At 42.0% G+C, this 255,516-nt stretch overlaps 6 protein-coding genes, 2 long non-coding RNA genes and 1 pseudogene across 17 annotated transcripts; 5 read left to right on the top strand and 4 right to left on the bottom strand.

Annotated features, from left to right (window-relative positions):
• Window positions 1-15,055: 15,055 nt before the first annotated feature.
• Window positions 15,056-50,541, bottom strand: nudt4a (nudix (nucleoside diphosphate linked moiety X)-type motif 4a). 2 transcript variants are annotated; one of them, XM_014148245.2, is made up of 5 exons: window positions 50,120-50,537; window positions 34,526-34,636; window positions 30,105-30,149; window positions 29,479-29,566; window positions 15,056-17,229 (listed from the first exon to the last, which is right to left on the bottom strand). In XM_014148245.2, exons 1-5 carry the CDS (start codon window positions 50,264-50,266, stop codon window positions 16,991-16,993), a joined length of 630 nt encoding a protein of 209 aa, XP_014003720.1. In that variant the 5' UTR covers window positions 50,267-50,537; the 3' UTR covers window positions 15,056-16,990. The 2 variants fall into 2 exon arrangements, with proteins under 2 accessions (XP_014003720.1, XP_045552986.1); XM_045697030.1 differs by lacking the exon at window positions 30,105-30,149 and having other exon boundaries at window positions 50,120-50,541.
• Window positions 50,542-51,283: 742 nt separating this feature from the next.
• Window positions 51,284-68,458, bottom strand: ube2na (ubiquitin-conjugating enzyme E2Na). Its single transcript, XM_014148244.2, has 4 exons — window positions 68,320-68,458; window positions 62,301-62,547; window positions 53,134-53,274; window positions 51,284-52,609 (listed from the first exon to the last, which is right to left on the bottom strand). The coding sequence occupies exons 1-4, from the start codon at window positions 68,347-68,349 to the stop codon at window positions 52,563-52,565; spliced, it is 465 nt and encodes a 154-aa protein (XP_014003719.1). The 5' UTR covers window positions 68,350-68,458; the 3' UTR covers window positions 51,284-52,562.
• Window positions 68,459-69,176: 718 nt separating this feature from the next.
• On the top strand, window positions 69,177-76,900 carry LOC106573304 (complement C1q tumor necrosis factor-related protein 4-like; annotated as a pseudogene).
• Window positions 76,901-79,899: 2,999 nt separating this feature from the next.
• Window positions 79,900-104,575, bottom strand: LOC106573302 (bile acid receptor). 5 transcript variants are annotated; one of them, XM_014148239.2, is made up of 10 exons: window positions 104,379-104,575; window positions 101,082-101,265; window positions 95,812-96,189; window positions 93,267-93,407; window positions 89,877-90,019; window positions 84,567-84,662; window positions 84,153-84,252; window positions 82,524-82,670; window positions 80,967-81,080; window positions 79,900-80,690 (listed from the first exon to the last, which is right to left on the bottom strand). In XM_014148239.2, the coding sequence occupies exons 2-10, from the start codon at window positions 101,176-101,178 to the stop codon at window positions 80,452-80,454; spliced, it is 1,455 nt and encodes a 484-aa protein (XP_014003714.1). In that variant the 5' UTR covers window positions 101,179-101,265; window positions 104,379-104,575; the 3' UTR covers window positions 79,900-80,451. The 5 variants fall into 5 exon arrangements, with proteins under 5 accessions (XP_014003714.1, XP_014003712.1, XP_014003713.1 ...); XM_014148237.2 differs by having other exon boundaries at window positions 84,567-84,665; window positions 104,379-104,574; XM_014148238.2 differs by having other exon boundaries at window positions 84,567-84,665; window positions 101,082-101,244; window positions 104,379-104,540.
• Window positions 96,462-111,784, top strand: LOC123727794 (uncharacterized). Its single transcript, XR_006759685.1, has 2 exons — window positions 96,462-96,561; window positions 111,056-111,784. It is a non-coding gene; the product is annotated as an uncharacterized lncRNA (long non-coding RNA).
• LOC106573301 (vesicular glutamate transporter 3-like) lies at window positions 110,962-136,201 on the bottom strand. The gene is made up of 12 exons (XM_014148236.2): window positions 136,101-136,201; window positions 131,345-131,597; window positions 126,475-126,593; window positions 123,221-123,335; window positions 122,847-122,934; window positions 119,142-119,228; window positions 116,202-116,344; window positions 115,737-115,886; window positions 115,035-115,167; window positions 113,745-113,855; window positions 111,560-111,687; window positions 110,962-111,291 (listed from the first exon to the last, which is right to left on the bottom strand). The coding sequence occupies exons 1-12, from the start codon at window positions 136,199-136,201 to the stop codon at window positions 110,962-110,964; spliced, it is 1,758 nt and encodes a 585-aa protein (XP_014003711.2).
• On the top strand, window positions 115,104-119,257 carry LOC123727795 (uncharacterized). Its single transcript, XR_006759686.1, has 2 exons — window positions 115,104-115,203; window positions 119,147-119,257. It is a non-coding gene; the product is annotated as an uncharacterized lncRNA (long non-coding RNA).
• A 16,981-nt stretch (window positions 136,202-153,182) lies between the features above and the next one.
• On the top strand, window positions 153,183-157,216 carry si:ch211-245j22.3 (guanylyl cyclase inhibitory protein). Its single transcript, XM_014148235.2, has 5 exons — window positions 153,183-153,273; window positions 154,681-154,813; window positions 155,798-155,947; window positions 156,289-156,394; window positions 156,626-157,216. The coding sequence occupies exons 1-5, from the start codon at window positions 153,203-153,205 to the stop codon at window positions 156,751-156,753; spliced, it is 588 nt and encodes a 195-aa protein (XP_014003710.1). The 5' UTR covers window positions 153,183-153,202; the 3' UTR covers window positions 156,754-157,216.
• Window positions 157,217-157,478: 262 nt separating this feature from the next.
• LOC106573299 (liprin-beta-1) lies at window positions 157,479-248,121 on the top strand. 5 transcript variants are annotated; one of them, XM_014148230.2, is made up of 28 exons: window positions 157,479-157,653; window positions 178,655-178,739; window positions 185,565-185,776; window positions 194,013-194,102; window positions 194,644-194,757; window positions 195,022-195,147; window positions 202,297-202,389; window positions 202,634-202,726; window positions 203,752-203,869; window positions 204,583-204,627; window positions 207,350-207,411; window positions 207,602-207,686; window positions 211,848-211,993; window positions 212,410-212,522; window positions 213,410-213,470; window positions 213,607-213,639; window positions 214,178-214,346; window positions 221,475-221,634; window positions 223,641-223,778; window positions 223,959-224,109; window positions 228,804-228,915; window positions 229,185-229,273; window positions 240,337-240,459; window positions 243,007-243,132; window positions 243,352-243,540; window positions 243,752-243,910; window positions 244,257-244,322; window positions 244,747-248,121. In XM_014148230.2, the coding sequence occupies exons 2-28, from the start codon at window positions 178,676-178,678 to the stop codon at window positions 244,828-244,830; spliced, it is 3,021 nt and encodes a 1,006-aa protein (XP_014003705.2). In that variant the 5' UTR covers window positions 157,479-157,653; window positions 178,655-178,675; the 3' UTR covers window positions 244,831-248,121. The 5 variants fall into 5 exon arrangements, with proteins under 5 accessions (XP_014003705.2, XP_014003708.1, XP_014003707.2 ...); XM_014148233.2 differs by lacking the exon at window positions 202,634-202,726; XM_014148232.2 differs by lacking the exon at window positions 204,583-204,627.
• The last annotated feature ends 7,395 nt before the right edge of the window (window positions 248,122-255,516 follow it).

Raw genomic sequence — 255,516 nt, 5'->3', positions numbered from 1 at the left:
CTGGATCGCGTGCTACGGGTGGATGCTGCTATGGTGACCAGTGAGCTGAGATAAGGCGGGGCTTTACCTAGCAAAGACTTGTAGATGACCTGGAGCCAGTGGGTTTGGCGACTAATATGAAGTGAGGGCCAGCCAACGAGAGCATACAGGTTGCAGTGGTGGGTAGTATATGGGGCTTTGATGACAAAACGGATGGCACTGTGATAGACTGCATCCAATTTGCTGAGTAGAGTGTTGGAGGCTATTTTGTAAATGACATCGCCGAAGTCAAGGATTGGCAGGATAGTCAATTTTATGAGGGTATGTTTGGCAGCATGAGTGAAGGATGCTTTGTTGCGATATAGGAAGCCAATTCTAGATTTAATTTTGGATTGGAGATGCTTAATGTGAGTCTGGAAGGAGAGTTTACAGTCTAACCAGACACCTAGGTATTTGTAGTTGTCCACATATTCTAAGTCAGAACCGTCCAGAGTAGTGATGCTAGACAGGCGGGCAGGTGCGGGCAGCGATCGGTTGAAGAGCATGCATTTAGTTTTACTTGCATTTAAGAGCAGTTGGAGGCCACGGAAGGAGTGTTGTATGGTATTGAAGCTCGTCTGGAGGTTCGTTAACACAGTGTCCAAGAAGGGCCAGAAGTATACAGAATTGTGTCGTCTGCGTAGAGGTGGATCAGAGAATCCCCAGCAGCAAGAGCGACATCATTGATGTATACAGAAAAAAGAGTCGGCCTGAGAATTGAACCCTGTGGCACCCCCAGAGACTGCCAGAGGTCCGGACAACAGGCCCTCCGATTTGACACACTGAACTCTATCAGAGAAGTAGTTGGTAAACCAGGCGAGGCAATAATTTGAGAAACCAAGGCTGTCAACTCTGCCAATAAGAATGTGGTGATTGACAGAGTCGAAAGCCTTGGCCAGGTCGATGAATACGACTGCACAGTAATGTCTGTTATCGATGGCAGTTATGATGTCGTTTAGGACCTTGAGCATGGCTGAGGTGCACCCATGACCAGCTCTGAAACCAGATTGCATAGCGGAGAAGGTACGGTGGGATTCGAAATGGTCGGTAATCTGTTTGTTAACTTGGCTTTCGAAGACCTTAGAAAGACAGGGTAGGATAGATATAGGTCTGTAGCAGTTTGGGTCTAGAGTGTCACCCGCTTTGAAGAGGGGGATGACCGCTGCAGCTTTCCAATCTTTGGGGATCTCAGACGATACGAAAGAGAGGTTGAACAGGCTAGTAATAGGGGTTGCAACAGTGGCGGTGGATCATTTTAGAAAGAGAGGGCCCAGATTGTCTAGCCCAGCTGATTTGTAGGGGTCTAGATTTTGCAGCTCTTTCAGAACATCAGCTATCTGGATTTGGGTGAAGGAGAAATGGGGGAGGCTTGGGCAAGTTGCTGTGGGGGGTGCGGAGCTGTTGACCGGGGAAGGGGTAGCCAGGTGGAAAGCATGGCCAGCTGTAGAAATATGCTTATTGAAATTCTCAATTATTGTGGATTTATCGGTGGTGACAGTGTTTCCTAGCCTCAGTGCAGTGGGCAGCTGGGAGGAGGGGCTATTATTCTCCATGGACTTTACAGTGTCCCAGAACTTTTTGGAGTTGGTGCTACAGGATGCAAATTTCTGTTTGAAAAAGCTAGCCTTTGCTTTCCTAACTGCCCATGTATATTGGTTCCTAATTTCCCTGAAAAGTTGCATATCGCGGGGGTTATTTGATGCTAATGCAGAACGCCACAGGATGTTTTTGTGCTGGTCAAGGGCAGTCAGGTCTGGAGTGAACCAAGGGCTATATCTTTTCCTGGTTCCACATTTTATGAATGGGGCATGCTTATTTAAGATGGTGAGGAAAGCACTTTTAAAGAATAACCAGGCATCCTCTACTGACGGAATGAGGTCAATATCCTTCCAGGATACCTGGGCCAGGTTGATTAGAAAGGCCTGCTCGTTGAAGTGGTTTAGGGAGCGTTTGACAGTGATGAGGGGTGGTTGTTTGACCGCGGACCCATTACGGACGCAGGCAATGAGGCAGTGATCGCTGAGATCCTGGTTGAAGACAGCAGAGGTGTATTTAGAGGGCAGGTTGGTCAGGATGATATCTATAAGGGTGCCCGTGTTTATGGATTTGGGGTTGTACCTGGTAGGTTCCATGATAATTTGGGTGAGATTGAGGGCATTTAGCTTAGATTGTAGGACGGTCGGGGTGTTATGCATATCCAGTTTAGGTCACCTAACAGTACAAACTCTGAAGATAAATGGGGGGCAATTAATTCACATATGGTGTCCAGGGCACAGCTGGAGGCTGAGGGGGGTCTGTAACAAGCGGCAACTGTGAGAGACTTATTTCTGGAAAGGTGGATTTTTAAAAGTAGAAGCTCGAACTGTTTGGGCACAGACCTGGATAGCATGACAGAACTCTGCAGGCTGTCTCTGCAGTAGATTGCAACTCCACCCCCTATGGCAGTTCTATCTTGGCAGAAAATGTTGTAGTTGGGGATGGAAATTTCAGAATTTTTGGTGGCCTTCCTAAGCCAGGATTCAGACACGGCTGGGACATCAGGGTTGGTGGAGTGTGCTAAAGCAGTGAAAAAAACAAACTTAGGGAGGAGGCTTCTGATGTTAACATGCATGAAACCTAGGATTTTACTGTTACAGAAGTCAACAAATGATAGCGCCTGGGGAATAGGAGGCGAACTGGGGGCTACAGGGCCTGGGTTAACCTCTACATCACCAGAGGAATAGAGGAGGAGTAGGATAAGGGTACGGCTAAAGGTTATAAGAACTGGTCGTCTAGTGCGTTGGGGACAGAGAATAAAAGGAGCAGATTTCATATCCATAATAATATGGATATGAACTAATATGCTTTTCAACAACAGCCAGTGTTTTTATGTTTACCTGCAGCCTAGTCTGACTGTTACATCAATCGAATGCATTCTAACAACAGTTTATCCGCAATTGTGATAGAGCTGTGAGATCAACATTTATCAGTTCCAATTTAATTAACTCAACCTGGCCATTAATAATTGCACAATAACACAAGTCTACAACAACAAACTGAAGTTATAGGCTATTTATTTAATCCGTTTGCCAGCTCCAGTTATGCTCCACAAGTGGTACAAATTGATTTGCAACGACTCCAGTGATATCAAATTTTATTTGTCACATGCGCCGAACACAACAGGTGTATACCTTACAATGAAATGCTTACTTACAAGTAACAATGCAGTTTTAAGAAAATATCCCCCCCCAAAAAAAAGTAAGAGATAAGAATAACAAATAATTAAAGAGCAGCAGTAAATAACAATAGTGGGGTTATATACAGGGGGTACGAGTACAGAGTCAATGTGCGGGGGCACTGGTGTCAAGGTAATTGAGGTAATATGTACATGTAGGTAGAGTTATTTAAGTGACTATGCATAGATAATAACAGAGATAGCAGCAGCGTTCTGGGGGGGGGCAATGCAAATAGTCTGGGTAGCCATTTGATTAGCTGTTCAGGATTCTGGCTTGGGGGTAGAAGCTATTTAGGAGACTCTTGAACATAGACTTGACGCTCCGGTACCGCTTGCCATGCGGTAGCAGAGAAAACAGTCTATGACTAGGGTGGCTGGAGTCTTTGACCATTTTTAGGGCCTTCCTCTGACACCGCCTGGTATAGAGTTCCTGGATGGCAGGAAGCTTGGCCCCAGTGATGTACTGGACCGTACACACTACCCTCTGTAGTGTCTTGCGGTCGGAGGCCAAGTAGTTGCCATACTAGGCAGTGACGCAACCCGTCAGGATGCTCTCGTTGGTGCAGCTGTAAAACCTTTTGAGGATCTGAGGACCCATGCCAAATATTTTCAGTCTCCTGAGGGGGAATAGGTTTTGTCGTGCCCTCTTGGTGTGCTTGCACTATGTTAGTTTGTTGGTGATGTGGACGCCAAGGATCTTGAAGCTCTCAACCTGCTCCACTACAGCCCCGTCGATGAGAATGGAGGCTTGCTTGGTCCTCCTTTTCCTGTAGTCCACATTCATCTCCTTTGATCACGTTGAGGGAGAGGTTGTTGTCCTTGCACCACACCGTCAGGTCTCTGACCTCCTCCCTATAGGCTGTCTCATCGTTTGTCATCAGAAAACTTAATGATGGTGTTGGAGTCGTGCCTGGCCGTGCAGTCATGAGTGAACAGGGAGTACAGGAGGGGGCTGAGCATGCACCCCTGAGGGGCCCCCGTGTTGAGGATCATCGTGGCAGATGTGTTGTTACCTACCCTTACCACCTGGGGACCGCTCATCAGGAAGTCCAGGATCCAGTTGCAGAGGGAGGTGATTAGTCCCAGGATCCTTAGCTTAGTGACGAGCTTTGAGGGTACTATGGTGTTGAACGCTGAGCTGTAGTCAATGAATAGCATTCTCACATAGGCTTCTGTCCAGGTGTGAAAGGGCAGTTTGGAGTGCAATAGAGATTGCATCATCTGTGGATCTATTGGTGCGGTATGCAAATTGGAGTGGGTCTTGGGTTTCTGGGATAATGGTGTGGATGTGAACCATGACCAGCTTTTCAAAGCATTTCATGGCTACAGACGTGAGTGCTACGGGTCGGTAGTCATTTAGGCAGGTTACCTTAGTGTTCTTGGGCACAGGGACTATGGTGGTCTGCTTGAAACATGTTGGTATTACATACTCAGACAGGGAGAGGTTGACAATGTCAGTGAAGACACTTGCCAGTTGGTCAGTGCATGCTTGGAGTACACGTCCTGGTAATCCATCTGGCCCTGCGGCCTTGTGAATGTTGACCTGTTGGAAAGTCTTACTCACATCGGCTGTGGAGAGCGTGATCACACAGTCGTCCGGAACAGCTGATGCTCTCATGCATGTTTCAGTATTACTTTCCTCGAAGTGAGCATAGAAGTTATTTAGCTCATCTGGTAGGCTCGTGTCACTGGGCAGCTCTCGGCTGTGCTTCCCTTTGTAGTCTGTAATAGTTTGCAAGCCCTGCCACATCTGACGCTCGTCAGACGTGATAGTACGATTCGATCTTTCTCCTGTATTGACGCTTTGCCTGTCTGATGGTTAGTCGGAGAGCATAGCGAGATTTCTTCTAAGCTTCCGGGTTAGAGTCCCGCTCCTTGAAAGCGGCAGCTCTACCCTTTAACTTAGTGCAAATGTTGCCTGTAATCCATGGCTTCTGGTTGGGGTGTGTACGTACAGTCACTGTGGGGATGACGTCCTCGATGCACTTATTGATAAAGCCAGTGACTGATGTGGTGAACTCCTCAATGCCATCGGAAGAATCCCAGAACATAATCCAGTCTGTGCTAGCAAAGCAGTCCTGTAGTTTAGCATCTGCTTCATCTGACCACTTTTTTATAGACCAAGTCACTGGTGCTTCCTGCTTTAATTTTTGCTTGTAAGCAGGAATCAGGAGGACAGAATTATGGTCAGATTTGCCAAATGGATGGCAAGAGAGAGCTTTGTATGTGTTTGTGGTGTAAAGGTGGTCTAGATTTTTTTTCCTCTGGTTGCACATTTAACATGCTGATAGAAATGAGGTAAAACTGATTTAAGTATCCCTGCATTAAAGTCCCCAGCCACTAGGAGTGCCACTTCTGGATCAGCGTTTTCCTGTTTGCTTATTGAGCGCGGTTTTAGTGCCACCATCGGTCTGTGGTGGTATGTAGACAGCTACAAAAAATACAGATGAAAACTCTCAAGGTAGAATAGTGTGGTCTACAACTTATCATGAGATACTCTACCTCAGGTGAGCAAAACCTCGAGGTAGATTTAACATTCACTAGCAGGACGGAAGGCAAGGGCAGATTATCCACTCGTCGCCTGATCCTCACAAGGCACCCAGATATTTTTCCACTAAACTTCCATTTCCTTCTCCAGCGAATCACGGGATCTGAGCCTGGTCGGGTGTCTGTAGTAGTATATCCCTCCCGTCCGAAGAAGAAGAACTCTTCGTCCAGTTTGAGGTGAGCAATCGCAGTTCTGATGTCCAGAAGCTCTTTTCGGTCATAAGAGACGGTAGCAGCAACATTATCATCATTGCAACATATTGTATCGAATGGTAGGAGGCTACAGTAGTCTACAATGCCATAGAATTAATAGGCTACTTGATGGCCAACAGATGCGAATGTATCATTCTCCACATTTAATATCAGTTTCATTGTGGACTTTTCCCAATGATGCCTGTGTACACTTGTACGCGGGAAATGCTGCGTGCCGCTTAGGCCGCCCAGAGTGGCTCGCTTGTAGACGTGCTGGCAGCATGTGGCAGCATATAGCAGCAGTTCTGTTGTGCATCAATAAGGTCTGGTTATTAAATGGGTAAATAGTTCAATCCGTTCTCCATTTCATTCATGGATTCACAGGCAAATAGTCATAATGCTCTAAACTGCTCTGGTGACAAGCAAACTTTGCTGCCCTGTTTTCAAACATCCACATGGCTGGGAGAACCTATTCAAGTACTGTAAGTAAATATATTTTTTAAATATAAAACAAACATTGTACAGTAGTGGCCAAAAGTTTTGAGAATGACACAAATATAGATTTCCACAAAGTTTGCTGCTTCAGTGTCTTTAGATATTTTTGTCAGATGTTACTATGGAATACTGAAGTATAATTACAAGCATTTCATAAGTGTCAAAGGCTTTTATTGACAATTACATGAAGTTGATGCAAAGAGTCAATATTTGCAGTGTTGACCCTTCTTTTCAAGACCTCTGCAATCCGCCCTGGCATGCTGTCAATTAACTTCTGGGCCACATCCTGATTGATGGCAGCCCATTCTTGCATAATCAATGCTTGGAATTTGTCAGAATTTGTGGGGTTTTGTTTGTCCACCCGCCTCTTGAGGATTGACCACAAGTTCTCAATGGGATTAAGGTCTGGGGAGTTTCCTGGCCATGGACCCAAAATATTGATGTTTTGTTCCCCGAGCCAAGTTATCACTTTTGCCTTATGGCAAGGTGCTCCATCATGCTGGAAAAGGCATTGTTCGTCACCAAACTGTTCCTGGATGGTTGGGAGAAGTTGCTCTCGGAGGATGTGTTGGTACCATTCTTTATTCATGGCTGTGTTCTTAGGCAAAATTGTGAGTGAGCCCACTCCCTTGGCTGAGAAGCAACCCCACACATGAATGGTCTCAGGATGCTTTACTGTTGGCATGACACAGGACTGATGGTAGTGCTCACCTTGTCTTCTCCGGGCAAGCTTTTTTTTCGGATGCCCCAAACAATCGGAAAGGGGATTCATCAGAGAAAATGACTTTACCCCAGTCCTCAGCAGTCCAATCCCTGTACCTTTTGCAGAATATCAGTCTGTCCTTGATGTTTTTCCTGGAGAGAAGTGGCTTCTTTGCTGCCCTTCTTGACACCAGGCCATCCTCCAAAAGTCTTCGCCTCACTGTGCGTGCAGATGCACTCACACCTACCTGCTGTCATTCCTGAGCAAGCTCTGTACTGGTGGTGCCCCGATCCCGCAACTTTAGGAGACGGTCCTGGCACTTGCTGGACTTCCTTGGGCACCCTGAAATCTTCTTCACAACAATTGAACCGCTCTCCTTGAAGTTCTTGATGATCTGATAAATGGTTGATTTAGGTGCAATCTTACTGGCAGCAATATCCTTGCCTGTGAAGCCCTTTTTATGCAAAGCAATGATGACGGCATGTGTTTCCTTGCAGGTAACCCTGGTTGACAGAGGAAGAACAATGATTCCAAGCACCACCCTCCTTTTGAAGCTTCCAGTCTGTTATTTGAACTCAATCAGCATGACAGAGTGATCTCCAGCCTTGTCCTCGTCAACACTCGCACCCGTGTTAACGAGAGAATCACTGACATGATGTCAGCTGGTCCTTTTGTGGCAGGGCTGAAATGCAGTGGAAATGCTTTTTTGGGATTCGATTCATTTGCATGGCAAAGAGGGACTTTGCAATTAATTGCAATTCATCTGATCACTCTTCATAACATTCTGGAGTATATGCAAATTGCCATCATACAAACTGAGGCAGCAGACATTGTGAAAATTAATATTTGTGTCATTCTCAAAACTTTTGGCCACGACTGTATTATTAGCTAACTAGCTACAGTAAAGGCTAACTCAAATGAACTGCTAACGTAGCGAGCTAGCTATCTAGACAACTTTATAGCTAGCTAGCTAAGTGAATTAAATGTCACCAGCGACCAAACTTCATATTAGCCAGCTATCTTGATGTATTTATCATTGTAAAAAACAAACTACAAATGCATTTGAAGGTAGCTGGCTAACAGTCATGGAAGAGAGTGAACGGATAGCAGTTCCAACTGTCAAAGAAGGGCGAGAGTAGGCTATTCTGGATAGGGCAGGTACTTTTGTGTAGTTCCACTCCCTAGAAAGAAGTGAGGACAGAGGTAATAGTAGCATAATATTCAGTGACGTCTAATTTGAGTATAATGAATTCTGTTTCTTGTCCTCAGACACAGAAAGCTGTGAAAGCCTGTATGCAGATGAAGAGGTCCCAATGAAGAGCTGTGGTTCTCAGTCCTGGTCCTAGGGACTCAAAGGGGTGTACATTTTTGTTTTTTGCCTTAGCACTACATGGTGGATTCAAATTATCAACTCATCATCAAGCTTCAAGTGGTATTTATGTATTCATTTGTGATGCTATCCTTGACATGATCCTGCTTTTGTCACATGCTATGCATGCACATGTGTGTGCTCATGCATCTATCTATCCAATGTTATCATGATTTTTTATAAGATATATTATAGTGTAGTAATCCACAATGACCTGGTTATGTAAAAGTCTAATAATTACATTATCTTCCATATTCCTACAGATACCTTGCAACTGGAGATTCCATCAAAACGATTGCCTACAGTTACCGTTTAGGGCACTGCACGGTTGGGTGACCAGGACCATCTGAGACTGCCTCGTGGGGGAATTCACATTGGAATAAGAGTATTCTTCCATTTACTTAGTTATGTCAACTGCAGTTATTCAATTCCCATTTTCTTGCCCTTCGACTTCTACTTCTCAGGTGAGGGTGCTGTTCGGGTAGGGGGATGTCTGTACAAAAACAGGCTATTTTAAGAGTCACCCATATTGGAAAATATAGAACAATTAGACACCCTACAACCCACACCTACATTGTATCAATCTGATTGATGTATTGTGTTGTTCAGTAAGCAGGCTTAGGTGTATAACTGTGGCTCCTTCTACTTTCAAAGAATAGGCAAGAGGACCAACCATGGAGAATGGTAAGACACTCGATTGTTTATGTAACTACGCTATATTGTTTGTCCTTGTGTGTCTATGCATGTTTTTCAGTATAAAGTACTCTGCAGCCACTCAGTGTGGACACAAGGTGAGGCCACACACTCAGATTACTGTTGAACACGCTCTTTAACTACATTATTTTCTCAATGAGAGTCTCTCCTTCACTTCATCCCTCTCCCCCTTCTCCCTAAATCTTCTAGGTTATATCAGCTGTATCTGTGACCCTCTCCTGCTTCTGAACTGCCTGACACATAGAGGGCACAGCATGATCAGAGGTGAGAGGTCACTTGGTCGGGTCAACAGGAAGTAATATTAAGGAGATGCTTTACATTGAAATACAGATAGAGATGTAGATGTCCCAGAGTTAATGATCCAAGGTCAGTTTTCTTCCTCTGTTTTTATGAGGCACACCAGGTGTATTGAAGTACAGATTGAACTTGTTTTATAATATTACAATTATAGTTTTCATAATACATGTATTATGTATTTATATCACTTGGATAATGAACTTCTTTCAATAAAGCTTTTCACATTCTCTACTGGAATTGGTTCACATTCTCTAATGGTTGAAATCAAGTCTCTCATTTGATGAAATACTACACCTATCATGTGTCCTCAGATCAGTGCAGATGAATTTAATTAGATATTGAGATTAACCTGTTTTAGAGAATTGACATAGTGCATGGGAAGTGTAGTGTACTGTTTTTTTTAAATTCTGGTTCTGAATATATGAATTACAAATCAGCCTTTAACTAGTTAAATCATGTGTTCTAGTCTATCAAATAAAATACAATTTTATTGGTCACATACACATATTTAGCAGATGTTATTTCGGTTGTAGTGAAATGCTTGTTCCTTGCTCCAACAGTGCAGTAGTATCTAACAATTTACAGCAATACGCACAAATCTAAATGTAAAAGAATGAAATTAAGAAATCTATAAATATTAGAACGAGCAATGTCGGAGTGGCATTGACTAAAATACAGTAGAATAGAATACAGTATATACATATGAAATGAGTAAAGCAGTATGTAAACATTATTAAAGTGATCAGTGATTCTATGTACATAGGGCAGCAGCCTCTAAGGTGCAGGGTTAAGTAACCGGGTGGAAGCTAATTAACAGTCTGATTGCCTTGAGATAGAAGCAGTTTTTCAGTCTCTTGGTCCCAGCTTTGATGCACCTTTACTGACCTTGCCTTCTGGATGATAGCGGGGTAAACAGGCCGTGGCTTGGGTGGTTGATGTCCTTGATTATCTTTTTGGCCTTCCTGTGACATCGAGTGCTATAGGTGTCCTGGAGGGCAGGCAGTGTGGCCCCGGTGATGCGTTGGGCAGACCGCACCACCCTCTGGAGAGCCCTGAGTTTGCGGACGGTGCAGTTGCCGTACCAGGTGGTGATACAGCCCGACAGGATGCTCTCAATTGTGTATCTGTAAAGGTTTGTGAGGGTCTTAGGGGCCAAGCTGAATTTCTTCAGCCTCCTGAGGTTGAAGAGGTGTTGTTGCGCCTTCTTCTCCATACTGTCTGTGTGGGTAGACCATTTAAGATTGTCAGTGATGTGTACGCTGAGGAACTTAAAACTTTCCACCTTCTCCACTCCGGGCCCGTCGATGTGGATAGGCCCATGCTCCCTCTGCTGTTTCCTGAAGTCCACATATAGTAAGACAGAGGTGCAGTGTTTTAGCAGAGAGGAAGTGGCAAAGCGAGAGGGCTCACTCACAAAATCTGTCATGAATAAGCTCAATGCGTTTCAATGGGCATAATATGATTGTCGTCTGTATCCCCGCCTTTGGGACAACTACTCGCATTGCTAGGGCAGAGACATGAGCATCTCGTCATTATATACAGATTTCTGGTTTCAGCAACTTGTGAATTAGAAAGGAAAATTGGCGGGTGCACAGTGTTCGGATGCTGGCTTCCCCTAAAGTAAATGACTGTTTTGCCAAAATTATATTATTACTCCTGTCTAAATAAAGTCATTCAAAATACTTTACCAGAGAGCTTGACTTAGCCACAGAGGATCATTAGTTTATTTAAAAAAAAATAGCTGTGGATTGTTTCAAATCACAAGTGCATAGGCGAATGCCTATTTGGGAAGCCTGCAATTTGGGCAGCGTGGATTGGAAAAAGGCCTAGCTGATTATTGAGTTGCGCTGTCAGTGAAAAGCATCTAAAATGTGTGAAGATAATGTGTCTTGAGTATCATTTAATGTTGAGACAAGAAGAAGGGGAGGGGTGTGTGGTGAATATATGGGGGTCTCACTCAGCTCTCCAGAATGTGCTCAGCTGTCTCCTGCCACTTCTTGCACATTCATTGTTTAATTGTGTGAATTGTTTGCCCTTTGATTCTTTATTTTTATAGGGTCCCCATTACATATGTAACCAGTAAACCTAGTAAATGCACTGTTAATCCCCGTCATTTGGTTCGGTTCCATTAATTTCTGTTAATGCGTGTATTTGTCATTTACTGTTCTCATTCTCTGAGTGGAAACATTGTTTGCAGAGTTTACAACCTGTGAGAAACAAGTTTTGGTTTATTTCATAACCATCATTTAGGAGTTTTGTCAATTGTTTCATTGTCCTTTGTTTGGAGTGCTCTATGTGAGCAATGAGCATGTGTGTGGTTTCTCTTTCCTGATAATGTTGAGGGAGCGCAGGCACCTGAGAACGCCAACCTGCTGAGTTGATACAATGTTCACTAGGGATAGCTCATGCCAAGACAGATAGAAAGGAAGGCAGACAGGCGGAATATAGAGATTAATGCGATTGAAAGAACCTACATTTTCATCAGGATATTTTCTACAGTTTTTATTTGTCAGCTTTAGGCCCATGTATTTTACTTAGTTGATGATGGAAGTTATCGGCCTACTGCTGCATTGGCCTTTCGGCTATCTCTGAGTTCCATGCCCTCATTTCTTAAGCCACCAGTGGATCAAGGTGTATCAATGTGTCCATATGGCAAAGGTCGGTACACTTGCATTAGTTACATTTTAACTTTTAGATTTGTATAATTTTAATTAAGATTTTTTTTATGAAACTGTTCCACGAAAATGCGCATATAAAAATAATCATAACTGGCATGCAGATACAGTGCATTCGGAAAGTATTCAGACCCCTTGACTTTTGCCAAATTTTATTACGTTACAGCCTTATTCTAAAACTGATGAAATCGTTTTTTCCCTCATCAACCTACACACAATACCCTAAAATGACAAAGAAAAAACAGGTTTTTAGGCATTTTTGCAGATGTATTTAAAAAACCTGACATATCACATTTACATGATATTGCAAGCACGCGCACACAGGGGGTCCTGTGAAAAAAAACTGGCCCACCTATAAAAATCAAATGCCCTTCCAACTGATTTGTTCTGGTGCCGGCCCTGGTGGAAGGATACGTGGAAGGCCCTGCAACTAACTTCCTAACTTATTGCATTTCAACACATTTTGTCATGGGGAAGAGAGAAACGTGTAGTTTTATAATTCTATTTTACACATTTTGTTATGAGTCTGAGAGAAAATGTTGCAGTTTTAAAGCTCATTTCCTGCAATTCTTCATATTTTGCCATGGGGCAGAGAGAAAAATGTGCAGTTTTATAGCCCATGCTATTCTTCACATTTTGCCATTAGGATGAGAGAACATTTTGTAGTTTTAAAGTAACAGTCCAGTGAAAATATCACTTTTAAAGTTCATATTCTATTAACTCATACCCAAATAATGTTGTTGACTCATCTATACTCAAAAACCCCACCTCAAACTTATCTCAATCAGACCATTTAAAAATGCTTGCTATTTCCTCATGTCATCCTCCTGAAGAGTCTACTCATATGAATATTTTTAATGATCGGTATACGCCCACACCATTTTTTTTGTTGGGGTTTTCCCACACAATTTCAACACAGAATACCTGCTTTTTAACATACTTAATAAAAAAAAAAGAAGACGAGTAGGAGGCCAGTACGTTGCAATAAACTTTAGTTAACTATTCATAGAATACATTTATGAAAGAATACATATCGGAGCAGTCAGCGTTGCACATCGGGACACACAACTGCAACGTGTTTTGACTTCTAGTCTTCCTTCTTTTGTAAATATGTTATGTTAATAGTTCACTAAAGTTTATTGAAGCATACTGGCCGCCTACTCTTCTTCTTTCTCGGATTACCTGTCATTTAGGGGCTTACCTTCCCACTGCCCTTATCTCACCTAACATACTTAATTGAACATTTTTAGAAGGAAAACTATTTCACTCATATTTCATAGAACTTTGGAAACACTGGACAGTTACTTTAAAGTTTGACTTTGGGCAAAAACACAAATATAACAGCTTTAAACTGTGTAACTGATCAATGCACCATCATACCAGGCCCTTAATGCTTAAATAGAAAATGGAAATGGCTAACAAACTAGATACGTTGGTTGCAGTGCGCACGACCAGAATGACACATCGATGAGTCACCGAAGGCACACCCCATTTATGTTAGAAAATTGAGAAAGAGGAGTTGGATTGTTTTTCGTGTGCAAAGTGGACCGTTAAAGCAAATTTTCTGCAATTCTACACATTTTGCTATTGCTTATGATGTGTTCATATGCTATCTGGGGGGCCCCGGACCGGTTCTAAATATTGGAGGGGGACATGCCCCACCATCCCCCGTGGCAATTGTGCCTATGGTATGCGCACACCTTTAAAGGGAGACTCAGCAAAATGATGTTGCCATAGGCAGCATCGCAGATATGAGATGAGCGAGATGCAAGACTTCGCTCTCACACAGTCTATGCGCAAGCGCACATATTTGATTCATTGCTGTTAAACCAAAACAGTGGAGAAGTTTACCCTCGCGCTTCACCACCCTTAGCCGTTGCGGAAATGTACCCACTATTTTGTTTACTTTGTCCATCTATGTCATATCACTGAGTCTACCTTTAACTCCTTTGGGGAAGTTTGTAATGGACTATGATGGCGAGTGTCAAAGATACTATAAGAAAAGATAAAGTTGGGTTTTTGAGCTAGTGCTCAATTGACTCCGATTCACTCCTTGAAAGAGTGCACTCCTTGACCCAGAATGCACCACGCGGACCATTGACTCCCTGGACACCATCCAACTCTTGACACCAATTTAGCAAATGGTGGGAGTGAGCAAGCATCACAATGTGGTCATCTCTCATTATTACACAACAGCTCCCCTGTTTATTAACCATTTGCTTTCTTGAACGCAACCCTTTCAAGATCCTGCTGAGGTAATAGTTGTGATAGGCTCTAAAATTTGCGGGAGGTGGTACATGAGTTTGATTGACAGCTGGAGGAAAAAGAAAGGGAAATGAGTGGACTTCTTGGGATTTTGGAAAATACCTTGAGAATTAGTCATGTCCAAATGAAGTGCAAAATGAATTAAAAAGCAAGGCTAAAATTAAGTTTTTCCCTACCAGTAATATTAGTACCGCAAAGATCCTTGGAATTTGCTGACTGAAAAGCTCAGACAAAATCAAAAAGTGATCACAAGACACATTATGTGCTAATAAGGAAGGCAAATTCAAGTCAGACCAGCCCCTGCCCAGACAGAAACGATAATGCTTGTAGACATGCCAGACCACTGCATTCCTTGATAGCACTTCGCCTTTCTTCTGCCACCATTCTTATAGTAAACTCTTGGTGGTCTATAGAATGCAGGTCTATAGAATGAGTATCTTGCAATGCCTCTGAAGGGTTGCTGACGTTTGAAAACTTGGGTATGTTACATTTGACTAAAACATTTAATAACACACAAGCTATAATCATCTACTTTGAGAAACTCAATCATCAACAACATAGTCCAGTTTTGATATTTAAATATAGTATCTTTATTTAAGAACGAGAGTGAAGAGCAGAGAACACATTATGGGTACACATCTGTGTATACATGCAGTTGTGTAACCCTCAATCACTTTGATTGGAAAGATAAAATAACTAAGACATGCTATTTTAATGTCTTTACTAGACTTTATGTAATAGCATCAGTTTTTGTTCCTTTCAGTTATATGTCAAAGCCAGAGCTGACTGTGTCCTTCTTTGAATTTGGTGAGTTGATCACTATATGTTCTTGTTTATGCTCTGTCCTGTTTAATTCCTCCAAATTCTAATGATATAGGGGGGGAAGAGTCCCGTTGAAAAACAAATCATATTTCTCAGTAATAATGTACATATAAAAAATGTACCATTTAACAAAATGGAGTCGTTTTGGCAACACTTGCTAAATCCTCACATACATTCTAAATACAATGCAAAAGCATCATAGTCTCCTTGACACAAGCCCTCTCAAACCTTTCTATGACAATCTGTTTCTCCTCCAGCAAAAAAATAGCCGGGTCAAGCAGACTGACCAATGTACTCACATTTTAGTTTTTTTTCAATTGTCAAGTGAAACAAAATGTGAGCTATCACACAATCAGGCTGGTTTCACCAGGCTAGTAAAAGTATCTGTGCTAAAATGATCTGTTTTCACTCCCAGTGACCACATTCAAATCTTATGAATTTGACACACATTACACAGATTACTATGGCTGTTAAGGCAATTGATAGGACTCGATTCTCTCTGTTCTGTGTTCCGTTTGAAAGACACGTCAGTCACAGGCCTTCATGCTTTCACTAGTCAATCATGCAGGCCCACAGAAAAATATCCCTATAAGTTATATTATAGCCCTCCCAGAAAAATATCAATGTAACTTGGAATATGTTCCCACTTAAAACCTATTTGTTAAAACAATTATTGGGCTATATTCCATATATTCTAAAAATAAATATGTACAAATCTTTTGTTCTTGTGCAATACTGTGTGGTTGAAGATAAGCAAACAGTCTTAAATGATCCAGTTTCTAGGCCAAAGCTGCTCTTTCAAACTCACTATGTAAACTAGAAAACAGCTCGTAAGGGCATGGAAATGGTGCTACTTATTACTATACAACAATAAGCAGTAGGACAACAATCAAAATGGGCAAATAAAAATTAGATATCACTTTCTGACTAGTGGTTTAGACATTTTCCCAAATAAGTTATTTACTTGTTCAACAGGAGATATCTCCATTAAATGTACTTTGGCAGTGAAGAGTTAAAGATATGAGACTTAAACTAAGCAGCAATTGGGGTTTTGGCATAAAGGACATGAGCCTTTCTAGAGCGAACACAACCTTCTATTGGCCTACCAGAGCTACTTCCTGCAGAAAGCAGTTTACCAAAGGGCTGCATTGACCAAATAACATAGTAGACTGACTTTATGGAATCAAAATGTAGAATAAGAATAACTTGAAACAAATGACCTCTCACTCTGAGGTTGATGTCATTCTGATGACTAATGGATTCAGTTAAGAGATTAGCTTTAAGGTCCAGTTTTTATTAATAATATATATCTTTATTTGGCTGGTGACAGTTGATAAAAACAATATACTAAGAAAAATACTGAATATCCATTTGATACATTTTCGCACTCTTCAAGCCCCCTAATAAAATAATGAATTCCTTTTAACTTTAGAACTGAACATATTAAGAGTCAACACAGAAACAAATCCATGCAAAAAGTATGTTCTGGGTACGTCCTCTCTAGAGTCCTTTCGGGTCCTACTTAGCTTGGTCCCAGATCAATTTGAGCTCTTGACAACTCCATTACGGTCATTGTCAAGCCAAACATGACCACAAGGAGTTGGCAAGATGGCAGAAACAGACTGGCACCTAGGCTAGGTCCTCTTATGATGCTGGTTCCTTTGATTGCGATGTCTTTCCTATCTGTTGACCAAGGGTGGTCCTCTATCTGTCCCCTGTGTGGAGGTGACGTAGTGAGGGGCTTTGTCGTCCGTCAGGGGGGAGACCCAGGTGTTGCCATTGGTGGGGTCACAACAGGTGGAGCTGCAGGTGGGGTTACAGGTGACTGTGAGGCGGCGCAGGTACTCCGCATGGACAGGCTTGTGGCACTGCAACACTTGGATAGCCTCGTCGATCTTGAACCACTTCCGTTTCCTACCTGAAATAGGTAGCGCAGAAAGAGAGAGAGAGAGAGGTCAGATGAGGGCTGTATTAAAGACCCAATGCAGACATTTTTAATCACGATTTCAAAACATTTCGGGTTAACGATTAAGTACCTTACTGTGATTGAAAACAAACAAAACAGCTTTAATATTGCAGATGTATAACCCGACCACCCCTCCCCTATATGGAGTAAACTAATAGACAACAACACTTAGGCTTCTACAGTCGTGGCCAAAAGTTTTGAGAATGACACAAATATAAATTTTCACATAGTCTACTGCCTCAGTTTGTATGATGGCAATTTGCATATACTCCAGAATGTTATGAAGAGTGATCAGATGAATTGCAATTAATTGCAAAGTCCCTCCTTGCCATGCAAATTAACTGAATCCCCAAAAAACATTTCCACTGCATTTCAGCCCTGCCACAAAAGGACCAGCTGACATCATGTCAGTGATTCTCTCGTTAACACAGGTGTGAGTGTTGACGAGGACAAGGCTGGAGATCACTCTGTCATGCTGATTGAGTTTGAACAACAGACTGGAAGTTTCAAAAGGAAGGTGGTGCTTGGAATCGTTGTTCTTCCTCTGTCAATCAGGGTTAACTGCAAGGAAACATGTGCCGTCATCATTGCTTTGCACAAAAAGGGCTTCACAGGCAAGAATATTGCTGCCAGTAAGATTGCACCTAAATCAACTATTTATCGGATCATCAAGAACTTCAAGGAGAACGGTTCAATTGTTGTGAAGAAGGCTTCAAGGCGCCAAAGAAAGTCCAGCAAGTTGAAGGACCGTCTCCTAAAGTTGATTCAGCTGTGGGATCGGGGCACCACCAGTACAGAGCTTGCTCAGGAATGGCAGCAGGCAGGTGTGAGTGCATCTGCACGCACAGTGAGGCGAAGACTTTTGGAGGATGGCCTGGTGTCAAGGGCTGAAAAGAAGCCACTTCTCTCCAGGAAAAACATCAGGGACAGACTGATATTCTGCAAAAAGGTACAAGGATTGGACTGCTGAGGACTGGGGTAAAGTCATTTTCTCTGATGAATCCCCTTTATGATTGTTTGGGGCATTCGGAAAAAAGCTTGTCCGGAGAAGACAAGGTGAGCGCTACCATCAGTCCTGTGTCATGCCAACAGTAAAGCATCCTGAGACCATTCATGTGTGGGGTTGCTTCTCAGCCAAGGGAGTGGGCTCACTCACAATTTTGCCTAAGAACACAGCCATGAATAAAGAATGGTACCAACACATCCTCCCAGAGCAACTTCTCCCAACCATCCAGGAACAGTTTGGTGACGAACAATGCCTTTTCCAGCATGATGGAGCACCTTGTCAAAAGTGATAACTAAGTGGCTCGGGGAACAAAACATCGATATTTTGGGTCCATGGCCAGGATACTCCCCAGACCTTAATCCCATTGAGAACTTGTGGTCAATCCTCAAGAGGTGGGTGGACAAACAAAAACCCACAAATTCTGACAACCTCCAAGCATTGATTATGCAAGAATGGGCTGGCATCAGTCAGGATGTGGCCCAGAAGTTAAATGACAGCATGCCAGGGCGGATTGCAGAGGTCTTGGAAAGAAGGGTCAACACTTCAAATATTGACTCTTTGCATCAACTTCATGTAATTGTCAATAAAAGCCTTTGACACTTATGAAATGCTTGTAATTATACTTCAGTATTCCATAGTAACATCTGACAAAAACATCTAAAGACACTGAAGCAGCAAACTTTGTGAAAATCTATATTTGTGTCATTCTCAAAACTTTTGGCCACGACTGTACTTCCAGTTTATACATACTATACACATTTTACGGACACAGTATATTTTACAATAGTTACATTTTCCTTGTTTTTAGTCCCATCCTTCAGCTAACCACAACCCATCCCATCTTGATTTCTATTTGCCATATATTTTTCAACTGTGCATTTTCACAAAAGTTCTGAAACTATATACATTTTACAGACACAGTATATTTTACAACAGTTATCTTATTTTTAATCCCAACCTTCAGCTCCACTCAACCCCTCCCATCTATCTCTGAACACCATACAGTTTTGATTTCTATTTGCCATATATTTTTTTAAATGTGCTGAGATGTTTCACAAAAGTTTGGAACCTTTCTATTCTCATAGTTTCTACAGATTGTAAATTAATTAGTTTTTGCTAAGAATATTATTATATTATTGATCGATTGGACTATGACTTTTAAATAACCCAGCAGTGCTATTTGCAGAGTTAGCTTCAGGTAAGATGTTGCAATTCTTCAGCCAATCCTAAACCTGTGACCAAAACAAGCTAGATATGAATAGCACCAAAACAAATTCTCTAATGATTCTGTCTCTTCACAGTAAAATATGCAGAGCTGGGATGGTTGTATCCCCAATATATACAGTGCATTCCAAAAGTAATCAGACCCCTTCAACACATTTTGTTACGTTATAGCCATATTCTAAAATGTATTAAATAATTTTAAAAAATCCTCATCAGCCTACACACACCCCATAATGACAAAGCGAAAACAGGTTTTATAAAATGTTTGCAAATGTATATAAAAAAACAGAAAAACCTTTTTTACATAAATATTCAAACCTTTGCTATGAGACTCGAAATTGAGCTCAGTTACATCCTGTTTCCATTGATCATCCTTGAGATGTTTCTACAACTTGATTGGAGTCCACCTGTGGTAAATTCAATTGATTGGACATGACTTGGAAAGGCACACACCTGTCTATATAAGGTCCCACAGTTGACAGTGCATGTCAGAGCGAAAAACCAAGCCATGAGGTCGAAGGAATTGTCCGTAGAGCTCCGAGACAGGATTGTGTCTGGGCACAGATCTGGGGAAGGGTACCAACATTGTTTTGCAGCATTGAAGGTCCCCAAGAACACAGTGGCCTCCATTATTCTTAAAAGGAAGAAGTTTGGAGTCACCAAGACTCTTCCTAGAGCTGGCCACTCAGCCAAACTGACTAATTGGGTGAGAAGGGCCTTGGTCAGGGAGGTGAACAAGAACCCGATGGTCACTCTGTCATAGCTCCAAAGTTCCTCTGTGGAGATGGGAGAACCTTCCAGAAGTACAACAATCTCTGCACCACTCCGTCAATCAGGCCTTTATGGTAGAGTGGCCAGATGGAAGCCACTCTTCAGTAAAAGGCACATGACAGCCGCTTGGAGTTTGCCAAAAGGCACCTAAAGGACTCCCAGACCATGAGAAATAAGATTCTCTCGTCTGATGAAACCAAGATTGAACTCTTTGGCCTGAATGCCAAGCGCCACATCTGGAGGAAACCTGGCACCACCCCTACGGTGAAGCATGGTGGTGGCAGCATCATGCTGTGGGGATGTTTATTCAGCTCCAGAGTGCTCAGGACCTCAGACTGGGGTGAAGGTTCACCTTCCAACAGTACAATGACCCTAAGCACACAGCCAAGACAATGCTGTAGTGGCTTCGGGACAAGACTCTGAATGTCCTTGAGGGGCCCAGCCAAAGCCCGAACTTGAACCGGATCGAACATCTCTGGAGAGACCTGAAAATAGCTGTGCAGCGACACTCCTCATCCAAACTGACAGAGCTTGAGAGGATCTGCAGAGAATAAGTGGAGAAACTCCCCAAATACAGGTGTGCCAAGCTTGTAGCGTCATACCCAAGAAGACTCATGGCTGTAATCACTGTCAAAGGTGCTTCAACAAAGTACTGAGTAAAGGGTATGAATCATTATGTAAATGTGATAAAATATACATTTGCAAAAATGTCAAAAACTTTTTTTCTTTTACATTTTATGGGGTACTGTGTGTAGATTGATGAGGGGGAAAAAACAATTTAATTAATTTTAGAATAAGGCTGTAATGTAACAAAATGTGGAAAAAGTCAAGGGGTTTGAATATTTTATGAATGCACTGTATATAACCTTTTATTGGTTGCAAGAATTCTGTATAATAACTTAAAATTGAAGAACTAAGTTTTGAATCCAGCGTTGTTTTGTGTATCAGTTCATGAACTATATGTCATGGAATCGGTACATCGAAAATATTTTCCCAACTATTTTGCAATCTATATGGCACAGCTGGCAATTGTTTAGTCCTTAAATGGAACTGGTATACTTTTTTGAATGAATCAGAATTTTCTTCAACCAATTTTGGTCTTTAGTGCAGGGCCGACAGACAAGTTCCTCACTTTCTCCCACTTCCATTTGCCTCTTCCATTTTTGCGCTAATGCCGCAATTAGTTGGTTGTAATTTTGAGTAGAGCAATGCCTGCCATCAAGGCAAAGAGTGGCTACTTTGAAGAATCTCGAATATAAAATATATTTTGATTTGTTTAACACTTTTTTGGTTATTACATGATTCCATATGTGTTATTTCATAGTTTTGATGTCTTCAAGATTATTCTACAATGTAGAACATTTTTTAAATAAAGAAAAACCCTTGAATGAGTAGGTGTGTCCAAACTTTTGACTGGTACTGTACATATACAAACATTTCTAAAAACCTGTTTTTGCTTTTTCATTATGTGGTGTTGTTTGTAGATTCATGTGGGGGAAACAAGTCTCTAACTGTTGCCACTTGCTATAGACCTCCCTCTGCCCTCAATACCATATGTGAATTGATTGCCCCCCATCTATCTTCTGAGCTTGTGCTACTAGGTGACCTAAACTGGGACATGCTTAACACCCCGGCCATCCTACAATCTAAGCTTGATGCCCTCAATCTCACACAAATGATCAATGAACCTACCAGGTACAACCCCAAATCTGTAAACAGTGGCACCCTCATAGATGTCATCCTAACTAACTCGCCCTCCAAATACACCTCTGCTGTTTTCAATCAAGATCTCAGCGATCACTGCCTCATTGCCTGCATCCGTAATGGTTCTGCGACCAAACGACCACCCCTCAGTAGATGATGCCTGGCTATTCTTTAAAAGTGCCTTCCTCACCATCTTAAATAAGCATGCCCCACTCAAAAAAAAGTTGAACTAGGAATAGATATAGCCCTTGGTTCCCTCCAGAGCTCTCTGCCCTTGACCAGCACAAAAACATCCTGTGGCGTTCTGCATTAGCATCGAATAGCCCCTGTGATATGCAACTTTTCAGGGAAGTTAGGAACAAATATACACAGGCAGTTAGAAAAGCTAAGGCTAGCTTTTTCAAACAGAAATTTGCATCCTGAAGTACTAACTCAAAAAAGTTATGGGACACGGTAATGTCCATGGAGAATAAGAGCACCTCCTCCCAGCTGCCCACTGCTCTGAGGCTAGGAAACACTGTTACCGCTGATAAATCCACGATAATTGAGAATTTCAATAAGCATTTCTCTATGGCTGGCCATGCTTTCCACCTGGCTACCCCTACCCCGATCAACTGCCCGGCACCCTCCACAGCAACTTGCCAATGCCCCCACCATTTCTCCTTCACCCAAATCCAGATAGCTGATGTTCTGAAAGAGCTGCAAAATCTGGACCCATACAAATCAGCCGGGCTAGACAACCTGGACCCTCTCTTTCTAAAATTATCTGCCGAAATTGTTGCAACCCCTATTACTAGCCTGTTCAACCTCTTTCATATCGTCTGAGATTCACAAAGATTGGAAAGCTGCCGCGGTCATCCCCCTCTTCAAAGGGGGTGACACTCTAGACCCAAACTGCTACAGACCTATATCTATCCTACCCTGTCTTTCTAAGGTCTTCGAAAGCCAAGTTAACAAACAGATTACCGACCATTTCGAATCCCACCGTACCTTCTCCGCTATTCAATCTGGTTTCAGAGCTGGTCATGGGTGCACCTCAGCCATGCTCAAGGTCCTAAACGATATCATAACCGCCATCAATAAGAGACATTACTGTGCAGCCGTATTCATCAACCTGGCCAAGGCTTTCGACTCTGTCAATCACCACATTCTTTTCGGCAGACTCGACAGCCTTGGTTTCTCAAATGATTGCCTCGCCTGGTTTACCAACTACTTCTCTGATAGAGTTCAGTGTGTCAAATCGGAGGGCCTGTTGTCCGGACCTCTGGCAGTCTCTATGGGTGTGCCACAGGGTTCAATTCTCGGGCCGACTCTCTTCTCTGTATACATCAATGATGTTGCTCTTGCTGCTGGTGATTCTCTGATCCACCTCTACGCAGACGAGACCATTCTGTATACTTCTGGCCCCTCTTTGGACACTGTTAACTAACCTCCAGACGAGCTTCAATGCCATACAACTCTCCTTCCGTGGCCTCCAACTGCTCTTAAACGCAAGTAAAACTAAATGCATGCTATTCAATCGATCACTGCCTGCACCTGCTCGCCCGTTCAGCATCACTACTCTGGACTGCTCTGACTTAGAATACGTGGACAACTACAAATACCTGGGAGTCTGGTTAGACTGTAAACTCTCCTTCCAGACTCACATTAAGCATCTCCAATCCAAAATTACATCTAGAATCGGCTTCCTATATCGCAACAAAGCATCCTTCACTCATGCTGCCAAACATACCCTCGTAAAACTGACCATCCTACCGATCCTTGACTTCGGTGATGTCATCTATAAAATAGCCTCCAACACTCTACTCAACAAACTGGATGCAGTCTATCACAGTGCCATCCGTTTTGTCACCAAAGCCCCATACTCTACCTACCATTGCGACCTGTATGCTCTCGTTGGTTGGCCCTCGCTTCATACTTGTCGCCAAACCCACTGGCTACAGGTTATCTACTAGTCTCTGCTTGGTAAAGCCTCGCCTTATCTTAGCTCACTGGTCACCATAGCAGCACCCACTCGTAGCACGCGCTCCAGCAGGTATATCTCACTGGTCACCCCCAAAGCCAATTCCTCCTTTGGTCATCTTTCCTTCCAGTTCTCTGCTGCCAATGACTGGAGCGAACTGCAAAAATCTCTGAAGCTGGAGACTCATATCTCCCTCACTAGCTTTAAGCACCAGCTGTCAGAGCAGCTCACATATCACTGCACCTGTACATAGCCCATCTGTAAACAGTCCATCTATCTACCTACCTCATCCCCATACTGTACTTATTTATTTATCCTGCTCATTTGCACCCCAGTATCTCTACTTGCACATTCATCTTCTGCACATCTACCATTCCAGTGTTTAATTGCTATATTGTAATTACTTCGCCACCATGGCCTGTTTATTGCCTTAACTTACCTCATTTGCACTCACTGTATATAGACTTTTTTGTTTTCTTTTGTTCTACTATATTATTGACTGTATGTTTTGTTTATTCCATGTGTAACTCTGTGTTGTTGTATGTGTCGAATTGCTATGCTTTATCTTGGCCAGGTCGCAGTTGCAAATGAGAACTTGTTCTCAACTAGCCTACCTGGTTAAATAAAGGTGAAAAAAATAAATAATAAATAAAAACAATTTAATCAATTTTAGAATAAGGCTGTAACATAAGAAAATGTGGAAAAAGGCAAGGGGTCTGAAAATGTTCCGAATGCACTGTATGTGCTTCTTGTTGGACTTCCCCATACAAACATTTATTTGAAAACAGTGGCTAAACCTCTGTAGTCCTTTACACATTATCCCCACCCCTAAACACCAATCAGCTCTGAAAAAAATTACATTAATACTGTTGAATGTTGTGAACTTTAGTAGGATTGGACATTTCTGTCATTCCTCCTGTGGTGTTTATGAAGCTATCACCTCGGCTTCCAACCAAAGCCTCTGTATAATGCGTTCCCATAAAAACAATCTGTCCGGTTAACTATCAGTTTACGTTATTTATACATCTCTTTAAAACCACTTTCTCCTGCCGTCCAATTGCAACACATATATTATCATTCAAGTATTTTGCAAAAGGCCCTCCAAAGTGCCCTCTGACATTAAAATGGGATACTGAGGGCGAGTAGTGTGTGTGTGTGGGGGGGGGGAATACACTGACCCCTGAGGTAGCGCTAGCGCTAGCCCTGGAGGAGAAGATGAGTGTAACTTGTAAGACAAGCCCACAAATGTAAAGCCTGATCGGGCACAGTCACAGGCCTTGTCTAGGGCAAGAGAGGACAGAGGGAGGGGCCACAGTGCAGTGACTGGAAAACAACTGTGCACAGCAAATATGCTGAAAGTGGCAATTTTAGGCCCTTTTTAGACCTACTGTATACATGTCTCCTGTAAGATCTTATGACCCGTGAACCGTACATGACACAGACAACATCTTGGTGTCATTATACTCCTTATAGTGTGCTCTAACTTAAGGAGTATGTCTACATTCTGAAATACAACTTTCACATTCTTTTATTTAACATAGAATATTAATATGTTAAATAAATTAATTGGAAAATGTGTATTTCAGAATGTAGACATACTCCATATGTTAGAGCACACTATAAGGAGTATAATGACACCAAGATGTTCTGTGTCATGTACGGTTCACGGGTCATAAGATCTTACAAAATTGCCACATTCATCACGATTTTCTCTAAAATGTTTGTGATACAAATGTCAAAAGCATGTCAAATGTACCTCCTCTCAATTAAGTATGTGAGAATTGGCAGAACAATCTGACATACCAAAAATATTTCCTGCTCCCGTTGGTGTGGAATCGCTCCACTGGCTACCGCCTCCTAAATAAATGATGGTGATCATATTTTAATTACAGCGCTGTGTAGAATGTGTCTAGTTAGTGTGGTGTTTTCTCCTGTACAATATTTACTTGACAGTCATTTGCACAGATACCACATAGTTACAGAACATGGAAATTGTCTTCATGTAAATATTACACATATACAAGTAACTTATTAAAAAACGCAATTTGGCCAGTTTCATCTCATTATAATTTGATACAATTTTATTTACCTTATATAGATATACAAACTAAGTTTTAAAACATAAGTGAACGTTAACTGTACAGTCATGGCCAAAAGATTTGAGAATGACACAAATATTAATTTTCACAGTCTGCTGCCTCAGTTTGTATGATGGCAATTTGCATATACTCCAGAATGTTATGAAGAGTGATCAGATGAATTGAAATGAATTATTGCAAAGTCCCTCTTTGCCATGCAAATGAACTGAATCCCCAAAAAACATTTCCACTGCATTTCAGCCCTGCCACAAAAGGACCAGCTGACATCATGTCAGTGATTCTCTCGTTAACACAGGTGTGAGTGTTGACGAGGACAAGGCTGGAGATCACACTGTCATGCTGATTGAGTTCAAATAACATTCATCTCTGATGAATCCCCTTTACGATTGTTTGGGGCATTCGGAAAAAAGCTTGTCCGGAGAAGACAAGGTGAGCGCTACCATCAGTCCTGTGTCATGCCAACAGTAAAGCATCCTGAGACCATTCATGTGTGGGGTTGCTTCTCAGCCAAGGGAGTGGGCTCACTCACAATTTTGCCTAAGAACACAGCCATGAATAAAGAATGGTACCAACGCATCCTCCGAGAGCAACTTCTCCCAACCATCCAGGAACAGTTTGGTGACGAACAATGCCTTTTCCAGCATGATGGAGCACCTTGCCATAAGGCAAAAGTGATAACTAAGTGGCTCGGGGAACAAACATCGATATTTTGGGTCCATGGCCAGGAAACTCCCCAGACCTTAAACCTGTTGGGGCTCGGGGGCAGTATTGAGAAATTTAAAAAAAAAATATGTGCCCATTTTTAACTGCCTCCTACACCAACTCAGAAGCTAGGATATGCATATTATTAACACATTCGGATAGAAAACACTCTGAATTTTCTAAAACAGTTTGAATGGTGTCTGTAAGTATAACAAAACTCATATTACAGGCAAAAACCAGTGAAAAATAGATTAAAAAAAATGTGAATTTTGTGACTGTACTATTTAGTGTCATTGTTTTATAGATACCATAGTGAGAAAGGATTCATTTCGCAACACCTACGGCTTCCACTAGATGTCAACGATCTTTATAAAGTTGTTTGAAGCGTCTATGATAAACAGAGAGCAAATTAGAATGCAAGGAAGTTGACATGTCGTCACTTCATTTTTTGCGCCTGCGCATAAATCTGAGAAGCGTGAGTTTGTCATTAATTGTTTATCAAGACATAGGATAGGTTGTGTGAAAATATTACTGATGTTTAACGTTAAAAATGGACCAAAAGATTAATGCTAAACAACGTTTGACATGTTTGAACGAACGTAAATAGATTATTTACTAGGTTTTTTTAGCTTTTCGGCGTGATTTTACAACCCCCCCCCACCACGTTTTGTGGGAGCATAATGAACGCTAACTACTTGGTGTTATTTGGACATAAATTATGAACTTTGTCAAAAGAAACCACATTTGTTCCGGACCTGGGATTCCTGGCAGTGCCTTCTGATGGAGATAATCAAAGGTAAGGGGATATTTACAATGTTATTATCGATATTAGATGATGCTAACTGTATAGCATAGCTTATTGTACTTAGCATAGCACCCCGTTTAATGCAAAATGTGATTTCCCAGTAAAGTTATTTTGAGATCTGGCCATTCGGTAGCAATTACGAGATGATAATATATTATTCTTTGAATGACAATATTATAATTTACCAATGTTTTCGAATAGTAATTTTGTTATGTTCACCGGAAGCATTTCAGAGAAGAAAAAAATCTGAATTTCACGCTACTGTAAAATGCTGTTTTTGGATATAAATATGAACTTGATGGAACAAAAAATGCATGTATTGTATAACATAATGTCCTAGGAGTGTCATCTGATGGAGATTGACAAAGGTTAGTGCATAATTCTAGCTGGTTTCTGCTTTTGGTGACGCCTGACCTTGAATTGAAAATGGATGTTTGTACTTTTGTGGCTATGTACTGTCCTAACATAATCTAACTTTATGCTTTTGCCGTAAAGCCTCTTTGAAAATCGAACAATGTGGTTAGATTAAGGAGATGTTTATCTTTTAAATTGTGTAAAATAGTTGATTGTTTGAGAAATTGAAATTATTAGATTTTTGATGTTTTGAATTTCCAGCCTTGTTAGCAATCCCGACTCGGGGTTCATTGCTAACCTGTAGCCCCAACAGGTTAATCTCATTGAGAACTTGTGGTCAATCCTCAAGAGGCAGGTGGACAAACAAAAACCCACAAATTCTGACAAAGTCCAAGCATTGATTATGCAAGAATGGGCTGCCATCAGTCAGGATGTGGCCCAGAAGTTAATTGACAGCATGCCAGGGCAGATTGCAGAGGTCTTGAAAAAGAAGTGTCAACACTGCAAATATTGACTCTTTGCATCAACTTTATGTAATTGTCAATAAAAGCCTTTGACACTTATGAAATGCTTGTAATTATACTTCAGTATTCCATAGTAACATCTGACAAAAATATCTAAAGACACTGAAGCAGCAAACTTTGTGGAAATTAATATTTGTGTCATTCTCAAAAATGTTGGCTACCACTGTATTTTCAAACCATTCTTCAAATGCTATTTTGAATTCCAGCTAGACGCTGACATTAGTGAAGTTCAACAGGTGTTTGACAACTATTACTGTAGACATGTACGTGTCCCTCTTGGCCAGTATCCTAAGTGACAACAGAGACCCTGTCAGTCTGTCGGTCTTAATTCCCCTCTCAGGGTGTACTAGAGGTCTCCTACTAACTGAACTTAGTTCAGCCTCTATATGAAGCCTTATCGTCATAACATGAAAGTGTTCAATTTCTTTAACCTATTAACCTTGTACCTATTTAATAAATCCATTGTAATTTTACCAATCTAAAGAATTTGTTTTTTGATACAACATGAGTACTACTGTATGCATGAACCCCTCAAAGAGCAACTCCAACTTACACACTCCAAGCAGTATTCGTGCGTTTGTCTTTTCCTGATATAAATGACATACTGGAATTGACTTTTATACACTCTCTATTAATAGAATTATCAAATATTATATATGATGATTTTCATTAAGTACCCTGGAGGTAAGCTAAAAGTCCTCAAACCTAATTTCACAGGCCTGGCTGCTTAGGAGATCAAAACCCTTTTGTTTCGTGAGGCACAAGTGTGTTTGTGTGTTGCAATGTTTTGATGTCCACATCACAGACTGGGAGAGAGAAAGGCCAGGGTCCAGGGTGTGAGAGAAACAGAAGGGGGGGGGGGGGAGAAAGAAAGACGTAGTGTTGTAGGAAGAAAAGATTGTTTGTCTAAATTTCTCAAGAAAAGTTCCCAGTTTCCCACCAATTGTGTCGGAGAGGAAATGCTTAGACGAAAGACATGCATGAAGGTCTAAAGAGATGTGGGAAAATAGTGCTCCCTAACCAGATGTCATCATACAGTAGAAGCCTACCTATGTTGACAGAATCCTCCCAGTCCTCCAAGGTCTCTGTCACAGTCAGGACATAGACGTACGTCCTGTGTTTCCTGTCCTGGTTGTGCTAAAAGACAGACAAACAGACTGCTTCAAATCATAATAATACCCTTTCAGTCTTAGAAGTGTTTCTGTATTACATGCAGGGCTTTTAAGTGTTGTGTTGTATTCAAACTTTTTCACTGGGAACCCCATTGTTTTGCCACCCCAGGCCAAATCTAATGACACAACCTTAAAATCAATGTTAACATCAACAAATAACCTGATTCATTTATTTTTCTCTTCTCTTATTCTTATTTTTCTCTTATTCTTATTTTTCTCTCTCTTATCAAAAATAACCAAAATACATTTACTCAAAAATCTGTACTTCTGTACTATTTTTGTATTTTATTTGTTGCCCCCCCACCCCCCACCCCCCCCCCACCCCCCACAAATCAAAAACAATATTATGTGCCGACCCCACTACAGTTTCCTCACGGATTTGAAAACCACTTATGTAAGGTTTAAGGAATTGGGCATAATAATAATAATGTGAGCAATGTTTTGATATGTGATACATGCATTATGATATACAGTGCTATGACATGATGGTTTGTGAGGCTTACTTCGAAAACCCCCAGTAGCCTGCCAAGCTTTCCCTTTACACCAGCCTGGACAGTGACACAGACATACAGATAACAACAAAGGACAGTCAGCTAGTATATAAACACCAGTATAACACCAATACATTCCCACATCCTACATTATACACTTTTAAAAGTTACGTTACAGGACTAGCATGTAGTGCACAGAAAGCTGTACTATACTGTTAAATTACCTTCAGCAAGACAATTCATTTCAGAAAACCGAATCAAATTCTCCTAAATGTAAGTGTAGCATATGAGGATGTGTGAAACTCCCTCCTCAGCCTGAAGTGTCCCCACTTACGCTGCCGAATAGCTAGTTTTTCGGTGGCACGACTGGGTAAGACCTTTTAGGAGATGGTCACGTGCTTCGAAGGCTGAGGTCCTGAGTTCAAGGCTCGGTATGAGCTGAATCAGGGGGAAGTGGTATTCGCTAAGCAAGCAGTGTAACGTCCTTTAAAATGGGGCCATGACCCATATTTTCAGTTGCGCTCAGCTCAACGCTGGGGTCGCTGTGGAGTGAGTTTCAGGGGTGAATGTAGCAGAGGGGGGGGGATCTGTGAAACTCACTCCACAGCCTGAAGTGTCCCCACTTGCGCTGCAGAATAGCTAGCTTTTCTGTGGAGAGACTGGGTAAGACGCTTCAGGAGGGTGTGTTTGCGAGGCAGATATCCTGGGTTCAAGCCTTGGTAAGAGCTGAATCAGGGGAAAGTGGTACTCACTAAGCAAGCAGTGTGATGTCCTTTACAAAACCAAATACATTTCTTTATGATAGTCATTTATCACAAATTAAAACAACTAAAAAATAATCCATATATCATGATATTCACAAGCAAGAAATGTGCTCGTTTTGGTAAAGCACATATCCCATCTGGACAGGAGGAATACCTATGTAAGGATGCTGTTCATTGACTACAGCTCAGCATTCAACACCATAGTACCCTCCAAGGTCATCATTAAGCTTGAGACCCTGGGTCTCAACCCCGCCCTGTGCGATTGGGTCCTGGAGTTCCTGACGGCCGCCCCCAGGTGGGGAAGGTAGGAAACAACATCTCTCAACACTGGGGCCCCACAAGGGTGCGTGCTCAGACCCCTCCTGTACTCCCTGTTCACCCATGACTGCGTGGCCATGCACGCCTCCAACTCAATCATCAAGTTTGCAGATGACACAACAGTAGTGGGCTTGATTACCAACAACGACGGGACAGTCTACAGGGAGGAGGTGAGGGCACTCGGAGTGTGGTGTCAGGAAAACAACCTCTCACTCAATGTCAACAAAACAAAAGGAGATGATCGTGGACTTCGGGAAACAGCAGAGGGAGCACCCCCCTATCCACGTCGACAGGACAGCAGTAGAGAAGGTGGAATGTTAAGTTCCTCGGCATACACATCATAGACAAACTGAAATGGTCCACCCACACAGACAGTGTGATGAAGAAGGCGCAACAGCGCCTCTTCAACCTCAGGAAGATGAAGAAATTTGTCTTGTCACCTAAAACCCTCAAACTATTATCGATGCACAATTTAGAGTATCCTGTCATGCTGTATCACCGCCTGGTACGGCAACTGCACCGGCCACAACCGCAAGGCTCTCCAGAGGGTGGTGAGGTCTGCACAACGCATCACCAGGGCAAACTAGCCACTGCCTGTTCAGACTTGAAATCATTGGCCACTTTAATAAATGGATAACTAGTCACTTTAATAATGCCACTTTAATAATGTTTACATATCTTGCATTACTCATCACATATGTCAATAATGTATTCTGTACCATCTATTGCATCTTGCCTATGGCGCTCGGTAATTGTTCATCAATATATTTATATGTATACATTCTTTTTCCATCCCTTTACTTGCATTTGTGTGTATTAGGTAGTTGTTGTGGAATTGTTAGATTACTTGTTAGATATTACTGCACTGTCAGAACTAGAAGCACAAACATTTCACCACACTCACAATAACATCTGCTAACCATGTGTATTTGACCAATGAAATTTGATTTGATATTTTCCCCAACCCATGACGACAGGTTTGACAGTACTCTACCCTCACCCCCTGCAAAAGCTGGATGGGAACATCAACTGACTGTGGGATATTTTCATGCCGAGACGGAATTTCAGCAGATCAACGTGACTAGCCAAAGGGAACAGCGTGTCTCTGCTCCCATAGAACTCAGTCTCAGCATCGCCCATGAAGAGGACTGCATGTTAACTCTCTGTTCTGGGTTTGGCCCGTCTCAAGAGAGGATCCCCAGGACTGAAGCGCACAGCAGTTTGGTCCGGAAAATAAAAACACGTCCAAGAACACAGGCTAATGATCATAGCTATAATGTTACCCTGGTTCCAGATCGGTTTGTGCTATCTTGCCAACTCTATTACTGTCATTGTCATTCATCACACCAAACAGAGATGTAGTGGAGAGGGTAGACGCATGTAAACGGCATTTAAGCAATAGTTTTATTTTGCACAAGCATTTACCCACTTCTTGCGGAAAGATTCATTGAAAGTATAGAGAGCTTTACTTTACTCATCGCAAACGGCGATCAGCGTTTACCCACTTTTTTTAACACTACATCACCGATGCCAAACAATGACACGTTAGGGATGGAGTTGGCAAGACAACACAAACAGATTGGTGACCAGGCTAATATATAGGCCTAATGTCAAACAGAATGTTTGTGAAAGAAAGCAGATCAATTAAATGGCGGATAAGAAACATTATGGAGGTGGGTGACATTTGGCCGTGGAGCAAGTTCAAAACTCATCATACCGTTCATGAGAATATCCTACGGTCCACTAAGATATAACGGATTGTGATGTATGCATGAGAAAAAAGATTAAAAGATTCTTGTGACCTGGCCGCTGACTGTTTTGGGAGCCTGACAACAACTGGCAGCATTCCAGGACTGGAGCCCATGGCTCTGGTCACATGATCCTGTGGAAGAGCCATAATTCAGGTTTAGGTCCCTGTACCCCTCCCGGGTCCCACTGGCTGGGGCTAGGTTACCAGGACCACCAGCTCATATAACACAGGCCTCTACCAGCACACTTCAGCTCTATGATTGGATAATTCCAATATGTTTTGGGGGAATTGTAAAATAATTTGTAATGTAATAAAATTAAGTAAACTGCCCATGGTTGAAATACAAAGATAATACTTGAGGGTAAAAAACAAATCCACATTTTTGACAAACATGGGCTCAACAGGGCTCAAATCCAAATCAAATCGAAATGTATTTGTCACATGCGCCGAATACAACAGGTGTAGACCTTACAGTGGAATGCTTACTTACAAGCAAACAATGCAGTTAAGAAAAATAAGTGTTAAGTAAAAAATAGATAAGTAAAAAATACAAATAACAAATAATTAAAAGAGCAGCAGTATAACAGTAGCGAGGCAAAACAGGGGGTACCGGTATAGAGTCAATGTGCGGGGGCACAGGTTAGTCGAGGTAATTGAGGTAATATGTACATGTAGGTAGAGTTAAAGTGACTATGCATAGATAATAACCAGAGCGTAGCAGCAGCGTAAAAGAGGGTGGGAGAGGACAATGCAAATAGTCTGGGTAGCCATTTGATTAGCTGTTCAGGAGTCTTATGGCTTGGGGGTAGAAGATGTTAAGAAGCCTTTTGGACCTAGACTTGGCGCTCCGGTACAGCTTGCCATGCCGTAGCAGAGAGAACAATCTATGACTAGGGTGGCTGGAGTCTTTGACAATTTTTAGGGCCTTCCTCTGACACCGCCTGGTATAGAGGTCCTGGATGGCAGGAAGCTTGGCCCCAGTGATGTACTGGGCCGTACGCACTACCCTCTGAAGTGCCTTGCGGTGTTTAGCCACCAAGAAGGAACACATGACAAAACTGAATTATGTTGCAATAATCACAAGATCGAAAAAAAATCTGACACTCAAGCGCAAATGAAACCTCCATTAAACTTCCATTATGTCTTTCTTTGGAGTGGATGTGTTGAACTTGACAGAAGAGTGGATGGACAATTTGAGTTATTAGCTCCCAACAGCCTGTGTTGGTGTGCAACTCATTTAACTCTATTCAGGGTCATGTCTCTCTCAGGACGAGAAGGACGTGGGTAACTGGACACTGTCTCTAAATGTCACCGCTCCATTCCTCACAGCTGTCAACACGACACCCTGGGGCAGAGCATGGCAGAACACACATGGAGTCCGTGAACAAGTCCTGTCATTCTTTTCACTTAACCACTAAACCATTAGCTCAACTGGCTGTCTGTGCAGTGTATAACATGCTCAATCTAGAACGTTTAGAACCAAGGTCTCCCCTTCAACCTAAGTCTACAAGGGCTATTCATTTAGCTAGGAAACTGTTCCTCTAACTTGGTGCATTACAGATAGATGATTAGGATAATAACATTTCTATGGGTGGGCTCACCTCTTCATACACCTCTCTGACTGCAGCTCCACATGGCTCCTCCTCAGGCTCCATCCCTCCTCCTGGGACAATCCACTGGTCTGGGTGCCGACTGCTGCTCACCAACAACACCTGCAAAGGCCAAAGGGTAAAGTAAGCCAATGATACTCAAATAGTAGGCCACATCTGTCCCACAAGCCTCTAGTTTCTGGCCAGTGGAGTTACCTAACTACACTACCTCACAGTCCAACAAAGGTGCATGAATTGCGGGATAAACTGAATGTGCGGGAGTCTAAACATATTCCCCCTTACTAGCAATGACTTTGCTGATAGCTACTTTGAGAAAACATTTACTTACTATGACTGATGTGTGGTTGTCCCACCTAGCTATCTTAAGATGAATGCACTAACTGTAAATCAAATCAAATGTATCAATCAAACACGTGTTTAGCAGATGTTATTGCGGGTGTAGCGGAATGCTTGTGCTTCTAGCTCTGACAGTGCAGTAATATCTAACAAGTAATATCTAACAATTTCACAACATATACCCAAAATACACATAAATCTAAGGAATGGATTAAGAATATATACACCACCATTCAAAAGTTTGGGGTCACTTAGAAATGTCCTTGTTTTTGAAAGAAACAATTTTTTGACCATTAAAATAAGAAATTCAGTGTAGATATTGTTGATGTTGTAAATGACTATTGTAGCTGGAAAAGGCTGATTTTTAATGGAATATCTACAGTTGAAGTCAGGAGTTAACAAACACCTTAGGAAAATACATTTCAACTCAGTTTTTCACAATTCCTGACATTTGATCCGAGTAAAAATGCCCCATCTTAGGTCAGTTAGGATCACCACTTTATTTTAAGAATGTGAAATGTCGGAATAATAGTTGAGAGAATGATTTATTTCGGATTTTATTTCTTTCATCACATTCCCAGTGGGTCAGAAGTTAACATACACTCAATTAGTATTTGGTAGCGTTGCCTTTAAATTGTTTAACTTGGGTCAAACGTTTTCGAGTAGCCTTCCACAAGCTTCCCACAATATGTTGGGTGAATTTTGGCCCATTCCGCCTGACAGAGCTGGTGTAACTGAGTCAGGTTTGTAGGCCTCCTTGCTCGCACACGCTTTTTCAGTTCTGCCCACAATTTCTCTATGGGATTGAGGTCAGGGCTTTGTGATGGCCATTCCAATATCTTGACTTTGTTGTCCTTAAGTCATTTTGCCACAACTTCGGAAGTATGCTTGGGGTCATTGTCCATTTGGAAGACCCATTTGCAACCAAGCTTTAACTTCCTGACTGATGTTTTGAGATGCTGCTTCAATATATCCACATCATTTTCCTTCCTCATGACGCCATCTACTGTGTGTGCACCAGTCCCTCCTGCAGCAAAGCACCCCCACAACATGATGATTGATTGCACCAGATATTATTTAGGGACTTCATAGCAAAGGGGGTGAATCCATATTCATGCACCGCTTTTCAGTAGTTTTTTTTCTTTTATAATTTTTTTTAACAAGTAATTTTTCCCCATTTCACTTCACCAATTTGGACTATTTTGTATATGTCCATTACATGAAATCTAAATAAAAATCTATTTAAGTTACAGGTTGTAATGCAACAAAATAGGAAAAACGCCAAGGGGGATGAATACTTTTGCAAGGCACTGTATATTAACCCCCCTCACCCCTCACCCTGAAGGCTGTACTACATCTGGGTATCTGACCATTGACATATACAGTATGTCGTATAGTATATCTGACACCAGCAGCAGTACCTTCCAGGGTGAAGGGGGTCCGTGATGGGCAAAGCTGCCAGCAGAAGAACCCCCAGCTCAGCTCTGTGCCAATCACATGCCCACCCATGCCCAGGTCTATAACCATGGCATTTAACAAAAGGTGGCTGAGAGTCAGATGGCAGCAGGGTACAGGTAAGGTGATCTACCCACAGTGTCTGGATCCAACATGAATATATTTCTGGTCAAACAGATTGAAAAGGGTCTTAGAAAACATCTACCAGAAAAAGTCTTAAAAGGAATTAGAAATACACCGACTATACAAAACATTAAGGACATCTGCTCTTTCCATGACAGACTGACCAGGTGAATCCAGGTGAAGCTATGATCCTTTACTGATGTCACTTGTTAAATCCACTTCAATTAGTGTAGATGAAGGGGAGGAGACAGGTTAAATGATTTTTAAGCCTTGAGACAATTCAGACATGGATTGTGTATGTGTGCCATTCAGAGGGTGAATGGACAAGACACAAGATTTAAGTGCCTTCGAACAGGGTAGGTGCCAGGCGCACCAGTTTGTGTCAAGAACTGCAACGCTGATGGGTTTTTCAGGCTCAACAATTTCCCATGTGTATCAAGAATGGTCCACCACCCAAAGGACATCCAGCCAACTTGACACAACTTTGGGAAGCATTGGAGTCAACATGGGCCAGCATCCCTGTGGAACGCTTTCGAGTCCATTCTAAGACGAATTGAGGCTGTCCTGAGGGCAAAAGGCAGTGGTGCAACTCAATATTAGGACGGTGTTCCTAATGCTTGGAAAACTCAGTCTACATCAAAACAGAATAATGTTGAAGACCCCTGCCAACTAACATCAGCCCTTATATTTAGTTCTGGAGAAATTGTTCTGCCTTCTGTAAGTTTAAGAAACATTGCCATGAAATTCCATTCACAAAAAAAAAACATATATTTTTGAATATTTTTGAATCACTCTCCCTCATGAGAAAGGATACTGAAAGTTCACAGAAGTAACAAGTTAAGGTAGGCCTATCAACTAGTTAGTGTCAGTTCAGTAAAGAAAAGTAGAGTATAGTTAAGTACAGTACAATAAAGTTCAGTACACAGTAAAGCCCACTAGAGTTGAGTGCTCTCTGCATTGTACTGTATTGTACTATACTTTACTGTGTTGTACTGTACTCTACTGAGCTCTACTGTGTTGTACTTTGATATCCAAATCTGTGAAACATAGACGTGTATGATTGGTTCAGATTTGGTCCGGTCTGGACAAACCAAATTTGGTCTTGTTTTGGGGGCAGAGTGCATTAAATAAATGAATATGTTTGATTGTCACACACAGGATAGGTGCAGTGAAATGTGGAGATGTACAGGGTCAGCCATAATAGTACAGCGCCCCTGGAGCAGATTAGGTTTAAGTGCCTTGCTCAAAGGCACAAACAATAGCCAGTGTGTAGAATAATACCCAATATGCAAAGGAGGTTATTGCAAATTTATAATTTTGAGTACCTATTTAGGATACATCACCATGAAGATAATGACATTCATATCCATAATTATGCATTTGTGTAGTACAGATCAGGGACCCATGGTGAAATTCCATTACCGGATGTAAATCCACTTCACTTCCTGTAGCTCCATAACCAAAATAGATTTTTTCAACATTTGTGTGTCATGTCATAGCTGACACCCCATTCTTCCTGCAGATCTCGTTTTTGGAAAACGTGGACACAAAAAACCGAAGGAGATTTTAACAAAATTCTGTTCCCGAACTTAGTATCTGCACAGTTCTTCCAGTAAAAGTGTTTTTGTAAAAATGTAAAATTGTTAAAAGTAGGCCTTGTACATAGTTGGATGATTTGCTAAACTTTAAAATCAATGGTTTTTGTCTCAGCGCAATTCCGTTACTGTAGAATTGCCCGCAATCTCAGAATTTCTAGGTGTTATCGGGTGACCAAAATAGCCCTAGTGAACGTTGGAAAGATTAAACTGTGAATTGGCAAACTTTAAGATTACAACCCAAAGGATCACAAGGAGTGACTGTTTATAGGCTGGGATTATTGAAGTAAATACTTATCATGCAACAGGGTGTGTAACACTACCTTTGAGAATTGGCACAGAAAGAGGAGTCTCACCCACAGTAACTATGTTTAAATACACAGCCCAAGATGTTTGGAGAAACATTGGCAGCAGCACTCCTACACACAACTCCAAAGCATACACTCTGTCAAGAATTCACATGAACGCAACACAGAACACACACTCTCTCTCTCTCTGGTGCACACTCACAACCAAACAGGTTTCGCAAAAGCACTGGATCAGCAGTTGCCTTTCTGCATGAAAACCACAACAGTTTAGCAGAGCAGCTGAATAACTCTGACCAGTGACCAGTCCTGATCCAACATACCAGTGTGAAGGCCTTGTCAAGAAGTTTCAGTGGTGAGAAAACCATAAACAAGCTCACATTACTGCATCTACTTATGAGCCTGGCATCCACTGATTTCGCTATGTTTCATGCTATTCCACTTGAACTGAAACAATGGTGAGTGCAGCGTTCAGTCTGGCTTAACCAGGCTACCTTCTAATGGTACACCAGCTCAACTTGGCAGAGTGATTCAATTGAATTCATTGCATAGATTTTCATCATAGCCTTCGTTAATGCAAAAAAATTGTGGCTGGGACTGTTTTTCCTCCTGATAGTCAAATGCTATGCATCGTTATTTAACACCAAACTGTCTCTGTGTCTGTCTTTTAAAGAAGTGAAAAATCCATTCTATGGGGGAAGCTACAAATCTAATGTACCCATCTCTGAATGAAAATGGCTCCTCAGATGCATGTATGACAGATATTTCTTACAGAATGGAGATCTATGCCCTGAGGGGGGATTTCCTGTGTTCACACCTCTTCATTGTATTACTGTGAGTAACTCTGCCAACTTACAAACACGTCTCAGGTAAGGTTAAGTTCAGTTGAGTTCGGGGAAGGAATCTGAGGATCCTGTTGTCTGGAGCCAACAACAACACTAACTTCCTCCTCTTGTCTAGAGCCTGTTCCCAGATCTGTTCCTGTCCACCTGGTCTGCTGGGTTGTATTCATGAGGGCACAACGTAGCAAAACCTTTTGTAGCGAAGACCAAAAATGAGCATTTCTCATTGGACAACTTTAGTCCCTCCCCGTTTCAGTCAGTTTTCTTACATTTGGTGCCTAATGAATATGACCTCTGGCCTCATCTCTGGAGAGTTTACTGACATCTTGAGGAAGGGATTGTAAAGCAGGCATGCAGACTGGCTGGATAGCCTACCACAGAGAGTGTGAAACACCAGACATGAAATCAAAGACAATATAACCTATTAGAGACGAGTACCATAGCTTACTAGAGAAAGAATGGGTGAGAGAGTGAGTCTGTGTGTAACAGAGAGAGCGAGAGAGAGAGAGAAGAGGGGGAGATAGAGAGAACAAATAAAGAGAGCCTAGGTGAGAGAGGGGAGAGGTGGGAAAGTGAATCTGATGGGGGGGAGGGGAGGGGGGGGGGGGTCATTCCATGTCATTTTAGCAAGCCATGAAATCCGTCATCATAGATTGTTCTGAAAGTTAGAAACAGATAAGATAAGCATTCCAGAAACATTATTTTGTTTAAATTTAATCTCTGAGAAATTAAGCTAATTGATTGCACCCAAATTGGCCATTTAATTTATTGGATTCATATAATATTCTTTAATGATAGTACCTAACATCCGATTTGGACAAAAAAACGTTTTTCTAACAATGAGTAAGACATAGGGTGTGGGTGGTAATACATCCTGGTCCTTACCCTGTAAAGAGAAATGTATCATTGAAGTTGTTGGGTTCATGTCCATCCTACATCCTGGTATTACTAGGTCCGGAACACTAGATGGTGCTGTTCTTGCTATTAGGTGATTGTTTTTGAAGAATCATGACAGCAATCCATGCTTTAATTTGCAGGTAAATCCTGTCGTTAAGAGGGCACGGCAACACCTTTTCCCCCTCAGGAGACTGAAAAGATTTGGCATGGGTCCCCAGACCTTCAAAAAGTTCTACAGCTGCACCATCGAGAGCATCCTGAACGGTTGCATCACCGCCTGGTATGGAAACTGATCGACATCTCACAGTATTTTCTTAACTCTTTCTTGAACTGCACTGTTGGTTAAGGGCTTGTAAGTAAGTATTTCACGGTAAGGTCTACATTTGTTGTATTCGGCGCATGTGACAAATAAAGTTCGATTTGATGCACACTTGTTTACACAATACACACATCCTTATAATCACACACACACACACACACACACACACACACACACACACACACACACACACACACACACACACACACACACACACACACACACACACACTAGAGACATTGAACCACTGGACACTTCCCGTTTCACACTGTGCATTTAAATACCGTATTCCCGACATAGCTCATTCTAATATTTCTACTACTCTACATTGTATTTTAGTTACACTGTTTATACACACGGCCTATTTATTGAAATAATGGGTTCTTGATATACAGTGCCTTCAGAAAGTATTTACAACCCTTGACTTTTTCCACATTAGTATCACAATACTACGATAACAGATTTTCAAAATAGAAAACATGACTAAACTTTATGCAAAATTGTGGGTGCTACAGCTTGCAAAATAAACAATTGTGACTCTAGGTGAAAACATAATGCTTTTTGTTTATAGCATTAGGCCTGTTTTCCTCAAGAAATTCAAATCGACTTCCTTGCCACGATACTTCCGAGTGTCGCGATACTCATGACATCCCTACATTAAACAGGATGAAGAAACAATACTCCGAGCCGCAGCGCCATACTACTTGTCAAACATACAGAACTGATACTACAGTGCCTTCGGAACGTATTCAGTCCCCTTGACTTTTTTTCACATTTTGTTACGTTACAGACATTTTAAAGTTGCTTAAATAAAAAATAAAAACTCAGCAATCTACACACAATAACCCATAAGGACAAAATGAAAACAGATTTAGACATTTTTGCAAATGTATATAAAACCCTAAAACAGAAATACCTTATTTACATAAGTATTCGGACTCAAAATTGAACTCAGGTGCATTCTGTTTCCATTGATCATCCTTGAGATGTTTCTACAACTGAATTGGAGTCCACCTGTGGTAAATTCAATTGATTGGACATGATTTGGAAAGACACACACCTGTCTATATAAGGTCCCACAGTTGACAGTACATGTCAGATCAAAAACCAAGCCATGAGGTCGAAGGAATTGTCCGTAGAGCTCTGAGACAGGATTGTGTCGAGGCACAGATCTGGGGAAGGGTACCAAAACATTCTGCAGCATTGAAGGTCCCCAAGAACACAGTGGCCTCCATCATTCTTAAATGGAAGAGTTTGGAACCACCAAGACTCTTCCTAGAGCTGGCCGCCCGGCCAAACGGAGCAATCGGGGGAGAAGGACCTTGGTCAGGGAGGTAACCAAGAACCCGATGGTCATTCTGAAACAGCTCTAGAGTTCCTCTGTGGAGATGGGAGAATCTTCCAGAAGGACAACCATCTCTGCAGCACTGCACCAATCATGCCTTTATGGTAGAGTGGCCATATGGGAGCCACTCCTCAGTAAAAGGCACATGACAGCCCGCTTGTAGATTGCCAAAAGGCACCTAAAGGACTCTGACCATGAACAACAAGATTCTTTGGTCTGATGAAACCAACATTGAACTCTTTGAACTCTCGCCTGAATGCCAAGTGTCACGTCTGGAGGAAACCTGGCACCATTCCTACAGTGAAGCATGGTGGTGGCAGCATCATGCTGCTGGGATGTTTTTCAGCAGCAGGGACTGGGAGACTAGTCAGGATCGAGGCAAAGATGAACGGAGCAAAGTACAGAGAGATCCTTGATAAAAACCTGCTCCAGAGCACTCAGGACCTCTGACTGGAGTGAAGGTTCAACCTTCCAAAAGGACAACGACCCTAAGCACACAGCCAAGACAAGGCAGGGATGGCTTCGGGACAATTCTCTGAATGTCCTTGAGTTGCCCAGCCAGAGCACGGACTTGAACCCGATCGAACATCTCTGGAGAGACCTGAAAATAGCTGTGCAGCGTCGCTCCACATCCAACCTAACAGAGCTTGAGAGGATCTGCAGAGAAGAATGGGAGAAACTCCCCAAATACAGGTGTGCCAAGCTTGTAGCGTCATACCCAAGAAGACTCGAGGCAGTAATCGCTGCCAAAGGTGCTTCAACAAAGTACAGAGTAAATGGTCTGAATACTTACGTAAATGTGATATTTCCGTTTTTTTATATAAATTACCAAAATATTATAACCTGTTTCTCCTTTGTCATTATGGTGTATTGTGTGAAGATGGATGAGGGGGAAAAAACTATTTAAGCAATTATAGAAGGCTGTAACGTAACACAATGTTGAAAAGGTCAAGGGGTCTGAATACTTTCCGAATGCACTTGTTGTTGGGGGTGGGATTGGCGTGGGGTGTGTGTGTGTGTGTGTGTGTGTGTGTGTGTGTGTGTGTGTGTGTGTGTGTGTGTGTGTGTGTGTGTGTGTGTGTGTGGGGGTGTCCGTGTTTGACCATTTCTTTGGATTCTTGGTGTATAACTCATTGTTAGGCAAAGGTTGGGTCCAAATCGGCTGTTAGATACAATATTTATTCAATATTATATGAATCCTCTAAATAGAAAATGGGCAATTTGGGTGATCAATTAGCTTAATTTCTCAGATATCAAATTCTATTTCAACAAACTTTTGCAGGAATGCTAATCTTATCTGTTTTAACAACAGAAACGACTTCAGAACAATCTGAGATGGTGGGTGTCAATCCTCATTCTTGTGATTTTTGAGATAGAATGACCCAGGGGACAGCTATTGCCCCTGCCCAGCATTTCTATAAATTGCACCTGATAGGGCGTTTAGCACATAGTGTAACACTCATCCCTCGCCCCCTGGCTCTCCCAATCACATGCAGGCCTGAGAGATGGAGTCTTGTCACCAGGCAGAGCAGTCATTATCCAAGATGCCCCCTCTCTTACCACTTCAGTCCCATGTTAAGTCCTAAACAGTGTGTGTGTGTATACTGCATACAGGAGACCTTTGACTTTGTGGTGCCTCAGCATAGAGTTAGTAATCACATTAATACATGTGGTGACCAGTAGCGTTGCGTGGGCAAAATCACTGAGGAAGCTAAGCCAAGCCAGTAAAATAGCCATATTACAACCTGTTGCGTCGTTTGCTCTGTAACCCATTCGTTCATAAACCACCGGGATATACAATAAGGCAGTGACAACAAAAAGACAACAGTCACACAGTGGCTGAATAAATTCAACTACACATATGTTCGTTTCATCACAAAGTCGGAGAGCAACATCTGTCCGGTGAAGTCCACAAAGCAAATATTGCATGTAACAAACAGTTATATCACCTGCAGCATGGTGAAGCAAGTTCATGTTTTTGACAGTTTAAACAACTAGTGATTTAGAACCACGGCATTACCAAGTCAGCACAAAGACAACAGGAGCACTGCCGCTGCTATTCCAGCAACATTTACACTTAAACATTTAAACATCATCAAATCAACAAGGCTATAAATGCTTAGTTTAATATACTGAAAACCAACTTAAAGATACCAAAAACTATTTAGTCCAATCAATGTTGCTAAATATCATGTGGCTGTCCATGGTACTGATTTCTGTGTGTGTGTGTGCGCGAGTAAAACCAAACATTTTGAAGCACCCTACTTGTAGACTGGTTGAATGCCAATGCCATCCTCCTGTCATTCATGTTGGCAAAACGGTCTATGGCTCTGTCATGCAGTACACTTTTAGTTTTTGTTGTCATAGGCTACCTAGCTAAAATACTTGCTAGCCTAACTTCATCGCATGGACAAAAATGAACCAGCTAAGTTAGCTACATATTGAATTTCAATCGTTTCAGGCCAGTGGCACAAAATATTAATTTATGGTTAGATCAGAATCGTCGTCATAATCATTGGCCTGACAATTAGGTCCAAATCCCCATCTCCATCCATAGCTTAGGAAAGGGACGATTTATCAAGCTAGCTACTGCAGGACATCAACACAAGCAGATCACAAACTAAAATGACATTATGCTTAGGAAGTGATTTGATTGGTATGAAGCCAAATCTAAACTGGACTCCCTTGGGGGGCATTTTGCTGCACCAGGACATCCCACAGTTGAGCTCAGCTCAACGCTGATTGGCTAATTCTTTCATAATTCTTTAATCAAGGGAGGCCAAATGCTTGCTGGCATCAATCAATCAAATGCTATGGCGGCAACATGTTATACTATTTTGGTCCAGACAGCATCAGATACATGGGCTAGACATACTGAGACAGAGGGGTGCCGTTTCCCTCGCTCCGATGATTTATCCGGTGAGATTCAGACACTTGCAAATTGACCAAAATGTTTTTTAATGTTTTATTGGTGAAATATTTTGAGAAGCCTGGGGTCCCAAGGCATCCACGAATACACGCCACTGGTGGTGACTGTTGTGTATTGGGGTTGTGCCGCATAGCATCATGGGTGTTGTATATTGTAGACCGAGCACGTTCTAGATCAGTGGTCACCAACCTTTTCTGAGTCAAGATCCCTTTCTGAGTCAAAATGCAAGAAATGCCGAGATCTACCGCTCGGATTTTTTTTTTTAACATGACTTAAAAAACATAAGCCTATTCAACATTAACTTATTAAAAACAGTACTGTAGCAATGGTTTGTGCAATAGGCCCAATACATTAACACCGCATATTGGATTTGCTTGAATTGCCCTGCCAATGCATTGTTGTTCGAACCATTTTTTTAAACGTATTCAGCTGCATTGCTGGTTGTAGCGCGAGTGGGAGTGGTAGGAAGAATGAGCATTTTATGGCTTATAAAAGTGTTGACAGTGCCGAGTAAAAACATGAACTCACTCATGAAAACAGCAGCTCTTTGCTGTATTTGTTGACAGTCTCTCTAGTTCTGCTTTTAAATGTTTTGAAATCTCAACTTTGCTTTAGCTTTATTTCACGCCTGCTATGTTACTGCAGATACGGTATTCTGAGCCATCCGATTGGCCAGCGCTGGGCCTATAGTGCACTTTACTTTCTCTCCAGGCCCCCGGAAAGGAAGAGTTTGTACCTTCAGACACATGAAATGGTTCAAAATGGGAACACTTCGCCTACCTGGCACGCAGGGCAGCTGAAATCAGGGCACCTACCTCCAACAGCGCGAGACTAATAAATAAAAATAGGAACGCAAGGCTTTATCGTTGGGTTTTTACAGAAATGTTTGGCTATCAGAATGCGATCGACCGGTGGGTGACTACTGTTCTAGATAAATGGTTGGACTAATTCCCGTCCGCCGTATGTATCATCATTAGTGAATTGTTATATAGACGTGGTCCTGAAGCCCACGAGACCTAACAAAAGATGGGCAACGAATAAGTCTGAATCTGCAGTGACTATTTTGTTTTTAAAAATGTGTTGTTACGAAATGGTCACCTAAAGTCGTCTGATTCGTGAACCCCTGATCCAGTCTCAGCCCTTTGTCTTTTGGCAATGCTAGGGACACACACAAAAACAGCGCTTTTAGACACACTTTTACATACATGACTACATTGTGTATGTTTACTCATACAGTAGTTGTTATTTACCATGTCCTCACCTGGGATTTCAACTCACAACTTCTTGGTTCACGGCATTACGATCTGCCTGCTACGCCACCATGTCTATATCAATGGCCTATTCCTACACTTTGCACTTCAAAGTAAATTTCAGCTCTGTTAAAAATGAATTATATCAGTGATTCAGGAGTAACATTAACACAGAAAATGCCCCAACAACATTAGACAACTATACTGAAAACAAACTCAAATTGCTGAAATAAGTAAATTAAATCAGTGAGAGAATAGTCATATTAACTGATAGCTAAAATAGCAGTGCAGATGGCACTCTTTTGCTAAGAGCAGAGGTGTATTGTAGGTTATGAATGTGTAGGTGAGTTCTGAAGTTCTACAGACTTAGTGGCATAGCAGAAAGATTAGAATACCAAGTCCAGAGGTTGTGAGTTCAAATCCCAGGTGGGAACATATTGAAAAGTCAGTACTAAGTGATCATGTTAAATGTAATCATATTGTCACTGATTAAAGACTGTTACACTAATTTAGTTGAACAGCAAACCGCTTACCTTACAACCACCATACCATTTCATTACTTTACTTATAATGGTTTGGGACACATGGGACCATCACGTCACAAAAACCTCCAGGGGACCATGACATAATGTCCGAAGAACATTCAGGGGACTTTCAGGGGACCATAAACAACGTCTCAAGAATGTTATAAACAGAACTGTTATAAACAGTTTGGTGAAAGTATTGAGCAGTGAAGATCATATACAGAATGGTTTGAATATTTAGTTCTTGCAAATGACATTGATGAGGATAAAATTGTGCTTAAATTTTTTTGTGTTATGGACCAAAGTAGGCTTGGGCGAAATACCATTTATACCGGGGTATTTCAAAATTCTTACGGTATGATTTTCAATACCCAGCTGGGGCTGCAGGGTTGTGTGCTACGCCACTGCGTATAACTGTAAGCTAAGTATAACTAGTAATGCGGTAAAGAGGTCTTCGAACTCGACCAAAACAATGGAATTGCCTTGGAAATGGGTGGGGGGAAAGATCTCGGGTCTCCTCATGGCCCACCAGCAAAATTAGTCTACATTCAGGCTATTGTTTGTATGTGTATTTCATACTATGTTGAGGTAAGAATCAGAGTATAACGATTGTATGGATGTCAACCCCAACACACGTTCATGTCATCGTTAACAATCAACTGCATTACAGTTAAAAATGACTGACTACCATCATCGACTTCTGTATGCTCGCTATGTTAACCAACTTATACGAACTTGAGTTAGCATTTAGCAGTCACTTCTTATAAACTTGAAAAGGGACAACTTCCACATGTTATGCAGCGAAAACAGCCAACTATATCAAAATGGGACTTAAGTATTGTGGGCCTGTTACAATACATAAATCATGACTGATTTGACAAATGTCGCCTTTGTTAGACCAGATTTGTTGAATGTGCGCCAATCTAGACAATGGAATGTCTGCGCTTCATTGACTCCTTTACTGCATAGACCCAGTCGGTATTAGATAGAATGTCGCAGCCCCACCCGCTTGTGGGGAAAACAACATGTGGTTACAATGGCCCGCTCTCAAAGGACTGTGGTCTCTCGTTCTCTGTTGCCGACGTTAGTAAGACATTTAAGCGTGTTAACCCTTGCAAGGCTGCCGGCCCAGACAGCAGCCCCAGCCGCGTCCTCAGAGCATGTGCAGACCAACTGGCTGGAATGTTTACGGACACTCCAGCCCTGTCTGCTGACCCCAATTGCTTCAAGATGTTCACCATTGTTCCTGTACCCAAGAAAGCAAACGTAACTGACCTAAATGACTATCGCCCGGTAGCACTCACTTCTGTTGTCATGAAGTGTTTTGAGAGGCTAGTTAAGGATCATATCACCTCCAACTTACCTGACACCCTGGACCCAATTCAATTTGCATACCGCCCCAATAGATCCACAGATGATGCAATCGCCATCGCACTGCACACTGCCCTATCCCATCTGGACAAGAGGAATACCTATGTAAGAATGCTGTTCATTGACTATAGCTCAGCCTTCAATACCATACTACCCTCCAAGCTCATCATTAAGCTCGGGGCCCTGGGTCTGAACCCCGCCCTGTGTAACTGGGTCCTGGACTTCCTGAATGGCTGCAGCCAGGTGGTGAAGGTAGGAAACAACACCTCCACTACGCTGATCCTCAACACATGTGTAACAGTGTAGGTTCCGTCCCTCTCTTCGCCTCAACCCGGGCTCGAACCAGGGACCCTTGCACACATCAACAACTGACACCCCACGAAGCATCGTTACCCATCGCGCCACAAAAGCCGCGGCCCTTGCAACGCAAGGGGCAACCCTACTTCAAGTCTCAGAGCGAGTGACGTCACCGATTGAAACGCTATTAGCGCGCACCACCGCTAACTAACTAGCCATTTCACATCGGTTACACATGGACCCCACAAGGGTGCCTGCTCAGCCCCCACATGTACTCCCTGTTCACCCATGACTGCGTGGCCATGCACGCCTCCAACTCAATCATCAAGTTTGCAGACGACACAACAGTAGTAGGCCTGATTACCAACAATGACAAGACAGCCTACAGGAAGGAGGTGAGGGCCCTGGCGGAGTGGTGCCAGGATAATAAACTCTCCCTCAATGTCAACAAAACAAAAGGAGCAGATTGTGGATTTCAGGAGACAGCAGAGGGATCTCGCCACTATCCACATCGATGGGAGAGCAGTGGAGAAGGTGAAAAACGTCAAGTTCCTCGGCGTACACATCACTGACAATCTGAAATTGTCCACCCACCCAGACAGTGTGGTGAAGGCGGCGCAACAGCGCCTCTTCAACCTCAGGAGGCTGAAGAAATTTGGCTTGGCATCTAAGACCTTCAAACTTTTACAGATGCACAATTGAGAGCATCTGTCGGGCTGGATCACCACCTGGTACGGCTACTCCATTGTCCGCAACCACAGGGCTTTAGAAAGTGTGGTGCTGTCTGCCCAGGACAGCACCCAATGTCACAGGCCAAAAAGATAATCAAGGACAGCCAGGGCCTGTTCACTCCACTATCATCCAGAAGGCGAAGTCAGTACAGGAGCATCAAAGCTGGGACCAAGAGACTGAACAACAGCTTCTATCTCAAGGCCATCAGACTGTTAAATAGCCATCACTAGCCAGCTACCACCCGGTTACTCAACCCTTAGAGGCTGCTGCCATATGTACATAGACATGGAACACTAGTCACTTTGATAATGTTTACATACTGTTTTACTCATTTCATATTTATATACTGTATTCTACTGTCTTTCAGTCAATGCCACTCCGACATTGCTCGTACTAATATTTATATATTTCTTAATTCCTTTATTTTACTTTTCGATGTGTGCATTGTTGTGAAGGTAAATACTACTGCACTGTTGGAGCTAGGAACACAAGAATTTCGCTACACATGAAATAACAAAGGCTAAATATGTGTATGTGACGTATAACATTTGATTTGATTTTGATAGCTAGGTTTCCATCCAATTTGTGACAGATTTTCATGCGAATATTCTAAAATCTGCATAAAGCAATATACACATTTTCCCACCAGAGATGTTTCCATCAAACTGACTTTTTGCTGATAAAAGGCTGTGCATGACGACATAGGGAAAACGTAGCTTATCCATGTCAATGAAACTTTGATGTTGAAAAAAAACTATAAAAGCGTAAGCGGCATCAAGACATGCATTAATCCTCTCTCTGTATCACTGGAAGTACATGACTGCGATGACACGGACCAGTGTTGTAATGGCACTTTCTGGCTGAGTCAGAGAGTGACTGCCAGGATGTACATGAGCTCTCATAAGCATATCCTTTCATAGGTCAGATGTTTGTGCATTTATAGCTGGACTTCCATGAAACTATAACTGCCTTTCTTTCTCCCTGTATTTCTTACTTTCTCTCTCTTGCGCACACACACACTGTTTATCAACAGACCTAACCCACCCACCCTGTAAAGTTCCCTCCCATGACATCCCTTGATTAATGCCACGTACGAATTTGTCAGAGGTAAACAAAATATATTTATATGGAAAGTTTACTGAAGGTTTCGATATCTGAAAGATAAAGAACGCGGTAAAATAGGCCAATATGTTGTGATGCCTCAGTCATGTGAATATCTATACAATGTTTATGGTCGGAAAACGAAACATCTCGACCACCCATACCTCGTCCTCTTTTTCATTCTTGAAACATAAACATGCCGCTCTTCTCTTGAAACCTTCGCCATCATAAATCCTCGTCTGGTTGGGTTTAAACTTCATCATATATTCACAACCTTCGTGCTCCAAGGATATCCGAAAGGTGGAGTGCATAAGGATCCAACCAGATCAAGTCAAGTGCCTACTTGGTCAAGAGAGCAGCAAGAAACTACGCACAGAATCTCAAAAATAAACCTTCGGGCAATCAAACTTTAACGTTGTTCATCTATTCATTCACAACAATTAAGCATCGCATTTCCCGGGTGTGTTGATGATTCTGCATAACATCCTGTCTAGTTGCCGCTGTCAAACTGCTTTTCCCTACGCCAACTAGCACCATCTGTGGTCCGTGATCACCGCATCTTGCTGACCTCACTACAACGCAGTGACCACATATCAGCGCCAGCCCCTGCGACGTTACATGCCACGGTTAGACGTTCAATAACTTGGTGTTTCCCACACTGAAACATACATGAAACGCCCTCGATTGTCATAATCCTAGCCTACTCAGTCTAATTTCAAGTTGTTTACGGTGCTACTGTTAACTGCAAGTATACCATTTAAAACTTTACATTTTGGCATAAGTGATTCTTCTTGGGGAAAGTCAAGTCCCCATTTCGAGGTCCATAAGAAAACATCACCGTTTATTTGAGCTAAAGATGCAAGCAAGTAGGCTACTGCACTCAATACAGTGTTCACCAACAATACATTTACCTTGTAGCCAGCTCAGTCAAACCTGCACCATTGCACCTAAGATTGTATCGATCTTCACCTTACTATACTGTCCTATAATGGTGAATCGAGAAACTGAAGCACCTGGCCATCATACGTGTTTTGCTGTTTTGGATATTAGAATATGTGAGCAAATTCATCTCTTTGTATCACCAGGTGGTGCCTGACTTTCCCACCATCAATTGAAGGATAGACTAACTAAAAATCTAGGATCAGAGTGAAGATTAAGTCTGGAAATAAGCAAGTGTTACTATTTTTTCTCAACTCATCTGAGGGCAGTCATTGTTCACTGTTCAATCTGACCTGTTGAGTTTAATGTATGCAATTCAATGACAGAATTGAGGACGTGCCAAAAGTCCAAACCTACTGTCCTTACTTCAAAAACAAAGGCTTACAATATTTTCTTATTAATCAACAGATTTTATTTACAGAAAAAAAGAATACCAGTGGACTGTTTTCATACCATTCAGAGAGCAGGTAAACATTTTTCCCCTCAATAGAAATAATGACTATACAGAGAACTGAATAAAGACTTTTCAAACCAAAAACAAATATTGACAAATATTGTTCAGTTATCTCCCCCATCTCCCCTCACCCTCTCCACAACCCCTTCGAACACAATTCCCCTCAGCACACACTGCCGAACTGACAACTCCAATGCACCCCCCCCTTATTATTTTCTGAAATAAATGCCATGGGGAGGAAGTCAACCGTTGTGTCTTGTAACATTAGATTGTGACAAACAGGAAGAACAAGAAGCTAAAAGGGCCATGTAGCCAGAGAGTCAGTAGTAGTAGTAGAGACATGGTTTACATATGTTTGATACGTTCCATTGATTCCATTCCAATGATACCGTCCTCCTATAGCTCCTCCCACCAGCCTCCACTGTAGTAGGCTGATGTCAGGAAAACATTCAAATAAAATAAGACATGAGAATAAAATATATTCCTAAAACTATAGAAAATTATGGAATTCCTGTCCCCGCTCTCCCACACAAAGGTTGCAACAGTTAAACGTGATGATGGCAGGCTCAGATTAATTGTTTAGTCATTATATTGTTACTTGTATTTAATGTTCAAGTCAGAGATGTGGTTTAGCAGGAGCTAGGTTGTTGTTTTGCTAGTAGGCCTTCTACAGAGGAATGAGTCCATCCATAGTCTGTCTCAAAGGGTGTGTCTACCTGGGGCTAATCAGCTGCTTTCAATACACAAACCAGCATCACGAGCGACAACAAAGTTAAAAGAAAAGTAAAAAGTTAGGCAATCTTGGACAATAAATCTTACCCTCCCCCATGAAACAAACATGGGATCCACACTTATTTTGTAATATTTTTTTTGTACGAAGCTCATTAAAGCGGATGTTGCTGGTTTCCTCCAAAATGAATGGAAAAAGAACCAGGTGGTGAGTCAGATCTGCCAATGCATCTGAACAGTAGTGAATTATGACAAAGACGACAAGTCAGGCTTCTCAATATCTCTTATGAGCATTTATATCAAATTCACTGGTCTTTTTTCGCAATATTCCTTAAATGTGTTTTTTTTTATGATATTTTTTTCCCCCTCCAATATGGTGTCCTTTAAATGCACATGAATTACAAAGAAGAAGAAGTCTTGGCAGAAGATGAGGAATGTGTGTTCACACTGACTTCCCGCTTGGTTTCTCTCCGCTGTTTTCCCTTTTACACTTCTATGTTGTTCTGAGCGTAAAGCCTGGTCCATGTCCGGGCTGCAACACAAAATAAGGGAGAGAGATGAGCTCAGAAAGCAAGTGTAGTGAGTCAGTTATTTATTAGTCTTTTGGTAGAATCCTTGAGGCTTCAAGTTGTAACTTCATCACATTTGTACTTGCTTTGCAGGATAGGCCACAGGGTAAAAAAAGCCACTATATACAAATTAAATGTTTATATCAAAAGAAGTCGAGTTCATAAGGTGTAGAATCTAAAGTTACCAGTAACATAAAGCATCAGCACCAATATTAATCAGTGTTGGATTGGCTGAACAGTAGGCTGCATTGAGAAACTGAGTTACTGTGTAAAATTTTAACAAGGTTTTGTTAACCGGGCACCAAACACACAAGAACATGGACTGAAACAGGGAGAAACGACCTGGACGTGTCTAAAAATAAAAGTAAATTTTCCCTTTCTGTTGTGTGGCATAACGAACATGACCCAGACAAGTGGGTGTGGTGAGTGAGTAGGAGTGCACTTTAGAGGAGTTCACCGCTCAGAGCCGGGATTCATCAAGACTCACCTGTCTCTATGGCTTGAGCTTCATTGGATTTCCACTGCTCCGCAACGTCATTCGCTAGAGGATCATCAGGGTTAGGAGCGCTTAGTAATGCCTGGATTGATAGCAGGACTGTGCGGATCTGTAAGGCTGGAGACCATTTATCTGTGAAAGGAGATTTTATAAGAAAACAAAAAAGTACAAATGAGGAGGGGGAGAAAGTGAGGGATGAAGGGAGGAGAAAAAGGGGATAGAGAGAGGGAGAGACATTTGAGGCATGTATCCATTTTGAGCAATGGGGGCATGTCGCAGCAATGGGGATATGCGGCTTGAGTGGGAGGTCAAAAGTTGAATCTGAGAGGCCCTTGATCTTTTGGGCGAGATTAAAAAAGAAAATCCCTCATAGCGCTCGCAGGCCAAACATGATTCTAATGCAGTGGGTATATGGCAGGAAACAATTCCCAGGCCTGTCCCACTAACGAGCCTGAACTCACTGATGTGTATGACATACATACAGAGAAGCTGCAGCGGTGTGACAGACAGTTAAAGACGTCTCATCTCCCCTGTATCTGTTAGGGCTGAGCGATAAGGCCAAAATATCATATCACAATATTTTTCTAAATGTTGATGCTATTTCATGTTTTTGAATAATACAAGTTCAAAATTTGCTTTGTGAGTAGTGCATGACCCTAGAGTGGTAACACATACATTCTAAGCAATTTCGAATGGGTCTTTCTCCATTCTGCACTCATTTGAGATCCTTTCCACAATGCCACGTAGGGCTGCACGATTTGGGCATTTTTTTTATTTTTATCTAGGTGTTATTTTTAACCAACTACAGCAATTGTAATTTAACTTTGATCAAAACACTTGGGTGAACTGTTGAAATGATGGAAATAGAATAGTTATAATTTTATCCAACTCATTTTAACACAAAACTTCCTCAGTGCTCCCGCATTATCATAATTCATATGCACTCCACAAGAAATTTGCTCATACATCATGACAAAATACACCATATTACTGTCCTGCTAATGTGCCTGGACTTTTAGGCTGAAATGCAGAGAGAAAATTTTAAAAAAAATAAAAACATAATAGGCTACCTATGACTTTGTTGTCTGACCAACTTTTTTATTTTGCTGTGTAAATTGACTGGAAATATTCACTGCAGTATTAAGCCTAAGATTGAGTTTATGAATTATAGGCTAATATGCATACGCTTCTAAATTAAAGGTGCTGCATGGTCAATCCGACGTCTGCATTGGCCGTACAGCATTTATGGTGATACGGCCTCTGCAAAATTCAGGGCATTCATACTTCTTGCGCTTCTCCGAGCAGCGCAGTGCTATTGTGAAGGAAGTTGTCAAGGAAGTCAGTTTGTGTTAATACAGGACCTCCCGCCCTCACCTAGCATCAACCAATCAATCATGTCAATGCAGAGCTATACGGAGCCCTCTGCATTGTTACAAAATTCGAAAGGCGCACGGCAATACGGTACAGACCTCAATTTGGCCTCTGACTGCCTCCGCGATTGAGTCACAACCTCCATACAGCACCTCTGACCACATTTTCGGATCAAGCATAAATTGGCTCTTACATGCTGACTAGACCGGGCGCGTGCATGCGTCTGCCATCGTGTGCATGTTGATTTTGTCCATCCACACCAGACACAAATCAGGACACACAGGTTGAAATATCAAAACAAACTCTGAACCAACTATATTAATTTGGGGACAGGTCGAAAAGCATTAAACATTCATGGCAATTTAGCTCGCTAGGTTGCTGTTGCTAGCTAATTTGTCCTGGGATATAAACATTGGGTTGTTATTTTAAATGAAATGGGTAAAAAAAAAGGGTAAACAGAGTTTGTTTCTAGTAATCTCTCCTCCTTCAGTCTTCTTTGGATGTTATATTCTGGTTGGCAACCAACTTTAAGGTGCATTACCACCACCAACTGGTCTGGAGTGTGGATCTCAGTTCATCTTTCAATCACCCACGTGGGTATATGCTCCTAAAAACCAAATGGGGAGATGGGAGAGGCGGGACTTGCAGCGCGTCACAAATTGGAACCAAGTTTTTAGCGCCTGGCTAGGGAGACGCTCATTGACCCGCGCAAGCAGTTTGGATGCAATGATTGAATAACATGTATGTGTACATTTATTTCCCAACGCTCGTGCACGTAATGCGAGCGGTGTGGTCAGCATTTTAGGCTATCGACTTAATCTTGAGCCAGTCTGTCTTCATTGTTCTGTTACGCAATTACACACCTGGCCTCTCCGATGCCACAGCTATTCCTTTGAAATCTTGTGGAGTCCCAGGAAAATACTACAAAAGCTTGTTGGACACTTGTTTAGACTTATTTTCTTTAGCCTATTAATAGCCTATTGGAGGACAGATGCACGCTTGCTCTTGCTTGCTGAATGTAACATAAGCTATAGAATTAATGGGCGGGCAGTTGGAAGGAGAAGCCCATATTTTCCTATAGTAGGTCTATCTTAATAGACTACATCCTGACAAAATAGGTCTATACAATATGAGTGGTCTGTCAATGTACCTCTCTGGTTCTTCCAAACTGTTGAGAATAGACCCAAACTGATCCAAATGCTTGCATAACCAGGCCTAGGCTGTTGGCCAATGTACAGTGGCTTGCGAAAGTATTGACCCACCTTGGCATTTTTCCTATTATGTTGCCTTACAACCTGGAATTAAAATAGATTTTTTTTGGGGGGGGGTTGTATCATTTGATTTACACAACATGCCTACCACTTTGAAGATGCAATTTTATTTTTTCTAAATGTGAAGCAAACAAGAAATAAGACAAAAAAACGGAATATTTGAGCATGCATAACTATTCACCCCCTGCCCAAAGTCAATACTTTGCAGAGCCACCTATTGCAGCAATTACAGCTGCAAGTCTCTTGGGGGATGTCTCTGTAAGCTTGGCACATCTAGCCACTGGGAATTTTGCCCATTCTTCAAGGCAAAACTGCTCCAGCTCCTTCAAGTTGGATGGGTTCTGTTGGTGTACAGCAATCTTTAAGTCATACCACAGATTCTCAATTGGATTGAGGTCTGGGCTTTGACTAGGCCATTCCAAGACATTTAAATGTTTCCCCTTAAACCACTCAAGTGTTGCTTTAGCAGTATGCTTAGGGTCATTGCCCTGCTGGAAGGTGAACCTCCATCACAGTCTCAAATCTCCAGAAGACCGAAACAGTTTTCCCTCAAGAATTTCCCTGTATTTAGCACCATCCATCATTCCTTCAATTCTGATCAGTTTCAAAGCCCTGCCGATGAAAAACATCCCCACAGCATGATGCAGCCACCACCATGCTTCACTGGATGGTGTTCTCGGAGTGATGAGAGGTGTTGGGTTTGCGCCAGACATAGCGTTTTCCTTGATGGCCAAAAAGCTACATTTTAGTCTCATCTGACCAGAGTACCTTTTTCCATATGTTTGGGGAGTCTCCCACATGCCTTTTGGCGAACACCAAACGTGTTTGCTTTTCTTTTAAAGCAATAGCTTTTTTCTGGCCACTCTGCCGTAAAGCCCAGCCCTATGGAGTGTACGGCTTAAACTGGTCCTATGGACAGATACGCCAATCTCCGCTGTGGAGCTTTGCAGCTCCTTCAGGGTTATCTTTGGTCTCTTTATTGCCTCTCTAATTAATGCCCTCCTTGCCTGGTGCATGAGTTTTGGTGGGTGGCCCTCTCTTGGTAGGTTTGTTGTGGTGCCATATTATTTCCATTTTTTAATAATGGTTTTAAATGGTGCTCCGTGGGATGTTCAAAGTTTCTGATATTTTTTTTATAACCCAACCCCGAGCTGTACTTCTCCACAACTTTGTCCCTGATCTGTTTGGAGAGCTCCTTGGTCTTCATGGTGCCGCTTGCTTGGTGGTGTTGCAGACTCTGGGGCCTTTCAGAACAGGTGTATATATACACACACTGAGATCATGTGACACTTAGATTGCACACAGGTGGACTTTAACTAATTATGTGACTTCTGAAGGTAACTGGTTGCACCAGATCTTATTTAGGGGCTTCATAGCAAAGGGGGTGAATACATATGCACCCACCACTTTTCAGTTTACATTTTTTATTTTAAAACAAAAAAAACACTCATTTGGATTATTTTGTGTATGTTTATTACATTAAATCAAAATAAATTTTAACTACAGGTTGTAATGCAACAAAATAGGAAAAAGGCCAAGGGGGTGAATACTTTGCAAGGCACTGTAGTTATTTTGTCATGAAACAAAACAGGATGTGTGAGCAGTTATTCAAATTTGCCAACATCACCGCAATTTAAAATAATTGTATACTCACTTGATAACAATAATAATTTCCTCATTGCACTGTGTTGTTGTAGCCCAGGTATAATTATTTTCTTGTCTAAAAACATAGGCCTAGTCAATAGTGGAGATTTGCGTGCCCCGGTGATCACAGAGCGCAGCCTGGAGGAACGCACTACAGATCTGCCATTTCTTGGACTTTGACAGGTAAATATTAGGCCTATAGCCCTAATATTTAGCTAATGAATGGTCTAATGTCTAGCAAATATTTAGCTTCTTACTTCGGCTACACATCACTAGGCTCGCTCTTCCAGCTGCTCCCAAGCGCAACAGGCTACAGGCTACGCAAGCCTCTCCACAATAGGCATTCCTCTTCTCGTGATATCTCAGGAAAAGCTATAGGCTACAAAACCTATAGGACATTTAGATTTTTTTTATACTAGGCCTAATTGCCTATTCGGGGAATGAAGCAGGCTTGCTAATTGCTGAATGTATAACAGGCCTACAGCATAGAAAATGCTTGTCGAGGAGAAAAAGTGCATTGGTGTGATCACTTTTGGCCAGTTATGATGAAATTATTGCACTGATGCATTACAAATAGTTGCACAGGACATACAGAGATGAGCACAGTGAAAACGAAGACCCAAAGGAACTGACAACCATTAGAAAAATGTAAATCACTTGCAACGAGGTAATGACATGCCATTTAGCCTGCACATCTTTTACAGCGTTTGTTGTTGAATTGCTACATTTAAATACAAGTTACTAGATTATTTTTCATTAGGCCTACACGTACATTGAAGTATTATTTGCAGTTGTCACTATGAAAAATGAACACACCCTCAAAGCACTGAATGGTCTGAACCAGTTAGAGACCTCATGAATGGTCTTGTGTTAACACTTGATTAATAGGCAGCGTGCAGTAGGATGCGTTGATCAGTGGATTTTATTTCTTTATTTTATTTTACCTTTATTTAACCAGGTAGGCAAGTTGAGAACAAGTTCTCATTTACAATTGTGACCTGGCCAAGATAAAGCAAAGCAGTTCGACAACATACAACAACACAGAGTTACACATGGAGTAAAACAAATATACAGTCAATAATACAGTAGAAAAATAAGTCTGTGTACAATGTGAGCAAATGAGGTGAGATAAGGGAGGTAAAGGCAAAAAAAAGTCCATGGTGGCAAAGTAAATACAATATAGCAAGTAAAACACTGGAATGGTAGATTTGTAGTAGAAGAAAGTGCAAAGTAGAAATAGAGATAATGGGGTGCAAAGGAGCAAAATAAAATAAATAAATACAGTAGGGGAAGAGGTAGTTGTTTGGGCTAAATTATAGATGGGCTATGTACAGGTGCAGTGATCTGCTCTGACAGCTGGTGCTTAAAGCTAGTGAGGGAGATAAGTGTTTCCAGTTTCAGAGATTTTTGTAGTTCGTTCCAGTCATTGGCAGCAGAGAACTGGAAAGAGTGACGGCCAAAGGAGGAATTGGCTTTGGGGGTGACCAGAGAGATATACCTGCTGGAGCGCGTGCTACAGGTGGGTGCTGCTATGGTGACCAGTGAGCGGAGATAAGGGGGGACTTTACCTAGCAGGGTCTTGTAGATGACCTGGAGCCAGTGGGTTTGGCGACGATTATGAAGCGAAGGCCAGCCAACGAGAGCATACAGGTGTAGGACTGTAGAACAATAAACAAACTTTCCTCTAGTGTGGATGCTTTTATAGTTATGTAGCATATAGTATTTCATTATAGTTACCTTTATAGTTATTGGCTTGGTGGATGGCCCAGGCCTTAACTCTTGGCACAACACAACTAACGTTATCATCACAACAGAAATAGCCTACTAGTAAGTCTAGCTAACGTTAGCGGACTTGAATGAGATAAATATAAAAACAACACTTATTTACTTGACTTTAATAGTCTATAAAATTGACTCAAATAATTTACTCTGGCAAGTTTTCCACCGGCAGGCTTCAGTAGGGAAGTGGAAGTCGAATCCCTCACTTCCTGTTGTTTGACTGTGCCAATAGCAACGTTTGAAAATGAGGTAGATAGTATATAATAGTGGGCACTTTGAATACAGTGCTGTTTGACATGATAAAGAACGAAAAACCCAGGGAGGCGTTATTGTGATAGGAACTTCATTGATAAGTGTTTCCTAGGGGACCCTATAATCTTCTGCTACATTAAATGTTTTTTATTAGCTACTTCATGTAGCTAACATATTCATGCTTCGTCTATTCCTCTTTTATTTAGAAGATACTTTTGCACCCCCCCCAAAAAAATGCTGATTTAGTTATCAGGCTGTATTAGCTAGCTACGTTGGCTCTGACTCAGTACATTTATTAGTTAGCTAGCCAGCTAACTAGCTATAAACATTAGTGGCTAAAACGATTGTTAGCCACAACTTGCTAAGAAAAGACAAACTAGCTGTTTGCAGACAGTAAGATACACAAACTAAGTGTAATTATAGAACCCTGTAGATTTATACTAAGAAGCAAAGCAGAAAATCTGCATCGTTGTCATCAACATGTTGCATGGTCTGCATTGACCATGCAGACTCAATACAAGTGGGTGAGCAACAACTGCCGCCCTTCTGCGCTGCTCGAGTGGCAGGGGGCGGGGCTTGGTCTGTGTGGAAAGCGGTATGGAGAGAGAGAGTGACAATGTGCAACTGCAGCCCGGGTCATTCCTGCATGCGTGCATTCCTGAGATTTTTCGCCCCCGCCTCCCAGAGTCCTCTTTACTAGCTAGCATGGTTGACAACGGTAGACAGAGTCCTTTGCTTCCGCCTGCCGAACACCTGCCCTCACCGTCATTAACAGAACTGCGGGAAAACAGTGTCCGACAGGCAGCGGACACTATAAACAGTTCGCCACCACCTACCGCCAGTACAGCAGGCGCGATGCCGTATGCTAGCTAACTAGCGACACCGTGTGCTAGCTAGTTAGCACACGGTGTAGCCCCCACCTGCTATGCTGGCGGTAGGTCTGTTGTGTACCGGACTAGCTTGCTAAGCTAGCACAGTTTCCTTTGCTCCCGTCTGCCGAACACCTGCCCTCGCCGTTGTTAACAGAACTACGGAAAAACACTGCCCGACAGGCGGGTACGAAGGACACCGTCTACCAGTGTACAGCTAGCTAGATATCGTTGTCGACCCCCACACTTCTTCTGTGGGGTTTATCGGCTGCTGGCACCAACGTTTTTGTGCATTAACGCCACATACTGAACTGGGGCACCCGTACCTCCTGCCTGTCCTAGCTTAAAAATATAACAATAAAGATGGTTCCAGCATGCAGGAATGCCCCGAATTGCAGGCTGCAATTGCACCCTTTGGGAAAGCGTAGAGAGACGATCTAAGTAGCGAGAAAACTATAAAAACAGACGTGGCAGAGTAGCATATCACATTCAACAAACCAAACATTGAAATACCGTTATAGAAGGTAAAGTAAAAACCAAAACGTGCATCAATACCGGTATTTAGTCAAATACAGTATACCGCCCAGCCCTAGCTATCTGTTATTAGTCAGATGATGATATGATTAACTGGATTGTACATAGATACTTTGATGATAAAACAGGTCAAATATATTTTTGATATTTTCAGAAAAGGTAGATGTCCTTAAATGTCAGACCTAGAATCAGATAATCCCTTCCTAACCATAACCTATTACATGCTGACCACACCGCTCGCGTCGCATAAATAAAATGTAAACATACATGCTATTCAATTATTGCGCCAACGAGCGTCTGCATTGCCAAGCGCTAAAATAGAAGTCAGTTCTATTTGTGACGCTGAATGCGGTGCAAGTCCTGCCTCCCATCTCCTCATTGGTTATTCCCACGTGGGTGATTGAAAGATGAACTGAGTTCGGTCGGTTGTCGTGGTAACTATGAAAGTTAGATGTCAAACGCCATATAAAGTCCAAAGAAGAAAAAGCCTGGTAGGAGGAGAGATGACAAGAAACTATTTGGATGACCGCTTTGTGTGTGAATTAATTGTCAGAGTAGAGGACCTTGTGCATTTCAGGTAACATAACAGCTCAACGTTTATATCCCAGGACAAAATAGCTAGCAACAGCAAGCCAGCTAAATAGGTCAAACTGCAAGCTTGCTAGCTAAATTACCATAAATGTTTAATGCTTTCGACCTGTCCCCAAATTAATATAATTGGTTCAGAGTTTGTTTTGATATTTCAACCTGTGTGTCGTGATCGCGTTTGGCGTGGGGGGACAAAATCAATTTGCGCGCGGCCGGTTTGGGTACAGATTTCAGGGGATGAAAGGAATCTCTGTCCCTGTATCAGCTGCACCTGCTACCACATTTAAAAAAATTCTTTCAGGACATCATTTTTCATGTTTTTGCTAACAACCTCAGTCTAAATGTGTTCAAGGAGCCATGTTGCATTGAAAAATTGTGTTTTTTCAAAACCTGCCCTGTTGGTATCCTGATTAAACCTGACTGAACATTGCGCTCCATGTTGAACTTTAAAAAAATAAATAAAATTACAAGGAGCATGTGTGCGCCTACGTTGAACAATGTAGGAGCGCACAAAGAAATTTAGGAGCACAATGAAAAACATTTTATTTGTAGAAACGGTGCAAGCATGACTGTCATAAATCTGTGCTCAGTGTATTCTCAGTGGCACTAAGGGGCTGCGGTACAGTGAACTAATCATTGGAACAACTATATGGGCGATTTTTTTTCTAGGTGCACAGGCGCTCCTAAATAAAAATTCCAAGTTGCACAGCAAAATATTTAGGTGCATATGCAAGTAAAATGGTCCACTGTTGATTAACTTAACCTGAACTGAAACAGCGAAACAGCAAAATCAGTTTGGATGTCAGGCTACTGTGTCGGTGCAAAATGACGCAAGTCAAGCACCCCTTACCTTTCAATATGTCTAGACATATTCTTCCCAGCTTGTCTACGTTGGGGTGGTATATTTTGGTCATAAAGCGTACTTTTGGAGCTGCCATGGGGTATTCCTCGGGAAGAAAGAGTTCAAGTTTAAACGTGCCACCTTCAAAGGGAGAGTCCTGGGGCCCGGCGATGACCACATGGAAGTAGCGGGCGTTACCTTCGTCAGGCTCCGCCTTGATGCCTGGGACAGGCTCCGCCATCAAGCGCTGAGTCTCCTGACAAACGACAGACATACAGAGTTAGGCCTAGATGCAAATCTTGTGGTGGTAACCATTGTTCAGCAGGCACATTTGTATGTTTGTTCCACTGCTTACTCATCACTTACAATACTAAGAAAATCCACCACAAAATTATAATTTCAGTGTTAGGACTGATCAATCTTTCAAAGACAATGCCTACAGCCCAAAACATCTAGCCTAACCTATCCTGGCCCATGCCTCCTACTAGGCAGCTAGCAGTGTGTCACTACGCTTAGTGGCTCTATAGTTGGCTGCAATACAGTCTAAAGCAGAATATCAGGCAGCTAAATCTACAAATTTGTGTTTTCCGTTGCAAAACTTTCCAAAATGTTTTCCTAATTAATACAGGTGACAACTAGGGCTGACTTTCCCCATCAATGTGGAGGCGTTACCGGCTGGAGCACCCTTATGTATAAAAAATTTAAAAGTATAATAAATTCAATCTTCAGTGGTTGATTAAAGAGTACATCTTGTAGGCTGACTAGCTCATCATGGAAGGCAACTGCCCCCAGGCTCAGGGCTGTGACCAGGGCATAAAATGTACCTTTTGGTCCACCTGCCACTGTGGCAGGTAGATTTAAAATCAACCAGCCACTCAGATTTTTTAAGAGCCAAAATATTTTGGGGCGCAAAGATTACACCAACAAAACATAAAAAAACAGATGTGCATGCTTTATAATGTTTTGAAAACAATATATATGTATTACTAGTAAGAAGTAACTAACGTGGTATATTGAATAATACATTTTTTTGTGACCTGAGTCTTAACCAAAATGTCACAGATGAGACAAATTTTCACCTGCCCCTTTAAGGCCGGGAGGTTACCGTGGTAGCGCGACTGGAGTCATGTTTCTACCTGTGAGATTGAGTCTTACCAGTAGAAGCGTTGTCTTCTCTTCCCTAGCATTTGAAACTCAAAAACAACCTAGTTTATGAACAAAATGTAAATAGCCAAAAAAACAAAGTCTCACTTCAGTAGACTTTCGTTTCAAGTAAATAAGACCAACTTTTATACCAGTGCACAGCTCTTTACGTGCGCACAACCACCAGCCAGGCAGTGTTGCAGCGCGAGGTGGGATAGGCTATATAGGATTCGTAGTTTGACTTTGTGCGATTAATTTACCAGCTATGAAACAAAAACGGCAGAACTACTTTTTTTACTGTAAATGTGATCATACTTGATTATTTTTATAAAAGAATGCGAGTGAAATGCTAACACTGTGGAGCCCTGACCCCCGCCAACGTGGCTGGTGAAGTAAACATTTTACACGCCAATGACAAAATCGACAGGTGGTGTTAATTTTAGGCCCTTGCTGTGACCTGGAGAAAAACACACCCTTCTCAACGTGACTGAGCGTAAGCAATCTGATACGGCCTTATGGTAATGCAAGAGGCAGGGTGACACCTGTGACAGGTGCAGCAACAAAGATGAACTTTTACAGGCCTAGGCATATTCCTCCTCACCAGCCTACTAATTTCCCAAAGTAGCCTAAAATACCAATACAGTGCAGTCGGGAAATATTCAGACCCTTGACATTTTCCACTTTGTCACTTTACAGCCTTATTAAAAAATGCACCAAATATTTTTTTCCTCATCCGTCATCAAACAATACCCCAAAATGACAAAGCAAAAACCGTTTACAAATTCTTGCAAATGTATAAAAATAAAACACCTTGTTTACATAAGTATTCAGACCATTTGCTATGAGACTCGAAATTGAGCTCAGGTGCATCCTGTTTCCATTGATCATCCTTGAGATGTTTCTACAACTTCATTTGAGTCCACCTGTGCAAAATTCTATTGATTGGACATGATTTGGAAAGGCACACCTGTCTATATAAAGGTCCCACAGTTGACAGTGCATGTCAAAGCAAAAACCTGGGGAAGGGAACCAAAAAAATGTCTGCAGCATTGAAGGTCCCCAAGAACACAGTGGCCTCCATCATTCTTAAAAATGATGGAAAGTAAAAGGCACATGACAGCCCACTTGTAGATTGCCAAAAGGCACCTAAAAGGACTCTGACCATGAACAACAAGAGTCTTTGGTCTGATGAAACCAAGATTGAACTCTTTGGCCTGAACATGAAGTGTCATGTCTGGAGGAAACCTGACACCATCCCTACGGTGGAGCATGGTGGTGGCAGCATCATGCTGTGGGGATGTTTTTCAGCGGCAGGGACCGGGAGACTAGTCAAGATCAAGGGAAAGATGAACGGAGCAAAGTACAGAAAGATCCTTGAGCGCTCTGGAGCAGGTTCCAAGGACTGGTGCGAAGGTTCACCTTCCAACAGGACAACGACCCTAAGCACACAGCCAAGACAACATAGGAGTGGCTTCGGGACAAGTCTCTGAACGTCCTTGAGTGGCCCAGCCAGAGCCTGGACTTGAACCCGATCAAACATCTCCGGAGAGACGTCAAAATAGCTGTGCAGCGACACTCCCCATCCAACCTGAGTAAAGGGTCTGAATACTTATGTAAAAATGATATTTCCTTTTGCAGAAATGTCTACAAAACTGTTTTTGCTTTGTCATTATGGGGTATTGTGTGTAGATTGAGGCCACTGTGTTCTTGGGGACCTTCAATGCTGCAGACATTTTTTTGTACCCTTTCCCAGATCTGTGCCTCGACACAATCCTGTCTCAGAGCTCTACGGACAATTCCTTCAACCTATTATTAGCTAACTAGCCTGCTACAGTAGGCCACTTTGTAGGGTCTAATGAGTTGATAATCAAGTGTGCTATTGCTGGGCTGGAATAGAAGTCTGCTCACCCAGTAGATAGGGATCAGTGGAGCAAGGTTGGCCACCACTGGTATGGAGTTTTTCTGTTCACCTGAAATGATGCTTCAGTAATAAGTGTGCTTGTAACTACTCAATTTTCTATTGTTGTTTAGACCACATACGAGTTAACTTATGTGTACATTTTGAAGTGATGATTCTTTGATGTGCTTAAACTGTTTTAATTGTTATACTACTCAAATTGAACTAGTGTCAATGATGATCACAATCCTGCAATAAAGATGGTAAGGGGTTCTGTCTCCAATGTGCATGTGTTGTATTCACAAAAATGAAAATTTCCTTGATGTCTAGTTGTAAGATCTCCAATCTGTTTTATTTAATTTTCACGCTCATTATATCAGCTACTGTACCAGTCAAAAGTTTGGACACACCTACTCATTCAAGGGTTTTTCTTTATTTTTACTATTTTCTACATCGTAGAATAATAGAAGACATCAAAACTATGAAACACATATGGAATCATGTAGCAACCAAAAGTGTTAAATAAAAATATATTTTATATTTCAGATTCTTTAGCAGCCACCCTTTGGCTTGATGACAGCTTTGCACACCCTTGGTATTCTCTCAACCAGCTTCATGAGGTAGTCACCTGGAATGCATTTCAATTAACAGGTGTACCTTGTTAAAAGTTTATTTGTAGAATTTCTTTCCTTCTTAATACGTTTGAGCAAATCAGTTGTGCTGTGACAAGGTAGGGGTGGTATACAGAAGATAGCCCTATTTGGTAAAAGACCAAGTCCATATTATGGCAAGAACAGCTTAAATAAGCAAAAAGAAACAACAGTCCATTACTTTGAGACATGGTCAGTCAATCTGGAAAATTTCAAAAACTTTGAAAGTTTCTTCAAGTACAGTTGCAAAAACCATCAAGCGCTATGATGAAACTGGCTCTCATGAGGACCGCCACAGGAAAGGAAGACCCAGAGTTACCACTGCTGCAGAGGACAAATTAATTAGAATAACTGCACCTCAGATTGCAGCCCAAATAAAAGTAACAGATGCATCTCAACATCAACTGTTCAGAAGAGACTGCAATTGTTTTTTTTTTAAGTACTAAAAGGACACCAATAAGAAGAGACTTTCTTGAGGCCAAGAAACACGAGCAATGGACAAATAGACCGATGGAAATATGTCTGATGAGTCCAAATTTGAGATTTTTGGTTCAAACCATCAGGTCTTTGTGAGACGCAGAGTAGGTGAACGAATGATCTCTGTATGTGTGGTTCCTACCATGAAGCATGGAGGAGGTCAGTGATTTATTTAGAATTCAAGGCACACTTAACCAGCATGGCTACCACAGCATTCACCATCCCATCTGGTTTGCGCTTAGTGGGACTATCATTTGTTTTCAACAGGACAATAATCCAAAACACACCTCCAGGCTGTGTAAGAGCTATTTGACTTAGAAGGAGAATGATGGAGTGCTGCATCAGATGACCTGGCCGCCACAATCACCCGACCTCAAACCAACTGAGATGGTTTGGGATGAGTTGGACCGCAGAGTGAAGGAAAAGCAGCCAACAAGTGCTCAGCATATGTGGGAACTCCTTCAAGCTGGTTGAGATAATCAAGGCAAAGGGTGGCTACTTTGAAGAATCTCAAATATAAAATATATTTTGATTTGTTTAACACTTTTTTGGTTACTACATGATTCCATGTGTTATTTCATAGTTTTGATGTCTTCACTATTGTACAATGTAGAAAATACAATACCCTCAACTTCTCCATTTCTGATGCCCATCCAGTTTGATTTTTATTTGCCATATATTTTTAACTGTGCTGTTTCACAAAAGTTCTTTACTTACATACATTTTACAGACACAGTATATTTTACATTTGTTATTTTGTTGTTATTAGTCCCACCCTTCAGTTTCATTCAACCCCTCCCATCCATCTGTTAACACCATCCATATTGGATTTGTATCTGCCATATATTTTTCAACTGTGCTGTGATGCCTCACAAAAGTTCTGAACCTTTCTATTCTCCGTTTCTACAGATTGTAGAAAAATAAACATTTTTGCTAAAAGTATTATATTATTGATCGATTGAGAGATACTCTCAATGATTGGCAGTGAAAAGCCAACTGACATTTACTCCTGAGGTGCTGACCTGTTGCACCCTCGATAACTACTGTGATTATTATTATTTGACCATGCTGGTCATTTATGAACATTTGAACATCTTGGCCATGTTCTGTTATAATCTCCATAATCTAATGTTCCTGGCCTATAACGGGTGGGACATTAACTTACGGTAGCTAACTAGCAACAGAGGCCTAACGGGAAATAGCTATCACACAATGGTAACGTTCTAAATGCTAACTTAATAGCCTGCTAAATTGACCCTTTAATAGTTAAGGACTAAGTATCTTTATACTCATGAGCAATTTAGCCCAAAATAAAGATTGCAGCCGTTTATATTGTGGCACAGTCACGGGAGTAGGCTGTCTGTGTATTCATTGCAACACACATGTACGGCTAGCTATAGTGTTTGCTAGCTATAGTGTTTGCTAGCTATAGTGTTTGCTAGCTATAGTGTTTGCTAGCTATAGTGTTTGCTAGCTATTTGGAGAGGGCGGGATGGGTGACTGGCTGGCTAACGTTTAAGATAGCTAGCTAGCAAGCTAACGTTATATTGATTGCTAACTCTCTGACTCTGGTCAGTATGTTACATTCACTGTATAGAGTGTATTAACGAATAAACAACCACACAAAAGCCACATTTCTTTGCCATCTTTTACAGGCGTGGGTGTATTTTTAACCCACCTTTATTCCGTTTATTAGGAACAGGGTCGAAACGGAAGTAACTTCGCAGCTGCGGCAAATGCAAGCTAAGTAAATTACGAACAGTGCGGAGCATTTTAGGATTAGCTAGCTAGGACATCATGAATCTGTCATAGACAACAACAATAGTCTGTGTAATTCATAAAGCACTGAATAGTTAGTTACCTTAATGATCCTACGGGGCAGTCCTGCCATCTTGTCTTTAATGAGGGGTTTGGCTGTGACTCTTCTCTTTCGTTTGCGTTGACAGCGAAAGGCACGCACACACCTCTTCCGGTGTTCTGCTCATTTTGCGTCATGAGACCATCCTGAAAGTGTAACGTAAATAAATGTAGCTAGTTTGGGAAATGTCCTTTTATTATGGTTAATGGGTATGATAAGTGACAGTGATTGGACATATCCCCATCTTAAAGTCAGTGATGTTTGTGTAAACATCTGTGATTAATTTTGTTTCATGTTAGTCTTACTGTTGCTGTGAAATAGACATAGGTAGGCTTTGGACCCATCACACAGGCACACTGTCCCTTGATCAATTTCGAAATGTTAATAATTTCTTGGTAAGGGGGCAATCGAAAGGGCTATATGATTTTATTTTAATTTTCTAAATGTCTGGCCTACATGGGTTTCACAATTATTTTGTACATCTATTTCTGAGAGGCCTATGATATGAGCAATGCATTGTGCATGTGGTGCTCTATAATTTACAACCAACCAATCAATCAATCAAATATATTTATAAAGCCCTTTTTACATCAGCCCATGTCACAAAGTGCTTTACAGAAACCCAGCCTAAAACCCCAAACAGCAAGCAATGCAGATGTAGAAGGACTTGCTTTTGTTGCTTTTAAGGATTATAAACAGAACACAGTGAACTAGCTGTTCTGTTCCCTCATGAGACTAAACAAACCTGTGTATTTCCTCCCCTCAATGGTAAACTACCGGACCAGATCAGGATGCAGGGATCAGCATTGTACAATGGGACCCGTGGAGCTCCACCTCTTGGAGCTCCACGGGTCCCATTGAAAAGGCTGACTAGAGAGAAGGCTGACTAGAGAGAAGGTGACCAGCTGACTACAGGCATGCACACTCTGTACCAGCACATGAGAACAGGTAGGACCCACACTCTATAGAGATGTATTTCTCTGCCATAAGCTATCAGGTCAATTACAGACTGAAGATGTAGAGCTGAGAATTACATGTGTTCCAGTACAGAAATTATAAGATTTTGTGAGATGGCTTGTGAGAGGTAAGAGCTATGGGATTGTTGCTGTTGAAATCTGTAAGAATCCTAACTAAATCTGACCTCATTCAAATAATTTGAATTGTTATGATATTATTTTGATTGCCATATTTTAAAATGAGTGATTCCTCACGAAACCAGGACAAAAAAAAGACCATTATTTTGGGGATTGTTATGAAAATGAAACTATAGAATAGTCCTTTGGATGAAGGATTGTTGACATATATTTAACATTTGTATCTAAAAGCATAATTGAGAAAATATTTATCAAAGTTGCCATATTTATGACATTTTGGCCTTACCCAGGCCTCCTGTAAGACTCAATAATGTTTAATCTGTAGGTGCTACAAAGCAAAAATATGTGTGTCATATGAAGCTTTACCGCTTGCTTTGTAATATGACCTGTTTTTTGATTTCAATAATTGTACCTTTAGAAAGAAATGTCAAATATTTGTCAACAATCTTCCAAAGGACCATTTTATGGATTACATTTAGTGAGAATTGGTATTGGTATTTTTCTGTCCTGGTTTTGTGAGCTAAATGTTTCCATATCGTTAAATAGAAGAACAAAGTTTGACTTCTGGATTTTGAGTTTTACATTATGGCAGTTGATAAAAATTGCCTCTTTTGCCAACTCACTGTTTTGTTCTCTCAGCAGAGCTTTCAAATAGTTTAACACATTGAAACTCACATCTTTTATAACAGTGTTTAGGAATTAACATTACAAGCAACAGTGGTAGACATATGAAAATAACAATGTTAAAAATCTCTGGTTATAAGCCTGTAATTACTGATGTTAATGTACAGTATATTTTATTTACTAGGTGCCGGTTTTCTGCTCATTTAGTGCAAGAGCATCTGTACAGCATATGATTGGGATCTCTGGTATTTTGGGAGATTTTGTCATTTAAAGTAAAACATTTGATAAAAATGTTTTAGAAAAAAATTAAGGAAACTCATTTAAAAATATATTTATTCTGTGTTCATATCTTGAGTGAGATAGGTCTACTGTTTATATTCTTATACTCAGTTCCAACACATTTGATGAATGCTAATGGAATGTTTTAGAGCAGGTATTCCTGGGGCGGCAGGTAGCCTAGTGGTTAGAGCATTGGGCCAGTAACCAAAAGGTTGCTGGATTGAATCCCTGAGCTGATAAGGTACAAATTTGTTGTTCTGCCCTTGAACAAGCAGAACAAGTTGTTCTGCCCTGTTCCCCGGTAGGTCGTCATTGTAAATAACAATTTATTCTTAACTGACTTGCCTAGTTAAATAAATGTAAAAAATATATATAAATAAGTAATAAAACTTCCCAAACTCGAGTACGTGTACCCCCAGGGTTATGCACAATTCCATTGTGTATGCCAAATTAAAAAGTACAAAAATTATTCACATTTTCAAACAATCCATTTATATTCGGGTGAGGTTTTTTTCTCGCCTGAGTAGCCTCATTTCACTGCCAAAAATAAAATTAAACCATCTAGTGTTCAGCGAAATAACAACACAATGTCAAATACAGGTAGCCTAGTCAAGTAGTTAACATTCAATCACATTAACCGTTATTCTCTCGCGGGAATTCCACTAACGGTCCGTATGTAGCCAAACGTAGCTGCTGCTCATGTTGGTATCTGTACTGATGGCACAAAAGCCATGACAGGGAGACATAGTGGAGTGGTAACGCGTGTGCAATAAGTTGCTCCCGACACCACTTGGGTACACTGCAGCATCCACTCTTTTTTTAAATTGAGAGACGAGCTTAAAGTTTTCTTTACTGACCATAATTTTCACTTGGCTGACCGCTTGCATGATGATTTCTCACACGACTGGCCTATCTGGGTGATGTTTTTTCTCGCCTGAATTATCTGAATCTAGGATTACATGGACTATATTCAATGTGCAGGGCAAAATTGAGGCTATGATTAAGAAGTTGGAGCTCTTCTCTGTCTGCATTAACAAGGACAGCACACAGGACATTCCATCATTGTATGATTTTTTGTGTGTTAATGAACTCAAGCTTACCGACAATGTCAAATGTGATATAGCGAAGCACCTGAGTGAGTTGGGTGTGCAATTACGCAGGTACTTTCCCCGAAACGGATGACACAAACAACTGGATTCGTTATCCCTTTCATGCCCTGCCTCCAGTCCACTTACCGATATCTGAACAAGAGAGCTTCATCGAAATTGCAAGAAGCAGCTCTGTGAAAATTGAATTTAATCAGAAGCCACTGCCAGATTTCTGGATTGGGGTGCGCTCAGAGTATCCTGCCTTGGCAAATCACGCTGTTAAGACACTGATGCCCTTTGCAACCACGTACCTATGTGAGAGTGGATTCTCGGCCCTCACTAGCATGAAAACTAAATACAGGCACAGACTGTGTGTGGAAAATAATTTAAGACTGAGACTCTCTCCAATGCAACCCAACATTGCAGAGTTACGTGCATCCTTTCAAGCACACCCTTCTCATTAACCTGTGGTGAGCTATTCACAATTCTCGATGAACAAATAAGGTTTTATATGTAAGATGGTTAAATAAAGAGCAAAAGGATTGATTATTATTATATTATTATTTGTGCCCTGGTCCTATAAGAGCTCTTTGTCACTTCCCACGAGCCGGGTTGTGACAAAAACTCACACTCATTCTTATGTTTAATAAATGTATCGTATAGTGCGTGTGTGGCAGGCTTATAATGATGGCAAAAAAACAACATTTGAGAGTGCGCTGACCTTGGCGCTAGAGGGGGTACGCAGCTGGAGGTTGAATGTTTGTAGGGGTACGGGACTATAAAAAGTTTTGGAACCACTGTTTTAGAGGATGTCAAATGATCCATTAAACAGGCTTAATTCATGAGTGAAGCCATAACTTATTCAAGCTGGGATGGGAACTCCCCACACTTTCAACCTTGCACTATGAATTTACCAGAGCTCTATCCACAGGTTAGAAAGAACACAAAGAGAGAACATCAATTCATTATAGCAAGCTGGTGAAATACCTGCTTAGGACCTGAAATGACAACTCACTTCAAGATTTCAACAGTGCCTTTTATAACAGTCTAATCAGGATAAAAAAAAGATATACATGATATATCATATATAAATTATGTTTAACATAATGATAAAGTATTGATGCTTGTTCCCCAAATTGACCCCCAACCTATCCCTCCCATGGTCACACTGTGATCTTTCGTCGACCAATTGTCCACCGTGTCGAAGGGCTTCATAGAAGAAAATTAAAAAAATCCCTTCCCTGCTCCACCTTGCCCCCCTTCCAAATGTTCCATTGTCCGGGCACACAGGAACAGATGAACCAGGGTCTAATCTAGTACTTTTTCTCAGTGCACAGAGAGAACAGACAATACCAGCTGAATTAGAGGGGCTGTTGCTTCCACAGGGCATCTGATTTGAGGAGCGGGATTTGTCCTGACAGGGCTCAACCAGACTTCCTAACCCACTCATATAGTATTTCAACCAGCCCATCACACAATGACACATTGCACAATCTTAGCCCATAACACACATGTTGCTTGCATTGGCCCATATTCGATTCGGCCTGGTAACCTTTACTTTTTTAACATTGAAAAAATGAAACGAAAAATGTTTACATTGTACAGGTGTGAAATGCTGTGCAGTAAGGAAACTTTTTTGCCCAAAATCCTACAACCCTTAGAAAATCTATCTTTTCAAATGAGCAAAACTTTCTTCAAAAACAACCTACACAGTTCTATTTATACCCTGGCTGTTCTATTCTGTGTTTGCTTCAGACATCTTTTGTCATTGTAACAATGTAGCTTTGTTTATTTATTTTATTTACATAAAAACACAAATAAACAAAACTACATTGTTACATTGACAAAAGTTGTCTGAAGCAAACACAGAATAGAACAGCCAGGGTATAAATAGAACTGTGTAGGTTGTTTTTGAAGAAAGTGAGATATTTTTACTCTGTTGTTTATCTCTCCTAGTTGAGGTGGCACCATGTAGCAATCCCTGGCGCATGGCCTGTCTACTGGGCATTTTCAACTTCCTGGGGTCGGTCACACCCCTCCATGTGGCTCCCGTGATGACTGGCCTCCGCTCCGCCTTTTCAGCCACGCGGACCAATAGCATCCTGGGAGGCACTCAGAAGGCTGTGACCTTCAACAAGCTCCTTGTCAACACAGGGAGTGATTTCAACCCAGACACGGGCCACTTCCGCTGCAGAATCCCTGGGGCCTATTACTTGTCCTTCACGTTGGGGAAATATCCCAAGAAGATGTTGTCTGTCATACTGGTGAAGAATGGGCAGGAGGTGCAGGCTATAGCCTATGACGATTACAAAAAGAAAGGGAGGAAGGTCCAGAGTCAAAGTGTCATGATCAGCCTGAGGGCCATGGACACAGTGTGGCTGATGCTGCAGGACAGTCCTCAGTATGCTCTATACAGCAATGCTGGACCTTACATCACCTTCACCGGTTACCTGGTGTACCCCGACATCTCCGCCACTGGCTATCTCAATAACCACCTATCCCTGTCAGGGCAGCCCGACGCCAACTCCAACTGTCCCCCTCCTGGAGACCATAGGTACGGCTGGAGTGGTAGTGCTGAGGCCCCTGTGGAGCCTCGCTCTGCGTTCTCCGTGGCCAGGACATCCCCGGTCCTGGGGGAGAATGGTGGCGGGCACCAGGAGAAGGAGCCTCTGACCTTTGATGTGGAATACGTCAACATTGGAGGGCACTTTAACAAGACGTCGGGCCGCTTCACCTGCCGCTACCCTGGTGCCTACTACTTTGCCTTCACTGTGGGGAAGCACCCGCGCAGGGCAGTGTCAGTCAAGCTGATGACAGGCCACGGCGAGGTGCAGGCCATGGTGTTTGACGAGGATACGTCCAGGAGGAGGGAGATGCAGAGCCAGAGTTTGCTGCTGTCGCTGCATAGGGGGGACAACGTGTGGCTCTACAGCCAGCAGGACGAGCGCTACGCCGTCTACAGCAACCAGGGACGCTACACCACCTTCTCAGGCTTCCTGGTCTACCCAGACGCTTAGCCCACCACCACCACCAGCCAGGACCTGGACAGAACTCACTTCTGAGGGCTCGGAGTTCTTCAAAACACACTGGATCCTCCTTGAAATGTACATGGTGCTATGGTTACAAAATCTAATTTGTGAAAGTGTGAATGTCAGTGCTAAGTTACACTATGCTTCATAGGCTTTGTTTAGAACCGCTGTAGTCAGTTTCTGGGTGTGGATGGAACAACAACAGTAGCAACCACTTAACAACGGGGCAGAGATGTACATATATTATACACATCTTATACACAGATACACATTTGTTTGCCATTTATTGATTTCATAGTATTATATCATTCCACAAGATGGGGCTGGGAGTTCATTTTTTGGATACATCGACAAGCTTATGACATTATTACACATAATCATGTAATGTTTCTCTTTATTACCAAATTTTCGGTGGATAAGTGGGTAATTTTATGTTTTATTTTTGGCTGCGTTTAAACCAAAGTTATAGGTTATATGTTAGTATATGATGCTGGATCATTAGGATTCTTTGGATACCTCATGTTTTTTTTTCTCTCATTCACCAAAAACTATGGGTTACAATAAGTAGAGCTTTCCTATGTAATCTTTATATATACCGATTTGCTTAGGGACATAATTATTTATCCTTACTGAGCAGATGTTTTTGCAAAGACTCAGCAAAACAAACTCAGAAAACCATTTAATCATTTAACTTGTGTAGTGATTGCATTGAGTAGACTACTATGTAAATACTGCATAGTTTGCCTGAATGACTGTATGGAGTTAGATAACCTGAATGTGATGTAGTTATGAATGTTTGATCTATTCTGAATGCATAGTGAAAGAATATTCATTAAAGGAGAAGTTTGCCCAAAATCCAGAAACTCCCAAGTGTATTCCATACATTGACACTAGTTCAGTGGAGTTTGCCCTCTCCCCCTCTCTCTCCCTGTAGGTCACGTGACTCGTGGTTTTGATGGATGCAGGCCTCGCTCTGCTCTGTTGCCAGTGAATTCATGATTCACAAATCTGCGAAGTGTGGACAAATTCGTTGTTTTATTGAAGGCGTACGGCCGAATGAGCTATTTGTTTTGAGTCAGGAAATGTGTACTTCTCCACCTAAAACATTTGCAATTATTTTACATAATTATTTTATGTAGCCAACTGCCACATGTGCGCTCTCGGGGGGAATCCCTACTAAGTAGAAATTGCACTGTATGCCCTTATTGACAGATGCACTTTTTTGGCGCAGAAATGAAGACAACGTTACACATTAGTTATACAAAGTAAACAACAACCTACAAATATGTCTGACAACAAAAACTTGTGAGTGATGAAGAAAACTACTGGAGAGGTGCCCATGGTGTTGTCGAACCGAGTATTCGGCCGAAGAATTGAGGCAAATTGAGCTTCAGATGGCCGCTGCTGCTTTAGCCATCGAAGCCGCAGCAGTAGCTGGACCACAGCCCCAACCATCCTCAGGATCATCACGGACTGACTGGTGGTGTAATTGTGGCAATTGCGCTCCAATGCTGCGAATGAGGAATGTTTGTGCTGCAGATCATTTGAATATGTAACTACAATTCTTATAGAAATGGAGGAACATAATTATGATAAAAAGCAGTTAGTTTGCTTTTGAGACCACAGGGATATTGCTGCCCAGATTAACTCTGGTGTCCTGGAAACATTTATCCATATTCCAAAAACGAATTGGAGACGCACCACTGTTCCAGATGGGACAAATGGACAGTTACCTAATGAGTAAGAAGCCAAACTTTACTTTACTGAATGATCGCTTCTCTTAAACCTTTATGAATGGGGATATTAGTGGGTTTTATGTTTTGACATTAGCTCAAAACACCATATAGCCTATGTTTATATATCACAGTGTTTTTTTGGATATTCTGTTCTGCAATATAAGGTGACACAATGTCTATTGTCCACCCCCGTCATAAATACATAAGGCACATATGCTATCCTGTGGAGCACCTAGGCCTATACTGTATGTCTACATTATATGGTACAATGCTAATAACACAATAAGAACACCTTGAACTTCAAGAATCAGGCTGGCAAAGGAGCAGAGCAGGCCTGCATCCAGCAATGCCACGTGACCATTTTTTTCAGTACAGCACTACATTTGTTTATCCCATGTGTAACTCTGTTGTCGTTTTTGTCCCACTGCTTTGCTTTATCTTGGCCAGGTCGCAGCTTTAAATGAGAACTTCTCAACTGGCCTACCTGGTTAAATAAAGGTGAAATAAAATAAAAAATAAAAAGGGAGAGAGAGGAGGGAGAGGGCAAACCCCACTGATCTATTTTCAATGTATGGAATCACTTGGGAGATTCTGGATTTGGGTAAACTTATCCTTTAAGGAGCAGTTCCATGATTCAAAACTCATCCATGGGATCCAAAAAGTCATGGCTGAAACCGATCAATGTATGATTGAAACTTCTCTTGTATAAGAAATAAAACATGTACAGTCATGTTATTCAATATTTGTATTGTTCTACCTCCCACACAGTACATTGAGCAGAAAACACCCTATTAAAGGCCAACTTGCGAGATTCTCAGAAACGTGACATTTTAACCCAGTGTCAGTGAGTCACAAACATATGTTCTATAAGAGCGTATCATTGTTGATCCTATCGATCCTAAGTAGTTGACTTCATATACAGTTTGTTCAATTTGAGCAGGCACTCCTTGAAGGCTCATAGACTTTAGCAAAGCACTTTCTAACTTTGCTTGACATACAGCTAATGCTTGTTCTGAATTCAGCTAGCAGTACTTACTTTGTCCTCTTCATCCCAGGTGTGGTCATAAGGCTGCAACAAGAAGGCTCAGGAAAATAAATTATAACAAATACTATATATTTGGAGTAGAGGTCTTATTGGATCCCAAAATTGAGATCCGAACAGAATTGGATCCGTTAAATTCCTGAACATTTCTGGTCGTTTTAAAAATATATATACAGTACCAGTCAAAGGTTTGGACACACCTACTCATTCCAGTATTTTTCTTTTTAAAATATTTTCTACATTGTAGAATAATAGTGAAGACATCAAAACTATAAAATAACACATATGGAATCATGTAGTAACCAAAAAAGGGTTAAATAAATCAAAATAAATTTGAGATTTGAGATTCTTCAAAGTACCCACTCTTTGCCTTGATGACAGCTTTGCACACTCTTGGCATTTTCTCAACCAGCTTCATGAGGTAGTCACCTGGAATGCATTTCAATTAACAGGTGTGCCTTGTGAAAAGTTGATTTGTGGAATTTCTTTCCTTCTTAATGCGTTTGAGCCGATCATTTGTGACCCGTTTCAGGCGTATGTCGCGGGTCACTACTTCACAGGAGAGCCGTTTGAACGTAATCCATTTTGTGGTTCCCACCATGAAGCATGGAGGAGGAGGTGTGATGGTGTATGGGTACATTGCTGGTGACACTGTCTGTGATTTATTTAGAATTCAAGGCACACTTAACCAGCATGGCTACCACAGCATTCTGCAGCAATACGGCATCCTATCTGGTTTGCGCTTAGTGGGATAATAACCCAAAACACACCTCCAGGCTGCGTAAAGGCTATTTGACCAAGAAGGAGAGTGATGGAGTGCTGCATCAGATGACCTGGCCTCCACAATCACCCGACCTCAAACCAATTGAGATGGTTTGGGATGAGTTGGACAGCAGAGTGAATGAAAAGCAGCCAACAAGTGCTCAGCATATGTGGGAACTCCTTCAAGCTGGTTGAGAGAATCAAGGCAAAGGGTGGCTACTTTGAAGAATCTCAAATATAAAATATATTTTGATTTGTTTAACACTTTTTTGGTCACTACATTTGTCCATTTGTTCATAGTTTTGTGTCTTCACTATTATTCTACAATGTAGAAAATAGTAAAAAACCCTTGAATGAGTAGATGTGTCTACATTTTTGACTAGTACTGTGATAATTACGTTGTTTGCTCTATTATTGCAAGAATGGGGATGGCTGCCGTTTTACGGGCTCCTAACCAATTTTGTGTGTTTTTATGCATTGTTTATAACTTATTTTCTGCATAATGTTGATGCTACCGTCTCTTATGACCGAAAAGAGCTTCTAGATATCAGAACAGCGATTACTCACCTCGAACTGGATGAAAATATTTTTTCTTTAATGAGTCTGACGCAAAGGATATAATGTTGCTCCCAGACAAGGCCCAAATCCTATCCGCATGAAGAAAAGAGCGAGTCGAGAGTTTCAAGTTCCTTGGTGTCTACATCACCAACAAACTTTCATGTTTGATGTTGAACTGTTTTATATACACTGAACAAAAATATAAATGCAACATTCAACAATTTCAAAGTTTACTGAGTTACAGTTCAAATAAGGAAATCAGTCAATTGAAATACATTCACCCTAATCTATGGATTTCACATGACTGGGAATACAGATATGCATCTGTTGGTCACAGATACCTTTTTAAAAAAGGTAGGAGCGTGGATCAGAAAACCAGTCAGTATCGGGTGTGACCACCATTTGTCTCATGCTGCTTGACTTGTAGAGTTGATCAGGCTGCTGATTGTGGCCTGTGGAATGTTGTTCCACTCTTCTTCAATGGCTGTGCGAAGTTTGGATATTGGCGGGAACTGGAACGTGCTGTCGCCCAAAGCATCCCAAACGGGCTGAATGGGTGACATTGTCTGGTGAGTATGCAGGCCAAGGAAGAACTTGGACATTTTCAGCTTCCAGGAATTTTGTACACATCCTTGCGACATGGGGCTGTGCATTATGATGCTGAAACATGAGGCGATGGCATGACAATGGGCCTCAGGATCTCGCCACAGTATATCTGTGCATTCAAATGGAAATCGATAAAATGCAATTGTATTCGTTGTCTGTAGCTTATACCTGTCCATACCATAACCCCACCACCACGGAGCACTCTGTTTACAACGTTGATATCAGCAAACCGCTCGCCCACACGAAGCCATACATGCTTTCTGCCATCTGGTGAGGACGACGAGCACGCAGATGAGCTTCCCTGAGACGGTTTCTGACCATTTGTGTAGAAATTCTTCAGTTGTGCAAACCCACAGTTTCATCATATGTCCGGGTGACTGCTCTCAGATGATCCCACAGCTGAAGCAGCCAGATGTGGAGGCCCTGGGTTGGCGTGGTTACACGTGGCCTGTGGTTGTAAGGCTGGTTGGACGTACTGCCAAATTCCCTAAAATGACATTGGAGGCGGCTTATTGTAAAGAAATTAACATTCAACTATCTGGCAACAGCTCTGGTGGACATTACTGCAGTCAGCATGCCAATTGCACGCTCCCTCAAATCTTGAGACATCCGTGGCATTGTGTTTTATGACAAAACTGCACATTTTACTGTGGCCTTTTATTGTCCAAGCACAGGGTTCTTGGCACAGGAGAAATACTCAATAACAAGGATGTAAGCAAATTTGTTCACAAAGTTTGAAAGAAATACGTTTTTTTTGTGCGTATGGAACATTTCTGGGATCTTTTATTTCAGTTTATGAAACATGGGACCAACACTTTGCATGTTGCATTTATATTTTTATTCAGTATATTTATAAACCACGAGAGATATGTCAAACTGATCCAGTCCAAACTCCTGTGCCCGAACAATATCATGGCTACAAGTATATTAGTCAAAAGATGATTTGCCAATACTAGGGATGTTATCAGATTACTTTCTCCAAAATCTGGCATACTTGACAATGTAAGTCCATTATCCCGTTGGGAGATCTTTTCTTTAAATAATGTCTCCAAGTTTCTTTGGTCTGCAACGGGGGACACCTGAGCAAAGCTTACACAATATCAATTTCCAACATCTGAAAGCGGTGTCATGTCTTATTGCATCGTAGTCAGAACTTCTGAAATGGTCCGATGTTCAGCTTTCGAAATGGTTGCAGCTTCTGAAATGGTCATAAGGTCAGTTTCTGAAATGGTTGCCATTTCTGAAGTGGTCTGAGGAGTCAGGTTGTAATGTTTGTTGTCCTCTCCTCTATTCATCCATCCAGCCTCTATGTATCATTCACTGTACGTCCCAGATCTCACAGAGGAGGGGGGTGAACTTGTGGTCGCTCATGCGCCAAGAGGTAAGCATCTCGGCGTGGTGGTGATTGAGGGTTCGCAGTTCGGTCAGCCGTCCCAGGAGACGGGCAAAGTGCTGGGGCTCCAGCGGGTGCTGCATTGCACAGAACCTCCTGAGCACCTCCAGCATAGGCTCCTGCAGCCTCTCCACTGCCTGCTGGTCTTTCAGGTATGGCCGGTCTGTAGAGGATAATAAATTAAAGGGGAAGTTCCGTATTTTACAACCTAATGACAGATGGTTTTTCACCCTGAAGGTAGTCTATAGGCGAGGAGAAACTGTATTCCATGGTTCAGTTTACAAACTTCAGATAACTTTAGCCACCACTAGCTAAAAATGATTAATATGGGCATGCGGCACCTCAACTTTAAGTAACATCAAACCAAAGAATTGAGTTTATTTTAGTTGATTTGACCATTACATTTTAACTTGTGACACATGCCCAGCGGGCAGCTCACCTGGTGACAGGATGGTAATGGCGGTGAGAAGGGCATGTTCTTCCTGCATCATCTGGAGTTCCCCGATGCTTTTGTAGAAGTTGAACATGGGTGTAATAAACGCCTCTGATATTCCTGGAAAAGATGTGGAGATGCGTGTTCAATGCACAACCATTGGATGGCAGTATTTTCCATAGATGGCAGTATAGTCCATATATCACTGAGGGGAATGGGTTAAAACAGGTACAAAGGTGTAAGCATAGATGATATACTGATACTTAGTATAATTCCCATACAGTCCCACTATAATGAGCTAAAAGATGTGATATAAGATTTGAGGTAACATACTATTGGCGGATACCTTTTACAGATTTCAATTTTAAAAATCCGGAGAGCAGAACTACCCCCACCTCCACTACCACCAAAACAATTCACCCCCTCCAGTCAGCTACACCACAGAGCCATAAGCTTTCAGAAATGCCAGGAGCGCACAAAGAGGGAGAGAGGGGGACAGTAGGGCTCTCGATGTTTAGATAAAGAACAATAGCCTCTTTAGACACCATATCTCTCTTTTCCCCTCAGACTGGCCTTTCGCTTGAATATCTCTCCACCAATCCATTCACTCTGGAGAGGTGCCAAGAGACGGCGTGACGCACTTATAGCGGCCATCTATACCACTCTGCAATCAACTGTCCAACCAGGGATGTCAAAATGACAGCTACATGTTGGCCTACTGTGTAAAACACATTTTGGTTATCACTATAGCAACAGCCTCCAGGAACAGTAAAAACACAATGTTTACATCTTACAGTTAAATGTCAAAATGAGGAAAAGGAATGAAACAATATGCATATGACAGAAATATGCTAGACTTTGGAAATCAAGATAGCCAGACTGCTGCACTCTTTAAAAAATTATATGAAAGTAAGTTTCATGAATAAAGATCAGTTTAGTCAGGGAGGAGTAGGAAGATGCTAATTTCCCAGAGAAAAAGATGGGCTTCTCTACACTCTTAGAAAAAGGGTTCCAAAAGGGTTCTTCAGCTGTCCCCATAGGAGAACCCCATTTGGCTCCAGATAGAACCCTTTCGGGTTCCTTGTAGAACCCTCTGTGGAAAGGATTCTACATGAAACCCAAAAGGGTTCTACTTGGAACCTAAAAGGGTTCTTCAAAGGGTTTATCTATGGGGACAGCCGAAGAACCCCTTTAGGTTCTAGATAGCACCTTTTGGTACACTGCTAGTCTGCCAGCATCCTCGTCAGATAGATCATCAGATAGAGCAGGACCCATCCATTATTCATACCAGACCTGCATGGCTGCCTGCAGACAGATCTAATCTACAGTACAGTATGGCCATGGGAGTGGTGTGTGGTGAATGAGAGGGCCGGAGGCCCTCACAAGGTGATGAATCAGAGAGGAACTGTACATGTTCATACAACCACGGATTGTGGTTAAAAAAAACTACTTCATGATAATAGTGATGATAACCACCATTTAGTTCTAGTAACAGTATGTGTGTATTGGAATATGATCATAGTATTTTCCCTTTAATGCTCCAGATTCCCAGTATGAACGTACCACTCTTGCGTATCCTGTCCTCCAGCACCTCTGTGTGTCCATGGGGTAGCTTCCTGGTAAACACCTGTGCTGAGCGCAAGAACATGGCCTCCACTGCCGAGCCCTTTAACAGAGCTATCTGATCCTCATGGTCCAGGGCCGAGAAACCTGTCAGGGCCGTACCCACGCACACACACAAGCATGCAAACATAGTCAGGAGAGGCTATTGCAGGGAGGAAGGGAAGGATGGGTGGTTTGTGAGAAATAAAAAATTATGAAACAGAAAACATCCTGCTAGTAAATTAGCTAGGCTAAATAAAGTCACTCAGTAGACGCCTCAATAGAAAGAGATTTAGTTAAGGAAGACTTATCTTTCCATTTCAATGCAGTGTAACAGAGGTGGTTTGGTGAACTATGTTTCTGTGATGAGTAACCTTGCCTGAGACCTGAAGACTTGTGTTAGCTTAATGAGTTAATGCCTAGACCTTTGTTCAGTGGACGAACACAGTCTTGTGTCACTGTAATGACCCGGGTCAATACCCGCTCTGACTTATGATATTAAGTCAAACAAGTTAATTGTTGTTATCATGTTGCTATTGTGCTGGAAATGTTTTATGTTTAATAATAATAACTAATAATAACTAATTTCTGTGTTCAATTCACGTGCTTTTCCAATAACTGTTTTCTGTGTTCATGCAAGTGACTGACTGAACGAATCCTCACTATCAGTAGCTGCAGTTTGGCAGAACGCCCAGACAGTTCACCCTTTGTTTTGAGAACGAAATATCTCAGTTTCAAGGTCTCAGCTTAGAGAGAAGAAGCCTCGTGATGTATTGGTCTGTTACATGTTATGAACCAGTATTAGTCAGTCACATGAATTAATAAACCAATTAGGCACATTTGGGCAGTCTTGATACAACATTTTGAACAGAAATGCAATGGTTCATTGGATCAGTCTAAATCTTTGCACATACACTGCTACCATCTAGTGGCCAAAATCTAAATTGTGCCTGGGCTGGCATAATACATTATGACCTTTCTCTTGCATTTCAAAGATGATGGTACAAAAAAAAAAAAAAAACATGTTTTTTTTCTTTGTATTATCTTTTACCAGATCTGATGTGTTATAGTCGCTTACATCAATTTAACATTTCCATAAACTTGAAAGTGTTTCCTTTCAAATGGTATCAAGAATGCGTATCCTTGCTTCGGGTCCTGAGCTACAGGCAGTTAGATTTGGGTATGTCATTTTAGGGGAAGAGGTTTACAAAACTGTAATGATTAATTAATTATACTAAATCATGAAAATATAACTTGTCTGCGTATCGCCGTATATAAGACAACTGCTGGGACTTCCCCAGCAGAGCTCCTGATTGACATGTGTACTATGGTGCTTTGAGTTGGTTGGAACCTCTCCAATGCGCTGATAATAAAGGATGATTAATTTAAGATTGACTGAGTGTCCCTGGTGGTAATTTCCACGACATGGTGGTGAATTAACACGACACTATGATGGTGCCAAGGAACTGATTAGACTATTAGTATGGAGTACAAAAGGCCAATGGTTGACTGATAATTAATAGGAGTATCCTATATTGTACTTCTTTCAAGAGAAAAGGTTGGAATGACCATTGTCATAGAAGTCCAGACCTGGAATGTTTTTGGTAAACTCCACCAGCACTTGAACATGACTGGTGGCCATCTCTGTCAAAAGGAGGAAGTTCTCGTCTGCATTGAAATGCTCCTGTAGCTGGAGAAACAACAAGGGGACACAAAAGAGAATTACAGAATGTGTGTGAAGTTTTATGACACTGCTGGCTGATAAGGAGAGTTATGCAACTGCATCTAAGTTATGAGGGAGAGAACAGTCTGACTTCTACTGGGATAGAGAGCATGTGGTATAAGTCATTGCTGGAGTCTTACTTGGAAATCATCTACTCTGGGATATGTTACAAGGGTCTCTTATGGTGTCTTCCATGATCTACGAATAAGTCTGAGTTGTAAAGCATACACGATGGCTTGCTGAAAGACACATTTGCTAGAATTGTAGGAGATATCAAATACCAGTTTTTTGGCCATGTCTTGAGGGATTCGATGTTTCTGGTAAGCTTCTACGATGAAGCTCAAAATAGCCTGCTGCTCTTGACTGAGCTCAATCTTCTCCTGAAAGAAAACCATTAGCAATCAGTTTTAAATTATATTCTGTATGACACTAAGGCTATTTATGAGTCATACTTTTAAAGTGTCAGTCTTAGCTGTGAGTGATACAATCTGTTGGTGGCAACAGGGCTTTAGAAATGTAGAAATATTCATAGTTAATTTTAACACTGGGCTGTCATTATCATGCAATTCCCATATCCAGTAATCAGTATAGGGCATTTAAAATCAAGTTGTATTTGTCACCCGTTGTATTCGGCGCATGTGTAGACTTTACCATTAAATGCTTGCTTACGAGCCCATCCCAATTATGCAGTTACATTTTTTTTTTTATAGTAACACAAGAGGAATAAAATACACAATAATTAAGCTACAGTATATACAGAGAGTACCAGATCAATGTGCAGGGGTAAGAGGTATTTGAGGTAGATACAGAGTAGCAGCAGCATATGATGAGTGTGAAATTGTGTGTGAATGTGTGTGCATGTGTCGGTATGTGTCACATCCTGACCAGTAAAGGGGTTATTTGTTCTTTGGTCAGGACGTGGCAGGGGGTATTTGTTTTATGTGGTTTAGGGTGTGTTTGTGTATGTGTTCATGTAGAGGGGGTATTTGGTTTATATGGTTCGGGGTGGTTGTGTATGTAGAGGGGTATTTGATTTATTAGTCCAGGGTTTTGGTTATTGTTCTATGTTAGTTTATTTCTATGCTCAGTCTAGTCGTTTGTATTCTATGTTTAGCTAATTGGTGTTGGGGCCTTCAGTTGGAGGCAGCTGTCTATCATTGCCTCTGATTGAAGGTCCTATAAATAGGAATGTGTTTGTTTTGGGAATTGTGGGAGATTGTTTCTGTGCATAGCTTCATGCCTTACAGGACTGTTAATCGTTGTTGTGTTTTTGTATATGTTTTGGTTTTCCTTCTTTGTCCTAAATAAAAGATGATGAGTGTACATAGTCCCGCTGCGTTTTGGTCTACACCCTACGACACCCGTGACAGTATGTGTGTGCGTTATGTGCATGTGAATGTGTGTGGGTTTTGTGTGAGTGTGTCAGTGTAGTGTGTGAGTGTGTATATAGTGTGTTTATATAGTCTTGTGAGTGTGCAAGATAGTGTCAAATCCAATCAAATGTTATTGGTCACATACACATATTTAGCAGATGTTATGGCAGGTGTAGCAAAATGCTTGTGTTCCAAGCTCCAAATCTAAAAGTAAAAGAATGGAATTAAGAAATCTATAAATATTAGGACGAGCAATGTCGGAGTGGCATTGACTAAAGTACAGTAGAATACAGTATATACATATTAAATGAGTAAAACAGTATGTAAACATTATTAAAGTGACAAGTGTTCCATTATTAAAGTGACCAGTGATTCTTTGTCTATGTACATAAGGCAGCAGTCTCTAATTTGCAAGGTTGAGTAACTGGGTGGTAGTCAGCTAGTGATGGCTATTTAACAGTCGGATGGCCTTGAGATAGAAGCTGTTTTTCAGCCTCTCGGTCCCAGCATTGATGCACCTGTACTGACCTCGCCCTCTGGATGATAGCGGGTTAAACAGGCCATGGCTTGGGTGATCGATGTCCTTGATGATCTTTTAGGCCTTTCTGTGACATCGGGTGCTGTAGGTGTCCTGGAGTGCAGGCAGTGTGCCCCCGGTGATGCGTTGGGCAGACAGCACCATCCTCTGGAGAACCCGGTGGTTGCGGGTGGTGCAGTTGCCTTACCAGGCGGTGATACAGCCCGACAGGATGCTCTCAATTGTGCATCTGTAAAGGTTTGGGGGTTTTAGGAGCCGAATTTATTCAGCCTTCTGATTGAAGAGGCGCTGTTGCGCCTTCTTCACCACATTGTCTGTGGGTGGACCATTTCTGATTGTCAGTGATGTGTACGCCAAACAACTTGAAGATTTTCACCTTCTCAACTGTGGTCCTGTCGATGTGGATAGGGGCATGCTCCCTCTACTGTCTCCTGAAGTTCATTATCAGCTCCTTCGTTTTGTTGACGTTGAGGGAGAGATTATTTTCCTTGCACCACTCACTCCACCTCCTCCCTGTAGGCTGTCGCGTCATTGTTGGTAATCAGGCCGACCACCGTCGTTTCGTCCGAAAACTTGATTGAGTTCGAGGCGTGCGTGGCCGCGCAGTCGTGGGAGTACAGGAGGGGACTAAGCAAGTTACCTTTGCTTTCTTGGGTACAGGAACAATGGTGGACATCTTGAAGCAAGTGGGGACAACAGACTGTGTCCGTGACGTGGCTGACATTGGTGTCCACGACATGGCAGATTTTCCCTTTATTATCCGTGATTGTCTGTAGATCCTGCCACATACGTCTTGACTGAGCCGTTGAATTGCGACTCCAATTTGTCTCTGTACTGATATTTTGCCTGTTTGATTGCCTTACGGAGGGAATAACTACACTGTTTGTATTCAACCATATTCCCAGTCACCTTGCCGTGGTTAAATGCGATGGTTCGCGCTTTCAGTTTTGCGCGGATGCTGCCATCTATCTACGGTTTTTGGTTTGGATAGGTTTTAATAGTCACAGTGGGAACAACATCCTCTATACACTTCCTGATGAACTCAGTCGCCGTGTCAGTGTAGATAGTCTAACAATTAATTAACTATTTAGCTGTCTTAAGTAGTCTTATGGCTTGGGGGTAGAAACTGTCTCAAAGCCTGTTGGTCGGAGATCCGATGCTCCGGTACCATTTGCCGGACGGTAGCAGAGTGAACAGTCTATGGCTGGGGTGGCTGAAGTCTTGCAATTTTGGGGCATTCCTCTGACACCTCCTGATGTAGAGGTCCTGGACGGCAGGGAGCTTGGCCCCAGTGATGTACTGGGCCGTCCGCAACACCCTCTGTAGCGAATTGAGGGAGAACATTTTGAGGATCAGAAAGCCCATGCCAAATATTTTCAGCCCCCTGATGGGGAAGAGGTGCTGTCATGCCCTCTTCAAGAGGACAATGTGGACAATGTTAAGTCCTTAGTGATGTGGATGGCAAGGAACTTGAAGCTCTCAACCCGCTCCACTAAAACCCTGTCAATGTGGATGGGGGCGTGCTCTCCCCTCTTTTTCCTGTAGTCCACGATCAGCTCATTGGTCTTACTGACATTGAGGGAGAGGGTGTTGTCCAGGCACCACACTGCCAAGTCTTTGACCTTCTCCCTGTAGGTTTTCTAATCGATGACGGTGATCAGGCCTACCACCGAGTCGTGCGTGGCCACGCAGTCATGGGTGAACAAGGAGTACAGGAGGGGACTAAGCACGCACCCTGAGGGGCCCCCGTGTTGAAGGTCAGCGTGGCAGAGGTATTGTTGCCTACCCTTACCACCTGGGGCAGACCGGTCATGAAGTCCAGGATCCAGTTACAGAGGGATGTGTTCAGTCCCAGGGTCACAAGCTTGGCGATGAGGTTGGAGGGGACTATGATTTTGAACGCTCAGCTGTAGTCTATGAACAGCATTCTCACATAGTTATTTCCCCTCTTGTCCAGGTGTGAGAGGGCAGTGTGAAGTGCAATTGAGATTGCGTCATCTGTGAATCTATTGGGGTGGTTCGCGAATTGGAGTGGGTCCAGGGTGTCTGGGATGATGGTGTTGATTTGTCTCATGACCAGTCTTTCAAAGCACTTACAATTGACAGATGTGAGTGCTACAGGGTGATAGTTATTTAGGCAGGTGTCATGACTGTCCTGTGAGGATCCGAATACTATAAAAATATTCCTAACAGAGAACGTGGGGAATGGTCAGGGGTGATCTAAATAATAATGTCATATGGGTTGTTATTTTGTGATGTCATAATTGTTGTTATAAAGGATATACACTATCCAACCTTAACATTGTATATTAAAAATGATGAACGTATTGTTGTTAAGTTAGGAATGTGCTTTTAAGAGAATTTGTCTCTTATTAAACTTTGCACAGTAAGTAGTCACGCCCCGAGTGAGGTAAGAGAGTGTCAGCCTGACGGAACCATCCCTTTCGACTAGAGTGCATAAAAGGATTGGTAAAGAAATTAACATTTAGACCAGAACATCACCAGGCTGCAGCTGTGTGTGTAAAGTGGTTTGAACCCTGAATACCAACACGAGATGGAGAAGAAAACTCCCCTCTCAGACAATCACTGGTACAGCTGTTTAGCTGTCCTATGAATGTATCTAGAAAATCAAATTTAAGTTGGACTATTCTACTAGTCATCAAACCAACGTATTCTGCTACTCTCATCACCCCACTGGTACCATCGACACGGCTGGCTAGCCTATCTTCCAAGGAGCATCTTCCAGAGTGAACAATAGTAGAAGCCGATGGGGAGGACCCCTTTTGGATAATCAGAGCCTTACAAGCGTGCCACTGAAAGGCACAACACCCTTCCTAAGGAGGGCTGGTTCCGACAGAGATCCACTGCGAACAAAGGGCCTTTAAACGTAAATACATTAATGATTTCTTACTCCAAACGGGCAGCCGTTGGTGTGCAAAGAATATGATTACTGTGAGAGTAGTTTCCTAAAGTGTATCAACGATAAGTGTCTCTTTCTCCCTCTCAATCTCTCTCCATCTCATTGTGTAAGAAGCAGCCATATGTTGTGTCAGTCTGCTATGCACCTTTCCTAATGTATTAAGTGTGTATGTTTATCCTGTGTTATCATTTAGTTAGCTAGTAAATAAATAATTAAACCAATTTGTGTTGTACTGAATCATAAGTAAGGCTGTTTTTGTTTTCAGATGCAAGAGGTTATGACTGTTCAGAATGATGATATGATAAGAGGTTGTGATTAATGTGTTGACTGTTTTATGGATGTAATAGGTAATTCTTTAAACAGCTGCTCTCGTGGTGCCCCAAATTCCTAATGAGTTAATTGTTACATGATTCATTTAATCGGGTAACAATTAAACATAGTTAGTTGATAAGATAAATAACAGTCATCAGATTAATGAAAGTAAAGTCACAACACAGGTTACCTTGGAGTTCTCGGGAATATAGACCATCAAACAAAAGCTACTTTTCTAATAACCTTTTTTTTCCCCCCTTAGGAAGGTCATTCAGGAACTGGTTTGTTTGTCTTAGTCTATAAACATCTAACACCATTTTCTAGTAAATCATTTTCTAATAAATCTAGTAAATCATTTTCTGTATTTAGATTCCTTCATTAGGAATCACTGACACTCAAATTTTGAAGCACAAAAAACATTCTAAAGAGCAAAAAGTGGAGCTTTTACCTTTGACAGTTTGGTGGTGGAGGTGACCTGTTTGCTGTCTCCGTTGTCTCCCCCCTCTGTCTCGTCCCAAGTGGACTCTCCTGGTGAGGCCTTCGTGTTTTTCCTCAGCCTTTTAGACTTACACTGGATCTCTGTCAGCAGACCTGTGGACAGTGATGATGGGTTCAAAAAATGTGTTGAAGGAGGATTTCCCCCCTACTTGTTCAATAGTGATTCTCTTTGTGAATGCACCGTAGCCAGCCAGAAAAGGCCTGATGCCCAATGATACAGCAGGGCATTTGATATTTTATTAAATTGGCTTTATAGTCTAACTATGGGTTTCAGAAAGTTTTTGAGCAAGTTTTCAACATTAATTCTCACCTAAGGTAAGAGGTTAGCTCAGATGTAAAGTTCAGATAATTAGGGAACTCTTTTAGACATTATTACAAATTGAGAAATCCCCAATGATATTCTAAATTATAAACCGGGTGGTTTGAGTCCTGAATGCTGATTGGCTGAAAGCCATGGTAGTGACGCGCGGGTTCACTCCTAACCCGCAGTCCCTGCGGATATGGGTTTAAGGTCATTAAATATTGTGTGGATGAAGGACGGGTGGGGGGCGTACGGTTTGAATAAAGAGAAAGCAAAACCTTTAAAAATAGATAAATGTATAATTATTGTGTTATTTATATCTATAGGCTACATTGAGGTTTTCTTTCATTATTTGAGGCTATTTGGCATTAGTGCATAAGCCTAAGCTTTAGGGCCTAACTGTACACATGCCAAATAAACCTACCCACCAATCGCCAAATTCTTTTGGGAACAGGCAGAAAAAGTTAACATCAATCCACAGAGGCAAAAAGGACAATGTCGGAGTTTAATTCAATAAGAGATTGGCTGCGAAAGGAGAGTTTAAAATAAAGAGAAGGGAGGACCAGAAAAGTAATGGTTTGGTGAAGTGGTAAAAGAGGATGATAGCAGTGCTGCTATATTATGTGTGATGATTGTGAGGCGCTATACAAATTTAACAGTCACAAGACGGGGACTTCCAATCGGCCTATGCCACGTCAAGGGAACTGTAGCCTACTGTTCAGATGGGTTAAATGGAAACTGAAATTTGGACACTGACTGTAGGTCTATAACCCCTCACATAGCCTTAATATGAACTCCTGCAGAAATAAGCATTTCTTGCTGTAAAATGATACACCAAATGTATGCCAAATTTTGACACGAGAACAGGAGTGGAGAAATAGGATTTATTTCTTTCAGCATCTTGAGAGAATGTGAATGCTCAGTTAGATACCGTCTGTAGAGGTGCCATCTTTATCAGCATCATAAAAGCTGGTAGTATTTCAACCACATAAAATACGCATCCAAGCTGAACTGAAATCTTATCAGAAACATGTTGGGTCATTTTCACAGCTTTCTATTTCCTTACAACTGGTCAAACTGATGTAATCTGCAAATTTTGCACAGAAAATCTTTCCAGTATTTTCTCAGTTATTGCATTTTCTCCCATCCCCTTCTATTTCTTACTGTTCTGAGTCCTTACATTGCAAATCATTCACTAAGGCAGGGTTTCCCCAAACTGGTCCTGGGTCCCCACTCTGAGTATTGCTAGACTTAAACTTGACTGTTCAAATGCTGCCTTCTCAGTACACTGACACCCTTCCCAAATAATGACACACTGTCATATTATTTTCTCAGCGAAAGATGATGAGAGAACTTTACCGATGTCAAATAAATTGAAGCATTCATTCTATCGATTTTACATTATTCTGGTGAACAAAGGTTTATTTAGTCTTCTAGGGCAACATATAATGACAGAAGAGAAGCTGCACATATCTAATTATAGACAAGTTGCCTACCAAAGCAGAAATATATCCAAATCAGGCTCAAAAATAGTGCACACCCTGTCAAAAAAATATTCTGACGTCTTTGACTAGCCCATAGCGCATTTTCTATATTTGCGGTTTAGGGTCAGGTGCAAGCCTCAGATGTTCAGATGTATAGTCGGGCCGTTGTGGATGGCTTATTAGCAATTGTGCACAGGTGTGGGTGAACAAAAAGCTGACTCCCTGCACCACAAACAAACCAAAAAAAATTACGTTGGTAAAGAGTTTGTGGTACTGTATACAGTATGTCCAATATACCATGGCTAAGACTGTATCCAGGCACTCTGCATTGTACGGTACATAAGAACAGCCCTTAGCCATGGTATATTGGCCATATACCACACCCCCTCATGCCTTATTCCTTAATTATACAACTCCTGTATTTTATGCAGCGAGTATGTTAATGCAGCGAGTATGTTAATGGTGAACTCCGTCCTCCTGCTCTCCTTGCCTGATTCTCCAAATACACCCACTAATTGGGTCTTCTTAGTGGTAGGATTAGGCTAGAGGGAAGGACAAAGATTACATCATGACCATGTCTTTTTGATCAAGATTTACACCTTAATTTCCCCATTCTTCTTTTGTTTCTGCAAAAATACCTTATCTTCAAGTTGACTCTCTCTCTGCGTCTCCTTCCCTTGAATAGCAACAATGGTGAGACCTTTCTGTTGTGAGCGGTATGACACACTGTCCCTCAGTGAAATTCAAAAAAGTTGTCAGAATCCAAAATGAAAGTTCTCTGCTATTGTCTTAGAATGTCCCCAGTGCATTGAAAGAAAAAGATTATGATATCATACAGTCTGAATAGATAGTCAGGGGGTCAGACTCACAGCTAGACATATGTCAATCTGAATCAAATACTGAGAGTGAGTGACTGTTTAACCATGTAATTTATATGAATACATGAATGGTAAATGTATACATGAATGGTAAAATGCAATACTATTGAAGATATGCCCTGCAATTTGTTCTATTGGGAAATAGTAGGTGCACTTCTTCTTAAAGGTCCTCTGAGATGTGCCAGTGCTTCAGTTGAATTAAAAGAAAGGGGTTGAATATACATTTTTGTGCGGGCAGGTACCATGTACCATGAGTTATTAAAACCTGCAGTGCAGTCTCTCAAGTAATAAATGCACATAGTAGTATATCAAAGAGCTGGTGTTATCACCAAATTCATTTCCTGTCATTGGCAAGATAATCTTTTGCACATAAGAAATAGCAATATGCTTAGCGATGCAGTAGGAGATCTATGCATCTGCAACTACATGGATTCTGAAGTAAAGGCCATCAAGTGGGAAGAAACATGGGTGTTCCTTCAAATGTCATGACCACCTTTCTTGTTGAATCTTTCAGTAATGATGGTTTATGGTTTCCCTTTACTCTTGGTCCCTTACCTTATCAATAATACCAGTACCTCACAGACTGTACCATCAAGTGTGACATAATAGGTAGAGTATCCAATGATAATAAATGGAGAGATGCCAACAGCTGTTGGTGTGAGTGCTGATATACTCACATTCTGCCAGCATGCCCATCTCCTTGCACTTCCGGAGACGACACTCCTGGCACTTCCTGCGCATGTACATGTCCATCTCACAGGTCCCTTTACTCTTGCACTTGTACACGGCGTTCTTTGTGATGCTCCGTCTGAAGAAGCCTAAAGGCAATGATCAGAACAATTACCCAGTGACCTCAGTCTTTGGTCATATGATGAAATACTAGTGGTATTATGTACTGTAAAGCAAATAACACCACTACAGATGCAGGATCTTAATTTGATCACTATTTTGTTGCCGAGAATTTGGAGATGAGCTTTGTGATTTAAATAAATTCACTGAAAACCCACACTAACACAGTCATGTTTACAGGATTGCACTTTTCATGTAGCCTACTTTTGCCCAACTATCATAGCCTAACAATCGATCAAGCAACATTATGGATTAATGTTCAAATCCTGTTGCTGGATTATTTTCCTGTAACAATATAGGTCGAATTAGGATCTGTATGTGGTAGAGGTGGACCGTGCCTTGGATCTGATAAGCTGACAAGCCTGATAGCCTTACCCTACAAACCCTATGACACGATACAGGTACACGGTCTCCCATAAATAAAACCTCTAATGGACTGATGGCATTGGTTTGTGGCTGATCTATGCCCTTGGTCTTGACCTATTCCCAAGGGGTGCTTCAAACCATTAACATTAACCCCTTTCAAAAGTGCCACAGTGTACAGTCCAGCTATGCCCTCCGTAAGGCAATCAAACAGGCAAAACGTCAGTACAGAAACAAAGTGGAGTCGCAATTCAACTGATCAGACACGAGACATATGTGGCAGGGACTCCAGACAATCATGGATTATAAAGGGAAAACCAGCCACGTCATGGACACCGATGCATTCGCCCGCTCCAAGGAAAACACAGTGCTCCAGGCCATCAGACTGTTAAATAGTCACCACTAGCCAGACTCCGCCCAGTATCCTGCCCTGACCTTCAGAGTCTTGGTGGTTCCAAACTTCTTCCATTTAAGAATCATGGAGGCCACTGTGTTCTTGGGGACCTTCAATGCTGCAGAAAGGTTTTGGTACCCTTCCCCAGATATGTGCCTCGACACAATCCTGTCTCGGAGCTCTACGGACAATTCCTTTGACCTCATGCTTGGTTTTTGGTCTGACATGCACTGTCAATTGTGGGACCTTATATAGACAGGTTTGTGCTTTTCCAAATCATGTCCAATCAATTGAATTTACCACAGGTGGACTCCAATCAAGTTGTAGAAACATCTCAAGGATGATCAATGGAAACAGGATGCACCTGAGTTCAATTTCGAGTCTCATAGCAAAGGGTCTGAATAGTTATGTAAAAAAAGTATTTCTGTTATTTATTTTTAATACATTTGCAAAAAAATCTAAAAAACTGTTTTCGCTTCGTCTTTATGGGTTATTTTGTGTAGATTGATGAGAAAAATGTATAATTGTATCCATTTTAGCATAAGGCTATAACGTAACAAAATGTGCAAAAAGTGAAGGGGTCTGAATACTTTCCGAATGCACTGTATATATTTATATTGCGCAGTCTGACATTGCTCATTCTAATATTTCTATATTTCTTAATCATTTTATACATTTTTGGGATTTGCGTGTATTGTTTTGTATTGTTAGGAATTACTGCACTGTTGTAGCTAGAAACATCAGCATTTTGCTACACCCGCAATAACATCTGCAACATATGTATACAGCACCAATAACATTTTATTTTATTTTTACACTAACTACCAGTGCGAGAAAGATGCCCCCTAAGAGCCTTATTGGACTAGTTCCATACTGTGGGCACACACTCGATAGCTTGGAACAGGTAATTAGACATTCAAGTGCAAGGAGATGAGTACAACGACACACATTAACATTGCTTAGCTCCGGGTTCCCTACGCCATTATAGAGTGGAACGCTATAGAGGGAGCTATATCCGGAGGGTGAACCGACGAGAGACAACCGATCCTCAAATCTACACTCGGATACGAGGCAGGAGAGCCCAGTGACCGCAACCATGACACCCATTGACCTGAGGATTTACAAGAAATAGAGTAGAAATGCTGTCATTAGGAAAGTTAGGGAGGTGTTGTTGTGATTCTTCATGTTGGGTGTCACTGAGCTCGTCATTTTTACATGAAGACGTTCAGTAAAGTCATGCTGCTTACTCTTGACACTGAGTCCACAGACAATTCATTCATTCATCCTCGTCATGACGAAATATCATACTGATCACCTTCTGGATGTTTGTCATACCAGTGGGCTACTCTGTAGACATCATATTACATTATAGAATCTCCCAACTATATTCAGATTACGATACTGTTCTAGCAATAGCTACGGAGCAAAACCAGAAGTGATCAACACAGGCTTTTAGAAGAAGTGAGCCCATCCATAGAGCGGTTTCTCAAGTGTTGAATGTAGAAGATGCAATTATTTGGATCTATGTTGTAGAAGACGGTGAAGATCTGTAGTCCGTAACACTTCAATGTCTACAGCTATGATAAAGATGTAGCACACTTAACCACTGCAATTACCTTTACACCCCTCACAGGTGAGAGCGTTATAGTGGTACCCAGATGCCTTGTCCCCACACACCACACACAGCTCCTCCCCTTTGACCCTGCCTGCGTGGGAAGTGTGCCTGGTCCTCTTGCACACCGCAGGCGCTATGGCGGATGCCTCTTCCATTTCAACATCATAGCTACCCTCCAGGGGTTCTTTCCTCAGTTCATACATCTCTGTGGGTGAGTACCACTCTTCAACGCTGTATTGGGGGTAGTAATTCTGATTGGAGTAGTATGGAGGGGAGGACATGGTGGGCTCCACCGAGGGGTATTGCATGTTGGGATAGTTGGTGAAGGATAAGACCTCTTGGTCCTGGAGCAGAGGGCTACCTTGCTCTGCCAGAATATCTGAGAGGAGAAAAGAAAGACACATAGATTAATTTATCGTATCACTGGTTAGAAGTGTTGGCTAAAGTTTCTTTAGCCAACTAAAAAGTCAGCTTGGTTTCAGCATGGTTCAGAAAATCCACAATAGCTACACATTTCACAAGCCAATAACTCCTATACTTTCCCAAGGATAGTGTAGTACGACTGTCAAAATCACTTTCCAGCTGTTACAGTAGTATTAGATGGTGACTTAATCTGAGTATTTAAACATTGACATAACAGGGGATAGTAACCTACATAAACCCAGTCATAAATAACCTCACACTCTTACAGAACACACCGTCACAGCAGATTGACGGGACGGCTTGAGCTTTCCAACTATTCTCCAAAGAGGTAATAGTACTTATCTTATTTATATTTGACATATAATTATATATCACAATGCTTTATCATTAGTGTCATAAACTATAATAATTATATTTCTATTATGTGGGCATGAACCCTTGAAGGTTAGACGTCAGCTAGCATTGGAACCATTTCATATCACTTTTATTCATTCAAATACGTTATTAAGGTAAAAGGAAATACTGGAACACAAAAAAGCTGCTGGAATGTAGCCGTACAGTTCTATAGGGTTGAGTTAATCCAAACTAATTTTATAATACACGTAATCCAAGCTGACACAATAAGATCGACAAGCATGAGATACTGACCTGAAGATCTGTTCTAATCTAGACCATGGCCATCTCAGGGTGACCCAGCAGACCCAGCACACCCAGGTCTCTCTCTCTTTCTCTGACCACCTGAAAAGTAATCCCCTCTACGGCTCTACTCTTACCTTTACTTCTTCTACTTCAGCATACCTCCCTCTATTATCTTTGGCAATGGAACTTCTCCAGAAGAATTCGGTACAGTAGTCTTAGAACAGAACACCTTGGTGCTTGTTTGAGGTCTGATTTAGGAGTGCCAAATGGGAGCAAAGGTTGCCATTGCTACTTATTAACCTGACAGACATTTCTGCCCATCATTACAGGTAGTTGGTTCGGTAATGTGCAAAGTCACTTTGACATCTGGCTTGTGTGACTGGCTGCTACTGCCTGAGGTGTAATGTGTGTCAGAGCTGGCCACTGGACCGCCTGATCCCAGATCTGCATGTGCCAACTCTCCTAACAATCATTGTCATGCCATATGTACAGTGGTGACCCGTCATTCACGGCAGATTATGCAAATCTTTGAGTTAATAAAGTTGCATACAAATATGGCCTCTTTTTTGCATTCTTGAGAAAGGTAGCTCCAAAATGCAGGTGTTTTAGCCTAGCTTAGTGCTTTCTGTGGTGGTGGTGATGGGGCAGCCAGTGGAAAATACAGAGCGTAGGGGTTAGTAATGTACTCTAGTTGCACCGTGATTGGCTCAGAGTTCTAACACTCATGGAACACTGCGTCACCTCAAAATCTACAGGGAGAGCTCGACAATTAAAGCCTCTTGGTTGCTGACATAGATATACATTAGAAGTGCCCATCGAAGAAAGCTCAAGTTCATTGGCCACAGATAAAATTACATTAAAACACGTTATATCTACCGTAGCTTTGATTGGACTGATCATGTCAACATCATAATTTCAAAAGCTTAGCTAGCAAGATAGACAAGCAGTCATCATCATGAATGAAGTTGACAATCGACTGGCAAATCCTTTTAAATCCTTGTCATATGAAGAGAAATTATAGATAAAACATATCGGTGCTCATCGGCCATTGGACATAAACATTACACAACAAGTTGGAAACCACAAATTCAACAATGAGTGGTTTGGAAGGAATCAGTGGCTAACTGCAAGCATTGCAAAGCAATCACTAGCCTGCTATTCAGTGGAGTGGCTGTATGGTCCCAAGTCTAAGATTAAGGGTCTCTTTTCCAAGCTTAAAAGGATAAACATTCACATGCAACACCATCGGCCATAAAAGGTTGAATACATTGTCCATGCTGTCAATCCAGCATGACTTCTGCCACGTTTAAAACAACTGGAAACTCGGAACTGGGAAATATCAGACGTCAGTGTGTTCAAGACAACTCCTACTGGGAAAATATGTTTTGAACGGTCATCCAACTCAGAATTCCAAGTCGGGAACTCTGGCCTCTTTCTAGAGCTCCGACCTGAAGATCACTGACGTCATGATTCGACCTTGTTTCTTTCTGAGTTCCCAGATGTCTAGAAAACACCAAAAATCCAGAGAAAGACAGACTTTGATGACAAAGTTTGATGACTAAATTTGCCCACGAAGGACCTCCGCGTCACCTTCCTGTTCAAGTAAGCATAGCACAACAAGGTGAGCCCAAAAATGTATTGTATGCTGCTGCATAAATGATGTTATACGCCAGGGAGATATGTATACTGTAGCTAACAAAGTAATACTAAGTGTATGTCGTGTAGTAATCTGTTGGTAGCACATGTGTCTCACCCTAATAATTTGGTCCCTTTCCTCCTCATAATTTAGCCTACTGTTCTGAATTGGTGGTGCACATGTAGCCTATAGCCTGTTTTAGAGAAATGTCATCATCGAATATTGTATGAGGTTTCATTGTCTGCTTATAGGCCCCCTTTATTTATCCTATGGTTCTGACTTGGTGTACAGGGAGAATACTGTATGAATGACCCATGTTCTGAATTCTGTCGCTGTACATTTCAAAAGTGCTTAACAAAACGTTATATTGAGTACGTCCATCTTAGCTCGCTCATTAATGTCTTATTACGAATTGCCTCTTATCTGCTCATCGTTCCCTTATGCCATAGTTTGTACATCTCAATTGTCAGTAGAAACTACATTTGTTTAAGCAAGTCAGCCATATCAGCTATGTTTTTTAAAAAGGCAGTAAACGAGGCTGAATTAACTGTTTCGCTGCCAGACAAGGCTCCGTTGATAACCAGGTGTAGCGGTGTTAAGGAATCACTCCATGTTGCTGAAAAGAAAGCTCTGCTGCTGGGACAGCTTTATGTAGGCCCTAACAGTTTGTTGGCACCGTTTGTCACCGTTATAGTGCAATTAATGTATTGGTTAGTGTTGTGTTGTGTAGTGGCTTTGCTGGCATGCATAAAAAAAGAAGCGTTTGCCCCACCAAGATTTACATGTAAAATTCGCCATTGCATATGCATATACTGTTACAGTTAAAGTCAGAAGTTTACATACACTTAGGTTATAGTCATTAAAACTCGTTTTTCAACCACAACACAAATTTCTTGCTAACAAATTATAGTTTTGGCAAGTCGGTTAGGACATCTACTTCATGCATGGCACAAGTAATTTTTCCAACAATTGTTTACAGACAGATTATTTCACTTATAATTCACTGTATCACAATTCCAGTCAGTCAGAAGTTAACATACACTAAGTTGACTGTGCCTTTGAAGAGCTTTGAAAATTCCAGAAAATTATGTAATGGCTTTAGAAGCTTCTGATAGGCTAATTGACATAATTTGAGTCAATTGGAGGTGTACCTGTGGATGTATTTCAAGACCTACCTTCAAACTCAGTGCCTCTTTGCTTGACATCATGGGAAAATCAAATGAAATCAGCCAAGACCTCAGAACAAAAAATTGTAGACCTCCACAAGTCTGGTTCATCCTTGGGATCAATTTCCAAATGCCTGAAGGTACCACGTTCATCTGTACAAACAATAGTATGCAAGTACAAACTCAATGGGACCACGCAGCCGTCATACCGCTCAGGAATGAGACACGTTCTGTCTCCTAGAGATGAATGTACTTTGGTGCGAAAAGTGCAAATCAGTCCCAGAACAACAGCAAAGGACCTTGTGAAGATGCTGGAGGAAACGGGTACAAAAGTATCTATATCCACAGTAAAACGAGTCCTATATTGACATAACCTGAAAGGCCGCTCAGCAAGGAAGAAGCCACTGCTCCAAAACCGCCATAAAAAAGCCAGACTGCGGTTTGCAACTGCACATGGGGACAAAGATGGTACTTTTTGGAGAAATGTCCCCTGGTCTGATGAAACAAGAATAGAACTGTTCAGCCATAATGACCATCGTTATGTTTGGAGAAAAAAGGGGGAGGCTTGCAAGCCAAAGAACACAATCCCAACCGTGAAGCACTGGGTGGGTGGGCAGCATCATGTTGTGGGGGTGCTTTGCTGCAGGAGGGACTGGTGCACTTCACAAAATAGATGGCATCATAAGGTAGGAAAATGATGTGGATATATTGAAGCAACATCTCAAGACATCAGTCAGGAAGTTAAAGCTTGGTTGCAAATGGGTCTTCCAAATGAACAATGACTCCAAGCATACTTCCAAGGTTGTAGCAAAATGGCTTAAGGACAACAAAGTCAAGGTATTGGAGTAGCCATCACAAAGCCCTGACCTCAACCCTATAGAAAATTTGTGGGAAGAACTGAAAAAGCATGTGCGAGCAAGGAGGCCTACAAACCTGACTCAGTTACACCAGCTCTGTCAGGAGGAATGGGCCAAAATTCACCCAACTTATTGTGGGAAGCCTGTGGAAGGCTACCCGAAACATTTGACCCAAGTTAAACAATTTAAAGGCAATGCTACCAAATACTAATTGAGTGTATGTAAACTTCTGACCCACTGGGAATGTGATGAAAGAAATAAAAGCTGAAATAATTAATTTATTCTACAATTATTCTGACATTTCACATTCTTAAAATAAATTGGTGATCCTAACTGACCTAAAATAGGTAATTTTTACTAGGATTAAATGTCAGGAATTGTGAAAAACTGAGTTTAAATGTATTTGGCTAAGGTGTATGTAAACTTCCGACTTCAACTGTATATAGTACACTGCATATTATGTTTATGCTTGAGAAAAATAGTAGGAGGAGTTAGATGAAGCACATACAGTACTGATCTGTGTCCAGGCTAGTCACTGGAGGTTGCTTACCAAAGAAGTGTGAGTTCTCGGACAATGGGAATCCATCGTTGTGTGGGATCTGTAGTGGTCCCACCACATTGACTTCGGGGCCCACCCACTCATTCATTCACAAATCTGGATGGACCTCAGCTCAGAATAAAGATGATGGAAGTAAATTATTTCCAGTCCAATCCTGTAGGAAACGAAGATACACCTAGACATAATGTTAGTGTGAGTTTTACATTTTGTTAAGCAGCTTTGTGATAAAGTAGCTTACCTGTTAAATACCTCACAGACAACTCGTTAGCCCTTACAAAAGTTTTCAGACCCCTTGGATTTCTTCATATTTTATTGTGTTACAAAGTGGGATTAACCAATTACAGTCCAAGCCCTGTCTAGGCCGGATATGTACAGAATAAAAATATTCCAAAACATGCATCTTGTATGCAACAAGGCACTAAAGTAATACTGCAAAAAAACACAAAGGAATACACTTTTTGGCTTAAATGCAAAGCCTTGTGTTTGGGACAAATCTAACACAACACTTCACTGAGTTACTGCCTCCTTATTTTCAAGCATGGTGGTGACTGCATCCTGGTATGTGTATGCTTGACATCAGCAAATGTTATTTTGATAAAAATAAATGGATGGAGCTAAACACAGACAAAATCCTAGAGGAAAATCTGGTTCAGTTTGCTTTACATGAGAGACTGGGAGAGGAATTCACCTTTCAGCAGGACAATAATCTACAACACAAATCTACACTGGAGTTGCTTATCAAGAAGACAGTGAATGTTCCTGAGTGGCTGAGTTACAGATTAAATCTGTTTAAATCTGCCAAGTTACAGATTAAATACATTTTATGCAACGGGTGGGTCTAATCCTGAATTCTGATTGGTTAAAACCGCATTCCATCCAATGTCTATTGCACAAGTTTCCACCGGCTAAATCTATGACGCTAAAATGCCTATTTACTCTGTTCCATCTGACTGTGCAATCCACTGTCTCATCAGCCCAGCCAGGCAATTTATAAACTTGATCTCCACTGTCCCCTTTAGGTTTTCCACATTTTGTTGTGTTACTGCCTGAATTTAATTTGGATGAAATTTAGATTTTATGTCACTCGCCTACACAAAATACAGAATGTCAAACAGGAATTATATTTTTAGAGAATTTTTACAAATTAATAAATAATGTAAGTATTCAAACCCCTTTGTTATGGCAAGCCTAAATAAGTTAAGGAGTAAACATTTGCTTAACAAGTCATATAGTGAGTTGAATTGACTCACTCTATGTGCAACAATAGTGTTTAACCTGATTTTTTAATGACTACCTCATCTATGTACCCCACACATACAATTATCTCAAAGGTCCCACAGTTGAGCAGCGAATTTCCACCTGTTACAGTATTTATACCCCTTGACTAATTCAACAATTTGCTGTGTTGCAGCCTGAATTCAAAATTGATTACATAAATGTTTTTCTCACCCAGCCATTTTCAAGTCTTGTCATATATTTTTAAGCTGCAACTACTGTAGGCCTCTCAGGAACATTCAACTCTCGTCTTGGTAAGCAACTCCAGTGTATATATTGCCTTGTATTTTAGGTTATTGTCCTGCTGAAAGGTGAATTTGTCTCCCAGTATCTGTTGGAAAGCAGACTGAACCAGGATTTTGCCTGTGCTTAGCTCTATTCCATTTATTTTTATCCTAAAAAAACTCCCTAGTCCTTGCCGATGGCAAGCATTCCCATAATATGATACAGCCACCACCATGCTTGAAAATATGAAGAGTGGTACTCAGTGATATGTTGTGTTGGATTTGCTCGAAACATCACGGTTTGTGGGCTCCCGAGTGGTGAAATCCCTGAGCGTTTTCCTTCTACTCCGGCAACTGAGTTAGGAAGGACGCCTGTATCTTTGTAGTGACTGGGTGTATTGATGCACCATCCAAAGTGTAATTAATAACTTCACCATGCTCAAAGGGATATTCAATGTCTGCCTTTTTTTAATTATTAACCATGTACCAATTAGGTGCCCTTCTTTGCAAGGCATTTGAAAACGTCCCTGGTCTTTGTGGTTGAATCTGTGTTCGAAATTCACTGCTCGACTGAGGGACCTTACAGATAATTGTGTGTGTGCAAAATCATGTTAAACCAGGGTCTCCAACAGGTCGATCGCAAGCTACCAGTAGCTCACAGCCCACCTATGACTAGCTCCCCAAACAATTCTGAAAGTACATGCAATTTTCACATGTTCCACTGCAAATTGTCATTAACAAATCTCACAAGTATTAGACACTGCAAGCTCCCAGCTACTATCTAATCAATGCAACGCTAACATTATCCCGCCCCCGGTTAGCCACTATTGGCTTAAAAAGCCAAACCTAACACAATAGCTGCCAATTAATTTCCAGCAATATTGCCCCTGTATGTCTGTGTGGTGAGAATGTATTTCTTTCACTTATTTCTGTGTGTAGCCAGCTGATGTGATAACCATCTTGTGGGTTGACAGACAGTAATTTCCCCAAAACCTTCTCAATTTAATGTTAACTGTAAAGTAGGCTTACCTGGCAGAAGTATATCATCAGGAAGTATATCATTTTTATCTATTACTTGGTATTTGCTAACTTTAAATGAGCAACAGCATTACAGAACCATCACTAGGCTAGCACATTAGACAGCACATTTCTCACTTGCTAGATTCACAATTAAAGGCCATATGCAGAATTAAAGGGGAATTACACAAAAAATCATAATTTGTTATTTATCTTCCAGACCTAAAAAAAAATATTCAGATGTGATTTAAGCATTGACATGGACTCAGACTTCTTGTCTTGTGTTATGTGATGTTTCCCTTATTGCTGTAACCATAACCACAATGTACCCAACACAACAATTCCAAAACAATTATTCTGACGAGTATTCCCTTTAGGTTATATTCTCTATTAAATGAGGTCTGTTCCTGTGCAGTACATTCATAATTAAAGAGATCCTTGAGAGTTGCTAGTCTATTCCTCTGTTATCACAGTAAAATGAACACAGTCATTTCCCAAAACTTTTCCATGGACTCCCTGAATCTGTTACTGACTAACACCACCCATGGCGACGTTAACTGACACCATCATGCAGTGAGCAGAGAGGAGGTAAATCACCATGTGAACCACTGGTTTTATAAATCGCACCTGACATAGCTTTAATTAATTAGCCAGGGCTAATTTCCCCAGAGATTATACAACAGCCCACATGAAGACTCCAACAAGGGCCTTCAGGCCAGTTTGTCAACCCACACAAAGAATCAACCTGTCCCTCTCTATCATTCGTTCTTACCGTATTCTTTCCTGTTGATTTCCCCAGTGTAACAGTCCAGTCTAGTCCCAGCCTTCACCCGCTCTCTCTGATCTCCACATTGTAAAGTACAGCACCATCAATATTTGCTCATGAGCATCTAGCTGCTCCTGGCTGTCTGGGGTTGCAGGGAGAGTATGTGTGACTGGCTGGGGTCATGGAGAAAGGGGACAGTGGTTATTAATTAAGCTGTCCATTCCTCTCCATGAACGCACTACCCCTCTTCCCCCTCCTCCCACCTCCTCCCATCCCCCCAAAATCCTCCTCGTTCAGCAAAGCAATCTGGCAGCCATGTGTAGTCCCTAACACAGAGACAAGCAGACCAGCACCCCCCCCCCCAACAAGCCACACACAAAAACACAAAACACACACTAACACACAATTAGGCACAGGCAACTTGGTCTTGGATAAGGCACAAGTGATCAAGCAGAGAGCCAACCCATTGGGCAAAAACTGGTCAAATCATTTCAACCAAAGACATCTATGAGATGACCTTGAATCAACATGGAAAACTGATTGGATTTGCAAAAATGAATCAATTTAAGGACTTTTTTTTTTCACCCAACTTTTAACCTAAATCCAATGACATGGTGATATTTTCTGTTGATTTCATGTTAAATCCACATTAGTCGAAAACTTAACCAAATATGAATCAAAACTAGATGTTGAACTGAAGTCTGTCCCCATTCGGGAAGGCATTCGTTAGATAGATCATGTTTTTCATAAATCATATCTAACACAAATATTATATGATGCTGTGTTTGTAAGTGAAAGTTTAATCTACACCTCAGCACAATGTCTATAGGCAGCCATAGTGGAATTGCTCTCCTGGCTAGGCCACCTAATTGTCAGGTGTTGTAATATATTGTACATGTAGTATGGCAGCTAGAGCACTCAAAATTTTGATGGATTGCAGAGAGAACAGCTAAAGTAGGAAAATATAACAGTATCGGGAAATAACTATTGTAGTGCTGAAGAAAACTAAGATTTCCTTTTCAGGTAGACAGGTTGGCAGTCTCTATTCTGATAATGGATCCTCTTCATAAGACATTGTTCTCAGAAGGGTGTCTTGATTTGTGGCCTGGTTTTAGTTTGTTTAGCCAATGTGTTACAGTAAGAAGCCATTCACCTCATTGCTTGACCATTCACAACTAGATGTAGTAGGAGGAAAGCTTTGACGAGAATAAAGCTGGAAATAGGCCCCAGTGTTTCTATAAGCTTCTATATATCCAAAAACAAGTGTTTAATCATTGATGGGTCTGTTGCTCCATCCAAAGAGGCCCTTCTGAGTCAATAGAACAGACAGTCAATCTGAAATAAACAGGACCTTTGCCATTGGCTGCTGTCTGCTTGTGGACTAAGTAGCTGCTGTGTGTCCGAGGGCTTTGGGGTGGACTGGGTTGGGGTGGACTGGGTTGTGGTGGCCTCATGAGAAGGACACGTAGTAGGACTGAGAACCTTGTAACATGTACAGTAGGCGACTATATTTTCTTCACTATTAAACAGATTGTATTGCTTTCTAGTGGTATTTTTGGTATGGTTACCACTTACTGGTAAGGGTACAATTGCAGTTGATTTATTGTGGTGGACATGTTGTAGCGTGGTCACAATCAATAAACACTAACAGAATAAATGGTGCTACATTTTTTTACGTGGGTCACAGCACAGCACAGCACAGCACAGCTCAAAAAACGCAAATTACATTGATTTTTAGCTGTGTATGATAGGCTTTCCCCTCTTACTCAGTGATCACTATTGTCTTTTCACCTTTTAGCTCACATTTGGTTATTGATTGTGAATAGAAAAGCTGACTGTTTACAGTTTTGAACCACCTTCAACTTGTAAATGGAGAGGAGGAGATAAGTTGATCAAACACTGGGCTTCAAACAGGCAGCAAAGAGCTGCTCGTCTTCTCAAACAAGCTCTCAAAGACTGTCACATAAATTCCAATGAATATAAACCAATAACAAGGTCCATAACCTTGAACCCTTCCCAGGCCTATCTGTGAGAACAACTCATTAACATACAATGGCAGATAAAAAGAATATAGCAAGCTGGTCTTTAAGGACCAAATTGTAATTACACAGCATTTACCTCCTCTGGAAATCACTGCAACTGGCCTTACAATAAACATATAAAGAAAAGGTAATAGGCCCTCTTAAAAAGTACAGTGGGGGAAAAAAGTATTTGATCCCCTGCTGATTTTGTATGTTTGCCCACTGACAAAGAAAGGATCAGTCTATAATTTTAATGGTAGGTTTATTTGAACAGTGAGAGACCGAATAACAACAAAAATATCCAGAAAAACGCATGTCAGAAATGTTATCAATTGATTTGCATTTTAATGAGGGAAATAAGTATTTGAAGGGTGTGCTCCTAACCACAGCTTGTTACCTGTAAAAAAGACACCTGTCCACAGAAGCAATCAATCAATCAGATTCCAAACTCCCCACCATGGCCAAGACCAAAGAGCTCTCCAAGGATGTCAGGGACAAGATTGTAGACCTACACAAGGCTGGAATGGGCTACAAGACCATCGCCAAGCAGCTTGGTGAGAAGGTGACAACATTTGGTGCGATTATTCGCAAATGGAAGAAACACAAAAGAACTGTCAATCTCCCTCGGCCTGGGGCTCCATGCAAGATCTCACCTCGTGGAGTTGAAATGATCATGAAAACGGTGAGGAATCAGCCCAGAACTACACGGGAGGATCTTGTCAATGATCTCAAGGCAGCTGGCACCATAGTCACCACGAAAACAATTGGTAACACACTACGCCGGGAAGGACTGAAATCCTGCAGCGCCCGCAAGGTCCCCTGCTCAAGAATGCATATACATGCCCGTTTGAAGTTTGCCAATGAACATCTGAATGACTCAGAGGACAACTGGTGAAAGTGTTGTGGTCAGATGAGACCAAAATGGAGCTCTTGGACATCAACTCAACTCACTGTGTTTGGAGGAGGAGGAATGCTGCCTATGACCCCAAGAACACCATCTCCACCGTCAAACATGGAGGTGCGAACATTATGCCTTGTGGGGGGGGGTTCTGCTAAGGGGACAGGACAACTTCACCGCATCAAAGGGACGATGGATGGGCCATGTACCGTCAAATCTTGGGTGAGAACCTCCTTCCCTCAGCCAGGGCATTGAAAATGGGTCGTGGATGGGTATTCCAGCATGACAATGACCCAAAACACACGGCCAAGGCAACAAAGGAGTGGCTCAAGAAGAAGCACATTATTAAGGTCCTGGAGTGGCCTAGCCAGTCTCCAGACCTTAATCCCATAGAAAATCTGTGGAGGGAGCTGAAGGTTCGAGTTGCCAAACGTCAGCCTCAAAACCTTAATGACTTGGAGAAGATCTGCAAAGAGGAGTGGGATAAAATCCCTCCTGAGATGTGTGCAAACCTGGTGGCCAACTACAAGAAACGTCTGACCTCTGTGATTGCCAACAAGGGTTTTTCCACCAGGTACTAAGTCATGTTTTGCAGAGGGGTCAAATACTTATTTCCCTCATTAAAATGCAAATCATTTCAGAACATTTTTGACATGCGTTTTTCTGGATTTTTTTGTTGTTATTCTGTCTCTCACTGTTCAAATAAACCTACTATTAAAATTATAGACTGATCATTTCTTTGTAAGTCGGCAAACGTACAAAATCAGCAGGGGATCAAATACTTTTTTCCCCCACTGTACATGCTTTCATTCATTATTTTCTATTGATTATATTCATCCTGAGTTACCTCTCGAGCATGATGGTTCCACTATTAGTAGCCAATTTTAAATCAGGAAATACGATAAACACAGTATTTGCCTGCACAAATGACTGTAAACTAGTGTCCCATGAATTTGCTAGCTAACTGGTGGATCTAAGTGTTTAGGAACAGAACAGATAAGGTGAAGGATGTTTACTGAGAGATGATGGGAAGCAGAGCGGTCTGTGTAGTTGTTACAATGATTCAGAAAGCTAATTTGAGTAAACACACAGCTTAGTGTTGATTGTAGAACAGACATTTTGTCTCAAAGTAGTGGCAGATAAAGACAGTCAAACGGTATGAATATTGTTTTTATTCATGTGTTCACTTACTCATGGCTAATGATGTTTACCTTCAATCTATACATGGAATTTACTGTAAGGCCATGTGGTTTTGTGGGCAGTTTGAGGTCTACAAAAAGTTGGAGTGTATATAATCAGTCCACACAAGCCTGCCTGCAGCCCCCCTCCCCCGGTTTACAATAGGACAAATTGGGGGTTTCAAACTGTAAGATTTATTTTGAGTTAAAGCAATTGACAAATTGCACTTGATGGTGGATTTACCACAAATAACTTAGAAATGAACAATTAGTGGTGGATTAAAGAACAACTAAGTTCACATTACTCAGTGATCCATAGTTTAGACTTGTTCAGGGTGTTTCTTTTTTTAAACAAACCTCTCAATACAGAATAGACAATGTTCAAGTTAAAAGCTGGACAATCTGAAAATAGTAAAGTGCATTTATCAAACAATAGAATGACAAATAATTATATACTATACAAAAAAACTGAAAAATCACTGTCCCGTAAATCCTATAAATAGCATTAATAATTTGATCCCATACACTATATACATAATTTTTTTCAGATTTTGTTTTATGTTTGAGGAGTAGTCAATCAACCTGTTATTCAGACAATTAAAAAATGAGTAAATAAACATGAATATCAAATAGATCAATAGTAGATGATTGCATGATGATATGTGACTTCAACCCACATGGAGAATATGTGCACAGTTTTACCTTCCACAGTATATTTGTCCTACTGAGAGCTTACAGCTCCATAAATACACATAGCAATGCTGAAACTAGTGCATTACAGGGAAACAGTGGGACCAGGGCCTGGTAAGGCATGGACAGCAGGCTGAGAGCTGTGGTAGAGTATTGTCACTAAACAGTAGCAAATTGTTACAAGCAACAACAAAAAAGGCCTATAATTTTAACACTGTGGTCTACTTCAATAATGCTGAAAGCAAACCAGTCACATTCATGATATGCACGTCCCCTTAGTTGCATAGCTGACACAAAACAAAACAATTCACATTCAATTAAAGGTAAGCCATACTCCAGTATGTTTCATCTGCCCATACTGTGCAAAGAACGTTGGTCAGCAGCTGTGGATAATAGCTAGCAAAGCACCCACCCCACCATCACACCCACCCCACCATCACAGCTCCTCCTCCATGCTTCATGGTGGGAACCACACATGGGGAGATTATCCGTTCACCGACTCTGCGTCTCACAAAGCATTTATTTGGGCTGCAATCTGAGGTGCAGTTAACTCTAATGAACTTATCCTCTGCAGCAGAGGTAACTCTGGGTCTTCCTTTCCTGTGGCGATCCTCATGAGAGCCAGTTTCATCATAGCGCTTGATGGTTTTTGCGACTGCACTTGAAGAAGGGCCATCTTCTGTATATCACCCCGACCTTGTCACAACACAACTGATTGGCTCAAACGCATTAAGAAGGTTAGAAATTAACTTTTAACAAGGCACACCTGGTAATTTAAATGCATTCCAGGTGACTACCTCATGAAGCTGGTTGAGAGAATGCCAAGAGTGTGGAAAGCTGTCTTCAAGGCAAAGGGTGGCTACTTTGAAGAATCTCAAATATACAATATATTTAGATTTGTTTAACACTTTTTTGGTTACTACATGATTCCATATGTGTTATTTCATAGTTTTGATGTCTTCACTATTATTCTACAATATAGAAAATAGTAAAAATAAAGAAAAACCCTGGAATGAGTAGGTGTGTCCAAACTTTTGACTGGTACTGTATATATTTTTCTTTTTCTATTACACAAATTGTAATGTCCCTTCATCTGTGAGTTCCTACCAGACAAATGTGTCTAATTTCTCTCTCATTTGACACCATTTACTCAGCCTCAGATGCAACACCTGGTTAGTGAAATGTGACCTCATCATCAGGGACCACACAATAATGTAAAGATGTCTCAGTACGAGGTAAAACCGTCAAATGGATAAAATGACCAAACAACAACACAAAGCAAGTTTGTGGTAATTGACCGATGGCTGCTGAAACTTCTTTTGTAACTTCTCAGAAGAATGACCACTGATAGTTCTGCCGGTCTGTGTGAATTTGACCCTTCTTCCTTTACTGGATGTTGACGTGAAGGCAAAGTCCTCTCAAATGACCCCCCTTTCCAAGTGTCAATTATTTTTGAACAGCGCCTTAAGTATGTCACTATACCCTTCGTTCACTTGATGTTGACGTGAAGGGGAAGTCCTGCAGTGCTTCTCAAGTGACACCCTATTCCCTGAAGTTGTAGTGCACAATATATCGAATAGGGAGGGGGTCATTAGAGATAATTTTGTGTCTCGGTTCTCTACCCTTTTCCAGAAGTGGGCATTTGCACACGCCACGTGGATATTAAAGCATAGGATTGGTGAAAGGATTGGCTGGAGGGAGTTTCCACCATTGTTGAAGCCATGTGAAAAATTGTGCAAGTGCACGGTTCAGGAAAAAGGTGAAGAGCAAGGACAGCCAATGACCCTGATTCTTAGGGCACATCACTGATACTGCTCCTGGTAGTTCCCATTACCATGGTGGGAGTTCCCATCATCCTCATCCTGCTGCATGGTGACTCCTTTCTTCTTCTTCCAGCCCGACAGGTTCTCTGTGGTTCCATAGCTCTTCTTGGGTGCCATGGCAATCTCGCTGTTGAGCTCCGTCTCTTCGGCCAGCTCGTCTTTGTCGATGATGCCGATCTTATCGTCGCTGGTGCTCTCCGGGTCGGCCCAGTCCTGCTTGTCGCCCGAGGCAAAGATAGCATAGAAGATGACCCCCGTGTAGTGCACCATGGCGGCAATCACAAACACGTTTTGCCACTCCAGACGGGTCTACAGAGGGGGAAAGACTTGAGTCAGTGACCAAACTGTCACACTTGTCTGATATAACGTTTGATTTGATTGACAATGTTATAAAATCAGTATCTCATTGTGTCATTCACCAGTCGTGTTACTCGTGTCCTATACGGTATACATATTAGGAAGTCCCTCAGGGGGAGTTTCGTCTGACATCTAAGGGACTTCCTAATATTGATGCCGTAGTCTTATCCTGGCTCATTTTTCTGTTAGAATTTGTCTGTAATGTTGAATGTTACAATACCTTGTGTTTAGTCAGTGCTCCAACGATAAGGGGGCACACCATTCCAGACAGTGTGCCAACGCCATTGGAGATGCCCATTAGGATACTGGCATAGCGAGGGGCAATGTCCAAGTGGTTTACGTTGAACCCTGGGGATACAGTAACAAGTACAGTCCATCAGAGTAAATTGGTTATGCCACTGTCAAATTATCTTTGGGTAATTAAAAAGGACTACATGAAATCCCATCATGTATTATTTATTATTAGATATTGAATACCACACACTCTTCACGCTGTCTCTTAGAAATGTTTTTGGGATCATCCATTTGGATTAATAAATAACCATTTAGCCAAACAGTAATGTATATGAATACATTTTATTAATGTATTATTATATACACTACCGTGCAAAAGTTTGGGGTCACTTACAAATGTCCTTGTTTTTGAAAGAAAAGCTAAAAATGTTGTCCTTTAAAATAACATCAAATTGATCAGAAATACAGTGTAGACATTGTTAATGTTGTAAATGACTATTGTAGCAGGAAAAAAATGACTTTTTATGGAATATCTACATAGGTGTACAGAGGCCCATTATCAGCAACTATCACTCGTGTTCCAATGGCACGTTGTGTTAGCTAATCCAGGTTTATCATTTTAAAAGGCTAATTGATCATTAGAAAACCCTTTTGCAATTATGTTAGCACAGCTAAAGCAATAAAACTGGCCTTCTTTAGACTAGTTGAGTATCTGGAGCATCAGCATTTGTGGGTTCGATTACAGGATCAAAATGGCCAGAAACAAATACCTTTCTTCTGAAAATCGTCAGTCTATTCTTGTTCTGAGAAATGAAGGCTATTCCATGGGAGAAATTGCCAAGAAACTGAAGATCTCATACAACGCTGTGTACTACTCCCTTCACAGAACAGCCCAAACTGGCTCTAACCAGAATAGAAAGAGGAGTGGGACAAGTACATTAGAGTGTCTAGTTTGAGAAACAGACGCCTCACAAGTCCTCAACTGGCAGCTTCATTAAATAGTACCCGCAAAACACCAGTCTCAACGTCACCAGTGAAGAGGCGACTCCGGGATGCTGGCCTTCTAGGCAGAGTTGCAAAGAAAAGCCATATCTCAGACTGGCCAATAAAAATAAAAGATTAAGATGGTCAAAAGAACACAGACAATCGACAGAGGAAGATTGGAAAAAAGTGTAATGGACAGAAAAATCTAAGTTTGAGGTGTTCAGATCACAAAGAAGAACATTCGTGAGATGCAGAAAGAATGAAAAGATGCTGGAGGAGTGCTTGACGCCATCTGTCAAGCATGGTGGAGGCAATGTGAAGGTCTGGGGGTGCTTTGGTGGTGGTAAAGTGGGAGATTTATACAGGGTAAAAGGGATATTGAAGAAGGAAGCCTATCACTCCATTTTGCAACGCCATGCCATACCCTGTGGACGCTGCTTAATTGGAGCCAATTTCCTCCTACAACAGGACAATGACCCAAAGGACAGCTCCTAACTATGCAAGAACTATTTAGGGAAGAAGCAGTCAGCTGGTATTCTGTCTATAATGGAGTGGCCAGCACAGTCACCAGATCTCAACCCTATTGAGCTGTTGTGGGAGCAGCTTGACCGTATGGTACGTAAGAAGTGCTTCAGGAAGCATGGGGTGAAATATTTTCAGATTACCTCAACAAATTGACAACTAGAATGCCAAAGGTCTGCAAGGCTGTAATTGCTGCAAATGGAGGATTCTTTGACGGAAGCCAAGTTTGAAAGACACAATTATTATTTATAACCTTGTCAACGTCTTGACTATATTTCCTATTCATTTTGCAACTAATTTCATGTATGTTTCCATGGAAAACAAGGACATTTATAAGTGATCCCAAACTTTTGAACGGTAGTGTATATTATTATTACTATCACTGCATTGTTCAGAAAGAGCTCTCAAGGTAATAATTTCACTGTACTGTTTTACACCTGTTGTGTTCTGTGCACGTGGGGAAACTTTGAAACTTGAACTGAGGCTTATCAAACATAGTTCAGCAGCAGTAAGAGGATACATCTCCAGACTCAACATTTATTCTTGGATTCACAACTTTACAACAGAAACACACAAATAATTATGTCTGTAACCTCATTTGACTGAATAAGGTTATTAAACATGATAAATACATCTAAAATGATGCTGAGCTGAAGCTATTATACCTGAGATGGCAAAGCCACTGAAGCCCACAGCCAACACCAGGAAGGAGATGGCAACACCACGTGTGTGACTGAACCCCACCACCAGCAGCAGAGTGGCTTCCATACCAAAACCTGCAGGGGTCACAGGGCACACAAAGATCAAAGGCTACCTTACCAAATCCTGATTGGTATGCAATGCTTTTCTAGCTTCATCAGCCCTGATACAGTATAATACCCAGAAAACAGTGAACATTCCTACAACGTTAGGTAACGTTCCAAGGGAGTCTCAATTTGTTTTCAGTTAACGTGACATTAGCATGACAATATCCTACAAATGTTTTCAAAATGTCCTGGAATTGAATATTAGTAGAAGGACATGAACATTAGTAGAAGGACATGCCATAATGGTTATAAGAAAGTATAGAGTCAAATATACAAATATACATGTGTGTCCTGTCAGTTGCCAGAGAGGAAGGGATTTCACCATGAGGCCAATAGTGACTTTGAGTTTAATGGCTGTGATAGGAGAAAACTGAGGATGGATCAACATTGTAGTTACTCCACAAAACTAACCTAATTGACAGAGTGAAAAGAAGGAAACCTGTACAGAATAAAAATATAAAAAACATGCATTTTGTTTGCAACAAGGCACTAAAGTAATACTGAAAAACAAATTGGAGTTAAGTGCAGGCAAAATCCTAGAGGACAACCTGGTTCAGTCAGCTTTCCACCAGACACTGGGAGATGAATGTACCTTTCAGCAGGACAATAACCTAAAACCCAAGCCCAAATCAACGCTGGAGTTGCTTACCAAGAAGACAGTGAATGTTCCTGAGTGGCCGAGTTACAGTTTTGACTTAAATCTACTTGAAAATCTATGGCAAGTCCTGAAAATGTTGTCTAGCAATGATAGACGACCAATTTGACAGAGCTTGAAGAATTTTGAAAATAATAATGGACAAATTATTATGCACAGTCCAGGTGTGTATAGCTCTTAAAAGACTTATCCAGAAAAACTCACAGCTGTAATCGCTGCCAAAGGTGCTTCAACAAAGTATTGACTCAGTGGTGTGAATACTAATGTAAATTAGATATTTCTGTATTTCCTCTTCAATAAATTTGAAACAATTTCTAAAAACCAGTTTTTACTTTGTTATTATGGGGTATTGTGCGTAGATGTAATTTAATCAATTCTGAATTCAGGCTGTAACACAACAAAATGTGGAATAAGTCAAGGGGTATGAACACTTTCTGAAGGCACTGAAGGTACAATGTAAGGGAAATTAATTCCTTCTGTCCTGGGTACAATACCTCCGCAGTTCATGATTTTCCGGACGTTTGTAGTTGACATGATTTTACGACTGCGTAGGAAGTCGGCCAGCTGGCCACCGATTGGCACTACGATGGTCATCACCATGTGAGGAACAGCAGACAGGAGCCCCACCTTTGAGGAGGAACAAGACAACACCCAGAAATGATGGTAAGAGCATGATGCTAGATGATGAGTCGATTATTTGAATCTGCTAGGGGGAAGAAAAAAAAAGTGAACCCCTTGGGGTCCACGGGACCGAGTTTGGGAAACGTTGCTCTAAACCAGTGTTTCCCAAACCTGTCCTCAAGTACCCCCAGCCAGTCCTCCTATTTCATGTATTCCAGAACTAGCACAGCTGATTTAACTAATGAGGAGCTTGATGATTAGGTGACCTTTTGAATCAGCTGTGCTAGTTCTGGAACATATCAAATACGTGGACAGGCTAGAGGTTTGGGAAGAAGTGCTCTAGATTGTATTGTAGATACATGTGTCATGCAGTTCATTTTGACATTTTCTTTTCAGTATTATGTTAAACATTTCTCTAACATACTGTACTTTCTCTGATGAAAGACATAATCTCGAAGTTGAAAATAAATGATGATCCACTTGAGTCTTATGATAATAAGAGTGTTGTTCCATTTACTATGGATAACAAATTGCAAAGAGATGTGTTAGATCTACACCACACAGAGAAGACCCACCTTGCCGATAGAGAAGCCGAACACCTCCTCGAAATAGGCCGGCTGGCTGATCAGGAGCAGATAGAAGGTCCAGCTACGGCAGAAGTTAGCCACGATGATGGCATAGACAGGCATGGAGGTGAAGAAACGGCGCCATGGAGTCTTGAATTTCTGTGGTGGGCCAGAAATAGGGGATCTGATCTCACTGACAATCTCAGGGCTCAATTTCAGGGGTCAACCTGGGTTATGTATTGCGTTATGTTTTCATTTTCAAGAGTGTCATCGATTTCAGGGGTCAACAGCACTCAAATAGGAAGCCTACTGTTGTTAACTTGGCTTAAGTCTCTTCTCAATCTTGATTAAATCTTATATGTGTGTCACAAAACTTCTATAAGTACTTACAAGAGCGGGATATTTGAAATAACATAAATCTTTATTATACTAAGCTAATGTATCTGACAGCAGCCAGAGTGAGTAATAGCATACCTCAGTGGCGCTCAATATTTTGACCCCCTCGCCAATGGTGGTCTCTATGTAGATCCTCTCCTCATTGCTTATAGTGGGGTGGGCAGCTGGTCTCCCATAGGCAAGCAGGAGCCAGAAGATGTACCATATGATCCCAAATACACCTGAATGTACAGAAATAAACAACACAGGTCATCACTAATGCTCTTATTGTTATATGGGTATAACAAAAGAGTCTGTTTTTACTAGACTTCCATATTACGGTTCATATTGTAACTATGAAGCACTTAGGGACAGATTCCTGGTCACAGATTAAGTATAGTCCTGCACTAAAAACAAGCTCCATTGGGAATCTGCATTGAAAAGGTTTTTTAGTCAAGGACTAGGCTTAATCCGAGAAACCGCCCCTAAGGGCTTTGTTATAGATCATAGAGATGGAAAGACGGCACACCTCATTCATTGGATCATCTCTCCCGCTGACTAGGAAGGAATTCCATGATCCCTCCTGAACCCATAGGAAGTCTCCCCCAGTTGTCTACCTTAAAATTATGAAAGCCTTCAATGGTGCTGCCCATGCTAAACAGGCTTTGTGACAAGTGCACCCTCTATCCATCTCAATGTACATGTAAGTGATATGGCAGCCTAATTATAACTGGGCATTGACCAATTCTAGACCAAAAACAAAAAAAGATGCTTCATTAGTCAAACAATATGAAAGATTACAGAGCCTTTGGAAAGTATTCAGAACCCTTGACTTTTTCCATATTTTGTTACATTACAGCCTTATTCTAAAATGGATTAAATATGTTTTTTAAATCTCAGCAATCTACACACAATACCACATAATGAGAAAACAAAAACAGGTTTAGACATTTTTGCAAATGTATAAAAAATAAAAACAGAAATATTTTATTTACATAAGTATTATGACCCTTTGCTATGAGACTCGAAATTGAGGTCAGGTGCATCCTGTTTCCATTGATCATCCTTGAGATGTTTCTACAACTGAATTGGAGTCCACCTGTGGTAAATTCAATTGATTGGGAATGATTTGTAAAGGCACACACCTGTCTATATAAGGTCCCACAGTTGACCGTGAATGTCAGAGCAAAAACCAAGCCATGAGGTCGAAGGAATTGTCCGTAGAGCTTTGAGACAGAATTGTATCGAGGCACAGATCTGGGGAAGTGTACCAAAACATTTCTGCAGCATTGAAGGTCCCCAAGAACACAGTGACCTCCATCATTCTTAAATGGAAGAAATTTGGAACCACCAAGACTCTTCCTAGAGTCCCCGGCCAAACTGAGCAATTGGGGGAGAAAGGCCTTGGTCAGGGAGGTGACCAAGAACCCGACGGTCACTCTTACACAGCTCTAGAGTTCCTCTGTGGAGATGGGAGAAACCTTCCAGAAGGCCAACCATCTCTGCTGCACTCCACCAATCAGGCCTTTATGGTTGAGTGGCCAGACGGAAGCAACTCCTCTGTAAAAGGCGCATGACAGCCCGCTGGAGTTTGCCAAAAGACACCTAAAGACTCTCGGACCATGAGAAACAAGATTCTCTGGTTTGATGAAACCAAGAATGAACTCTGGCCTGAATGCCAAGCGTCACGTCTGGACGAAACCTGGCACCATCCCTACGGTGAAGTATTGTGGTGGCAGCATTATGCTGTGGATATGTTTTTCAGCGGCAGGGACTGGGAGACTAGTCAGGATCGAAGCAAAGATGAATGGAGCAAAGTACAGAGATCCTTGATGAAAACCTACTCTAGAGAGCTCAGGACCTTAGACTGGGGCGAAGGTTCACCTTCCAACAGGACAACGACCTTAAACACAGAGCCAAGACAACGCAGGAGAGGCTTTGGGACAAGTCTCTGAATGTCCTTGAGTGGCCCAGCCAGAGCCCGAACTTAAACCCAATCGAACATCTCTGGAGAGACCTGAAAATAGCTGTGCAGCAACACTCCCCATCCAACCTGACAGAGCTTGGAGGATCTGCAGAGAAAAATGGGATAAACTCCCCAAGTACAGATGTGCCAAATTTGTAGCGTCATACCCAAGAAGACTCGATGCTGTAATCGCTGCAAGTTGCATCAACAAAGTGCTGAGTAAAGGATCTGAATACTTATGGAAATGTGATATTTAAGTTTTTTGGGGGGGAATAAATTACCAAAAATGTCTAAACCTGTTTTTGCTTTGTCATTATGGTGTGTTGTGTGTAGATAAGGATTTTTTTAAGTCAATTTTAGAATAAGTCTGTAACGTAACAAAATGTGGAAAAGTCAAGGGGTCTGAATACTTTCCGAAGGCACTGTAATTAGGTAGGAATCCCAGACAGGAAAACGTTAATTTCAGTCAAGTAATCATGTGACTAGATCACGAGAGCTATAGAAATGATACTGAAACGCAGCAGGCACAAAGTATCTTATGAGATTGTGTGAATATCTTAATCAAACAACAATTAAGATAAAATTGACAAAACAGACGAAGCAAAGAAATTCGAGAACAATCTAAGACCAGTGTAATACTAATGACATAATGACCGTGGTGCTTTGCATGTCACACTAGTGACAACTAGTGTAATGCATGGAATGTTGCTCAAATGGGAATCACCCACCTACTGTACTTTATCATAGTTGGGCCAGGTCTTGTGAAAGCTGTTCTGAAGTCATATAAGTAATTAAGTTGAGAATTAATATACATTTAGAAACTCAAGACACTTTTCCCCCCTATCGCTAGTTAGATCATAGACATCTCCCTGTTTTACAAAGATCACTATCTTTGATCATCTCCGCCATCTAGAGTATCTGAACATCAGTGCATGCATTTCAATGATTTCCCCAACCAAAACTCAATATGCAAACCTTAGTATGCATTCCTGTATGAAAGAATTGTAAATCACACCTATACAATCCACATGGGTTCAATTTAGCAATTTAATATTGATTTTTTAAAATCTTACCATAGATATAGAAGACTGAGGGCCATCCAACGAACTGAACCAGTACTCCTGCTAAAGGCATGGCAATCACAGCACCTGCATATGAACCTGGAAATAAAGAAAATGGAAAACATCAACATGCCACTGTCGTAGTTCTCTTTGGTCAGCATCTAAATGAAACCCCAATAAAATGACTAAGTAGTGATGCCCAGGTACCAAAACTAGCTTTGACTGAAAAAAAGCTTTGACTATGACATGATCATTACTCCGCAGCCCCTCAGCAACTCTTCTTCATCACTAGAAAAGTACTACTAGAAAAAAGTATGAGCCATGAATCAGCCATGAATAATCTCAGTAAGTGTAAATGTCATGCAACAGCAACCCTATTGGATTCATCAAATTAGGACTCATTGGTACCATCCTTGGGAGAGGATGTTTTAATGTATATTTTATTATCTGATGGCCTTATAAACACTCTCCATTTGAATAGGCCGGGAGCAAGCTCCTTCAGAGTGAGCAGGTGAAGTGTATGAGGGCAATCTTTCATTCAGAAGCGATGTCAAAAGGGTTTGGAAGCACTGGTTGTCATGGCACCAGTTTATTATGAAAGATGGCTGTTTTAATGCATTTTCGGGGGAGAACAACAGCCGACTTCTGCAAAACAAAACCACCTCGGTAACACATCCTTTTAAGGGGTCCTTATTACAGTGTAATTACATGTGTAAGTATTGTAATTCATTGTAATAATTCGAAGTTACACTGTACTAACAACATGTAACTGGTGGTGCCTGCAGTCTGTAATTACAGAGATGTAAACTAAGGCTTGTTACCATGCTTGTTACAAATGTTCAAGTTTCTGATAACATCTGAACACACCCTTTTTCATCCTGAACAAACCACATTATAAATATTAGCCAATTTAAAACCAACCACCTCATTGACACAACATAAGCTATAAAGGGCTCTGGAGTATGATGCCCAGGCCTGGTCCTGCTTTCGTTTGAAATGCATGGAAGCTTATGAGCGCTATGGCAAAAACAGGGTTTTACATAAATAAATAGTTTAAATTGTTTAACAGTGAATTTGACATGTAAAGCAATGGTAGCTAAGGAGGGCGGGGCTTGACAAAGGGTGAATTACTTTATTAAGCATCAATCAAACATTTTTAACACATTAATAAACAGTTATGGCCAAAATTTTGGGATAGTCATTCAGTGCTTGCCAAATCGTGAGCCTATTAAGCTTGGTTAAATAATGGTTTATAAATGCACTTAAAATGGACATAAGACAGCCCCTTATTTCATCATGTAACCTGGCAAGGGTTTCACAGTTGAAGAACATTCTCACTTCGGATGCATTGGTGCACTTATTTATTTATCCCAGGAATTAAGGAATCTTAATTAAGGCACTATAGAGGGTAGTGCGTACGGCCCAGTACATCACTAGGGCCAAGCTTCCTATCTTTCAGGACCTATATACTAGGCGGTTTCAGAGGAAAGCCCCAAAAATTGTCAGACTCCAGACACCCAAGTCATAGACTGTTCGCTCTGCTTCCGCACGGCAAACGGTACCGGAGTGCCAAGTCTAGGACCAAAAGGCTCCTTAAAAGCTTCTACAAATCATTTTATAACATTTTTGACATGCGTTTTTCTGGATTTTTTGTTGTTGTTATTCTGTCTCTCACTGTTCAAATAAACCTACCATTAAAATTATAGACTGATCATTTCTTTGTCAGTGGGCAAACGTACAAAATCAGCAGGGGATCAAATACTTTTTTCCTTCACTGTATAGGAGACAAACACGTCCACATAGGAGAGAGAAGGTCGGTTTTCCATGCAATTTGTTTTGCTTTTTGGATACAGAAATTGCGCTGGACGATTTAGCATAGGTAGTTAGCTAGCTAGCTAGCTAGCATTCTACCTATGCTAAATCATCCTGCACAATACCAAAAACTAGCTAGCTAATGTTAGCTTGCTAACTTAATTAACATCCACAGACTTTCCATGCCTTGATAGCTAACTTTAGCTAGCTAGCTACCTACAGCTGGCAAATAGCTAGCTAGCTGGGCTCGATCATGGTCTTATCTTCCCTGAACCTTGTTCTCAAGGTATCCATTCCTAGGGGTATTAAATGAGACACACCAGCATGCTAACGTTAGCTTGTGTCAACACACCTGTGAATAGTTCCTTTTCAAAGTAAACACTAGCTATCTTATTAGTTTTAGCAAACACCATAAGTATTATGCTAGCTGGATAACACAACAACTTGCTAGGTAGCTAGCCCTAGCTATAGGCTTCAACCCTAAAACAACATATAATAATGTTAGCAGAGATATTGGAGGAAGTTTTCTGTACTGTCTGATGATAGTTAGCTAGTAGGCTAATTGTCTTTGCTATATTGTCATATACATTAGCTACATTCTGTTTCTCTAGGACACCTTTCCCATTGGGTCTCAGACTCCAGGATTGGAAAACACAGAAACAGATTAAAAAACAGACGGCGATTTCCATTGTTACTTGTAATGTTAAAAAGGGGAGAAAAAGACAATCCCATTTTCTCTGAATTAGCTAGCTAGCTAGGTTGCTCAACATACTATACTGTGCAGATTTCAGTCACCACAATTTTTTTATTTTATGTTATTGAGTAGGCCTATATCTTTGTTTATTCTAATTAATCAAATTGTGAATCCAACAATAAAAAGCTGTACTATTTTGTAGTCTTTTTACATGTTACAATAAAGTTGACTAAATTAGAAGCTCATCTTTTGGTTGTTTTCACTTGGTAATGAGTAGTAAGTACATATATGGTATATGGTTGACCTATATCTGATCTGTTTGAGTTGACAGGTAAGTTATTCGAGCCTATTGAGCCTCCAACCTTTCTAACCTTGGACACCATGAGAGATTACCACCTTGTGACAGTTGTTACTGAATCGGATGCAGCTGAGAAGAAATGAAACACAATATTTGTGAATTTAGTGGAAACTTGCCCATTTGTAACAAGCAAGGCAACAATCATTTGTTGTTACAGATCTATAATTACTGACTGCAAATGCCACCAGTTACATGTTGTTATTACAGTGTAACTATGAGTTATCACAATTAACTACAATACTTGTTACAGTGTAATTACACATGTAATTACATTGTAACAAGGACCCCATAAAATGAAGCGTTACTACAACTTATCCCATCCCCATTTTCAGCCATTTTACCACAATGCTAAACATCTCTGGACAGAGAACAATGAGATATATATTCAATGGCTCGATTAGGGTTGATTGTGGTTATGGGTATAACAGAAAGGCAGGCAGGGTATTTTTGAATATCCATTCGATTTACTAAATTAATTAGATTTTTGGACTTTCACCTGTGAAGTTCATCATAATTTATTTAATCTGTAGCCTAACAAACTGCATGGTTACCCGAGTCGTAGTGGGGGGACCACACACCATATAGCATATTGTTGATATCTTTGCAAGGGGGAAGATGGTGGAGGCCCATATTATCATTATTTGCGCACCACCATTTCACACATAATTAATTTTACAGAACAAAAAGATCCCACCATGTCAAACAAACAAATGATCTGTCGGTGTTTAAAATTGTGCCTTAAAATCTTGTTTCCATTACAGCTCACGTGTTTGTTTTTTTATATGGTATGACTATACGGTATGACCTCACATAAAAACTGGATGGAAACGTGGTTAGTGTTAATTTCACTTACCACAGAATGAGGTGGTGGCCAGACGACTTCTCTCTAGGGGAGGAGCCCATTTGGCCCACATCCCATGGCATGCTGGGTAGGTAACACCCTGTATAGCAAACATTACAGGGCATCTTTATTCTGAAGGGTCAAATAATCAACCTGAGTAAAGAGATAAAGATATATACAGTACCAGTCAAAAGTTCTGAATGATGTGTCCAAACTTTTGACTGGTACTGTATACGTGTTCCTGTACTGCATATGAGCTTTGTCAAATGTATCAGTCATTATGATGACTAATGTTGCCACCTTCAATTGGGCTACATTTAGTAGATTTGGTTTAAATTTGGCAATGAAAGTGTCAATAAAATCCAGCAACACTGAAGATGACGCACCTCCACCAAGCCTTGTAGGATGCGGACTAACATGACACAGCCGTAGTGCCTCTTGGCTGCTGACGGGATGAACATATTGAGTATGGACGTGAGGAAAATGGCCGCCCCAAACACTCTGGGGAAACATTACATTATAGTGTGACTAGGTTATAGACAACAATGGTGAGCAAAAATTACTACAAAGGGTAGCATTTTCCAATATTTGCATACAGGATCTTGTAGGATCTTAATTTGAGCCAGCTTGCTACAGCAGGAAAATAATCCTTCAGCAACAGGAAATGTGAAGTTTTGTAGGGGTTGATAACTTTTTCAAAAAGGAAAATCAAGTCTGACAAAGTGGAAACTTCAGAAACCAAAGTACAAACTACAAGTTTTAGATTTCCTGCATTGCAGAAAAGTTATCCTGCATCAGGGTGATAAAATTAAGATCCTACATCTGTACCCTCCCCTACGCATTTATTTGGACAGTGAAGCTAAAACTTTGAATTTGACTCTATACTCCAGCATTTTGGATTTGAGATCAATTGTTTTATAGGAGGCGAGAGTTACAAAGGCAAAAAGCAGTAACTTCGCCAACAGTCAACACCAGCCATATGCAGGACCTGCAGATGGAGCTACATGAGCTAAGGCAGACATTTCTCAGCCACCACCATCCACTCTACAGAGTCCCACAAAAACCCAGGACCAAGCCAACAGCTGAATCAGAACGCACACACCAACCAACCAATGCACCAACCCAGCTGAGCCCCTCCATCTCACAACCTGTAATTACTCCCATCATTCCTGCCATCCTCCACAGACCTGACGAGAAACCAGACAATATATTAATGATGGAAAGTTTATACTAGAATAAACTTTTCCCAAATAAAAAGGTTGTCACGTTTGTCGTAAGGAGAAGCGGACCAAAGTGCAGCGTGTGTGTCGTTCCACATTTTTATTTTCACTGTGAAACTATGCAATACATATAAATAAACTGAATAACAAAACAACAAACCGTGACGCAGAGGTGAAACATACGCTAACTCAAAGACAATCTCCCACAAACCCAGGTGGGAAAAACACCTACTTAAGTATGATCTCCAATTAGAGACAACAATGACCAGCTGCCTCTAATTGGAGATCATCCCAAACAAAACCCAACATAGAAATACAAAACTAGAACATGACAACATAGAAAAACTAAACTAGAAAACCCCCCTGTCACGCCCTGACCTACTCTACCATAGAAAATAACAGCTTTCTAAGGTCAGGATGTGAAAAAGGTGGCAAAGTTATTGCGCCCCCAACAGATAGAGCTATGAGGCTCTTGACTGTGGCCCAGCTTGGCTCCCCCAGCCCTATCATCATTAACACAAGGACTAATGACCTGCCTGCCCAACAGGAGAGGGTGGCCACATCACTAAGGGGAGTGATAGAGAGGGCCTCCACCATCTTCCCCCTTGCGAAGATTGTAATATCTACAGTACACTGCTCTAGAGAGATTTCCACCCTGCCACCATCCAGAGGGTAATTGCCAGGATCTCTCGGGACTGTATGCTATGGCCCAACGTACACCTGGCCCAACATCCCACCCTCAGCCTGGACTGTCTTTACGACAATGTACACATGTACAAAGAGACAGTCCCCACCTTCGCCAGGATGTTAAAGGATGTTGCTTTGGGTGGCCAGTTCACCTCACCCCACAGGAGCAGCAGACCAGCCACCAACTCCCTGAGACAAATCAGTTGCTCCTTTAGATCTGCATCCGTTGGCGCCTCACAGAGGCTGGAGAACAACCAGCAACACTGCCCCCCACACCACCCTCCATCGCTTTTCTGCTCAGGAACTGCATGCAGATACACTGAGCTATGCACAAGCTGTATGCAGTGAAAGAGGCCCCACGCAGAGTTTAGAGGATCACAGGCCACACTGCCCTCCACACACCCCTCTTTAATTCCCCCTACAACCTCCCTCCCATGCTACCAGACCAGGCCCGCCTCAGCACAGCTCAACCAGACCCGGCCCATCACAACACAGCTCAATCAGACCCAATCCATCACAGCACCTCTCTACCAAACCTGGCTCATCATAGCACAGCTCAACCAGACCCGGCCTGCCTCAGCACAGCTGTACCAGACCTGGCCCATTACAGTACAGCTCTACCAGATCTGGCCCATCACAGCACAGCTCTACTAGACCCGGCCCATTACAGCACAGCACAGCTCTACCAGACCAGGATCACCTCAACTCAGCCCAGCTCTACACAGCACAGACCACTACCCTAGTGTCTGGCAAAACACTGTTGAGGGTAGTGCACCACATGATGCAGTCCACACCATGTATCATTCACATCATCAGCCATCATATGCTGAGAGTTTGGAGCTGTGCACACGCAGAATGGATCACTGGCAGCCACTCCGGTCCCTGCAGCAGTTCCACTCCTTGAGCGGGAGCTTCATCCGGATGGACTGCTCTCCCAGTTTCAGCCCCTGCATCCAGCAACTTGAGGGAGTCTGTCAAATACTCAGTCTGCTGTGCTCTTACCTGGATGGCCAGGGACCTGGGCAAAGTCTCTGCTAACTCAACAAATAGCTGCAGATGACCCTATGCTTGTTAACTCTTATGGGAATGAGCTGAATACCCCCTCGGAATTTAAATATTGTAAGGGGCTTGGGCTAATGTACTGTACCTTAGTGTGTGATGTATGATAAAACAAATGTTTACACAATGGCACACACACACACACACACACACACACACACACACACACACACACACACACACACACACACACACACACACACACACACACACACACACACACACACACACACACACACACACACACACACACACACACGGCGTTAACCCTTACCTAACACACACACAAACACTGCATGCCTTTTCCACTTAGGTACCTGAAACCTTTCAGTTATAGCTCTAACACCACACACTGACTACCAATGCCAAATATCCCGTCTTTCAGTTCTAAACCTCACCACACACATTGACTGACTGATTATCTCAGACACCCAATGTGTATGTTCCTGCACTTAACAGAGGTATGCATTCCAAACCTCCGTTATCAATAGTCAATGATCTTGAGCCACCCCAGTCACCTATTTAACACTCTCTAGTCCACCCACAAACCAGTTCTATTAAAATACCTTATATTTCTTGAATTTCCTGAGTTTTTTAGTATAGTAAACAGTGCCCATATTAGGACAGCCCCAGGGTCACAAGGAGTGAGAGCATTAGTAGTGGGAAGGTCTCACCTGTTGGCGGCCAGCTTGTTGGAGATGAAGCCTCCAGGGATCTGTGTGACGATGTAACCCCAGAAGAAGGAGCCATGGATCAGTCCCACGGTCTCTGGGTCCCAGTTGAATTGAGCTGGCTGGTGAAGAGGGATAATATAGGGTATTTAACTGGTTATGAGTTATTTCACATAAGAAGTGTTTGTGTATGTGTCCGGGGCTATTATGTTGTTAGAGTTTGAAAATAGAACCAGAGGACTGTTTGGGGGATGCTACTGTCCTTCAGAACAACACTTTAACTTTTCCATCCAAATATCATCTGTTGAATAGCAATGGCACTATAATACAACATAATACAACATTCAAGGGTGTGTTCATCTGATCCCGTGTATCAGGGATGGATGATTAATGTAGTTAAGATGATTCATCTCAAGATTTAGATATGCAATCTTTTTTGTATTTTGACTGAAGCCTATAGGCCTACATTGATGACTGCTGGCAAACAGGTGATGATAGATGAATCATTGATGATTCAAGTGTTAGCCTATGCATGGCCATTTACTAGGAATTATATTATATTTTAAAACTTTTTCAAAATTAAATCACTGCGGGCATTGATAAACTCATCTTTCCACAATAGTGCCCTATCAGTACTGTTTTCATGTTGAAAATGTTTGATGTTGTTTTCTCAAGTTAAACTATATATTTGTTCAATCTATATTCCATATAATTTGACAACAATTGCTGTCATTACATCATTTCATTCCCTTGCTGTTATTGCAACATTGTAGACAATTCTGTTTCATTTTCATACCATAGGCCCATTTATTTAGGTTTGATATGGATGCAGAGTTTGGGACTCACGAACAACGCTACACTCATGAGGAAACAGTTACTTTATTTCGCTCAATAAATGTTTCCTTCGTTTAGAATCTGTGTTTCCCCCGAAATGTGTGATGCACCCATATCATTCTGTTTTGTGTCCGGACTTTTCGGTGACAATGATATCAGTGCGCACCTGAGCGTTCACAAGTTTATTTCTGGCCTTCCCGCATTTGGTCAAGCCACTAAGGGCGCATGCGCATTATTCTCAAATCAGGTTGTATTGTTCACATACACATATTTAACAGATGTTATTGTGGGTGTAGTGAAATGCTTGTGTTCCTAGCTCCAACAGTGCAGTAATATCTAACAATTCACAACAATACACACAAATCTAAAAGTAAAATATTGGAGTTAAGAAATATATAAATATTAGTGGCATTGACTAGAATCTAGTAGATTATGGTATATACATATGAAATAAATAAAACAGTATGTAAACATTAAAGTGACCAGTGCTCCATTATTAAAGTGATCAGTGATTCCATGTCTATGTACATAGGGGAGCAGCCTCTCAGGTGCAGGGTTGTCACGTTCATCATAACAATGATCGGACCAAGGCACAGCGTGAGTAGCGTTCCACATAATTTATTACAAAGTGAAACTTTAGAAAAATACAAAACAAATAAAGAATACGCTCCAGATCACAATGGTAAATAGCATCCAGTGGTTTTAATGTGTTTGCCGATGTATGCATATAGATAATATCACCATAATCTAAAACGGACATAAAAGTAGCCTGCACAATTTGTTTTCTATTTACGGAGGACAGACAAGCCCTGTTTGTTGTTGTGTAGAGACGACCAAGGCGCAGCGGTTGCGTGCTCATCATTATAATTTATTAAGTAAATGTGAACGCGGAAAAACAATAAACGACAGTTTAACAGGCTATACTTACAACAGCAGTGCTAAAGACAACTACCCACAAAATACAAACAAAACCCATACCTATATATAGGACGCTCAATCAAAGGCAACTACAAACACCTGCCTCCAATTGAGAGTCCAACACCCAATTACCTAACATAGAAATACTAAACTAGAGATAACATAGAAATACAGAAAAACATAGAACATAACCTAAAACCCGGAAATAATAAAACAAACACCCTTCTAATCAAACCACCACCCCGAACCAACCAAAACAAATACCCTCTGCCACATCCTGACCAAACTACAATACAAATAATACCTAAATACTGATCAGGACGTGACACTATTTCTGTAAAGGAACCCTATCTTGAATTTGAGCTTTTTTCCCAATTCAGTAACATCTTTTTTAAAAGAAAACCTATCATCTAACCATACCCCTAAGTATTTATATGCAGAGACCTGTTTGATTTGAGTACCATCCAAGCTAGTGATTACAAAAGTGTTTCTAACTGAGAGTTTAGACCTAGAGAAAAACATGACATTTGTTTTCTTAGCGTTTAAAACAAGTTTAAGCTGTAAAAGAGACCCCTATAGTATCCTAAAATCAGACTCCAACTGCATTAAAGCTTGGTCTGCAGTTGGAGCAATAGAGTACATCACTGTGTCATCTGCATATAAATGGAATTTACAATATCTGACATAATCACCAATGTTGTTTATATAAAGTGAGAACAATAGTGGGCCAATTATTGAACCCTGAGGGACCCCTTTAAGTAACTGTAAGGGGTCAGACTTGACCCCGTCGACCATGACGGCCTGAGTTCTATCTTTAAGATAGTCATAAAACCATCGGCAGGCATCAGTGCCCAGTCCTATAGATGACAGCTTACTCAAAAGGATAGCATGGTCTACACTGTCAAAAGCTTTTGACCAATCTACAAACAACGCAGCACAGTGCTTTCTATCATCTAAGGCATTTGCAATATCATTTACAACAAGCAGTGGCCGATGTGGTACTGTGTTTAGATCTAAAACCAGATTGACACACAGAGTGTAATTAATAACTTCACCATACTCAAAGGAATATTCCATTTTTATTTTTACCTATCTACCCTTAGGTGCCCTTCTTTGCTAAACATTGGAAAACCTCCCTGGTCTTTGTGGTGGAATCTGTGTTTGGAAAAAAACAACCGACATGAGCAAAACATCTGACATGTACATGTTTGTGAGAATCTCACCTTTGCACATAGGGGTCATTAATGTGTAGCACAAACAGTTCAGAAGCTATAGACCAGTGGAGGCTCCTCAGAGGAGGAAGGAGCTCCTCAGAGGAGGAAGGAGAGGACCATCCTCCTCAGTGAATTTCATAAAAATAAAAATGTTCAAACATTTAAAACGTGTCACGTCACCAAATAATTTATTAAAACGCACTGTTTTACAATGAAGGTCAACAGTAGCCTCAACAGCACTCTGTAGGGTAGCACCATGGTGTAGTCGGAGTACAGATAGCTTAGTCCTTCTCTGGGTACATTGACTTCCATACAAAACCTAGGAGGCTCATAGTTCTCACCCCTTTTCATAGACTTACACATGAATTATGACAACTTCCGGAGGATGTCCTCCAACCTATCAGAGCTCTCGCAGCATGAACTGACATGTTGTCCAACAAATCAAAGGATCAGAGAATGAATTTTGTACTGAAAGCATAAGCTACAGCTAGCTAGAACTGCAGTACATAAAATGTGGTGAGTAGTTGACTCAAAGAGAGAGAAAGACAATAGTTGAACAGTTTTTCACTTTCACTTACTTTGCTAGCGAATGCAGCCAGCTAGTTTAGCCTACTCAAACACCCAGCTCAAACAGAAAAGGATGCTATGTTAGCTAGCTGGCTGTGGCTATCCAACACTGGAACTCTTCCAAGTCAAGGTAAGCTTTTGGTTTGATTAATTTATTGTCACGAAGGCCCGCTAGTGTAACTGCTTAACTGCTTGCTGATTGTACACTGTACTGCATGATTGTAGTGGGTTTACTAATGCGTTAGTTCTGGTAGCTATGCTAATTATAACATTAGCTAATATGGTGACGATGATGTAGGCCGTGTGTAGGGGTTAGTGGTTAAAATATGAAGGTTTGGCTTGGAAAGTTTTTTTTTCGCCTGTTCACAGACAGCTGATGTATTATGTACTGTATGTCCACAAGCAAAGGGAAAAAGTGAGAGGAGGAGAGTGCGTAGATGCGATAAGGAATTATACAACGCTCAAAGGGATCATACTGTTTGTATGTGGTTGCTATGAAAGTGAACTGTGTTTACGTGTGATCAGGGGTGTATTCATTCTGCCGATTCTGTTGAAAAACATTTCTTAAACGGAAGCAAACAGAACGAAACAGGGATAAACACATGCATTTTTTCGAATAGAAACGCTCGTAAAAAAATACACCCTTGATCATCTAGATGCAGGCAAGAGTGTACAAAGGCGGTATTGAATGTGTCGATGTCTGTCACCTTGATTACTCAAATTTCTCTCAACCTGTGCACCTCCGTTGTAAACTTTCATTCATAGGCAAGGTCATGATGGGTATAGGGAAATCATGTAGTAGCCGAAACTTTTCGATGTTACACTGAGCTGGGTGAATGGAATATGAATGACAGTCATCCAATATGCTGTAATAGAATAAGGCCATGCTCCCTCATCTTAGACAGCACCGACCGCCACTGCTGGGCATGCATATTTCTCTCCCTGTACGACACGTGCAATTTGAACACACCTCGAGATAAATATTGTTTTCTTGCATTGTTGCGACAGGCTGAACAATTGAATAGTTAAACTATTCTACTATGGGGATGTCTGATTTGGCCGAAGCTTACTCGTGTTTTTGTCTGTGGAAAATGAAATGTGGACAACAATTTTTCATAATTCAAATAACCAAAGCAGGTACCAGGTCTAAGCTCCGCCTGGCTCTCATTTGGATCATAGGTGCCGTCCGACTCAATTTGACCCCTGCCTCTACCTGTCTACCTCCTGCTGCTTCATTGCCCTAACGACTGCTACAAAGTTTCTATTTTACACACTACATAATGCACACCTCAATCTATGGAGTCTTGTTAATGTCAGTGAGATATTTCTGTCTCTCTCACCTGGAGTACAGGTGTCCCATTGATGTAGACCGTGTTGTTGTTGACCATCTCCACGATGGCCACCCCCAGGTTGCAGCGGATGCCAAAGGAGATGCAGAAACCCAGTCCACTGAGGATGGCGATGATGTAGCGCTTGGGCAGGCCGCAGCACCCGCAATCAAACAGAGGGGCACTGTGGCGAGGGGTCACCTGTTCCGCGTCCTCTGTCAGCTCCATCTGGTCCTCCTCGTCCGCATTGGTGCCATCGATTTTCCTGTAACACAAAACATGCAAGTCGAGACAGATACCCAGCAAACAGGCAATCTTCCTACAATGTTCAACAGGAGGACATTGGTAAGTGTTTAATTGGTGACGATGTCATACTGCACTACATAGTCCTACACTCTTACAAAAAAAGGTTCCAAAAGGGTTCTTTGGCTGTCCCCATAGGAGAACCCTTTTGGTTCCAGGTAGAACCCTTTTTGTTTTCAGAACCCTTTTGGGTTCCATGTAGATCCTTCTGTGGATAAAGTTCTACATGGAATCCAAAAAGCTTCTACCTTGAACCAAAAATAGTTATTCAAAGGGTTCTCCTATGGGGACAACTGAGGAAAACTTTTCTGTTCTAGATAGCACCTTTTTTTCAAAGAGTGTACTACAAATAAGTACGGTGTATACAAAAAGTATTTGTATACCTAATTCCCTTGAATGACACTTCATGTTAAATCTACTATGATATTTAAAACAGTCTTTAAAAGACAAAGACCATTCCTGATCTTACCCTTTCTGTTTGCAATACTATTATTATTTTTTTTAAACTGAGGAAGGAGAGGAGACTCCCAACAGCCTACTCCCCATGGGAGGTCACAAGGTGAAACCAGGATGCAGTTCTGAAAAGGTCACTGTGCATCTGATATTTGGCTCCCCCTCCCCCCACGACTATACACCTCTCTCTGGGCAGATTTGATGATGGTGTTCAAGGCGTCTATATTTTAGCATGCATTTGGTCTCCCTTGCACATACTGTACATCCATTGTTAGTGAATGGCATGTCCTAACTATATATACTGTATGTTTTCAATCCATCGAATAGGGACTGCTGTAGTGATTCACAGGGGAACAAGGTCAGTATTTGAAGTGTCATCCCATTCATCACAAACAGACTGAATGTAAACAATATAAGTATTTTTGTGTTACATTGGTGTGTGGAGTTTGTAGAGCACCACCCTCAGTGGGGTTGGAAAACAGCCTCATGCATCTCATTTTCAGGGGAAATGAAAAGAGAGCGTGTGACACGACTTCTACTTTTGGACGTTAACAAGGCAACACTCCACCTTAACTCCTCCTCCACATTTACTTGATTGGTTGAACAGTTTTTTTTCTTGCCAGGACCAGAAAGAAAGAAACAGGGCTCAGTTGTCTGCTGCATAAGGTTAGTACAGCACAAATTCAATGGTTGACAGTGTAATAGATATCCTCAGCACTCCTCCAGGCAGCTAACAGACAGAGTGTTTGATAGACAGGTGGGCAAACAGTAGAGATTCTTGCAAACTCCTATCCAATCTCATAAAACAACCTGAAAAAATCTTTTTGGGTGTAATTATATTTAAAATAATGGTTCTTTGCGGAACCTTAGGAAAGGCTTATAGCAGCATGTGTTCCATTTAGACATTGTCAAAAATGGTTCTGCATAGCACCAAAAGGGGATCCGCTACTGTTACAAGCCAAAGAACCCTAATTTGGCACTATTGTAGACTGAGTCAGCCATTTTTGAATTTGCACCATACTCAGGTTCCTTAACTAATACACATGTTATTTGCTGCAGAACAGGTAAAGTGCACCTAAAGAGAACTGAAGTGTCAAAGCATTAGCTGAAGCAAAACAAAACAGCCACACATACAAAAATATCCCTTTATTAGTCCCTTGATGTCAAGGATGCTGGGCTCCATTCCTTTTTCCTCGCACTCTTCAGAGGTCTATAGTATGTACACTTCATTCACTCCTTCATTCATTCACAAGTCTTTCATGTGCAAGAAAACCTTTCCCACCTGGACTAAAGGAACACCTATGTGAGAATGCTGTTCATTGACTACAGCTCAGCGTTCAACACCATAGAGCCCACAAAGTTCATCACTAAGCAAAGGACACTGGGACTAAACATCTCCCTCTGCAACTGGATCCTGGACTTCCTGATGGGCCGCCCCCAGGTGGTAAGGGTAGGCGAAAACACATCTGCCACACTGATCCTTAACACTGGGGTCCCTCAGGGTGCATGCTTAGTCCCCTCCTGTAGTCCCTGTTTACCCACGACTGCATGGCCAAGCATGACTCCAACACCAACAGTGGTAGTGTCACGTTGGAATAATCAGATCAATGCGCAGCGTGAGTAGCGTTCCACATCTTTAATATTAAGTGAAACTAAGCAACATACAAAAACAATAAAGAATAAATGAACCGTGACGACAAAGAAACTACACATAAACACTATATCCCATAACCCACAGGTGGAAAACATGCTACTTAAGTATGATCCCCAATTAGAGACAATGATTACCAGCTGCCTCTAATTGGGAATCATACAAATCACCCAAACATAGAAAAACTAAACTAGAACCCCACATAGAAAATATAAACTAGATTAACCCCCCAGTCACGCCCTGACCTACTCTACCAAAGAAAAGAAAATCTTTCTATGTTCAGGACCGGAAACTGTCGCCGGAAGCTCTGGACAGGGAACTGTCGCCGGAAGCTCTGGACCGGGAACTGTCGCCGGAAGCTCTGGACCGGGAACTGAAGCTCTGGTGGTCAGTGGTGGTTCTAGACCCTTTCAACTGGGGGGGCAAAGCTGGGGCCAGTTGTACTGTTAGAGGGGCCAGTTACATTAGACGTTATTGTTGTCATATCGTTTTCTTCACTGCATTGCAGGCATTAGCAGGCAAAAGACCATGTTCATAATCATCGTCATTGCCACTGTCTAATAATGGATGTAAAAAAAGAATGATAGCTAAAATTAGTTATTTAAATATTATTCCATACTCCACATTTAGGGGGGCCACAAGGGGGACCTAAATTGTTGTCACAGGGGCACTGCCCCCCCCCCCAGAAACGCTAGTGATTTTTATCCAACCTTTTTTGTACCAACGCTAGCTTACATTTCAAGAAGCAATTCAGAACGGACTAAAATAGTGTTTGTTTACTGACAGACTGGTCAGCAACATCCTAGAGAGACCCTATTAAGAGAACATGTCATTCCCATAGATGTTGTATTTCGGCCAATAAATTTAGTCTCAGTGAAGTATGGCCTCATAGGAAATAAGATAGATAGATAGATAGATAGATAGATAGATAGATAGATAGATAGATAGATAGATAGATAGATAGATAGATAGATAGATAGATAGATAGATAGATAGATAGATAGATAGATAGATAGATAGATAGATAGATAGATAGATAGATGATAAGATAAAGAAGAAGGAAGATAGAAGAAGAAGAAATGATAGAGGAAGAGAGAGAAGAAGAAAGAAAGATAGATAGATAGATAGATAGATAGATAGATAGATAGATAGATAGATAGATAGATAGATAGATAGATAGATAGATAGATAGATAGATAGATAGATAGATAGATAGATAGATAGAACTCAATGAATGATGTAGTTTGTCCCAGAGCAATCTGGATTACCTTCTTTTGGAAACAAATCTGGTTACATCCAAAAATTAGATTGCACCTAATGATTCATTCTGCTCAGATTTAATTTCTCTTTTCCTCTCTTGGTCTCTCTGGATTCACATTTCTTAGTTTCACCTGCTAGTAATGATTTGACCAGTTTGGTGGGATTGCATTTTCCCACAACATGGATCCTTGTGGGCTTTGATGAAAGATTTCACTTTGCCTTTTCCCTGTGTTTGTATAGTGTTTAAAATAAAACTGATAAAATAGAAAGTAACCTGACATCATTCATTTTACACACATTTAATGATGACACATTTTCATTGTACTGATATTACGACCCTAATATAAATGATAATCGCCGGTTGGATAAATTTGTCCAGTTCACTTTTTTAAATATAATTTCAAATGTATCTATTTCAGACTGCGCAGTGAACACTGGTTCTTAACATGCAATAATTCCCTTTCACAGGAAATTGCCCACTTACTTGGTTTATCTCTTTTCAGACAACAATCCACCTCACATGTGGAAGTTCCATATTCATCATCCTCCCCTTGTGAAATATATATCAGATATGAAATATGCATCATAACGTCTTAAGATAAAACCTGTGATTACATCACTGGCATTGCCTGGCAAGCAAAACAATTAAATATTTAGTTATCTCTAAGATCTCTGGGTACAGTACATGGTGAGCTTAATGTTGTTCAAACCTCCTGTTTTCCTCCACTGGCTTTGTTCATAGTTCTTAGAATTTTGACCAAATGATCTGAGTTTGGGATTTTAACACTGCAATCATTTTACCAGTGGATATAGAGATTTTTTATGCTAGCCTATAGAACTATACTTTGGATTAGAATCTTGACCAAGCTATATAAAGATCCTAAAATACAATAAGATAACTAAGATAAAATACCTAACAGTACTCAGAAATAAATAATATATACTTATGAAATGATCTGATCTGTTGCTTCAAGTAGATATCAAACCTGCACTGTGCTGTTTTTACCCCATTGAGTCACACACATATCTCAGTCAGAGAGCAGAGATTCACACTCATTCAATCCCAGTTCCCCCAACACTTCCAGACAGTCTCAGACTCACCTCTGCAGGTTCCCCAGGCCGTCTCCTACTATATTCTTCACCTCCTCCTTCCCTGGTTTCAGAATCTGCTCCTTCAGCCCTGCTAACCCCCCGAAAGGCATCTTCCTCTGCTTCTCCCTGTCCTTCTCCCTCTCTTTATTTCACTGGAGTATGTATCTCCCTCTCTCTTGCGCGCTTTTCTCTGGGAAAGACAAGCAAATATCTGCTAGATGTGGTTGCTCATTCTTCGCCTTTGCTCCGCCTTTGTTTGGTGCCACGGATCCCACAGACGTTCCTCAGATGTGAGATGGGCTTCTGCTGTCTGCTCCTCTCTGGCATGACCAGGGGATCAGACTGGGAGGCAAGGGGATGATGGGCAAAGTCAGGAGGGGCTAGGTGGAGGTGAAAGGTGATCGTGTTGAGGCTAAGGGTGTGTCAGATGAACTCCTCAAGGTCCAAGGCACCAGATAGAGCTCCTAGCATGGCATAGTTCAGCTCACCTTCAGAAGGTTTGGTGGGAAGAGAGACACAGGGAAAGAGGGAGGGAGAGAGAGAGGGAAAGAGTACAATCCCCCACCTCAGTATCTTGGCATGGTGAGCTATGTGTGGATGGGTGCAGCAGGACTGAACAGCCCCCTTTGCTTTCCTCTCCATCTGATAGCTCCAACACTAATTGCGAAGAGGGTCTGGGGTACCTGTCTGCTTCCTAAAGCCTACCCACCCCCCGTTCCCTCATTAGCTCCCCAGCCCTTTAGCCCTACCTCTTTAGCCAAGAATGTTCATCTGATACCAACCCAGTGGATGAATGATTTAATATTGACAAGCTGCATTCAGAGAGACAAGAGCAGCATGGCTGCTGTGGTGTAATATGTGCGCAGGTGAAACGTAAGACGCAACTATCATCAGGTTCGCTGGTACACCACTCCCACTCTTTGCCAGCGTTTCCATAGCACTATCATTTGGATTAGCTGTCAGCAGCAACAGAGTTAGCTACCTATGAGCTATTCAGACAGATGTACATTTACCTGATTGTGCATCTATTCACAGTCACACCAAATTACACCTTTATGTGAGTTTCCCATAACTAAATGCTTATTTAACTGGTACAGGCAAGCCCCAGAACCCAATCTTTGTCCAGTGTGAATCTCTTTATTTGCCGGGTCATTAAATATGCATGGGATAAAAAAAAATCCAATATAGACATTTTAAAAATGAATCAGTAGACTGTTGGTTGGTGCGACGAGCTCTCGGGCTCTGTTTTACTGATGGGTTGCTCCAGAGTGACGGCTTGGGGCAGTGCTGCTACTTCACTAGTCTGTGAGCGCCATCAATAAACTGTGGATCTGGCTCCCGAGTGGGCTCTCTCTCAATAAATATGGCCCTTCATGACAGAAATATAACAGGCCAGTTGTCAGTGTAACATTCAGGGATGGGATAAAGCCAGTTTCCTTTCTCTGTAGGCATGTACAGTAAATGCATGTATTGTACTATGTATGTATATGTTGATACTCACACGCTGTGTGCGTGCGTGCGTGCGTGTGTGCGTGTGTGTGTGTTGTAAAAAATCCCTGCTAACACTCTTTCTGCAAGGACCCAATTTCCAGACCCTCCAGGGGATGAGAAAATTAGGGAATTCTGGATTTAGTTTTCATTGAGGGGGAGATGATGCTCTAGTAGTGTAGCTCAGTATGTCCATGGAGATGCTATCTGGGATGACATGATAAGTTGGTTGTGCTTTCATGTGACGGGTCATGGATAGGGCCCGGAGCATTGTCTCACGTTGGATAAAGTAACGACTCTTAATGTCTGCATTGTGAACTGTCAGAGACAATGGGGCCCAGAGTGTACATTCAAATCCATGGGGGTTCTTCTCAATACAATTTCAGGAAAAGTCTTGCCTACCATCTAGTGGCTAGAAGGGGGTACAGGCCCCGACCAAGTTGTGGTACATACTGTACTTCACACTAACCATATCTATAAACATATTGCCAAAAGTCTATAAGAGGCTTTATAAACTTTCTTGAAGGGTGCTTTAACGTAAAGTGGTACTCCATTTTCTGAAAGCAATAGTTCGCCCCACCTCTTATTTGTCAATAATTCCAGAATGAACAGAGAAGATGAAAGAAGAAGGAAATCAGATATCATGTTGTACACTACGTGTGTTTGTGTGTGAATATGTTGAATTTGATAGTAGCCTACGTCTGTCTATTTCCATGTTATAGCCTCAGCTATTCAAGATTACTAAAATGTAAATCCATCAGAACATATGCTGGATGAATGTAGAGGGCCTTAAAGCTGTTGTCAGTGAGTCATGCACAGTCATGGATTTGCACTGCCATTATAGCTACTGTAGACCAATGCCTCGCTGTTAAATATACTCATATGGAAAACTAAGCTAATATAATATATGAACACAAAGTACCAGTCAAAAGTTTGGACATACCTCAAAAGTTTGGACACACCTACTCATTGCATGGTTTTTCTTTATTTGACTATTTTCTACATTGTAGAATAATAGTGAAGACTACAACACTATGAAGTAACACATATGGAATCATGTAGTTACCAAAAAAGTGCTAAACAAATCAAAATATATTTTATATTTGAGATTCTTCAAAGTAGCCACCCATTGCCTTGACAACAGCTTTGCACACTCTTGGCATTCTCTCAACCAGCTTCACCTGGAATGGTTTTCCAACAGTCTTGAAGGAGTTCCCACATATGCTATGCCAAACTGTCAAAAGAATGACCACACTAATTCCGCTGAATTCAAATTAAATGAAAACCACAGCTTTCTCAGATGCCTTTGTTCTGCTGTTTTTGAGATAGTACAGTCAGTACCAATTTTGTAATTCATGTTTCAATTGGTTTTCCTTTAATGACACTAAAGTAGTACATCAGGTTCATTTTCGTTAGGATACACATTTTACAACAGAAAACAAAAATGTGCCTTTCTTATTGGAGAAGTACAGGTAGTCATGCCCTGTTTTCGTCCATTTGATAGGTTTCCTAATGAATACGACCCAGCCCTCTTTCCTTGATGAGTTGTTTCCAATGTGAACAGAGGTCAAATAATGTCTTCACACTGCTCATGTGCTCCTGACCTCTCCCAATGATTATCTTTTAAGGAGTCTTGATTGAATTAATCAAATTGTAAGAGGCACCCTTATTTGCCTAAGATCTTTGAATGCTGTCTAGGGGTTGTAACCGTTTGTGCACTGTCCTACTTCTCTTGGACCTTTTGCCTCCACTTCCTATTCCCTGTCCTTTCTTGTTATGACGGCATCATCCCTTGGCCGGTTTTGAAAATCCCATTTGACTCTGTTTGTGCAGCCTAGTTGCCTTGTTTTGCTGTTACATATTACACAGCTTCGATCACTGCAGTGGTAGCTGAAGTAGGCTATAATATGAACTTCAGTATCAATCAGCCTTTTTTTCTTGTTGTAAATGAATAGGATGTTACATCTATTCTATTGGCCTACAATGTAACAGTTCATCCAGTTTGGAGGCTTGATAACATTCATTCCCTTAAAGATGGAAGCCTTAATAGTAAAACAGCCGCGTCCGTTTGCGATATTGCAACAACAAAGAACTTACTGCAAACAACAAACACAGATTTTCCCCCCTCGGACATCATTAAACGCGCGATAGAAGAGCACAATATGTACTGCAATTGTTTTTACCATGCTGCTCCTCAGCTCAGCAATAAAAACAATAACAATGTGGTGCGGCGGCCAGAGGTGCCATTTCCCCTTACTGAGGATTCCACCTCTAAACATACCTTCAAATACATATATATGCACTTAATTATAATATAAAATAACTGCAAAATAACTATAACAAAAGCAGGTTTTAAATTAATGTAAGCCGTCATTGAATCCCTCTCCCTGTTACCATTGAATGGCCTGACGTCAGCACCTAGTTCTCATGTGAGTGAGCAATGGACAGGAGGTTATGTGAATGCAGGAAACTGATTCAGAACGAGAGTGAGTTAGTGAATGAATGTGAATGAGATGGAAGGGTGCGTGGGGACTGAACATTGTCCCCTCTCCAAAGTCTGGTAATCCCACTGCAGATCTTCAGTGGAGAGAGCAGGATTAAACATCTGATCTGGTAATGGGGCTATTTGGGTCACTGGGTCGTTGGGTCTGTGGAACAGGCACTGGGTAATACATAGGTGACAGGGACAGGGGCTACGCTTGGCCTATCCTGTGTTCTTGTCCCATTGCCTGGACCTATCATGAGTCCTGACTGGACACGCACACACACGCACACATACAGCCCAGTGAGCAGCTCATGGTCAGGTCATTTTCATTGAAATAGTTCTGTCTGTGTTTGGATGTGTGTGCTGGTGGAGAAAAAACAAAGCCATTCGGTCTCTGCCCAGCTTGATATCCCCCACCTCAGCCATGGGCATGACCTCAGGCATGGAGCTGCCCCGGGAAAGGCAAGGGAAGCATGGATATGTAAGTGTGTGTGTGTGCACTCTACGCGCCCGCTTGCGTCTGTGGGTCTTTTCCTGGGGGTTGAGACCTCTTGCTGTTTGGATGTGAAAATCCACCAGTTGTAATGGAAGAAGGCTGTGCTTGGGGGATGTGTGTGGCTGTCCCACCATGCTAAGGATGGCTGTGTAGCACCTCAAATCCCTCAAAGGTCGCCTACAAAACAGTTGCTTGACCTGCTCACCCACTTGTGATGAGTTAATGAGATGGGCTAGTTAATTAATTAATTGAGTTAATCCTTTACCATTTAAAAAATACATATGTTTTCTTTATTTAACCTTTATTTTGACAGGGAGTCAATGCTGAGCCCAAGGTCTCTTTTCCAGATGAGCCCGGTTTCGAACAACAATATATACATTAAACTATACATGTTATTATAGACAACAATTAATGAAAAGCAAAGAACAATCACAAACTGACACCCTAACATCTGTCTGAAATGCCCTAGAGGCACCAATTCCTCATATTTTAAAGTGCTTTGGTGATCAGTGGAGATCGAAGGGATCTCCATAGTTTTGCTTTTGGATTATGTGCTCGCCAGGCATCAAGGAGGTTGTAATCAGAGACAATAATGTATGTTAGCGAACCTTGGACACATGAAAAGTAGGGTGAACACGGAAGGTATGGGGCAACAGCAGGCGGACAGCAGTGGGACTAAGGACTCTAGAAATGGAGAAAGGACCAATGAAACGGGGAGAAGGTTTGTGGGATTCCACCCAGAGGGGCAGGTCCTGAGTGGACAACCATACCCTCTGCCCGATACGATAGCGGGGAGCCGGAGTCCGGTGGTAATCCGCTTGTCGACGATACCTGGAGGTGGTCTTGAGAAGAGCTGTCCGAGCACTTTTCCAGGTATGCCGACAGCGGTGGACAAACATCTGGGCTGAAGGTATGTTGACCTCAACTTCTTGCTCTGGGAAGAGCTGAGGCTGATAACCCATGGAGCATTCGAAGGTGGAGAGTTCAGTGGCCGAGCAGGGGAGAGTGTTCCTGGCATATTCCACCCAGACCAGATGCTGACTCCAGGTGGTGGGGTTACTGGCAACAAGACGGAGTGCCGTCTCCGTGTCTTGATTGGCTCGCCCGGACTGGCCGTTGGATTGGGGATGAAACCCGGAGGACAGGCTGGCCGATGACCCGATAAGGGTGCAGAATGCCTTCCACAATCGGGAGTAAAACTCAGGACCCCGATCCAAGACAATTTCCACCAAGAGTCCGTGGATTCAGAAGGCGAGCTCCACCATGAGCTGTGCCGTCTCCTTGGCTGAAGGTAACTTAGGAAGAGGGATGAAATGGGTGGCCTGGTGAACCGATCGACCACCGTCAGGATGGTGATGTTGCCATCTGACGGAGGAAGCCCAGTGACAAAATCCAGGGAAATATGGGACCAGGGGAGATGAGGAACAGGGAGTGGCTGAAGGAGACCAGATGGAGCTTGCCACGGAGTCTTGCTTTGAGCACACACCATGCATGCGGCGATGAAGGCCAAGACAACAGGTGCCATGGTGGGCCACCAGAAGCGTTGTTGGAGGAAAGCCAGGGTACGATGAGCACCAGGATGACAGGTAAGTCTTGTGCCTTGCGGACCATAGCCTCAATACCCCAGACAACCGAAGCCGCCAAACATGAAGCAGGGAGGATGGTCTCTGATTCAGAAGGTGTGGCAGCGGAACTGTACAGGTAGGAAAGGGCATCCAGCTTCACATTTTTGGACCCTGGGCGGTAGGAGATTGTGAAATTGAACCTGAGATTAAGACAATGGGACATGAAGGCATAGGGATGAAGCTTTTGGTCCTGGACGGATTTCTGGGAAAGGACGGCCCCTACAGCAACCTGGCGGCTCTCCTTTCTGCACTCACCTCTCCCAAGGTACCGTTCACATGGTCCCCAGCAGTGGACAAGGTTTTTGTGGATCTGAAGCAACGATTCACCACTGCCCCCATCCTTATCCATCCGGATCCGACCACTCAGTTCGTGATGAAGGTTGATGTATGAACATAATATTTGTATGAACATAAGATTCAACAACAGAGACGTAAACTGAACAAGTTCCACAGACATGTGACTAACAGAAATTGAATAATGTGTCCCTGAACAAAGGGGGGGGGGGGGGGGGGTGTCAAAATCAAAAGTAACAGTCAGTATCTGGTGTGGCCACCAGATGCATTAAGTACAGCACTGCAACTCCTCCTCATGGACTGCACCAGATTTGCCAGTTCTTGCTGTGAGATGTTATCCCACTCTTCCACCAAGGCACCTGCAAGTTCCCGGACATTTCTGGGGGGGAATGGCCCTAGCCCTCACCCTCCGATCCAACAGGTCCCAGACGTGCTCAATGGGATTGAGATCCGGGCTCTTCGCTGGCCATGGCAGAACATTGACATTCCTGTCTTGCAGGAAATAACGCACAGAACGAGTAGTATGGCTGGTGGCATTGTCATGCTGGAGGGTCATGTCAGGATGAGCCTGCAGGAAGGGTACCACATGAGGGAGGAGGATGTCTTCCCTGTAACGTACAGCGTTGAGATTGTCTGCAATGACAACAAGCTCAGTCCAACGATGTTGTGACACACCGCCCCAGACTATGACGGACCCTCCACCTCCAAATCGATCCCGCTCCAGAGTACAAGCCTCGGTGTAACGCTCATTCCTTCGACGATAAATGCAAATCCGACCATCACCCCTGGTGAGACAAAACCGTGACTTATCAGTGAAGAGCACTGTTTGCCAGTCCTGTCTTGTCCAGCGACGGTGGGTTTGTGCCGTCTCACAGTATGGACATTAGGCGTCAATAACCTAAAACACAAGGCCAAATCTACAGTTGAGTTGCTTACCAATAGGACAGTGAATGTTCCTGAGTGGCCTAGTTAGCGTTTTGACTTAAATCTACTTGAAAATCTATGGCAAGTCCTTAAAATGGTTTGTTTATTAATGATCACCAGCCAATTTGACAGAGCTTGAAGAATTTTGAAAATAATAATTGGCAAGTGTTGCACAATCTAGGTGTGGAAAGCTCTTAGAGACTTACCCAGAAAGACTCACAGCTGTAATCCCTGCCAAACGTGCTTCTACAATGTATTGAGTCAGAGGTGTGAATACGTATGTAAACGTTGTCAATTGTTTTAGTAGTGACCATTTTCGGTTAGTTAAAAAAACGTATTTTGGATTTAGCTAGCATGGCTGGCTATCTTTCATTCTGACAGATGTACATCCCAGTAAACCTATACGTTAGTCCCAAAACCATACTTGACATATTTCTTTATATTAGATGTTTTATAGGGACACTTCTTCAAAATAAATGATTTAGATTTACCAATTTAATCACTCATTTAAAAAAAATACAGCTAGATTACTCACCATGTGGCCGTAAGGTAGAGGGCTGCAATCCCATCACCTGGTGATATTTGTAGGGTTGTGGCATAGCCCTTTCCTCTCACAGCCGCTGTCATCCCGTACACGGGTTGAAAATGGCAGATTTGTTTTATTGATAAGCACCAAAATTGAAACAGGCTGTACAGTATAGCCTGCTCGCCTCCCTACCTCTGCGGAAGCACAGTTCCCGCTCAGCCCAGTCAAAACTGTTCGCTGCTCTGGCACCCCAATGGTGGAACAAGCTCCCTCACGATGCCAGGACAGCGGAGTCAATCACCACCTTCCGGAGACACCTGAAACCCCACCTCTTTAAGGAATACCTGGGATAGGATTAAGTAATCCTTCTAACCCTCCCCCCCAAAAAATATATAGATGTACTATTGTAAAGTGGTTGTTCCACTGGATATCATATGGTGAATGCACCAATTTGTAAGTCGCTCTGGATAAGTCCGTCTGCTAAATGACGTAAATGTAAATGTACAGTGACATGATATACAACACATCAGAGTTCAGGTTCTCCGATTCACAGCACTGTATGGGTTTTGACTGAGAGCCGATATAAACTTGAGCACAGCGCACGACGAGAAGATGCCCCCATCCCTCCTGCTAATTGGGCTACTATTGCACCTTTCTTGTCTGAGTGAGGGAAATGCTGTAAATCGAGAGGAGGCGTTGAGGTTACCAATAAATACCACTGTCATACAAGCAAACCACACACCCATGAGTCCAAATGTGCACTTCACATTTCAATATCTATTCTACAGTCTTTTAAATTGTGTGCTTCAGGAGTGACATGAAAAGTGGGGACAGCATTTTTCAGAGAAAGATGTTTGAAAATAAGCAGAACTATATATATTATATAAATTGCTTTATTTTCAAACAAGTTTAGGAGTCAGGGTTCTCAATAGAAATAAGCATAAAAACAATGACTGTACTATATTAATGTAACAATATGTTTGTTATTGCCTTGGATTGAATTAGAACATATTATGGTGTAAATAAATGTCCTAACTTTGGAGACATAACTCTTTTTTTTTGGGGGGGGGGGGGGAAACAGCAATTTATACCACTTCTTCAGAATCTCCCATATAAGGCAGAAGTGCACAACATTTAGCGCACATGCCAAATGCCAGAGTGTCTCTCCAAGACCCATGGCAGTGGGTGTCTCCTGAGAGTCTGGGTCACTTTGACTCATAACACACATCACTCAGACTCGAGTTGCCTATAATTGTAGAATAGCAGGACTTTGTGCCTTCCATCAGGAACAGAGGCTAGACTGACCTCTTCATAACCACCTTAGCTCCACTGAATAAGTTTTGAATTCACAATGTGAATACTAACGATACGTTCTCCATCTCAACTCCTTGTATGTGGAGGTGTCACTGGCTGGAGCACCCTTATGTAATGTATGTATTTTTAATAAAATGGTCTAATAAATTCAAGCCTTCAAGAGCCACCACTGTCCAAGGATACTTACCGTAGCAGGGGCTCGGGACATCGTGCTACGAATACTTCCATCAAGACGACTTGCCACGTTTATCAGAACGACGTAAAAGGTAGGATCTCGTTAGTTCAGTCAGTGGTTGGTTCCCACTCTGGCTCATTGTTCCCACAACAATGAGCCAGAGGCTAGCCACAACCCACTAGTAGGCCCCAAACCACTACATGGGAGAAACAGTCCTAGTTGGATTGAGACATGTTTTCTGTCTGCATGGTGCCTGTCTGCATTACCCATCTTCACTGTTCAATGTTTTTTCCTAGTTTCCCCCTAGTATTTTCCCATGGTTTTCCTCATTCCTTAAATGACCATCATTTATTTTAAAGAAAAACATTCCTATTTGAACACCACAAGCAGCTTTTATGATATTATTACCTTTGTTCTAACCCTTAACTTTTTTAATGTACTATTGTGGATTATGAAATATATTTTCTTTGTTCTCTCTCCGTTTCCCATCTTTCCTTGCAGTGTTGTGCAGTAAAGAGAAAATAGAGACAAACTGCTACAAATTCAAAACAAAACCTGTCTCTTTTGTCACTCTTCAAAGTAATCCCTTCTTTCCTTTCTCTCCAAAACTCTTGAACGTGCCGTCCTTGGCCAGCTCTCTTGCTATCTCTCTCAGAATGACCTTCTTGATCCTAATCAGTCAGGTTTCAAGACTGGGCATTCAACTGAGACTGCTCTTCTCTGTGTCACGGAGGCTCTCCGCACTGCTAAAGCTAACTCTCTCTCCTCTGCTCTCATCCTTCTAGCCCTATCTGCCTCCTTTGATACCGTGAACCATCAGATCCTCCTCTCCACCCTCTCCGAGCTGGGCATCTCCGGCGCGGCCCATGCTTGGATTGCGTCCTACCTGACAGGTCGCTCCTACCAGGTGGCGTGACGAGAATCTGTCTCCGCACCACGTGCTCTCACCACTGGTGTCCCCCAGGGCTCTGTTCTAGGCCCACTCCTATTCTCGCTATACACCAAGTCACTTGGCTCTGTCATATCCTCACATGGTCTCTCATATCATTGCTATGCAGATGACACACAATTAATCTTCTCCTTTCCCCCTTCTGACAACCAGGTGGCGAATCGCATCTCTGCATGTCTGGCAGACATATCAGTGTGGATGACGGATCACCACCTCAAGCTGAACCTCGGCAAGACGGAGCTGCTCTTCCTCCCGGGGAAGGACTGCCCGTTCCATGATCTCACCATCACGGTTGACAACTCCCTTGTGTCCTCCTCCCAGAGTGCTAAGAGCCTTGGCGTGACCCTGGACAACACCCTGTCGTTCTCCACTAACATCAAGGCGGTGACCCGATCCTGTAGGTTCATGCTCTACAACATTCGCAGAGTACGACCCTGCCTCACACAGGAAGCGGCGCAGGTCCTAATCCAGGCACTTGTCATCTCCCGTCTGGATTACTGCAACTCGTTGTTGGCTGGGCTCCCTGCCTGTGCCATTAAACCCCTACAACTCATCCAGAACGCCGCAGCCCGTCTGGTGTTCAACCTTCCCAAGTTCTCTCACGTCACCCCGCTCCTCCGCTCTCTCCACTGGCTTCCAGTCGAAGCTCGCATCCGCTACAAGACCATGGTGCTTGCCTACGGAGCTGTGAGGGGAACGGCACCTCCGTACCTTCAGGCTCTGATCAGGCCCTACACCCAAACAAGGGCACTGCGTTCATCCACCTCTGGCCTGCTCGCCTCCCTACCTCTGAGGAAGCACAGTTCCCGCTCAGCCCAGTCAAAACTGTTCGCTGCTCTGGCACCCCAATGGTGGAACAAGCTCCCTCACAACGCCAGGACAGCGGAGTCAATCACCACCTTCCGGAGACACCTGAAACCCCACCTCTTTAAGGAATACCTGGGATAGGATAAAGTAATCCTTCTAACCCCCCCTTAAAAGATTTAGATGCACTATTGTAAAGTGGTTGTTCCACTGGATATTATAAGGTGAATGCACCAATTTGTAAGTCGCTCTGGATAAGAGCGTCTGCTAAATGACTTAAATGTATGTAAATGTAATTGCTTTAGTTTTATAAATCCCTGGACCAAAGAAGTAGAATACATAGTGTCGACCTATACAGTCATATTTTAAGTACAAGTCTCCATCTTTTGCTCCTCTTAAGGAACGTCACTGATCGTACTGTACCAGAATCTGACTGTCGCTGTAGTTTTCGTGACAGTATGTGTGTAATTCAACCTTTTCTCCAAACTTTACCCCCAAACTCTTTTCTCGTGTGTCCAGATTCTCTCACATCTCTTGCAGTGACCACAGTCGAACAGGCAGATCTGTTGACAAATCAGACCAGCCAAGTCATTCTAGCCAAATAGACCTTACCTGTTGCTCATGAATGTTTCTCCTTCTTGATGGCGTCAAGAAGTCTCTTTTCATCATCCCTGGGACAATGATTTTTAGTACCATGATCTACTCTGGAAGCATTGGGACCCAGATCCCTAATGAGCTGCTGGACTACAACTGGTGGGGCGACGGCTTGGTTTAGCCTATCAGTGTTGACAGACGTGGCTGATTAACAAGGGGGAGGTAGAGAGACGAATATAGCCTGTATGGATATTGATGCCATTGGATGCCCATCAACTTGTGGAGTGGATGTGTATAAGGAATAGCAGCCTGTGAAGGAATAGCCATAGAACTGGGTCAGAGTTCATTGGGGTGCATTGTTACATAACGTTCCGATTTAAATATTTTATTTAGAACCGGCATGCTTCTCTGCAATGTAGGTAATCGTTTCAACTCATGTCAGTGCATGGTACCCTAGTGACAAGATCCTGGTGTCAATCCTGGTGAAGCTTTTCACTCACTGCAATAAGCTGTCAAAAGCCCCCTCAAAAACACTCATGAGAAGTTGCAGGTGTGAATTTTGATCAAATCAAATCAATTTGTATTTGTCACATGCGCCGAATATAACAGGTGTACACCTTACAGTGAAATGCTTACTTACAAGCCCTTAACCAACAATACTTTAAGAAGTTAAGAAAAAAAAAGTGTTAAGTAAAAAATAATTAAAACAGCAGCAGATAACAAGCGAGGCTTGTACAGGCAGGATGCTCTCGATGGTGCAGCTGTAGAACCTTTCGAGGATCTGAGGACCCATGCCAAATCTTTTCAGTCTCCTGAGGGGGAATAAGCTTTGTGGTGCCCTCTTCACGACTGATGAGGGTGGGGCCCACAAAAAAATCTGAACTCATCATGAGGGGCCGCAGTGACTCGCGGGTCCCCACATCCTTACCCACACACACAGATGCAGCCACTGAACATTTGTTGGGGGGCCCCACCACCCTGGGAGCAAAACATTTTAGCTTGACAGTTGAGAGAAAAATGTCAGTTTTATAGATAATTTCCCGCAATTCTACACAAGCCATGGAGTGTAGAGAAAATGTTGCAGTTTTAAAGCAAGTTTGCTGCAATTTTACATATTTTGCCATGGGCCAGACAGAGTAGTTGGCAATTGTATAACTAATTTCATGTAATTCTACTCATTTTGTCATAGGGTGGAGAGAAATATTGGCACTTTTGCTTGAATACTGAGGGGCTTATACTAGAGGGAGGAACCGATCCCACAAGGACCCCCACTGCCTGTGTGTGTCTGAAGTACCTTGTGACATTGTTGCACGGACAAAAAAAACTGCCTCTGTTTATTTGATACCTTAATCAATCAATCAAATGTATTTATAAAGCCCTTTTTACATCAGCAGATGTCAAAAAGTGCTTATACGGAAATCCAGCCTAAAACCCCAAATTGCAAGCAATGCAGATGTAGAAGCACAGTGGCTAGGAAACACTCCCTAGAAAGGCAGGAACCTATGAAGAAACCTAGAGAGGAACCAGGCTCTGAGGGGTGGAGATTATAAGAGAACATGGCCGTTAAGGCCAGATTGTTCTTCAAGATGTTCAAATGTTCATAGATGACCAGCAGGGTCAAATAATAATCACAGTGGTTGTAGAAGGTGCAACAGGCCAGTACCTCAGGAGTAAATGTCAGTTGGCTTTTCATAGCCGAGCATTTAGAGGTCAAGACAGCAGGTGCAGTGGAGAGCGAGAGAGCGAGAGCGAGAGCGAGAGCGAGAGAGAGAGAGCGAGAGCGAGAGAGTCAAAAACAGCAGGTCCGGGACAAGGTAGCATGTCCGGTGAAAAAGTCATGGTTCCATAGCCGTAGGCAGAACAGCTGAAACTGGAGCAGCAGCACGACCGGGTGGACTGGGGACAGCCAGAAGTCATCAGGCCAGGTAGTGCTGAGGCATGGGGGCTCAGGTCCTCCAGGAGGGGAGGGAGAGAGTGTGAGAGAGAGAATTAGAGGGACTATACTTAAATTCACACAGGACACCAGATAAGACAGAAGAATTACACCAGATATAACAGACTAACCCTAGCCCCCTGGCACATATTGCAGCATAGATACTGGAGGCTGAGACAGGGAGTGTCGGGGGACACTGTAGCCCCATCCGACGATACCCCCAGACAGGGCAAACCAGGCAGGATATAACGACACCCATTTTTCCAAAGCACAGCCCCCACACCACTCGAGGGATATTAACAGACCAACAACTTACTACCCTGAGACAAGGCTGAGTATAACCCACGAAGATCTCCTCCACCGCACAAGCCCGAGGGGGCGCAAACCCGGACAGGAAGATTGATCAATCAATCAAATATATTTATAAAGCCCTTTTTACATCAGCCAATGTCACAAAGTACTATACAGAAACCCAACCTAAAACCCCAAACAGCAAGCAATGCAGGTGTAGATCACGTCAGTGACTCAATCCACTCAATCCACCAGTGACGCACCCCCCCTAGGGATGACATGGAAGAGCACTAGTAAGCCAGTGACTCAGCCCCCGTAATACGGTAAGAGGCTGGGCTGGGTCGTCGCTCCAGTGCCTTGCCATTCACTTTCGCACCCCTGGGCCAGACTACACTCAATCATAGGACCTACTGAAGAGATGAGTCTTCAGTAAAGACTGAAAGGTCAAGACCGAGTCTGCATCTCTCACACAGATAGGCAAAGCCCTGCCCATATACGTATGTTTGCTTAGAAATTCTAGGGACAATAAGGAGGCTTGCGTCTTGAGACTGTAGTGTACGTGTAGGTATGTATGGCAGGACCAAATCGTAGAGATAGGTAGGAGCAAGTCCATGTAGTGCTTTGAAAGTTAGCAGTAAAACATTGAAATCAGTCCTAGCCTTAACAGGAAGCCATTGTATAGAGGCTAGCACTGGAGTAATATGATCACATTTTTTGGTTCTAGTCAGAATTCCAGCAGACATGTTTAGCACTAACTTATGTTTATTTAGTGCCAGAAAGGAGGGCATTGCAGTAGTCTAATCTAGAAGTGACAAAAGCATGGATTAATGTTTTTGCATCATTTTTTGACCAAAAGTTTCAGATTTTTGCAATCAGAAGAGATCAGGGTCCAGAGTAACAAGAGGTTCCTTCACAGTTTTATTTGACACGAATGTACAACCATCAAGATTAATTGTGAAATCCAACAGCAGATTTCTTTGTTTCTTGGGACCTAGAACTAGCATCTCCGAGTTTAAAAGGAAAGAATTTGTCGCCATCCACTTCCTGAGACGTATATTACGTAAACTCACAAACCGTAAATCTCACCTCACTTCTCAACACATTGAGTAGAAGGGCATTTTCCCTAACGACTGTTTATTGAATCATGGGATCAATCGGAGATGTCACACGATTGGTTGCCACTTGCACGTCAAATCCAGCCAATCACGAGCATGATCAGAGATTATGGCACGGACAGTAGAGCCATGGTCGAGCCTTATTCAACACAGCTCATTCTCAACAAGCAAACAAACCGTGAGGTGTGAAAACATGTGCCATAAATACAGGTTAAGAAAGACAAAAGACAAAACTGTTTTAGATTTAAAGATTTGTTTTTTACTAAATTAATTGTATTGTTTTTGTGAATGCCCTGAATTGAGACTGTTAAAGTGTGAGTTTGTACAGTAGGCCTAAAACCCACCTTATTGTTGTTGTGTGGTGGCATTGAGTGGAAGTGAAATACTCTTCTGTGCTTTGGTTCGAGTCAACCTCCATTGCTCCTGTCCCAGTTTAAAATATCAAATCTTATCCAGGGTAGATTTTTAGATTTAATATTTTTTTTCCCTTTCCTTTTCTGTCCTGCTCAGCTATCACATTGCATGCAGCTTTTGTATGCTTTTAGTTGTTTGTTTTTAAACTTTTTGGTGGGTAATGATCGGACTAAGGTGTTTTTTTGCCTTTAAGACAGACAGGTGTGTGTAAGCGTGTGAATGAGTAGCCTAACCATTAACCATAAAGTGTTATCTGTGAATTGATAAGACCACTGGTAGCCTGTAAGTCTAGCCACACATAAAATCTTATTTGGGATCGGTATCCCTTCCACGGGACGGGTGAGCTAACTTCGATTAGCATGAGGTTGTAAGTAACAAGAACATTTCCCAGGACATAGACATATCTGATATTGGCAGAAAGCTTAAATTATTGTTAATCTAACTGCACTGTCCAATTTACAGTAGCTATTACAGTGAAAGAATACCAATCTATTGTTTGAGGAGGGTGCGTAATTTTGAACATGAAAAGTTATTAATAAACATATTGGGCACATTTTGGCAGTCTTGATATAACATTTTAACAGAAATACAATGGTTCATTGAATCAGTCTAAAACTGTGCACATGCACTGCTGCCATGTAGTGGACAAAATCCAAATTGCACCTGGGCTGGAATAATACATTATGGCCTTTCTCTTGCATTTCAAATATGATGGTACAAAAAAAATACAAAAGAACGTTTTTTTTTTTCTTTTACCAGATCGATTCTGTTATATTCTCCTACACTCCTTTCACATTTCCACAAAGTGTGTCCTTTCAAATCGTACCAAGAATATGCATATCCTTGCTTCAGGGCTTTAGCTACAGGCAGTTAGATTTGGGTATGTCATTTTAGGCGAAAATTGAAAAAAAGGGGCGTATCCTTAAGAGGTATTAAGCAAGGCCATTTACAGTAGCTGTGGGCTCTGAGAAGCGCTATTTGTTAGGAAGGGAGGCTAGTCAGTGACACATTCACAGTGACACATTCATCTACAGCTTCACATTCACCGTTGTCTGTTTTAAAAAAAATATATATATATATCTGTTTTGTTTGTTTTATTGGTGGGCTTATTATTAAATGTTCATGGCATTATTGCTGCTTCAACAGTTCTGGTTTGTAGCAGAGAAGACATCTCTCCAAGCTGTCTTGTGAAAAAGGTTTTTAATAAACATTCATTTCCTTTTACTGCAGTTGTGTTTTGGTACACATGCACACATGCACACTACATACGAAATCAATGTTGTTGTTTCCTGTCTGTACAAATGTACTCTTTGAATTCATAGACTTACTTCGTCAACTTGCCTGTAAGGCTAAAAACTAGGTCACTCATCACTACAGCTGCTTTTTGGGTAATTACTTTTATCTCAACCTCACTCCTTCCCACTCCTCCTTTTTGCCTCCCTACTAGAGGGATTACATTTCCCTAATTTCTCAAATGTGATGATAGGGCACTGGTAAGTGTGATTAAATGTGCCCAGGGTAAGCTGGGATAGTCCCTTATTCATAAAGCACCTCATGACGAATAAAATGACATAGACGGGAGGGACCTGATCCTAGATCAGCGCTACTACTCTAAGATGCTTTGTGAATACAGGCCCAGGGGTATATATAAAGTCGGCACTGTAGAGGATCCATTCTGTTGAGGATGGGACAAGCTGCCTCTCTACCCTGCAGGAGAGGAACCACCTATGTCACAGAGCTCTATGAGTGGTTAAGGTAAGACTTGTATCTCATTTTATCAACATTCAAAATATCAATTTGTGTTTTAAAGATCTTAATTGATTGTTATTTTAAAGACTTCTGAAGTTAAATATTGATTTTGTCTGGTTCATGAATGATGGCAATCAACTATAGACGGGTTGGTTGTTTATCAAAAAAACTGACGCGTGCTCAACTACAGGGCAACGCGGACGCGGTTGGTTTAGATTGTTGACAACATGTAAACTATATTTTGTCTCCAATGTTTATTGAAAACATAAATAAATGTGCACAATGAGCACTTGTTGTCTCTCAAATACATTGTACAGTTATTTTTTTTAGCTAGCCAGCAAATGTTTTGCCATGTTAGCATAGACTTGAAATCAGTCAAAACAGTTAAAAACAAGACATGGTATCAAGAACAACATAAAACTAGCTAAAACGAGCTACCTACGATTCTCCACATGGCAGCTTCTTGTCATTGTTGCTAGCTATCGGGCCATCCAGAATTACAACATCACACAGACTTCTGCCCCATTGAAGTGTTCGCATCGTTAATAGATAACCACTTAGAAAAGTGACCATAAAAACCAAAGCCCATTCAACTAAAGGCAAGAAAAGTAATCTACTGTATTACACATTGAACCTCATGTAGATTTAGAAATCCATTGAACAGTTTTAGGACAAAAGTATTTAAAATGATAAGTCTTCAGAAAATGACAGTGAAAATGCAAATTGTACACTTCTGTTAAAAGTCTCAAATAGCTACAATTGTTTGCAATTTTCCATCAATCTGTTGCTGGACGGCTTAAATAGAAGTGTCCTGAAATGGCTTCCCACTGGGCACACACTGGTTGAATCAACGTTGTTTCCACGTCATTACAATGACATGAGTTTGAACCAAAGTGGAATAGACGCTGAATTTATGTCTGTGCCCAGTGGGTTATCAGTGATAGTTTAGCCTAATTACCCTAACACTCACCTGCCAGGATGTAAAGAAGCTTTCAGCCATATTAAACCACTCCAGGTTATTAAAGAGCCACTGTTGAAGCTGTTTTTTGACTCAGCTGTCTAAGGCACTGCATCTCAGTGCAAGAGGCGTCACTATAGAACCTGGTTTGAATCCAGGCTGCGTCACATCCGGCCGTGATTGGGAGTCCCATAGGGCGGCGCACAATTGTCCCAGCGTCGTCCGGGTTTGGCCGGGGTAGGCCATCATTATAAATAATAATTTGTGAACTGACTTGCCTAGTTAAATAAATAAATAATAATACATGTAAATCCATTATTCACAATACAGCTGAATCTATATCATTTTACACTGTTGATTGATGAGATATACTTTTATAACTAAGAGGAGTAAATCTTTTCGTTTTAAAACATTTCTGTCTGTGTTCTTTCTTTGGTTGTGTTTATTTGTGATAGAACATTTATGAATGAGTGCCCTAGTGGACTGATCACTCTGCATGAGTTCCGGAGACACTTCTGTAAGGGTACTGTGGGCAATGAGTCAGCTGAGTATGCTGAGCAGATATTCCGCACCTTGGATAATAATGGGGTAGGCACCAAAAACAAACTTTTCTCATCTTTAAGTCTTTACATTTACATTTCTGATCTTTTAGTCCTTTCCGTCTGAAATCTGAAAAGCGTTAGCCATCCTTAAAACAGACTGCACATCAGCTCTGTATAGGTGTACTGTTATTGACATATTTCTTTCCAAAATACTGGAAATAATTTTCATTGTGTATCTGTGTAGTATCACGCTAACTATTCTATAACAACATTGTATTAATATGTTGCTAGTAAGTTAGAAATGTACTGCAAATCATTTCCTGGCAATTGCATAGTAGTGGAATTAAACATTATTTGGTTATTTGGTTATTATTATTTGGTTATTATCTCCCTCACTAGCTTTAAGCACCAGCTGTCAGAGCAGCTCACAGATCACTGCATCTGTACATAGCCCATCTATAATTTAGCCCAAACTACTACCTCTTCCCCTACTGTATTTATTTATTTTATTTATTTTGCTCCTTTGCACCATATTATTTATATTTTATCTCTGAACTTTCTTCAAACTACAAATCTACCATTCCAGTGTTTTTCTTGCTATACTTTATTTACTTTGCCACCATGGCATTTTTTTGCCTTTACCTCCCTTATCTCACATCATTTGCTCACATTGTATATAGACTTATTTTTTTTAATTTTTGAAATTTTATTTTTTTCTACTGCATCATTGATTGTATGTTGTTTTACTCCATGTGTAACTCTGTGTTTTTGTATGTTGTCGAACTGCTTTGCTTTATCTTGGCCAGGTCGCAATTGTAAATGAGAACTTGTTCTCAACTTGCCTACCTGGTTAAATAAAGGTGAAATAAAATAAAAATAAAAATAAAAATGACACAAGTGGAATACATTTTACATTTTAGTCAGGATAGGGAACAGGCGTTACCACACAGGCATAAGAGAAACTTAATGTAAAGTGTTACTGGAATGCTTAACACTGTGTGTGAAACTGAGGTTCTGTGGTTATCCACAGGATGGGGTTGTTGACTTCCGGGAGTATGTGAAAGCCATCAGTATGCTGATTGAAGGTACCCCAGTGGAGAAACTACGCTGGTCCTTTAAACTCTACGATAAAGACAAAGATGGAGCCATATCACGCAGGGAGATGCTGGAGATCATGCAGGTAGGTCCTAACCATAGATATACGAAAAAATACATTATATTTCATTATGTGGTTCCAACTGGAAGGTGCAATGCTAGGACACAGTGAGAGGATGCAAATTGAACAATGTTACTGTTCTTTACCTTTACTCAAATAATCTTTGCTCAAGTTCAGATCACCTCTCAGGATAATTCATTACTGGAATTTGTGTGGCTGCTGTGGGAGCCTACTGGCACTGCATTGCACTGGCAGTGGCACTTTCCCTAGCTGCATTCATAGCAGACATAACTGTGCTTGTTGTTATTCACTAGATGGCGCTATATGTCCAATTTCACAACAATGTGTATGGTCTCTGTTTACAGGCTGTGTACAAGATGAGCGTGGCAGCCTCACTCACCAAGCCTAACCCGCTTACAGCTGAGGAGTGCACCAACAGGATATTTGCAAGATTGGATAAAGACAACAATGGTGAGGACTGCACAGAAACCATTCCAAAACACACATAATCCTAATTTAAGGTTATAAAACCTATAGCATCCTCAGCTGGTTACCTATTGCTGCAGTTATTCTGCTTCTACTGTAATCATCCAGCCCTGCTTTGAACTCTATGTTCTGGGACTTGTGATTGTATCTTAGTCTTGTGAGTGTTCCGCCAATACAAGGCTGTAAACAACATTTTTATTATTCTATTCTGTTCAGCCATCATCAGCCTGAAGGAGTTCATCGATGGGGCCCTGGATGATGAGTGGATAAGGGAGATGCTGGAGTGTGACCCCAACACTGTGAAGGTTGAGAGGCCCCCCAAGGGCCACATCTTGCTTGAGTAAGGACAGACAGAGAGGTGCTGTGGATCCAGAGTTTAATTTCGTTCTACCTTGGATGTCAGCTGATGAACTGAACTGGGCTGAGACAATATATGTAATCTAGCTATATTTGTAATGCTTCAACTGTTTCCAAAAGCCAAAACTGCATCAGTGTTTACATGGTGTTACAGGTCTTGAACATATTTCTATAGCCTACTCCCATTTCTGAACAAAATGCCATTCTATTAATTAGGTCTAAGATGTGTTTTTTTTCTTACTTTGTGTAAGCAATACATATTTACTAGATTTTGTTTGCCGTTTTTATTCTGTCCTCACACTATTTAAAATAAGCTCATGAGTGTTTTCTAGCTGACATTTCTTTCACATTATATAGTTTTACTCTGTCCTCTTGTATAACAACACTTATTTTAGCAGTGTCTGAGTCTGAGACGTAATACAAGCCAAATAAAATGTGTGGGAAATGGCATCTTAGTTATCCCTTATATTTATGAGCAGAAAGAAGGCCGATAAAACACTGAAACTTGTAAAGTAATGATGAAATACATTTACAGACAATTTCACTTAGGCTACTTCTGTGCCCTCTTCAGACCACATGGGAACATCTTGCTTTTCCAAAGTTGATTGGCAGGCACCTCCCAAACACGGAAAAGATCCCAGAGAAATGACTCTTCCCAAACCAATCCAATCCAGAGCGGGGCGGGATGTACATGCAATGACGTTTCCACTTTCCAACTTTCCACTCCACTCCCATTTTCGACATGGCGTAGGGAAGAGGCAACGCAGCGGGCAGGCATTGTAGCGGGAAAACCGTGATCAGTTGATAAAGTAGAGGATTTCTATGTTTTTATTTCAGTAGGGTGATATACATTTGCAAGTTGTAACAAAGAGTCAAGCAAAGTTTAGGTAAGTGCGACATTTATGCAGTTTTGTATCCATCTAACTCTGTCTTATTGCGTAGCGTCTGCTGTGATTCAACGCAGAAGTTGGCAACAACGTTGAAAGACCTTGTAATGTTACTTTTATCCAGCTCATTCTGATCTTTGGCATTTTAATCATGACATTGTTGCAATATTATCTTTGCACGCTGATTTATTTGCCAGGGAACCTGTCTAAATCATTTTCGAGTAATTGCTTCTACAGTTATTTGCCTTCAGACAGCATTTATTTTGATCCAGTGAATGTATTTAGCCTACGTCAAAGGAGTTTGTTCCAGTGAGAAGTTATAATAATTAAAACCTAAGATACAATGTAGTCAGCAACGTGGCTTGTCCCTACATTGTATTTGTTAGGTTTGAAGTATTATAACATTTCACAACAAACAGCTTTGAGATGCTTTCTAACACTTGCTGCCATTCATCAATATCATGTTAACGATTTCGCAACACAGACAGCAGTGTTTTTACAGATTGCCACGAATCACCCAGATTCAGCTTGATAAATAGTTCTCTAACCTTACAGGGTAGAGTTTACAGACCTAGACACTGAATCTCAGCTGTAACTAATGCTTTTCGTGGTTTGTTTTGGTTGATTGCTCATTGCTCCAATCCAGACAGTAGTCAAGTCAACTGTGATATTGACATTTTCTATTCTATTCTGTTATATATTTTTTAACATCTGTTAGTTAATATTTCTACATTGGCTTTTCAGGGAGAGAATGCATCTCAAAAGGAGGCTACTGCAGCTAATAGCCAACTAGTCAAAGACAACACATTTTGTTGTTGTCACTCACAGATGTTGGGCAAATTGAGGTAATGATTAGTTTACCCCTTGTTCAGAGCACTGGTCCCCTCCTGTCTTTTTCCACAGATGTTCAACCCTGGTTCAAAAGTCAGGGAACCCCTTGAGCCCTTCTTGTCAGAGCTTGTTCTCCTCTACACTGCACAATAGCAAATAGAAGTCAATGGTAAAATCAATCAGTTCAATGGCGTCATTGGTATGTTCTCTTCTTATCAGGCATAGGTTACTTGGCTTTTGAGTATGACCTGTTCTAGAGAGGGCCAAATTGGAATGCTATTTTTTATTCCAAACTTGAACAACTGCTGAGTAATGTTAAAATAATGTCATTCATGCTACCTAAAAGAGTAGCTATAAGTCCTCCAACCAACTGAACAAGGCATGCATGTGGCGAAACATAGACACTTCAGAACTCCGTTAAAAAACTTATTCAGATGCTTGTCATCACATTCAAACTATTTATTTTAGCTCACAGCTGCCTCTGATTTTCTCTGAAACTTCATATTTTGTTGTTGTAGCTCTTGTCCTGCACCATGTGCACATAAAAAATGCCATAGAAATGCAGTATATTTACAGTAAACTAAGCTATATATAGACATAGGGGAAGGCCCCTTTGGTCATTAGCTTTTAACCATTCATATAGTTGTGTGGGGTATAAAATGTGTGATATATTTTGCCCCCTCACCCAGACCAGGTTTGAAATAGCTGGGAGTTTATTTCAGATCAGCCAGCGTCCTAGAGGCTGCCTGCCCTGGATGGCTCAAATGCATCTGCTGCCTGTGGAGAATAGGAATGCCATGATCACATGCAGGTGGGAATAACTCTGGACAGCTCTGAACTTGAGGACATCACATCACAGGTGTAAATAGCAACTTGTTGCCATACTGGCACTGTGTGTGTGGCACGTACATTGACATATATAAATGGGGCATTTACAATAGAGAAATATACTAAAGAAAATCACATGTTGATTGATTGGGGAACCAAGTGTACAGTAAAGACACAGCTAGACCACAGCGAATACTGCATACTAAAATAAGGTGCTGAATAGCAAGAGCATGGCATGAAATGAAAAAACAACTTTTCTGATAGTCAAGATCCAGGTAACCTCTAGTGCGCTGTCAAGTAATATCGTGATTACCTTCTCTGTCATTCATCCTCAGTACAGCAGTCTGTCTTTGCTATTTCCTGTGCTGGGGAGTATGTTCCTTTGAGCTAAGAGGAGAAGCTCATAGGGTAAGAAAGCTAGGCTCAGCGTGGGCCAAGCAGACTCAGTTCTCTGTTGTAAATGGGGCATAACCCATGAGGTTGAAAAGGGGTTTAGTCAAGGCATATGACTCAAGAAATGAAATCCTATGAGGAAAAGTCAAGCGTGTCTATGAGGAATGTCTTTGGTGGATCCAGCTCTGGCTGAATCAGATGTTTATGATTGAGTATCGTTAGATTTTCTATTATTTTACCATTGACAGGATAAACAGTACTCTCCCTCCCTCCCTGGCTGTCTGGCAGAATACTGTGCTGCACGCATGGGGATCGGTGCCAAGATCGTAAATTCCTCTCTCCCATGCGGAGCTCTTTATTGCCAGAGAAACAACGCATAGCAATGCATTTCAGCTTAGTCTCTTGGGTTTCAGAGCCAGCTCCCAGAGTTGCATGGCTGCCATTAATGCTTATTTTCTTCCCAGACGAGTGGCCCTCAGGCCGGTGTTTTTCTGAAGCATGTGCCAAGAGAGGGTTTTCTCTCTGTTAGTCAGGCAGGCAGAGTTCAGCATAGGACGGGTTTGTATGCTGGGCTCATCAGGGCACGCAGGGGAAAACGTTTTAAAACGCTTCGCAACTGAAATGAAAATGAGCGTTTCTTATTGTCCAGGTTGTCCCTTCTTGTTTTAGTCCATTTTCTTCCTTTTGGTGCCGAATGAATATGACCCAGGATGAGCTTGGTGCTCTGTGGTGTGCAGAGGATGGGTTGTGATGCTTTCTCAGCCTGAAGGGCCAAAGCTGCTGGATCTGAAAAGCCATTAGTGAGAGGATTACATGCCTGAAGTTGCTTCTTGAGGACAATAGTGTTTGTGAGTGACTGTTGAGCAATGTTTTTACTCAGTACAGTAGGTCTGAAAAGCATATTCAATCAGACAACTGCCATTACTGTGCAGTGTTGTGGCTTGGTATTGTCATTGTGATTTCTTTGCCGTCCCTACAGTCTTTCTGTGTTTGACAGTTCAAACCCCCTTCGCATCAACAACAGCAGATCGTGTGTCTTCTTGCACTTAGTAGTTATGGAACACACTAGGTGTTTCTCAATATGCATGCTACCGTGCACCACACTCTCATGCTCCTAGTGCATTCTCCGAGGATGTTCTCTTGAGTACGTTCTTGTGTGGAGAACGCATAAAACATTACATTTGAGAAGCACTCGCACTCCTCCTACTGTATTACCTCACTCTGCTCCTCCCCATTCACTGGGTCGCTAGATAGCAATTCTTTGTAGCTAGCCAGCCAGCCCTATTGACTTGCTATGGACTTACCCATTCACTGAACATTCTTCCAGCCAGGACAATGGCAACAATAGTCAAAATAAGATATACACAAAGCAAATGATTTACTTCACAACTATCAGCTAGCTGTATGTGAATCGTAATAAAGTAGCTAACCAGATAATCAGGAAAAAATGACCTAAAACTAATGTTATGCAAGGTAGATGTCAATTCTCTGTGGGTAGTTAGCCACAAATAATTGTTAGTTAGCTATCTGGCAAGCTAACAGCAGTAGCTAGCCAGTTAGCCTTATTGACTTACTATGGGCTTACGATCTACGCACACTACGGTGGGTATTGTAGGCAGGTAAAGATGTCAAAATTTGTCTGTCTCGCTTAAGCTCCAATAATGTCTGCCATTGATTTCAAGAAATGTTGCCTAAGTCATTGTGGTTAGCTCATATTTCTGGGCATACTTTCAGTTGAAGCTTGCATGCTTCAAAATATGTACAAACTGAGTACGCATTCGAGAAGTGCCCGCCGTGTGCCGTTTCGCATACTTTCATTTGGACCCTCCCGTGCTCCACTTTGCGTGTTTGGAGAATGGAAGTATGCATTTTGAGAAACACCTGCTGAGCCTAGATATGGTTGGCTACTGAACTCATCTTTTCAGACATCCTTTTGAATGTTCCGGTTTGATATAACGATGCGTTACCTCAATACCTTACAGAGGCCTAGACAACTTTAAAAGGATTTCAAATAGTATTTGAACCCATGTCTTGTAAAGGCCGGCTGCAGACAGTTGTTAATGAGCGATGAGTGGAACATAGCTGCAGAGTAAGCATTACCGCCATTAAGCACGCTTTGTTAGGAAGTCTTGTCGAATTTGTAGAGCTGTTGCGTACACAGCACTAACACATTGAATGCATAGAGGCCTTGGAGAACGATTTAATGTCAGAACCGCTCAGATGAAAGTGTTCAGACATGATTCCTGAACTTGTGAACTTAAAGTGGATGACAAGTGGGCAGCAGGCTTCAGAGCAGTGAGCACATCTGGTGTGGAGATGCCTGTCTGTTTGAAGTGTTTGGCAGGTGTCAGCTAGGCAGGCCACTTTGTCTTCAGGGATGTGCTGAAATGGGGTTTTTGAGTTGGGCTACATCACAGATTGTCTTTGACTTTGATTGAATAGCATCATGAGACATTGTAAACAAATTGCTCCCGCAGAAAGGATGCAGGACATGTGCAGTCTTAGCTGTGGATTGTTACGGATGTTGGTTCTGTGATGTTGTGGCTAATTAGATCTTAGCCTTACTGTTAATTGTCCTGATTCTAGTTTTTCCATGGTTCCTCCAATGCACAGTGAGAGCACTGCTATCACTAATAGCATATTTGCCTCAACCTTTCATGGTCTTTCTGGATTGTGCTGAGTCGAGTGCAGTCTACCATCTAATTTTGTTTGTCTGACATGTGAAGAGACAAAATAAAAGCAGACTTGTGGACAAATTCCACCTTGAGACAAGTCAAGTTAATTCTCCACTTGCTCTCTGTGATCTCTGAAGCTTTGAATGTCTGCAGCTTAGGCTACATCAGTGAAGATGCAACTTCTTACAAATAAACAGGACTGACTTTTGTTTTATGCTTTATTGACAGTTTGTGTCTCTGATGTTGTCTTTGGCTCTGTGATATGATTTAGTCCTATTTTTGGCCACCTGAGTTTTGGATTATTGCTTTTGAAATTACTTCAACCATGGGCCTAATACAAATCCAAACTATTTAGAAATGCGTATGCTTCTGAAAGTTAATCATTTTAGAGTTACCAGAAACTCTGGAATTACATTTCGGGGGGAGATTAAAGGGTTTTAGGCTCTAGGAAGTATTTAAAGTCATTCAAAGGATTTCTGTCAAACTTGCTGATTAGCCCCAAATTACAGTGCCTTCAGAAGTATTCACACCCCTTGAGATTTATCACATTTTGTTGTAAGAGCCTGAATTTAAAATTGATTAAATTGAGATTTTCTGTCATGGACCTACACACAATACCCCATCCGTATCAAAGTGGAATTATGTTTAGAATTTTTAAAATTTTATTAAAAACTGAACTCTTGCATCAATAAGTATTCAACCACTTTATGGCAAGCCTACAGTGCATTTGGAAAGTATTCACCTTTGGCAGTGATTACAGCCTCAAGTCTTTTTGGGTATGAAGCTACAAACTTGGCACACCTTGTCCCGAAGCCACTCGTGCGTTGTCTTGGCTGTGTGCTTAGGGTCGTTGTCCTATTGGAAGGTGAGCCTTCGCCCCAGTCTGAGAACCTGCTCCAGAACACTCAGGACTTCATCAAGAATTTCTCTTTACTTTCCCTCGTTCCTGACTAGTCTCCCAGTCACTGCCGCTGAAACATCCCCACAGCATGATGCTGCCACCACCATGCTGCACCGAAGGGATGACGGCAGTTTTCCTCCAGACGTGATGCTTGGCATTCAGGCTAAAGAGTTCAATCTGGGTTTCATCAGACCAGAGAATCTTGTTTCTCATGGTCTGAGAGTCCTTTAGGTGCCTTGTGGCAAACTCCAAGCGGGCTGTCATGTGCCTTTTACTGAGGAGTGGCTTCAGTCTGGCCACTCAACCATTAAGGCCTGATTGGTGGAGTCCTGCGGAGATGGTTGTCCTTCTGGAAGGTTCTCTCATCTCCACAGAGGAACTCTGGAGATCTGTCAGAGTGAACATCGGGTTTTTGGTCACCTCCCTGACCAAGGCTGTTCTCCCCCGAATGCTCAGTTTGGCCAGGAGGCCAGCTCTAGGAAGAGTCTAGGTGGTTCCAAACTACTTCAATTTAAGAATGCTGGAGGGCACTGTTCTTGGGGACTTTTGATGCTGCAGACATTTTTTGGTGCTGCAGACATTTTTTGGTACCCTTCCCTAGATCTGTGCCTTGACACAATCTAGTCTCGGAGGTCTACGGACAATTCTTTCGATTTCATGGCTTGGTTTTTGCTCTGACATGCACGGTCAGCTGTGGGACCTTGTTGTTGTTGTTATTATTCTACTATGTAGAAAATAGTAAAAAATAAGTAAACCCTGAAATGAATAGGTGTGTCCAAACCTTTGACTGGTACTGTGTATATTTGACTACTAGCCTGAAACTATTGGATTGGTTGCCTTCAACTAATGGCAGGTTTGTATCTGCAGCTGCATGTGTAAGATCACCCACAATACCCTATACCATTCCAATCTATCAGTCATATTGGATCTACACAATACATTTCCATTCTCCTGAATGTCCATTGTCCCAGGTGTACAAAATCAAGTTAAATCAATTAACACGTTTTATTTTGTATATACAGTTGAAGTTGTAAGTTTAAATACACTTAGCTTGGAGTCATTAACTTGTTTTTCAACCACTCCACAAATTTCTTGTTAACAAACTATGGTTATTGCAAGTCAGTTAGGACATATACTTTGTGCATGACACAAGTAATTTTTCCAACAATTGTTTACAGACAGATTATTTCACTTATAATTCACGGTATCACAATTCCAGTGGGTCAGAGGTTTACATGCACTAAGTTGACTCTCTTTAAACAGCTTGGAAAATGTCATGGCTTTAGAAGCTTCTGATAGGCTAATTGACATCATTTGAGTCAATTGGAGGTGTACCTGTGGATGTATTTCAAGGCCTACCTTCAAACTCAGTGCCTCTGCTTGACATCATGGGAAAATCAAAAGAAATCAGCCAAGACCTCAGAACAAAAAATTGTAGACCTCCAAAAGTCTGATTCATTCTTGGGAGCAATTTCCAAACGCCTGAAGGTACCACGTTTATCTGTACAAACAATACTACGCAAGTGTAAACACCATGGGACCACGCAGCCGCCATACCACTCAGGAAGGAGACGCGTTCAGTCTCCTAGAGATGAACGTACTTTGGTGCGAAAAGTGCAAATTAATCCCAGAATGACAGCAAAGGACCTCGTGAAGATGCTGGAGGAAACGGGTACAAAAGTATCTATATCCACAGTAAAACGAGTCCTATATCGACATAACTTGAAAGGCCGCTCAGCAAGGAAGAAGCCACTGCTCCAAAACCGGCATAAAAAAGCCAGACTACGTTTTGCAACTGCACATGGCAACAAAGATCGTACTTTTTGGAGAAATGTTCTCTGGTCTGATGAAACAAAAATAGAACTGTTTGGCCATAATGACCATGATTATGTTTGGAGGAAAAAGGGGGAGGCTTGCAAGCAGAAGAACACCATCCCAACCGTGAAGCACGGGGGTGGCAGCATCATGTTGTGGGGGTGCTTTGCTGCAGGAGGGACTGGTGCACTTCACAAAATAGATGGTATCATGAGGAAAGAAAATGATGTGGATATATTGAAGGAACATCTCAAGACATCTGCTTGGAAGTTAAAGCTTGGTCGCAAATGGGTCTTCTAAATGGACAATGACCCCAAGCGTACTTCCAAAGTTGTTGCAAAATGGCCTGACAACAAAGTCAAGGTATTGGAGTGGCCATCACAAGGCCCTGACGTCAATCCTATAGAAGATTTGTGGGCAGAACTGAAAATGTGTGTGTGAGCAAGGAGGCCTACAAACCTGACTCAGTTACACCAGCTCTGTCAGGAGGAATGGGCCAAAATTCACCCAACTTATTGTGGGAAGCTTGTGGAAGGCTACCCGGAACATTTGACCCAAGTTAAACAATAATTCTCTCTAATATTATTCTGACATTTCACATTCTTAAAATAAAGTGGTGATCCTAACTGACCTACAACAGGGAATTTCTACTAGGATTAAATGTCAGGAATTGTGAAACTGAGTTTAAATGTATTTGGCTAAGGTGTATGTAAACTTCCGACTCAACTGTAATTATAAATAAGTTGACGCTCAACTACTGTATGACTCTTTCAACATGCCACTGAAAAGGTTGAAAGTTGCAATTCATTTTATTACACCTGACAATACTGCAGAGTCATTTAAAGCCATTTGCAAATAATAAGTTGGATGCTTTAGAAAAACAACTTTGAATATCCGTCTGAGGTTAAGTGTTCTTGTTTCAAACACATACTGTACCATCTTTGAAGGGATAGTTTATTAATAATACAAACTAACATGATATTCCACCAACCTCGGCTGTAGTTGATTCAAGAAGGCAGTTTTGTGATATTTAGTTTCTTTTCGACACTTAATAGAATTGTTTTTTGTTACTGTTAGCATTCTCAGTAATCTAGAAAAAAGAAACGCACACCTTTAAAGGCGAGGTGCTGGCTAGCGGAGTAGAACACTAGAAAATAAAGGAAAGCCGCACACTCTAAGAGCTCAGATGCAAAAATTTAATCACCAACGTTTCGACAGCGAAGCTGTCTTCATCAGGGTATCATCAAACACTGCGAGATGAGTCATTTATATAGTGTCAAGAGACACACAGGTGTTTGTAATCATGGCCAAGTATGGCCTAATATCATTGGTTAACTCAAATATTTAAAAAAATGGCATACAAAGAACATACAAAAAGACAAACAAATGGATAGCATACGATCATAGCATTTGTAGTCTAAAATGTATCTAACAAACAATTACAATGGCAAAATCACAATTATCACAAGAATGGCTTCAGATCAAAGTCTATGTTGAGACAGAAGGGTGCAAGGGTCTTTAAATTAAAGATCCAGGCAGCCTCTCGTTTCAACAATAAATGATCAAGGTCACCCCCTCTCCTCGGGAGGGTGACATGTTCAATACCAATATAACGCAGAGACGAAATCGGATGGTTTGCTTCCAAAAAGTGGGCCGCAACTGGGTAAGTTAAGTTTTTGCACCTAATGGTGCTACGATGCTCTGAGATACGTACTTTTAATTCACGCTTTGTTTTACCCACATAATTTTTACCACAAGGACAAGTTATAAGATAAATAACTGCCTTAGTGGAACACGTAATAACACCTTTAATTGGGATAGATTTCCCTGTTTGGGGGTGTTTGAAGCATTCTCAGTAAAACTTAACATTAATCTGTTCTTGTGCATGTTACAATACTTTGCTAATTGTATTTTAATACCATAGTAATGAGCTGAGAGTTGTTACTACTGTACATGAGTAATAGTGACTTTCTTATACCACTTATGTAATAACTCCATTATTATACTATTATAAAGCAATTTCCGACATCTTATATACCAACAATGTTGATATTGTAATAATCACCAAGTTACAACACGTGTAAGAACTAGATGTCAAGTGTTACTGTATTTCCTGATGTCTCACTCATGAAAATATATTTGTTAGTAATTTGGAAGCTGCCTAAGTGGTCTACTCTAATGTTGAGGTGATTCAATGTCCCTCATGTATTTAATTGTCGGCTATTGGCTATATTAAGATTTATATCTAAGGGCCCTCCAAACCATGTGCTTATGATCATATATTTAGACTAATTTAATTGACTTGTTTTTGGTTTTCCATCAAATATTTGGCGGCCGTCAAATACATATTTGTTCGATTTCAAATAACTTCCATATATTCAAATACCTTCAAATATTATTTCTTTTTCGAGACCTCTATTTGAATATCAAAGAAAAAAAGTTGCCTTTTAGTTGAAACTCTATATAAACTATATTTGACTACCACAAGTGTTTGAAAAGTTTGTATTTTTCAAATAAACTACAACTTTTTTCTGCCCAGGTCTGGTGCCAAGTAGTCGGACCGAGTATCGTAACGGATATGAGCAATTGTCCTGATACGATTATGATCAGAGTTTCTTTTATTATCCTTGATCAGGAACGCCTCTGGGTGACGGCAAACTTGTCTGCCCACTGCAAATTGAGGACACCGACACACACACACCTCTGTGCGCTGTTAGTAATCTGCAGCTTGTTTAAATCTATAAACATGCAGGGAGAATATTTTGCCAACCTCGCATTTAGGCATATTAAAACACTTCAGTGTTTTACGATCACGAGTATCATCCGATCCAACTATCAACTGTCATTACGGATACAATTACGAATATGAGTATGGCCAGGTCGACACACCCCTAGTAAGGCAACAGCCGGCAAAGGAAAGCTCTCGGGAGTGTGTGACTCAGGAGTGGAATTTCACAGGCTCTGGAGAACACTGCGCTGTGTGAGTGGGTCAGTGGGATGATTGAAGTGGACACTGCGCTGTGTGAGTGGGTCAGTGGGATGATTGAAGTGGGCACTGCACTGTGTGAGTGGGTCAGTGGGATGATTGAAGTGGGCAGGACCACATCGACTCAAATCGTAAAACAGTGTCCTAACATGCTGGACAGTTGAACTGATGGACTGATTCATTTTGAATGTAATTTTGACATAGGAAAGGCCTGTATTGTTACTTGCCTTGATGAAGATTGTCAGAGCTGATATCGTGTGTGTGTGTGCGCGGCCTTTTGATCGGGAAGCTAGACTCAAAGAATGGCCCTGCTGTGCTTTTTTGGCATTTGTCCAATCTACGGCCCAGAAGATGTTTCCTCACTGGTCTCCAAAACAAAGTGTCCAGTGTCCATAGCGGCAGCTGGACACTTTGTGTCAATAAGTAGGGTAAATGTCTTAGTTCTTATTCTAAATGTATCCAATGACCCACACCTGACAGGGTTAACCAGGGAACACAGGAAGGGCTGAACTTTGGCCAACATTTCACCCCAAGCACAACAAGGAAATCATATTTCTCATTTGGATGTGAATATGAACCTCCTGCCTGTATTAAAACAACTGTGTCCGTGTTTGAATAGAAGCAACCACTATAAGAGTGGGGAGAAAAGAAAAGGGGCTACTTGTGATGCTGCCTCACATTTACAATTTTTGTTAAATCCTCCTTATGTGAAGGTCTTGCTCCAGCCAAAACGGTGTGTGAGTTTTTGTTTTCTTTTTTATTAATTATGAGTCTTAAACATGTGCACCTGTGGGGAAAAACCCCCCTCCCTATTACTGATTGTTGTTATGTGCAGTCTAATTCAACCTGGAGTACTTCTCACAACACTACATGTCTTCTCTTCCTGGCCAAACCCTCTAACAGCTAAATGTATAATAAAATAGGTGGAAAATGTGTTATTTGAGGGTGTTTTCTCCTTTCATCCACTGAAGAATTTCCATCCCATTGCCTCTGTGCAGGCTGGGCGTAATTCCTGGGTGGATAGCTTATGAAATGACAGGCTTATCAACAGAGCTGCTCATTGAGGTGTACAGTAGGGAGCTGCTGCGTTGCTGCTGAGGCTTTGGGTTAAGACTGCTCTGGATTTGCTACATTGCTGCTGAAAAGTTGTTTAAAAGTTTGCTACTGAATCAAAATATTTCAGGCTATTTGTTTTTACCAACAGAGGAACATTGCCGACGCACATCTTCAAAACCTCACCATGATTCTGGTCCAGTAAAGCGTACACTTACAGTGCCTTCAAAGTATTCAGACCTCTTGACTTTTTCCACATTTTGTTAGGTTACAGCCTTATACTTGAATTGTTTAAATAGTTTTTTCCCCCCATCAATGTACAGACAATAACCCATAATGACAAAGCAAAAACAGGTTTTTAAATGTTTTTTGCTCATTTATAAAAAAAAAATGAAACTGAAATATGACATTTACATAAGTATTCAGACCCTTTACTCAGTACATTATTGAAGCACCTTTGGCAGTGATTACAGACTTGAGTCTTCTTTGGTATGACCCTACAAGCTTGGCACACCTGTATTTGGGGGGTTTCTCCCATTCTGCAGATCCTCTCAAGCTCTGTCAGGTTGGATGGTGAGCGTTGCTGCACAGCTATTTCCAGGTCTCTCCAGAAATGTTCAATCAGGTTCAAGTCCGAGCTCTGGCTGGACCACTCAAGGACATTCAGAGACTTCTGCGTTGTCTTGGCTGTGTGCTTAGGGTCGTTGTCCTGTTGGAAGGTGAACCTTTGCCCCAGTCTGAGGTCCTGAGCACTCTGGAGCAGGTTTACATCAAGGATCTCTCTGTACTTTGCTCCATTCATCTTTGCCTCAATCCTGACTAGTCTCCCTGCAGCTGAAAAATATCCCCACAGCATGATGCTGCCATCACCATGATTCACCGTAGGGATGTTGCCAGGTTTCCTCCAGACGTGACGCTTGGCATTCAGGCCAAAGAGTTCAATCTTGGTTTCATCAGACCAGAGAATCTTGTTTTTAATGGTCCGAGTCTTTAGGTTCCTTTTGGCAAAATCCAAGCGGACTATCATGTTCCTTTTACTGAGGAGTGGCTTCCTTCTTGTCACTACCATAAAGGCCTGGTTTGGTGGAGTGCTGCAGAAATGGTTGCCCTTCTGGAAGGTTATTCCATCTCCACAGAGGAACTTTGGAGATCTGTCAGAGTGACCATCAGGTTCTTGGTCACCTCCCTGACCAAGACCCTTCTCTGATTGCTCAGTTTGGCCGGGCGGCCAGCTCTAGGAACAGTCTTGGTGGTTCCAAACTTCTTACTTTTAAGAATGATGGAGGCCACTGTTCTTGGGGACCTTCAATGCTGCAGAAATGTTTTGGTACCCTTCCTCAGATCTGTGCCTTGACACAATCCTGTCTCGGCGCTCTACGGACAATTCATTCGACCTCATTGCTTGGTTTTTGCTCTAACATGCACTGTCAATTTTGGAACCTTTTTTATATAGACAGGTGTGTGCCTTTCCAAATCATGTCCAATCAATTGAATTTACCACAGGTGGACTCCAATCAAGTTGTAGAACATCTCAAGGATGACTAAAATGACTAAAATGTAAAAAATGTAAATGATCGGTGGAAACAGGATGCACCTGAGCTCAATTTCGAGTCTCATGGCAAAGGGCCTGAATACTTATGTAAATAAGGTATCGGTTTTTAATTTGGGAACTTTTCTAAAAACCTTTTTTCAGTTTAATTATGTGGTGTTGTGTGTAGATAGGTAAGGACATGTTTTAATTAATCAATTTTAGGATAAGGCTGTGATGTAACAAAATGTGGAAAAAGTCTGAATACTTTCTGAAGGCACTGTGTATATAATGTGTATACTTGTAGGCAATAGGCATATCATGAATTCACCACAATCATGAATGTATCAATTGTAGTGCTGAGCGATTGGTGCTTTTTGAAGTCGGTTCGGTTTCGATTAGATTTTTACAAAATAATCAATTTTTCTGTCCCTGTCAATCGTGCATTCTTCTCTTTCCGTGTCTGCCCCATACAGACTAGACAAGTAGGCATGCAATGGATTATGGTTATTGTACTTAATTACCATGTTTTCTGCGCTAAACAATGTAGAATTTTGGCTGGTTGGAAACTACAACCCCCTTCACATTGCACATTTTGGGCTTGATCTGATTTATCTCTAGAGAAACTGCATATTGAGATCACAGAAAAAAAAGAAGGAAATGTAATTCAAATAATTGAACCGACGTTGGTCAGTTGTTTTTAAAAAATGACCACAATTTTGGTTAATCGCTCAGCACTAATCAATTGTCATTTCCTTCTTTTGTCCATTTTACTTGACGTTGTTTTTCTGCCCTTGTATACGCTCAGCGCCACTGTATTACTCTATTGGGACACTGTAATGTCCATGGAGAATAAGAGCACCACCTCCCAGCTGCCCACTGCACTGAGGCTAGGAAACAATGTCACTACCAATAAATCCACAGTAATTGAGAATTTCAAAAAGTATTTTTCTACGGCAGGCCATGCTTTCCACCTGGCTACCCCTACCCCGGTCAACAGCCCTGCACCCCCCCACAGCAACTTGCCCAAACCTCCCCCACTTCTCCTTCACCCAAAACCAGATAGCTGATGGTCTGAAAGAGCTGCAAAATCTGGACCCCTACAAATCAGCCGGGCTAAACAATCTGGACCCTCTCTTTCTAAAATGATCTGCTGAAATTGTTGCAACCCCTATTACTAGCCTGTTCAACCTCTTTCGTATCGTCTGAGATTCCCATAGATTAGAAAGCTGCTGCGGTCATCCCCCTCTTCAAAGGGGGAGACACTCTAGACCCAAACTGCTACAGACCTATATCTATTCTACCCTGCCTTTCTAAGGTCTTTGAAAGCCAAGTTAATAAACAGATTACCGACCATTTCGAATCTCACCGTACCTTCTCCGCTATGCAATCTGGTTTCCGAGCTGGTCATGGGTACACCTCAGCCACACTCAAGGTTCTAAATGATATCATAACCGCCATCGATAAGAGACGTTACTGTGCATCTGTATTCATCGACCTGGCTAAGGCTTTCGACTCTGTCAAACACAACATTCTTATTGGCAGACTCAACAGTCTTGGTTTCTCAAATGATTGCCTCGCTTGGTTCACTAACAACTTCTCCGATAGAGTTCAGTATGTCAAATCGGAGGGCCTGTGTTCCGGACCTCTGGCAGTCTCTGGGGGTGCCACAGGGTTCAATTCTCGGGCCGACTCTCTTCTCTGTATACATCAGTGATGTCGCTCTTGCTGCTGGTGATTCTTTGATCCACCTCTATGCAGACGACACCATTCTGTATACCTCTGGCCCTTCTTCGGACGCTGTGTTAACTAACCTCCAGATGAGCTTCAATGCCAAACAACTCTCCTTCCGTGGCCTCCAACTGCTCTAAAATGCAAGTAAAACTAAATGCAAGCTCTTCAACCGTTCGCTGCCCGCACCTGCCCACCCATCCAGCATCACTACTCTGGACGGTTCTGACTTAGAATACGTTGACAACTACAAATACCTGGGTGTCTGGTTAGACTGTAAACTCCCCTTCCAGACTCACTTTAAACATCTCCAATCCAAAATTAAATCTAGAATCGGCTTCCTATTTCGCAACGAAGCATCCTTCACTCATGCTGCCAAACATAGCCTCGTAAAACTGACCATCCTACCGGTCCTCGACTTTGGCGATGTCATTTACAAAATAGCCTCCAACACTCTACTCAGCAAATTGCCATCCGTTTTGTCACCAAAGCCCCATATACTACCCACCACTGCGACCTGTATGCTCTCGTTGGCTGGCCCTTGCTTCATATTCGTCGCCAAACCCACTGGCTCCAGGTCATCTACAAGTCTCTGCTAGGTAAAGCCCCGCCTTATCGCAGCTCACTGGTCACCATAGCAGCACCCACCCGTAGCACGCGCTCCAGCAGGTATATCTCACTGGTCACCCCCAAAGCCAATTGCTCCTTTGGCCGCCTTTCCTTCCAGTTCTCTGCTGCCAATGACTGGAACGAACTGCAAAAATCTCTGAAGCTGGAGACTCTTGCCTCCCTCACTAGCTTTAAGCACCAGCTGTCAGAGCAGCTCACAGATCACTGCACCTGTACATAGCTCATCTGTAAATAGCCCATCCAATCTACCTCATCCCCATACTGTATTTATTTTTTTATCTTGCTCCTTTGCACCCCAGTATCTCTACTTGCACATTCATCTTCTGCACACCCTACCATTCCAGTGTTTAATTGCTATATTGTAATTACTTCGCCACCATGGCCTATTTATTGCCTTTCTTCTCTTATCCTACCTCATTTGCACATGCTGTATATAGATTTTTCTACTGTATTATTGATTGTATGTTTGTTTATTCCGTGTCTACCTCTGTGTTGTATGTGTCGAACTGCTTTGCTTTATCTTGGCCAGGTCGCAGTTGCAAAATGAGAACTTGTTCTCAACTAGCCTACCTGGTTAAATAAAGGTAAACATTTAAAAAAATTTCTTGGCTAGGTTTTGGCTGTGTCCTTGCATATTCTGGCTCTTGGCGATCTCATATAATGGCTTTTGTGTCAGCAAGCCAGTAATGAGATTTTCCTGTGAAACACTGAGCCGACTGTTGATAAGAAAGCGTCACATTTTTATGCGGGGGTTTCCTCCACTCACTTCCTACCCTTTTATACTCTAGCTTAGCCTCCCCCGGGTTTGTTTTCATTTCATGATTTTATCTTTTGCTTTAAAATACTTCTCTTTTAAATGCTCTAGTGATGTAGTGATTTCATTTTTAAAGTAAGTAGGTGTGAGTAGGCCTACGAGCCTATACTTATGACCAGCAGTTTTTTTTCAGGCCACAGCTCAGTTGATAAGAGCATGACAGAGCAATGCCCCGGTCATGGGTTCCATTCCCACAGGGATCACACAAATACAAAACATTTATGCACTCACTGCAACGTAAGTAAATAGTGGCTTGTATTACATAACCCTAGTGGGAAAACTCCTATCCCTAATTTATATGCATTTTAAAGGCATCCGCATGTTTCCCATCCAAAACATTTTGTGCATATATAATGACATTTTGTGACATTTTGGTCTTTGGCAAGGTTTTTTCTCGAGGCAAGCCGAAGTTCGGAGACGACGGCTACACCCCTTCGTTGGCCATTGGTCAACAGATTCTTCAATTAATTGTTTGTCATTCAACAATAGACGATTCATTTTCATGCACATTCTTTCTTGAGAAATACTGCACCAAACATACTGTTGGTCATGTAGTGTATGTGGACACCTGCTCGTCACACATCTCATTCCAAAGTCACAGGCATTAATATGGAGTTGGTTCCCCCTTTGATGCTATAACAGCCTCCACTCTTCTGGTAAGGCTTTCCACTAGATGTTGAAACATTGCTGTGGGGACTTGCGTCCATTCAGCCATGAGCATTATTGAGGTCGGGCATTGATGTTTGGCAATGAGGCCTGGCATGCAGTCGGCGTACCAATTCATCCCAAAGGTATTAGATGGGGTCAAGTTCTTCCACACCGATCTCAACAAACCATTTCTGTATGGACCTCATTCTGTGCACAGGGGCATTGACACGCTGAAACAGGAAAGGGCCTTCCCAAAACTGTTGCCACTAAGTTGGAAGCACAGAATCGTCTAGAATGTCATTGTATGCTGTAGCTTTAAGAGTTCCCTTCACTGGAACTAAGGGGCCCAAACCATGAAAAACAGCCTCAGACCATTATTCCTTCTCGACTAAACTTTACAAGTGGCACTATGCATTGGGGCAGGTAGCGTTTTCCTGGCATCCGCCAAACCCTAATTCGTCCGTCAGACTGCCAGCTGGTGAAGCATGATTCATCACTCCAGAGAAGGTGTTTCCACTGCTCCAGAATCCAATGGCGGCGAGATTTACACCACTCCAGCCGACGCTTGGCATTGCGCATGGTGATCTTGGTGTGTGGCTGCTCGGCCATGGAAACCCATTTCACGAAGCTCCCGACGAACACTTCTTGTGCTGACATTGCTTCTAGAGGCAGTTTGGAACTCTGTAGTGAGTGGTGCAACCGAGGACAGAAGATTTTTACGCGGCATGCGCTTAAGCAATTAGCGGTCCCGTTCTGTGAGCTTGTGTGGCCTACCACTTTGCGGCTGAGCTGTTGTAGCTCCTAGACTTTTCCACTTCACAATAACAGCACTTCAAGTTGACCGGGGAAGAAAATTGACGAACTGACTTGTTGGAAAGGTGGCATCCTTTGACGGTGCCACGTTGAAAGTCACTAAGCCCTTCAGTAAGGCCATTCTACTGCCAATGTTTGTCTATAGAGATTGCATAGCTGTGTGCTTGATTTTATACACCTATCAGCAACGGGTGTGGCTGAAAAAGCCAAATCAACTAATTTGAAGTGGGGTCCACATACGTTTGTATACAGTATGAGTCAAGTTTGGACACACCTACTCATTCAAGGGTTTTTCTTTATTTTCCTATTTTCTACATTCTAGAATAATAGTGAAGACATCCAAACTATGAAATAACACATGGAATCATGTAGTGACCAAAAAAGTGTTACCCTTTGTCCTTTGCCTTGATGACCGCTTTGCACACTCTTGGCATTCTCTCAACCAGCATCACCTGGAAGGCTTTTCCAACAGTCTTGAAGGATTTCCCATGTATGCTGAGGACTTGTTGGCACTTTTCCTTCACTCTGCGGTCCAACTCATCCCAAACCATCTCAATTTGGTTGAGGTCGGGGGATTGTGGAGGCCAGGTCATCTGATGCAGCATTCATCACTCTCCTTCTTGGTCAGATAGCCCTTACACAGCCTGGAGGTGTGTTGGGTCATTGTCCTGTTGAAAAACAAATGATAGTCCCACTAAGCGCAAACCAGATGGGTTGGCATATCGCTGCAGAATGCTGTGGTAGCCATGCTGGTTAAGTGTGCCTTGAATTAAAAAATTAATCTGACAGTGTCACCAGCAAAGCACACCATCACACCTCCTCCATGCCGCATGTGTGGTTCCCACCGTGAAGAGATCCGTTCACCTACTCTGTGTCTCACAAAGAAACGCCGGTTGGAATCAAAAATCTAACATTTGGAGTCATCAGACTAAAGGACAGATTTCCACCGTTCTAATGTCCATTGCTCGTGTTTCTTGGCCCAAGCAAGTCTCCTCTTGTTATTGTTGATCACTTGTTTGATGTGCGTGTTACGTGAACTCTGAAGCATTTATTTTTAGCTGCAATTTCTGAGGCTGGTAACTCTAATGAACTTATCCTCTGCAGCAGAGGTAACTTTGGATCTTCCTTTCCTGTGGCGGTCCTCATGAGAGACAGTTTTATCATAGTGTTTGATGGTTTTTGAGACTGCACCTGAAGAAACTTTCAAAGTTCTTGAAATGTTCCTTGATTGACTGACCTTCATCTCTTAAAGTAATGATGGACTGTCATTTCTTTGTTTATTTGAGCTGTTCTTGCCATAATATGGACTTGATCTTTTACCAAATGGGAATATCTTTTGTATACCACCCCTAACTTGTCACACGCATTTAAGAAGGAAAGAAATTCTACAAATTAACTTTTTGCATGGCAGACCTGTTAACCTCTCTAGGGTAGGTGGGACGAAATCGTCCCGCACTATTCAACAGCCAGTGACACATCAGAGCGCCAAATTTAAAACCACAAAATGTCATAATTCAAAGTTCTCAAACATAGGACTATTTTACACCATTTGAAAGACAAGACTCTCGTTAATCTAACCACACTGTCCGATTTCAAAAAGGCTTTACAGCGAAAGCAAAACATTAGATTGTTAGAGTACATAGTCAGAAATAACCACACAGCCATTTTTCAAGCAAGCATATATGTCACAAAAACCAAAAACACAGCTAAATGCAGCACTAACCTTTGATGATCTTCATCAGATGACACTCCTAGGACATTATGTTATACAATACATGCATGTTTTGTTCAATCAAGTTTATATTTATCAAAAACCAGCTTTACATTAGCATGTGATGTTCAGAACTAGCAACTAGCATACACACCGCAAACTTCCGGTGAATTTACTTAATTACTCACGATAAACATTCACAAAATACATAACAATTATTTTAAGAATTATAGATACAGAACTCCTTTATGCAATCGCGGTGTCAGATTTTAAAATAGCTTTTCGGCGAAAACACATTTTGCAATATTCTGAGTAGATATCATGGCTAGCTAATTTGACACCCACCAAGTTTGGCCCTCACCAAACTCAGATTTACTATAAGAAAAATTGGATTACCTTTGCTGTTCTTCATCAGAATGCACTCCCAGGACTTATACTTCAACAACAAATGTTGTTTTGGTTCAAAATAATCCATAGTTATATTGAAATAGCTCTGTTTTGTTCGTACGTTGAGGTCAGTATCCGAAGGGTGATGCGCGGGCGCATTTCGTGACAAAAAAAATCAAAATATTCCATTGCCGTACTTCAAAGCATGTCAAACGCTGTTTAAAATAAATTTGTATGCGATTTTTCTCGTAAAATAGCAATAATATTCCAACCAGGCGACGTTGTATTCGTTCAAAGAGAGAAAGAAAAACATGTCGTCTTGTGCACGCTCGCTCCAGTGTCAGTGTTCCCTGCCTGACCACTCACAAAAACTCGCCCAGAGACTGCAGAGCTCTCATTCCACTTTCTGGCGCCTTCTGAGAGCCAATGGAAGCCTTACAAAATGTCACGTTACAGCAGAGATGCTGTATTTTTGATAGAGATGCCCAAGAAGGACAACAAATTGTCAGACTGGGCACTTCCTGCATGGAATCTTCTCAGGTTTTGGCCTGCCATATGAGTTCTGTTATACTCACAGACACCATTCAAACAGTTTTAGAAACTATAGTGTTTTCTATCCAAATCTACTAATTATATGCATATTCTTGTTTCTGGGTAAGAGTAGTAACCAGTTTAAATCGGGTACGTTTTTTTTATCCGGCCGTGAAAATACTGCCCCCTAGCCCCAACAGGTTAATTGAAATGCATTTCAGGTAACCACCTCATGAAGCTGGTTGATTGAATGCCAACAGTGTGCGAAGCTGTAATCAAGGCAAAGGATAGGTCATTTCAAATATAAAATATATTTTGATTTGTTTAACAATTTTTGGTTTACTACATGATTCCATATTATTTCATAGTTTCGATGTCTTCACTATTATTCTACAATGTAGAAAATAGTAAAAATAAATAAAAACCCTTGAATGAGTAGGCGTGTCCAAACTTTTGACTGGTACTGTGTAGTCAGATGTAAAATTGTGTGACTAAGATCTCCTTGTCAAAATATTAATTTCTTAGACGAATTCTGACTATTTTGAGGAGGTGCATACTGGCTACAGCATCTTAAGATGGACAAACAGTACTATAGTTCCTTTCTCAGAATGTTCATTGAAGGTCTTTTTAAGGGGGTATGCGATCACACTTGTTCGTCAAGCCGAACCTAACCCGAAGCATATGGAACACGTAATGGTTCATTGTCCCTTTCTCTTTCTCTCCCAGGGTGCCCACTAAGTGTTGAAGATGATGTCTGATGCCAGTGACATGTTGGCAGCAGCTTTGGAGCAGATGGATGGGATAATAGCAGGTAAGGGTCTCTTTTTTTTGCATTGACATGAGGAAGAACAAGGAGTGATCTCGCAGCGTCACATTCACTGGCTCCACATTATCAGTCAGTAAGACTTGGGACTGTATTCACAGAGTGAGTAATTTTTTACTTCTAGGTCATAATAAGCTCATATGGGCAGGGGGGTACCTGATCCTCTCTAGATCAGCACTCCTTCGCTGAGATGCTTGATTAATACGGTAATTAATTTACAGTAAAATATGCGTCTTAATGCTCACTGATGGCTTGTTGGTCCTATCTGGCCAAACCAGAATAGCTCTACAACACATATTTCAACATGAGGACGAACATTTTTAGACTGAAAAATTTACCTTTTCACGCATGAGTTCCAAATATCGCTAACGGTCGCCCCAGCTTGAGTTTTTTTAAAGCACGTGATGTCACAATGCACTCACTGTTCCAAAATGTGACCGTTACGCCACAGGACAGTTAACCCGCACTGCCCTCAAGCCAAGGCACGTTGCCTGCTAATTATCTATAGGCTATGTTTCAACTTCTCAATTTCAACTTATTTTCTAACAATTTAAAATTTTTAACAACAGTTTGAATTAAGATGTTTTCCGCCTCATTCATTTACATAGAAGTAGCCGTTTCACTGTTGTGGACAATTTCTGTTTGAGGCTTTTCTGACCCATACAAACTTCTCTCTTCAACGAGAGCCCAAGCACTTCCCCAATGTTTTCCCCGATCAAGTATGCAGACATTTGCGCATCTCCAGGTTCTGTTCGGACAGAACCTGCGCAAACTTTTTCTCCCTGGCACATTTTCCTGCTGGCACACTGTATGTACAGTGTATTCAGTACAGTGTATTCAGAAAGTATTCAGACCACTTGACTTTTTCCACATTGTTACGTTACAGCTTTATTCTAAAATGAAGTAAATAAATACAAAATCCTCAATCTACACACAATACCCCATAATGACAAAGCGAGAACAGGTTTGTAGACATGTATTAAAGATACCTTATTTACATAAATATTCAGACCCTTTGCTATGAGATTTGAAATTAAGCTCAGGTGCATCCTGTTTCCATTGATCATCCTTGAGATGTTTCTACAACTTGATTGGAGTCCACCTGTGGTAAATTCAATTGATTGGACATGATTTCCAAAGGTACACACCTGTGTATATATATACAGTCATGGCCAAAAGTTTTGAGAATGACACACACATTAATTTTCCCAATGTCTGCTGCCTCAGTGTCTTTAGATATTTTTGTCAGATATTACTATGGAATACTGAAGTATAATTACAAGCATTTCATAAGTGTCAAAGGCTTTTATTGACAATGACATGAAGTTGTTGCAAAGAGTCAATATTTGCAGTGTTGACCCTTTTTTTCCCAAGACCTCTGCAATCTGCCCTGGCATGCTGTCAATTAACTTCTGGGCCACATCCTGACTGATGGCAGTCATTTTTGCATAATCAATGCTTGGAGTTTGTCAGAATTTGTGGGTTTTTGTTTTTCCACCCACCCGCCTCTTGAGGATTGACCACAAGTTCTCAATGGGATTAAGGTCTGGGGAGTTTCCTGGCCATAAACCCAAAATATCGATGTTTTGTTCCCTGAGCCACTTAGTTAACACTTTTGTCTTATGGCAAGGTGCTCCATCATGCTGGAAAAGGCATTGTTCGTTACCAAACTGTTCCTGGATGGTTGGGAGAAGTTGCTCTCGGAGGATGTGTTGGTACCATTCTTTATTCATGGCTGTGTTCTTAGGCAACATTGTGAGTGAGCCCACTCCGTTGGCTGAGAAGCAACCCCACACATGAATGATCTCAGGATGCTTTACTTTTGGCATGACACAGGACTGATGGTAGCATTCTCCTTGTCTTTTCCGGACAAGCTTTTTTTCCAGATGCCCCAAACAATCAAAGGGGATTCATCAGAGAAAAATGACTTTACCCCAGTCCTCAGCAGTCCAATCCCTGTACCTTTTCCAGAATATCAGTCTGTCCCTGATGTTTTTCGTGGAGAGAAGTGGCTTTTTTGCTGCCCTTTTTGATACCAGGCCATCCTCCAAAAGTCTTCGCCTCACTGTGCGTGCAGATGCACTCTCACCTGCCTGCTGCCGTTCCTGAGCAAGCTCTGTACTGGTGGTGCCCCGATCCCGCAGCTGAATCAACTTTAGGAGACGGTCCTGGCGCTTGCTGGACTTTCTTGGGTGTCCTGAAGCCGCCTTCACAACAATTGAACCGCTCTCCTTGAAGTTCTTGATGATCCGATAAATGGTTGATTTAGGTGCAATCTTACTGGCAGCAATATCCTTGCCCATGAAGCCCTTATTGTGCAAAGCAATGATGACGGCATGTGTTTCCTTGCAGGTAACCATATTTGACAGAGGAAGAACAATGATTCCAAGCACCACCCTCCTTTTGAAGCTTCCAGTCTGTTATTTGAACTCAATCAGCATGACAGAGTGATCTCCAGCTTTGTCCTCGTCAACACTCACACCTGTGTTAACGAGAGAATCACTGACATGTCAGCTGGTCCTTTTGTGGCAGGGCTGAAATGCAGTGGAAATGTTTTTTGGGGATTCAGTTCATTTGCATGGCAAAGAGGGACTTTGCAATTAATTGCAATTCATCTGATCACTCTTCATGACATTCTGGAGTATATACAAACTGAGGCAGCAGACTTTGTGAAAATTAATATTTGTGTCATTCTCAAGACTGTATAAGGTCCCACAGTTGACAGTGCATGTCAGAGCAAAAACCAAGCCATGAGTTTTGAAGGAATTGTGTCGAGGCACAGATTTGGGGAAGGGTACCAAAAAATGTCTGCAGCATTGAAGTTCCCCAAGAACACAGTGGCCATCATTGTTAAATGGAAGACGTTTGGCACCACCCAGACTCTTCCTAGTGCTGGCCGCCTGGCCAAACTGAGCAATTGGGGAAGAAGGACCTTGGTCAGGGAGGTGATTGGTCATTCTGACAGAGCTCCAGAGTTCCTCTGTGGAGATGGGAGAACCTTCCTAAAAGAAAACCTTCTCTGCATCACTCCACCAATCAGGCTTTTATGGTAGAGTGACCAGACGGAAGCCACTCCTCAGTAAAAGCCACATGACAGGACTCTCAGACCATGAGAAATATTCTCTTGTCTGATGAAACCAGGATTAAACTCTTTGTTCTGAATGCCAAGCGTCATGTCTGGAGGAAACCTAGCACTATCCCTACGGTGAAGCATGTTGGTGGCAGCAACATGCTGTGGGCATGTTTTTCAGAGGCAGGGACTGGAGACAAGTCACGATTGAGGTAAAGATGAACGGAGCAAAGAACAGAGATGCAACGCTGTGTACGACTCCCTTCACAGAACAGCGCAAACTGGCTCTAACCAGAATAGACAGAGGAGTGGGAGGCCCGGTGAACAACTGAGCAAGAGGACAAGTACAATAGTGTCTCGTTTGAGAAACGGATGCCTCCCAAGTCCTCAACTGGCAGCTTCATTAAATAGTACCTGCAAAACACCAGTCTCAAAGTCAACTACGAAGAGGAGACTCTGGCCTTCTAGCCAGAGTTTCTCTGTCCAGTGTCTGTTCTTTTGCCCATCTTAATCTTTTCTTTTTATTGGCCAGTCTGAGATGTCTTTTTCTTTGCAACTCTACCTAGAAGGCCAGGTAGCCCTGTCACGGCCAACTCGATCACAAAATTGTACTGAACAACGCTGCCTCGTGTCGAAAGAGGGCTTATATTGCTAGCTAGATAGCAACTACAAAACAACTTAGTTGTTTGTCATTTGCACTCCTGGTCCAGTTGGTCTTGGAGGTTGTAAACATCTCCAGCACCCTTCTATCTATTTGTCGAAACAGATGGTCTTCCACACACATGATCCATAGGGTCTGCATTGACCGTCTCCAGTAAGAACTGTCTGTGGTTTGAATTTGTTGCATTACAGACATTCCTAGTCGGTCTACATGGCTGGACGGCCCACCAGTCGGTTTCTAACCATGGCTCCCCCAGGAGCGGTGGCGGCTGCAGCAGCCGCTGCTTGCTGGTCTCGCAATAATTTTTCTCGCTGTCTCAACTTCTCAATATATTCCGGATCAATTAAATAACGCTGTGTGTTCCTATGTAAAAGAACATAGAAAGAGGAAGCAGCCATTGTAATTATTTAGCAATCTCGGATAGACAGTGCACAGTAACATAGTTCCCATGAACCTGTTTAACCTCTCTGGGCTAGGCGGGACGAATTCGTCCCACCTACGTAACAGCCACTGGCAGCCTGTGGCGCGATTTTCAAAACCTTAAAAATCCTATTACTTCAATTTCTCAAACATATGACTATTTTACAGCTATTTAAAGACAAGACTCTCGTTAATCTAACCACACTGTCCGATTTCAAAAAGGCTTTACAACGAAAGCAAAACATTAGATTATGTCAGCAGAGTACCAAGCCAGAAATAATCAGACACCCATTTTTCAAGCCAGCATATAATGTCACCAAAACCCAGAAGACAGCTAAATGCAGCACTCACCTTTGATGATCTTCATCAGATGACAACCCTAGGACATTATGTTATACAATACATGCATGTTTTGTTCAATCAAGTTCATATTTATATCAAAAACCAGCTTTTTACATTAGCATGTGACGTTCAGAACTAGCATACCTCCCGCAAACTTCCGGGGAATTCGCTAACATTTGACTAAATTACTCACGATAAACGTTCACAAAAAGCATAACAATTATTTTAAGAATTATAGATACAGACCTCCTCTATGCACTCGATATGTCCGATTTTAAAATAGCTTTTTGGTGAAAGCACATTTTGCAATATTCTAAGTACATAGCCCAGGCATCACGGGCTCGCTATTTAGACACCCGGCAAGTTTAGCACTCACCATAATCATATTTACTATTATAAAAGTTTGATTACCTTTTGTTGTCTTCGTCAGAATGCACACCCAGGACTGCTACTTCAATAACAAATGTTGGTTTGGTCCAAAATAATCCATCGTTATATCCGAATAGCGGCGTTTTGTTCGTGCGTTCCAGACACTATCCGAAATAGTAAAGAAGTGTGCGCGCATGGCGCAATTCGTGACAATAAAATTCTAAATATTCCATTACCGTACTTCGAAGCATGTCAACCGCTGTTTAAAATCAATTTTTACGCCATTTTTCTCGTAGAAAAGCGATAATATTCCGACAGGGAATCTCCTTTTCGGCAAACAGAGGAAAAAATCCCAAAGGCGGGGGCGGTCGGGTCACGCGCCTAAGCCCAGAGTCCCTTGATCGGCCACTTGAGAAAGGCGATAATGTGTTTCAGCCTGGGGCTGGAATGACGACATTCTGTTTTTTTCCCGGGCTCTGAGCGCCTATGGACGACGTGGGAAGTGTCACGTTAGAGCAGAGATCCTTAGTAAATGATAGAGATGGAAAAGAAGTTCAAGAAATGGTCAGACAGGCCACTTCCTGTAAAGGAATCTCTCAGGTTTTGACCTGCCATTTGAGTTCTGTTATACTCACAGACACCATTCAAACAGTTTTAGAAAATGTAGGGTGTTTTCTATCCATATGTAATAAGTATATGCATATTCTAGTTACTGGATAGGAGTGGTAACCAGATTAAATCGGGTACGTTTTTTATCCAGCCGTGTCAATACTGCCCCCTATCCTAAACAGGATAAACTAGTATTTCCCCCATTTTGAAAAGCCCGCCTTCGAGGGTGGGAACACAATTGAACAAGGAAAAGGTCTCCCGTCAGGCTGTAGTATTTACAAAGCCAGGGAAAATGAGTCATCCTAGACATCCTGCAATATCCTGGCAGATAGGAACATCATTGAGACAAGTCCAATGGCTCTATTGAACAAGGACAGCCATATCTACTCCATTCATGTTTAGATCAGACAGCAGGCTCAATCAACCGATGACAACATTGGTTGAACTCCCGCTGTGCGACCCAAAAAAGTTGACTGGAAAAACACCCCAAATAGTGTGTAGCTGTGAAGTTTCCCTTTAACTCTTTTTGATGATTATCATGTTTTCTGGCCAGAACTGTTGTCGGGCTAATTCCATAGAGGTTTTTCTTCAGGAAGTGGACATTTCTTCGGTTCTGTTTTCATACATTTAGTAGCTGATAAGAGTGAATCTATGTGAAGCCCATTTCAGTACTGCTGTATGATTGATTTAGTCTAATGTTAATGCCCAGAGTCAGCGTGGACCTATTTTTCTGCATTGGGTTAATTATAGGTCTGACATTTTGTTAACTTTCCGATCACATGATGTCCAGGTCCACGTTTCCCATGTAAATCTTTCTACTGTCCTCATTCAAGTTTTCTCTCTTTCTCACTATCTCTTTCTCTCTTTCGATCTCTCAGTCTCCTGTAGCTGTTTTCCTATAGTCTCTCGTGTAAAGCGATTTGGCATTAAGTAGCTAGATTTCCTCACTTGTCATGTTGGCTAATTCTTGTAACAGTGAGCATGATTTAATGGTCTATCCAAGAGTTACTTTCCTGGTGTTTGGCCTGTGCTTCGTGCATTGATTAGAAATGCATGGCTGGCGTGCACCCATTATATTTACCATACCCTGCAGAATGATTGCACAGAATTTCCTCTTTCTTTGGCTAAAATAAACTCCCCTTCCCTTTGTTATGTGGGTATAACATCGATATTGGACACAAATAATCAATTGATTAACTTATACCATTAACCTACAGTAGACCTTATGAAAGACTGAACCATTGTCCCTCTTTCATGGGGAGGCTAGTTGTAAATGGAGAAAGATGCTCAATCTTTAAACTATGGAAACTATCTAATTGAGTGCCCCCCTCCCCCCACCCAGGCTCCAAGTCCATGGACTACTCCAACGGCCTGTTTGACTGCCAGTCACCAACCTCTCCCTTCTTGGGAAGCCTGCGGGCGCTGCACCTGCTGGAGGACCTCCGGGGCGTGCTGGAGCTGATGGACACCGAGGAGAGGGAGGGCCTACGCTGCCAGATCCCTGACGCCACTGCAGACAGCCTGGTGGACTGGCTGCAGCAGGGACACCTGATGGTAAGACCAGTCAAAAGTAGTGCACTATATAATCTATAATGGGTCTGCGGTCAAACGACCACCCCTCATCACTGTCAAACGCTCCCTAAAACACTTCAGCGAGCAGACCTTTCTAACCGACCTGGCCCGGGTATCCTGGAAGGATATTGACCTCATTCCGTCAGTAGAGGATGCCTGGTTATTCTTTAAAAGTGCTTTCCTCACAATCTTAAATAAGCATGCTCCATTAAAAAAATAATTGAACCAGGAACAGATATAGCCCTTTGTTCACTCCAGACCTGACTGCCCTTGACCAGCACAAAAACATTCTGTGGCGTACTGCATTAGCATCGAATAGCCCCCACGAGATGCAACTTTTCAGGGAAGTTAGGAACCAGTATACACAGGCAGTTAGGAAAGCAAAGGCTAGCTTTTTCAAAGAGAAATTTGCATCCTGTAGCACAAACTCCAAAACGTTCTGGGACACTGTAAAGTCCATGGAGAATAAGAGCACCTCCTCCCAGCTGCCCACTGCACTGAGGCAAGGAAACACTGTCACCTCTGATAAATCCACGATAATTGAGAATTTCAATAATCATTTTTCTACAGCTGTCCATGCTTTCCACCTGGTTTACCCCTACCCTGGTCAACAGCCCTGAACCCCCCACAGCAACTTGCCCAAGCCTCCACCATTTCTCCTTCACTCAAATCCAGATAGCTGATGTTCTGAAAGAGCTGCAAAATCTGGACCCCTACAAATCAGCCAGGCTAGACAATCTGGATCCTCTCTTTCTAAAATTATCTGCCGAAATTGTTGCAAGCCCTATTACTAGCCTGTTCAACCTCTCTTTCCTATCGTCTGAGATCCCCAAAGATTGGAAAGCTGCCGCTGTCATCCCCCTCTTCAAAGCGGGAGACACTCTAGACCCATACTGCTACAGACCTATATCTATCCTACCCTGCCTTTCTAAGGTCTTCGAAAGCCAAGTTAACACACAGATCACCAACCATTTCGAATCCCACCGTACCTTCTCTGCTATGCAATCTGGATTCCCGAGCTGGTCATGGGCGTACCTCAGCCACGCTCAAGGTCCTAAACGATATCATAACTGCCATCGATAAGAGACTATACTGTGCAGCTGTATTCATCGATCTGGCCAGGGCTTTCGACTCTGTCAATCACCACATTGTTATCGGCAGACTCAACAGCCTTGGTTTCTCAAATGACTGCCTCGCCTGGTTCACCAACTACTTCTCAGACAGAGTTCAGTGTGTCAAATCGGAGGGCCTGTTGTCCGGACCTCTGGCACTCTCTATGGGGGTACCACAGGGTTCAATTCTCGGGCCGACTCTTTTCTCTGTATACATCAATGATGTTGCTCTTGCTGCTGGTGACTCTGTGATCCACCTCTACGCAGACGACACCATTCTGTATACTTCTGGCCCTTCTTTGGACACTGTGTTAACTAACCTCCAGACGAGCTTCAATGCCATACAACTCTCCTTCCGTGGCCTGCAACTGCTCTTAACCTGTTGGGGCTAGGGGGCAGTATTTTCACGGCTGGATAAAAAAACGTACCCGATTTAATCTGGTTACTAATCCTACCCAGTAACTAGAATATGCATATACTTATTATATATGGATAGAAAACACCCTAAAGTTTCTAAAACTGTTTGAATGGTGTCTGTGAGTATAACAGAACTCATTTGGCAGGCAAAACCCTGAGACATTTTCTGACAGGAAGTGGATACCTGATGTGTTGAATTACCTTTAAGCCTATGCCATTGAAACACACAGGGGTTGATTAATGTTTTGGCACTTCCTATTGCTTCCACTAGATGTCACCAGCCTTTACAAAGTGTTTTGAGTCTTTTACTGTGAGATCTGACCGAACAAGAGCCATGGAACGGTGATGGCCGATTAGACTCTGGCGCGAGTTCATGTTGGGTACCCTCGTTCCAATACGTTATAAAAGAGAATGCATTCGTCCACCTTGAATATTATTCATGTTCTGGTTAAAAAGGCACTAATGATTTATGCTATACAACGTTTGACATGTTTGAACGAACGTAAATATATTTTTTTCCCCTCGTTCATGACGAGAAGTCCGGCTGGCTTAGATCATGTGCTAACAACACGGATCTTTTTGGATATAAATGATGAGCTTTTTTGAACAAAACTACATTCGTTATGGACCTGGGATCCCGGGAAGTGACATCTGATGAAGAGAATCAAAGGTAATGGATTATTTACATAGTATTTTCGATTTTAGATCTCTCCAACATGGCCGTTTGTCTGTATAGCAAAGCATATTTTTCTGGGCGCAGTGCTCAGATTATTGCAAAGTGTGATTTCCCAGTAAGGTTATTTTTAAATCTGGCAAGTTGATTGCGTTCAAGAGATGTAAATCTATAATTCTTTAAATGACAATAATATTTTACCAATGTTTTCTAATTTTAATTATTTAATTTGTGGTGCTGACTTGACTGCCGGTTATTGGAGGGAAACGATTTCCTCAACATCAATGCCATAGTAAAACGCTGTTTTTGGATATAAATATGAACTTGATAGAACTAAAAATGCATGCATTGTCTAACATAATGTCCTAGGAGTGTCATCTGATGGAGATTGTAAAAGGTTAGTGCATCATTTTAGCTGGTTTTATGGTTTTGGTGACCCTGTCTTTGAATTGACAAAACATTACACACAGCTATTGTCAATGTACTCTCCTAACATAATCTAACTTTATGCTTTCGCCGTAAAACCTTTTTGAAATTGGACAACGTGGTTAGATTAAGGAGATGTTTATCTTTCAAAGGGTGTAAGATAGTTGTATGTTTGAAAAATTTGAATTTTGACATTTATTTGGTTTCAAATTTGCCACTCTTGAAATGCACCTGCTGTTGATAGGGTGCACCACGGGTGGCACGCTAGCGTCCCACATAGCCCCAAGAAGTTAAATACAAGTAAAACTAAATGCATGCTCTTCAACCAATCGCTGCCCACACCTGCCTGCCCGTCCAGCATCACTACTCTGGACGGTTCTGACTTAGAATATGTGGACAACTACAAATACCTAGGTGTCTGGTTAGACTGTAAACTCTCCAGTCTCACATTAACCCTCCTTCCAGACTCACGTATCTCCAATCCAAAACTATTTCGCAACAAAGCATCCTTCACTCATGCTGCCAAACATACCCTCGTAAAACTGACTATCCTACCGATTCTTGACTTCGGCGATGTCATTTACAAAATAGCCTCCAACCCTCTACTCAGCAAATTGGATGCAGTCTATCACAGTGCCATCCGTTTTGTCACCAAAGCCCCATATACAACCACCACTGCGACCTGTATGTTCTCGTTGGCTGGCCCTCGCTTCATATTCGTCATCAAACCCACTGGCTCCAGGTCATCTAAGTCTTTGCTAGGTAAAGCCCTGCCTCATCTCAGCTCACTGGTCACCATAGCAGCATCCACCCATAGCACGCGCTCCAGCAGGTATATTTCACTGGTCAACCCCAAAGCCAATTCCTCGTTTGTCTGCCTTTCCTTCCAGTTCTCTGCTGCCAATGACTGGAACGAACTGCAAAAATAACTGATGCTGGAGACTCATATCTCCCTCACTAACTTTAAGCACCAGCTGTCAGAGCAGCTCACAGATCACTGCACCTGTACATAGCTCATCAAACTACCTCATCCCCATACTGTTATTTATTTTGCTCCTTTGCACCCCAGTATCTCTACTTGCACGCTCATCTTCTGCACGTCTATCACTCCAGTTTAATTGCTATGTTGTAATTATTTCGCCACTATGGCCTATTTATGGCCTTACCTCCCTTATCCTACCTCATTTGCACATGCTGTATATAGATTTTTCTATTTTATTATTGACTGTATGTTTGTTTATTCCATGTGTAACTCTGTGTTGTTTGTGTTGCACTGATTTGCTTTATCTTGGCCAGGTCGCTGTTGTAAATGAGAACTTGTTCTCAACTAGCCTACCTGGTTAAAAAAATATAGGGAATATGTTGCTGTTTCGAGTATATCTACATGATCATAATGATAATCTAAGTGGGTCAATGAGGTTTAATTTATCGCATTGTGAGGACTGCAAAGTCTTCCTGGTTTCATTGGTCAACTAACATTTACTTTGATATATTTAGCACCTACTATAAGCCATGTGTATTAACTTTAAATCCCTTGTCACACCTGATGTGAGACACACACACATCTGTGATTAGATAAACGAGGACTAGGAGAATGTCATAAAGACAGATGTACTGTACACAGACATGGGAGACGAATGTTACTATCCGTTAAAGTTGATGTTCAGCTCTGATTTCATCCCTCTTGTCACATCAGTCTCCACAGCGGTGTCTCGTTATGGCTGGTGTTTGTCCAGATATGTCATAGCGTGTATAAATATAGGCATGCTGTTGCTGTGTCCTGATTTAGGTTGAGAAAAGGTTAGAACCACACGGGACATCTTTTTGTTGTGGCGTCTGAGTTATTCCCTCCGGTGTCACTACAGACAACCTGTCAGAGACTGTGTCGTGGGGAATCTGGGATGGTATGTTGATGAGTTCTGCTGCTATTTAAAGGATACGTATGGTATGAGGTGCTGCATTAATCACCAACATTTGCTGGTCAGTTTTAGCAGCAGAGTAGTAATGTAGAAACCCTCTACCTATTGGTTAGAGGCAATGTTGGTTGGGGTTGAAGGGGCGGCAGGTACCCTAGTGGTTAGAGCGTTGGGCCAGTAAGAAAGACCTTTCTTCTGGAACTTGTCAGTCTATTCTTGTTCTGAGAAGTGAAGGCTATTCCATGTGTGAAATTGCTTAGGGGTTGAAGCTGTTGAGAAGCCTTTTTGTCCTAGACTTGGCTCTCCGGTACCGGTTGCCATGCGGTAGCAGAGAGAACAGTCTATGACTGGGATGGCTGGGGTCTTTTAGGGCCTTCCTCTGACACTGCCTGGTGTAGAGGTTCTGGATGGCAGGCAGCTTAGCCCCAGTGATGTACTGGGCCATACACGCTGCGGTCAATCATCTCCTTTGTCTTGATCATGTTGAGGGATAGGTTGTTTCTGGCACCACCCGGCCAGGTCTCTGACCTCCTCCCTATAGGCTGTCTCATCGTTGTCGGTGATCAGGCCTACCACTGTTGTCGTCTGCAAACTTAATGATGGTGTTGGAGTTGTGCCTGGCCATGCAGTCGTGGGTGAACAGGGAGTACAGGAGGGGACTGAGCACGTACCCCTGAGGGGCTCCAGTGTTTAGGATCAGCGTGGCAGATGTGTTGCTACCTACCCTCACCATCTGGGGGCGGCATTTCAGAAAGTCCAGGATCCAGTTGCAAAGGGAGGTGTTTAGTCCCAGGATCCTTAGCTTAGTGATAAGCTTTGAGGGCGCTATGGTGTAAACGCTGAACTGTAGTCAATGAATAGCATTCTCATGTCAGTGTTCCTTTTGTCCAGGTGGGAAAGGGCAGTGTGGAGTGCAATAGAGATTGCATTATCTGTGGATCTGTTTGAGCGGTATGAAAATTGGAGTGGGTCTAGGGTTTCTGGGATGATGGTGTTAATGTGAGCCATTACCAGCCTTTCAAAGCACTTCATGGCTACGAACGTGAGTGCTACGGGTCAGTATTCATTTAGGCAGGTTACCTTAGTGCTCGTGGGCACAGGGACTATGGTGGTCTGCTTGAAGCATGTTGGTATTACAGCCTCAATCAGGGACATGTTGAAAATGTCAGTGAAGACATCTGCCAGTTGGTCAGCACATGCCCGGAGCACACGTCCTGGTAATCCGTCTGGCCCAGCAGCCTTGTTAATGTTGACCTGTTTAAAGGTCTTACTCACATCGACTATGGAGAGCGTGATCACACAGTCGTCCAAACTAGCTGATGCTCTCATGCATATCTCAGTGTTGCTTCCCTCGAAGCGAGCATAGAAGTGATTTAGCTCGTCTGGTAGGCTCGTGTCACTGGGGAGCTCGCGGCTGTGCTTCCCTTTGTAGTCTGTAATAGTTTGCAGGCCCTGCCACATCCGACGAGCGTCAGAGCCGGTGTAGAACGATTCAATCTTAGTCCTGTATTGGCGCTTTGCCTGTTTTGATGGTTCGTCTGAGGGCATAGCGGGATTTCTTTATAAACTTTTGGGTTAGAGTCCCACACCTTGAAAGCGGCAGCTCTAACCTTTAGCGCAGTGCGAATGTTGCCTTAATCCATGGCTTCTGGTTGGGGTACAGTCAATGTGGGGATGACGTCCTCGATGCACTTATTGATAAAGCCAGTGACTGATATGTGGTACTCCTCAATGCCATCGGAAGAATCCCGTAACATATTTCAGTCTGTGCTACCAAAACAGGCCTGTAGTTTAGCATCTGCTTCATCTTGCCATTTTTTTATAGACATTCACTGGTGCTTCCTGCTTACATTTTTGCTTGTCATCAAGAATCAGGAGGATAGAATTATGGTCAGATTTGCCAAATGGAAGGCGAAGGAGAGCTTTGTACGTGTCTCTGTGTGTGGAGTAAAGGTGATCTAGAATTTTCTTTTCCCTCTGGATGCGCGTTTAACATGCTGATAGAAATGAGGTAAAACTGATTTCAGTTTCCCTGCATTAAAGTCCCCGGCCACTAGGAGCGCCGTGAGTGGTTCCTCTTTTGCTTATTTCCTTATACAGCTAACTCAGTGCCAGCGTCTGTCTGGTGGTAAATTAACAGCCACAAAATGTTTTATGAAAGCTCTCTTGGCAAATATTGTGGTCTACAGCTTATGAGATACTCTACTTCAGGCGAGCAAAATCTAGAGAATTCCTTAGATTTCGTGCATCAGCTGTTGTTTACAGATATACACAGACCACCCCCCTCGTCTTACCGGAGTGTGCTGTTCTGTCTAGCCGGTGCAGTGTATATCCTGCTAGCTGACTGTTTTCCATGTCGCCATCCTGCCACAATTCGGTGTAACATAAGATGTTCGTTTTTTATGTCCCGTTGGTAGGATATTCGTGTTCGTACCTCGTCTAATTTATTCTCCAATGATTGTACGTTGGCAAGTAATATTGATGGTGAGGGCAGATTTCCCATGCTAAGGGCAGATTTAAGTCTTGGTTCAAACAAACTAGTTGAAGCCCATCTGGTACATCCTCAGCCTGCTCACAGTTCTTCAGCCTGTCCTCACTTTGAATGTTTCAAAAACACCTCTAATATCAGGCTCCATTGTCCAAGAACCGTATCTCTGAATGTACAAAGCAAATATCTCCCTGAACTCTTACAGTATGCTGTAGTTAGTGTTCCCCTGGAAATGTGAGATACAACCCAGGTGTTGTCACAGACTGCTGTGAGAAACAACCCACTGATGTGTTGGGATTGAGAACCAACAGCATGCTGTGGAGAGAGCACTGAGATTTAGGCTCTGGGCCAGGGAAATGCCAGTGCTCTGTGTAATGCTCTAACTCTCTGTGTGTACACTAGTCTCTGGAAATTGTTCTCTCTTTGACCATTTAAGGTGTTGCTGGCAAAGGAAAGGGCAAATGCAACATCAATCATGCTAGCTGTCACTCGAAGACTCATGTGCGATTGTTGTCTGATAATTGTCCGTGTTCAAGGTACTTAAAATATGCCCTGTTCACCCTTAAAATACTCCAGTGCCACAACACAAATCTTTAGGTTTATCTGACTTTATCTTGATACATTAGTGACAATATGTTACTTTTTGGGCGACCTGACCAAATTCACATAGGAATGTGAGTTATTGATCTATCATTCTACTTGAAAGCAAGTCTAAGAAACGATAGATGTGCTATACTCTATTCCTATGCTTCCCATTTTTATGTTTTTACTTTCGGTTTTGTACGCCAGCTGGAACAACAGTATTTTTCGTTATGGAATATATATTTCACAGCGGTTTAGATGGTACAATGATTCTCTACATTTTACCTTTTTTTGTCACATTAACTGAAATTAGTCTAACTTTTAGGCGAGAGTTTTAGCAACCAGGAAATTTCCAACCAGAGCAATTTCTGCATAGTGCAACTTTAAGATCTGAGCATGTCACCAGCCTTACCAGTGTAGTAGAGGCTTAATCTTAGAACCCATAACCAATATTGCATCCACCATGGCTAGCTACTCATAACTTGATTAACATTTGTTAAGTCTGTCACTAGGGACAATTGGAGTCTCTATGTTAACACTCAGACCAATCCCATGTGTCAGTCTCTCACTGACTCCATGTTGTCTTCTCTATGCCTGCCTGCAGTCCAATGGCCACCACATCTCCATGGGTGGTGACCTCTACCAGGAGAGACTGTCTCGGCTGGAGGGTGACAAGGAATCCCTGGTGCTTCAGGTACTGTACAATACACAACACCATGCCGTAGCTAGTAGCTATTTACCCAGGCAACTTTAATGGTCATTAAATGTTACAATAGTATTGATTTAGTCTAGGCTGCCACGGTCAGTTGATCTAGGAGGTTCTGAACGTCTCCAGCACCCCTCTATCCGTGCATTGATGGTCTGTCATACAAGATCCATGGGGTCTGCAGTGACCCTCTTCAGTAACAACTGTCCGCGATCAAATGCTAAGTGGGCTTTTTAGTGCAATGAAGTGTAATGAATGTAGCCTGGTCCCAGATCTGTTTGTGGTATATAGCCAACTCACAACATTGTTTGGGAATGACAACCACCATAGGAGTTGGCTATAAGGCACAAATAGATCTGGGACGGCGCTATATAATAAACTTGGTGTAATAACAAAAACTCAATCAACTCCATTACTTTGCAAATACAAAGCACTATGCACCATAATTATGTTAATGTTACATTTGTAATGACAGAGTAACTACACAGGTATAAGAGTTACTTAGTGTTACCCTTGTGTACCTGTGCAGGTGAGTGTGTTGACAGACCAGGTGGAGGCGCAGGGGGAGAAGATAAGGGACTTGGACATGTGTCTGGATGAACACCGGGAGAAACTGAACGCCACTGAGGAGATGCTACAACAGGTCAGTTTGGACGGGACGGCCCCTGAAAATGGGTCTTTGTTGAAGTTATATTGTCAAAGCTGCTGAACAACAGAACCCAGCAAGCATGCTGTGTGTGTGTGTGTGTGTGTGTGTGTGTGTGTGTGTGTGTGTGTGTGTGTGTGTGTGTGTGTGTGTGTGTGTGTGTGTGTGTGTGTGTGTGTGTGTGTGTGTGTGTGTGTGTGTGTGTGTGTGTGTGTGTGTGTGTGTGTGTGTGTTTATTTAGCGTGTTTTGTTATTTCGCAGGAGCTCCTGTGCAGAACGACTCTAGAGACTCAGAAACTGGACCTAATGGCTGAGGTGTCCAACTTGAAACTGAAGCTGAACTCATTTGAGAAGGACATACTGCACTTTGACTTCAGGGACAGTGAGGTATGGGATGGGAGGCCTCTGTTTAACCTCTCTGGGGTATGTGGGACGGTAGCGTCCCACTCGCCAACAGCCAGTGAAATAGCAGAGCGCCAAATTCAAAACAACAAAAATCTCATAATTCAAATTTCTCACACATACAAGTATTATACACCATTTTAAAGATAAACTTCTCCTTAATCCAACCATAGTGTCTGATTTCAAAAAGGCTTTACGGTGAAAGCATAGCATTAGATTATGTTAGGACAGCACCTAGACAAGAAAAACCACACAGCCATTTTGCAAGGAGAGGCGTCACAAAAAAACAGAAATAGAGCTAAAATGAATCACTAACCTTTGATGTACATCAGATGGCACTCATAGGACTTCATGTTACACAATACATGTATGTTTTGCTCGATGAAGTTCATATTTATATCCAAAAACCCCATTTTACATTCGCGTGTAATGTTGAGAAATGTTTTGCCTCCAAAACCTCCGGTGAATGAGCACATCAATTTACAGAAATACTCATCATAAACGTTGATAAAATATGCATAGAATTAAAGATACACTTCTCCTTAATGCAACCGCTGTGTCAGATTTAAAAAAAGCTTTACGGTGAAAGCACACTTTGCAATAATCTGAGTACAGCGCTCAGTCACCAAAACAAGCCATACAGATACCCGCCATGTTGTGGAGTCAACAAAAGTCAGAAATAGCATTATAAATATTCACTTACCTTTTGATCTTCATCGGAATGCACTCCCAGGAATCCCAGTTCCACAGTAAATGTTCATTTTGTTCGATAAAGTTAATCTCTATGTCCAAATACCTCCATTTTGTTTGCGCGTTAGGTTCACTATTCCAAATGCAGAAGGCGCGTGCACTTAAGTCCAGACGAAAAGTAAAAAAGTTCTATTACAGTTTGTAAAAACATGTCAAACGATGTGTAGAATCAATCTTTAGGATGTTTTTATCATAAATCTTCAAAAATATTCCAACCGGACAATTCCTTTGTCTTCATAAAGGAAAGAGAACTGAGCTCGTGAGCGTAACTAAAATAATGGCCGACTGCCAGACACCTGACTGAAACAGCTCTTATTCGCTCCCCAAAGCCTGAAACAACGTTCTAAAGACTGTTGACATCTAGTTGAAGCCTTAGGAAGTGCAATATGACCCCATAGACACTGTATATTAGATAGGCAATCACTTGAAAAACTACAGACCTCAGATTTCCACACTTCCTGGTTGGCTTTTTCTCAGGTTTCTGCCTGTCATATGAGTTCTGTTATACTCTCAGACATCATTCAAACAGTTTTAGAAACTTCAGAGTGTTGTCTATCCAAATCTACTAATTATATGCATATTCTAGCTTTTGGGCATGAGTAGCAGGCAGTTTACTCTGGGCACGCTTTTCATCCGGACGTAAAAATACTGCCCCCTTACCCCGATGAAGTTGAGGACTGATTCTTCTTAGTCTTTCTCTTTCTGACACGCTGACACTTACCCTTTCATGCTGCCTGACACCTGTTTGGGGGAGGGAAGGCTTGCATCATCATGTGCTCAAAACCGTAGTGTGTTGGGGCAATGGAGACAAATCACTTCCAAGGGAATGTCAGCCTTGCCATGGCCAGAGGCACTGTAATTGTGTTATGTTTGAAGGTATGAATGAGTTGCTCTTACATGAATGTGAAGCTTCAGGGTTTTGATAATAGGAAATTGGGAGATGTATTTTTCCTCTGGTTGTATGGTTGCAAACAATGAACAAAAGGTGATGTTCATATCTTGTTTATGTGGAAGTTTGGAGAAAAGGAGAACAGAGGGGGTGTGTATTTGGACTCCAATGAACTGTGGTGGATTCTTGGACAGCTCTCAAACACGTCATGTTGTTGTGGCACAGCCGTCTCTTCCAGTCCACTGGAACAGTGGGCTGCTGTCCAGTATGTTCCGCTTCACAGCCTATCTGGGAGAGCAGAGCACAGAGGCACTCCCCACCGGAGGCACTTTCCTGTCACATCTCTTAACCTGCTCTGGGATTTCGACTGTCTCTGCAAAGCAGTCCCTCCAGAACAGATATGGTCTCCATGGGGATCAGTAGTAGGCCTTGGACTATGTAGGAGAAAACTATAATATGATTCTCGGGAAAGGCCTCTTTCGATAAAAAAAAAAAAATGAAAAGAAGTTATCATTTTCTTTGATAAGGAAAAGCCACACACTCTAATGGCTCCGATGCAATACGTTTAATCAACCGTTTAATCAACCGCTTCGACACCTTAACTGCCTTCATCAGGGTTCAAAATACTTTTTTAAATAAAAATGAAAACCAAGGCCAAGATTTAAAGCGGAACTGATATGCTCCAATCAACCTACAACATTGTTTTACATGTCGATGTTCGGTAACCTTGTTGAACGTGATGTTATGAAAATGCTTTTAGAACATATTAATGTTTTTTGAGCGCCTAGTACAAGTTTAGAGAGATGTTGCCGCAGCCATATTGAAACAACGTCATGGTAATGGTAGAGCGTCCGCACACCTACTTTACTCATGGCTTTTTAATTAAGACTGATCAAGAAGTTAATAAACTTAAAGCTAAAACGACCAATTTGAAATGGAAAAACAATCAAATGCAAACAATAATGTTAACCTCTCTAGGGTATGTGGGACGAAATCGTCCCACCTACTCAACAGCCAGTGGAATCCCGTGGCGCGATATTCAAATACCTTAGAAATGCTATTACTTCAATTTCTCAAACATATGACTATTTTACACCATTTTAAAGACAAGACTCTCGTTAAACTAACCACACTGTCCGATTTCAAAAAGGCTTTACAACGAAAGCAAAATATTAGATGTCAGCAGAGTACCCAGCCAGAAATAATCAGACACCCATTTTTCAAGCTAGCATATAATGTCACATAAACCCAAACCACAGCTAAATGCAGCACTAACCTTTGATGATCTTCATCAGATGACACTCCTAGGACATTATGTTATACAATACATGCATGTTTTGTTGAATCAAGTTCATATTTATATTAAAAAAACAGCTTTTTACAACCGCATGTGACGTTCAGAACTAGCATACCCACCGCAAACTTCCGGTGAATTTACTAAATTACTCACGATAAACGTTCACAAAAAACACAACAATTATTTTAAGAATTATAGATACAGAACTCCTTTATGCAATCGCTATGTCCGATTTTCAAATAGCTTTTCGGTGAAATCACATTTTGCAATATTCTGAGTAGATAGCTCGCCATCACGGGCTAGCTATTTTGACACCCACCAAGTTTGGCCCTCACCAAACTCAGATTTACTATAAGAAAAATTTGATTACCTTTGCTGTTCTTCGTCAGAATGCACTCCCAGGACTTCTACTTCAATAACAAATGTTGGTTTGGTTCAAAATAATCCATAGTTATGTTCAAATATCCTCTGTTTTGTTTGTGCATTCAAGACACTATCCGAAGGGTGACGCGCACGACGCGTTTCGTGACAAAATAATTCTAAATATTCCATTACCGTACTTTGAAGCATGTTAACCTGTTGGGTCTAGGGGGCAGCATTTGCACGTCTGGATAAAATAAATGTACCCGATTTAATCTGGTTACTAATCCTACCCAGTAACTAGAATATGCATATACTTATTATATATGGATAGAAAACACTCTAAAGTTTCCAAAACTGTTTGAATGGTGTCTGTGAGTATAACAGAACTCATTTGGCAGGCAAAACCCTGAGACATTTTCTGACAGGAAGTGGATACCTGATGTGTTGTATTGACTTTAAACCTATCCCATTGAAAAACACAGGGGTTTAGGAATATTTTGGCACTTCCTATTGCTTCCACTAGATGTCACCAGCCTTTACAAAGTGTTTTGAGTCTTCTGGAGGGAGATCTGACCGAACAAGAGCCATGGAACGGTGATGTCCCATTAGACACCTGGCGCGCTAGTTCATGTTGGGTACCCTCGTTCCAATACGTTATAAAAGAGTATGCATTCGTCCACCTTGAATATTATTCATGTTCTGGTTAAAAAAGGCCCTAATGATTTATGCTATACAACGTTTGACATGTTTGAACGAACGGAAATATATTTTTCCCCTCGTTCATGACGAGAAGTCCGGCTGGCTTACATCATGTGCTAACGAGACGGAGATTTTTGGACATAAATGATGAGCTTTTTTGAACAAAACTACATTCGTTATGGACCTGTGATACCTGGAAGTGACATCTGATGAAGAGAATCAAAGGTAATGGATTATTTACATAGTATTTTCGATTTTAGATCTCCCCAACATGACGTCTAGTCTGTATCGCAACGCGTATTTTTCTGGGCGCAGTGCTCAGATTATTGCAAAGTGTGATTTCCCAGTAAGGTTATTTTTAAATCTGGCAAGTTGATTGCGTTCAAGAGATGTAAATCTATAATTCTTTAAATGACAATATAATATTTTACCAATGTTTTCTAATTTTAATTATTTAATTTCTGACGCTGACTTGACTGCCGGTTATTGGAGGGAAACGATTTCCTCAACATCAATGCCATAGTAAAACGCTGTTTTTGTATATAAATATGAACTTGATAGAACTAAAAATGCATGCATTGTCTAACATAATGTCCTAGGAGTGTCATCTGATGGAGATTGTAAAAGGTTAGTGCATCATTTTAGCTGGTTTTATGGTTTTGGTGACCCTGTCTTTGACTTGACAAAACATTACACACAACTCTTGTAAATGTACTGTCCTAACATACTCTAAATTTATGCTTTCGCCGTAAAACCTTTTTGAAATCGTAAAACGTGGTTAGATTAAGGAGATGTTTATCTTTCAAATGGTGTAACATAGTTGTATTTTTGAAAAATTTGAATTTTGACATTTATTTGGATTCAAATTTGCCGCTCTTGAAATGCACCTGCTGTTGATGGAGTGCACCACGGGTGGCACGCTAGCGTCCCACCTAGCCCCAAGAGGTTAACCACTGTTTAAAATCATTTTTTATGCGATTTTTCTCGTAAAAAAGCGATAATATTCCGACCGGGAAACCCTGTTTTCGTTCAAAGACGAAAAAATAAAAACATGGTGTCGGCTCGAGTCTCATTGTTCTCTGATCGACCACTATCCAAATGCGCTACTGTTTTTCAGCCAGGGGCTCCAAAGTCATCATTCAACGTTTTGCCGCCTTCTGAGAGCCTATGGGAGCCGTAGGAAGTGTCACGTTACAGCAGAGATCCTCAGTTTTCAATAAAGACAGTGTAGAAGGCCAAGAAATGGTCAGAGAGGGCACTTCCTGTAAGGAATCTTCTCAGGTTTTTGCCTGCCATATGAGTTCTGTTATACTCACAGACACCATTCAAACAGTTTTAGAAACTTTAGGGTGTTTTCTATCCAAATCAAATCAAAAATTCTATGCATATTCTAGTTTCTGGGCAGTAGTAATAACCAGATTAAATCGGGTACGTTTTTTTATCCGGCCGTGCAAATACTGCCCCCTACCCTAGAGAGGTTAACAAGCCTGTATAGTCAGGTCAAAAATCCACTTGCATACGCATTTGAGCTCATTCAGCTGTAGGTTACATTACAGTGATTTTCACATAGGCAGGGGCATCAGATCGAACGTTAACTGTTACCCGAAATTAACATTAGCAAGCTAGCTGAATGCATGACGTCCAGAATAACAAAGCATGTAGCTAGCGTCATCAATCCTGTATAGTCCAGTCAAAGCCCACTTGCATATGTTTTTGTGTTCATTTAGCGAGCAAGGTCTAGCTGTTAAACATTACAGTAGTTTTGACCTGGGCATCGGATCGTGCTTTGTTAGCCAGCTAGCTAACAAGGTTACTAGGTTTGCTAACTGCACGGTAATGCCAACAATAATAGTCACTTTTGCAGGCAGATATTGTGTACACTATACATAAAACAGTATTCAATATGGTTTGCGGTGAGGGACTTCAAATGTGCCAAATTAGGAAAGGCTATCTAGCTTGCTGGGCTAGAAACAGCTGGCTAAAAAAACTAGTTTTCAGTCGATGCAAGCTAGCTAGCTAAGTGTTATGAAAGAGTTAGCTACAGACCGGTAGGGATGTTAAGTGTCCCCTCTTATTAAATCAATTGCAGCTAGTTGTGAGACATCAAATGATGCTGCCAATGTCCATAGTGAAATTCATAATCCATTGTAAAATCCTGCACTGTAGCAAGCTGTTCTGCTAACGTCACTACAGTAGCTAGCAAAATATTCATCAATGATAGCAGTTTGCTGTGTTTTTGAACTAGTTGGCTAGATATGATAGCTGACCTTGCATAGCACAGTATAAGTGTTTTTGTCAATTTAGCGTTCATGTCATGTTACATGTTACTCTAACAGGATAGCCTTTTACAAAATAACTTATTTTCATATTTTTTGTTGTTGTCAAAATAAAGACATTCCCAGTGAGGCTACTAACATGCCTTGTAATCTGGGATGCCTTTCAGATTAACCATTCAAGTGATGTCATTGATGACATGTTATCAAGGTTACTCCTGAGGTGCTGACCTGTTGAACCCTCTACAACTACTGTGATTATTATTTGACACTGCTGGTCATCTATGAACGTTTGAACATCTTGGCCATGTACTGTCATAATCTCAACCTGGCACAGCCAGAAGAGGACTGGCCACCCCTCAGAGTCTGGTTCCTCTCTAGGTTTCTTCCTAGGTTCCTGCCTTTCTAGGGAGTTTTTCCTAGCCAATGTGCTTTTACATCTGCATTGCTTGCTGTTTAGGGTTTTAGGCTGGGTTTCTGTATAGCACTTTGACATTGGCTGATATAAAAAGAGCTTTATAAGTAAATGTAATTGATTGATCAAGATGACAGCATGCAGTAGTCGGATGAGGCTATTTTCAAAAGTTTTTACATTAGTTTTTCAGTAAGGCTAGGAACATACTACTTTATCACATTTGGTTATCAAAATCACCTTAACTTACTAAAGTGTTTCAGTTCATCTTTAATGTATGTTACATTGCTTGTTCCTCTGGGATCATGTGCTATCTTACTGATTTATCAAGCCATCAGGGTGACTGTTGCTCTATGACTCCTTTTACTTCTGAGAAATTCTCTGATTTAACAAGCATGTATATAGCTTCCCTCCTTCCCCAGTGTAAGGCAGTCTTTCTCTCCCCTCTCAGGACATGGGTATGGAGATTAATGAGCTGAGGTACAAAGTGACTGAGATGGAGAGTGAAAGACTACAGTATGAGAAGAAACTGAAATCCACTAAGGTTAGTTATCATGAGTTAGGGTTGGCTACCTACACTGCAGTACGTAAGCATAATTCTGCAGATAATTATCTACTTCCAAAAGGAAAACTTTTCACTAGCCATTTATTCTTTACACGTATATCATTTTTCTTTTGACTACATGTCAACTCTTGGGTATCTCCTCCTCCTTTTTGGCATCTCTTCTCTTATGACATCTCTCTTTTTCTCTTTTTTCTTGGCTTACCTCCCTCTCCACTGCTACTAGTCGCTAATGGCCAAGCTTTCTAGCCTGAAAATCAAAGTGGGCCAGCTGCAGTATGAGAAACAGAGGAACGAGCACAAACTGCAGGCACTGAAGGTTGGCTTCTCCCAGGGTTTCTGCTTGTTGCCATCTAATGTCTTTCTACTTTTTACTTTGGTTTGGTTTTTGAGCAAGATTGTTTCAACTGCTGTTTTTTGTGTTTTTGTTTTTACCTATTTCTAGGTTAAATTAAAGGGGTGTGTTATCAGAAAAATAATCTAAAACACACTGATCCAAATGATTTAAATTCATAATTTTTTTGGTGCCAGTGAAAGCACTTAAACATGTAAATGTAAACCCTAAAATACACCTTCCTTTAGGCGACACCCACAAGGCACCAGTTTAAGCATATACTGTAGCACGTGTAAACCACTTTACATGTGCTTTTTGGCTTTCTTTGCCCTCATTTGTTTCTTTCTTTTCCTCCCTCCCTTCTTCTCATGGATGAAATGCCATCTGAAAGATTGATTAATTTCTCAGTTTGCCTTTTAGTTTGTTTTGAAAGAATCCATGCTTGATGTTCTATCCCATGACCTTTTGACACTAGCCTGGTCCCAGATCTGTTTCTGCTGTTTTCCCAACACCTGCTGTCATTGTCACGTCAATTGAGTTGGCAAGACAGCACAAACAGGATTGGGACCAGGCCAACCACCCCAGACTCCTGCACTGACCCCTACATCCCCACCTCCCCCTCTTAAACACATACATCCAGAGCAGGTGTGACCATTGTCTCTGCCTGCCAAGTCAGCATCTGAATGGTTGTTGTGGTTTGTTTGTGGTGATGGGTGTTGGGTATGAAAGGGGGTAAAATAGGGAGGGGGGTGGGGGTGGGGGGGTGATAAGTCAGTGGCCACATTCCCGGCTGACTACGTTGCAGACGCCTGCCAGATCTCACAACGCCTGCATAGGTGGCTAACATATCAGTTAACCGCACCATATGATATAGTAATCTGATGCTCTACTGCACAGTCGATGACGTGGCACACAGCCATTGGCAATGCAACGTCTGCAATTTAGTCGGTCTGGAATGCAGCCAGTGTTTTTTGGGAGGATGTCCCTGACTAACTGTTGTGTGTTGACAGGAGGAGCTGGCGACGCTGAGGAGGCAGCTGGAGGGAAGGGACAGAGAGGTGAGGAGGTTACACGGCGAGACTGGGTTCAGAGCCATCACCCCGGGTGGCATGGACAGTGGAGACAGAGGTGAGATCATGGACCATATTCACTGTTTCTCTGTGTCTTTACTCTATGGGGTGGTTTTCCGGACACAGATTAAGCCTAGTCCTAGACTAAAAGCATGAAGTGCGGCAGGTAGTCTAGCGGATAAGAGCGTTCGGCCAGTAACCAAAAGGTTGCTGGTTCAAATCCCGAACCGACTAGGTGAAAAAACTGTCTGTGCTCTTGAACAAGGCACTTAACCATAATTTCCCCAGGGTCGCTCGCCGTCGACAATGGTTGATCCCAGGCAGTGACCCCACTCTCCGAGGGTGTTTCATGTAGTGGGATATGCAAAAAAATAAAATATTTTCCAATAGGACAAATGTAAGCACCCACCTAATTATTATAATACTGTATTATTATTATGTCTTTCAAATGTGGTTCTTTGTCCAAGACTAGCCTAAATATGTGTCTGGGAAACCATCCCTATAAGAGAAGCATGTTCCATTAAGCCCAGATGATAACATTTTGGTTAAGCTTTACTTAAAGCCGACAGTTATAATGCATTATAACGTGTTCTAAGCATGTATGAGCATTTGTCTTATTATGCTTAAAAAATATTATCTAAAATGTCTGTCGTATTTTGTGACCAATCAACATGATTTAAAAGAATCCAGTCTTGACAGAAGTCATGATGGACAGTCTTCAGAATCTGGAGCCAGTTTTTGTTTCATACAGTAATTTTGTGTCCTGTTTAGTCTCTCACCCAGATGAAACTCTTAAAAAGAGGCTGAAAGAGAAACGTAAGGTTATGGGTTTTATCAATGCTTGTATTTATTATTATTTGCTCTTGCACAACTGTCACTGTTGCATGAATGACCCATCTGAACCTTGCTCCTCCATAACCCATTGGAAAGCTATTTAATACAATGTATTCTCTGTGAAATTGTATTTTAGAACTCAAAGAAGTGAATGAAAAGATGATATCAGTGGTTTATATTGCAGAAAGATTGGCCTTTATGTACTTTAAGAATGGTAAAGTAAGTTGACTTAATGGAAAGATCTTAAAGATGAAATCTGTTAGTTTTTTTGTTCTCCCTGGCAACCAGATGAAGTTCAAATGCAAATAGTGTGAAACGCAACCTGCACACAACAACAAGAAATATATGCTGTTCAAATGAACTCACCTGCGCCTCTTTGGTATTGTGATTTCTACAGCCTCAAAAACGTTCTACACAACATATTGATTACAATGGGAATCAAACTTACGGATTGTGCTTTAATTAAGACTGCCCTAGGGAATAAGAAAGATACTCCCCTACGTATTATTTGGAAATAAAACTTTACATTTTTCTCTATACGCCATCATTTGGGATTTTAGATCAAATGTTTTGAGGCGACAGTACAGAATTTCACCTTTTATTTGAGCCTATTTTCATACATACAGTGCATTCGGAAAGTATTCAGACCCCTTTTCCACATTTTGTTACTAAAATATATTAAGTAATTTTTTTCCCTCATCAGTCTACACACAATACCCCATAATGACAAAGTAAAAACAGGTTTTTAGAAAGTTTTCCAAATGTATTACAAATAAAAAAAGGTACCTTATTTACATATAAGTATTCAGACCCTTTGCAATGAGACTCGAAATTGACCTCAGGTGCATCCTCTTTCCATTGATTGGAGTCCACCTGTGGTAAATTCAATTAATTGGACATGATTTGGAAAGGCACACACCTGTCTATATAAGGTCACACACTTGACACCACATGTCAGAGCAAAAACCAAGCAATGAGGTTGAAGGAATTGGCCGTAGAGACAGGATTGTGTCGAGGCACAGATCTGGGGAAGGGTACCAAAAAATTTCTGCAGCATTGAAGGTCCCCAAGAACACAGTGGCCTCCATCATTCTTAAATGGAGGAAGTTTGGAACCACCAAGACTCTTCCAAAAGCTGGCCGCCCGGCCAAACCCAACAATCGAGGCAAAATTGCCACCCTTTGCCTTGATGACAGCTTTGCACACTCTTGGCATTCTCTCAACCAGCTTCACCTGGAATGCTTTTCCAACATTCTTGAAGGAGTTGTGCTTAGCACTTGTTGGCTCATTTACCTTCACTCTGTGGGACTATCATTTGTTTTTCAACAGGACAATGACCCAACACACCTCCAGGCTGTGGAAGGACTATTTGACCAAGAAGGAGAGTGATGGAGTGCTGCATCAGATGACCTGGCCTCCACAATCACCCGACCTCAACCCAATTAAGATGGTTTGGCATGAGTTGGACCACAGAGTGAAGGAAAAGGAGCCAACAAGTGCTAAGCACAACTCCTTCAAGACTGTTGGAAAAGCCTTCCAGGTGAAGCTGGTTGAGAGAATGCCAAGCATGTGCAAAGCTGTCATCAAGGCAAAGGGTGGCTACTTTTAAGAATCTAAAATATATTTTGATTTGTTTAACATGTTTTTGCTTACTACATGATTCCATATGTGGTATTTCATAGTTTTGATGTCTTCACTATTATTCTACAATGTAGAAAATAGTAAAAATAAAGAAAAACCCTTGAATGAGTAGGTGTGTCCAAACTGTTGACTGGTACTGTGTGTATATATAGGACCAAATACTAAACTTTTGACAAAATGATTTAATTATTAATGAATTTGTCCAAATACTTAATACACCTTCAAATGGGGGGACTAGATGCATACAGTGCATTCATTTCTAAATGGTAAAACAGATATGTATAAAAATACCCTTTATTGAAAGGTGACACTATGTACTTGTCTCATATACAACATTTGATCTCAAATCTAAAATGCTGGAGCATAGAGCCAAATTAAACGTTTTAGCTTCACTGTCCAAATAAATACGTAGGGGAGTGTGTATAAGATCATAGCCTGTCTACATGTAAAAAATAATAATTAAAAAAAAACTTTTCTGCAACCTGTCATGTCATGGATGCAAGCTCACTGTTCAGTCTGCTTCTATCATGCTTTCGCCTACAAACAACAATAATCACCTTTTAACACAGGCCTCTCCTCACCCTTTCCTTACCCCCGTCTTCTCTCACCACTTGCTCCCACCATCAACACCCAGTGTGCTGTCTGCTAACCCTCATCATAATCATCCTTGTCCTCCTCACAATGTCTCCTCTCATTATGTCTTTATTGTGACAGAACAGCACATTGACATGGCTGTACCCACCAAGTCCAAATCATCCACCTCAAGGTTCCGTCAACTGTGTTAGATGGTGTGCTTATCTTACTGTGAGACTAGGAAGTGGTTAGACTAGATGGACAGGGAGCACTAATGTCCCTCAGGAGCATTCCCTGTCCGTTTAGTACTGTTGTATAATGATGTATATTGACAACGGACAGAGACACCACTCTGAATAGATATATACTGTTGTACCATGGATCACAATGGATGAGTCAGTCAGAGGACCCCAGACATACCTTTGCCCAGAATTGACCATGGTTGACTGCTGTATATTCACTTGCTGAAATCCAGTTCTTTACCCTCCAGATGTGGAAGTGCAGAGAATGAAAAAAGCGGTGGAGTCACTGATGGCAGCCAATGAGGAGAAGGTACAGTGAACTACAGTTGACCCTCGCACCCCATCTCATTACTCTCGGATAGTTTGTCTTGTCAAGTTTAATGTGACAGGCCAAAGAAGAGGTTACAACCTCTCTGAACCTCTGTTCAAAAAACGTATCTCTCTGCATCTCGTCACCTGGCTTGTACTTTGACCTTTCTGTGACCCCTCTGCACCTGTAGGATCGTAAGATTGAGGAGTTGAGGCAGTCGCTGCAGCGCTACAAGAAGGTCCAGGACATGGTGATGTCAGTGCAAGAGAAGAAAGGTTTGAGAAGCCATGTTCTATTTCTAAAACCATGTCCTATCACCTTGACATATATCAAATTTTATTAGTCACATGCGCCGAATACAACAGGTGTAGTCCTTACAGTGAAACGCTTACTTACGAGCCCCTAACCAACAATGCAGTTTATAAAAATACAGATAAGAATAAGAGATAAAAGTAACAAGTATTTAAAGAGTAGCAGTGAAATAACAATGGCGAGACTGTATACAGGGGGTACCGATACAGAGTCAATGTGCGGAGGCACTGGTTATTTGAGGTAGTATGTACATGTAGGTAGAGTTATTAAAGTGACTATGCATACAGTTGAAGTCGGAAGTTTACATACACTTAGGTTGGAGTCATTAAAACAAGTTTTTTAACCACTCCACAAATTTCTTGTTAACTATAGTTTTGGCAAGTTGGTTATGACATCTATTTTGTGCATGACAAGTAATTTTTCCAACAATTGTTTACTGACAGATTATTTCACTTATAATTCACTGTATCACAATTCTAGTGGGTCAGAAGTTTACATACACTAAGTTGACTGTGCTTTTAAACAGCTTGGAAATTTCCAGAAAATGTCATGGCTTTAGAAGCTTCTGATAGGCTAATTGACATCGTTTGCGTCAATTGGAGGTGTACCTGTGGATGTATTTCAAGGCCTACCTTCAAACTCAGTGCCGCTTTGCTTGACATCATGGGAAAATCAAAAGAAATCAGCCAAGACCTCGGGAAAAAAAATGTGTAGACCTCCACAAGTCTGGTTCATCCTTGGGAGCATTTTCCAAACGCCTGAAGGTACCACATTCATCTGTACAAACAATCGTGCGCAAGTATAAACACCATGGGACCACGCAGCCCTCATACCGCTCAGGAAGGAGATGCGTTCTGTCTCCTAGAGATGAACGTACTTTGGTGCAAAAAGTGCAAATCAATCCCAGAACAACAGCAAAGGACCTAATGAAGATGCTGGAGGAAACAGGTGAAAATAGTCTGGGTAACCATTTGACTTGATGTTCAGCAGTCTTATGGCTGGGGAGTGGAAACTGTTTAGAAGCCTCTTGGACCTAGACTTGGCGCTCCAGTACCGCTTGCCGTGCGGTAGCAGAGAGAACAGTCTATGACGAGGGTGGCTGGAGTCTTTGACAATTTGTAGGGCCTTCCTCTGACACCGCCTGGTATAGAGGTCTTGGATGGCAGGAGGCTTGGCACCAGTGATGTACTGGGCCGTTCGCACTACCCTCTGTTGTGCCTTGCAGTCGGAGGCCGAGCAGTTGCCAGACCAGTCAGTGATGCAACTAGTCAGGATGCTCTCAATGGTGCAGCTGTAGAACCTTTTGAGGATCTGAGGACCCATGCCAAATCTTTTGTCTCCTAGGGGGAATAGGTTTTGTCGTGCCCTCTTCACGACTGTCTTGGTGTGCTTAGTTCGTTGGTAATGTGGACGCCAAGGAACTTGAAGCTCTCAACCTACTCCACTACAGCCCCATCAATGAGAATTGGGGCATGCTCAGTCCTCCTTTTCCTATAGTCCACAATCATCTCCGTTGTCTTGATCACATTGAGGGAGAGGTTGTTGTCCAGGCACCACACGGCCAGGTCTCTGACCTCCTCCCTATAGGCTGTCTCATCGTTGTCGGTGATCAGACCTACCACTGTTTTGTCATCGGCAAATTTAATGATGGTGTTGGAGTCGTGCCTAGCCGTGCAGTCATGAGTGAACAGGGAGTACAGGAGGGGACTGAGCATGCACCCCTGAGGGGCCCCTGTGTTGAGGATCAGTGTGGCAGATGTGTTGTTACCTACCCTTGCCACCTGGGAGCAACCCGTCAGGAAGTCCAGGATCCATTTGCAGAGGGAGGTGTTTAGTCCCAGGGTCCTTAGCTTATTGATGAGCTTTGAGGGCATTATGCTGTTGAACGCTGAGCTCTAGTCAATGAATAGCATTCTCACATAGGTGTTCCTTTTGTCCAGGTGGGAAAGGGTGTTGTGGAGTGCAATGGATATTGCATCATCTGTGGATCTGTTGGGGCGGTATGCAAAGTGGGTCTAGGGTTTCTGGGATGATGGTGTTGATGTGAGCCATGACCAACCTTTCAAGGCACTTCATGGCTACATACTTGAGTGCTATGGGTCGGTATTTGTTTAGGCAGGTTACCTTAGTGTTCTTGGGCACAGGGACTATGGTGGTCTGCTTAAAACGTGTTGGTATTACAGACTCGGACAGGGAGAGGTTGAAAATGTCAGTGAAGACACTTGCCAGTTGGTCAGCGCATGCTTGCAGTACACGTCCTGGTGATAGGGTGTCCCACCCCTGGTACACCCTATCAACAACAGGTGAAATATCAAGAGCGCCAAATTTGAAAACAATTAAATGTCATAATTCAAATTTCTCAAACATACAACTATCTTACACCCTTTGAAAGATAAACATCTCCTTAATCTAACCACGTTGTCCGATTTCAAAAAGGCTTTACGGCGAAAGCATAAGGTTAGATTATGTTAGGAGAGTACATTGACAATAGCTGTGTGTAATGTTTTGTAAATTCAAAGACGGGCGTCACCAAAAGCAGAAAACCAGCTAAAATTATGCACTAACCTTTGACAATCTCCATCAGATGACACTCCTAGGACATTATGTTAGACAATACATGCATTTTTTGTTCTATCAAGTTCATATTTATATCCAAAAACAGCGTTTTACTATGGCGTTGATGTTGAGGAAATCGTTTCCCTCCAATAACCGCCAGTCAATCAGCACGACAAATTAAATAATTACTATTCGAAAACATTGGTAAAATATTATATTGTCATTCAAAGAATTATAGATTTACATCTCTTGAACGCAACCGGATTGCCAGATTTAAAAATAACCTTACTGGGAAATCACACTTTGCAATAATCTGAGCACTGCGCCCAGAAAAATACGCTTTGCGATACAGACTAACCGCCATGTTGGAGAGATCTAAAATCGAAAATACTATGTAAATAATCCATTACCTTTGATTCTCTTCATCAGATGTCACTTCCAGGAATCCCAGGTCCATAACAAATGTAGTTTTGTTCGAAAAAGCTCATTTATGTCCAAAAAGCTCCGTGTTGTTAGCACATGATCTATGCCAGCCGGACTTCTCGTCATGAACGAGGGGGAAAAAAATATTTACGTTCGTTCAAACATGTCAAACGTTGTATAGCATAAATCATTAGTGCCTTTTTTAACCAGAACATGAATAATATTCAAGGCGGACGATTGAATTCTCTTTTAAAACGTATTGGAACGAGAGTACCCAACATGAACTCGCGCGCCAGAGTCTAATCGGCCACCACCGTTCCAAGGCTCTTGTTCGTTCAGTTCTCACAGTATAAGACTCAAAACACTTTGTAAAGACTGGTGACATCTAGTGGAAGCAATAGGAAGTGCTCAACAATTAATAAGCCCCTGTGTGTTTCAATGGCATAGGCTTAAAGGTAATTCAACACATCAGGTATCCACTTCCTGTCATAATTTGTCTCAGGGTTTTGACTGCCATATGAGTTCTGTTATACTTACAGACACCATTCAAACAGTTTTAGAAAATTCAGAGTGTTTTCTATCCAAACATGAACAATAATATGCATATTCTAGCTTCTGAGTTGGTGTAGGAGGCAGTTAAAAATGGGCACATATTTTTTTCAAAATTCTCAATACTGCCCCCTAGCCCCAACAGGTTAAAGGTCTTACTCACATCGGCTGTGGAGAGCGTGATCACACAGTCGTCCGGAACAGCTGGTGCTCTCATGCATGTTTCAGTGTTGTTTGCTTCAAAGTGAGCATAGAAGTTGTTTAGCTCGTCTGGTAGGCTGGTGTCACTGGGCAGCTCTCGGCTGTGCTTCCCCTTGTAGTCTGTAATGGTTTGCAAGCCCTGCCACATCCGACGAGTGTCAGAGCCGGTGTAGTACGATTCAGACCTTGTGAATGACCTGTCAGATGCAGTTTAATTAGTGATATAGAAGTGATTTGTAAGAGCAGATAGAAATGTTCTTGAAGTCAATCTTTAAACTTCAAAGCTTCATATTTCTGGCATTGGGCTCCAATAGAATGGCCAACTCTGAACTCGCTCTCTCTCTCTAGGCTACATACAAATCTGACTGCTAAAAATAATTCATCTTCCATTCCAGACAAAACCAAAGATGGTGAGAGTGACGAGAGTAACAGCGACAACTCCCTCTCTGTGATGTCAACGACAACCACCCCGGTTGCCCTGGAGTCGGAGAGGCACGCGCTAGCTGGAGTCGAGGAAGTAGCCGGGAAGAGCCCAGACGAGGTACAGGATTACGTGATGATTTATAGATTGACTAAACAGGCTAAGGCCCTCGGATCACAGAACAGAATATATTTCTATGAATTAATGTGTCACCCTCATTAGACCTTCTCAAAAAGCCTTGAGATGTTCTCCAACCAATGAAACAGTCAATAAGGACACATGCTGTCCTTAGATTTCACACTTCTGAATGAGGTGTTGCTGTCACTTTGCCAAATTAGTCTGATAACGTTCAATGTAACTTTGCAGTGACACTTGTCTTTTTGAATTATGACAACACCATTAACTGCTCGTTACCCTTAGTCTACTAAGTCGTGAAAACACCTTGACACGACAGAGAAAAGTAACATCTGACTTTGATGGCGGTTGTATTTTACTAAATGTTTATTCCCGTTTTGGTCCTCTGCCTCAATGCATAGCTGGAGACGCACTATGGTGCTACTGAAGTGCCTTCGCCAACAACCAGCCCTACAGTCCAGTCAGCCTGCGCTCTACAGAGCGTGCCAGAGCTTGACCAAGCTGAACCTGAGAGGTGAGCTGAACTAGATGCTTATCTATAATCTTTGTAACGGGCTTCAGCTAAACCTGTGGGACAATTTCCACATTTCTTCCAGAACAACATCTGCATTTCTTCAAGAACAACGTTAGTTTTTGGCTTTGGGTGTCTGTCCAGTGCTGTTCTTTTTACTAGGAACCAAACGGGACAAAGCGGGAACGGACCTACCTGAATTTCCCCAATAGACACACTTGTTTACATTGCAAAACATTTTGTTACTGTGTGCACTCCTGTTGATGAACAAAGTACCTTAGTTTGAACCTTAGATGAACAAAGTACCTATGTACCTTAGTTTGCCCATGAGCAGAGTGAGCTGACTAGGAAAGAGAGATGTCTTGAATGGTGTGTAGACCTAGTTCCTCAAATGAGACCCGTCTATGGAAAAGGTCAACACCTAGGCAAGATATCATGCCTCATCTTGCCTTAGCATGGTAAATGGGGCATAATTCATGATATTTGGACACCACGAGGTCCAAGGTGTCCCATAAGGCTGTTTAAATCCGCTTGACTGACAAATGAGGCTTCCTACGACAAATATCGATAGCCTCCACACCCAGGTTTGACAGTGTACAGTATAGCGTGCAGCAGGCAGCTCACAGCTTGTTCGTGTTAGCGTCCCAACACTCTGCAGTGAGGCAGGGGATCAGGAAGTGTCACAGGAGGCCCCCCTATCATGTGATACTCCACAGTGAGTATGCCCATGGTGTGAAGCCACGTGTCATCCTTTTGCTTAAAGCTTCCGCTGTCTGTCAGATTGCCTTCCTGCCAAAGGCCAGTGGTTCAGTACCGCACCACTTTCACTTTGGCACATTGACTAGATCAAAGTCTTGTAGTGTTCACTGTGATGAGCTTTGTCATTTCAGGACCCTGCATGTCCTGAAGTCAGCGAGTCAGGAAAACGTGTATGTCAGCAACAGTGAAAAGGTAAAGATATTTCTGAGTTCCCTTGAAGGGCAGGTCATCATCTCTCAGTTCTAAAGTCATCATTATCATGATTTGATTTCATCATTGAATTTCATCATTAACACTCCATCCCATGTCATCATATCACCTGTGACAGATTACATTGGTGATTGACGAAAAGCCAACAGAGGTGAGTCTGTTCTCAACAGTCTTCTTTGCATATTTCGGGGTCAGACACTTTATTTTTTGCTTATCCTCTCTTTATCATTCTTTAAATAGTTTTCCTTTTTGGCCTCATCCGTCTTGTTTAAAAGGCTGATAACCTATTCCTTATGAGGCTAGCATCCTCAGTAAAGTGAGTGAGTGTCACCTTGGTTTCATAGCATGCGTTTGATTGCCTTTTATCATATTGAATTGAAATTTCTCAATCCTTTACACTTAAAGCCAACTCTACACTGTCAGTTATTTTCAAATTCAACTTCTTAAAGATTGTTTTATTTATTACTACATGTGTGCGAAATGACATGCTTCTGGCATTGTGTGAACTGATTTTGCAGATAGCGGCGATTTTGAAGGAGGTTTTTACTTGCAATGACTGTGATATGTTTATTTTTACCTACCGTGCCTTAGTTGAATGCACTGATTGTAAGTCACTCTGGATAAGAGCGTCCGCTAAATGACTAAAATGTAAAATTGACGTGTCAATTCTGTATTTTGCTACTGTTCAGAATAAGGCGGTGGAGGAAATCAGTAAGATCAGCGAGCGCCCGCCCAAGTCTCCCTCTTCATCTCGCCCAGAGGACGACAGCTTCGGTACCAAGAAGGCTCGCTCCTCCTTTGGCCGAGGCTTCTTCAAGATCAAGGGGGGCAAGAGGACAGCCAGCGCCCCTAACCTGGGTAAGACAGGGTGGATGGGTGGCCTAGTGTGCGTGAATGGGCTGTGGGTCTCAGGTGGAAGCTTTGTGGGGACAGGTCCCATATTCACAAAGCAACTTAGAGTAGGAGTGCTGATCTAGGATCAGGTCCTCCCTGTCCATACAACTTTGTTCATTATGAACTTAAAGGAAAAAACGATCCTAGAGCAGCAGTCTTACTCTGAGATGCTTTTTTTAATAAGGGCCCAGATATAACCCTGCTACTCAATGGTTTTTGACAGTTATTTTGCTTCTTTTGTGCTATTTTGACTTGAACTGTTAATGACATGATTAGTAAGATTGTGGTCTGTGTTATTCTTTGCTTTTAATTATATGTGCAGTGTATATACAACAAAATGTCTTTCTCTGAGCAATTGTATTAGTATAAAATAATAATATATCCACATTTTTTTGGAGCATAGAATGTAGCCTAGTATTTTTTATTATTTATTTTATACAGCCATTCCTCATCTTTATCAAGGGTGTCAATAAATTCGGGCCCCACGTGTTTGACACTTAATTCAGACAGTAAGGAAATTAGAGAGTTAGAGGAGAACCAATGAAAAGGGTTAACACAGGGAGTCATATCTGACATGCAGGGGAGTGGTACCACACCGACTCTGCACCGTCTTTGTTTTATTCTGAAGACTGAGTGGTTCTTTCCAAAGAGCTTAGTTTTTCGATGTAGCTTTTAACATTTTTGTTCCCTAAACCACACCCATAGTTTCAAATACATACAAACAGCATAATTATTAGTCCCACAAACTGTTCTCCCTGTCTGATTATGAAAATGTAGCCTAGTGTGTGTGCTTTGTATGTATGTATGTATGTATTATCTGCCTCCTGCCCCTACCATCATTATATGAATATCCCCTGTTGTTTTTTCCCTTCAGTAACCTTTGGCCTCTTTGTGCTTTGTGTAACGCATTGTGAAGACCGCAGCTGGATTGCAAGTGCCCCTATGCTAGGTACAGAATAATGGAGCCATTATGTCTTCAGGGCAAGGCGGGCTGCAGTAAGGCCTCTCTGGAGGAATGACCAGTACTGAATATGACCCCTGACCTCATTCCCCCCACCCCCTTCCTTCCCAAACACACTCAACCAACTGTTGACTTTCTACTTTCACCTAACTCACAAACTTGTGTAAGCCGAAGTGTCCTTTGTAATTGAATTTCTCCCAACACTTAGAAATGCATTATAGGTTTTGAACTCTCTTGGGTGCCCACTTTATATGGAATATGAGTTGAGGGTGACTTCTATATTCCAAGACGTATTGGTAGACATGTTGGTAGAAAGTAAGGGTAGGAATTTCTATTCTTTGTAATTCAATTTCAGAACTCATGATTCACCCAAGTCTTAAAAATCTTGGTGGTGACCTTTTTATTCCAAGACTTAATGAAACATGCTCGTGTTGATATAACTTGGGAGTTCATGGATAGAGAAGAAAGGGTTTGAATTTCCACTCTAGACATTTGAATAGAGGTTACTCTCGGGCTACCATGAACCCATGGCAAGGCCCTGTTCTGGCTCCTATTGTTGGCGTCCATTTAGTATATAATTCTACAGTAGCTACACTAGACTTCCTTTTATACAACCACACCCATGTTACCAGCGGTTGTTCCTCGCCAAACTGCTTTTTATGAGCACCAGTGCGGGATAGCATCAAAGCTGAGGGACAGCGTTTTGTATGTTAGTTCTGTACATCTCCAAACTCTGCATGTATATGTGCTCTTTTCTATTTCTGTTCAAACTCCCCTCGCACCAAACCATATCTGGGTCTTATTACCAGATGATGTCATCTGCAATGATGCCACCCGATAGGAATTGAACTGCCAATATTCATATAGCCGTTTCCTTAAACGCACTAACCACGGTCAGATCCTGAATGTTGTTCTTTCTAAAGTTAGACCACCTCACTCTCCCATGTACACGCTCAGTGAGGTGAGTCTCATTTAGGAATGTGTGTTTGCACGAATTATCCTCTGTTTAAGTCTAATAATGAAATGGGAATTGTATGCATTTCCGTCCTGTTTTGTCTTTACACCAGTGCATAACTAGTCTTTGAATTATGTAAGGCCTACAACTAAAGTTATCTTTAGTGCTTTTATAGTCTCCACTCCATTGCATGCATTAAGGAGGGGTTCTACTAACCTAGCATATGGAATTGTTTTAAGCTGGTTATACCGTAGATCATTTAGCAACTTGATTTAGAATTTTAGATTGAATTTGGCCTTTACTGCTGTAGCCCAAAGAAACACATTGAATAACATTCATAAATGGCACAAAATAAATCATAAGGAATAAGGTTTTAGAGTGTCTGTCCTATATCTAGGAGATATAAGAATGCTAGATGGGGTGGGGACACAAAGACTTCCATACTTCCATTTAGTGATGCACCAATATGACATTTTTGGTCGATACTGATATTTTCCTTGCCAAAGAAAAAAACGCATTTTAGCGGCCTTTTAAGCATTCTCGTACAGTTAAATAGTTTACTCACACACATGGACGCAGCGGTCTAAGGTACTGCATCTCAGTGCAAGAGGCGTCACTATAGTCCCTGGTTCGAATCCAGGCTGTATCACATCCGGCCGTGATTGGGAGGCCCATAGGGCGATGCACAATTGGCCCAGCGTCGTCCTGTTTTGGCCAGGGTAGGCCATCATTGTGAATAAGAATTTGTTCTTAACTGACTTGCCTAGTTAAAGGTTACACACACACACACACACACACACACACACACACACACACACACACACACACACACAAACTGACCAAAAAGTTATTTTGTTGGCATTTACGCATGTCCCCATTACCAGTAAAACATCATCAAAACCTATATCTTTCATTTACTTGCTGTGCTGTTTCCTTGTTCAGTCGTTTCATTCTCAACCAGGATTTCTCATACTATGGAACCCCGTTTGGGTCTTCGCGTGTCAAAAAAGATGCCTGTCAAATAAAAATGTGTCTCTGTCCCAGCTATTTGACCAATCAGGACCTTAATATGACTGCACGTGACATAATTTAACAAGTTCATTCATTTTTTACGTAGTTATTACACATTGATTACATGATCACTCGTATCTCATATGTCACAATGATTCATCGATACATATGCTATGATGCTAGTAAAGTTATCTCGCGCACCAACCGTGCTGGTCATTAAAAAAAAATCTTGCTAGATCATGGACGCAAACAATGTTCTTCCCCAAAAACATAGCAAAACGATAATCTGTTTCAGTAGCTATACTTAGCTAACTGTATAGATAGGTGTCATCTAAAATAACCCTAATTTATAAGAGTTCTTATTTGATTAATGGTAGTCGGACCCATCTATGTGAATAGTGGACTTTGCGGTTTGCCTTCAAAATAAAAGTATGTCTTTAACAGTGATGCAAATTAATACAAATAGTGGAATGCCATAATGGAATAGATCATGCTAAACGAGTTTGGAATGTTATGATAAAAATGACAAAAGATTTGTTAATTTGACAAAAATCTGTTGAAATCACACTGGATGTATTATACTTTAGAATTGCATTGGGGGCATACTTATTTCACTGTACAGCCTTACCTATGGATTGTGGATCAATGACATGGGGTATCAGTCTACTCGGTGACACCCAGAGAACATTAGCATCGTAGCTCTTATTGCGGGACTCTGAAACAGCTGTGAATTGAGCCACATTTATTGTCAACCTATGTGTATTGAACACTATTCCAGAGGAAAAACAATACTGCGTGGATGTTTTGGAGTCTGATAACTCTGAGGAGGACGTTGGGAAAAATTATATTGGGTATTGAGTAGACTGATACCCCATTTCATTGATCCTCAATCCTTAGGTAAAGCTGTACAGTGCAATATGAATGTCAATACACACAATAGGCTGACTGTGGAGGTGTTTTCACACAGTCCCGCCATAAGAGTTACAGTGCTAATAGTTGCGTAAACTCTTCACAGTTGTGTTCTGTGGGTGTCACTGAGTAGACTGATACCCCATTTCATTGCTTCACATTCCAACCTTGTTTAACATTATCTAGTCTAAATATGGCACAATTCCACCAATTATAACCTTCTGCATCACTTTCAAAGAGGTACTTTTATTTTAAAGGCAAACCGCAAATTACGCTATTGTGCCTAATCCTTATTGTGGCTAGCTTCACAACACAACCCGGTCCAGTCGAGCGTTACTAGCCAGATGAAGCTCGCTGGCTGCTTATAACGTTAGCTTCTGGCAACAGGGTTAAGTAGCTGGCTAGATATTTATTTTCATGAACTAAAGTTCAATTTCAATAAGCAAATAACACGTGGCTACCAAGCTAATACTTACTCACAAGGACTCCAAAATCATTGATAAGAATAATGAAAATGACTGCAGTTTCTACTGGTCATTGTTTTCAGGCTGGTTATATTGTTGCTAGCTAGGTACCAAGCTAAAGCTAGCTACCCCAGAAGTTGTGGTCAAACAAATAATGCTTTATTACCAACCAACAGCAGGGGAGAAGATGGAAGTTTTAAGTTCCTCGGCGTACACATCACAGACAAACTGAAATGGTCCACTCATACAGACAGTCTGGTCAAGAAGGCGCAATAGTGCCTCCTCAACCTCAGGAGGCTGAAGAAATTTGGCTTGTCACCCAAAACCCTGACAAACTATTACAGATGCACAATCGAGAGCATCCTGTTGGGCTGTATCACAGCTTGGTACGGCAACTGCACCGCCCTCAACCGCAAGGCTCTCCAGAGGGTGGTGCGGTCTGCACAACGCATCACCAGGGGCAAACTACCTGCCCTCCATGACACCTACAGCACCCAATGTCACAGGAAGGCCAAAAAGATCATCAAGGACATCAACCACCCGATCCACAGCCTGTTCACACCGCTACCATCCAGAAGGCGAGGTCAGTACAGGTGCATCAAAGCTGGGACCGAGATACTGAAAAACAGCTTCTATCTCAAGGCCATCAGACTGCTAAACAGCAATCACTAACTCAGAGAGGCTGCTGCCTACATTGAGACCCAATCACTGGCCACTTTAATAAATTGATCACTAGTTATTTTATACAATGCACTCTAAATAATGCCACTTTAATAATGTTTACGTATCTTACTTAACTCATATCACATGTATATACTGTATTTTATATCATCTATTGCACTTTGCCTATGAAGCTCGGCCATCGCTCATCCATATACTTACATGTACATATTCTCATTCACCCCTTTTAGATTTGTGTGTATTAGGTAGTTGTTGGGGAATTGTTAGATTACTTGTTAGATATTAATACACTGTCGGAACTAGAAGCACAAGCATTTCGCTACTCTCGCATTAACATCTGCCAACCATGTAACAAATACATTTTGATTTGTAAACACATCGTTGGTGCCGGTGTTTGCTTGTTTGAAGACTTTTGTACAGCTTTGACAGTGCTACTGATAGTGGTGGCGCTTGGCTTGCACGTGCAAATTCAGCACTCACAACATTCTATAACAGAACTGTGTTATTTGACATGTCAAATTCAAGCTTATTTGACGTGTATCTTTTTTGACACCCAAAGACCCAAACAGCATTGCATAGTATGTCGTGAAGCTATTACTGTGTAACACCGGTAGGGCAACATCTGAAAAATAGCGCACTTCACTTGGTAGTGTGTACCGGTGCTCGACCAGTCGGCGAAAGCCAACATCACCCACGACGGAGAACGGTTTTGCACATTGGCGTTAAACTAGACATCGGGCCGTTACCGATGTTGGCATATTTAGCTAATATCGTCCGATTCCGATATGTTCACTGATTTATCGTGCATCCCTACTTCCATTAATTGTTTTTAACCAGTAGCGGGTTACCTTCAGACGAGTCCCGTGGGGCTTGTGGGGGTCGTAGAACAAAACGGAGAACACCGTCGTGTTCGTGAGAGCCTCATCTTCCCACAGAGTGCAGACCAAACTCTTCAGAACTTTAGAAAATATTTATTAACTTTATTTTTAAAGAAGTATATCCAATATACCCAATAGCAGTAGTGTAAATGAATGACTATTATAAACAAGTTTTTAATCCTTGACTCCATCTTCTCCCTTCTTCAACATGCTCCCTTTGATGCTGTAACGTTTGCGTGATCTGTATCTGTAGCCTAGTATGCATACTTCTCTGGCAATACATTTTATCCGGTTTACAAAGATACAAAAATGATGCTAAAAGCCATCATCTCTGCTGAAATTAACTACCAAATGTCATTCTTGGTGAGCTGCACTTCTGCAACTGCTTGATAGTGATTGGGAGTTGACTCCATAATAATCGATTCCTTGCCCGTCGACTCGCATTTCTCCGCTAGGAATCGACTCCTAAGATTCAGTATTTTTGCAACAGAGGAAACTATTTGCCCTAGTCTACTTCGAGAACACAAACTCTCGCATCTTTCACAGCAAAGAAAGAGCGAGGGAGAGAGCGATGGGAGAGGCACAGCCAGGTATAGGTAGGCATGTCGGCCACCAGGTAGACAGACATGGGACTCAACGGGCAAAGAGTCGAGGAATCGATTATTTTGGAGAATAGAGGAGGAAACCAGAGTGCCTTAATTTTGCTATTTGAACGGTTATACCAGTGACCGTGGACATTTGCCTGACAAGTAACTGTTACTGGAAATTCCATAACTGTCACTGCCCTATCAGACGCTACAGATGTTTTTGTGAGATGTCTCCTGGTCTTGCAAACAGCGCTGTAGCTCTGCCACTTTCCACCGCAGATGCGGAAGGCCGACATCGGGTAGCCCATGCAAAGAATAGATCTCTAGCTTAAACAGACAGATTTTTATGGGGATTTAAAACATTTTTAATTAGCGGGTTATAACAGACCAGACTGTCAGGGTATTAGTGTTGATGCCATCCCCATGATCTCGCTGTCTGGGAGTTGCCTCTGACCCTGGGAAGCAGATATCTGTGCATGGTTTTGTCTGAAATGGCACCCTATTCCCTATACGGTGTACTACTAACCAGAGCCCTGGACAAATGTAATGCACTACATAGGAAATAGGGTGCAATTTTGGACACACACCATGGCTGTCACCTCAGTCAGCATGGTAGCATGGCGGTGCTAATGCCTTGTTTGTACAGCTGAGACCGTGCGAGAGGGGGGCACTGACCATCTGGACCTGGCAGGGCTACCCCAGAGGTCAGCCATCAGCGACAGCACCAACACACTGACCAGTGTGACCTCTACTACCTCTCCCGAGGGCAAGAAGAAGTCCAGGGGAATCAAGGCACTCTTTGGAAAGTGAGTGTTAAAGATGATTGGTACAGAACTCTTGATGACACTGGCCTAAACATCAAGATTGAGTTTGGAATGTGTGGGGCATATTTAAGAGGCACCAAAGGGAAAGAAACTACCTGAAAGGGAGTGATTACTTGAATTTGTCCAATGCAAAATGCTTGTTTTCATTTTCTGTTCCAAAACAATTTGCTACGGTGTGCGCTAATGAATACAACCCTGGTTAATCTTAATCTGATTTAGCTTGCAATATACAGTTGAAGTCAGAAGTTTACATACACTTTAGCCAAATACTTTTAAACTCAGTTTTTCACAATTCCTGACATTTAATCCTAGTAAAGATTCCCTGTTTTAGGTCAGTTAGGATCACCACTTTATTTTAAGAATGTGAAATGTCAGAATAATAGTAGAGAGAAATTATTTATTTTAGCTTTTATTTCTTTCATCACATTCCCAGTGGGTCAGCAGTTTACATACACTCAATTAGTATTTGGTAGCATTGCCTTTTAAATTGTTTAACTTGGGTCAAACGTTTTGGGTAGCCATCCACAAGCTTCCCACAATAAGTTGGTTGAATTTTGGCCCATTCCTCCTGACAGAGCTGGTGTAACTGAGTCAGGTTTGTAGGCCTCCTTGCTCGCACACGCTTTTTCAGTTCTGCCCACAAATTTTCTACAGGATTGAGGTCAGAGCTTTGTGATGGCCACTCCAATACCTTGACTTTGTTGTCCTTAAGCCATTTTGCTACAACTTTGGAAGTATGCTTGGAGTCATTGTCCATTTGGAAGACCCATTTGCGACCAAGCTTTAACTTCCTGACTGATGTCTTGAGATGTTGCTTTAATATATCCACATAATTTTCCATCCTCATTATGCCATCTATTTTGTGAAGTGCGCCAGTCCCTCCTGCAGCAAAGCATCCCCACAACATGATGCTGCCACCCCTGTGCTTCACGGTTGGGATGGTGTTCTTCTGCTTGCAAGCAGCCTCCTTTTTCCTCCAAACATCACAATGGTCATTATGGCCAAACAGTTCTATTTTTGGTTCATCAGACCAGAGGACATTTCTCCAAAAAGTACGATCTTTGTCCCCATGTGCAGTTGCAAACCGTAGTCTGGCTTTTTTATGGCGGTTTTGGAGCATTGGCTTCTTCCTTGCTGAGCGGCCTTTCAGGTTATGTCGATATAGGACTCGTTTTACTGTGGATATAGATACTTTTGCAGCTGTTTCCTCCAGCATCTTAACAAGGTCCTTTGCTGTTGTTCTGGGATTGATTTGAACTTTTCGCACCAAAGTACGTTCTTCTCTAGGAGACAGAACGCGCCTCCTTCCTGAGCGGTATGACGGCTGCGTGGTCCCATGGTGTTTATACTTGCATACTATTGTTTGTACAGATGAACGTGGTACCTTCAGGCATTTGGAAATTGCTCCCAAGGATGAACCAGACTTGTGGTCTACAATTTTTTTTCTGAGGTCTTTGCTGATTTCTTTTGATTTTCCCATGATGTCAAGCAAAGAGGCACTGAGTTTGAAGGTAGGCCTTGAAATACATCCACAGGTACACCTCCAATTGACTCAAATGATGTTAGTTAGCCTATCAGAAGCTTCTAAAGCCATGACATCATTTTCTGAAATTTTCCACGCTGTTTAAAGACAGTCAACTTAGTGTATGTAAACTTCTGACCCACTGGAATTGTGATATATGTAAAAATGTAAATAATCTGTCTAAACAATTGGAAAAATTACTTGTGTCATGCACAAGTAGATGTTCTAACCGACTTGCCATATCTATTGTTTGTTAACAAGAAATGTGTGGAGTGGTTGAAAAACGAGTTTGAATGACTCCAACCTAAGTGTATGTAAACTTCCGACTTCAACTGTAAGTAACAGAAACATGTTTTGGAGATGTATTATTTTATAAAAAATTGCTTTCTGCAGTTGTTACTCCACCATAAGTGCACAACTTTCAACCATGACCAGACTTAATTTATATATATTTATTTATTTTAAGGCTGAGGAGAAGTCAGTCCACCACGTTCAACCTGGATGACAACCTATCAGAGCCGGTCGAGTTCAAGAGAGGCGGAGTCCGGGCCACAGCAGGACCCAGACTGGGATGGTCCCGGGACCTACAGCAATCACACAACACGTTAGTGTGCATGTGCACTCACCTTGAGTTAATTTGAAATAAGAAGTTAGTGTGCACAGTACACTCCCCTTGAATAATAAAGGAAGTTAAATCTAAACTAGTTGGATGTAGAGCACTACAATGGTCAAGTCATTCAGAAATATAAGCCAGTGTGTCCTACTGTAATTCTCTCGCTTGTAGTGACTTGGACACCCCGTTTGCCCGCTGGTCCAAGGAGCAGGTGTGTGACTGGCTGCAGGAGCAGGGACTGGGGCTCTACCTGAACATGGCCCACGTGTGGATCTCTTCTGGACAGACTCTGCTGCAGGCCTCACAGCAGGATCTAGAGAGGGTGAGTACTGAGCAGGAGAGATTGTATCTGAATGAGACTGACCTGTATGAATAAAGGTTAAATGGAACGAAAAAACACCTGTACACCGCAGTACAGCCATATGTTATTTGTTATTATAAACTGGGTGGTTCGAGCCGTGAATGCTGATTGGCTGACAGCCGTGGTATATCAGACCGTATAATCTAGAGGCGAAAGAAACGCACACCTATTTAAGCGAGGTGCTGGCTACATAAGCCTACAAACATTTACAATAGCAAATCACAATAATTGCTTCAGATCAGTGTTCGTTGAGACCGAAGGGAGCAAGGGTCTTTAAATTAAAGATCCAGGCAGCCTCTTGTTTTAACAATAAATTGTCAAGGTCACCCCCTCTCCTAGGGAGGGTGACATGTTCGATGCCAATATAACGTAGAGACGAAATGGAGTGGTTTTCTTCCAGAAAGTGGGCCGCAACTGGGTATGTCAAGTTTTTTCACCTAATGGTGCTACGATGCTCTGAGATACGTACTTTTAATTCACGCTTTGTTTTACCCACATCATTTTTACCACAAGGACAAGTTATAAGATAAATAACTGCCTTAGTAGAGCATGTGATAACACCTTTGATTGGGATCGATTTCCCTGTTTGTGGGTGTTTGAAGGATCTACATTTATAAGTGCCATTGCATTGAGCACAGCCATTACATTTGTAGTTTCCATCCAGTAGGGGTGCAAATACACGCTGTGCAGGGATATCTTGGGGTGGTAAATTAGTTTTCCAATTGATCTCTGTTTCTGCCCCGTGAGAAAACGACCAAGGGAAGGTCTGAAAACATATTACCGATACTGTCATCGGATCATAGAATGTGCCAATGTTTGAACGATTCCCTTAATTTGTTCAGAGCGCTTTGAATAGCGGGTAGTTAGAACACAAGAATGCTTATTTTTGCGAGACTGACCTTGAAAAAGGTCATGTCTCGTTTTGTTTAGAATTTTCTCAATGGCATTATTAATCTGACCATTTTTGGTACCCCCCTCTCCTTGAATTTTCTTTGCGTCTCAGCCATATTTCTGTCGAAATCTGATTGCATTTTACAAATTCTTTTGATTCGACAGAATTGGCTGTCGGGCAAACTGTTTCTCAAGGGAAGTGGGTGACAACTATCAGTGTATAGAACATTATCTTCTCAGAAGATCAAGAAAACTGATTTGACATGTATCAGATGGCATAGTAAATCTCAGATGCTCAGAACAGGAGTTAAGAAAAGCATGGAACACCTGGAGCTGTTTTGCGTCACCCCGCCATAGAACAAAAATATCATGATACTGTTTCCAAATAATGAACTTAGGCAAGAAAACATTTTTGAGAGGAATGAAAATATACTCTTTCTCCATGTAACCCACATACATATTAGCATAGTTAGGAGCCGTGGGGGATCCCATAGCAGTACCCTTCGTCTGAATAAAGAAATCATTTAGAAACATGAAGTCGTTTGTAAGTACTATTTCAGTCAATGTAATAAGGCATACACTGGAAGGCAGTTCATTGGGGTCACGTTCCACAGCTTCAATACTGCCCTTGTGTGGAGTATTGGTGTATAACGACTCAACATCAAAAGTAACTAACAAAGTATTGTCAGGGAGAGGATCAAGAGATTCAATAATAGAGCTCATACTGCTGGTGTCCTTTACAAAGGAGGGGAGCTGTTCTGCGAGTGGTCTAATAAAAAAGTCAACAAAAGTCGATCGAGGGGCCGTTACTGCATCAATGCCCGCTACAATAGGGCGCCCTGGAGGGTTTGTAACATTCTTGTGTAATTTCTGGAAGTATAAAAAGGGTGTTGAATAGCCAAAAAGTTATGTTCTTTTTTGGTTATCTGACCAGAACGTAAATAACCATCTAGGACAGTAAAGATCATGTTCTGAAATTAGGCAGTGGGGTCACTTCTGAGTTTCTTGTAAAAGGTGTTGTCTATGACACTCATTTACATAAACTGTCCTATCCATGAGTACAACCGACCCACCCTTATCAGCAGGACGAATAAGGACTGACGTATCAGATTGTAAATCAAGCAAAGCTTGTTTTTCATCCTTAGGTAAATGATGGAAAGATATGTTCTCCTGTTTGTTCTTAAGGAGATGAACAACATCTTTTTCAACAAGTCTGCAATATGTCTCCATAGATTGATTGCGATTGGCTGGAGGTACAAAATAACTCTTACTTCTAAAAGGAGTCGGAGTATGTACAGGTGAGCAACCTACATGTTCAGTAGAAATATCACGATTACGGGAGCTAAAGTATTCTCTTAAAACGTATGTTTCTAAAAAAACTTAAACATGTCTACCTTAACATCAAAATTGTTGCACTGAGTTGTAGGCACAAAAGATCACCCTTTATTAAGCAAGGAGACATGGGCAGGGCTCAATATCTTGCTTGATAAATTAAAAACACTCAGTCCCGTGGGTTCTGGGAACGTGTGAACGGTCTCCTCTGCCTCTGGTAGTCGTTTCTTCTTACCCTGTCGGGTGCGGCATCTCGTCGGTGCGTGTGCCCGCGGCCACCTCCGGCCTTCCGTCGGCCCAGTCTCTCATTGGATAAAAAACTGGCACTGGAAGCAGATGAGGCGCTGGTTGTAGAGCGTTGGTCAGACGGTGGTGGATAGAAGTAAGCGGGCATCCCTCCTGTGTCTGTCTTGGAGAGAAGGAGCAGGACCTCTTTTGTCAGGGTTTCTCCAGAAGTAGACTTTATCCTCGGCCTTGTCTTTTTTGTCATGGTTGAATTTCTTGATTTTTAAGTTCCTTTATTTCTGTAGACAACTTGCCCTGGAGCGCTTGGTTAGTTTTCATCAGTTCATTGAATATGACATCATCATTAACAGCTCCTTGCAGCGCTGTGCGTTTCTCTTCAATCGTGTTATCCATTTAAATAAAATCCTTTTTCAACTGATCACCAATTAATGTCATTAAATCAATCAAGCATTTGTTCAGGATGGCACACCAGCGCTCACAGAAAGCATCTGTGCTCTGTCCCAATGATGGCTCTTTTTGCCACCTGAGTCCCCGTGGAATAATGCCTTGACGTACGTAATCACTAAGAGTGACTATATGTAGATGTGTTCTCGTCTGGCGCTTAGATAAATGTAACAGTTCTTTCGAGAGGTCAGAATTACCCCCCGGCATGTCAAAAAGAGACTCTGATACAATTATCTTATCACGTTCCCTTTGGCTGTATTCAAAGTAATCTTGTTTGGGTCTTTGACCAGTGTCTGGAAAATAACTATAATTCGGCATCGTTTTAGAGATTTTTGTCGGTAGGGTGCTGTTTACTGGGTAACAGAATCATCTATAGGCGAAAGAAACGCACACCATATACCACGGGTATGACAAAACTTTTATTTTTACTGCTCTAATTACATTGGTAACCAATTTATAATAGCAATAAGACACCTTGGGGGTTTGTGATATATGGCCAATATACCACGGCTAAGGGTTGTGTCGTGCTTAAGAACAGCCCTTAGCCGTGGTATATTGGCCATATACCACATCTCCTCGGGCCTTATTGCTTAATTGATCCCCTATGAAGCATTTTCGCCCCATTAGGCTCAGGGTTGAAGCAACCCTGGTTTAAAACACCTATTGATGAAGTCAAAGCCAGAGGCTATGTATTATTGTACCGTACTTAAGGACCTTAAAAATCAGACAAGTAATCCTGTAAGGCAGCGATTCTCAACTGGTGGGTAAGAACCCAAATTTGGGCCGCGGTACGTTTTGAATGGGTCATGGGTGTTTGAGTAACAAGTATGAGTATTAAAAGAATATTCCAGTCTGAATTTAGAGTAAACAACTTAAACCAGGTAAAAAGAGATTACATTATTTAATCTCTCAACAATTTTTCTTCAATCACAGTATTTTCAATTTAAGCTGAGTGTATAAAACATTAGGAACTCCTTCCTAATATTGAGTTGCACCCCCTTTTGCCCAAGGTGTCAAGTGTTCCACGGGGATTCTGGCCCATGTTTTCTCCAATGCTTCCCACAGTTGTGTCAAGTTGGCTGGATGTCCTTTGGGTGGTGGACCAATCTTGATACACACAGGAAACTGTTCAACGTGAAAAACCTAGGAGCATTGCAGTTCTTGATACAAACCGGTGCGCCCGGCACCTACTACCATACCCGATTCAAAGGCACTTGAATCTTCAGTCTTGCCCATTCACCCTCTGAATGGCACACACACACAATCCATGTCTCAAGGCTTAAAAGTCATTTTTTCCTTTCTACACTGATTGAAGTGGATTTAACAAGTGACATCCAATAAGGGATCATAGCTGTCATATGATCAGTCTGTCATGGAAAGAGCAGATGTTTTTAATGTTTTGTATACTCGGTGTAATTCATTTATTCATATAAAAGTATTCTATATTATGGCAGAATTGTTGAAGCCCGGTGCATCTCAGCATCAGATTTCAGATGTTCAGATCCCATATATTCCATCAAATATTCACAGCACTTTATTTTGAACCTGCCTCTTTTTGTACTCTGTAGCCACTCTGGCCAAACATACTGTACTTTGTAAGCAGTTCATCAAATGGATGGAAGTAATCCTTGTTGTCAGGCTAACTGTGTCTCTGTTCTGCCCTGGGGGTGTGGCATATAATACACTGACTTTGGGTGGTTATCTCTGTGTGCGCATTTTCACGTGTGTGTGTGTGTGTTTAGGAGCTGGGCATCAAACACCCGCTGCACAGGAAGAAGCTCCAGCTGGCCCTGCAGGCTCTGGGCTCTGAGGAGGATGACAATAAGGGCAAACTGGACTACAACTGGGTGACCAGTGAGTAGATGAACTGCCAGTATGAGGGTCAAGGTTTTATACTGGGGTTTTACTATGCCTTACGTCATCTCACGTTGTCTAAATGATATGGTGGGCGTTTTGAATGAATTGTAATCCAATTAACTAGTTATAAATTTGATTCAAGTGCTCTCAAAATGCAAGTTTGATTGTTTGATTTCTGATGGTGAAATTGACTGGCAGGTTGGCAAATCTCACTCTCTTTCTCCCCCTCTCTTGCCTTTTCTCCCCTCTCTCGTCTCCTTCCTCAGGGTGGCTGGATGACATTGGCCTGCCTCAGTATAAGACCCAGTTCGATGAGGGGAGGGTGGACGGCCGGATGCTGCACTATATGACAGTAGTGAGTCATACAGACTGATGCTCGCACACGCACACACTCTAATCAGACATGCATGGGTCTGATCAGAGCCACAGATAGAGATATATACCGTATGTCTCTGGGCATAATGATCACACTGCTAGATCACATTAAGCTGAACAGACTGAACAGCGTGGATTAGTAACACTGGAGAAGGCATAGTCTTACCCTCTGTGGACGCAATCACTACACAATGGCTTGATATAAGACCGTTCACAAAAACACTTGCCATGCACCACACTACTATTAGTATTTTTCCATCGCTTTCGTGCAATTTTCACAAGTACAGTGCCTTCGGGAAGTATTCAGACCCCTTGACTTTTTCCACATTTTGTTACGTTACAGCCTTATCCTAAAAGTGATTAAATACATTTTAAAAATCCTCAGCAATCTACACCCAATACCCCATAATGACAAAGAGAAAACAGTTTTTTTTATGTATGATTTTTTTTTTTTTTAAACTATACCTTATTTACATAAGTATTCAGACCCTTTGCAATGAGACTGAAAAGTGAACTCAGGTGCATCCTGTTTCCATTGATCATCCTTGAGATGCTTCTACAACTTGATTGGAGTCCACCTGTGGTAAATTCGATTGATTGGGCATGATTTGGAAAGGCACACACATGTCTATATAAGGTCCCACAGTTGACAGTGCATGTCAGAGCAAAAACCAAGCCATGAGGTTGAAGGAATTGTCTATAGATCTCCGAGACAGGATTGTGTAGAGGCACAGATCTGGCGAAGGGTACCAAAACATTTCTGCAGCATTGAAAGTCCCCAAGAACACAGTGGCCTCCATCATTCTTAAATGGAAGAAGTTTGTGTATTACTTTGTTAGTTACAGCGTGCAAGGTCATCCAGCACCGTCGATAATAGTTAACGACTTTTAATGTTATTCCACCATTGCCACACATATGCCACAGGTCTCATAAGAGTGTCGTAAACCATCACTCAGAACCCCATCAATACATTTTCCTTTATTTTCCTGTATGTATGTATGTATGTATGTATGTATGTATGTATGTATGTATGTATGTATGTATGTATGTATGTATGTATGTATGTATGTATGTATGTATGTATGTATGTATGTATGTATGTATGTATGTATGTATGTATAAAAAAAGGAACACAGTGTGTTCTTTTTTTATACAAACATATACATTTCATCAACAAGCAATGTCAATTCACAAATATCAATTAATCTCTGTTTAGAAATGGTCAATCATGAACATATCAAAACAAACCCCAACAACTCAATGAGTCAGTCTTTGGTCCATTAAACATCACCGCTGAATATTCAGTCTTTCTGGATGCCTGCTGGCCCTCTCAGACCTGCACGCATGGTCTGAGGCACTGTGTCCGAAGCTTCTGTCACATCCCCACTTGTTCTCCTTTCTTTTTTCTGTGTCCAGTGGCACTATGCCGGTGTCCTGAGTGTCCTCAAACGTCTCCTGTGTTCTCGAAAGGTTTTGTCTGTTGCGCCGATACACAGCCCCATCTTCTGTCCTGACTGTATATGATCAAGGCGCAACCTCCTCCAATACAGTAGCCTTTCTATCCCATGAATTTGGACCCCGAATTCGAACCTCATCCTGAGCTGCCAACGGTGCAACACTCTAGCAGTTTTGTCATAGTAGAATTTGTGTCTTGCCTTTAGCTGTGAATTATAGGGCCCTACAGCTGATGGGCAGTCATTCAGGCAGAAACTAGGCAACCTGCCTCCCATTTTAAGATTTCTGCAGGTGACCAGCCACATTCCAAAGTCGCTGTTCTGTAAGACAATAAAGCCAAGTATTGATCAGTCCCACTGTGTGCTGCCTTTTTTAAGAGTCTCTTCATGATTTGCACACCTTTTTTCAGCCTTCCTGTTATTTTTAGGATATAGCAGGCTAGAGGTCATATGTTTGAACTCCTAATGCTCTGTAAACATCTAAAACTCACTGCAAGCAAACTGAGGTACATTATCAGAAACCACCACTAGGGGGAATCCCATGCCTACCAAAACATTATTTCAAGTGCAAAATGACAGTCTTTGCTGTTGTGCTGGACAAGAGTGCAATTTCAGGGTAATTTGACAAGTGGTCGATAGTCAACAAATAGTCCTTGCCATTGCAGTGAAACAAGTCAACTCCAACCTTCTCCCAGGCTGTGGTGGGTACCTCTCCCATAACCGTGGGCTCCTTCGGCTATCTATAATGAAATTTGAGATCTGTCACAATTTCCAACCATTTGCTCAATGTCAGAATTTATATTTGGTCAATAAAGGGACTCTCTGGCCCTTCGCTTACATTTCTCAGCTCACAGATGTCATTCATGTACTCTCTTTAGCATCTCCTGACGGATTAAAGTAGATATCACCATTCTGTTATTCTTCAACAGCACACAATTGACCACTGACAGCTCTGCGCTGCGAAGTACTGCTTACACGAGCATTTTTGCCAGCCATTTTCCAGATTATGGATCACCTTGCAAAGAATGGGATCTGTTGTGGTCTCTAAAGCTATTCTGTGCTGTTGCTGCTCAGAAATAGGAAGTGACTCCGTGACCATATCCACATGCAAGGCAACCTCCTCCTCCATAGACTCCTGACTGAGGCTGATTTGGGCCACCACTGATGGAGCCCTTGAGAGGGCATCTGCTACCACTAAAGTTGACCCAGGCACATTGCTTAGAACAAAATCATAGCGTTGCAGCCCCATCATCATCCTTTGAAGACGAGGAGGCATGTCATTCAGATTTTTTTTGAGAGATTGGAATAAGGGGTTTATGGTCTGTTTCTAGAATCACCTTTAAGCCGTAAATGCAACAGTGAAACTTCTCACAACCAACGGCCAACCCTTGGTGCTCCTTTTCTATTTGAGCATAACGCTTCTCAGCATCAGTCAAAGAACGGGCCGCATAAGCCACAGGCTTCCACATACCTTGATGCTCCTGAAGCAGCACTGCTCCAATGCCATCTTTGGAGGTGTCCGTGGACACCTTAGTAAGCCTTGTCAGGTTCGAAAAAAGTTAGCACTTGCTCTTCAGCCATAATGTTCTTTACATTGTTCCACTCTATTTCATGTTCTCTGTTCCACGATATCTCTGTCTTGTCCTGATGGAGTGTCCTTAAGTTCACTGTTTTAGCTGACAGATTTGGTACAAACTTCCCCAAATAATTTTCTGTACCCAAAACACGCTGAATGCATTTCCTATCTGTGGGATTAGCCATCTCCCTCACCGCTTTGACCTTGGTATGATCAGGCTGCACACCCTCTGATGATAGCCTATCCCCAAGAAATGTGATTTCCTTCACACAAAACTGACATTTAGCCCGATTTAGCTTCAAACCATGCTTCTGAACCCTCTGCAGATTATTTTCCAACCGCTCATTGTGTTCCTGAATAGTGGACCCCCAGACCAGAAAATCATCCACATACACACAGACTCCCTCTAACCCCTCAATGACCCTTTCCATGGCCTTGTGAAAGAGTTCAGGGGCAGAACTTCTGCCAAAAGGTAACGTCTTAAAGGAATATCTTCCAAAGGGTGTATTGACTGTACAAAACTTGGTTCTGGCTGCATGCAACCTCACCTGCCAGAATCCATTTGAAGCATCCAACTTGGAGAAATAATGTGCGCCAGCCATTTCGCACACCATCTCATCCCTCCTTAAGAATCTTAAAATGGTCCTTTTGATACATTTATTAAGGTCTTTGGGGTCCATACACACTCAGATCACCATTCCTTTTCCGAACAAACACCATGAAATTGACCCAGTCGGGTTGGCTCCTCTGTTTTCACTAGCCGATCGAGTTTCACCATTCTTCCCAACTCCTCCTTTAGATCCTTCCGTAGTGGCACCGGAACTCAGCGTGGTACATGAATCACTGGCTTGGCTATTCTCTGTGAAGGTAATCGAGTAAATGAGAGGTTATGCTCCAAACCCTGTGAACACATCCGAATATCTTTGCGCAATCTCCTCACCATTTTGATTACTTGTCACCCGTTGAACACTGTGCAGCCAGTCAAAGTCATTAATGGTGTACACTTGCTTAACCAGTCTCCACGACTCACATGCTGTATTCCCCAAAAGAGAATCATGCCCCTCTGGTACAATCACAAACATAAGTGTGTGGCTTCTTGTTTTCCCCTTTACAGTTAGCCGACACAAACCTTTAGTCTCAATTGCTTGGCCATTGTATGCTTTGAGAGCCACAGCCTTTTGCATGATGACTGGTTTGTGCTTTAACTCATGAAAATCCCTCATATTAATTAGTGTACCTCATATTAATTAGGTTGGCTTTAGCTCCTGTATCCAGCTTTAAGATCAAAATTGTACCATTGACCACTAGTGGTACAACCCAATGGTCACTAGCTACAGTATGGACCTGTGATGTTTCTTGCCCGTCCTCCATGCAATCCACAGTGCCCACAAACAAGTCACTTTCTTAATTCTCCTCGATTTCAATGGTGTGAAAGTTTTGTCTCCCATACTTGTTCTTTGCGAAACCCATTTTTCCCAAAAATATTTTTTTCCCTTGCACTTGTAGCAAAATGTCCCAAAGGCAGGACACTTCCTGGTCTGGTGCCTGGTGCCACACCTGTTAGATTCATATTGCTTGTGAATCCTTTGATCAAAGTCATATTGCTTATGGCTCCTTTGCTCATAGCGCCCCCTTGTGTCCTTATCTACAACATCCACTGCTGCGCTTTCCACCTCCATAGCAGTGCTTGCTGGTGTGGAGCTAAAGGTTTTAATATGCAATTGCGCCAGCTCATTCGCCTGACATATATTTTTACTGCAGTGTCCAAATGTAACTCACTTTCCCACAGCAATCTTTCTCGGACTCTGGACTCATTTATACCAAACACAATCTTAACTCGAAACATAGATGAGGTTAGGTGTACAAAATTACACGTCTGTGCTTTTAATTTCAAATCCGTAAGAAAGACGTCAGACTTTTCACCTTGCTGTTGTATACGACAGCGAAACACAACGTTCATATGTCTCGTTCTTCTTAGGTGAACAATATGCATCAAACTGATCCAGTACCTCCGTGAACGTGTCTTTATTCTCATTTGCAAACGTGAAGGTATTGAATATATCAATTGCCTGTGTACCCGCTATAGTAAGAAAAACAGCAACTTTACGTTCATCCGGCTCCTTCGTAACTCCAATGGCAGACATATACAGCAAAAACCGCTGCCGAAATGTTTTCCAATTCGCGTCCACATTCCCATCCAGGCTCAAAGCCTCTGGTGGCTTGATTACATCCATTACACTTCCATAAACTCCAACATTCACAGAAAAAAACATGATTTCCACTCCTGGTACCATGTATTACTTTGTTAGTTACAGTGAGCAAGGACAACCAGCACCATCGATCATAGTTAACTAGTTTTAATGTTATTCCGGCATTGCCACACATATACCACAGGTGTCATAAGTGTGTCGTAAACCATCACTCAGAACCCCATCAATACAGTTTGGAACCACCAAGACTCTTCCTAGAGCAATCGGGAGAGAAGGGCCTTGGTCAGGGAGGTAACCAAGAACTCGGTGTTCACCACAGCTCAAGGGTTCCTCTGTGGAGATGAGAGGACAACCATCTCTGCAGGACTCCACCAATCAGGCCTTTATGGTAGAGTGGCCAGATGGAAGCAACTCCTCAGTAAAAGGCACAAGACAGCCTGCTTGGAATTTGCCAAAAGGCACCTAAAGAAACAAGATTCTCTAGTCTGATGAAACCAAGATTGAACTCTGGCCTGAATGCCAAGCGTCACGTCTGGAGAAAACCTGGCACCATCCCTACGGTGAATCTTGGTCACCACCAGCAACATTCTGTGGTGTTTTTCAGTGGCAGGGACTTGGAGACTAGTTTGGATCGAGGCAAAGATGAACGGAGCAAAGTACAGAGATCCTTGATGAAAACCTGCTCCAGAGCGCTCAGTCTGGGGTCAAGATTCACCTTCCAACAGGACAACGACCCTAAGCACACAGTCAAGACAACGCAGGAGTAAAATATGCCATTTACTTAAGATGCTTTTGTATGGGAAAGTACAATACTGTAAAATACAATGCATGATTACAATACAGGTAGAAAGTGTATGATTGCCATCCCTATTAGCGTGTGACTCTCCTCCAGGCCATGGGTGAGGCATGCGATGACATCAATCCAGACCAATGTCAGGCTTGGATTCGCCATGCCAACAGGTTTTTCACCAGGCGAATGAACAATGAGGACATTGACTGCAATGTCGATGAGAACCTATGGCCGAGAGTAGAGTTAGAGTGCTTGATGCAAACTAGTGCCTGCTAAACGTTAAGTTGCTTTCATTCCTTTCATTTGTTTAATTTGTTGCTGGGTTTTTCACACTCAACAGTTTCCCATGTGTATCAAGAATGGCGCCGAAGGAGATGGCCGCCGTTTTACGATCCGTAATCACTTGTGCTGTTGTGTATGTTTTTTCGCGTTATTTGTAACTTATTTTGTACATAATGTTTCTGCCACCGTGTCTTATGACCAAAAAGAGCTTCTTGATATCAGGGAAGCGATTACTTACCCCATACTGGATGACTTTTTCTTCAACGAGTCTGATGGGAGGAATTTACTCCAGACACCCGACAATGCCCTCATCCCCGTCATTCACAGGAGGAAAAGACGGAGGTATCGTGGACGACGGTCCGGGTGCCTTGTAAGGATCTGTCGCTGAGAGGGTAATTGACCTTTACCATCAGTTCTATTAGCCAACTTACAATCAATCAATAATAAAATGGATGAACTACGAGCACGTATATCCTACCAACGGGACATTAAAAACTGTAATATATTTCACTGAGTCGTGGCTGAACGACAACATGGTTAACATACAGCTGGCGGATTTTAAGCTTTTTCGGCAGGATAGAGCAGCAGGCCTCTACCTGATAAGCTGTAGACCACACTATCGACCAAGAGTGTACATCTATATTTTTCGTAGTTGTCTATATACCACCACACACTGATACTGGCCCTAATACCGCACTCAATGAGCTGTATACGGCCATAAGCAAACAGGAAAACACTCATCCAGAGGCAGTGCTCCTAGTGGCCGGGGACTTTAATGCAGGGTAACTTAAATCAGTTTTACCTAATCTATCAGCGTGTTAAATGTGCAACCAGAGGAAAAAATTCTAGACCACCTTTACTCCACACACAGAGACGCGTACAAAGCTCTCTGACCATAATTCTATCCTCCTGATTCCTGCTTACAAGCAAAAACTAAAGCAGGAAGCACCAGTGACTCACTCAATACGGAAGGGGTCAGATGAAGTAGATGCTAAGCTACAGGACTGTTTTGCTAACACAGACTGTAATATTTTAGGGGATTCTTATGATGGCATTGAGGAGTACACCACATCAGTCACTGGCTTTATCAATAAGTGCATCGATGACGTCGTCCCCACAGTGACCAAAAGCCATGGATTACAGGCAACATCTGCACTGAGCTAAAGGGTAGAGCTGCCTCTTTCAAGGAGCGGGACTCTAACCCGGAAGCCTGTAAGAAATCCCTCTATGCCCTCCGACGAACCATCAAACAGGAAAAGCGTCAATACAGGACTAAGATTGAATCTTACTACACCGGCTCCAACGCCCTTCGGTTGTGGCAGGGCTTCCTAACTATTACAGACTACAAAGGGAAGCACAACCACGAGCTACCCAGTGACATGAACCTACCAGACGAGCTAAATTACTTCTATGCTCACTTCGAGGCAAGTAACACTGAAACATGCATTAGAGCACCAGCCGTTCCGGACGACTATGTTATCACCCTCTCCGTAGCCGATGTAAGACCTTTAAATAGGTCAACATTCACAAGGCCACAGGGCCATACGGATTACCAGGACATGTACTCCGAGCATGTGCTAAACCAACTGACAAGTGTCTTCACTGACATTTTAAACCTGTCCCTGACTGAGTCTGTAATACCAACATGTTTCAAGCAGACCACCATAGTCCCTGTGCCCAAGAACACTAAGGTAACCTGCCTAAATGACTACTGACCCATAGCACTCACGTCTGTAGCCATGAAGTGCTTTGAAAGGCAGGTCATGGCTCACATCAACACCATTATCCCAGAAACCCTAGACCCACTCCGTTTGCATACCGTCCCAACAGATCCACAGATGATGCAATCTCTATTGCACTCCACAGTGCCCTTTCCCACCTGGACAAAAGGAACACCTTCAGTTGAAGTCGGAAGTTTACATACACTTAGGTTGGAGTCATTAAAACTTGTTTTTCAACCACTCCACAAATTTCTTGTTAACAAACTACAGGTTTGGCAAGTCGGTTGTGTCATCCACAAAGTAATGTCCTAAGTCAATTTTCTTACAATTGTTTACAGACAGATTATTTCACTTATAATTCACTCTATCACAATTCCAGCCTTTAAACAGCTTGGAAAATTCCAGAAAATTATGTCATGGCTTTAGAAGCTTCTGATAGGCTAATTGACATCATTTGAGTCAATTGTAGGTTTACCTGTGGATGTTTTTCAAGGCCTACCTTCAAACTCAGTGCCTCTTTGTTTGACATCATGGGAAAATCAAAAAGAAATCAGCCAAGACCTCAGAAAACAATTGTAGACCCCCACATGTCTGGTTCATCCTTGGGAGCAATTTCCATGTACCTGAAGGCACTACATCTGTACAAACAATAGTGCGCAAGTATAAACACCATGAGACAACGCAGCCCTCATACTGCTCAGGAAGGTGACGCGTTCTGTCTCCTAGAGATTAATGTACTTTGGTGCGAAAAGTGCAAATCAATCCCAGAAAAGCAAAGGACCTTGTGAAGATGCTGGAGGAAACGGGTACAAAAGTATCTATATCCACAGTAAAACGAGTCCTATATCGACATAACCTGAATGGCCGCTCAGCAAGGAAGAAGCCACTGCTCCAAAACCGCCATAAAAAAGCCAGACTGCAGTTTGCAACAAACATTTGACCCAAGTTAAACCATTTAAAGGCAATGCTACCAAATACTAATTGAGTGTATGTAAACTTCTGACCCACTGGGAATGTGATGAAAGAAATAAAAGCTGAATTAAATCATTCTCTCTACTGTTATTCTGACATTTCACATTCTTAAAATAAAGTGGTGATCCTAACTGACCTAAGACAGGGAATTTTTACTAGGATTAAATGTCAGGAATTGTGAAATACTGAGTTTAAATGTATTTGGCTAAGGTCTATGTAAACTTCTGACTTCAACTGTATGTGAGAATGCTACTCATTGACTACAGCTCAGCGTTCAACACCGTAGTGCCCTCTTAGCTCATCACTAAGCTAAGGACCCTGGGTCTAAACACCTCCCTCTGCAACTGGATCTTGGACTTCCTGACGGGCCACCCCCAGGTGGTAAGAGTAGGGAACAACACATCTGCCATGCTGATCCTCAACACGGGGGCCCCTCAGGGGTGCGTGCTCAGTCCTCTCCTGTACTCCCTGTTCACTCATGACTGCATGGCCAGGCACGACTCCAACACCATCAAGTTTGCCGATGACACAACAGTGGTAGGCCTGATCAACGATGAGACAGCCTATAAGGAGGAGGTCAGAGACCTGGTCTTGTGGTGCCAGGACAACCTCTCCCTCAATGTGATCAAGACAAAGGAGATGATTGTTGACTATAGGAAAATGAGGATCGAGCACACCCCATTTCTCATCGAAGGGCTGTAGTGGAACAGGTTGAGAGCTTCAAGTTTCTTGGTGTCCACATCACCAACAAATGATCATGGTCCAAACACACCAAGACAGTCGTGAAGACAAAGCCAATTTCCCTCTCAGGAGACCGAAACGATTTGGCATGGGTCCTCAGATCCTCAAAAGGACCTCTGTATCAGGTGTCAGAGGAAGGTCCTAAAAATTGTCAAAGACTCCAGGCACCCTCTTCATAGACTGTTCTCTCTGCTACTACACGGCAAACGGTACCGGAGCGCCAAGTTGAGGTCCAAAAGGCTTCTTAACAGCTTCTACCCCCAAGCCATAAGACTCCTGAACAGCTAATCAAAGGGCTACTCAGACCCCTCTTTTACGCTGCTGCTACTCTCTGTTTATAATCAATGCAGAGTCACTTTAATAACTCTACCTACATGTACATATTACCTCAACTAACCGGTGCCCCCGCACATTGACTCTGTACCGGTACCCCCTGTATATAGCCTTGCATGTTATTTTGCTGCTGCTGTTTAATTATTTACTTTTATTTTCTATTTTTTACTTATCTATTTTTTTACTTAACACTTATTTTAAAATCTTAACTTCTTCAAGCATTGTTGGTTAAGGGCTTGTAAGTAAGCATTTCAATGTTGTATTCGGCGCATGTGACATACAATTTGATTTGAATGGTCCACCACCCAAAGGACATCTCAATATAAGGAAGGTTTTCTTAATGTTTTGTTCACTGTGTATCTGAACAATACATACATTTTTTTGCATCAATGATTGTGAAAGATGTCTTTAATGACCACACCTTTGATTACACATGGGATAGAAATTATGGAAATTATATTTTCAGTCAATTTTGATGGGTGTATTGCGTACTGTGAAACAGTGTAATGTACTATCATTTACAGTACTGTAGCATATACTTTTTTGCTATTGGATTAACTGGTTGTTAAAACAAGTAAATTGAGAAGATATTGTTTCAGTGATTTAAATCAAACTGTTCTCATGGTATTTCACATACCTATATTTTGAATATAAGACTTGCTGTGTTACAAGGGTTACCAGTTTGGCATTTTGTACTAGAGTTTTGAAAATTCACTGCATACTTGTGAAAATGGCACCAAAGTGATTTAAAAAAAAAAAAAAAAAGTATTATCTTGATATTACTTCGGTCAAGACAACCAAATAGAATCTCATCAGATTATGACTTTACCTGCTGGGTAGTAGTTTTTTCTTTGCGCAATGAGAAACTCATCACTAACTCAACCTATGAGTGCTCCTGACGGCTTTTTCCGTCTGACCTGACATATTACTCTTAACATTCTTGTTCCTGTGTGTCCTCTGTTAGGATGACCTGTTGTCTCTGAAGGTGGGCAGTGTGCTCCACCACCTCAGCATCAAGAGAGCCATCCAGGTGCTACGCCTCAACAACTACGAGCCCAACTGCCTGCGCCGACGGCCCTCCGATGAGGTAGGGCCACTGGACCACTGGTCGTTTTCATTAGGCAACAAACAAAAGAGAACTGACTGAAACAGGGCTTCTTGTTGCTTTCTGTTGTTTTAAATAGTTTTCTGGTGTGGGCCCTAATGAACACAACCCTGGTTCCAGGAATACATGAACACTTGTCAATGCTACTGTTACTGTTGTGAAGGCTCATGTCCTCACCCATAACCTCTGGCCACGTCCCTCCATTGCCACTCACCTCACCTGTCTTCACTTTGCTCGTTACCACCCTTGACTATTTAAGCAGCAGTTTCTCCCTCTAGTCTTTCTTATTCCTGTTGGTGAATGCATGGGGTGGCCAACTTATATTTTCCTTTCAATATTGTGCTTGACGGACAATAAACATGTTGAACTCCTGTTGGAGAAACTCCCCGCTGAGCAGTTTAGCAAATTCAAGCATTTCATCTGTACAGTCGTGGCCAAAAGTTTTGAATGACACAAATATAAATTTTCACAGTCTGCTGCCTCAGTTTGTATGATGGCAATTTGCATATACTCCAAAATGTTATGAGTAGTGATCAGATGAATTGCAATTAATTGCAAAGTCCCTCTTTGCCATGCAAATGAACTGAATCCCCCAAAAACATTTCCACTGCATTTCAGCCCTGCCACAAAAGGACCAGCTGACATCATGTCAGTGATTCTCTCGTTAACACAGGTGTGAGTGTTGACAAGGCTGGAGATCACTCTGTCATGCTGACTGAGTTCAAATAACAGACTGGAAGCTTCAAACGGAGGGTGGTGCTTGGAATCATTGTTCTTCCTCTGTCAAATATGGTTACCTGCAAGGAAACACGTGCCGTCATCATTGCTTTGCACAATAAGGGCTTCACAGGCAAGGATATTGCTGCCAGTAAGATTGCACCTAAATCAACCATTTATCGGATCATCAAGAACTTCAAGGAGAGCGGTTCAATTGTTGTGGAGAAGGCTTCAGGGCGCCTAAGAAAGTCCAGCAAGCGCCAGGACCGTCTCCTAAAGTTGATTCAGATGGCTTGGTGTCAAGAAGGGCAGCAACGAAGCCACTTCTCTCCAGGGAAAACATCAGGGACAGACTGATATTCTGCAAAAGGGACAGGGATTGGACTGCTGAGGACTTGGGGTAAAGTCATTTTCTCTGATGAACCCCCTTTACGATTGTTTGGGGCATCTGGAAAAAAGCTTGTCCGGAGAAGACAAGGTGTGCGCTACCATCAGGCCTGTGTCATGCCAACAGTAAAGCATCCTGAGACCATTCATGTGTGGGGTTGCTTCTCAGCCAACGGAGTGGGCTCACTCACAATTCTGCCTAAGAACACAGCCATGAATAAAGAATGGTACCAACACATCCTCCGAGAGCAACTTCTCCCAACCATCCAGGAACAGTTTGGTGACGAACAATGCCTTTTCCAGCATGATGGAGCACCTGCCATAAGGCAGAAGTGATAATTAAGTGGCTCGGGGAACAAAACATCGGTATTTTGCGTCCATGGCCAGGAAACTCCCCAGACCTTAATCCCATTGAGAACTTGTGGTCAATCCTCAAGAGGCGGGTGGAAAAACAAAAACCCACAAATTCTGACAAACTCCAACCATTGATTATGCAAGAATGGGCTGCCATCAGTCAGGATGTGGCCCAGAAGTTAATTGACAGTATGCCAAGGCGGATTGCAGAGGTCTTGAAAAAGAAGGGTCAACACTGCAAATATTGACTCTTTGCATCAACTTCATGTAATTGTCAATAAAAGCCTTAGACACTTATGAAATGCTTGTAATTATACTTCAGTATTCCATAGTAACATCTGACAAAAATATCTAAAGACACTGAGGCAGCAGACTTTGTGAAAATTAATATTTGTGTCATTCTCAAAACTTTTGGCCACGACTGTAGATCTAGCACAGGTGCTGTATCCTACAACCTACCAGACTTTGCCACCTGGCTCCAGGCAGAGGTGCCTGCCTAGACAGAGAACAGCATAAGGTCAACAGCGTCACTCCCTTCGCCGGCCCATCCAAGGCACTGCATCTTCCATACCAGACTGGTCAGGTTGAGTCGTCAACCATCATCACCCCGTATACCCACATGTGCAGCCTGCTATTCAGCTGATCACCACATTAGTAGATGTGCACACTTCAGCCAGATTACCAATGACCAGAAGGTAAACTGGATCCAGAACCTCAAGAGATGCTGGCGCTGTGCCCGAAACCACCAAGCTTAAAAATGCGACCAATCCACAACATTGTCCTGCATCCTTTCCCAATGTGCTCCTGTGTTTGTGTGAAATAAAACCCCACTATTTGGATTCCTGCTTCATCTCGTTTCATTTGCATTCCTATCGATGCGCCGTGGTGGCACTTTGAACTCTGAACCAGTCAAACCTCCTTATAAAGTCCACCTTTTCTATAGTTACTGTACCATCCCCTTTTTGTTGTGTACTCGTTCTCCACTTCTTCAAGCTACACAAGTGTTATCAAATCCTGTCACTCAGTCATTTGTTGTGTTGATAAACACATTATTTTCTCCTGATTTGTCAGAACAACATCACACCAGCAGAGATCTCACAGTGGACCAATCACAGAGTAATGGAGTGGCTGAGATCAGTAGACCTGGCAGAGTACGCCCCCAACCTGAGGGGCAGCGGCGTGCACGGGGGACTCATGGTGAGAAACAATGATCAGATTTAATGTGTCCCAAAATGTTCTTGATAATTGTGGGCCACGAGTTTAAACTCGAATATCTAAAACCAGATAGAGACTGGGTAGAAATTATAATGGGTTATTTCGTCTATGAAACTTTGGTTATTTTGAATTTTATCTTACAATGAGAATGGGATGTGTCTCAACCTATCCCACATCTCATAATGTTCCCTCTTCCCCCAGGTGCTGGAGCCTCGGTTCAACGTGGAGACCATGGCCCTGCTGCTGAACATTCCCCCCAACAAGACCCTGCTGCGGAGGCACCTGGCCACCCACTTCAACCTGCTGGTGGGCTCTGAGGCCCAGGGGCTCAAACAGGATTGTCTGGAGAACCCCGACTACACCCTGCTTACAGCCACTGCCAAGGTCAAGGTAGGGGTCAAAAGTAGTACACAATATAAGAAATATGGTGCCATTTTGGATGCAGCCTTGGTTTTACTGTAGGTAGGGGTGAGGAGTGATGGAGAAGGTGAAGACGTGGGTTTAGCTGTGGTAAGATATGGTTCTTGTGTTTGACACTGGTTTTGGTTATTAACTTTAGTCTCAATTTATAATTATTTGAGAATGAATCTGTTCCCACCAGCTGAGGAAGATAACGTTTGGGAGCTTTGGCAGCCTGAGAAAGAAGAGGCAGGATGAGAGTGAGGAGTATGTCTGCCCCATGGACGTGGAGATGCCAAAGGGACGTAGCTTCCAGAAAGGCTATGAGCTCTACGAGGACGATCTGGACCGGCTAGAACAGGTCAACTTCTGGTCTGGTCCCAGATCTGTTTGTGCTGTCTTACCAACTCCTATGCTGATTGTTGCCCACGCATTTTGGCCAGACCTTTCTCTGTAGTGGCGACATTGTGCTTAGTACACATAAGTTCTCCAAATAATAAATAAGTCATCACATCAATACTTACATTCAACCTCCACCTTTTAGATTGTTCTCTGAATGTTTAGAGTTTGGTCGTCACTACCGTGACAGGAGATGGTAGCACTGTGCCTAGTTAGTGTTCAGCTGCTCTGAAAGAACACACAAACAGGTCTACTAACAGGTGTTCTTAGTAGTGGTGTTGAGTGTCAAACCTCATCTGTTATTGTAGATGGAAGACTCAGAGGGAACTGTGAGGCAGATTGGAGCCTTCTCTGAGGGCATCCAAAACTTGACGGTATGAAGGAAACTATCTTCTTTTTATTCCTGTTTTAACTGTGCTTAAGTATTATGTTGATATGGTTTGTGGATAACAATATGTCACTATATTTGGATAGTCCCATATATAGATGATCAACAGATGGTCATGCGATCAACAAACTATCTGTTGATAAGCAACTTCTTGCTAAGGTTACGGTTAGGTTTAGAATAAAGGTTAGGGTAAGGGTTAAAGTTGAGGGTTAGTGGATAGTTAGTTCAAATGTTGTTGACAGAGTATTGAACATCTACAAAGGACAATCCAAATAGTTGTACCTAACAATATTTTAGGGTATAAGTGGCCTTTCTGACATAAATATAAATATGGGAATATTTCAGTGGGGTTTTTACAGTTCTTCTCTAGTATTAATCCCTATTTTCCTGTATTTCCTGTCGGTTTCCAGAGCATGCTGAAAGATGATGAATTCTTCAAAGAGACCTCGAACTCTCCCAACCCCAGCGTAACAGATGACGATTCCAACGTTTGAGGCCAGCGCTATGGGACTAGCAGACCAGGATTGAAATACTATTTGGAATAATTTAAAATACTTTAGCTGTGCTTGATTGAGCTTGCCTTTTGGGATGGAATGCAATAGGAATAGAAAAGTCCAAAAAGTGGCACTCCAGGCAGGCTAAAGCAAACACTCAAAGTATTTGAACCCAGGTGTGCCACTAGCACACACTGACTCCACCGTACCCTCCAACTCTCCGTACCCCCCTCCAACTCTCCGTACCCCCCAACAAGCACCAGATCTCTTTTTAGTATTTTAGGCATAACTTTTTTTTAAAGAAATTAAAAAGTCCATGTCTGTTGTCATGTGGATTGATACACTTGTTTTTTTAAGGTGCTGCCAAAGCTAAAATACCACCTCTGCATGATTAACAATTCAATTCGCCCCTGCCTACCCAATAGCAGGTCAGTTATCAATTCCCATTAATCCCTACAGATCTGATAGCTCCTGCTCTGCCTTACCTCTGAGCTAGTCTACAGCGAGGGACTGTTCCTCAAGCTCAACAGTAAGGGCCTTACAGTAAAGTGGGCTATCCCCGAAGTAGAGTGCCTACGCTCCCTAACCCTGAACCTTATAAACCCGGTGTCTTCTCAGGATTGTCCGGGCCAGAGTGTCAACCTCAGCACACTGAATGGGTCGCCCTCCTCTGGGTTGGCTTTTAGCCGAGAGACACCCCTTCCTATGACTCCTACCAATGCACTCAGTACCTATAGTTCGGGTCCCAGGTTCCTTTATACCAGCTACTTGGGTTCCCTATGGAATGATTAACCAAGAAAACTAGCTAGAGATCCTCAATTAATCAAGCATATTTCAGAAACCTAGAGTAAAACGACATGCGGTTGTATGACTCTTTTATGACACGGGGTTTTAGAACAACAAAGTGAGTTTATTCAAAATTCCAGAAACAGGCATAAAAAATCCCCAATCAATCACAAATCAATTATAAGCAAAGATTTACTGTAAATTAAATTGATAGACAACCTCCAGCACCCTTAACTAAATCCCTGTTGGGGTGTTCCAATAAAATGTTTTGTCTGTTACAATTTTATGAGAAGCACAGTATTTAATAACAAGAAAAACCTTATACAACTCTCAACTGTTTTTTTTGGCTCCCCCCCACAGGATGATCAGACCCTCAGAAGGCACCTAGAAACTCTAACAGCTACTTTACCACACCTCTATCATTGAGGTAACCTTAAGGAATCCTCCTAGAATTTTACTTCAACTGGGTATGCCTAAAATGTAAATGTAATAAGTAAACAAACAAAAAAATCTAAATATATTGTAGGCTATAAAGCTACAGCAAAAATCTTCTTCCAGCAGTCAACAGGCTATTCTGGCAAGCTTAGAGTGCCCTTCCCTCCAAAAATCATAGCTCTTTTATACCATCCCTTTTTCTTTCTGCTAACTCATTGTGGTTAACACCTACCCCAATGACGCATCCAGTGGTTAACACCTACCCCAATGACGCATCCAGTGGTTAACACCTAATGTGGCCATGGTTCAAAAAGGTGCTTTTTCAGCCCCCTTAACTCCCACTTTTTTCTCACCTAAGTTGGATCTCAATCCGCTTCACCCCTAAACGTTCTAACCTGGAGATTTCCAGATCAAGTTAACATCCTTAAACTAATTTTTAAACTGACATTTTTTTCACATTACCATTCCCCACTTGGCACCATATTAATCCCTCTCCAATTTAACTAATTACTCCCATTACCTCTTAAATATCCAACAAATTAAACATTTAATCATTACATTTCAACATTATAGCCTTCCATTATCAATCTCCAACAGGCCCTAAGGCCTTGTTCCTCTATACTTAACAAACATAGTCTATATGCATCATACCTTAAAGCAAACATCACATTAACTATTTTACTGGATTACTTAAATCACACATTGTTAACCCTCTTACTAAATTATTCTAATCACCCTTTAATCACCTCTGCCACTATACATTTGTCCATGCTTTCAAACTTTAACATATTTAACCTTTAATCATCAATTAATTTATTTTTCTTATTTTTCTTATTTTCCTTAGTCAATGTCAATTCTCTCTCAATATTCATTCTTGTGTGTGTGTGTGTGTGTGTGTGTGTGTGTGTGTGTGTGTGTGTGTGTGTGTGTGTGTGTGTGTGTGTAAGCAAAACTTCTTGAGTGTGGGCATATGCAAATGTTTCTCTAAAATGTCAGAGAACTGGGCCTTAGCCAACTACTATTGACAGTACAAGTCCATTTTAACTGTCCTATTTGGAGAGGAATTATTTCAGAGCAATATGCCACCATAATTTGCCTACCAGCTGGATACTGGAGACATTTGTAGTCATTGTTTTTATACTAGCCATCTTTCTGTGGAATTTAAGTATTAAAGTGAGCCATATCAATATCTGATAAACCCTTTTTTTTTACATTAAGATGTAATGTAGGGCTTTTGCAAAGTCTAATATGTCATTTTAAGAATATGTTTGGCTTTTTAACAGAGTCACTGTCAGAGGAAGAAAAAAATAAAAATATTTTCTGTGCAGTATTGCCCAAGTTAAATAAATGCCCCAAGACAGCTGCTATGGTTTACACAGAAAACCAGACTATTTCAGCTGCAACATTTTTATTCTTTCAACACATCTCGCCATATCCTAGACACTCCCAGTAATGGTGTTTATTTGAATGCATTTCCACCTATAATATACAGTTCAAAGCATATAATTCCTTTTTAAAGTGTCATTGCATGTTATTGAAGCCTTTCTTGTAGCCAAAATGTTGTACACCTGCTAATGGAATATGGATTTCTTGTTTACTATAATTTGTACTGAGATAAATATTGCCAGATAGCATAGTTATTTTGAGAATACCGTAGCTAGCCTGGGTTCCAGTCTGTTTCTGCTCTCTTGCCAACTCCTTATGGAATTGGATTGGCAAGAGAAAAGAAAGTGACTGGCGTTCAGGCTGTTGTAGCATGTTCAAAGAGTTGAGCGATAAAGCAATGCAAGAATGTCACAAAAGCAATGACACTGTTATGCAACACCCTAACCACATGAGGATAAAGTTTGTACTGTTTACTGGTTGAGTTTTTACCCATTTCTAGGGTCAATGAATTCATTTAAACTGTCTGTCTAATTTCTCAAGTAGGATTGGAAATGTAGAACATAAAGCATATAGGTTTGTTTTGCAATGCAGATTCATTACCATTTAAAAGCCTTTACCTCTCCATGTTTGTACAGACTCTTATTTTTGTTAACACCAAGCAAATAAAGGGATTCTTGACAGTCACAGACCATTTGTACAGTAGTTGCCCAGCTTGAACAACTTTGTTTGCTGTTTCCTACTCTTTGTGCACTTTAAGATGAAGGTTTGACAAGCCACTATTTGCAGAATGATGAACAGATCAAACACATTTCCACAGATATTAAAAGCAAAATAGAGGGTCAGGACAAGAGCATTGCAGTTTCTTTGGTTCTGTTCAGGCAGAAGTAGAGTAGGCTGCTGTGTGTGACATGTTCTTCATGTAAAACTACAACTGAGCCACCTCATTCACAGCTTGCTGCTGTTGATGTAGTCTGGACAATGTATTTTGCATGGCAATCACCTTGATCTTCCATCATGATATATTGGTCCTGAGCTAAACTAGGGATATAACTGCAACTCCATAATGAAGAACAATGACTTGAGAGGTTTCATTGAAGGAGGAAAATAACACTGAACTCATCTAAGGGTCTTGTACATTTTGTAAAGGGATTTAGTATTTTCCATTGTCTCTAATGGGGAAAGTCTTTCAATAGCGCTAGACTAAAAAGTTTGCTCTAGGTTCAAATTGAGATTTGAGGTTTCAGTCGAATAGGTCGAAGATTTCTGCCAACATTGGCCTGGGAAGCTCTCAGGAGCTGACTGAGGAGATGCAGAGGGGTGTCCAGTCTGAGGTCTTCTCCCGGGCATCTCTCCATACAGCCTGCCAGCTGAGGACCTTCCTGGGCTTCCAGGACCAGCTGCAGCCCAGCCTGGACACCCTCAACGACGTCTTCCTGGTCCAGTTCATCTCCACAACTGCATTGTCACCAGCAAGATGACCAAACGGTAGAGCCTGTTGCTGGGGTGGACTGGCTCTGCACCTTCCTGGGGCCCGACGGGTGGATCCTAGTACAGTTCCCAGTGCAGACCTGATGGATATCAGGCCTCCAGAGGCTTGGTTGTAGGCTGAGTGGTGGGAAGCAGCGCAAGGGAGAGGGCAGCTGCCGATGCGCTGTTCTGGAACAAGAGCGTCTTGGAGGAGTTTTGTGGCCTGGTGGATACGGACTGTTTGGGGATGGTGCTGGTGTTCGGCTTCCCCGGGAGTCCCATGGACGTTGGGGGTGATGCTGACGACATGGGGACCTCAAAGACTGGCTCTGGATGGAGAAAGGTTGCTCAAGGGCTTCTTTGTAAACACAACCTCTTCCCTGTCTGTCAGAGAGATGATCGAATGCCGCATGAAAACGAGATATGGGGAATATTTGTATATTTGATTTATGCAGGGGCTGTATGATCGTGCCTCATTTGACCCATGCTAACATGTACAGTAAGTAACTATAGGTATACAGTGGTTCCTCCTTTAAAAGTTGTGAGCTTAAACCGCGGGACTTGGAGGTACCCAGCATTACAGTGCCATCCGTTTTGTCACCAAAGCCCCATATACTACCCACCACTGCGACCTGTATGCTCTCGTTGGCTGGTCCTCGCTACATATTCATTGCCAAACCCACTGGCTCCAGGTCATCTACAAGTCTTTGCTAGGTAAAGCTCTGCCTTCTCTTAGCTCACTGGTCACCATAGGAACACCCACCCGTAGCACGCGCTCCAGCAGGTATATTTCACTGGTCATCCCCAAAGCCAACACCTACTTTGGCCATCTTTCCTTCCAGTTCTCTGCTGCCAATGACTGGAACAAATTGCAAAAATCACTGAAGTTGGAGACATATCTCCCTCACTAACTTTAAGCATCAGCTGTCAGAGCAGCTTACTGATCGCTGCAGCTGTACACAGCCCATCTGTAAATAGCCCATCCTACCAACTACCTACCTCAACCCATATTTGTTTTTGTTTTTCTGCTCTTTTGCACACCAGTATTTCTACTTGCACATCATCATCTGCACATATATCACTCCAGTGTAAATTGTAATTACTTCGCCACTATGGCGTATTTATTGCCTTACCTCCTTAATTCATTTGCACACACTGTATACAGATATTTATTTTGTGTTATTGACTGTAGGTTTGTTTATGTGTAACTCTGTGTAGTTGTTTTTGTTGCACTGCTTTGCTTTATCTTTGCCAGGTCGCAGTTGTAAATAAGAACCTGTTCTCAACTGGCCTACCTGGTTAAATAAAGGTGAAATAAAAATCAATTTAAAAAAATTGCTCCAGACCACAACAAGGGGGAGTTAGAGCACTCATTATGCATTTGGGTCCTAAGGTTTTTTATGACCAATCATATTGAGTGGTTCCAATGACAAATTTGACACGAGCCTGGTGACTTTCTTCAGCGAAGATGGCTGACAAAACATTACGGGGAAGCAAATGTAAGTAATTATAACGTCATAACGAGTCAAGCAAAAAATGTACAATTGCGAGGAATATGTTGGTTAATGTAGAGACAAACGATGGTGCATATTTTTTTGTCATTAAGTTCATTTCAGAAAATCGCTATTTAGCAAGTTAGTTGACTAGCTAACATTAGCCAGCTAGTTAGCTGGTGTAATGACATGAGTATGACATTGTAATTTGTGTTTAATATTTTAGGGACTCTCGAGAAAACCAACAAACCAGGCTGTCTTGGGAAACAGTGGATGTAAAGAATCTAGCTTGCTAAAGCATTTACTGAAAATTGAATGTACAATTGAGTAAGCTTGCCTTGCCGTGCAATGCAGCTGAAGTAACAGCTAACTATTTAACGTACGCTAACCCCATTCCGTACAAATGTGCTCTACCGCGACATTCAAACGATGCTGCAAAGAAAACTAATGGGACTATAGGGACTGTGTTGACATCAAAATCTGGGGTGTGAACTACGTTTCTATTGAAGCGTTGATTGACATGTTAATAACTCTATAGTATTGGTACGTTACATCGTGACATGTTTTGGCGTAACGAACAGCACACATAAAGCAACTAATCCTGTCTTACAGCCTCTCTCCACCAGGTGTAGCACTTCTCTCACTGTTTAAAAACAATAAAGGGACAGGGTAAGGGGGGATACCTTGTCATTTTTTGTGTCATCACTGCAAGCTATCATGACTCTTAAAAGCTGCTGTTTACTTCTGAAGATCACTTTAGCACCGCCCTAAAAACCCGATTCAAATTCGACACAAATCTTCAAATAGGTATGTAATGACACATTATATAAACTCTTATTAGTGTTTAATTTACATTTCAGAGGCAGTAAGTGATAAGTTGGACAGATCGAGTGAAAAAAGCCGTTTCCCCACACGACATCTCTCCTTCTCACTATCACGCAATAGGTTTAGCTTCCCCACCCGCCAATTTTAAAGAGACCAGACGGAGCTCATTGCCTTCTCGAATCATGCAGATATGGGCATCATGAAGGTCTCGTCATTGATTTTGTTGGAAAGGGGAGAAATTGTGCTTTAGATTGGTATTGATATTACAGTTGATCTGGAAGTATTACGTTTTTTGGGTGCTAAAATAAGGTCAATTGTACCGACCAACGCGATGTACAAAAGTGCGTGAGTTTACGTTACTTGCTTATTGTGTAGTGGAAAAACCCTGAAACGTTAGGTTCTGAACTAATATTCATACCAATCTATGAACCTCAGCTATTATAGTTGTTGTATCAACTTCAAGTCTGAATGGTATTAATGACGTCTATGGATTGAGTAGAATATAGTAACTTTATTGTGCCAAGGATGCAAGTCCTATATACATGTACTGTAGTTATTACCACACAAGATCCCCACATTGAAGCCTGTACATTGCATATATTCACTGATCATGTACTCTTCCTTGGCAAATAAAGGTGCGGTTCAGGTATGAATCTCTGTGTAATTCTTTTTCAGTCATATCCAAAACCAGGTGTATCAAACTCCATTCTTTGAATGATGCTGTGTCTGCATGTATGTATTACAATTATGCACTTCAACAGTGTTTACCACTCCTGCTCCTGGGACATTAATGATTACACATTGTAACTACGCAATAGACTAGAAACATGATTTAAGTAAAGGCTGATTTGTAATTCATATATACAGAAAAAAACCTATGCATATCTAACTCCCTTCATCTGCATTAATCTAAGGACACAGGATAGTATTTCAATGAGATACTTAATTTCAACCAGTGGAGAATGTGAAACGCTTTATTGAAATAAGTTCATTATCCAGGTGTTATGAATACATAATACATGCATTATGATAATTGTAATATTATAAATACAAGTTCAATCTGTACTTCAATGCACATATGGTGTGCGTTATAAAACGAGGAAGAAAGACGAGGTGAGGAGAGAGGTCTAGAAGACAAGGGAAAGCGGTAAGAACAGAGGCAGACAGCATATGATTAATGAATTACAGTGCTACCCTAATATTCTCTCACTTCATCACAATTACAGTGTCTCTAGCGGTGTCTTCTAACCAGCCTTGGGACCCCAGTTGGCCCGAAGGTTATCTTAAGAGCAGGTGAGGTGGCGATGACGGGACTGGCTTCCTCTCTCACATCAAAACATACCTGTAGACGAGAGGCAGATGGATAGAGAGAGAGCATGATTAAGCCTTGTTTTTTTATTCTAACACGGTCAGTCATCATAATCATCAGGAGGTGAAATGCAAAACTGACCTTGGATCATTAACTCTGGGACATCTACATCTGTATTTCAATGTAAAGCATCTCTTTAATAATACTTCCTGTTGACCCGACCAAGTGACCTCTCACCTGCAGTGAGGGAAAAAAGTATTTGATCCCCTGCTGATTTTGTACGTTTGCCCACTGACAAAGAAATTATCAGTCTATCATTTTAATGGTAGGTTTATTTGAACAGTGAGAGACAGAATAACAACAACAAAAAATCCTGAAAAACGCATGTCAAAAATGTTATAAATTGATTTGCATTTTAATGAGGGAAATAAGTATTTGATCCCCTCTCAATCAGAAAGATTTCTGGCTCCCAGGTGTCTTTTATACAGGTAATGAGCTGAGATTAGGAGCACACTCTTAAAGGGAGTGCTCCTAATCTCAGATTGTTACCTGTATAAAAGACACCTGTCCACAGAAGCAATCATGCTCTACCAACTGATGCTCTACCATGCTCTACCAAATGAGCCACAGGGGAGCATGGTGTTCCTGAGATCCAATCTTCGGGGATCTCAGACGATACGAAAGAGAGGTTGAACAGGCTAGTAATAGGGGTTGCAACAATTTCGGTGGATAATTTTATTAAGAGAGGGTCCAGATTGTCTAGCCCAGCTTATTTGTAGGGGTCCAAATTTTGCCGCTCTTTCAGAACATCAGCTGTCTAGATTTGGGTGAAGGAGAAGTGTGTGGGGGGGGCTAGGGCAAGTTACTGCAGGGGGTGCAGAGCTGTAGGGGTAGCCAGATGGAAAGCATGCCAAGCCGTTGAAAAATGCTTCTTGAAAATATTGATTATCGTAGATTTATCGGTGGTGACAGTGTTTTCTAGCCTCAGTGCAGTGGGCAGCTGGGAGAAGGGGATATTATTCTCCATGGACTTTACAGTGTCCCAAAACCTTTTGGAATTAGTGGTACAGGATGCAAATTTCTGTTTGAAAAAGCTAGCCTTAGCTTTCCTAACTGACTGTGTATATTGGTTCGTGGCTTCCCTGAAAGCTGCATATCGCAGGGGCTATTCGATGCTAATGCAGAACGCCACAGGATGTTTTTGTGCTGGACAAGGGCAGTCAAGTCTGGGGTAAACCAAGGGCTATATCTGTTCTTAGTTCGACATTTTTTGAATCGGCTATGCTTATTTAAGATGGTGAGGAGAGCAATTTTAAAGAGCAACCAAGCATCCTCTACTGACAGGATACGGTCATAATCCTTCCAGGATACCCAGCCCAGGTCGATTAGAAAGGCCTGCTTGCTGAAGTGGTTTAGGGAGCGTTTGACAGTGATGAGGGGTGGTCATTTGACCGCGGACCCATTACGGACACAAGCAATGAGGCAGTGATCACTGAGATCCTGGTTGAAGGATCAGAGGTGTATTTAGAGGGCAGTTGGTCAGGATGATATCTAAGAGGGTGCCCATGGTTATGGATTTGGGGTTGTACCTGGTAGGTTCCTTGATAATTTGTGTGAGATTGAGGGCATCCGGCTTAGATTGTAGGACGGTGTGTTAAGCATATCCCCGTTTAGGTCACCTAACAGTACGAACTCTGAAGATAGATGGGGGGCAATAAATTGTGTCCAGGGCACAGCTGGGGCCCGAGGGGGGTCTATAACAAGCGGCAACGGTGAGAGACTTGTTTTATGGAAAGGTGGATTTTTAAAAGTAGAAGCTTGAATTTTGGGCACAGACCTGGAAAGTATGACAGAACTCTGCAGGCTATCTCTGCAGTAGATTGCAACTCCACCCCCTTTGGCAGTTCTATCTTGTCGGAAAATGTTGTAGTTGGGGATGGAAATGTCAGGATTTTTGGTGGCCTTCCTAAGCCAGGATTCAGACAAGGCTAGGACATCAGGGTTAGCGGAGTGTGCTAAAGCAGTGAATAAAACAAACTTAGGGAGGAGGCTTCTAATGTTAACATGCAAAACAAGGCTTTTACGGTTACAGAAGTCAACAAATGAGAGCGCCTGGGGAATGGGAGTGGTGCTGGGGGCTGCAGGGCCTGGGTTAACCTCTACATCACCAGAGGAACAGATGATGAGTAGGATAAGGGTACAGCTATAAGAACTGGTCATCTTGTGCGTTCGGAACAGAGAGTAAAAGTAGCAGATTTCTGGGCGTGGAAGAATAGATTCAAGGCATAATGTACAGACAAGGGTATGGTAGGATGTGAGTACAGTGGAGGTATGCCTAGGCATTGAGTGACGATGAGAGAGGTTTTGTCTCCAGAGGCACCATTTAAGCCAGGTGCGGTCACCGCATGTGTGGGGGTGGAACATAAGGGCTAGCTAAGGCATATTGAGCAGGGCTGGAGGCTCTACAGTGAAATAAGACAATAATCACTAACCAAAACAGCAGTAGTCAAGGCATATTGACATTAGGGAGAGGCATGTGTAGCCCAGTGATCATAGGGTCCAGTGAGTAACAATAGGTGAGTCAGGGAGCCGATTCAGTAGTCACCCCTATGCTAGGCGAGCTGGAGACATGGCGATTCAGACAGCTAGCGGGCCGGGAATAGCAGAAGGGCCTTCGGCGACGTCGCAACGGAAGAGCCTGTTGTAACCACCTCGGACGGTTACGTCGGCAGATCAGTCGAGATGGATCAACAGGGCTCCGTGTCCGCAGTAAATGGTCCAGGCCAATTTGCAAAAGAGGTATTGTAGCCCAAGAATTAGCTGGTGGACCTCTTTGGCTAGCCGGGAGATGGGCCTAGCTCGAAGCTAGCTCAAGGCTAACTGGTGCTTGCTTCGGGACAGAGACGTTAGCCAGGAGTAGCCCCTCAGATTGCAGCTAGCTAGCTGCGATGATCCGGTGAAAAGGTTCAGAGCTTGCGGTAGGAA

This window comes from Salmo salar, chromosome ssa16, assembly GCF_905237065.1.
Source record: "Salmo salar chromosome ssa16, Ssal_v3.1, whole genome shotgun sequence".
NCBI classification, from domain to species: Eukaryota; Metazoa; Chordata; class Actinopteri; order Salmoniformes; family Salmonidae; genus Salmo; species Salmo salar.
This window is presented reverse-complemented; position numbering and strand designations above follow the sequence as displayed.

What these genes read in the sequence shown, in the direction of transcription:
- nudt4a (XM_014148245.2), bottom strand. Translation starts at nt 50,266, where the DNA reads ATGCACTCCACCTTTCGGATATCCTTGGAGCACGAAGGTTGTGAATAT. An exon ending in AGAATGAAAAAGAGGACGAG is followed by an intron (nt 34,637 to 50,119) that starts GTATGGGTGGTC and finishes TGGCCTTTGCAG; the next exon opens with GTGTTGTTGGTGAGCAGCAG. An exon ending in TCAGAGAGGTGTATGAAGAG is followed by an intron (nt 30,150 to 34,525) that starts GTGAGCCCACCC and finishes GTCACTGTCCAG; the next exon opens with GCTGGTGTAAAGGGAAAGCT.
- ube2na (XM_014148244.2), bottom strand. Translation starts at nt 68,349, where the DNA reads ATGGCAGGACTGCCCCGTAGGATCATTAAG. An exon ending in TGCCCCGTAGGATCATTAAG is followed by an intron (nt 62,548 to 68,319) that starts GTAACTAACTAT and finishes GTCGTTTGTCAG; the next exon opens with GAGACTCAGCGCTTGATGGC. An exon ending in AGCTCAAGCCATAGAGACAG is followed by an intron (nt 52,610 to 53,133) that starts GTGAGTCTTGAT and finishes TTTGTGTTGCAG; the next exon opens with CCCGGACATGGACCAGGCTT.
- LOC106573302 (XM_014148237.2), bottom strand. Translation starts at nt 101,178, where the DNA reads ATGAATGAGTGGGTGGGCCCCGAAGTCAATGTGGTGGGACCACTACAG. An exon ending in CACCTGTGAGGGGTGTAAAG is followed by an intron (nt 93,408 to 95,811) that starts GTAATTGCAGTG and finishes CATTGCCTTTAG; the next exon opens with GCTTCTTCAGACGGAGCATC. An exon ending in AAGACATGGCCAAAAAACTG is followed by an intron (nt 84,253 to 84,566) that starts GTATTTGATATC and finishes TTGTTTCTCCAG; the next exon opens with CTACAGGAGCATTTCAATGC.
- LOC106573301 (XM_014148236.2), bottom strand. Translation starts at nt 136,201, where the DNA reads ATGCCTTTCGGGGGGTTAGCAGGGCTGAAGGAGCAGATTCTGAAACCA. An exon ending in AACAAGCTGGCCGCCAACAG is followed by an intron (nt 123,336 to 126,474) that starts GTGAGACCTTCC and finishes ATGTTTCCCCAG; the next exon opens with AGTGTTTGGGGCGGCCATTT. An exon ending in CTCAGTCTTCTATATCTATG is followed by an intron (nt 116,345 to 119,141) that starts GTAAGATTTTAA and finishes CTGTACATTCAG; the next exon opens with GTGTATTTGGGATCATATGG.
- si:ch211-245j22.3 (XM_014148235.2), top strand. Translation starts at nt 153,203, where the DNA reads ATGGGACAAGCTGCCTCTCTACCCTGCAGGAGAGGAACCACCTATGTC. An exon ending in AGATGCTGGAGATCATGCAG is followed by an intron (nt 155,948 to 156,288) that starts GTAGGTCCTAAC and finishes CTCTGTTTACAG; the next exon opens with GCTGTGTACAAGATGAGCGT. An exon ending in ATTGGATAAAGACAACAATG is followed by an intron (nt 156,395 to 156,625) that starts GTGAGGACTGCA and finishes TATTCTGTTCAG; the next exon opens with CCATCATCAGCCTGAAGGAG.
- LOC106573299 (XM_014148230.2), top strand. Translation starts at nt 178,676, where the DNA reads ATGATGTCTGATGCCAGTGACATGTTGGCAGCAGCTTTGGAGCAGATG. An exon ending in CATGGACAGTGGAGACAGAG is followed by an intron (nt 203,870 to 204,582) that starts GTGAGATCATGG and finishes TGTCCTGTTTAG; the next exon opens with TCTCTCACCCAGATGAAACT. An exon ending in GGACTACAACTGGGTGACCA is followed by an intron (nt 228,916 to 229,184) that starts GTGAGTAGATGA and finishes CTCCTTCCTCAG; the next exon opens with GGTGGCTGGATGACATTGGC.